Source organism: Saccopteryx leptura, chromosome 5, assembly GCF_036850995.1.
Source record: "Saccopteryx leptura isolate mSacLep1 chromosome 5, mSacLep1_pri_phased_curated, whole genome shotgun sequence".
Taxonomy (NCBI): Eukaryota; Metazoa; Chordata; class Mammalia; order Chiroptera; family Emballonuridae; genus Saccopteryx; species Saccopteryx leptura.
Genome location: NC_089507.1, coordinates 204236610 through 204448769, shown reverse-complemented (window position 1 = coordinate 204448769; position 212160 = coordinate 204236610). Strand labels below are relative to the sequence as shown.

General features: G+C 51.4%; 2 protein-coding genes, 1 non-coding gene and 1 pseudogene across 4 annotated transcripts; 2 read left to right on the top strand and 2 right to left on the bottom strand.

Moving 5' to 3' along the window:
* Positions 1–5231: 5231 nt before the first annotated feature.
* On the bottom strand, positions 5232–5603 carry LOC136406121 (26S proteasome complex subunit SEM1 pseudogene; annotated as a pseudogene).
* A 10053-nt stretch (positions 5604–15656) lies between these two features.
* Positions 15657–26974, top strand: CD40 (CD40 molecule). 2 transcript variants are annotated; one of them, XM_066385947.1, is made up of 9 exons: positions 15657–15775; positions 19630–19708; positions 20047–20172; positions 20857–21003; positions 21368–21461; positions 23998–24059; positions 25652–25741; positions 25851–25879; positions 26399–26974. In XM_066385947.1, exons 1-9 carry the CDS (start codon positions 15725–15727, stop codon positions 26558–26560), a joined length of 840 nt encoding a protein of 279 aa, XP_066242044.1. In that variant the 5' UTR covers positions 15657–15724; the 3' UTR covers positions 26561–26974. The 2 variants fall into 2 exon arrangements, with proteins under 2 accessions (XP_066242044.1, XP_066242043.1); XM_066385946.1 differs by having other exon boundaries at positions 25652–25753.
* A 36533-nt stretch (positions 26975–63507) lies between these two features.
* On the bottom strand, positions 63508–186868 carry CDH22 (cadherin 22). Its single transcript, XM_066387623.1, has 12 exons — positions 186641–186868; positions 131552–132216; positions 121118–121412; positions 108141–108260; positions 101198–101365; positions 97384–97577; positions 94340–94593; positions 84750–84886; positions 73936–74057; positions 73700–73817; positions 67318–67569; positions 63508–64789 (listed from the first exon to the last, which is right to left on the bottom strand). The coding sequence occupies exons 2-12, from the start codon at positions 131810–131812 to the stop codon at positions 64242–64244; spliced, it is 2469 nt and encodes an 822-aa protein (XP_066243720.1). The 5' UTR covers positions 131813–132216; positions 186641–186868; the 3' UTR covers positions 63508–64241.
* On the top strand, positions 102773–102848 carry TRNAG-ACC (transfer RNA glycine (anticodon ACC)). Its single transcript has one exon. It is a non-coding gene; the product is annotated as a tRNA-Gly (tRNA).
* Positions 186869–212160: the final 25292 nt, after the last annotated feature.

Genomic DNA, 212160 nt, shown 5'->3' with positions numbered 1-212160 from the left:
GAGCCTCTTTCTTTTTGTGTGAAAATAGATCATATAAATCCTAAAACACTTTTAGTCTTGCATAAAACTAAACAAAAAATAAAACACCTTTGAAATGTGTAGTGGAGAATAACAATAACATATATGTATATTTCTGCAACCTTCGGATCACAAGGAACAGAGCAGAGGTAGAGAAAATGTTTTATTTGAACTTACATTTAAATAGGCTGTGTGTGTACCCTATTCGCTTCACTGACAGGAGGCAAAAGACTTTGATGATATAGTCACAGTTTCTTGGATTATTTTTCTTGGAATATTCAATGCCAAAAATAAATTTCCCAAAATGTAAATGTTGACTGTGAAGCATGTATAATGTTATGTTGTTAATTTAATCTATAGAATATATTTGTAACAGGGAATGGAATTTTTTGTAAATACACTCGATTTATCACATCTAATGCTATGTGAATCAGGTAGGCCAGGCGTGGCCAACAGTTTTTGCCCCCAGGCCAGATTACAAAGAAAACTTTTTTTACTGGCCAGACAAAATATTAAAATAAAAAAATGTTAAATACAAAAAAGACTCATTTAAAATGTGAGTGAAAAAAATTTGATATACAATATTTTAAGAAAAATATATTTTAAGAAAAATATAATTACATACTGTATAAATATCCAAACTGTATTATAACCAATTGAAACAATATTTAATTAATAAAATGAGCGTGAAGGGGTTATATTGCAAATAAAACAATTATTTCGTTTTACAAACAGCCTGGACACGTTTGCAGTTATCAACTGCAGCTATTGTCTATGCTACAATGCCACTTGATTCAGCACACTTGACCACAAAAATAACGAATTGTTTGACCTTGGGTGCCACTGGCAAACATCGCCTAAAAGAATGTGGGTTTCACATCGCTGCTAAACGTCAAACAGTTCATATTGCGTACAGACGAGTACAACAGTTGTAAATCTTTATAATGGAATTTTAAAAAAAATAATGAAGTATCATGAATCCATTCAACCAATTATTGGAAGTTAACCATAGATTAGTCACACGTGGAATTCTTTTCTGCATATCACTATCTTCTTAAATATCTCGATTTCCAATAATCAAAGACACTTCTGCTTCTGAGTAGCTGAGATTTTAAAGTAGTGGAGAATATTAAAAATTTAATCGCAGGCCGCATAAACTCATTACACAGGCCGTATGTTGGCCATGCCTGAGGTAGGCTCTTTTATTAGGAAATGCCTCCGACTCCATGGGGTATAGTTTTTCTCCTTGTGCAAGTAAAAATGGTGGCTGTGGAATTTGAACACTAGTAGAAGTCAGATTTCTGTGTTCACTTCTTCACTGATTTTCTCACCTAGTGGAATGTTTATACACACCATCTACTTACTGGCTAGGCAGTATCATGAGCAAAATGCACACCCATCTCTGCCATCTTGGAGATTACTTTATAATAGAGAGATAAAATTAGGTCAATAATCATACTTGAGTGTGTAATTGCAAATAGGTAAACACTTGAAGGAAAGAACTAGGATTCACTCTACTCTCTGGTTTTTCCTAATAATAGTGCAATGCCTATGGGCAGATACACTTGGCCTTCAGGTCCTTACCATAATTCATCATGGCACCTGGGAGGAAGGTTAGGGACTTCTCTTCAAATTTTTCTTTTACTTTCCCCCAGGTTGTTTGGTTCACTCACTGTAGGTGAGAATTTTCAGGATTTGTGGATTCACCTGCTTTCCTGGTATATATCCTGTGGGACAGTTTAAGAACCACATGTGAGCCCTGGCCAGTTCCAATAGAGCATCGCACCGATAAGCTAAGATTGTGGGTTCCATTGGGTCAGGGCACAGGCATATACAAGAATCAACCACTAAATGCATAAATAAATGGAACAAGTTGATATTTCTCTCTCTCTAAATTCAAAATAAATTTAAAGAAAATCACACAATTCAGTTCAGAATCTTTTTTTTTCCCCTTGGTCACGCCTTTTTTGGTACTTATGCCATAGTTATAAACTTCCTGTCATTTAGTTCAGTTGACTGATTCTCTTAATTTTTTATATCTTTATATATTATAACTTTAAAGTTATTTTTTCATTAGCTATACAGGGACAGAGATTCTGTGACCCAAAATCACCTTGCTATCATGATCCACCCAGAAGTTTCACATGATCTCATTTACTCTCATAACAATCTCATGAGGTAGATACTATATAATTTAAACTTAAAAATTTTATTAACATTTTAAACATACATTAAAGTACATAAAAATATTATACAGGCCCTGGCCGGTTGGCTCAGTGGTAGAGCGTCGGCCTGGCGTGCAGAAGTCCTGGGTTCGATTCCTGGCCAGGGCACACAGGAGAAGCGCCCATCTGCTTCTCCACCCCTCCGCCTCTCCTTCCTCTCTGCTTCTCTCTTCCCCTCCTACAGCTGAGGCTCCATTGGAGCAAAGATGGCCCGGGCGCTGGGGATGGCTCCTTGGCCTCTCTGCCCCAGGCGCTAGAGTGGCTCTGGTCGCAACAGAGTGATGCCCCGGAGGGGCAGAGCATCGCCCCCTGGTGGGCAGAGCGTCGCCCCTGGTGGGCATGCCGGGTGGATCCCGGTCGGGCGCATGCGGGAGTCTGTCTGACTGTCTCTCCCCGTTTCCAGCTTCAGAAAAATACAAAAAATACACACACAAAAATATTATACATACCTTTATATTCAACACTAAGGCTCTCCTCCCATCTCCATCTCCTCCCTTCCCAGAGATAATCACCCTCCTGAAATACATTCCAGTGTATATTTTGTACTTTTATTATAAAGGTATATATATCTCTCCCCAATTGTATACTATGGTTTAATGTGTTTAGATATATTTTATGTATATTTTCACAATTTCCTTTTATTTTTTAACTGTACTAGCTTTCAAGATTAAACTGTGTTGAAACAAATAACTAGCTTTAGTAGTTCTCAAAGTGTGCTCCTTGGACCAATAAGCCCCATCAATAATATCTGAGAACTTGTTAGAAATGCAAAATTTCAGCCCCATCCAAGACCCACTGAATCAGAAATTCTAGGGGCAGGACCCAGCATTTTTTTTTTTATCAAGTCCTTCTGGTAATTTGATACACCAGAAAGTTTCAGATTACCTCTTAATCTGTGACAGCTGAGGATAAAGGGGTGCTAAATATGTTATAAACCTGGAGTTCATGAACTTGCATGGGAAACATTTACTTCCTTATTTTCATTTACCTCTAACAGAAATTAAGCCTTTCTTTTCATTATGAACATAGGCAGCAAACATTAGTATTAGCGGTACTACTAGTAATACAATGGAACAGTAGTTTTATATTGCCTCCAATAGAACATACAGATATTTCAAATCACAACACAGTCACTGCAGATGTCTTGAATTATCATTTGCACTTATCATTACTTTGAAATTACAGAAATTTTAGACTTGCCACTAGGTCTTATTATTATTTAATCCATTAGTAAAGAAGCACACACAGTGCTATAGCACACATTTATCTTTTTTAATATTTTGATGACTATATTACAATATAATTGCCTTTCTTTGTAGCTTTATCATATTTTATACATTTGCAAGCATTATTCCCAGCAGGGTCCATAGATTTCTCTAGATGTTCAGAGGAGTTTATAGTATTAAAAACAAGAATTCTGTTCTAAAGAAAGTAGTCAACAGCTAGGATGAGAAGCTCTCCTCAGGGCATATTAAGAGGTGACTGTTTTCTTTGAGTCAGTCACAGTCTTATTTAATCTAACACTCTGTTACTATATCCATTTTATAGATGAGAAAAATGAGGCCCAGAGAGATGGGCAAATTACCTGAGGTCACAGAGAAGTATACTAGTGGTGGAATCCATGATTTTTAATGACTTGAGTATCCTGCTTCCCATATAAATCCTTCAAAGTAAGTATCGGTACCCCATTTCTCCATTTAACAGATGAGGAAACTGAGACTCAAAGAGGATGTTATTGTTATTTTTTCACAGTTAAGTAATATAGTCAGGGCTTAATCATGGCTGTCAGGCTTCAAAGCCCATGAGTCCCATTGTGCCCAGTGGAATTAATTAAAGGTACCGTGGAAATGTAGACTTGGGGCAAAGCTGATGGTTGAGCGGATATATGACTCAGGGAGAGCTTTCCATCTGGCTATCAGGATTTGAATGGAAAGCAATTCCTACTATTACTGCCTTGGCTGTGGGGTTACGGAGTGTGCAGGGAGCATCTTCGTGGATGTGCAATACACAGCAGCATCTGGAAAACTCCGTTAGCTACTATTGTCTAGACAGAGAGTTAAAAGTAGGAAGCAAGAGATAAAAAAAGACACAAGTAGGAAATTGTGTATGGGGCTCATGCTGAAACAGAAAGAACCATTATTCTGAAATCATTAATGATGAACCTTGTAGGATCAAAGTAGTCTTGTGACCTGTAAATCTAACGAAATGAAAATGAGGTAATGGTATGTTTTATAACCACTGAGGTTCTGAGAAGCTGGAAATTATCTCAGCATGAATACTAGAAAGGAAGAGGGAACAATGGGAGCCATCTAGAAAAGGATCTTTATTCAGCTTTATTTATAGCAGATATTCGTCTTGTCTTTCAACATGGGGAGCACAGAGGAGTTGTTTCACCTTGCTGGGTGGTGTATAAAAGACAACGGTTGTCACAGTTTCTAATGTTTCCTTCCACTGAACCAAGCTAGTACAAAGGAGGTAAAGGAGAGTGCTATGAAGAGAGGACTGAATAGCTGGGACTAGGAGAGGAGACAGAGGAAAGAGGGAATAGGGGGAGAAGACAAGAACTAAGAGATTCTTCCTGCCATCATTCAACCCTGTTCTCCAGACCTGAGCTGTCTAATATGGCAGCCACTAGCTATATGTGACTATTTACACTTATTATAAGCAAATAAAATATAAAATCCACTTCCTCCATTGCACTAACCAAATTTCAAGTGTGTAATGGGCACATGTAGTTAGTGGCTATCATATTGGATGGTTGTCATCATAGAAAGTTCTATTGGACAGCACTGATAACCATCTAATTCCACCTATAAGTCCAAGAGTATTCAAAGTCTAGGACAAGTGGAACCCTATGACTGTAATATTCTCGGCCCATGGGAAGACAGAAAAGAGTCTTCTGAAATGGTGTCCCAGGTTCCCGTATGACCTTACATGAGCTACTTGTGCTCTCTGGGACCTAGTTTTCTTTATTTTTCTTTTTTTAGATCAAAACATTTATTTTTTGTGTGTTACAAAAGCAAAAATAAAGTCAAGCGGATAATGGAATAAACATTTTTTTTAAGTGCCCCATCCTGGATTCTCTGTCCTAGAATTTAGCAAGCAGTTCAAGTTTAGGTTACTTCAACACTTCTTCGGGATGCTATGAGCTCTCCATTTTATAACCATGTTTCTCTAGTTCAGCTCGTAACTGATTGGAGAAGTCATCCTCTACATTGTCATCATCCCAATTATCCTCCCAGACATGTGCATCTTCATCTTCATCTAAACCAGTCCAGTCTTCTGCAGGGAACTCCTCGAACTCGTCGTCCTCTTCCAAGAACCCCAGGTCTACTGGCTGCTTCTTCTCTGACATCGCAACTCTCCCTAGTTTTCTAATATTAATAAATGATATCACTTTTTAGTGGATTGCATAATTAACTTAATCCCTATAATAATAACCATGTGAGTTATTAGGCCCATGTTACAGAGGAGGAACCAGAGATTAAGAACATATGTGCTCAAGGCTATACAGGAGCAGAACTGAATTTTAGATCCAGACCTCTAACTGCAGAGGCCACCCTCCTACCCACTGAGCTACACTGCCTCCTGTTGTTAGTTCCTCATTTGTAAATTAAGGTGTCTTAGTTGGAGTCTCCAAGAAACAGAAACTGAGACAGGATTTGAGTGCAACTAGTTTATTTCAGAGGTGATCCCAGCAAGCAACTAAAAGGGAGTGGGGAAGTGAAACAAGGAGGGGAAAGAAGTCATTACAGGTTAACGAGCAGGTTACATGGTGGGCAACCAGGATTTAACCTTGACGAGAGAGATGATGTAGAACAGACACCTCCAGGTTAGTCCATTTAAGGGATAAGTGAACTGGTTTTTTGTTGTTGTTGTTTTTAACAATTTCTTGTCAGTCATTGGTAGAATGCTGATCCCATGGGCATTAACTCTGGCACTTCTGCCCCCCTCAGAGTTAAACATGCTCTTGTGTCCATTAAAGCTCCCTCTCCCAATATAAAGTCACTTGGAATAGGGACAGGAATAGTAAATTACAAAAGGTATGAGAGTGGGTCCCAACAAGGGGCTACATAGGAGATTGGACTAAGTTCTCTTTCTACACTAACAAACTAATGGCTAGTGGCACTTAGTATTAGGTCTTTTTTTTTTTTTCAATTTTTTTCAATTTTTTTTACAGAGACAGAGAGAGAGTCAGAGAGAAGGATAGATAGGGACAGACAGACAGAAACAGAGAGAGATGAGAAGCATCAATCATCAGTTTTTCGTTGTGACATCTTAATTGTCCATTGATTGCTTTCTCATATGTGCCTTGATCGTGGGTGGGCGTTCAGCAGACCGAGTAACCCCTTGCTCGAGCCAGTGACCTTGGGTCCAAGCTGGTGAGCTTTTGCTCAAACCAGATGAGCCTGCGCTCAAGCTGGTGACCTGGGGGTCTCGAACCTGGGTCTTCTGCATCCCAGTCCGACGCTCTATCCACTGCACCACCGCCTGGTCAGGCTAGTATTAGGTCTTTTTACATCATAAAATCCGAGACCATAATTATTAACAGTCTGCCAGAAAATGTGGACAGGAGAAACTGGAGATACAATTAGACATCTGAGCTGATTTTCAATATGAATGACAAAATAAAGGTTAATATCATCGTCATACAAAGAGCTCTTCATTAAGACTAGGACCTTGTCTAGTCAATGGTATAATGCCACCACATAGTAAGTGCTCAGTGAGTGCTTGCTGAATGAGTATATGAATAAATTAAATTGATAAGAAAAAGATAATTCAGTACAAAATAGACAAAGTTATCCCATGGAAGAGGAAATCCAAATGGTTAAGCATTTGATAGAATATTCAATTTTTCACTAATAGGGAAAATGTAAATTAAAGCAAAAATAAGTTATGTCTCTTCATCAAATTGTCAAATATTTTTTTAAAGATTTTTTTTACTTTATTTATTTATTTTTAGAGAGGAGAGAGACAGAGAGGGAGAGAGAGGAGAGAGAGACAGAGAGAGAAAAGGGGGGAGGAGCTGGAAGCATCAACTCCCATATGTGCCTTGACCAGGCAAGCCCAGGGTTTTGAACCGGCGACCTCAGCATTTCCAGGTCGACGCTTTATCCACTGCGCCACCACAGGTCAGGCCAAATTGTCAAATATTAACATGAATGATAGCATCTAGTGATGGAGAGAATGCAAACTAAAGGTCCTTTTATATACGAGTATTTCCCAAGTTTCTCTTTTGGAAACTATTTTGAAAATATCCATTACATTTACATGTACATTGCCTTTACAATATATATACATATCCACAAATTCCACTTCTAGAAATCTACTCTACAGAAATAGAAGCGCAAATGCCTAAGGATATGTGTTATTACAGCATGCTTCGTAGTGGTTAAAACTTGGATGCAGGCAGAGTATAGAGCAACAGAAGAATGGTTGAATCAATTGTGACAAATTCATATGGTGAAATATTACACAGTTATTAAAAAATAATGTGTCAGATCTGTGTCTACTGACCTGGAATGATTTCCACAATATATATCATAATTAAGTGAGAAAAGTGATTACAAAGAAATTATAGAGATTCATTTTCTTATGAAATGAACAATGAAATAGGTACATGGATACCTACCTGTCAGGCTGTTATGGGGAGGGAGGTAGAAAGATAAAGAAAAAAAAAGGTATTTACAAAAGTGGCAATAATGCCTATAGTGTAATGTTAGAATGTAAAACAGGAAATATATCTATTTCCATGAGAAGAAAAATCTGAAGGTATATATGGACAAGGACAAAAAAGTGACATGCACAAAAGAAAACATCGATTTAATTTGGGGATGGGACCATGGACAATTTTTTTGGTGTGTAATAAAACTTTTGTTTCATACACCTTGAGCAGGAAAGGTTTATTCACTATGCTTTGACTGTATGAAAAAATGCAGAATTCTATCTCTTGATTGCGATTCACAAACTTCATACATATATATGTATTTTTCCATTAATTCACTGAGAAGTTAACTTCTTATCTTCTCATAAGTCTTTCCTCAGGGTTTGGCATTTTTAAAGCAATCAGACTTTACTTTTGAAGTTATTTCCCCTATATTATTGGGCTGGGAGAATATCTCCTTCCTTTAGTTCTGTAGTCTGGTGTATGGCCAAACTTAGGAGGAGGATGGAGAAAAGTACTACCCTATATAGATAATTGCACCTTGTGGTAAGTGTTCTGAAGGAATATAGCAGTGCAAATGAATTGTTTTGGCTGCTTAGCAACTGATCATGCCCCTTACTTGGGGGTGGGGGAGTACAGACTCACCAAAGAGGCTAAGAGGGTCGATAGTTCTTCCCACCTCCTGGCAGCCAGAATATAGGGTGTAAGCCAAGTGTGGTTACTCTGATGTTCCTTCCCAAGACTTTGAACCTTGAGGGAATGACGCTAAAGTTCCAGGTCAGTGAGAGATTGCATTAGTTATGTATTTCTATGTGAGAAATTAGCCCCAAACTGAGTGACTTGAAATAACAGCATCTGTTACTTCCCAGTTCCTATGGGTCGGGAATCCAGGAGCAGCTCAGTTATGGGGTTTTGATTAGGGGTCTGTCACAGGACTGCAGTCAAAGTGGCAGCGGCAGCACAGGCTGTGGTCATCTGAGGCTTCACTGGAGCTGGAGGATCCACTCCTAATGCCTAGAAGCTCACAGTGTGGGCTTCTCTGAAGACTGAATGTCCATATAACATGGCAACTGGCTTCTCCAGAGGGCCTTATGGGCAGGATGGTGGGGGGAGAGAGAGAGAAGGAGGAAGAAAGAAGAGGGAGGACGGAAGGGGAGAGAGAGAATATGTGACAGAGCACATAAGAATGAAGCCTCAGGCCCTGGCCGGTTGGCTCAGTGGTAGAGTGTCGGCCTGGCGTGCGGAAGTCCCGGGTTCGATTCCCGGCCAGGGCACAAAGGAGAGGCGCCCATCTGCCTCTTCACCCCTCCCCCTCTCCTTCCTCTCTGTCTCTCTCTTCCCCTCCCGCAGCCAAGGCTCCATTGGAGCAAAAGATGGCCCGGGCGCTGGGGATGGCTCCTTGGCCTCTGCCCAGGCGCTAGAGTGGCTCTGGACGTGACAGAGCGACGCCCGGGATGGGCAGAGCATTGCCCCCTGGTGGGCGTGCCGGGTGGATCCCGGTCGGGCGCATGCGGGAGTCTGTCTGACTGCCTCCCCGTTTCCAGCTTCAGGAAAAAAAAAAAAAAAAAAAAAAAAAGGCGTTCTAGTCCTGGTCAAGTAGTGCAGTTGGTTGGAGTATTATCCCCATACACCAAAGTTACAGGTTTGATCTCCAGTCAGGGCACCATTTAAAAAAACAAACAAACAAAAACAAACAAACAAACAAAAAAAAGAATGAAGCCTCAGTAGTTTATAACCTAATCTTGGAAGTGACATATTATCACGCCTCTGGGTTGCCATAGTTCGCACAGACCAACCCTGGTGTGACAGAGGGGGACCACACAAGGCTGCAAAGATCAGGAGGTGGGCTCACTGGGGGCCCTCTTGGAGGTTGGCTAGCACAGAGTTGGTTCGTAAGACTTGTTCAGTAGCAAGGTCTTGTCTATGTCCCACATCCTGTGGTTCCGGCCTGAGCTTGATTCTTCCGCCTTCCTTTCAGTTCTATGAACCTCCTGATCCTTTCGAATGATGTTCTCGTCTATGTATTTAAATTCAGCAGCTCTGTCTTTTCTTGCTTGCGATGACAACTTTGACTAGAACAGGAACTATGAGAGAGGACAGCAGTGGGGTAAGTGGGTTGGTAGTGGAGGAACTCATGTTAGATACGGTGGTCCAGGAGGGCCTCTTTGAGGAGGTGCCACTTGCCGGGAGATCTGAATGGTGAGGGAGTCAGTGGAGAAAGAGTGGGAAAAGAGGCATTGTAGACAGAGGGAGCAGCACAGACAAAGGCTCTGAGGCGGGAACCAAGAGGCCAGATGGTTAGAGTGTATCAAGCAAGTGGGTGAGTGGAAGGAGAGGTCAGTAGAAACCAGGGATCATGAAGGATCTTAAGGCCATGGCAAAGAATTTGGATCACCCTCTTCCCACCAAAGCCATCTCTTATTCTAGACATCAGAGCCCCCCAAAACTGAGGACCAGGTCCAAGGTCTCCTTCTCTAGAATCAGGGTCAACCAACTCATGATTAGGTCATGACCAGGATAAGGATCTATATTTTGTTAGATCTGACACATTTGTTTATTTGTCTTATTTTTTTCTATCTGTTTTGCTGCCTTTTTGGTTTCCTTAATTTCTGGTTGGGTTATTTCCTTAATTTCTTAGTTCCTTCTGATAAATTCCAACCCAACTCTGCTGAGCTGAAGGGAAAGTTTTTGTCCACAGTTGGGTCCAGAAATCCCAGCTAGAGAGCCTGGTTACCTGGTGGAGACTGCGAATGAGCAGGTAGATTTTTATGGATCTCTCTGGTCTCATATAGTTCCACCATCACTCAACAAAGAGTTGTTCAGCATCCAGTATGTTCCTTGGCCCTTTGTGGGCATCAGGCTACAAAGATCCTCCTTTCCAGAGATTAAGGTAGGTATGAGGGATGGCCCAGTCCAAAGGTTATTGAGTGAAGTTCCCCATTACTTAGGAGTTTGCACTATGGCCCATGGTCAAAGCCAACTGGTCCTACGTACCCTGTATTGTAAATGGGAGACTTTCCCGCCAAGGTTTGCTAAAGGGGGCAGAATTGGTCCTCTACCCCTTAGCCAAAATATCACTTTCTTTTTCCTTACCCATTTAATAATCCTGGAGAGGGAAGGGTTCTCTGGTCTTATTGAGGATTATGTTATGTTGGAAGACAATTCTCCTCACTTTAATTGGGTCTCTCACGGAGACTGAGGGGGTGACTGTAAGAGAGGATGCTGTTCGCTATTGGGGGTCTACTTGGTAATGGACTTGCTGATGTCCCCCTGTGCTTACCTGAGCAGGGAAGAAAAGAGGTAGAGAGAAGGGTCACTGTGGGGCAGCTGGCCAGGATGCGTGAGTTCTCTGGGTCAAGTGGACCGTGCAGTAGTTAGCCAGGCTTTCTGATATCCCACCAAGCAGTCTGACTGCTGAGAAAGAAGGTCTCCCCAGTGGCAAGAGCCTTAGTGGTGGGGCAAGGAAGGAGAGCTCAAGTCTGAGCTGGATGCCCCCCGTCAGAGAAATATGCAGTGGGGAAGCCCCCAAGAAACTTACTCACATGCTGCATGGGAAACCACGTGTGGACACTTGCCACTCAGGCATGGCTGGGGGAACAGTGTTGACCAAGAGGGAGAGAGCTATTGCAGAGGGTTATTCTCACTCCATCCTCTCAATATGAATAAGGGGGAGGATGCTGGGGCGTGTCTCCCAATCTGGCCATGTCCCCCTCCCCCTTTATCCAAGCAGGCTGGGACCTGGCTCAAGTCAGTCCCTGGATGAGTAAGGGAGAAGATAAAATGAGATTTAAATTGAGTTTGAGAATAAAGCTTTCAAAGATGGAGCTTTAACGACAGAAAGTGATCCAAAAGTAATGCAATCTGCCCAAGATGTTATTAAGGGATGGAAAAGGGAGATTCAACACAGCAGGGCTGAGGGCCAAGATTAGGTGGCAAAAGCTTCATTATTATGCCCCACCGAGTTGAGTTGCCTCAGTACACTGGTTTCATGAGTAAACAGAATAATTGAAATACAGTGTAGTAGGGCGGGAGTGTGGCATAGGTGAGCAGCCACAGGGTTATGAGAGGGCACAGGGAGGCAGGTGTGCAAACTGCATTGGCTGTTGGAGAGGGCTTTCCGCAGGAGGGGCACCTGAACTGAGCCTTGAAGGATGAGAAGGAGTTGGTCCAATAAAAGCGGGGGGTGGAGAAGAGTTTTCCAGGCAGAGGTGACGGCACAGTCTGGAGCAGCAAGCTGAAGGTAGGAGGTACAGTTAGACATGCATACCAGGAAGTCCATGGCCTTGGGCCCTGTGAACTGAAGGAGCGAGGGCTCTGGGAAGTTGTTTCAAACCTAGGAAAAACACAGTGGGGTTTGCATATTAGAACCATCTGGCACACTTCTCACCCATTCACCAGGCCCCATGACTCCCAACTCCCTCACAAAGGCCATTTTCTCTGTGATTCCAAAGCCCTGGGACCCCACTCTCCTCTTGCCCTTTGTCCTACTCCCATCACTGAACCTTTTCATAGTTCTCCTCTTTGCTGGGACTCTGAAATATTGCTCCCCTCCCCCATAAATCATCTCTTCTCTTTCCTCCTCCAACAGACTCTTCCTAGTCCAAGAAGATTGTCTGCCTCCTCTGGGTCTGTGCCTGCTAGCACGTGTTTCCTCGAGATATGTGTATACCAAAATATCTCCCTTTCATCCTATCTGGTCTTCGCCCCATGGGGCAACCCGAAGGCTACTATTTATTCTTTCACACATTAATTTAAGCTGCTTTAATTGCTGCTCTGATATGTTTTATATAATATAATTAATGTTTTAATTCTGTGTACTTGCTTCCCAAGGCAGTTTTGTGAAAGGCCCAATTTTGAAATCAAGTAAATAAAGAATAAGTAATGGCTGAAGTTATTATAGTAACGCCTTGTTACTCCCCCCCCCCCCCCCCCCCGGCCAAGGGATTAGAACTGTGCTTGTTTTTTCAAAGTGGCTTAAAAAGGGAAAGAATATATATATTTTTTATTTTTTATTTTTTTCTGAAGCTGGAAACTGGGAGGCAGGCAGACAGACCGGGATCCACCTGGTACGCCCACCAGAGGGCAATGCTCTGCCCATCCGGGGTGTCGCTCTGTTGCGACCAGAACCACTCTAGCGCCTGGGGCAGAGGCCATGGAGCCATCCCCAGTGCCCAGGCCAACTTTGCTCCAATGGAGCCTTTGCTGTGGGAGGGGAAGAGAGAGACAGAGAGGAAGGAGAGGAGGAAGGGTGGAGAAGCAGATGGGCGCCTCTCCTGTGTGCTCTGGCCGGGAATCGAACCTGGGACTTCCGCACGCCAGGCCGATGCTCTACCACTGAGCCAACCGGCCAGGGCCAAAAGGAAAAGAATATTTTAATGATCTCTTCATCTTGGGCCAGTTTGGGTGGCTTTCCTGAAGTCCCCTGGATGCTGATTTCAGGTATGGCTCCATTGTTGGCATCTGACCTCCAGCTTGAGGTCTGTGTTGCACCTGTCTGCTCTGCAGCTCCTGCCTCCACTTCCTTCTTTTTTTTTTTTAATTTTTTTTATTTATTCATATTTTTAGAGAGGGAGAGACAGAGAAAGAGAGAGAGAGGAGAGACAGAGAGAGAGAAGGGGGGAGGAGCTGGAAGCATCAACTCCCATATGTGCCTTGACCAGGGTTTCGAAACGGCGACCTCAGCATTTCCAGGTCGACTCTTTATCCACTGCGCCACCACAGGTCAGGCTCCACTTCCTTCTTGATGGAGGCTGTGATTAGAATAAGTTACTCACTCATTCATTCAGCAACTGTGAATTGGTATTTTACTATATGCCCAGGACTGAGATGGGTTCAGTCCTGTCCTCAAGGACCTCACAGTCAAATGTGGCCAGGCAGATGAAGTTATAGCTCAGTACGCTAAAGCTGTGAGAACCCGGGGGAGGGGGAAAGGTGGGCAGAGTATCTACCTGTGTCTCAGGGAGTTAAGAGGAGATTTAAGAGCAGGTAAAATTTAAATTGGTTCCAGGAAGGAGAAGGGGAGGAAGAAAACAGTAAGACACAATAAGAAAAACAGTAAGGAAACACAATTGTGTGTTTGGAACATTGGGAGGTGAGCATGGCTGAAGCCAGTATGCATGGGAGAACAGGGCAGGGAGTGAGTGGGAGGTTGGGGCTTAGTGGAGAAAGGCTTGCTCTGCAAGGAAAAGTTTGGACTATCCTGAGGGTATAGGGGAGCCCATTGAAGTTTTTAAAAAGTGGCGTGTCCCAGTTAGATTAGATCTGATGTTAATAAAGGGAACTGCAGTATAAATGAGAGAGAGAGAGAGAGAGAGAGAGATTATTAGAGTTGCCTGGCACATAGTAGGAGCTCAACTATATATATATATATATATATATATATATATATAATTTTAAAGATTATAAAATATTTATTTATTTTGGAGAGGAGAGAGAGAGAGAGAGAGAGAGAGAGAAGAGAGGGGGAGGAGCAGGAAGCTTCAACTCCCATATGTGTCTTGACCAGGCAAGCCCAGGCCTTGAATCGGCAACCTCAGCATGCCAGGTTGGTGCTTTAGCCACTGCGCCACCACAGGTCAGGCCTCAACAATATTTTTTGAATGAGGGTGGCTTTGGGGACATCCCAGGTGAAAGATGATGGGCCTCTGAATTAGGGTAGTGGCAGAGATGATGGAAAAGGAGGGGGGGGGTGGATTCCAGAGGTAGAATCTGGAGGGCCCTTTGCATCAGAATCCAGGAGGATGGGGTTAGCAGACCCCTCCTCTCCCACCCTCCCAGCTCTGCACACCCTAGCCTTTTGGCCTGGCCCAGAAATCTAGAGTTTGGAAGGTCATCACCCCAACCACTGTCTAGTTCAATTTTCATTGGCGGGGGCGGGCGGGGGGGGGGATTGCATCCAGGGGAACTCCATCCATCAGAAGCAGAGCCTAGACTGGAACCCAGGAACCCAAGTGTTTGCTGCGCACTGCAGAGCAGAGTGCTAACACTGGTTCAAGAATGGCCTGGAGGGTCAGAACTGGGGAAATGTAGGCACAGGGTGTATGAATTTCTGTAGAACAAGAGGGTCCGAGTCTCCTAAGATTCTGAAGGGGTCCTATGATCTCACGAAAGGCTGTCTAGGTGCTTAGAGACAGATGGAAACTGGATGGAATAGAATCTGGTGGGGGACATGCATGGATGGATGGATGGATGGATGGATGAGGGGATGAGGAGTCTGGGACGCTGGGCACACACGAGGGAATTTCCTTTGAAAGAGAGCGGAACTGTAAGTTGGGAAACTCTTTTCCTTGAAACGCCTCCCCAGCCCGCCTCCCCACACCCCAGCTGAGGTCTTCCCGTTTTCTGGGATGGGGGGACTTCCTCCGGCCTCTCTACCTGCGATGGGGACGCTTTCGGTTCTGCTGGGATTTCCGGAGGTGGCAGGGGAGAACCGTGGGAGTCCCTGTGGTGTCTTTTCAGCACCAGTGGGGATCTCTCTTCCCTTCCTTCGCCCCTTGGGAAGCCAGCTGGCTCCTTCCTCTGTGCAGCTGGGCCTTTGTAGTCCCAGAAGCTAAGGAGGAAGAGCTCTCACTGGGACCCTCCACCCTGCTTTCCCAGCGAACCCCTAAACTCCCAGGGGAATTAGACTGCAGGGACTGTCCTATGGGGAAATCCCAGAGCAGCGCTTCGCCGGAACTCCGCCTTCCCTAGCGAGCCTGGCCGCTATTGGCCCCCTGAGGCCACGCCCCCTTTATGGGCGAGGCCACGGGTTCGGGCCGGGGTGTTACTAGAGACCCCAGCCCGACCGCTCCTTCCGCCGCCTGCTTTTTACCTCGCCATGGTTCGTCTGCCTCTGCGCTGTCTCCTTTTGGGCTGTTTGTTGACCATCGTGAGTTAAGTTTTCGCTGCGACCCTACGGGGGAGTTTGGGATTTCAGATAGGGGACTGGGAAGAGAAGCAATACTTCGGGGAAGGGACCTTCCTACCTGATTTTGTTGGGGAAAGAAGGGAGGGTGGATGGAAGCCAGGTAAGGTACCCCGGGGTCCTAGCTGAATGAGGTGGGCTGCCTCTCTCTCCTCCCAGGTTGGGGTTCCAGGTAGCCCACAGAGGGTGCGAAGTCGGGGGGCACTGCAGGAAACGTGTCTAGACAGCGTGGAGGGGGTTAGACTTTGGGGACCCCCAAGCCTTCATCTGCTCAGAAGTCTGGCGTCTGGGTTTGCTTCCGAGGCTGGCCACACAGAAGTGAGAAGGGAGACAGGCCAAGGGAAGCGTCGGGTCTGGCTGGTTTCCTGTCCCTTTTCATGTGTGGACAGATGCCAGCCTCTGAGCGTGGTTATCATCTCCTTGCCAGTTGGGGCTGCCTTCTTACAGGGCATCACAGGGGGTGATCCAAACGAGGAGGAATACTCAAGGCTATGTCTCTGTAGCCTGAATTTAAGATGATGGGACCTCCTGGGGAGATGAACAGTTCATGAGACTTAAGAAAATGTTTCACCGGATACCAGAAGAGCTCAGATATGCCCCATCAAGCGTATCTCCGGGATTTTCAGAAGCCCACACTTGTCTCACTTTTTGTTTAAATGTATTTTTGTAGTTCCTCATTTTGGAGGCTGGGAACCCCCCAAGTACCTTTACCTTCTCATCCCAAACCCTCTCGCCTCTCCCTGATTTCAAGGACTGTAGTTCCTGGCACATGAAACCTGAGCAGGAATGACCCATGGAGTGGATAGCAAGGGAAGAGTCAGTGGGGAAGCTTTGGTCCCAGGACTTTCATTTTCACTCTAAGCACAAGCTCTTAGGGAGAGAGGAGGCAGAAGGAGGGTGGAGCTGGAAATAGGAGCGTTCTTATAGGCAGCAGTGGAGGAAGAGCCAGGGGAAGGAGGGTGAAGGGTTGTTTGGACTTCTCAAGAGCGTACTCACAATTTTGGCTCTAGGTAGAGACTGGGTTGTGACAACAATAATAGCAGCTGCTATTTATTGAGAGCTTCCTGTGTGTCAGATTCCGAGGAAAATTCTTTTCATGTGTTCTCCATCTGATTTCTGTTAACTTCCCATTATACAGAGGAGCGAACTGGGGCTCAGAGAGAGGAAATGTCTTGCCAAAATTCTCATAGGTAGGTGGAACCTGGATGTAAATCTTCATCTGCCTGGTTCCTGAGCCTGCCTCTCAGACGGTGAGAGTCTCCAAGCCTTGGTCCTGAACTCTTTTGTATCAGAAGGACTGAAGCTAAGGAGTGGGAACTGGGGGTTGGCACACGTGCAGAGAAGGAGCTGTATTTCTCCCGTGTTTGAAAATAGCATAAAAGATTTTCATTGCTCTGGGAGTGTGGTGGGAAGGTCCCCAGTGTTGCAGGGAGAAATTCACAGGATGAATGTTGTGATGCAATGGTAGGGGCAGCAGCTTTTTTTACTTCCTTCCCCATTTGGATAAGATGCATTTCTGTAAGTAATGTCTGAGTGAGAGCCACCAATTAAGCTGGCTCCTGGACAGCCGGCCAGTTAGCCAGAGTGCTAGGTATCCAAGCAGATACTCACATATGTATGATAATTAAAACTGCCGTTTAATGAGCACCTACTATGCTCTAGACCAGGGGTCCCCAAACTTTTTACACAGGGGGCCAGTTCACTGTCCCTCAGACCGTTGGAGGGCTGGACTATAAAAAAACTATGAACAAATCCCTAAGCACACTGCACATATCTTATTTTAAAGTAAAAAAATAAAATGGGAACAAATACAATATTTAAAATAAGAACAAGTAAATTTAAATCAACAATCTGACCAGTATTCAATAGGAACTATGGGCCTGCTTTTGGCTAATGAGATGGTCAGTGTCCAGTTCCATATTTGTCACTGCTGGCCATGCGCTTCCAGTGTCACTGGAAGTAGTACTGTATGTGAGCGACGCCGAGCTTTGTGGCTGACCACCAATGAAAGAGGTGCCTCTTCTGGAAGTGCGGTGGGGGCCGGATAAATGGCCTCAGGGTGCTGCATGCAGACCATGGGCCGTAGTTTGGGGACCCCTGCTCTAGACACAGTGCCAGGCCACATACATGTATTCTTTCTCATCCTCACAACCTAATCTGTAGGGCAAATATTATTACTCCCATTTTAGAGGCGTGGAAACTGAGCTTAGGAGAAGCAAAATGACTAGTAAGTGTTACAAAGTTAAGGTTGGAGCCTAAATCTGTTTGTCTCTCAAAGCTGCCTGTGCTCTTTTCACTGGCTGTTCCCAAAGTGTAGGATGATTGTAAGGGGCCCACCCACCCACAACTAAACAACAGAGATTCACTTTACGGTTCTGTTTAAAATCCTTCTGATTTTTTTTTTTTTAAGGAGGAAGTCTCTGGAGATAGAATATAGTTAATACCTCTCAAGCTCTTGCTAATCCTCCTTTTAAAACAAAAATTAAGAGCAGGCCTAGGGTGGGGGACTATTGGCAAGCATAGCAACCAGCTGGGATTTCATAACATTGTTTTGTTTCTGCCAAATTTATTTTTAGGCTTACCTTTTATTTATGACAAGTGAGACTGATTCTCCTCTCATGGCAATGATATAAGGTTTCCATTGAAAAGAAATGTATTTAATTTAATGAGAAGTAATTAATAGCATGGTTGGTACCGAGAGGTAGTACAAATGTGGGTGAAGACCAAGCTGATGGAGAGAGGGAAAGAGTATTGAGACCTGAATTCTCACTCAGAGTCTATCACTGTGAAACCCTGGGCAAGTGACAGCCTCCCCGGTCCTTAGTCTCACCATTTATAAAGTGAAAGAGTTAGACTTCATCTTCCCAGCTTCACAAAGTTCTTGGCATTTTGTGAGAAAGGGATCGGAGGGAGAAAATATGATGAGGCTTGGAGAGGGGCAGGGGTGGGCAGCAGAAGAATAGAAGGAAGAGGCCAGGTGCTAAATATAGCCCCAACCAGGACTAGGACCAGCTGCAGTCAGCCATTGTTAGGCCTCCAGGGGAGGCACTGAGGTCCTCACGTGCTTTTGTGAAGAGGAAAGACACAGGAGTCCAGCCAAAAGGAAGATCTGTTTAGTTTAGAGGCTATTCTGAGATTCCAGCACAATTGCTTTGTTAAATACCGGAATGATTCTCTGAGTGTTTTTACAATCAGCTGGCAGTTTAGTTAAAAACAGATACACTGCCCTGGCCGGTTGGCTCAGCGGTAGAGCGTCGGCCTGGCGTGCGGGGGACCCGGGTTCGATTCCAGGCCAGGGCACACAGGAGAAGCGCCCATTTGCTTCTCCACCCCCACCCCCTCCTTCCTCTCTGTCTCTCTCTTCCCCTCCTGCAGCCAAGGCTCCATTGGAGCAAAGATGGCCCGGGCGCTGGGGATGGCTCCTTGGCCTCTGCCCCAGGCGCTAGAGTGGCTCTGGTCACGGCAGAGCAACGCCCCGGAGGGGCAGAGCAACGCCCCGGAGGGGCAGAGCATTGCCCCCTGGTGGGCAGAGCGTCGCCCCTGGTGGGCGTGCCGGGTGGATCCCGGTCGGGCGCATGCGGGAGTCTGTCTGACTGTCTCTCCCCGTTTCCAGCTTCAGAAAAATACAAAAACAAACAAACAAACAAACAAAACAACAAAAAAAAAACCCCCAGATACACTAAATAACAGATAGGCTCCATTTTTCTGCTTTGGACTTCCATGTTCTAACCTCTGTCCTGTCTGGTTTTCACCTTCCTGCCAAGGAGACTACGGCAGAGATCTCAAGATCCCTTCAAATTGCCCAATTTTGTTTTTAGGTCCACCCAGAAACACCCAATGTGTGCAGAGAAAACCAATACCTAACAAAAGGCCAGTGCTGTAATATGTGCCCGCCAGGTGAGATGCCAACCTTCTAGCCCCAGAGTGGGACCCCTCTTGGTTTGCTGGCAGATGCAGGGCCCCAAAGTGTCATCTGTGAACTCGAGTCTTAAATGCCCCCTGGGATTTCCCATCCCTGCACTGCTGTCAGAATGTTCTGGGTCTTTCTCTGCCTACCCAGGACTAGGGTTCCTATATCTTCCATGTCTTCCCCCACCACCCCAACTGTGAAGGCTGGAAGGGTCTGATGCTGTCACCTTTGAACCCTCTGCCCTAAAGCCCAGCCTGATCAGTTTTTGGTAGGTGTCTAACTCATTGAATTGGTTGGAGCAGCCTCATTTCTTGATACCTTCCAGGAGAGAAACTGGTGAATGAATGCACGGAGTTTACTGAAACGGACTGCTCCCCTTGCAGTGAAGGCGAATTCCTGGAGACCTGGAACAGAGAGACACACTGTCATCAGCACAGATACTGCGACCCCAGTGCGTGGCTGCTGGGGGAGGGGTGCTCGGGAGCTGCGCTCACAGTCCAGCTCATTCTCCATAATGCAACCTTCTTTTTTTTTTTCTCTCTCTTTTTTCTGAAGCTGGAAACGGGGAGAGACAGTCAGACAGACTCCCGCATGTGCCCAACCGGGATCCACCCGGCACGCCCACCAGGGGCTACGCTCTGCCCACCAGGGGGCGTCGCTCTGTCGCGACCAGAGCCACTCTAGCGCCTGGGGCAGAGGCCAAGGAGCCATCCCCAGCGCCCGGGCCATCTTTGCTCCAATGGAGCCTTGGCTGCGGGAGGGGAAGAGAGAGAGAGGGAGGAAGGAGGGGGTGGTGGAGAAGCAAATGGGCGCTTCTCCTGTGTGCCCTGGCCGGGAATCGAACCCAGGTCCCCCGCACGCCAGGCCGACGCTCTACCGCTGAGCCAACCGGCCAGGGCCTTCTTCTTTTCTTTTTTTTTTTTTTTTTAATAGCCCTGGTCTGTTTTGATTGGTTGGAGTCTAGGTTGTACTGTTTTTTGTTTGTTCGTTTTATTGTACTGGTTGTTAAATAATTAATTGCTATTCCTACTTGGAAGAGGGTCTAAGAAAAAAAAAAAGAGCAGGAGGTATGAGGAGAGGGGCCCCAAGAGTAGCCAGCAAAGGGTTCCCATCCGTCCTGCCCATCTCTGCACAGACCTACGACTCCAGGTCAAGAGGGAGGGCACTTCGAAAACAGACAGGACTTGCATATGTGATGAAGGCCAGCACTGTGCCAGCAACCCGTGTGAAAGCTGCAGTCCACACAGCTCTTGTCCCCCTGGCTTCGGGGTCCAGCAGAGGGGTAAGTGGCCTGTCTGAGAATCAGCTCTAGAAGCAGGAGAGAGGGGCCAAGGGACAGAGGTGAGGGGCTGGACAATAGGCACGCGGCCCCGGGGGTGGAGGGAATGGAGACTGCAGCCCGCATCAGTATGTCCTCTACAGGGAGCAGAAAATGAACCTTTTTCATTCTGCCTCCTGCCATGGCATCTAACTTGGAGGTGGGGGCAGTGGGAGAAGCCTTCCTAGGGGCTGCAGCAGTTGGGGGAGGCCATATGCTGGGGGAAGTATGCTTAAAGCTGGAAGATCTTCCTGTCCTGCTTCTCAGTTCTTTTGAGAGCCAGACAGGTGGTCCACTGTGATGCTGAACGCCTCCTTCTCCCTCCCAGCTACAGAGGTTTCGGATACCATCTGCGAACCCTGCCCGGTCGGCTTCTTCTCCAACGTGTCATCTGCTCTTGAAAAGTGTCATCCTTGGACAAGGTAGAAGAACTCATCCCTTGTTCTTCCTGTCCCAGGAGGGACGTGGGATCTGCTTCCATTCTATCCGGCCACCTGCCCTTCAGCCCCGCCCCCCGGCCCCACACACACTCACACGCTGGTCAAACATCTAGAGTGACCTCATGGGCAAGCAACCAAGTGGGCACGTTCCCACATTTTCTGTTCTGCTTTCTCTTGGTAATAACAGATAGTGTTGATCTATCTCTCCGTCACAGTGAAACTCTGTTCTTAGGTACCTTGTGACACCTCTCCTGCTTTCCTCATACCTTTCCCTGCTCCCCCTTCCTCCTCCTTAGCTGATTTTTTAGGCCTTTGTTCTGCTGTATTCTTCAATCACCTCAACAGCCTCCCCGGACCATCTCGTCCATATTTGTGGCTTTAGCTACCATTTGTCTCAGGTGATTCCCAATCAACATCTCATCCAGATTTGTCTCCTGGGTCCCAGACTGTCATGTCTAACTGCCAAGGGGTACACCTCCATACAGGTGACCCACAGGCACCAAACGGGCTCACCTTCATTCTCCCCTCACCCTCTATGAAAGCCATCACCATGCCTCTGGGCGCTTGTTCTACGGTTCTCCACCCCCCCCCCCGCCCCCCACAACCCCAAATCAGTCACCAGCTCCTGTCCATCTTGCCTTCTAGACGTTTTGGGACTCCTTCTGACTATCTCAGTGCTGCCTTTAACTTGGACCTCGTCACCGTGGTCTGGATGACGCCTGACCCTCCTCACTGACCTCCCCTCCTCTATTCTCTCCTCTTCATCTGGTTCTCCATTTGCTCGCCAACGTGAGTCTTCTGCAGTTCACTTTGGACCACGGCACTTCGTGTTTAAAATGTTTCACAGCTCTCTGGGCCTTTAGAACAAAACTAGAACTCTTGCCTGACCTCTGACCTTCCAGCTCCAGTTCCTGACCTCTGTCTCCATCCTGGTACCTGCCCTCCTGCATCATTCTTCTGCCTGGAATACCCTCTAACACACACCCCACTGACTTGTTACATTTAATTTACAAAATGGGTAAAACAGGTACATGAGACAGAAGGCACAGAAGGGCCTGTAGTAATGTCTCCCTTCCCCCTTGTCCCTCAGCCACCCATTTCTCCCTGGAGGCAGCCACTGTCCCATGGATGTCTTTCCATAGAGAAATCTACAAACACGTACGCGCACACGTGCAAACACGTGTATTGTCCACACAAACTAGCATCTCATATACACTTGGTTATTTGTTTACTGTCCACCTTTCTCCAATAGATTGCAAACTTCTTAAATGTAGAGACCTGGCTTTTTTTTCCTTCCACTGATCCATCCCTTATGCCCAGGACAGTGCCTAGAACATAGTAGGTACTCAATTTTTACTGGTAAAAATGACTGGTGGCACATAGGGGCAGTAGAATTAGAGCACTAGGTTTCAACTTCATTGCAGCTTCGAAAGGGTGAGCCTTATGCAAGTGTGTGACCCTCATCTGTCTGAGCCTCAGCGTCCTCATTTGGAAAATGGGAATGACCTTTGTTTCATGAGGCTTGAGGAAAAGACATGTAGAAGTGTTTTATGAGCTCGTCAGCCTTTATAATGTCCTTTTCTGACCATTCTCCACCATTCCTCCTGGCACTGGGTCTTTTTCTCATATCTAGACTCCTGCAATGGCCTCCTGGCTGGCTGCTTTTCTGTAATTTCTCCTGTGAGCTCTCTGAGTCCTCTCACTATTTAAGCCATGTGATTGGATGCTGCTGTGACTCATCAGCTGAATCCGGTCCAAACCTTCCTGGCTGATTACCAGTGATCTGGTTCTAAAGACGCAATCTTCACTGGTTCTCCAACACCATCTGGCACGTCAGCCACCTAACCTCTGTATCATGTTGTCCTGCTTAGAGGGAATGTACCATTGCTCTAAATTTTACATCCTTTAGGGCCTGCTCAGATGTAACTTCCCCAGGGAAGTCTTTCTGGACGACCCTTAAACCAGACATTCTCAACTGAGCAATTTTGTCCTTCAGGGGACATTCGACAATATCTGGAGATGAGACTGGGAAGGGGAGCTACCACTTAAATCTAGTAGGTAAAAACCAGAGATGCTGCTAAACATCCTACGGTGCACAGGACAGCCCCCACTACAGAGAGTTATGTGACCTCCCCGTGTCAGTGGGGCCGAGGTTGAGAAACCCCGTGTTAAATGGAAGGGATCATCTCTCCATTTCAGCCACTGGGGATTTCATCTCTTCTTTGAGCAGTTCCCACTTCACTTTAGCCTACTTCACAGTGCTTGGCATTCATTAGAGACTCTTCTATTATCACCCCTTCAAGATGCGTAATAATCTTTTCTCTGCACTCATGAGTTCCATAGAAGCAGCGTTTGCATCATAACCAGCACCGGAGGGTGCAGATAATATGTGCTCAGTGAACCTAGACTTGTTGGTTGTTGATGGTCTCCCTCTGGGGTTGGAAATCTCATGGTTGGGGACACTTAATGTCTGTTTCTCTCTTTCTCACTCTGTGTGTGTGTGTGTGTGTGCACACAGCTGTGAGATCCAAGGCCTGGCGGAGCAGCGGGCAGGGACTAACAAGACTGATGTTCTCTGTGGTGAGTCCTGGAGCATGGGCTTTGGCGGCAGGCCAGGAAGGCAGGGAACTAAAGGGGGAGACTGAGGCACACAGAAACAATGGGTAGGAGGTGAAGTATAAAAAGAAGGCAGTTTGGAGTTGTGGCATCTCAGATTTGCCACTTACCTGTGCAGCTTGGGCAAGTCGTTTGCCCCCTCGAGCCTCAGTTTCTTCATCTGTAAAACGGGCTGAGAACAGCAGCTCCCTCAGGAGGCCGGGATGAGTGCCTGGCGTGGGTTCTTGCACTTTGGACGTGCTCCCTCAAAGCTCTGCTGCCACCCTGCACTTCAAGTAGCAGCACGGTGCGGCAGTTTCCTTGCAGGGCCTCAGTTTTGATTTCAGAATGAGGAGGTGGGCCTACCACACAGGTCACAGGCTCAAATAACCACAGGGGCTAGGGAGGTCATGTTAATGAGCGAAAAGGTCAGAGGTAAGAAAAATGCACTCTGTTTGCTTTTTCTTACTGTTCCTTTTCCTACTGGCAGGGTTGGGACTGCAGTGAAGTGAGTGAGGCCCTTGCCTTAGGCATGGGATTTAAAAGGGCGCCAGAAAAATGCAGTCATCAGGATAAATAACACTTTTTATTTATGCAGTATTTTAAAAAGAATCAAAATTAACCCAAAATATAAATTCCAAATGAACAAAATGTAATTTTTTTTTATTGATTTGAGAGGGAGAGAAATGGCGGGGGGGAGGGCAGAAATATCAAATTGTAGTAAGTAGTTGTGTTTGGTATGTGCCTTGACCTTGATGGGGCAAGCCTGGGGTTTCGAACCAGCCACCTCAACGCTTCAGGTCGATGCTTTATCCACTGCACCACCACAGGCCAGGCTCAAATTTTCACTAAGGACACGATCCAACCCTGCACTTGCACGACCCTGCCTGACTTGCCTCAGCCTAATCCTGGCTCTGGTTCCAATACAACTTTATTGAAAAAGCAGGCAGCCAGCCTGCAGGTCATAGTTTGATGATTTGATTTTTCAAAACATGACATTAAAATACTACTTATCTTGATTGCTGTGTTCTTTGGTGCCCCTTAAATTTTGTCCGGAGGGGTATGCCTTCCCCTAGTCTTTGCCCTGCCCCTTGGTCTTTCTTTCATTTTCCCAGTTTGGAATGGAGACTTAGATACAAGAAATTCTTTAATTTCCCCTCCATTCTTCTATAACAAAGGCAACAGTGCAGACATAAACGATGCTGGACCTCGGCCATTGGGCAGAGAGTAGGGAGGGGTGGGGAGTGCGGTGAGTGGTAGAGACAGCTACCACCACCCAGTCCTGGCTGGTGAGTGCCAGCTGGGACTGCTGGCCCGCTGGGTCTGGGTCTTCCAAATTTCTAAGAGACCAGAGACCTAGATTTTAAATATGCAATCTCCCCAAATTAAAATGTTTTAAAAAAATTGAAAAATACGCTGGTCATACTAAAGACATCTGCTGGCCACATTTTACCAAGGCTTCCTGTTTGAGAGCTCTGTTGTGGTTGAGCTCAGGTAGGAAGGATTTTAGAGTCTGCCAAGGCGCAGCAGCTGCAGGCGTGGGGTGGGAGCCATCGCTGAAGCCTCGCTTTCTCCAGGTGGGGTCCGGAATCGGATGAGAGCCCTGGTGGTGATCCCCATCGTTACGGCGGTCCTGTTTATTGTTATGTTGGTGTTTGCCTGTACCAGTGAGTCCACAGGTGGGGAGGTGATGCAGGAGGCAGGGAGGGGGAGGAGGTAAAGTAGAACTGGCTACCTGTTTCCTGATCTGGCCTCACGAATATTTTTTCTCCCAAGGAAAAATGGCCAAGAAGGCAGGCGATAAGGTAGGTCACCCCTGGGAACCGGCTCTGAGTTTTGGCAAACTGGAAAGAAGATTGACTCATTGTTACCTATATGGCAGTAAAACTGATTTAGGGTCTGCCCCCCGGGCCAGTGGGGTGGTAGGAGGGCTGGCTACCCCACTTCTGTCCCCATCCTTATGCCCCAGTGTCTCCCCACCCCCTCAGTGCCAACCTTTGTCATTCTCAAAGCTCATCTCCCCACAGAGCTGCCCCAGCACCATTGTCAAAATCAATGGTGTCATTTGCTGTCCTTTTCTGCCATTCAATATATGGGGAACCACTTTGGGGCCTTGGTTCAGGGCCCATGGGCCAGACTGGAGGGATAGCCGTCTGAACCCACTGGAAGCTTCTCGGCACCGGCAGTGTGGCCAGCAGGGGGCAGGAGGCACCCATGGAATCCGCTGGATATGGGAAAAGGGAGGGGGCTTGGGGAGGATCCCCTTCGAGGGAAGGGTTCTTTAGAGGTGTTTCTAAGGGTAACTTCACCCCTTGGTCCCCCAGGTCTTCTACGTTCAGAAAAAAGGGCAAGATCCTGTGGAGACTGAGGAGGACCCTCCTGGCCCCCGCTCTATGGCTCCGGTGCAGGAAACCTTAGTTGGGTGCCAGCCGGTCACGCAGGAGGATGGCAAAGAGAGCCGCATCTCGGTGCAGGAGAGACAGTGAGCTGTGTGTGCTCAGGAGCGTGGCAGCGTGGACAAAGTGCGCATGGCCGGGGAGCCCGGAGCTGCAGCTGCGACACGAGAGGGGGGCACTGGTGCCGGGCACAGCCCCCTGTGCCTGCACCCTGCGGCTCAGAAACAGTTCACCTCGGGAAACTCCCACTCAGCCTGGAGCCCATTCGATCTCCCAAGCTTGCTTTTAAAGATGGAGGCAAAACTTTGGAGGGAGGCATATGGTAATACCATCAAAGCCTCCAACCCAGCAGTTCAGTGGCCAGAGATGCATCATGGTGGGTTGTATGAGCCCAAGGGGGCATCTACATGAACATCACTGCCGTGTTGTTTGTGACAGTGAACAACTGGAAGCCACTTAATGTCCATCAACAGGGGACTGGCTAAATAAAATTATAATATATTTATGCAACAGGATCTCAACAACACTGTGATGGAAAAAAAAAAAAGCAGGTTGCAGAATGATGGGAATGGAAAAAAAAAATTTTTTTAAAGCACATTCCCCCAAACAAAATGATCTATTACCTGTGGGTATGTGTATAAACACAATATACGTGTATATGTAGGTATAACAAAGGTTCTAGAAGGAGACAGAAAATGCACAGCTCGAAGACTTGTAATGTCAGGGTTGAGGAAGAAGGTTCTGAAGGGGGGTTGGTAAGAGAAGATTTGACTTTCCCATAAGGCATTTTTTTTTCTCCTAAAAGGAGAGTGAATTCACATTCTGCCTATGTAATTAAAAAGTCATCAAACATATAAAAAGAAAAATGGGGGTGGACATGCTGGGTGACAGGAGCTGCCTAATTTGCTGTCAGGCTCACAGAATTAGGGCACTTTCAGAGGATAAATAAGAATGCCCCCAGGCTGCTGTACCCCTCCACGTGTGCTGACATTGGCACCATGTTTGCAAAGGGTTCTCTCCATTTCATTCATGTTCACAGAAACAGCCTTGGGGGCAGGCAGGACCCACATCCCTCCCTCTTAAACACAGGTGGAAACAGACCCAGAGAGGTGAAGTGACTTGCCTATGGTTGCACAGCAGTTTGTAGTGGTACCGCTCAGAGCTTCCCACTCCTGGTCTTGCGCTGCTTCTCCCAGACCTGCCTGATCTCTGGAACCCAAATCTGTAGCTCCTTCCTGGGGAGACCTTGGGCCTCCCACCGCCTTCTGACCTCCCAACTGCTACGGGAGCTGCCGCTTCTCGGTCAGATGCTATTCCCCTCCAAGCAGTGTCTTAGGATATAAATAACCATCCTGTTCTCTTTTCTTGCTGTGCCAACTGAGGGGGAGCCTAGCCAGGAGCAGTAGCAGATGGAGTAGGAGCAGAGGGGAGAGGAGAGGAGGGGAGGGGAGGGGTGGGGAGGGTTGTAGGGCAAGAAGGAGAAGGAAGAGTCATACAAAGGTCTGGCACGAAGATGAAAATTCGTGGTGTGGATGAGGCCAGGCTGGTTTAACCCAGGGATCTCACTCCCCCACCCCCCAAAAAAAGGTGCTTTCCTCATTTGGATTTCCCCAATGTATCCTGTTGCCTGGAGGGAGGGGGTAAAGAGGGCTTGTCCCTGATGGAGGCTGTGAGGGCAGTTGGGAGGAGAGAGGCACCTGGCTTGGCAGGCTTCCCAGAAGAGCTTCAAGAACCATTTGGATGCACCAGGTGGAGACGTTCGGTTGAGGAAGTGGAATCAAGTGGTGGTGGGGTCGAGTGGGGGGAGGGAAGTTTGGGGACCTCATCCTTATCCTCTACTTGGCATCCAAATGCTAGAGGTCCTCACTTCTGCGCATGGCAGCATGGTGGAAGGGGACAAAAGACCCACCACCTCCGCCACCTCTCATCTGTGGGTCACTTGTCATCTTTTAGCCTCTCACTGTCCTTATCTGGCAAATGGAGACAGTGCCTGTAGCAGCTGCTGCTGGTGCCTCCTTGGTCTTCTCCTGGGTCAGAGGTTCTCAGTCTTGCATGGCATGTACCAGAATCATCGAAAAAAAAAAAAATTGCTGGGCCCTGCTGCCAGCATTTCTGATTGGGTCTGGGATAGAGCTAAAAAATTTTGCATTTATAACCAGTTTCTCAGGTGACATTGCTGCTGCTGGTCCAGGGACCACACTTTGAGAAGTATCGTCCTTGACATGCAGATTCCTAAATAAGCAGTTGGTTTCCTATTGCAAGCGCTTGGATCGTTTGCCTCGGGGCTTTCCCTGGTCTTGATAACCTGCTTGGTGCAGGTGTGGGGGCAGGTAGGGCATCCCTGGGGGAGTTAATCACCCGAAGTGCTCTCCACCAGCTGGGACTGAAGGCTGGAGGGTAAATGACTCCTTGCCCTTGGGAGGGACAGATCTGAAGCGGGGTCTATGATATCTGGTGGGTTCCCTAGACCGGTCAAGCCCTCTGCATCGGCCAATTCAGTCCCTTCCCTGTCTCACTTCCCCACTCCCACGGAGCTTTCGGAGTTCAACTCCTGAATCAGCTACTTTCCTTGTCACAGAGTCTGCTCCTGGGAGAAGTCCCCCCTAAGAGCCAGCAGAGCTCATGCATTAGAAAGTACACTTTTGTACTGTATAGTCCCTCTTATTTGCGGTTTCGCTTTCCGTGGTTTCAGTTACCTGTGGTCACCTGTGGTCCGAAAATTTTAAATGGAAAATTCCAGAAATAAACAATTTTAAGCTTTCAATTGCATGCTGTTCTGCATTTCATGATGAAATCTTGTACTGTCCACTTTATCTTGCCTGGGGCACGAGTCATCTCTCTGTCCAACATATTGACACTGAATACGCTCCCCACCAGTTATATACTTAGTAGCTGTCTCCATTATCAGATCGGTTATCAGATAGATAGATAAAGAGAGAGAAAGAGACCACATTCACATAACTTTTGTTACAGTAGATTGCTATAATTATTCTATTTTATTATTGTTAACCTCTTTGCCTAATTTATAAATTAAACTTTGCCATCTGTATGACTATATATAAGAAAATAAACCATAGTATATATAGGGTTTGGTACTACCTGTAGTTTTAGGCATCCAATGGGGGTCTTGGAATGGATCTCCCAGGGCAAGGGGGTCTGCTGTGTGTCTTAGGGTCGCCGACAAAGGGACGGGACTGCTCTTTACAGCAGATGTAGCAAGTTCCGTGTTCTAAGTGGAGCTCAGCTAGGAACTTGTGACCTCTCTGGTTCTAAGCTCTCCCCTCCCCTGGATGTGTGATGAAGGGCCGGAGCCCTAGTAATTCCAAGGGTCTTGCCAATTCTACAAATCAGTGAAGAGGATCAACCTACTCTAGGGTCCTCTCCTGCCTGTGAATGGAGGGGTAGGTGTGATGCACATATCACCCAGAGGGTGGCGCCAAGGTAACGTCCGAAGACCCTGGTGGCTGGCGTTCGCCGACTCGCGCAGGGCATCCTGCCCTTACTTTGGAGAGGAGACCTTTCCTTCCTCTGCTCATCAGCCTGAGCCTTCCGCAACCTCTATTTTGCAACTTCATCCGTTCTCCCTCTCCACTGCTTTCTTCATTTAATAGCATCGAAAGCATTGCTACTGTGGCCTCATCCTGAGCTATGCTTGTGCACAGTGACACTCTGAGAGTGCACACAGATCGAACGCTTGCTTTGTGCTGGGCACAGCGCTCGGAACTTTCTTTGCACTTAGTCCATAGACAACCCCACACAAGGCATAGTCTCTTATAGCACCCACTTCCCAGGTGGGGCTCAGAGGCTAAATGGCTTGCTAAGACCTAAGGAATAAGAGCTGGGATTTGGTCCTAACGGGTTGACCTAACTGCCTGTGGTTTTTACCGAGTAGAGAAACAGGTACAGGGTAGGAGGCCTTTAAAAGACAGAGGGACTACCCAGGATAGAGGGATAGCACAGAGCAGGGGCAACTAACCCTTAGGGCAGGGTTGCAGTCTCATCCCACAGGGGCTGGAGAGTGCGGCAGGCCAGTCAGGACACGTTGGGATGGCAGAGACTGTGAATGGCAAAATGGAGGGGCTCTGCCCATCTCTGGGGGGCAGCATCTATAAGTGCCTTCTGGTGGTCGCTCTATATTGCTGGGAATCCACGTTTCCATGTGAAATCACCCAATATTTAAATACCACCAATTCCCCAAATTAAAAAACTCGGCGAGAGCCCAAGAATGCATGACACAGATGCTTGGAATTAAAAGAGACTGGGAATGTCACCATGTCCAACACTTTTGTTTTGTATATGGGGAAACTGAGGCCCTGGGAGTGTCCAGAGCCCTGAGAGGTAACGTGGCCTAGGCAGATTCTCTCCTTCCTCTGCACCCCGGCCAGGAGGCTCCACCAGTGCAAGCCTGGCTGACTGGGTCTGAGGCATGGAAAGTCTAGGACTGGGGGTATTTCTGAAGCTGGAAACGAGGAGAGAAAGTCAGACAGACTCCCGCATACCCCCGACCGGGATCCACCTGGCACGCCCACCAGGGGGCGACGCTCTGCCCACCAGGGGGCGATGCTCTGCCCCTCTGGGGTGTCGCTCTGCCACGACCAGAGCCACTCTAGCGCCTGGGGCAGAGGCCAAGGAGCTATCCCCAGCGCCCGGGCCATCCTTGCTCCAATGGAGCCTTGGCTGCGGGAGGGGAAGAGAGAGACAGAGAGGAGGGGGGGGTGTGGAGAAGCAAATGGGCGCTTCTCCTGTGTGCCCTGGCCGTGAATCGAACCCAGGTCCCCCGCACGCCAGGCCGACACTCTACCGCTGAGCCAACCGACCAGGGCCTAGGACTGGGGGTATTACCTTGGGACTGGGGCCGACCTGGGTGGAGATGTCCTCTTCATTCTCTGACACCCCTCCCAGGCCGGCACGCCCCACGCATGCGCACACATCCCCTCCCCTTAAGCCTCGGGGCCCTGCCGCCAATTCCTTGGGCAGCAGAAGTTATTAAAGGCTCTCTTCGCAGAAGGGTTTCTCTCCCCCAGAGTGATTCTGGCGCAGAAAATTACAAATCCACCTGCGGGGGTGGGAGATACAGTTTTAATTTGTAAAAAAAGCAAAAAACGCACGCACACACACCAACAGCCATGAGTGGCCCTGGAGTCTGGCGGAAGGAGGAAGTTCATGAGGGGGGCTTCCCTGGGACATGCAGCACATGTTACTGAGCAGTCTGGCTCTGGGAGGGGCTGAGCAAGGTCAGTGAGCAGCTTTTGCCCAGACAGATGGGGCCACGTGATGGGGGTTGGGGGAACATCACTCCTCTACTCTGATCCCCCTTCCTGTCCCTGGGGCTCTGGGCCTCTCTCGCTGCCTACTGGCACATCCCGCTGGGCCTCGGCGCCCAGCTTCTTGCCTGCCTCTTCCTCCTTCCAGGACTCTCCCCAACCCTCTGCAGTCTCCGCCCCCTCCACCCACCCCCACCCTGCTTTCTGCCTTGCTCCCTGACCAACTATTTCTTTCCCTTTTCCCAGCAACTCATCTCACCCTTGTCCTCCTTCGACCAAGTGTTACTTTTGGCTAATTATGAAAGTCAGACCTGGATTTGCACACCCCATCCAAGCAATTAACTGGAAAACAAGACCACCTATAAGCTGCTCACCGCCCCCGCCAACCACAAGTTACGGGTCCTCCGAGACTTGGTTTCTGTGCCAAAACCTATTTTTAAACTTGGGCTATTATTCCATACAGTGTTTTGTAAGCAGCCTTTTTGGCTTAGCAGTATACAGCAGCCGTCTCTCCATGCCAATAAATATAGATCGACAACATGCTTTTTAATTGCTGCATAGGATTCCATTGTATGGCTGGAGCCTGATGCCTGTCAGGGCTCCGTATTGATGGGACTTCTAGGCGGTTTCTCTTCTCCCTTTTCTTCCGGAGTCCCTTCCCGCTCCCCTCCCCTCTGATTCTCCTCTTTCTCTCCACCCGTCCTCTCCCATCTTCCATTTTCTCTCCGCCCCCTTCTCCCTCCCCTCCTCTCCTGCCTTCACCCCTCAGTTTTGCCTGTCCTGTCCAATCCATCCCCGCCAAACCTTTGGCCTCCTGTGGAGGAGTTGGGGGGGGGCTGTCTGTGTTTAACACTCGCACCCCCCCCCCCCCACCGTGCCCGAAGTGCCGATTCATTAGTGTACCTGTCCCCTCAAGTGAGTCAGGCAGGAGCCACAGTGGCAGCGAGAGGCCTAATTGAATGTAACTAATTATTCACTCCCTTAAATGGGCCTGGGAGGGACAGAATTACTCACTCTGAACTGGGGAGACAGGGAACTGGCCGGCTGGCAAACAAATCCTGGGGCCTGTGGAGCCAGCTCTCCCTGGAATACTAATTAGGCAAGAGTGACGACCGGATAAAATCAGGAGCAGAGTTGCCAGCCGGTCCCCCTCTGATCTGGGAAACTGGGGTTGAAGGAGAAATGAATCCTTGTGTGAATCTAATTGGAGGCCTGATCCCATCCTGGACCCCAGGGAAGTGTTCATGTGGGGAGTGGGGGGGCCAGGGAAATGAAATGCAGGGCCTGAGGCAAGAGGAAAGCAGGGGGCTAATGCTTAATAAGAAGAGAAGTAGGAGGGCACAGCAGCCCTGGAGAGGGTGCGCCACGGGGGGGCGGGCGGTGGCGAGAAAGCCCAGTCCTGCCCAGAGGCCGGGGGCCCAGCTGGCTCCCAGAAGGGTCCCCTCTGCTCCAGAGCACCACCATGGCCAGACCCTGTGCTAAAGACCAATGCCCACAGTCCTCACTGCAGCCCCCGTGAGTTGCCGTACTTTTCAGCTGAAATGAGGAAAACAAGGCTCGGAGAGGGGAAGTGGTTCATCCAAGATCAGAGAGCCAGGCTGAGGCTTACAGCTACAAAGCTAGAGTTCCTATCCCGGCCTAGAGTGACCCAGGTCCCACCCCTGACCAATAGTAAGCATGATTCTGCTTACTGGTTATGTGCCAGGGGCCTCTCACACATTAGCTCATTTGATCCTGACAACAACCCTTTGAGGGAATATTAGTTATTCTTGCAGCTGAACAAGGTGGGGCTCAGAAAGCTTGAGTAAGTGGCCCGAGGAAACACAGGACAGCCATCCAATTTCTGGCTCTCCTGGATTCCAAGTGCCATGCTCCTCTCTCCGACGCTGCTTTGCTTCTGCTATTGCATTTGTGAGCTCTTCTCTAGCAGGTGTTAGTGTGGGCGTGCTACTATTCTGTGTGTGTATGTGTGCATGCCTGTTAGATGTATGTGTGTGCACGTGCGCTCTCTCATAGAAGGAGCTAGCTGTGGACAAGCCGTCCTGTCCTGCCTTGCACAGTGCCTCCTGAGGGCCAGTGAGGGGAGGGAAGGAGACACCCGCCCCTGCTGCTTCTTGTCCCTTCTTCCCCCAGACAGCTTCCCGGCCCACCCTTCCTGGTGGGGGAAGGCAGGTCACGTGACAAATAGCCTTCTTTGTGACAAAGGTAGAGAGGGAAACCTAGTAATTAAAGAGCCGAGAAACTCCCTTTCCCATGCTTTCCCCTCTCCTGATGTCCCCTCTCCTCTCCCCGACGGAGGTGGCAGGGAGAGATGAATGGTGGTCACACTCACCCCTTCCAAGTGCAGGGACTTCACGGGAGCTTCACAGAGGGGCAGCAAATTTATGAGCCCAACACAGAATCTCCAATCACCTTGCTGGCCAATCCATCTTTGTGGAGCTAGGGATGAAATGAAATTATTGTGAAATAAATCTGTAGAAATGATCAAGGCACTTGGTGGGGCAGGGCTCAGGGGTGTGAGTGGCAGAGAGAGTGGGGACTCGGGTGGGAGGGTCATAGCCACTGCCCCGTGGTTGAGGCCTAGAGAGGGGACTCCTCTGACATGCCCCCCTTTGAGGTCTCCGGTGAGGGGACTGTGTTTTATCGATGCCTCCAACTCTCCATTGAAGCCTCCTGCCCAATAAGACTCTTATCTAAAGAGCTGGATGCAGGACCCTCCAGCCTGTTCCTGGGTCCTGAGGCACCCAGGCTTCTGGACTCCCAGAGTCAGGGGAGCTCGGTGTGGTGGGTCAGGGTCAGGACCACGTCCTGGGTGATACTCCACATCTTTAGTTACCACCAGTAATCATGGCCTGGAACCAATCAGAAGGGTCCTCAGAGGGGCAGGGTTCCTGGAGGCCCACTGCTGGGCCAGGTGTCGAGTCTTTGATTTCTGGAAAGGAGGAGAAAAGCAGGGAAGGGACCGGTGTGTTGGGGTATCAATATGCTTGGAAGTAATGTATTTCCCCATGTATAAGATGCTCCCACATATGAAGCGCACCTTAATTTTGGGGCCTAAAATTTGAAAAAAAAGTATTACATAAAGTTATTGAACTCAAGTTTTACTCATCATAAAATTCATACAACTCTTCAAGCGGGAAATGCAAGTAAAAAAATTTACAACCACTGTATAAGATGCACCCACTTTTTAGACCCCAAAAGTTTCAAAAAAAGGTGCATCTTATCCATGGGGGAATACTCAGGACTTTAACATCCTTGCTGTGTCGCTGCTGAACCACAACCTCCGAGCAGGACAGGGGTTTGGGGCAGCGGGTCCCCAAAGCCCCGGTGTCCCTCTCCATCCCTTTTGGCCAGAGTGTTTGGTCCCCTCCCCAAAGATCCTGCCTGACTAATAATGACCTTTAGGCTGGTGAATCAGGGGATGGCTCAGTGCTGAAGGCCCCACAGGAACTCACAGATCCCAGAGTGCCCCAGCCTTCCTGCCTCCCCCCCACCCCAACTCATCCAGCTCTCAGGGGACCCCCATCCATCCTGAGCACTGACCTGGATGTCGACGCAGCCAGCCGGCTGGATGCAATCATTCAGCCTCCTGAGCAAGGCCAGCCCTAACCACAGGCAAACAGAGTTGGGGTCCTACTGGGGTCGCTGGGCAGGACGAGCCCTCTTCAGCTCGCTCTGGTCTTGCCTTGGGGTTACCCCCTTGGCCTCCTCTCTCCAGGAAGGGGCACAGTGACTTTGGGGGATGAAAAGGTCCAGATCACCAGACCATCAGGCTAGGTGGGGGGCGGGTATGTGAGTGCAGCTCCAGGCTTGCCACAGGGGGTTGGGGTGGGAAGCCAGACGCAGACTCATTCTGGAAATGAGATTTGCCTTGTTATCTGTGTTCTCTCAGGCCAAGATCTTGGGCATTAACTAACCAATCTAAGGAGCTAAGAAGTGGGGAGGTCTGAAAGCGGGGGGGGGGGGTTGGGGGGGCGCTGACACAGGCTGGAGCGAAGAGAGCACCTGCTGGAATATGTTTGTGTGCGTGCATGTATGTGCATGTGTGTTTGTGTGCGTGCATGTGCGTGCATGTGTGTGCATGTGTGTTTGTGTGCGTGCATGTGTGTGCATGTGTGTGTGTCTCCCTGGGTGCTTTGTATGTGTGTCTTTTTGCCTCTTTGGAAATATGTGTGTATTTTCCTGGTTAGAGTGGATGTCCTTTGAAAGAATGCATGTGTAAGTGCTTTGCATCCTGCTCCTGTGTGTTGATATTCCTCTTCAGTGTGTCTGTGTGTGTGTGCCTGTTTGGCACACCTCAGTCACATCCCAGTCCCCTCAGGAATCTGCAGGCCTAGACGCAGTCTGAGGGACAGACCCAGATGGGTAGGGCACACAGGGGGTGGTCAGGGGCAAGCTGGGCAGGTGGCACCGGCCTGGCAGGGAACAAAGGGGCAATCAGCTGAGAGGCCACAAGAGCACTGGCTGATTGAGGAAGGGAAATGAGCGAGGAGCCTCCTGGGGCCCTGCAGGGAGTTGGGGAGTGGAGGGGGGCCCCTGGCATCCTGATTAGGAAGCAGATAGGCTGGGCTCACCTGAGCTGCAGGGGGCCGGCAGGGGAGGCACAGAGGGTGAAGCCTAGGGGTGGGCTGGGGACAAACTGCAGCAGGGCCTGGGGCTGAGGACCTGGAGTGATGACCTTGAGGGGAGGAGCTAGGGGTCCGATGGGGAGGGGACAGCCTGTACCAGGTAGACTGTCCCCATCCCCCTAGCAGTTCCTGTTTTCCCAGAGCTCACAGTGGGCTTGGAGACACACTAAGCACCTGCCACGCCATCTTCCCAACATGGAGGCAGTTCTGTCACAGCCAGGCTCTCACCTGAGGAAACACCTGCCCAGAGTGGTGAGGGGACGTGCTCAAGGCTACACGGCTGCTAATCCAGGCCGGCTTATGCTAGAGCCCTTCTTTTAACCCACGTGCCACCACGCTACGCCCCAGCCCTCTGCTGCTTTGCTAGTGGGGAGAAGTTACAGGGAGATAGATTATGAGGACCGAAAAAGAGGGATTTATGAATCAACCCGACCAGCAAAGCAGACTAACCTGGGAGGTGGTGAAATGCCCATCACTAGAGGTATGCAAAGGAGTAGCTCACCAACAAAGGGCTTTCTTGCAGGATAGGAGGTTGGGTTCCATTTTCTCTGTCACTGTAATATGGACTTGAGTCAGAGACCCTGAGTTGAAATCTTAGCTCTATCATTTACTCACTGTGTGACCTTGGGCAACTTGCTAGCCCTCTCTGTACTTCAGTTTTCTCCTCTGTAAAATGGAAAGGTGTGAGGATTGAATGGGTGAGACACGTAAAGTGCTTAGAATAGTGCCTGGCACACAGTGAGCGCTCAATAAATTCTAACATGGTATATGTTAGATGGGGCAGAGCGGGGTTGTAAAATGGTGCAGCCACTTTGGAAATACTTTGACAGCTCCTCAAGAAGTTAACCATGGTGTTACCAGATGACCTAGCAATTCCACTTCTAGGCGTGTACCCAAGAGAAAAACATACGTCCACACAAAAACTTGTACATGCATGTTGATGGCAGCATTATTCAAGATAGCCCACAAGTGGAAACTACAGTCATATGTCCATCAACTGATGAAGAGATGAACAAAATGTGGTCTAGCTATACAATGGAATATTATTCAGCAATAAACAGGAATGAAATACCGATACGTGGTACAACATGAGTGAATGTTAAAACCAGTATGCTAACTGAAACCAACCAATCACAAAAGGACACATATTGTGTGATTCCATTCATATGAAATGTATGGAATTGGGAAATCCATAGAAACAGAAAATAGATTAGTGGTTGCCAGGAGCTGTGGTGGAGTGTGGGGGGGGGCATGAAAAGTGATTGGTATAATGGGTACAGGATTTCTTTGGGGATAATGAAAATGTTCTAAAATTAGATAGTGGTGCTGGTTGCACAACTCTGTGTGAATATGCTAAAAACCACTGAATTGTACATTTTAAAAGGGTGGATTTTACGCTACATGAATTATATCTCAATAAAGCTACTATTAAAAGATAAAGAGAAAAAGTGATCATTTAAAGAAAAAAGCTAAAGTAGTACGGAGACACATAAATCTCTGGCAAAATCATGGAAGAGGAACGTGAGTGATATAAGTTGGCTTATAGGCTTATAAGGATCAAGTCTAGATGCCTTCGTTTAACATTCAAGGCTTAACTCCAGCTCCGTGCCTGCCCTTCCCCTTAGCTCGGCCACAGTGGGCTGCTCCCTGTCTCTGAAACGCTTAGGGGTCTCTCCAGCTCCCTTGTCGTTGCCAATCTTGACCCCTGAGTGGATTGCCCTTTCTCCTTTTCTCCACCCATTTAACTCAGTGGGATTACTAGGTGATAAGCCCCATGCCAGGCACAATGCCTGGTGCTGGTGACATGGTGCAAAGGAGCATAACAGATGTGGTCAGGGCCCTGCGCTGGCTCCCAGACAGGCTGAGCGAGATGGATGAGCACCTGGCAACCCAGGGAGGAGATTCTGGATTGCAGGGTGTGCTGGGGCTGCAGGAATGCAGCAGAAAAAGGTAACAGCTTACAAGATGCAGCGGGAACATAAGGGGGACACTTCAGCTGAAAAGATCACCAGGCAAAGAATAGGGGGAAGAGTGTGGCAGGCCCAGGGACCAGTCTGGGTGACAGCCTCAAGACAGTGCATGGCAGGTTGGAAGAAACACCAGAAGGTAGATGTGGCTGGAATGTAGCCGGAGAGGCAGGGGGTGGTGAGAAATGATCAGGAGAGAAAGCTAGGTTGGATGATCTGGGCCTTTGGAGGCCATGCCAAAGGACTCGGGATTTTTCCAGAGCTCAATTAGACCCCATACTACACAATGTTATGATTATTTTTCTTCAAATCGCTCATCATCCCTGTCGTTATACATCCATCTGTTTACTGTCTCTCCCCTACTAGAAAGGACACGGACTTTGTGCTGTTCACTGCCATTTCCCCCCAAAACCAGAGCAGTGCCTGGATCACGAGACGCTCAATAAATACTTATCGAATGTGTGGATTTACGTGTCTGTCTCCTCTGCTTAACTGAGTCATTTAAAGTCAGGATACATTAATCAATGTGTCGTCAGGGCCTGGCTCAGAGCTTGGCATACACATGCTGCTTAATAAATATTTAAAGAATAAGTGAATGAATGAATGAATAAATGAATACCTCCCCCTGACAGGCTACAAATTCCTGAAGGGCAGGGACTGCCCGATTTATATCTCCAGTACCCATTACATTGCTCAACAGAGAAAAGACAGTCAATAAAGGTTTTTTGAACTCAACAAGAGTCTTCTGTGGATAGGGGCTTCGGGCAGGCCTGCAGAGCGAGCTAAGACAAGCCCATCTTCCACAATATTGGCTCCCAGACAGGCAGGAAGGGGAAATGCCCTGCTGGCAAAGGGTCTCAGGACCTGGAGTACCGATAGCCTGGTGTGCACAGCCAGCAAGACAGCAGCACCACGGAAGGCTTTCTAGGTGTCAAGAGACTCTGCTCCTGCTTATCAATCCCTGAGCCCCGCCCCTTCTGACGACTGGCAGGCAGCTCCACCAATGCGGTGTGGGCCCAGCTGGGGGTGGTGGTGGGATAGGACAGATGGTGGGAAACAAGGAAACCCCCATGTTCTCCTCCATCTGTTACATTTAATTGACTTCCCGCAGAAAGAAAAAAATAAACCAGTTGCATGGATGAAATTGCTAATTAAAAGGCCCTCTGATTAGATAGACAAATATTTACCAATTATGCCTGACCCTGTCTGTCCCTCTTATGTCTGCAAACTCCTCCATCAGCACGGTGGCCGTGTGACACCCAGCTGGTGGCTCTTCCACCAATCGTTCTCCTGGGACTCAGACTGCTACGGGTGCAAAGGGTAGGAGACAGACGAATACTAGCAAGTAGTCGTTCAACAAACATTCACAATGCTTAGTGCATGTTCAAACCCCAGGGAGCCAGAGCACAAATTTCATGGACAGTTCTTCGTATGTGTACTGAATAACAGTACTTCCCCGGGAGACTGGGTCTCCACCTGCCAACCTGGGACCCCTGGTGCCAGAGGAAGACTTTTTTTTCCATGCCAAGCCATATTCATGGGATTGTGCCCACACTGAATGGGCTAGTGACAGCTCTACAGAGATGAGTAATTCAGTTCCTCATCCAAAGGTTTTTGGCACAGTGCTGGAGCAAATGTGCCTATGAGGAGGAAACAGTCCTTTAGCCAACATTTATTGAACACCTACTGTTTGCCAAGCTCTGGGCTTTGGGAGAGAGAGAGATGTGTAATATACATCCTTCCCCCCCAAAATGTAGACCACTTGGAAGAGATGGATATACATATCCGGGTCTTCCCTTCCTCTTTTCCTCTCCTTCCTTCACTCCAAATAGTCTTTAGGAATATCCAGGAGGTAAGAGTAAGAACTCTGGACTCACAGTGCCTGCGTTTGAATCCTGACTCTACCATGTCCTGGCTGTGTGACCTGGGGCAAGTGATGTCACCTCTCTATAGATTGAAGATAATAATGGTAACCAACTCTCAGGGTTATTACAATGATTACATGACTCAATGCATGTAATTCATGCCTGACTCGTAGTAAGTGCTCAATAAAAGTTAGTTATTATTAGTAGTAGTAGTACCTATTATATGCCAGGCTGTGTCCTTTGGGAATGAGTTGTACCAGTCCAGTTTCCTCTCCCTGTAGTACTCACTGTATGAGAAAGACACAGAAAAAGCCATTAACACACAATAGGCTCACACATGCTCAGGCTGTGCTGAAAAAAGTTGCAGTGGCAGGTGTGGTTCCAGAATGAATAGGTCTTAGCTTAGATGTCAGACAAGTCTGGGTTGTCTTCAGCCCAGGCTGGGGAAATGAAATAATTGCCTGGTAAGGTAGTGAGCTCTCTCTCCATCCCTCGAGGTATGCCAAAGTGTGAGGTTACCATAGGTGGGATCCCAGTAGTGAGAGGAAGGCAGGTCAATTCCACCAGGCAGGCGTTGGTGTGGGGTGTGACAGCCTCCTCCTGTTACGGTGGGACCAGTTTCCCAGGATCCGCTGGGCAGACCTGTGGAAACCTGGCACAGGTAGATGTCCTAGAAGTCCATTCCTCTAGCGAAGGGACATCCAGGCTTCCTGCCATGTCTGTCCATCCCTTGGGGCAAGGCCCTGAATGGCAGGACCGCAGGCAGAGACAGAAGAGTGGCAGCCTCCAGTCTCTTTAGGAGGCCCAAGTTGGGATGGCTCAGTCTTGAAAGGGTAACCTGGGCACCCACTCTGCTTATATGACCAGTATCCACTTACTCTCCCTCTCAGTTTCCCCATCTGTGAAACGGAAAGAGAATGGACCAGATAATATCAGTGCCCTTGTTTCCTTTTTCCTATTCCCAAATTACAGACAACACGTGTTGTGTGCTCTCCACATGCCAAGCACTGGGCATGTAGCATCTCATTTAAACCTCACAACAACCCAGGAGGCAGGTACTGCTATTGTGATGTCCACTTTACAGATGAGGAAACTGAGGCCCTCAGAAGTAAAGTAAATTGTCCAAGTTCACCTAGCATAGAAATGACAGAGCCAGATGTCAAATCCAGGCCTGAGTAACACTGAAATCTGGGATGCCAGTAACTCCGCCCTCCTGGGGGTCAGTCCTGCCAGGCCCTCCAGGATGGCCCATCGCCTGTGCTGCATCCCTAAGAACCGCCCCCCCTTTCTGTCCCCCTCATGGGCTCATACCATGAAAGCCCCACACAGAGCCTTCTCCTCTGGAGGGATATATATTATCTAAATTTGATAAGACAACTTAATTTCACTTCGTGTCTGTTACCGGCGATAAAACCAGTAGACTTTTATGACCCAGCATCCTCGGCAAGATTGTCAGGAACTTATTATACAAGGTCTAACTGGATTTCTCTCTGCAGATGGCTGGAAGCCATGGGCTGGAACGCAATTTGGCAACACATTTGGGGGAGTAAATGTAAAATGCTTGTTCCTGAGACTTAGATAAGGCAGCAGGCTTCCCCCGGAATCCGATCTGCCTTTCCTGGGCCCTGGAGGGTGATGCAGAGAGGATTTGCTCTGTTGGGGGAAGAGGTGATAATGGTTTCTCTCTCCCTCATCCCTTGATCCTCCTCACCCCAGGGAAGACTGTGAAGATGCCTGAGACTTGGGGTTCAGAACAGCAGTTTCTGGAGTCAGCAATTCAAGGAAGAGGCAGAGGTAAGGGAGGGGCGCTGATGGGTGGTGAAGGGTGAGACCAAAGATAAGAAGATTGTGTGCACAGAAAGAGGGGTGAAGAATGAACAAAAGAATGGGGAGGTGGGTGGATCTTCACTTGCTGCCCAGGGATTTCCCCCAAGACTCAGTCCTCACTGCTGAGATGTCTGGCTCCATCTTCAAAACAGCTCCAGGGCTAGTGCAGGCCCTCACACACAGGCCTTCGCAGCAGACTCCACCCCTGGATACACTGCTCGCGTCCTTGGGCTCACAGATATCCGAAGACCTTTGGGTTTGCTGTTAGCACACTCCAAATTTAGAGCTTACCTTGAGTTCTGAGTCTCCCAGGTTTGGGCTCACAGAGACTTGAGGTTCAGCTCAATAGTGATAATTCCAAATGTGAAGCTGCAGACTCCCAAACCTAGGGCTTCCCAACCGGCATCAGCCCCAAGCTCAGAGCTCACTCTCTGGTACCGACAGCCCCCAACCTGGGCTTCCATACTAATTTGGTACAACCCCACATTCAGGTATCTCCCCAAACCAGACTCCAACCCCTAGCTTGAGGACTCCCAATGTCTGAGGGTCACCCTCTGATTCAGGCATCCCACCAAACAAGCTCATATTGAGCCTTGGAGGTCACTGGCTCTCTCAGTGCATGTACAGGAGTAGGGACGTTGCTTCGCTGGCGATGACCTGGGAAGTTTCAGATCAGCGCTTTCTACCAGGCGAGGGAGGCAGCCAGGTTATTTTCATCTCTCACTGGTTCCTCTCACATCTCATTCATCTCCCTTTCAGTGGGCTTGGGACTCCATCAAGGGAAGTCTTGTCTCATCTTTCAGATTCCCTGCCTCTTCTTCCTTCTGGGATCCTCATTCTACCTGGGTCCTTCATCTCCCAGGTTTTGGTGGGAGAAGCGTAACATTTACCGAGCACCCTGTAAGTGCCAGGTATGACTGTGATCTCATCAAATCCTCACCACAATCTTCAAGCTAGATTTTTATTATACCTATTCTGCAGATAGGAAAATGAAGGCACAGGGAGCTAAAGACACTTGTTCAAAGGCACGGAGCCCAGAAGGGTGGGAGCTTTGTCCCTGCCATGGTCTTGCCCCAGGACTTGGAGTAGAGCTTGCACGTGTCCTCAGGCATTGTGGTTGGGCAGGGGGCTTCTGCCTGCGTGGGAGACTGGGGGGTTGTTGTCACGGAGCCTTAGCTTGTGTTGTTTCCACATTGGCAGAACGGTATTTCCAGTAGACAGCAGAATGGGGGGTGGACACAGGAGTAGAGGATAGTGCAGTGAGATCAAGGGCAGTGGTTGCCGGGGCCAGTCACTTGGGGGATGGTGGCAGGAGCTGGCCTTTGCCAGGAGACAGTGATGGATGGGCTAGGTCCCAGCGGCAGGATGTCAAAGGGCAAACTGAGACCCAGTTCCTGTGTGTGGGTCAGAAATCATTGCCACCTGGGAAAAACCAGGATGATGGACCTTACTGCACCTTGAGTGAAGGCCAGGAAATTCACAGGGCCTCTGGAATAAGAATAGCCTCAGGCAGGCCCTTCAGGATGCAGCAGGCAGGCTAGAGCCCACCTGTGTCCCCATCCTCAACTCCGCAGGTTTCTATGGAACCAGGGTCAGGGGCTGAACTAGAACCCGGCTGCAGCAGAGAGCCTGTGATTGTTGGAAGCAGGCTCTACCACTTCCCAGCTATTTGACCTCAGGCAAATCATTTCACCTCCTTGAGCCTCAGTGACATGTGAGCAGGTGCAATGATGCTGACCTTCGGGCCGTGAGGGTTGGAAGGTACACAGGAAGTGCTCGTTCAGGAAATGGAGCTTTATATTAAGGGGTTACTGTGCACACACGCTAACAAGCAGGCCCTGAAAATTGCCTCCAGGGCGGTTAGAGTTGGAACGCAGATCCTCAGCTGAGAGTAATTTTATTTATTTTTTAAAAAAAGAGAAACAAGTAATATAATCCTCCAAGGATTTTCCCTCTTGGCTCTGAAAAAAAAAAAAAACTAATATCTTCATTTCCATTTCCCCTTTTAAGCTAATTTGTGGAAAATTAAAAAGGGGAACTCACGAAGGCTGGCATTTTAATTGGATCTTGTCTGGCATCCTCCCTAGGATTCCCTGATTAGCATCCTCCATTAAATCTTGTGTGCTCCGAGGCCAGGTCCCCGCCCTGGGCAGAGCCTGGGACAGGCAGGGCTGCCTAGGACCCAGGTGACTTCCCAGGCACAGAAGGGGGCTTTGCTCTGGTGCCTCAGCTACCCTGGAAGCTTTGGGGTCAGAGTGGTCCAGGTTGGGATTTCAGCTCTGCTCCCTGGATGGGTGATCTGTGCATGGCACCCGGCTGGCTGCACCCAGGTCCTCACCTGCTAATGGGGTGACATCGCTGGGCACATACAGACAACCAGTACTCGGTGTTTCCTTCTTCAGACCACCTCCCACCAAGGTGACAGGATGTTCTGAGTGGGAAGAAGGGCACCCCACCCTGCCTGTATGCCCCGAGGCCAGAGCCTTCTCCTGCATCCATCAACCGCCCAGACTCTGGTTAAAATGACAGTTTACTGCTTTTCCACTTTCAGGGATTTGGGTGATAATAATGACAATAATGTTTCTTGAGTGCTTACTTCCTGTCAGAAGTGTTACCTGCAAAATCTTATTTTGTCTTCTTGACAACCCCGAGGAGGAAGGGATTGTTATTATTATTCCCATTTTATGGATGGAGAAACTGAGGCTTGGCAGGGTTAAGTTGCTTCATAGCTACTTTAAGTGGCAGAGCCAGAATTAGAATTCAGGAGGTCTGGACCTCAAGTCCCCTTAACTTGGCCTCAGTTTTCCAGTTTTGGATTAAGCTCTGTTGATTCCAGCCCTGGGTTCTCTCTGGGGCTCAGATCGCGGCCTCCTGGCAGCTAGCCTCCTCTTGTGGATGAAAGGGGCCCCCCTGGGAACTGCACTCCCCCATCCTGCAGGCCCCGTCCTGAGATGGTGCTCCCTTCTTTCTCTGTGGGGGGCTGCAATCAGTGCTAATCAGCCCAGGCTAATTACTCAGCCCCGGGGAGGTGTGCCAGGAGCGTTCCAGCCTGGCTTGCTCAGTGGGGCACTGGCACAACACTGCCTTGCTGGGGTCCTGGTTTCCCTGGCTACAGATAGGCATGGGTGAAGGCAGTAGGTCTTTAACTCTAAAATGCAAGGGGAAAGCTCTGGACAGTTACCAGGTTACCAAGTCGGTTAGAGTGTCCTAAAACATCAAGGTGGTGGAATCCATCCCTAATCAGGGCACATATAGGAAGTGACTAATGAATGCACAACTAAGTGGAACAACAGATGGATGCAAACCTCTCCCCTCTTTTCCTCTCTCTGTCTCTCTAAAATCAATCAGTTAAAAAAATAATGAAATGCAAGGGCCTCGCAGCCACCTCAAAGAAAACTAGGGTGGTTGCTTACCAGAGGTGTGGGCTCAGCCCAGCTGTCTGGTTTAAAACTTGGCCCTGCCCTGAGCTGCTGGGATCAACTCTCACTTCCCCCATCCATTAAATGGGGGTAAGGTTCAGTACTGACATCTCCTTACAATGATGGTTTTGGGGGATTCAATATGGTACTTGGACTAGCTCCTGACGTACTGTTAGTGCTTAGTAAATGGCCGCAGCGGTCAGGGAGCGTTTTGTTTGCCTTACCTCTTTTAATTCTCAGGACGACTTGGTGAGGGAGGCATAGTTACAGATGAGGAAACTGAGGATCGAAGAGGAGGAACCCCTTGCTTTGTGGAACTGGCATTCATTCATGCTGGACATTGAGCACTTACCATGCTCCGAGCCCACTGCTGAGACAGACAGCTCCCACCCTTTTGGGGCTTCTGTTTCAGCAATAGAAATTCCCACCCCTCTGGCTCTCCCTGAGAGGGACCCCTCCTCATCCCCCTGTAGAAGCGGGAGAAAAAAGGGGGGGCTCCCAACTAATGGATATCCTTGGGGTGTGGGTGCCTAATGATCCCCCTTCTCTTCATAAACATCTCATGTAAATTTCTTTCATAATTACACTGAAAGCTATTTAACTATCTAATTTAATTTCTTTGAGAAAATAAATAGCTAACATGGCCCTAGGTACTGACATAAATACTTCAGGCAGAACCGTTGGGATTGCTATTCGCGCAGGCCTTACTGGCTGCAATATACACCCAGTAAGTGCACATTTATTGAGCCTGTGCCCCCCCCCCCCAAAGAGGCGAGGATTCTGCTGACTCAGCTAGAGAACAGGCAAGCGATTAAGGCCACAGTGGTAACATGGGGAGGAGGGGGGAGCTCAGGGAAAATATACTGGGTAGTTAATTATTCTTCTTTGTACATCCATAACTTTTTTAAAAAACTATGCTAATATTGCCTAACCTGTTGCCTTCTCCTGGGTCTGCTTTAGGGCTGTTCACCTATGGCTGGGCCCATGGGGAGGAGACCTGTTGGCAAGATGGGCCGGGGCGGGGCCAGCCTCTTCTCTCTCATTCCCTCATTTACTAGGGCTCCCCTGGTCCACAGGGCCTAGCATCATGACTCCAGTGGATTGTGCCTTCTCACTGCTCAACCTACTATCTCTCTTCCCCGTTGCCAAGGTTCAGCATCAGGCATCAGCCTCTCTTATCCTGGCTTCGGTCTGCTTCTTCAGCCTCATTTCCTGTCTTTCTCTCCCTCTTGGCTACCATACTTCAGCTGTACTGGCCTCCAACCAAACCCGCTCCACCTCAGGACCTTTGCACTAGCTGCTTCTCAACTTGGAATGTTGTGTTCCCTTGGCCGGCTCTTTCTTGTCATTCAGGTTTAAGGTCAATGTAGCTAATGTGGTCACATTTGCTTTTATGCTACTCTGCTTAATTATATTCTTTCATAGCACCAATCACTCTGAAAATTTTCTTCAACATTTTATTACTTTTTCAAGTTTTTTTTTCTCCCACGAGAATGTGACTTCCAAGAGAGAGCAGCCTTGGGTTATTTATTGCTGTATCTCCGGTGCCTAGAACAGCACTCATAGTTGGCTCTTGCTAAATATACATGACCTGAATGAATAAGAAAAGAAGAACCTCCTGACTCCTCCCCTAGTGACTTGCTTCTAATCACTACAATATAGCAGAAGGGATGGGATGTCACTTCTGAGAGTAGGTCATAAAAAGATGGAAGTTTCCGTCATGGGCACCCTCTCTTGCTGCTGTCTGTGACAGAAACTGGCTGCCATGGTGTGACCTGCCCTAGGGAGAGGTCCACGTGGAAGGAATCAAGACTTCCAGCCAAGAGCAGCGAGGACCTGAGGCACCCAGCTAAACTGTGCCTGGATTCCTGATCTATGGAGATGTAAAATAATAAATGTTTGTTGTTTCAAGCTGCTAAATTGGGAGCTAATTTGTTACACAGCAGTAGAAAACAAAAATACTGATGGGATGATCATGGGTAAGTGATGTGACCTTTCTGTGCCTCAGATTCTTTATCTGTAAAATGGGGATGCTAATTACACCTATCTTGTAAGGTTCTTGTGGGGATGAACAAGTTAGTACTTAGAACACTGCCTACCACGGAGTAGGTGCTGGGTAACTGTTGCTATTTTCATAGTCTCAGCACTTTGGGGGTGCTTAACAAGCGAGGAACACAGTAAACATGGTAAGAATAATAGTTACTGTTTATTGCTCTCCAGGTATGAAGTTTCAGCTTCTCAAGATGGCACTGAAGGCCTTTATGATCCCTCTGACGCCTGCCAGCTTCGTTCTGATAGAACATCCCTGGGAAGTAGGGGCTAGTTTTACAAATGTAGAGATCTGCGTACGGAGAGGAGAAGTAACTGGCCAAAGAGCACACAGCCAGAACTAGATTAAACTAGGATTTGAATCCAGGAGTGTCTGGCTGCTGGTTTACCTTATTTGTATGTCCTCAGTGCCCCCCACAGACCAGGTACGAAGTAGGACGTGGGCCTGCAGTCACTGAATGGCTTCCTGCCTGCCTGGATGAATATTGCCTCTCCCCCGACCTCCCATTTGTCAGGTGAAAAGGCAACACAAAAGATCACCCCTGCCAAGAGACTTTGGAGAGTCATGCTCAACCCAGAGGGCTGACTCACAAGTGGGGGGACCGGGGCAGCAGCCCAGCACCCCTGCTCAGTGGCTTGCTTTAGTAGAGGAGGAGGAGGAGGCAGCGGGAGCCAGCAGGGAGAGCTGCCCATTAGCCCTAATTAGCAGCCCGTCTGGAAAAGAGCTTGGGCTGAAATTAAGATGCTGTCAGTGGGTCCCAGCTGGGTCGTAGCAAAGCGGCAGCTGCAACATTTCCAGAGCCTGAGCTTGAAACACACATCTGGGAGGGCCTCTCTTCCTGATTCCACCTGGAACCAGCGGTCCCGGGAGGCAAGCAGAGCCTCTCCCAGTGAGGCCATGATCACCGAGACCCCTCATGTATCAGAGTCAGGGTGGAGGGGGGGGGGGACCCTTGAGCCAATGACCTGGGTTCAAGCCTGGAGGGTGGATAGGAAAGGAGGTCCAGAACGATCTTGATTAGGGTTCAGTTTGGGGGAGTCACCAGGAGGACAGGGGACAATGCCTGGGTTCTAAGTTACCACCTCCACCCTCTCTTCCCATCCCTGGGGTGAAGAGAGGTCCCAGTACCTCCTACTTTGGGGGAAAAGACAAGTATTCAAAGTAGTAGAGGTGGGCTGGGTTTGGGGGGGAAGAGCAGAAAAACCAAGAGTCAGGAGGGATCCAACCTGCCTCCTAACCCCCACTTCCTCTTGTAAGGCACTAAGAATAAACTGGGATTCAAAGTCAAACTGAAAAGAAAATCACAAAAACGCTAAAGCTGCCTTCCAAGAAATCAATGGTAGTGATTTGTGCAGCAGATGTGCTGCGGGGGAAGCCCTGGCCGACAGCGGGCTAGGCTGAGTGGCAGGAGGTGGGCCAGGTGGTGCCCGGACCGAGGGTCCCCTGCCCTGAGTGCTCAATGTTCTTTGTAATAATCACAGGCACCATGCTGAGGGCTTATTTCATAATAAATACTTGCTGAGTGCTTTGTAGAGATTGACTCTTTAATCCTTGCAATGACCCTTACAGGGATGGGCATAGATCAGTCCTTGTTTTATATACTGCAGTTGAAGAAATCGGTGCAGAGGACGAAGACCCTCGTCCAGGATGCAGAGTGAGATTTCAAGTCCAGATCTGTTCACCTCTTGAAACTTGTGTGCGTCTGGGTTATACCAGGCTGAAATGGGACGATGGGGCTCAAAGGCCCTTCCAGCTCAGAAGGAGTCCGCGAGCTTTACCCCAAAGACTGGCTTAGATCTCTTCCTATGAGCATGGTTTGAACGGGGAGAGGAGACAGCACATGGGTTATGGCTGCCAGGGAGGCACTGGGGGTGCTGGCACTTCCTGGAGGGGAGGCTGGGGCCTCAGAGAGGACCAACGCCTGACCCACCTCAGCCGGAACTAGTGGGAATTTCTCTACCTTGGGGCTTCTTCATTCTTCTTGATCTAGACCAGGGGCTGGGAAACTAACACCTCTGGGCCGACCCTGCCTGTTTCGGTCAATAAACTTCCACTGGCACACAGCCTACCCACTCATTTACAAAGCCAAAAATATTCATTATCCATTTACAGAAAATGTTTGCTGATCCTTATCCTAGATAACAGAATTATCCCCTTTTAGAACTCAGAATTTTATAACATCAGCGCTGAAAGCATCCATAGAGGATACCCTGTCTGACAAGAGGCGCAGAGAGGGGAAGGGACTTGCCCCAAGACACACAGCAAATGGGGAAAGAATCAAGGTGAGCATCATCAGCTCTTGCACTGGACGAATGCAGTGGCCAGGTGGGTCAACTCGAGGAAATCCTGAGAATTCGCGTGGAGCCTGGTGCGTGGCCCCGAGGACCCATGAATGGCATTAAATAACACTGAACTGCCTCTTGGTTAGGAAGGTGACTCCTATTTAGCTCTCTTCCATTCTTCCGACTGTGTCAAAGAGAAAGGATGGGTTCGGTGCCGGTGAGTCTTTAACATCTCTCTCATACTTAGTAATCTTCCTTTGTAATGAAGGGGTGCGAGACTCAGGCTGAAGCCTTCAGTAGGCGGCGTTATCTGAGCACGTGCTAATACCAATGTTTTACTTGAGTGCGTTTCTTAACCGTCTATGTCCTGTGTTACTGTTTTTCCACTTAATGTGCTGTTGCAAGTTTTGCTTTCAAAATAAAACTAAGTATAAAGAGGGGGCTATTGGAAGGAAAATATTCCAGTAAATTATAGCCCAGGTGGTACTTGGATATGGCAGAAATCGTGACTATGGTATTTGCATGTCTGAAACTGGGAAAAGACTGATTGATTCAATAATATTTCTAGCATTGAAGTTCGGAGGATCTGTGATTTAAGGGCAGAATCATCTCAAAACGAGGGTAGGGCTGCCACGCATGGTGGTGCCCGCTGGCCACTGTACAAGGTCGTCTGGCTCTCCCCCTGATGAACACATCACTTGTTCTAATTCATGGGAAGGTGTGCTATAGGCTGACAGGCTCTTCAGTCAGGCACTTTGGACTTGAGATATAAATCCTATGGGCTGGAACATCTCGGAGACAGCGGTGACTGGAAGGGGGCAGAGGTTAGATGCCGCTGAGGTGGAGGTTACTTCCTGTTACCAGGTGGTCACCCCCGCCGGCAGTGAGGCTGTTTCCACCCCAAGCTGCTGTGTGGCAACATTGACCTGTTGGTTTTGGTTGATGTGGGTCTGGAGGCTGCCAACTGCCATCCATAGGAGCCAGGTCCTGGAGTCAGATTGGTCTGGGTTCGGGTGCCGACTTTGCCACGTTCATGCAATGTGACTGTAAGTAATGTCCCTCACCTCTGTGCCTCAGTTTCCTCAGCCATAAAATGGGGCTTTTTGTGATCAGACAGGGTTGTCCTGAGGGTGAAGATTAGGTGAATCAGGGGAGTGAGTACCACACAGTGAGCACGGAATAAATGGCAGGTAGACTGAGCACTCCCCATCCTGGGGTGGCCCTCTGGGAGCTACTGGGTCAGCTCTGCCAGTGGTCATGGCTGGGTCGACCCGAAGCTGGTGTCTACAGAGGCGGGTCTGACTCCTGCAGCCCGTGTGCTCCTGCCTCGGACTACCTGCCCACCCCCCTGCCAGGCTGAGCTGATGGCGACTGCCTTCCCAAATGGCAGGCAGCTACTGACATTTTTATGGGCAGATCACAGGAAATGAGCTTTCCTTTCAGGTCCTGGGGACATTCTAGGAAATTGTATTTGGGTTGGTGAGTGGGAGGGGGAAAGTAGGGCCAGGAGGAGAGAGGCTCTCCCTGCCTCTGCCCACTTCCATCCCTGGCCCAATCCCCACTTCAGAGAAGAGAATCTTTGGACTCCAAGTTATTTAGGGAGATTAATCAGCTCATCAGCGAACCAGACAGTCTTCCTACCTCTTCTGTCTCTTTTTGGGCTATCTGGGACCATGTAATTTCCACCCTGCCTTCAAAATATCTATTTCCCTGTATTTCTACCATTACTGCTCAGTCTGGTTAAGCAGGGTCCTCTTTGGGAAATGGGTGGGCACATCTCTGGCTGCCATTAGTTTACCCAGATGGTGAAGCCATCAGGCCCACGTGGGGGCCCAGAAGCACAAGGGGTGGGGCAGCAGGCAGACTTCTCTTCTTCCTCGGGATTAGATTGTGCTGAGCTCTGGTCTTGAAGGCTGACTGCCTGGAATTACAGATGGTGCTAACTATGCTCCCAACCAGGGTCATCCTTCCTTCCTTCCATATATTCATCATGCATGTATGTATCATCCATCCATCCATCCATAATCTATCCATCTTTCTATCTACTCACTCATCCATCCAACAGATAGTGCTGGAGCACTCTTCTTGACCAGCCACTGGGTAAGATCCTGAGGGTAGGGTGGCAGGCTGATATGTCCTTTCCAAGAACAATCACTCACTTATTCATCTATTTAAAAGATGTTTACCGAGCTCCTATTATGTGCCCGGCACCATGGCTAGTGGATATACAGTGACGTCCAAAAAAGAACACAGTCCCTATGCTCAAGGGGCATCAAAAAGGATACTGTCCAGGGCTTTGGGGAGGCCACTGATGGTACTCCTGAGAATATAGGTGATGAACCTGCAGGGCACTGGTGGTGAACATTGAAGGTGCCCCCAAACACATCATTGATGTCAGGGCTGCTATCCACAGGGTATTGGTGCTGAGCATTGATGTGCTCCCAAGAACGTTGTTTTTTTCATTTTCATTTTTAGATTTATTGTGTTGACATGGTTTCCAGATACCAGGAACATTGTTAATGGCCATTGCTGGTGCTCCCAGGGCGTCAAGGGTGGGCACTCGTGCTGAGTGGTAGAGGTGTTCTGGATGACATCAGTGATGGGCAGTGGGAAGGACCATTCTTTGCTTCTGCTGAGATTTCAGTTCACCCTCCCCATTCAGTCTCCCTTTCCCCAATCAATTAAAGCTTCTGCAGGCAGACAGACCTCGGGATAACCCTGCAGCCCGGAACGGGATGTGAGCGTGCTGTCCCATCGACTCCCCGCTAGCAGGGCTGGATTCCCAGCTGGAGGCCAATTGATCCCCTTGCCCAGGATTCTCTCTGTGGCTAGAATGTCATTTTCCACACACCAAAAAGCTCTTTTTTGCAATTATTGAGAATCACTTATGAAGAGAAAGAAAGAGAGAGAGAGAGAGAGAGAGAAAGAGAGAGAGAGAGAGAGAGAAATATATTGATTGCCACCCCTAAGAAGCTCAGGAATCATTTAGAGTAGATTAACTTACCGGTAACTTTCTTTTGCCTCTTGGGAAGTTGGACTCCAAGTTATTTAAGGAGATTAATCAGCTCATCAGCGAACCAGTCTTCCTACCTCTTCTGTCTCTTTTTGGGCTATCTGGGACAATGTCATTTCCACCCTGCCTTCAAAATATCTGTTTCCCTGTATTTCCACCATTACTGCCCAGTCCGGTTAAGCAGGGTCCTCTTTGGGAAATGGGTGGGCACATCTCTGGCTGCCATTAGTTTACCCAGATGGCTTTGTTGTCCAGATCCCAGTCTGGGCATAACCTCAGAGAGGGCCAGGCCACCCCGAGCAAATCTCTTCAATTCAAACCCTGGTTTTCTGCAGCTGTCACATAGGAAGGATCCAACCACTCCATTCACTGAAAGGCAGTGGCTTCCAGAAGCTTTTTGCGAGGTTTGCACATTGATTCTGCAGATGTCATTCTACCCTTCCACTCTGAGTTCCAGGTGCAGCTCAGGCCCCCCTCCTCCCTTCCAGGAAGCAGTCCCAGACTGTGGCATCATTCTGGGAACATTCGTTCTGCTTAGAGAAGCAGAGAGAAGGGGAGGCAAGAAGAGGAAAAAAGGAAGTCAGAGAGAGGAAGGGGAGGAGAAGAGAACGAAGAGAAGGGAGAAGGCAGTGAGAGTCCTGGGAGGATTCAGCACCTGCCTGACTCTAAGACACATCTTACAAGTTCATCATGTGCAGGTGGAAAAAGGGCAGGTCTGGAGCCAGACTGACTTGGTTTAAATCTCAGCTTTAGCCTTTCCTGGCTGTGTGACCTTGGGCAAGTCCCTTCACCTCTCTGAGCTTCAGGTCCTTCATCATTCAAATGGAGGTGATAACTGTTCCTACCTCACAAGGTTGTTATGATTGCTAATGAGGTCACATATGCTTAAAACAGGGCCTGGCACTTAGTAGGTGGTCTGATAGCAGGTAGTTATTGCAGGGTCCCAGACTTGATGAAGGGGCTCCTGGTGGATCTTCTGTGAAGACTTGGTGTGTTGTCTGCAACCGCAACCGTGTCTCTGCCTTGGAGATTTCCTTTCCTCCTCCCGGTCTTCTGTCCCCAGGTAGATGCAGTGTGGCAGGCAGTGCCCCCCACCCCACCCCTACCCTGTCTCTGGGAGGAAAGGCGGAGGGCTCAGCTCCGGGTTGGGGGGTGCTGGCTGGGAAACAGCTCCTTCTCAGAACATTGCAAGCCCTCGCTGCCCTCTCTCTGCCATTTCTCTCCTCTTCCAGGAAAAAGTTTGAAGTTGAATGGGTCCCGAGGTGGAATATTTTCCAAATGTCAGTGCAATCTGTGGTACATTACAGCTAAATGCGATCACCTTAGTGCCAGGCTCTGAATGTCAGAGCACCAGCCTTGATAGAGCTACAAACAGCAGGTTGACAGGTGGGGCCCAGGCACCCCCTTTCCTGGGAAATCATCCTGGCTGGGGAGGGAGCTGGGCCATCTCTGGGTTCAGCGGGTGGGGACCATGGGCCTCTGTGGGGACTCACAGTGCACCAGTGAGGGGTCCTGTGTGTTTTGTGTGTGTGCAGTTGGTATGCATCTGCTCTTGTGTTTCTGTGCCTGTATACCTCTTCATTGTCACTGTGTGCTGGGGGGTGTGTGCTCAGACACCCCGGGAGGGTGTTTACTGAGCACAGGTTGAGATCTGTGTGTGTCTGTGTACATGTGTCCTCCATCTCCCTGTGTCACTGTATGCCTGTGTGTTCACACACATTAGTAGAGCCCCTGGAATGATGTACACACATTTGCATTAACCGACCATGAGATTGTGTGTATTTGTGTAGACATAGACACTGTCTTCTCACCCTGCCTTTTATATTTGTGTGTACACTGTCTTTCTATGCCTCTATCAGTAGTTGTGTGTGCGTGTGCAATTGTGTGGGTTTCTGTGCGTATGGGATTGTGTGTGTATGTGCAATCTCGGGACTTCAGCATGTGTGTGTGTGTGTCTAGGTTTGTAAATCCCATCTCAACTACGAAGGTGGAAAAGGAAACAGGAATGGGAATGGGGGCTTTGCCTCGCTGCGCTCCTGGTGGGGGGATTTTGATGGCTGACTGTTCTGTGGAGCCTGTGATTGGCTGGGAGGGTGGGGATTAAATTGCCTCCAATTACCAGGGAGTGAATGGCAGTGAGCTGTGAGGCCAGAGGGATGCTGTGTGCCTGCCAGGACTTGTCAACCACAACGGGATTAAAACGTCCTGTGTCTGCAGATGGTCCCTGTGTGTCTGTCTGGGCATGTGTGCACGTGAATGCCTACATCCGTGTATTTTGTGTCTTTGCGTGTGATATGGGCCTGCGACAATGCACATGAGCAGATCTCTAGCTTGTGCGATTGTGGGATTATGGCTGTGTCTGTGTGTGTCCATTGACGTGGCTGTCGTTGTGCCTGGGTGGGTGTGCTGGCACACATCCACGTGTCTGGGGAATGTGTGTGAGTTGTGGTCTGTATCAGTGCGTGTCTCTATGGCCCTGAATGTGTGGATATATGTGTATAAGTGCGTGTGTCTTTGTGTGTGTGCCTTCATGTATATGGGTAGGTTGCTGAGGTTTTTTCTGGAGAGAGAGAGAGAGAAAGTCTATAGTTAACTGTGAGTCTGAATGGATCGATGGGTGTAAAGATAAAGGAAGGGGGGAAACTGTGCCCATCCTCACGCCATCCCAGCAGGTGAACAGGGTCCCAAGGTCTCCTCAGACTGTATAAGCTTCCACCAAAGGGCAGGAGGACTCCTACAGCCTCTGTAAGGGAGCCTGGCTAGGGATCTGTGGTGACAGCTGGTGCCCAGACTGAAATAGGGGACTTTATGGGCCAAATTGTGGCCTCCTAACTTTCAGGTTGCAGCCCTAACATGCAATTACTCCAGAATGTGACCTTGGAAATAAGGTCATTGCATATGTAATTAGTTAAGATGAGGGCATACTGGAGTTGGGTGGGCCCTTAATCCAATCTGACTGGTGTCCTTCTAGAAGGGGGAAATCTGGACAGAGAGACAGACACATAGAGGGAAGGCGATGTGAAGAGACTCAGGGAGATGAAGACCATGGACAAGCCAAGCAGCAGAGAGGCTTGGGCTGTCCCTTCCCTCACAGCGCTCAGCAGGAAACAACTCTGCCGACACCTGGACCTCAGACTTCTAGCCTCCAGGGCTGTGAGCTAATAAATTTCCGCTGTTTAAACCACCCAGCTTCTGGGGGCTTTGTTGCAGCAGCCCGGCAGCCGGAGCGGGAACGTGGAGTGTGAGAGCACTTCGAGCTCCCTCCTGCTCCCGGAAGACCCATTTCATGGAGCCTGAGCTGTAATGGGCAGGCTGCCACGTGTCCGCCCTGCACGGTGGCCTGGGCTCGGCTCCCTCCAGCTGAAAGCACTTCTGCCCTCAAGGCCTCTGTCCATCAGCCCCTCCTCTGGGCTAGACAAATTCCACCCCTGCCCCTCTTCCAGCCCCTCTCCTGTCTCTGAACTGGAGCCTCCTCTGAGCTCTCCCCACGAGCCAGGGCTTTGTCACCATTCCAAGAGTAAGCACGTTTTCTCCCCTCCCCATGTCCCCCTCTCCCCACCTGACTCTGTGTTCTGCATATAGCAGGTGCCCGCTAAAGGGCTCCGTGAGGAACCCCAGGCTTTCAGCCGGTTTCTGGGCTTGGAGTAGAGGAGAGAACTCACCCTGCCCCTCCGTCACCCACGCCAACCTCCACATCTATGGCCTGACAGTTGTCGATTATTTTGTTCTTATTCTGTGCTTAGGTCTGCACAAAAAGCTAGGCTGGGTCACTTTGTCCTGTAAGCAACCCCATGAGTAGGTACTGTTTTTTAACCTCATTTTCCAAGGGTGGACCTGAATCCCAGGGGGAAGAACTATGTGGTCTAATATCACACCTTCAAATCCTTGACTGTTAGAACAGGAAGGAACTTTAGGGATTAGTTATGTCACCCCTCTCACCTGCCCCCATTTTACAGCTGGAGAAATGGATGGAGGTCCAAATGGCTCTTTTCCCTCCACCCGCTCCTGATGCTTCCTGAGTTCACCCTCGACCCTCTGATCTCATCACTCCACCTTCCCCTCCGGTCCCCCTTGCTCTTATGGCTTTAGCTATCCTGTCAGTGAAGGTGACCAGCAATTTTTTTGAGCTCCAATTCTGAATTTCCACATCTCGTGCACATGGCTTGCAGGCCCCTTTGATTCAGCATGCCCCTAATCAAACTGACTTCCCGTGATCCCAGATTTTTTTTTTTTTTTTTTTTTTTTTCATTTTTCTGAAGCTGGAAACGGGGAGAGACAGTCAGACAGACTCCCGCATGCGCCCGACCGGGATCCACCCGGCACGCCCACCATGGGGCGACGCTCTGCCCACCAGGGGGCGATAATCTGCCCATCCTGGGCGTCGCCATGTTGCGACCAGAGCCACTCTAGCGCCTGAGGCAGAGGCCACAGAGCCATCCCCAGCGCCCGGGCCATCTTTGCTCCAATGGAGCCTCGGCTGCGGGAGGGGAAGAGAGAGACAGAGAGGAAAGCGCGGTGGAGGGGTGGAGAAGCAAATGGGCGCTTCTCCTGTGTGCCCTGGCCGGGAATCGAACCCGGGTCCTCCGCACGCTAGGCCGACGCTCTACCGCTGAGCCAACCGGCCAGGGCCGTGATCCCAGATTTGACGTGTCTTCTGGGTTCCCTGGCTTATTACCAGCTTCCCTGTCCTTGTCACTTGGGCCTGAAAGCCTTCGACATTCTCTCCCCGCTGTCCTCATATCCAGTCAATTGCTGACTCCTGCTGGGTCTTCCTCCTAAATATTTCTCCAGTCCACTGTTGCTGACCCATTTTAAGCCTGAACATCACTCTCCGAGATTCCTGGGTCAGTCTCTCATTGCAGCTTCGAATTAGGCTTGGCTACTTGGGACAGAAAACCAAAATAACAGTGATTTCAACAGTTGGAAGTTTATTTCTCTCTCACGTAAACCAACTGTAGATGTGGGCAGTCCAGGGCTGATATGGTGGCTCCAAAGACTTTAAAGAAACCAAGTCCCGGCCCTGGCCGGTTGGCACAGTGGTAGAGCGTCTGCCTGGTGTGCGGGGGACCCGGGTTCGATTCCCGGCCAGGGCACATAGGAGAAGCGCCCATTTGCTTCTCCACCCCCACCCCCTCCTTCCTCTCTGTCTCTCTCTTCCCCTCCCGCAGCCAAGGCTCCATTGGAGCAAAGATGGCCTGGGCGCTGGGGATGGCTCCTTGGCCTCTGCCCCAGGCGCTAGAGTGGCTCTGGTCGCCACAGAGCAACGCCCCGGAGGGGCAGAGCATCGCCCCCTGGTGGGCAGAGCATCGCCCCTGGTGGGTGTGCCAGGTGGATCCCGGTCGGGCGCATGCGGGAGTCTGTCTGACTGTCTCTCCCCGTTTCCAGCTTCAGAAAAATACAAAAAAAATAAAAAATAAAAAAAAATAAAGAAACCAAGTCCCTTTCTAGTTCACTGTTTGAATATCTGTATGGTACAGCCTTTGTCCTTGTGGTCCAAGGTGGCTGCCTGAGCTCCAGCCATTTCAGCTGTGTTCAACCAGCAGAAAGGAGAAAGGAGCAGGAAAAGAGGCAAAAGGTGTGGGCCAACAGTTTTTTGAGGAGGTGTCCTTGAAGCTGCCACACGACAATTCTGCTTAGAGATTGCATTGGCTGGGACTCAGTTCAGCTGGTGCATCATTTTGATAGAGGTTGGGGAATGTGGTCCTTGTAATAGATGGCCATGTGCCCCTACTAAAAATTGGGAGTCCTCCGATTAAAAAAGAAGGTAAGAATATGAACTCTTTATCTCTTCACTAGTCTCTCTCCTGTCACTCTCTGATCCATCCTGGACACAGAAGCCAGGGTGATCTTTCTAAATGCAAATCCATACATAGAGTTGCCAGATGTGACAAATAAAAATACAGGATTCCCAGTTAAATGTGAATTTCAGATAAGTAATGACTGTGTGTTTCAGTCTAAGTATGTCTGGGCAATATTTAGGAGATACTAATGCTAAAACAATTACTCGTTATTTATCTGAAGTTCAAATTTAACTGGGCACCCAGTATTTTAGCTGTCAGCCCTATCCAGACACCTTTCATAGTTCCTCATTCTCTTGGGAAAAGGTCCAAGCTCTTTGGAAGGGCTCACTGCACCCTTGACAACCTGTCTTTCAACTGTCCAGGCTCAGGGTTTGCTGGACAAGCCCTGCACTGACTGCTACTCTGTCCCCGAGCCTTGAAGCTTCTTGAGTTGTTTCAGCGGTCCAGCATGCCCTTCGCCATCTGAAAAGCCCCCCACATCAAGGAGGGACCGTGGCTTCTATATTACTATGACATGGTACGTAGGGGTGAGAGATTATTTGAATAATAAAATGATAAGTCCAAGTCTGCACAGCAAACAAGGGGCAAGGTTGGAGTAGCCTCTTGGACTCCTGAGTTCCTGCCCAGTGCGTTCTGCGCCGGGGGTAGCTCACGTGGGCCCGGTGCTGGGATCTCTCTCCATGGCTTTCATTCTCCATGCTCTCCACAGTCCACATCTGAGCATGGTGCCCCCAGTATACGGTGGGTTAAACCGGCCCTGGAGTGGAGAGCTGGAGCCCATGGAGTCCTTCCTGACAATAAAGCTAATGAATCTTCCTTGCTGTTTTCTCTTGCACAATAACATTTAATCATCATTTGCACAGCAGATGAGAAGTATGCAGCAGATGCAATTCTGCGTGAGTGGTGATTTCTACGTGTGGGCAACATTCCTGCTGTCCCCAACACACCTGACAATCTGGGTCTGGGACAGGCTGCACCCTGGGGGAGCATGTGTACGCCCATGTGCCAGAGCTTTGTCCACACACACACACGTAGGAGATGGGCTTCAGGGCACGTGTCTGTTTGCGTGTGTGCTTCTGTGGGGAGTTAGGCACATGTGACACGGCTTTGAGTGAACCATGGTGGGCATGCCTGAAGGTGCACGTGGACAGAGGTGGTTCAGTGCCTGGGTACACGTGGTGTGGAAGTACACACACACACACACACACACACACACACACAGGCAGATGCACGGGGGCGTATGTCATTGCGTGTGTATGAGCTTAGTATAGATCTGAGTGCTCGTTGATGTCTGTTTAGATCCTTGTAAGTCACCATGTATATTCTGTACAGACAGACCTCACATGTACTCACATGTGCAAACACATCTGTGGGCAGCACACTCTTGAAACGAGAGTGTCAAGGCTACACTGTTCCTGAGGCTACACATGCTTTCCTGTGCATGCATGGGTGTGCATATATACTACAAATGTGTGCATGGAGCTGTGAGTTCATGTGCACAGACACATCTGGGGGGTTACACACGCATGTACTGTGTGCCTGCATGGGACTGTGTGAAACCCACTTGTTCATAAGTTCATACTTCGATTGGAAGTGTGTTGACTCATGGAAACGTATCTGTGGACACACAGGTACATGCATGTAAGAGAACACATCTATGGAAGGCACATATATGCTCTGTGTACAAATGTGAATGTACACGTGAGAGCCCTGTGTCTAGTACAGGCCTGGTGTGCTGGCATGTGGGCACATTTGCAGCCCTGCAGGGTTATGCTCCGTGTGCAGAGCTGCAAGCCTGCATGTATCTGCACTGTGCACGAGGCGGGAGCGGGTTTGAGCGGATGCACGTGCATGCTTCATGAGTATGTGGGCATGTGGTGCACTCCTGTGCTCGCACTGAAACGCGAACCCTCTTGCCTCACAGCGAGGGCTGACCAGGTTAGATTTTCCAAAGGCTCAGTGGCCAGTGACAGAGCTGACCCGAGAGCGCATGCTGGCAGAAGGTGAGTGGCGCTGCTGATTCAGTGACCCGGGGGTGGGCAGCAGTGATGGCTGGCTGACGGATGTGGGTGCCTGGTGGCCCCTTATGACCACAGCTGGCTCTCCCAGCTGTCTGAAGCAGGAGGTGGGGGGTCAGTTCTTGACCTGCATGCTTAACACTGGCTTCCCACTTCCCTGGTGCGTACCCACAGCCACGTGCAGACGCATACACAGGTGTGCACAGCAGACATGCAGACCCAGGCTGGGACTGTGGCTTGGGCCCCACCTCCACCTTGCTCTTCAGCTCTGCCCTCTGTCTGGAGTGCCTCCCCTTCTCACCAACTACTTCTCTCTCCTCCCCACACTCGCTGAGAAAACTGTATTCAGAAGCCGAGTCATTGTGCTCCTGCGCAGACTAGTCTGGGGCGAGGATTTGGAGTTCCGCAGGGAGAGGATTTGGGGTTTGTGGTGGAACTTGATGGGAACCAACCAGCTAGATGGCCAAAGGCTGTGTCCTCCACAAGACCCTTCTCTGTGACTCCAAGCCATCAGAAAAGAGCGTAAGGCTCCCAACATGCTTGGCATCAGTGGACACCTTGTGGAACCCAGAGAGGGGGCTAGACTCACTGGATTTCACCGCTGGGTCAGGGGGTGCCCAGTGGAGACAGCAGGTGCAGGAGCTGGAAGCAGAGGGGACAGAGGAAGCCTTACCTTCCCCTCTATGCTCCACCCTGAAATCTGTAGAAACCATGGAAGGCCTTAAAGGACTCTCACAGGCTCTGGGAGGTAGCAGCAAGTGGAGGAACAAGCTCCCCCAGGGCACAGTGACATCAGACACGCCCAGGCCACATGTTCAGTGCTTACTGTGTGCCAGACACTGTGTGTGTTGCTGATGGGGTAGGTTCCAGGGGCCAGTGTGCCCTGGTTAAATCTGGGCATCTCCACTTAGATGTTTGATCTTGGGTAAGTTACTTAACCTCTTTGTGCCTCAGTTTTCTCACCTTTATAATGAGGGCCACCTCATTGAGTTGTTGATGGATTAAACAAGTAATTCATGTAAAGTGCTTGGAGCAGTGCCTTGTCATGGGAAATGCCCGGTGTGTCCGTGGTTATTATTTCATTCCATCCTTACTATGGCCCTATGGAGGTGTGCTGAAAGTGTGTACTTCATGGATAAGAAAATGAAGACACGGAGAGGGTCCAAAGTCACTTATCTAAAGCCACACAGCTGGTAAATGGCAGAGCCAGAGGCTCAGAAGGTGAATCTGGATGAATAATGTTCTTTATTTCTGGCAAGATCTGTAACTCAGCATGGCCTTGGGACAGTCATTCCCCATGTGTGGGATTTGGACAAGATGTTCAAGTGTCCTGTGACTCCATGTTGATACGTCTTGCTGGACACCTAACCTGCCTGTAACCTCCTCCTTGGCTGGGTCTGACTCTGTCCAAGAACCGGCACATGTGGGAGGAACCGACCTGGAATCAGGGTTGCTGTGTTGTCCCAGCTCTGTCCTGTGGGCGACAGCCACTTTACTACTCCAGGTCGCTATTTCCCCCTCTACAAGGGAGATGTCATAAGCAACCTCTGAATTGTTGTTGGGATTCTGTATGTAAGAGTTGGGCCCACATGGGTGGGAGAGGGGTTGCATATCACCCCATTGGTCCCTAAGTACCACACCCATTTGTATCATGAGCTTTAGGAAACTGGGTTAAAGGTCCTATATATGGGATGAGGGTCCCAATATCCCCCGACTTGGGCTTACCACACAAACCTCATATCCTTACCATCAGTCATCCTCTGTGGACTTCAGCAAACCATCAAATTTTTCTCGGCTTGGCCTTCAAGTTCTTGCCCCAACCTCCCCTCATCTGGCCTTCCCTGCCTCACATCTCACCATTCCTCCAGCCACAGTGATCCAGTTCCTGGGACCGTACACCATTTCCAAAGCCACCATGTGCTTCGTGACTCTTGCCCACCCCCAGCCTATGTAGACACTCTTCTCTCTGCTTGGCATGCTTTGCTTGCTTGGCCATCTTATAGTCATTCATAAAGATCGAGTGGGAGTCACCTCCCCTGGAAGCACTCCAGGAATTACATAATTTTTCTTCAGTGTTTCCAGGACCTTGTTCTGTCAATTCTGCTACAACTCTTACCAAAAACATTATTATCAGTTATTTCTGCCCCCTGTCTCCTTGTCCCGCAAAGTTGAGCCTTAAGTTACTGGAAGGCAGGAACGACTTATGATCTAATGAATACTTATTGATCACTCTCAATGTGTCAAGAAGGCACTGAGATTAGAGCTTAACATTCATTATCTCTTTTAAGCCTCTTAACAATCTCTTAGGGAGGGACTGTCATCAGGCCCATTTTATAGATGAGGAAACTGAGGCTTCAGCAGTTGAGGACCTTGAAGGATGCCCAGCTAGCAGGAGCTGGAATTCCCAGATCAATGGGGAATGAATGAATCACTTGGGAGTAGGGTGGGAAGGCAAATAACCTATCTCTTATAATCAAATGGTTTTAGAACTGGAGGCTTAGAGATGACTAAACCGTTGGGGTTCTTAACTTGGGGTCCATGATGGGGGAACTGATGGGTTCCAGGACCAGACAGGTAAGGCCCCCACTGCACTCAGTGGCTTCTGATCCCTCCATCTTCCGTCAACCCTCCTACCGCATCCAAGTCCTGGAGCTGCCCAGCTTGTCCTCTCTTGGCACCCCTGCCATGTGTCCTATCCCAGTGATGCCTGAGACTCCGGAGGCTCCGCAGGCTCTGGGACCACCCCTATTCCCCAGCCAGGGCGGGAGCAGCACAGGCAGTTGAGACCATTTCCTTCCCCCTTGGAAATGTTGGGAAAAGGGGGAGGGCAACTGGGTCAAGGGAGAGAGTTCAGAACTGGAAGGCAGTCACACTGGACTTCTAAGAATGATACAAAGATGGTAATAGTATCAAAGGCTAACATTTATTGAACACCTACTATGCGCCAGGCACTGTCCTCACCCCTTGACCCGTGAACGCTTTCACCCTCACAACTCTTCCAGGTAGGTTGTTATTAGCCTCATTTGACAGCTGAGGAAACTGAAGTCCAGAGAAGTGAAGTAACTTGCCTAAGGTCAGGCAGCTGGTGCATGCCAGAGGCTCCACCATTCATTGACTGGGTGTTCTTGGACAGGGCACAGTCCCTTTTCTGGGTGGCTTTCTCCATCCTCATGGTTTCTGAGACGACTAAGATCATAGTATCCCAGCACACAGTAGGCGCTTAGTAAATGAACAGCCCTTCTTTCCTCTTAACTCTGATGGGGGAAAACTTGGGGGGCAGCTCAGCAGCGTCCTCCCCCCAGGGTTTTCTCCCAAGCGAGGAGTGAGTAACTCACTGCTCCACACAGCAGCGACACCCAATCTCCCTTCCTAACTCCAGATCCACGTAGTGCCTGGTCTCGCTGCGGTTTTAGTAACGTTGGTCAGAATTCCCCGCGCCTCCGGGCCCGAGCTGCACCGCCCCCATCCTCCCGTGGGGTGGCGTCGGGGAGTCCGCCCCCGAGTCCCCCTTCCTTCCCGCGGCCCTGGGAGTGTGGGAGTGCTGGGGACGAGGGTGAGCAGGGGAAATGCTGTGTCCTCGGGGCCGGTCGGGTCCCGGGCTGGGCGAGCGGCCGGGCCCCGGCAGCAGGGCGGGCGGCTAGGAGGCCTGGGCCTCATCGTCCGCGCGGTGGCCGGCGTAGAGCGCGGCCAAGGGCCGGAAGCGCGGGCCCCAGCCGCTGAGATAGGCGAAGTCCTGCTCGGAGCCCGACGAGCCGCTGTGCAGCGAGCTGAGCGAGGCGGCCGACGAGTCCGCACCCTCGAAGGCGTAGGTCTGGAAGGCGTCGTAGGGCGGCACCGACAGGTCCCCGTCCGCCATCGCCACCTTGCGGCTGATGAAGTCCCTGAACACCGAGAAGTCCGGCTCGGGGCTCGGCAGCCCCTGCGGGAGCGAGTGGCGCTCGGAGGGCAGGCGGGTTGGCGGGGGGCTGCCCCCTCCCGGGCCCCCGCCGCCGCCCCCGTCGCCGCCCTTGAGCTCGCCGAAGTCGTAGAGGCTCCGCAGCGCCGACATGTCGTAGGCCTCGGTGTCCTGCTCGCCGCCACCCTCGTCGTTGTATTTGATGACATTGTCCCGCATGTCCTCGTCCTCCTCGGAGCTCAGGTGGCTCTTGTGGTGGCGTCTGAGGGTGAGGATCAGCAGCACCAGCACTGCGTGGGGAGAGAGAATGAGGCGAGTGAGGGCCACCAAGGCACCCCCCCCCCCCAACCCCCGGTGGAGCCGCCCAGCCTAAGCTGGCTGTCTGGAGAGGTAGTGAGCTATCCAACTTGGACGGTGTGCAAATTGGGTCAGATCACCACCGTCAGTGGGGGCACAGAAGGTAGTGTTAAGAGATTTCATGGGTGTTGAGGACCGACCCAACCTTTGAGGTCTTCATCCTTAACTGTATGAAGAAATGCATCGGTAAGGTCTCTAGGTGCTGGGGGTTTTGAAGGGAGCAGCTGAGGGCTGGAGGAGTGAACGATGTCACCCTCTCTCTCCTCTGTCCACTCCAGAAATTCTGAGCATCCTCTTAGTCCTAGTAATCTCAGGTCAAGAGGTCTCCTGCAGGAGCCCCTCCCAGAGAGCTCCAAGCCCCCCAACCCCAAATACGAATTCTCCACTGCCCTGGAGGACCTTGGTACCTGGCGTGTAGTAAGTAGACGAAGCGTGCTTGTTGGATGAATGACTGAATGAAGAGTTGGATGGAAACCTGAGTTGAATGGATGAATCATCCCTTCTTGGCTTTCTTCACTTGACTTTCACTACTCCCCATTCTCTGCCCCCTCCCACCTCTCTGATCACTCAGTCATCTAAGTAGGCTTTTCCTCTGCTCTCTGACTTCACATCAGATGTCCCCAGGATGCAGTCCCTGGGCCTTTACCCACAGTTCCTCCCTGGGTACCCTCCCTCAGTCTCATGGCTTTATGCTCAATTTAGAGGCTGATTACTCCCATATCGCAGCCTCCATCTTGGACTTCTCCCCCTGAAATTTGTATTGTACGTCCAATTTCCTGTTGAACAAGTCCTCTGGGCCGGTGAAGAGACTCTCAAATTTAACATGCCTAAGTTTGAGCTAACTCTTTCCACCTTCCCCGCCCTCGGTCTCCTCCTTCTTGGTGATGGCGACCCCAACTTTCAGTTACTCGGGGGTTTCAGTCTCGTGTTCACCAGTGAGTCCCAGTGCCTAGAACAGTCTGGTATGGCGGGGGTGGGGGACTCACTGGACAGATAAAGAAAAAACTGATGAATGAAGGGGAGAGTTAAATAGATAGGTGGGTGGACGGATGGACAGACAGGCTGGGTACTATGCCAGGCCCTGGATTCCTCTTGTTGTTTCAAACAGCACCGGCAGGGCCAGCTGCTAGGGCCATGGGGCAGGGTGCTGGCACACGGCCTAACAAGGTGGCTCATGACAGGGAAGGGGGTGGGGACCAAGGATAGGTCCAGAGGGAGGGCAGATGTCAGGAGAGAAGTGGAGAAGATGGATGGGTGGCTTTGGAGCCGGAGGCCAGAGCTGCAGAGGGGGATGCCCGTGAGAGCAGATGGTGGGGCGCGCAGGCGGCAGGCGACAGATGTGCCAGGCCCGATCAGCGATTCCGCCTGTCACCTTTAGAGCACTGATGTGCACTTTCTTCGTTTGTGGGCAATTAGGCAGAAATTTGTTTGCACTGCCTCGGAAAATGAAACCGCTGTAAAGTGCACCCTCTGGAAAAAGGGTTTCTGAGCCAGGGGCTGGGGAGGGGAGAGAAGCGGGGGGCAGGGCCTCCCAGCTAGAAGGAGCTTGCCCAGGACCTCTGCAGGGACCCGGGGAAGTGTAGCTTGGCCACAGGCAGTCCTCAGGGGGGTGAGAAGTGGCAATACCAGGGTTAGGCAATGAGGGGTGGGGGACAGCTGACATCTCCCAGGGAACTGAGCAAAGCCGGTATCTGCAATGTGCACCTCCCTTGTGTTCCTCTAGCTCTTGCTGTTCCCTTAAGTCTAGTCGTTAGGACTGAGATGAGACTCTTTTGATAACAGGGTGAGAGGGGGCATTTTGGCCACTTGAATCCAGTTTAGCTCCTGGAACTTGACCTCTTCACTGGGGACACTTTGGGGGTTTAATTGGCTGCTGGTGGAACTGATACACAGTAAAATTTGACCCCATATTCTTAAAATTTTGTCCCAGGTGCTCCGAAGTTTGGCCCCCATTTAGAGTCACAGCAGGAGGGGTAAAGGAGCAGGGAACTTGGTGCGAAGGTGCGATCTCAGCTCAGAGGACTAACTGTGCATCCATATGCAAGCCACTTAACCTCTCTGAGCCTCAGTTTCCTCATCAGAAAAATGGGGATGATATTCCTGGCTGAGTGGTTGTGAGGTACACAGGAGCCCTTTACTAAAGTCCTAACTAGAGAATAAAATAGGACAATAGACATGAAAGAATTTTTAAAAATATGCTTAGTTTTTAAAAATTAGGGAGTTTGGGCTGTGTAGAGGGTGGGGTGACAAGGACTTAGTCTCATGCGGGGAGTAGGTGGTGGGGCCGCTCTGTACTTAGAAGACTTCTCATGGGAGCTGCATTTGAGAGCTTGGAGATGGTTCAGGCCAGCCCTTATTGTATGGCCAGGGAAACAGGCCCCAGGGGGACTGCTAAGGAAGGAAGTCCAGGCCCCAGGATGGGGGCCAACCGGGCCGGGTGGGTGGCTGTCGGTGGACTCACCAACCAGAATGAGGACACAGACCAAGAGGGCGATGAGGGCGCCGGGGCTGAGGGAGGCGGCCATGACAAAGGCCGTGGTGTTGCAGGACTGGATGGCGCCGGAGCTGTCGCAGCCGCAGATGCGGATGGTGAGCGTGCCCGTGCTGCTCAGCGTGGGCGGCCCGCTGTCCACCACCAGGATGGGTAGGAAGAACACGTCCTGCTCCTGCCGGTTGAAACCCAGGTGCTGTGTGTGCACTGCGGCTGTGTTGTCTGCTCCAGAAAGAGGGAGGGCTGTGTGACTTGGGGTCCAGGGCCGGCTTCCCCTGTCCCAGCCACCTCTCCATTCCACCTCGGGGTTTGCCTCCCTGTGCCCGAAGCTGCAGCCTCCCAGCTGACCTATGGGTCTATTCCCTGATCTCCCCAAGTTTTGTTACCAGCTGTCCCCAAATTCTGTCCCCAGCTGCCTGAAGATCTTGTTCCCAGCCATATAGCCCACAATTCTGTCCTTAGCTGTCCCAAGATTCTATTCCCAGCTGTCTCAAGATGCTATTTTCTTATTCAAGCTATTCCAAGATTTTGTCCCCAATTGTGCCAAGGTCCTGTCCCAGCTATTCCAAGATTCTGTCCCCAGCTGGGCCAAAGTCCTGTCCCTAGCCATGTCATTATTTTTTAAATTTTTGCCATTGTTTCCACAGCCTGCTTTTGTTCCAGATTCCACCCCAGCTGCCCGGTGCATCCTGACCCTTGGGACCTGTGGCCCCTGGGCTGTGAATCACTGACACCTGGCAAATCCTGGGCCATCCGACAAGGCTGGGGACACTGGCTAGCACTTGCCTTTAGCTGAAGAAGCTTTCTGTCTCCTGAAAGAGAGGCTGAGCCTGGAAGCCTGGGTCATGGCCCCCAAGGCCTGATGCGGGGACTCTACCTGCCAGCGCGTCCTCACTCACCTCCCTCGTGTGGCCAGAAAGGACGGTGAACTAACACAGGCACTCACTGCCCTGCTTTGGCCTGCTGTTACAAGTGTCAGGCAGGACTTGGGGGGGATGTCTGGTCTTGGAACAGAGACTCATGTGGTGGGCGGTGCCCACTTCACCTGGTCTTCCTGTCTCCTCTACACCTCTCATGTAGGGGTGTGGTCATTCCTGAGCCTCGACCATTTTGATGGCTGCTAACATGGTGGTACAGACTGGCCACTGTCCCCACCCTTCACAGCCAACTACACAAGCGGGGGCCCTGCCATCCTGAGCCCTTCTCCCCGCCCCCCAAGTCTCGCAGCTGGTCTCGCTGACCTCTGACTTTGGCAGCCGGGCCCCCTTTCCCAGCTTTGTTGTCCCACTTAATGTGGCCTCTTCTTGGCAGCCCCCAATTCAGATTTCCCATCCTGGCCGTCTCCATGACGGACACGGTGTAAGAAAAGGGGCCCTCAGAGGGCTGTGTGTGACCTTCAGCACATCGAGGAAGTGGACTATAGACCCAGCTGAAACAAGACTGGTCATGGGTTGAAGCTCATGTGATTGGCACATGAAGGTTCATGATATTTTTCTATCCACTTTTACACTCATTTGAAAATTTCCATGAAAATGTTAAAAATAATGCCAAGTTGACAATTTACTAGCTTGGGAAACTCAGCTTCTCTGGACATCAGTTTCCTAATCTGTAACTGAGGAAAATAGCATCACGTAGGTGTGAGGATTAAATGGTAAAATTCATGCATAACCCTGAGAATAGTTCCCGGCACACAGAAATTCACAATAAATGCTGGTGACTGTTTTTTCATGCCCCACCCTGATGTGCCCAGGGTCGCACCATGTGCCCGCTCTCTGTCTGGGCTGCTCTGTCCTTTACTCGCCATGTCCCTGCTATCTGGAACACCCTCTCCCCCTCTTTGCCTGGGCAAATTCCTCATCCGTCATGCTCCAGCTAAATGTCACTTCCTTTCTGTGGCCTCCTTTCTCCGCTTCCCTGGAAAGGAAGGATTTATGGCTCCCCTCTCCCTGCTCCGACTACGCAGGTGCCATGCACACTTCTGTTAGAGCACTTGTCACATTGCATTATGTTAGCATGTGCCTGTCTCTCCCCTGGCAAGGAGCCAGACTTGAAGACCAACGTTTGAATGAACCACAACTTTGGGGGTAACTTTTGTGGTCCTTGGTTAGTTCCTTGAGCTCTGGCTTGAACTCTAGCCCTCCTGTCCAAGGTTGTGTCAACCCAGCTGTGAAAACATCTGCCTTCTGCTGGGGAAGAAAGGAGGCTCCAGAGCAAGATGGGGAGAAGAGGGAAGGGTGTGGGACCCTTTGCATGTACTGTGTGTCCATGCATCAAGGACTGTGTGAATACTTTAAAAACATAGTAATGTTTAATCCTGACAACCAAAGAGTTGTGACATTATCCTCATTTTACATACGTGGATGTTGGTGACTTATCTGAATTTATCTAGTGAATTGTTGGCATAGCTGCCTTTTCCATCCACCCCAAATCACCCATTCACTCGTCCGTCCATCCATCCATTCTTCCACCATCCATCCATCCATCCATTCATCCATCTTTCCATCATCCGTCCATCCATCCATCCATCTGCACACCCACTCATCCACCCCACTCATCCATCAATCATCCATCTTCCATCCATCTATCCATTGAATTTTTATTGAGTAACTACTATGTGCTAGCACCATGCTAGTCACTGGGTGGGTGGGAGAACAATGGAGAGCTAAACCAGTAGTACTGGGCCTGAGTTTATATTCCAATGTAACAGACAAATATTAGTCAAATAGACCCACAGTGTAGTCTACAATCACAAACCATGGTGAGGGATAATGAGGGAAAGGATAGGAAGAGTACCTAACAGAGGACCTGACCCAGTCTGGAAGGGCAGGGAGACCTTCTTGGAAAAGGTGATGTTATTCCTGATCCCTGAATGAGTTTAAGGAGAGGAAATAGCCCATGCAAAGGCCCTGAAGTTTGAAGAAACAAAATACACTCAAGGAACCAAAAGGAGCTCTTTGTGTCCTTTTGGGATGAGGGTGATGGTTAAAGTGAGTCAAGATGAGCCTGGAGGGGGAGGCAGCGTCCCATTCTGGAAAATATTAGAAGCCACGGTAAGGAATTTGGATAATTTTCTTAAAAGCAATCTGGGAGGCTATGGATTGGTGTTTTTTTTTTAAACTTTTTTTTTTTTTTTTTAGATTTCATTTATTCATTTCTATAGAGAGGAGAGAGAGAGAGAGAGAGAGAGAAGTTGGGGAGGAGCAGGAAGCATCAACTCCCATATGTGCCTTGACCAGGTAAGCTCGGGGTTTCGAACTGGCAACCTCCATGTTCCAGGTCAATGCTTAATTCACTGTGCCACCACAGGTCAGGTAGATTGGTGGTTTTAAGCAAAGAAGTGCCTTAGTGACATATTTGTTGATTCAACAGCAGATACTAATTGAGCACCATCTACAAGTCAGGGCTCTTCTAGACCCTGAGGATACAGTAATAAACAAGACAGATGTGGTCCCCGCCCTTGCTGAGCCCGTATTCTACAAGGAGCTTCTGATGTGAAACAGAAGAGGGAATGGAGAGGACCAGTTAGGAAGCTATTGTGTGTTTTAGGTGTGAGGTAATAGTGGTCGTGGAGGCACAGAGCATTAGATTTGAAAAATGAGTGGCTGGCTTTGGCTCAGCCTCAGCTTGCCAAGCAGGAACAGAGGAGAGGAGAGGAATGTGTGATTCCCAGGGTTGCCGTCTTTGGCCAGGGCAGCTGTGTGCTTCGAGAACTTTGGTTGCTGCCACTCCTTCACCCCATAAGACAGGAACCCCTGGGCATCATCCTTGAACCTCTGTGCTGCCTTCCTGGGCAGTGGCTGGTATCAGCTGGGGAAGCCACTGGCCGGCACAGACCCTCACCCCAACCTTCTAGGTGGGATCGGTGCCCAGCACTGCATCCATCCATCTGGTCTAACATATATCAGTGTCAATGCCTGGCTGCAAAAGCAATATTTATAAATCACGTTTCCAAACTGGCTACAAATTTGTACAAAGAAACAGATGGGTTGGGGTAGCCGTTTGTCACCCCGGATATTTATACGGTGAGGAGGAGGGGGCTTGGCATACTGCGGGAAGGGGCTGGGGGACAGGAGGAGGAGACCTCAGCACGCCACTGACACCCTTGCTCCCTGGGCTTATAGCAGGTGGTCCCGCCAGGCGGAAGCTCTGACAGCCTCTGGTTGAAGAGTCATATTTGGGGCGGAACCTCAGGCCCCTTGGTTTGAAAAGACGAATTTGGAAAGGTCAAGCCAGCACTATTTTTGTCTCCTGAGGCCAGCTCAGGATGCCACCGGAATAATGAGAAGGTTGTTAAAATATTGAAATACTTTGAGCCCCCAAGTCCTTCCCTGATGCCTTAGTCTTTCCCCAGGCACTTGCCAACTTTGACACAATCAAGCCACAAAGGGATGGAAGCCTGGCCTAGCAGGGCTCCAGGGCCCTGCTCCAGGTTATCTAAGATCAGTATCCTTTCTGAAGTGAACTAGATGTTAAATATTTTAATATGAGTCCTGGAAACACAGGTCTGGCTTCAGAGGCCACTGAGGTCTCTCTGTTTGGAGGAACGGGTGATCCCAGACCTATTCTGGGGTCAGAAGGAACCAGCATGGTCTGGCCCCCGGCACCTCTCTGGGGACATCTCCTCTGGTCCTGTCACTCACTCCACTGATGTAGGTCTCCTGTTCTTTGAGCATTTCAGACCTGTTCCCACCTCAGGGATTTTGCATTTGCTGTTTTGTTCACCTGGGTCATTCTTTGTCCAGGTACCTGCATGGCTCAGTCCCTCATTTCCTTTAGATCCCTACTCACTATTTCCTTTGGTGGCCTTCCCAGACTACCTTTTTTTTTTTTTACAGAGACAGAGAGTCAGAGAGAGGGATAGATAGGGACAGACAGACAGGAACGGAGAGATGAGAAGCATCAATCATTAGTTTTTCATTGCGACACCTTAGTTGTTCATTGATTGCTTTCTCATATGTGCCTTGACCGTGGGGCTACAGCAGACTGAGTAACCCCTTGCTCGAGCCAGCGACCTTGGGTCCAAGCTAGTGAGCTTTTGCTCAAACCAGATGAACCCGCGCTCAAGCTGGCGACCTCGGGGTCTCGAACCTGGGTCCTCTACATCCCAGTCTGACGCTCTATCCACTGCGCCACTGCCTGGTCAGGCCCCAGACTATCTTATTTAAATTAGTTTCTACTCTTACCCTGCTCTGCCCCTCCCCTCCAGTTTTGTTTAATACATTTTATTAAACACCTACTATGTGCCAGGCACTGTTGTAGGCACCTAGGGTCCAGCACAGAATAAAACAAAGTCCAGAATCTTGTGGCTTTTACATTATTTCTCCTGCCCCTAAAGCCACAAACCATCCCCAACATATTATTTATTTGATTCATTTCCCCCTCACTAGAATGTGAACTCTAGAGGGCAGGGGTTCTATCTTGTTTGCCACTGCAAAATTTCAGGGCCTAGAACGGTGCCTGACATAATTGCTCAATAAATAATCACTGAATGAAGGAATAACGTGTTCTAGGTACTAACAATATACACCCCGGTGACCCTCATCTTACTGGGGTCACCTAGCCACCTGAGGTGGCAGGCATTTTTAGCCCCATTTAACGGATGATGAAAACTGAGGCTGACAAATGTGCCGACCTTGCCAGAGTTGCATAGAGAGCTACCCTTGAGCCAGGACAAGGACCCAAGTCCCTCACTCCCAGTCTATTGACCACTCCTTTTCCCCCAGTCTCTGCCTCAAAGGTTTGAACTTCAAGTTCTTGGGAACTTGCTGGGGCACGTCTCACAATGGGGTTGGCTCAGGCTGGCTGGGGCAGCTTCCTTTCAAGGTGGTGAGCTAAGTAAGGTGGGAAGTCCACTGGATTGGAGACAGGCATGGGTTTGAATCCCAGCCTCACCACTGACTCCCTGCAGGGCCCTGGGCGGGTCCTTTATTCTCTTAGAGTCTCAGTTTCATCACCTGCAAAATGGAGGGGTAAGGAAACCACCACCCAGGCTGTGAGGATGCAAAGAACACTTTAAACTGAAGGGTGGGGGTGTGAGCATATGGCTTATTTCACCCGTTTCCTTCTGCCCTGGCCTCTGGCTCATAGATTGCCTCTCCATAGCTTTCTATTTACCATTCTCCACTCTTGAGATGGCCTCCCTCCACTGGGCCGGCCAACCCCTTGCTTGTTTCAGCATTTGGTCAGCAGGCTGGGTCATAACACCAGCTTGGCCGGACTTTCTGTATGATCTTGGACTCAACACTGGCCCTCTGGGTGTCTCAGTCTCTCCATCAATAATATGGGAAGAAGGCAGTTCAGCTGGGTTCCTCCCTCACCCACTCTAGGGTTTGGGGGTTTAGAGGTAACTCACCTTGAATGTCGAGTAGAGAGAAATGAGGGTTGCTAGGAGCTTCCGGTACAAGGCGGAAATAGAAGCGGTGGCCACCCTGGGGCTCGTCTCTGTCCACCACGCTGATGGTCTGGATGAGCTAAAGGGTGCGGAGGGGGCAGGGGGCTGATGTGAGGCTGAGCCTACTCTGGGCCTGGGCAGAGGGGCCCCTGGCCAGCCCTGGCAGTGGTCTGCAGCCCCTAGCCCCTGGGTTGTACCTGGCCTGGCTTGGCGTCCTCACATACAGCAGCCTCGTAGGGCGTGGCCAGCTCTGGGGGATTGTCGTTCACATCCAGGATTCGGATCCTTAGGGATGCCCGGGAGAGCTGGGCATGATTGTCTATAAGCAGAGCACAAGAGGGGTGTCAGGGGCCTCAAATGTGAGACCTAGACAACCCCTCATCTGCTTCTGGACAAGACCAGGTGACAGGGTCACAACTGAGATTTGTGGGTTGATCAAGCTGCTAGTAGGACCAGGACTGAGGACATCTGGCATAAGTGGGTCATCATCACTGTCATTGTCACCACCACCATTTCTAACACTGTCGCCACTGTTAAATCATCGCTGTAGCCATCACCATTACTGTTATCACCATCACCGCCATCAGCACGGGCACCATTGGCATCCTCACCATGACCTTCACCACCATAATCATCAATGCCACCCACTGCCATCAACAACACTGTCACTATCTCCTCCATCACTGCCATCAACATCACTGTACTATTCCCACTACCAGCATTATTGTTATTGTTGCCACCTCTACCAACATTACTATCAGTACCACCACCACCATCTTCACTATCACCATCATCAGTGCCATCACCAGATCTCTGTTACCATCGCTATTAGATCATTACCACCACCACCTGCATCATTTCTACCATCACCACAAACACTAAGGCCATCGCTATCACCCTTCACCCCCCACCACCATCACCCATATCACTATCACATCGCCACCCCACCCCCACCCAACAATACTGTCACCACTATTGCCATCTCCATCCCATCACTGTAGATTGCACGGAATGGTACAGTTTGGATCCCCATATTGCAAAAGAGAAATGAAAATGTGGAAAAGTTTAAAGACTTGGTCAGCTGGCAATTGAACTCCCAAATTTCTGCTCTTTCAAGACCCAATCCTGAGAGGGCAAGACAAGTCCACTGGGGGTGGGTCTTGACCTGGGTCCTCAGCAAAACCATGAAGCCCTCAGTCCTCCAACACGGCTGTTTTGAGGTCAAAGCCTCTGTCTTATTACTCCCTGGGTCCTCAGGATAGTGGGACAGACATAGAAGTAGGCTCTGATATGTTTGTCGAACAAATGAATGAAGCCTGGAAGGGCTCAGATGAAAAGAGGTTTGAGTTCCAGGCAGGGCTCTGTCCTTGACCCCGTGTTTGACCTTGGGTAAGACCCTTCCCTCTGATATCGGTTTCCATACCTGGAAAATGAATAGAGCACAGTGATTAAGATCTAGAACTCTGGATCCAAGTGGTTCTGATCCCACCTCTGTAATCACCTCTGTGTGATCCATGCCAAGTCACCTGTCTTCTCTGTGCCTCAATTTCCTCACCAGCAAAAGGAGGTTAGTGGTAATGAATGGTTGGTTAAGAGGACAGACTGAATTAATATCTGCAAAGCCCCTAGAACTGTGTATACAACACACAGCAAGTGCTACATAAGAATCTGTTGAATAAACAAACACCCTCAAAGGGGCTGTTCAGCAGCGACATCAAGTGACTATGTCGGGACATCTTGTCCCAGCATTGGCCCTTTCTAGCTACATCCCCAGACCTGAGTGCTCACTGGTACGCAGCCCTCAGCTAGCTTAGCCACAAGTTCATCACTTATATACTCTTCAAGGACATCCTCCGGGACAAGAAACTACCCCTTTCCAAGCAGTGATTCGATGGCTGCGTCTCTGGCCTGGCTGGTGCAGAACTATTCTGGGGGCAACCTGGAAGCTTCCAGGCAGCCAGAAGCCCTTTGAGTTTTGGGGGGAGTGGGACTGGTCGGCTGCCTCTCCCTCTCAACTTAAGGCCCGTTGGATACAAACTGCAGCTGCTTGTGTGTTGATAGAAAAACAGAGATTGGGAGGCAGGTGCAGCCACCTCCTGGGGCGTCAGGGAAAGGAGGGGGGGTGGGTCTTTAATTAACTCAGACCCTGACCCCTTTCTGGAGCTCCCCTTAGCCTGGGGCACCTTATCTTCTCAGCTCACTCAGATCTGCCGCTTCAACGATTAGAGGGGGGCTTTTCCAGGGGCGAGAGATAGGAGTCGTGACTGGGAATGCTGGGTGAGCCGTTATTTTTAAGAGCGTGGTTTTGGAGAACTTGGACAGATGGTGGGTGCTTTCTGGAGTTGGGGCGGGTGAGGCCCGCTGCCAGGAAAATGCACCTCTCTCCCCGCTGAGGCACAGGGAGGGGAGGGGGCTCCCTCCCCTGCAGTGGGGACAGTGCAGGGACTACAGGGAGAGACAGAGTCCTATGGGCACACAGACAGGTGACCTCAGGACAAGTTCCTCCCTCAGAGGGTAGCCGCCCGCTGGAGGAGTGGGTCCACAGGTAGAGAGGTACCCATTATGGCACTATTCCTCTGGGTTCTGCTAGGCATCTCCTACTTCTTCTTTAAAAAAACAAATCCAGCTTTATTTAAATATGATTGTCATATAACATGGTCTAAGTTTAAGGTGTACCATGTGTGATGATCTGATACATGTATATATTGTGACATGTTTACAAAATAAGGTTAGTTAACACATCTTTCGTCCCACATAATTACCATTCTGTTGTTGTTCTGCCTTCTCTTTTAAAATGTCACTGGTCATCTCGTGGGAAAGCCCTGAACCCTTTGGTGGGAGTGAGGGTCTCAGATCTAAGAGGCGGGGCAGCTGAGTAAGCACTGAGGAGGTGGGTCTCTGCATTGCCCAAGTGACCACCTGCAAAGCCTATCCAGGGACCCCCGAATTGGGGGCTGGCCGAAACCCCCAGAGCCTGTGGGCCAGCCCAAAGTCAGAAAGAACCCAGTGCCCTTGACATTAAAGCAGTCTCCAGCTGGGCTGCTTATCAGAGTCACCTGGAAAGCCTTTCTAACACACAGATGCCCAAGGCTTGATCACTGATATTTTTTAACAGCTCCAGGAATCTAATGGGTAGATTATAACAAACTTTCTTATCTATGACTTCGTATCATCCTCAAAACCACCTGTTGAGGAGGTCCATTGTTAAATCCATTCTGTAGATGAGAAAACTGAGGCCCAGAGAGGGGCAGAACTTTGCTTACAGCCACGGGCAAATCAGTAGCAGCGCTGGGCTGGGTTCCAGGTCTCCTGATTCCAAGTCCAGTGCTTGGTGTAGATACAATGTCAGTGGGCGCCCTAGCTGTCTGAATATTTGTGCATCCAGCGGCAAATACCACTCAGACCCAGGCCCGTAGTGACCTCACCCAATACCCAGCTAGCTGCAGGTGCCCTCTCCAGGGGCCAGATCCCTCATGGGTCCCCCTCCCCCCCACCCCTTCTTGGCATCTTAGTTCAGCTGACTGACATGCAAATTAGTTTAATTATTTCTTCTTCTAAAATAAATTATATTTTGCAGTAGCTGCAATATGTTGTGTCAGGCAAAATTACATTCAATATTTTTAAACTAATTGATGCAGCCTTGAGGAAGGCTGATTGACAGCCCAGAGCCGAGCAGGCCTGCAGCCTTAGCGATTCCTAAATTAAAATTAAACGTGCTTCGGCCTGGTGCTTCTTCCCCCGTGCCGGCTCACCATTCATCTGGGAGGTGGCAGGTGATGCCCTGGGGGGCGGGGCGCTGAGCGGTTCTGTGGGTACTTCAGGGAGAGATCAGACTTGGGGCAGAGAGTGGCTGGGCAGTGTGGGTGGCGGCTCTCTTACACTTTGGGCCCTGGAGTCCCTTTATGTATAACAGATGGAGGACTGGACTGAGCAATTTGGAGCTGAGACTTCTGTTATTTTTGCTCACAGTTATGGATTGAGCACCTTCTTTGTACTAAGGACACAACAGTGAGCAAGACCAACCCGGTCTCTCAGTCTAGTGGCAGGGACAGACATTACTCCAGACTATGAAAAAAATTAAAGAGATTCAAAGTTCAGGAGCTGTGAGACCATGGACCAGGGGGTTGGTCCCATGCCGGTGGGGTGCAGGGATGTTTTCTCTGGAGCAAGGGACCTGTAGGCTGAGATCCAACTAGGAAGTAAAGGAAGTTGTGTGAAACCTGTTGTTAAACCAATCAGGTGAAGGGGAAGGAAGGGAAAGTGCAGCCTCCTCCCACCACAGCATGTGCAAAGGCTCTGTGGTGGGAGGAGGCTGCAGAAAATGGCTCTGGATCCCTTCCAAGGAAACCCCCAACCCTTGGCAGTTACTCACCTAGTATCTGAACCAAACTGAGCTTGGGGGACTGGGGGCCACTGGGGAGGGAAGAAGAGATGGGACCTGACCTGGTGACTCTTCCCGGAAGAACCCCAGCAAACACATAGCAAGCATCTGCCGTGGTCCAAGGCCTGTGCTGCCTCATTTCATCCTGTCAACGACAGTGGCAGGTACAGACTAGTATCACTGCCGTTTTACTGATGAAGAAATCCTCTCAGAGAGGAAAACCACTCGCCCAAGGTCTCATAAGGAACTGTCAATGGAGCCGGCTTCACACCTGGGTCTGGTTCCAAAGGGGGAGTTTACCAGCTTCAGCTGTCAGAGCCCTATTTGCCTTCCAGGTCCCAAACAAGTGTCTCTGCCTCCTCCTGGAAGCTTTCCTTGACTGCCTCAGTCCTGGGCAATCAGAGCACAAGTCCAAGTCCTACATACCCACCAGGCCCCATGGGCTCTTCCTGTTACCACCTTCCTGGCCCTCTCTTGAACTCTGCTCCAAGTTTGTTCCTTTTCCTCCTTCAGTTCCTTGCCCAGATGTCTTCAGGGAGAGACCTGCCCTGATGAACTTAGCTGAATTTGCCTGTGCCATCCCACCAGACACTCCCTTCCCTGCTTTCTCTCCATAGCGCACATCCAACATCCCCTTGACTTGCACATCATCTACCTCCTCCACTAGAAAGTCAACAGAATTGTTGTCTGTGTTGTTTACTGCTGTATCCCTAGCACCCAGGTGCATGGCACATAGTAGGCATTTAATAAAGATTACTGAATGAATGGATTTCACAGTCCCTGACTATGCCGGGATGCTGGGGGAGGTGACAGGGAGACACCGAGACCTTCTTGGATGAACTAATTCTGGGGGGGGGGGGTTGTACCCCTCCAGGATCTCTCCATCTAGGTAGCAGTCTCGCTGTGGGACCCTGTTTCTGCCTCTCTCTCTGGACCAAGGTTTTCTCATCAGTAAAACAAATAAAATTGGACTTGGAAGTTCTCTTTGGCTTTCAGAGAAAGAGAGAAGCCCAGAGAGAAAGAGAGATGTGAGGCTGCAAGGGTGGGAGTGAGGAGGAGAGGAGTGGGGAGAGGAAGGGGGAGGAAGAAGGAGGGAGAAAGAGGGAGGAGGGTAGCTGGAAGGTACCTCCCTCCCGCTCCCTTGCTGCGGTGGGGGCAGGAGAAGAACCCTGACCCTCTTCTCCATCGTCTCCCCAGCCCCCCTCCTCCCAAAGGAATTAAATTGCATCGAAACACCAGCCTCTGATTAGAGCTGGCCAGCTGGGCAGGAAGATTTATCATCCCAATTACCAGCCGGCCAAGACAAACAGGCAGGATGGTGAGGGGGGCTGGGTGAGCAGGTGGGGGTGCTCCTGGGGAGGGGGTGTCAGGTTGTCATGAATGGACTCCTCGCCCTGTGTCCACTCACCTCCAGTGGAAGTGGGAGGTCTGCGTGCCCTTGTCTGTCTCCCGAGGACTTTGATGATCTGTTTGGCTTCCCTCAAGGAGACTGGAGGCTTTGGCCTTGTTGGGGGGGGGGGGGGCAGTTTAGTTTTCCAAAGTGTAGGGGAGGACTTCTGGGTGAGGTGGGGCCCTGAAACAGGGGTGTGGGGAAAGGTTTGCCTCCCCTGGGCTGAACTGTCTGGATGTTCTGGGCTGTCCTGTGGAGACTATGGATATCACAAACTCTGTGTTCATGTTGGCAACTGTTAGGCAGTTGAGGTGGCAGAGGATCCCAGAAGTTACTCAGTCCAAAAGGAGTCCAGGCCTGACTTATACACCTCTGGTGACGGGGAGTTCACTGCCTACCAAAGTGGCCCCTTCCTTACAGGGCTGTGCCAAACCCCTTCCCCACACTCGCCTCCCTAGCACTTCTTCCAGCTGTTGTGGCCCTGCCCCAGATGCGGAGAGCACACATCTACGCCTGGGTCTTCCTGCCGGCCTCCCAGCTGCTCTGCAGGCCAGACCCCTGCTGTCTGCTCTCCCCTATGAACCGAGTGTATAGGGGGACCATGCATCTGACTGTGCCTGTCACTCTTCTGCTCAAAGACCTACACTGGCTCCCTGTTGTCTCCAGGAGGTGCCCAGCTCCTCGCTGGCCATGCAGGGAGGCTCTGCGTTTTCCCCTCGCCTGCCTGCTCCAGCCACCTTCCTGCCCCAGCCCCTGGGCACACACAGTCTGTTGGCTCTCAGAATGGGCAGGGGACTGACAGGCCTCCGGGCCTTCACACACAGGGGCCTTTCTGTGGGAAGCACCTCAACCCCTTATTGCTCAGAGTGGCTTCCTCCGCCGAGACCCAACGGAGACAGCCCTCCTCTGGGAAAGCTGTCTTGCCTTCTTCCCTCAGGCTGGGCCAGTCTCTGCCTGCTCCTCCCAGGTGCCCGCTGCCCCTTACTTCCATGCACTGTTGATGCCCATCCCCTGCCCGCCTGTGAACTCTCACGCTCAGTGGCCCCGTTTACCACCAGCCCGGGCCAGGTGGGTGACAGGGGCCCTCAGAAAACACTCGTTGAGAAGAGACATGGGTGGGAGCTGGCCCTGGAGGAAAAACAGTACCTCTGCCTCTCAAACCCACTTAACCTGTCCTAACATCCCTGGTCCTTCCTCCAGCCCCTTGAGATCCCCCTCTGTTGTTCTTCTAAGGAGCACTGAACTGGGAGTCCGAAAGCTACCTCATCGGTGGATTTGGGCAAGTGGCTTTCCTTCCTTGGGCTCAGTCTCCCCAGCTGTGAAACAGGGTAGGGTGGGGAGGCTGGAGTCCATCATCTCCAACATCCTCCCTCCCGTCAGATTTTCTCTGGCTACGAATAGCACCTACTGTGTGTCAGGAACCGTGCTAGGCACCTCACATGCATAATTTCTAAAGTGCACAACATGAGATGTTTTATATATATAAAGTGCTCAGCATGACAGAAAGCATCAGCATGAAGTCGGGCATATTGCAAGCTTCAAATGAATAACAGAAACTGCTCTCATTACTAGTTACTATCCTTACCGTCCTCCAATGTGGTGCCATCTTATAGATGAGAAAACAAAGGCAACGAGTGGGGAGTGACCTGTCCAAGCTCGCACAGCTGGAACCAAGCAGCTAGAACCATTCCCTTCCATCATGCCGCCCTCTGTCCTAGCTGGCGGGCAAGCCCATTTAGCCACTCAGCAAACAGCAGTACATATTTACACACACCTACTATGTGCCTGGCCCCATGTGAATGCAGCAGATACAGATGAGACCCTGCCCTTGTGGATGGCACAGTTACCTGGGGAAGAGAGATGAACTAAATACTTCTACAAATACATATAGAAATCATAAAACATGCTCTGTGGTATGAAGAAAAATTCAGGGTGCTGGATGATGTGACTTGGCCTGGGGTGACTCAAATGGGGAAGTTTCCGGCTAGTCTGGTGACCACTCGGCTGTCCTGGGCATGGATACCACCCCTCTGGACAAGCTGAGGGTCTACCGTCCTGGGGGTGCGAACCAGATGCAGCCCCTCTTACCCCAACCCCAGCGCTGTCCCCTGCCCCCTCCCCCAGTCCCTCTGAAGACTGTCCCTTTACAACTGCCCTTTCCACCGAAGGATTCAGACACAAATTGTACTTTAAATTCAATATCGGTCATTAATATTTCATGATTACAAAACGTTAAAGATAATGTCAGTGAAGGAGCGTCTGCATGGGCAGAGCGGAGAGGGGGGACAGCATACTAAGTGGTTTGGGAGACTTGAGGTAATCCAGTGTGACAGGCGGCGGCTCCCGGCCGAGGGCGGCACTCTCCGGCGGGCTCGCAAAACTCCGCGCTGTGTATAAATATTTCCCCTCTGATTCTTGTCACCTTAGGTTTGTTATACCCAGAGCAGGCGGGGCCGCGGTGACCCCTCAAGCATCCCCTGCTTCTGTGGAAGCCAAATGAATGGATGCTTCAGCCCAAGGGTGCAGACCCACTGGCATTGCCCTTGGGGACTGGGCTCCTGCTGGGAGGTGGGAGGTCTGCGGTAGAGCCATGGTCCCTCGTGGACTTGCTCTACCTTGGGGTCATCCCTGTTCCCCCCTGACCTCTGTTTCCTCATCTGAAAAGTGGGGATAATAATTTTGTCCTTATCTCTAGGCGATGGTGGGAAGCCGGAGTGGGTGAATTATTTGTGACACACTTGGCTTTATGCCTGGCACCAAGGAATTAGGACTTGAGGGGCATCTTTCTGGGTGAGAGCTGGGCTCTGGAGTCAGACAGGCTGGGGCTGGAAATTTGGACAAATGACTTCACCTCTCTGAGTCCCCGTTTCCTCATCCACACGCTGGGGACAGTAGCAGAATTGACACCTCTCGGGTGGGAAGATTCAATGAACATATCACTGTAATGTGCCCAGCAGAGTTGGTGCTTAAGTCAAGTGCAGAGTCAAGATCAATAGATAGCACTTATTAAGTACTAGGCTAAGTTCTTCCCATGCATTTTCCTACTTAAACCTCCCACCAGCCCTGTGAAGTGGGAACCATTCGATCTTCCGTTGATTAGTATTCTGGAGAGAGTTGGTTAAGGCTTGTGGAAGGCAGCTCAGAGGTGGGGAGTGTCTCTAGTCCAGTGACCAGTCTTCCTCTTCCTCAGGGTCAGTTGTTGGGAACTGGTGGGTGGGGCAGGGGTGGGGCTCAGAGAGCAGTGAGTACCAGGAAGAGGGTGCCCACACAGCAATTCTATGGGTGGGAACCAGGCAGATTTGGTCTAAATCCCAGCTCTGCCAGTGCACATTCTTGGGCAAGTCTCCTACCTCTCTGAGCCTTGATTTTCCCAACAGTAAAATGGGTACTCATCTCTTACTGATTATGGTTTCATAAAACTATGTGCTAGAAAGCAAGTAAAACCCAGACTGTGTATTAGGTAAACATTGTAAAATGTTTCTGGGGGAAAGTCCCTCACATGCTTTCTCCTGGGACCGGGCAGCACTGGAGACTGCATGCTACTCTAGCTGCTTTCTGAAAGAGACCCACTGGGTAGAAGCACAGTGCTTAACCGGAGAGGGGATGCGCTTGTGGTGGGACGTCAGGCTGCGTGCAGGCAGGTTGCCGGGGGAGATAGATGCCTCTGTGGGTAAGGAGAGGAGGCATCTCTGCCGGCAGCAGGCCACGCCCCCTGGCTGCCCAGGGAGCAGGCTCAGGGAGGCGGGGCGGGGCCTCTTTCCCCCAGTCCAGCCGCCACTTCCTCTCCAGCCACCTTTGTTAGCTCTCTTTCATGTGGTGGCGGAGTGGATTCAAAGACTTGGGAGCAGCAGGCACTGAGGTTTGAGCCAGCTTTGTATTTTCTTTTAAACTGAAGTTGAAAGTGGCAAAGGGAACTTCAGCCTAGGGACTTCCATAGCCGCAGCCCCCGGATAGGCTGGTGGGGCCTGCAAAGTGGGAGGGCTGCGGTCAGGTCAGCGGGAGGAGGACCAGGGAGGCTTGCGGGAGGGCTCCGGGCAACCGGAGGGCCTGGGGCGCAGGTGACGCAGAGGGGAGTTTGAAATCTGCCGCCTGAGGCTCAGAGACGGAAAGTTCCTGTTGCCATGCTTGCTTGCTAGACGCTCTGCTGGCTTCTGAGACCTTAGGCTGCCAGGGCATGGGTGCTCAGAGAGCAGGGCCAGGCAGCTGGCCACGGAGGGGCCCGGACACGCACTCGCCTCTCCTGGTGCTCTGTGAATCCCTGCACTCTTAGCTCCTCACCTCCACGTCCCTACTTATCTGGACCCCATGTCTCAGGCCTATCCCCTTTTTTCTCCCAGTTCACACTCCTCCCGGCTGCACCAAAGTGTGCCCGTGATGCTGACACACATACTCATGCACGCACGTGTGCAATGCTCTTCCCTCTTCCAGAAACTCGGGCCAAGCACACTGGAGTCCTCCTTGACCCCTCTCCATCTCTTACATCCACCTCACGCCACCAGCAGGTCCTGTTGGCTCTCTCGCCATCCTGCTTCTCAAAGCTGGCCACTCCTCCCCTCCTCCAATGGTTACTGCCCTGGGCCAGGCCACCATCTTAGCCTCCTGGCACCATTGCATTTGGTTTCCAGCTGAGACCCTGCTTTCCTTTCTCAATGTGGCAGCCAGAGGGACCTGTCAGGCATCATCCCTCCCCTGCGCCATGGCCGCTAGCGGCTCCTGCCTCATTTGGAGTAAAGACCAAGGATGCTACAATGACTGATCACTCTGCCCCTTGCTACACACTGGCCTCCTGCTGCTCCTCTAACAGGCCAGGAGACCTGCCACCTCAGAGCCTTTGCACAGGCTGTTCCCTCTGCCTGGAACACTCTTCCCTCAGATGTGGGCACGACTCCCTCAGTTTATTGAGGTCTCTGTTGAAATGTCTCCTTCTTCCTCCCCACTCCCTCCCCCACCTTTCTCTTCACTGGTTGACTGGCTAGCTTCTGCCCCATGAAGACAGGAGCTTTTCTGTCTTGTTCAGGGCTGTATCCACACAGCCTCTAAAACAGGGCTTGGTATACAGTGGGTGCTCAATAAATGCTGAGGGGAGAAAACCAGCCTCAAGAATGGCCCTGTTCTTTTGGGTTGGGATCCTTTCCAGATCTCTGTTCCTGCCCATCAACTCCCCCCCCCCCCCACCCCGCCATCTTTGCCCTGTTTCTTCCACTTTGCCCTGCCTCAGCCCGCCCCTCCCTCCGGCTTACCTGCCTCCATGGCCAGCACCGTGATGTTGTGCCAGCCCGCTGTCTCGCGGTCCAGTACTTTGCCCGTCACGATGGCACCCGTGTCCGCATCGATATCAAAGATCTGGTCCAAATCTGAGTCTCGGTCAATGGCGTACCTGATGGAGGCAGAGCAGGGCCGATTGAAGGTGCCCTAGCACCAGATGGAGCCCGTGCCCATGTCCCCTACCCCACCCGACCTGACCCAAAGAGGGACCACCTGCCTGGGAGACACGAGGAGAAGAGAAACCCTTTCCAACAGAGGGGGAGTGGAAAGGGAGCTGAGCCTGTCTCTGGGCTGCACTGGGCACCTGCTGTGTGGCCCCCTGGCAGCCCTCAGCCTTCCTGAGCTGACTTCCTCAGCTGGGTTATGCGGCTAATAATTTGCACCCACAGTTGTTTCGAGGGCTGGAAGTAGGCAGAGTCACTGACAAGCCTTAGCACTTTCTAGATATCCAATTCTTGTCTTTCCATAAGTGGTGACCCTGGCATTAGGCTTGAGAAGGGGGTGGGATTGTTACTGAGCAGAGGCCACAGACAGTCCAAAGGCAGGTGGTGAGAATTGTTCAGGAAATGGAAAATGGTGCAAAAATAGATAGAAGTGGGAAGTGAGGGAGAAGTAGGCACCAGAACACGCAAGGGGTGGGCTCTGGTGTCAAGAGCCTCTCTCTGGCTGCCTGCGCATGGAGGCCCAGGCCAGGGACGTGCGCTGAGTGATGCTGTATCCAGGGTGTCTGGGGGAATGGCGGCCGCCCCTCCCACCCCAGCCCCGCCTGCCCAGCATGCAGAAACTAATCTGCAGCTTTTCAGCTGCCTTGTGAAAAAGCCCTTTGTTCCGCCTTCTTCCCGGGCCTTTGTGCGCGGCTCCAGGCCTGAAAGGCCCGTGTCCAACACATGTCTCCGGCGGCGGCCCAGCGAGGCCCAGCCAGCGCTGGCTCCGGCTTCCTGCTCTGATAACGCAGGCGGGGGTGCCGCCAGGCTGCGTGGCCCACAAAGACCTTGAATGCCAAGCAAGGGCTTTTTGTGCAGCCTGACAAAGCAGCTTAGTGGGCAGGGCTCAGCCCAATGTACTAGTCCCTCCCTTAGACAGGAGGAAAGAGGCCCTTTCCCCACCTCCCAGAGTGGGAAACGGAGGCTCAGGGAGGTGAGGACACCAGAAACACCCCTGTTGGAGTCCCAAAGCCCTGACATGACCCTTCAGTGGGGCCTTGGCTGCACTACCAAAATTTTATGAGCCTCAGTTTCCTCATCTGTTGAATGGAGCTAATGACACCATGGGACTGCACAGGTCTGAGAGTAGCCCATGTTACTTATTCTACATGACCCTGGACAAGTCACTAGACCTCCTTGGCCTCTGTGTGCTTGTCTGGAAAAGGGAGTGATTCATATTCACCTCCGACTGGTGTGGGTCAGAGGAGGTGACTCATGGATCTGGGCATAGGGGACAGCCCTTATTCTTTTCACATTTACTGTGGTGGTAGAGGTGAGGGCTTGTGGCAAACTGCTAAAGCAGTGGTTCTCAACCTTTCTAATGCCGTGACCCCGCAATACAGTTCCTCATGTTGCGGTGACCCCAAACCAAAAAATAATTTTGGTGGCTACTTCATAACTGTAATTTTGCTACAGTTATGATTCGGAATGTAAATACCTGATATGCATTATGTATTTTCCGATGGCTTTAGGTGACCCCGCTGGGGTCGCGACCCACAGGTTGAGAGCCGCTGTGCTAAAGGCTAAGCTAATGGCCATCGTGGGCATTTTAGCCAGTCTCCAGAGCCCCCCATTTAATGCATTTTCCTGTCCCTAAGCTGCTATATCCGTATCTTCCTTGCCCCTGACTAGTCTGTGTGGGAAGGTTCAGACCAAGGTGATAGCTCCTGCCACTAACTAGTACAGCACTTCACAGTTTGTAGCCTGCTTTTCCTCTAGTCATCCCTCCACTCCGACCATTAACTGAGAGCCTTCTCTGCACTGCTCTGTGCTCGGCCCTGGGGACAGCGGGGGAAGGAGGCAGATGAGGTCCCTGCCTGGCATCCCGTGAGGCTGATACGATCTCCCCGTTTTGCCAATGAGGACGCTGAGGCTCAGAGAGAAACCTGCCGCCTAGCACTGCCAAGCACGGTTGTGCAGGTTGTGTCCTGTGCAAAGGTACCGGGCTGAAGGGGGCAGCTGGGGTGAAGTCCAGCCAGTGTCCGGCTTGCCAAGTCGTGTGTCCTTGCCCAGGGAATATCTTTTCAAAGGGTGTGTGTGTGTGTGGGGGGGTGTTTCTTATTTATGTAGAAGTGCCATAAGGGCTAGACGACCCTGTCCAAGGTTGCCAAGGGACGGTCACAGAATTGAAATTTGTATCCACATTTGGGACTCTGTACCTGGAGCTCTTGCTAGCCTGTTGACCCATCCAAAGTTGCAGTGCGTGGAGCCTCAGGTCTCCTTTGCTCCCCAGCCTGGCCCGTCAGATGTCTGCACCCAGAGAAGGTAGACCCAGACTCTGAGTGTCGGCTCAGCTGGAAGGAATAGGGCCGACCTCCGTTTCTCCGATTTTCAGGCAGGAGAGCAGAGTCCGGGAGGGGGCCAGGGGAATGACGTGGCCTAGGGCTCCTGAAGGCGGGGCACGGCTGGGCGGGAGGCAGGCTTGTGGGAGGATGCTGACTGCCTCCTTGCTTCTCCCCTCTCTGCTCAGACTCTCTCCTCTCTTCTCCCTCCTCCTAGACTTCTCCCTCCCCTAGCTTTTCTCTTTTGTTCCCTGCCAGAGGGGGAGGGGGTGGCTGGAATCTAAGAGGAGGCAGCTGTTCCCAAGGCCAGAAGGGGAGGGGCTGCCATTAACCAGCTAAAGACTTGAGGCTGCAGGTCAGAGTGGCTGGCTGAGCCCAGGTGGTTTTGTTCCAGCTCAGGGAGCCAGCAAGTGAGTGGGCGGGGTGGGGGATGGGCACGGCGTGTGGGTGGCACGGAGTGTGGCCTGTCAAACGTGGAGGTGGTGGGGAGGCTTGCGTGCCTCACGTGTAGATGCATGAGTTGTGTGTCTGGTCAGCACTGTGGGTGGAAAGCGTGTGCCTGTGTGTGACTTGACTGTGTGAGTGGTGTGTGTGCCTGTGTGTGTGTGTGTGACACTGTGCGGCAGTTGGGAGGGAAAAGGCTTAAGAGGCAGCTGCTCAGCCTGAGTCTGGAACCAGGTGCAGGTTGACCCTGGTAAGTCACTGCCATCTTTGAGCCTGATTTTCAGCAAAATGGAGATGATAATCCTACCTGGCCAGTCGTTGGGAAGATTAAGTGCCCAGTTGGGGGATGAGGTACTTAGCTGAGTTCCAGGAAGACGACTTCAGAGTGGGAACTATTGTTATTCTAATTATTACTCAGAAATGTCTTGCCAGAGGTACACAGAAGTCCCTCCGACCAGTGTTTGGTCTGCATGCCCAGGGGTGGGAGGCACGATACACGGACACTGGAGTATTGCCAATGGCCTGAGGAGGAAAGGAGGCACCTGTGGCACTTGAATATGCTGCTCAAATCTCACAGTCCTGCTTCTCATTCAGTCAGCCAGGACCTGGAGAGCAGGCCGGGTAACCAGAGCACACGTGGTGGGAGAGTGCAATGAGAGAATGTGGTGCATGTCAGCCTGTGTGTGTGTGTGTGTGTGTGTGTGTGCGCGCGCACACGTGCATGTGCCAGGGAGGCCTGGGAGTGGTGGTCAGGAGTGCAGATCTGGCGCCCATCTGCCCAGATTTGAAACCTAGCCACTTGACATTGGGCAAGCCGTTCAATCTCTCTTTTTTTCAGTTTCCTCTTCTTAAAAATGGAGATGATAATGGTGGTGGTGATGATGATGATGATACCAACTTCACAAGGGGGGGTGTGAGATTAGATGAGTGACTATCAATAAAACACAACAGCACTGGGCACCTGCCACATGACATACAAACTAGCTCTTATTGTTATTTGCCAAGGAAGACTGTGCTAAGCCTGTGTAAGGGCGTCATGTGCTTCTGTAACTCAAATCCTCCTGGGTCCTGTCATCACCTCCATTTTACAGATGAGGAACCTGAGGCTCAGAGAAGCCGGGTGCCTAGCCCTGAGACAACAGGGCTGGTTAGTGGCAGAGCCAAGTTCCCAGGCCATATCTGTCCAGAGCCCCAGGTCTAAGAGCGCCCTCTCAAGGACCAGCCAGGTACACCGGCCAGCTCCCACATGCTACAAACAGCTCAAAATGCTGCTGTTGCCCAGGTTAGGGCGGCGGAAGTGGGGCGGGTACTGCTTCCTGGCTTGGGCGCACACGAAGGCATGGATACTACATGCATGTGTGTATAGGTAGTGAACACACGCATAATAATGGTGAAAGTCCGCAGGCTCCTGCGTATGCAGCCTTCCCGGCGTGCCCGTGTGTGGGCCCCTGTACATATACACACAGTAGGCTGGACAGTGCAGCCCCTACCTGAGCTGCTAGTGGGGGGACTCTTTAGCTGTGAAAGGGCTGCCCCTTCAAATCAAGTGATTTCCCTCTGTTCACTCCACCCTGTCTGCGATTCTTTCCCTCATATGCCCACCCCCTTAAGGCACACACTCAAAGCCCATACATGATGCCTAGAAATTTGTATGTGGTTAGTACCAGTTTCAGAATGAAGGGGAGAAACGGTGTCCAGACCACTGAGAAGAATGGTAATGTCTGAACACATAATCCTCCCTCTGGCCCTGGGAGCACTGAGTGTAGAACCTGGTACATAGTAGACATTTAATACCCATATTTAAAAAATAAAGGAACGAGGCAGGTACTATTATGATGCCCACTTTAGAGACGCAAAAACTGAGGTTTGGAGCAGGTGCAGATTCTCCCACAAGGCTACGACTGTGCTGGGATCCAAACCCAGGTCTTCTCTGATTCTAAACCCCACATATGTCCTGCTGCACCCACTTTGGAGCGCTGGGAGCACCCTAAGGGCTCTTTCCCTCAGGTCCAGTGTGAGCTTTCTTGTTTTTGATGTGCAAAGGAGACCCACATGGCTGGGCCGAGAAATGGACAGTGTATCTGCAAGGCTGCCTGTTCCAGAGACGGGCCCATCTGAGCAGTCTCCTTCCTCCCTCAAAAGCCTCCCAAGGCTTTCACTGCCTAAGGTGAGAGTCCCACTCCACCTGACATTCACTGCCTAAGGTGAGAGTCCCGCTCCACCTGACGTTCACTGCCTAAGGTGAGAGTCCCGCTCCACCTGACGTTCACTGCCTAAGGTGAGAGTCCCGCTCCACCTGACGTTCACTGCCTAAGGTGAGAGTCCCGCTCCACCTGACGTTCACTGCCTAAGGTGAGAGTCCCGCTCCACCTGACGTTCACTGCCTAAGGTGAGAGTCCCGCTCCACCTGACGTTCACTGCCTAAGGTGAGAGTCCCGCTCCACCTGACGTTCACTGCCTAAGGTGAGAGTCCCGCTCCACCTGACGTTCACTGCCTAAGGTGAGAGTCCCGCTCCACCTGACGTTCACTGCCTAAGGTGAGAGTCCCGCTCCACCTGACGTTCACTGCCTAAGGTGAGAGTCCCGCTCCACCTGACGTTCACTGCCTAAGGTGAGAGTCCCGCTCCACCTGACGTTCACTGCCTAAGGTGAGAGTCCCACTCCACCTGACATTCAATGTCCTTCACAGTCTGCCCCTCTGTCCTCATCTCCCAACCCTTCTCACATGAGCTCATCCAACTGATCTTCTTGCTCCTGAACTTAACCTCCTGGCTCCATGATTCTTCAGTTCCTGCCACCTGGCCCTCACCATCCCTCCATCCCGGAGTGCCCTCTTCCTATTCCAACCTCATCCTTTTTGGCCCCAAGAGCCGCCTGGGGGAAGCCTGTGTCCACTTTTCTCCTTGGTGCGAGAGTACTTGCTCCTCCTTGGAGCACCTTGGCCCTCAAGCCCCTGCCTCAGCCCAAGCCCACTCTGCTCCGCCACCAGATTCATTCAAATGCAGTCCAGTCTTCCCGTTGCCCGTGTCGGACAACCCTCTGTGCCTCGTGCACGGCACAAGTTTGGGCACTGCACTAACCACAAGGAGAATAACAAGCAGGGGCGACATGGCAGGAGGCTGGACTCAGGAAGCAGAAAATCATGGGTTAAAGCTCATTCCTTTCCTTTTCAAGATGAGTGACATGGGGCGAGTCACTTTTCCACCCTGACCTTCAAATTCTTCATCCGTAAGATGAATGAAACAGCCTCCGAGGCACAGATGCATCACTACGTGGCATCTTCCATTGTCCTCACTACAGGGTCTCAGAGAAATCACTCTGGACATCTGCATTTCTGCACTTCCCAGCACCCTCTGTGCTAGGCAAAACCTCACGGGATACTGTTTTATGTCTTCATTTCCAGGAACACACCAAGCTTGATCCTGCCTCAGGACCTTTGCACTTGCGCTCCCCCGCATCTTTGCCTGGTTGGCTCTCTCCTTATCATTATGATCTCAGCTCAATTTGTCAACTCCTTGGCTGCTCAATCCAAAGTAGCCCCCTGTGGCCCGGATCCTCCCGACTACCTTGTTTATTTTCTTCATAGCTCATATAAGCAATGATCCCACTTAACTACTTGTTGACTGTCTCTTCCCACAAGAAGGCAAAGTCCATGTGGGCAGAGACAAGGTCTTGTCACCACTGTTCCTGCATTTCCTGGGATGCCGGACATGACTCAATTCATAAGCGTTGGCTCAGTCCATGACCCTTAGAACTAGGGAGCTAGGATATAAGCAAGGCCCTGAGAAGCACACGTGGCCTGTGAGGACCCCTCTCTGTCTCCCCCCGCCTCTCACTGGCTCCCCCTTTCCACATTCGTCTCTACAGACTGGGCCCCCTTCTCCAGCTCTGCCCTTGGCTGAGTCATCTCTGCGCGTCCCCAGGCCTGGCTCAGGGCCTGGCACGGAGGAGGAGGAGTTGGGTAAATGTTTGTGGTGTTAAATTGGACCTGTCTCAAGCTCCTCACCGCCTCCACATCTGAGGAGCCCCAGGGAAGGGGCCAGCAAAGAGAGATGAAAGAAGGTTTCAAAGTTGGCCCTTTCAGTGCAGATAAAAGCAGGAGGGAAGGGGAGGGAGGGAGGGGGAGATGACTGAGGGGCATGGAGAGCAATACTGGAGAGGAGGGGAGCAGGTGGGTGGGAGCATTACCCGGGGAGGCAAGGAGTCGGCTCCTATTCCTGGTTCTCAACTCCCTGTGAGAGCCCAGGGAAGCCTCCTCCCCTCTCCGGGCCTCAGTTTCCTGGCAGACATGGGTGCTAATGCCCTCTCCCCTTGGAGGTCCGGGGCCCAGCCAGAGGCTGAGGCGGAGGTTGAAAGACTGTACCAACAGCGGGGTGGAAGGACGGAGGAGGAGTTCAAAGGCAGGATGGTCTTGGCAGTGAGAAGAGAGCAGCCATCCCAGGGACAGAGTCTGAGCTCAGCCCGCCCTGGACGCCCGCCAGACTTCGCATCCGCGCCTCGTGTCCTCAGTGCACTGTAGCTACCACAGCCCGCTCTCTTCCAGGCACTCTACCCCTCCTCCACCTCCCTGTGTCTGCACACTCGCCCTCTGCCTGGAACGCTCCTCCCCTGACCAGACCCAGGTGCTCAGCTCTGTTCACTTCCTGCCTCCTCTAGGACATCCCATCAGACCCCTGAGGAGATCTCCGAGTCCGGGAGCCCCTGGGCAGTTAGGGTGGCATCTCTGTGTCCTCCCCTAGGGCTGCCACGCACGGTTGCACAAGTTGAGTGCTGCACAACTCCCAGAGAGCCATTCACACAGACGATGACGGGGATGTCACCCATCTGTAGTTGCGTGATGCACAGATCCCCAAACTAACTATCCATCCCACTTTCTGCAATGCTTAGCACAGAGCTGGGCATATAGTGGGCTCAGAGAGTGTTCACTGACTATGTCCAGAGGCTGTAGGAAGGAAGCTGGGGGCTCCAGACACTCCCATCAATCTAATAGCCATTCCCTCCATCCTTGACTTCTTCCTCTGGATCAGTTTCTCCTACAACAGTTTTTCCTTTCTAGTCTATCTGACCTCCTTCCAACTGAAGCCACAGTCAGGGGCTCCTCAACCCCTACAGTCCCCAAACCCTCCAGGGACTCCACTAGCTGCAGCCTCCCCTCCCCTCGGTCCCCTCCGCCTCTCTCTCTACTGGTATCTGTTTCTACATTGCCAGGTAGGTCCCTCTGTCCCTTAGGTACAATGCGTTCTTTCTACTGACTCCCCCCTCTCTCAGATCTCTTCCTCTCAGTATCTCCGTGAGCATCTCTCTCTGTCTCTTCTCATTCTTTTTTTTACATTGAATTCACTCGCTACACATTCTCTGAGTGTCCACCGAGTGCTGGGCATCAGGCGAGACCCTGAGGATACAGTGGTCAGCACGCAGATGTAAATTCTTACCCGCGTAGAGTTTATCTTTTTGTGGAAGAGACAAAGTAGTCAGAAAATAGGTGATGTGTTAGATCGTGGAAAGGCTAATGAGGGCAAAGGAAAATGAGGAAAGAGGATACGAAGGGTTGGGGCTGGGGGTTGGAATTTTAAAAAAGGTGATCAATGAGGCCTTCATGAGAAGGCCTCACTCTTGCACAAAGACCTAGAGGAGAGATGAGGACCAGCCTGGCCGTATAAAGGGGAGAGCCTTCTAGGCAGAGGATCAGCAGTTGCACAGACGCTGAGATAGTGAGCTTGGTGCATCTGTGCAGCTGTGCGGAGGCCAGCCGGCTGAGCAGAGTGAGCGAGGGGAAAGGAGGGGCAGGGGCTGAGGGCTGAGAGGGTTACAGTGAGGCCATGTCATGCAGGGTTGGGGGGTCACTATGAGGGCTTGCTCTTTTCTGAGCCAGAGAGGTGCCTTTGGAGGGCTTTGGGCAGAGGAGGGCCATGCTCTGATTTATGATGGGGCAGTTTCAGTCTGGGTCCTGTACTGATTCTAGATTACACTAGATACACTAGATTACAGAGGGGGTGAGGGCAGAAGCAGGGAGACCAGCAGGCAACTGTGATAGTCCAGGTAGGAGAAAGTGTGTCCTGGCCCAGGGGTAGCATGGGATGGTGGTGGTGATAAGGGGTCAGATTCTGGGTCTGTTTTAAGGTGGAGAGGACAGAATTTGCTGATGGCTTGGAGGGAGGTGTGAAAAGACTGGAGTCAGGATGTTGCCAACTTTTCTGATGGAACAACTGGAAGAATGGCACGGGTCCACCCCCTTCTTGAAGTGACCAGGAGTTTGAGGTGTCTAGAGGCAATCGGAGGAGCTGTTGACAGGGGGAGGTGGGGCAAGGCAGTGGAACTGAGGAGTCACGAGCCTATGATGGACAAGCTGAGGGCATAAGGTAGCATGTGTGGGCGGAGAGAGGACCCAGCCTGAGCCGGTCTGTCACGCTTGGTTCTCTCTCTTTGTCCTGAGTCCCTTGTCTCTCTGTGACAGCTCTTACATCGGTTTCCTTTGTCTCAGAATTCCAGCTGTGTCCACTTCTCCTGCCCTTCCCCCACACCAACTTCTCCTTCCTTCCCTCCCTACCTGCCCACCCCCCATCTGCCCGCCTTCTGTGTGCGGAAAGGTTGGCGGGATAGCAGGCAGCAGGCGTCGGCCCCGGGCGGGGGTCTCACCGGACGGGCCGGTTGGCGGCGTCGGGGTCCCGCGCAGTCACCACGCCGACCAGGGAGCCCACCTGCGCGTCCTCCTGCACCTCCAGGAGGCCGGAGGGCGGCCGGAACTCGGGGGGCTCATCCACGTCAGTCACTGCCACGCGCACGATCGCCTGGTCGCGGAACGTGCCCAAGTCAGCGAAGCGGGGGTCCACGAACTTGTTGAGGGCCTCCAGGACCACGGTGTGTACGGGTTGGGACTCGAAGTCCAGGCGCTGCGGGAGGAAGCAGAGGGCAGGTGAGGGGGCTGGGGTCGCCCGGACACTGACAGCTCCCAAGGCAGGGAGGTGGGCCCAGAGAGGGCGGGGCTGGCTCCAGGTCACGGACTCAGCCCAAGCCTCTCGGTTACAGGGGGAGAAAGTGAGGCCCCGCCCACCATCTGGCCGAGGGACACCCACCGACAGACACCCTTTCACTACCCTGTCCAGTCCCGTCCAGTATGTTAGAGCATTTAGTTAATTTACAAAGCACTTATTATTTGTTTAAATATATTAACGTATCTAATTTTTACAACACCCCTAAGATACTTGCATTATTATCTCATTTTACAAACAAAGAAATCGGGGTCCAGAAGTCTGTAACTTGCCCACGGTCATATATATAGCAGGTAGTCACCGGCAAAGGCAGGATTCAAACCCAGGCAGTGCGGCTCCCAAGAACAGGCCCTTACCCCACAATCGGAAAGGGCCCTGGCTCTGCTGCTGACCATCTGTGTGTTTGCGGGCAATCTATTGAGCCTCTCTGGGCCTCAGCTGGGAGGATTTAATGCGGGATCCCCCGGTGCATAGGCGGCAGCCGCTAATGCGCTAATGCGAGTTGAGCCTGATAAACCCGGCTGCCTTAGAGCTTTCCGGGGGATCTGGTTAAACCCATGCTGAGCCTTGCTTCTCATCAGGGAGTGCTAATGGGTGACCCTCTGATGAGTGAGTTTCATGACTGTGTTGTCTCTGGCCTTCTAAAGTCAATGCCTTACAGCAGGGGTTTTCAACCGGTGTGTCGCGGCACACTGGGGTGCTGCAAGAATTTTTAAAATGTGTAATACCTGACTATTTAGTCAGGGGCACTAACCTCTTTCCTCTTAAACTGTCAAATTAAAAAAAAAAAATGACAGCAGCCAACACAACAATAGCCATCTGGTGTGAATGAATCAAAATTATACCTATTTTTTTTTTGTCAGATCGGCAAAAAATATATTTTTTGGTGTGCCGCAGAGTTTTAGTAATTAGTTTATGTGCGCCGTGAGATGAAAAAGGTTGAAAATCGCTGCCTTACAGCAAAGAGAAATTGCAATGGTGGGAGCTACCTGAGTACAAGGGTGCGCTTCCTGGAGATCCTCCCTGTGTGTAGGAACCCACCCTTCCTCTCAGAACCTCCCACCCCCACCTTTCCTGCAGCAAAATTTCCCCCTCCTTCTTCTGGCCCTTTTGCCTGGGAAATCAGGATGCAGGGAGGCAGCAGTGGCCCGGCCTGAGAGTGAGGAATGGGTTCTGGGGTCCGGTCATCAATCAGGCAGAGCTCTGCTCCCTGAGCCAGCGCTGACTCCACAGAGACACCTCAGTCGCCAGAGCTGGGACCCGTGGGAGGGCCCCTGTGTGGGGGGGACCGAAGAGGGCAGCACTGAGGGTGAGAGAAAGCAAGGGCTGTGCTGAAGCCCCAAAGCTGGGGATGGATTGTACACTCTCCGATGCTGGGCCCCTCTGGGCCTCCCATGCCCCATCTGTGAAATGGGTCCAATTTACAGGGAGGATACTCATGGCACATGGCATGGTGAGATCAGAAGACTGAAAACCACATAATGCTTAAAAGGGTGGATTCTGGAAGGCAGACTGCCCAGGCCCATATTCCTACTCTGCTCCGCAGGACGCATGACCTTGGATGCAAATTACTGAACTTCTCAGGGCCTGTGAAACAGGCACTAATAGCACCTCAGAGAGTTGTTGTTGCAGGGATGGCCGGAGTTAATACATGGAGAGCAGCTGAAGGGCGCCTCGTATGTTGTGCACACTTTATTATAAGCGCCAGCTATGTTATTATTGTTCTTTGGGAAGTAGTTGAAGAAACTGCAGTTTACTCTATCCTCACCCCTCAAGGCCAGCTAGAGAGTGGGTCCTAATGTACTTACTGAGTGAATGAAGGGTCATCAGGGGCAGATGTTTCTGAGGGTTCCAGAAGGCAGAGCCTAGGTTAATAGGAACAGATTTAGGGAGGCAGGTTCTGGTTACACGGGAGGAGGAAGAGCCGGACAATGACAGGGAGGAGCATCCTGTCCCTGAAGGTGTACAAAGGTCTACAACCATCTGAGGGCCAGCGCAGCAGATCGAGACCTCCGTGGCAGAGCAGGACTGGAGTGGACAGTCTCAAAGGCTTGTACAGCCCTGACTTGCCAAGCCCACGACCAAGTCCTAGAAAACAAGTTTCACTTCTTTATTTGACCTCCTATCTTCTTCCTCTGAGAAATCACTGAGTTTGCACTTTTGGCTTCTGGTTTCTGGGCAAGCCAGTGGGTAAGGAAGGCTGTCAGACTCAGCAGAGAGAACTTGAGTCACCAGACCTGGGTTCAAATTCTGGTTCTACCCCTTATAGATATGACCTTGGACAAGCTCCTTTACTGCTGAGACTGTTTCTTCACTTGTAAAAATGGGCATAGTGATGTCTCCTTCAGACAGCAAGGTGAGGGTTAAAGGAAATGATGCAGGTCAAGGTCCTGGCATGTACTTGAATTAGCACATCATAGTGATTAAAAGCACTGATTCATATCTGGATTGAATCCTGGCTCTGACAACTAACTAGCTGTGCAACCTTGGACAAGCCACTTAACCCCGCTGTGCCTCCTTTTCTTATTTGTAAAATGGGAATAAAACCATCAGTGTTTTTTTAGGTCAGTCCTGGGTCTCTGGAAAGACCTAATCCCTGGAGTGAGCGGGATGGGAATATTTGGCTGTCAGAGGCCTCCCTGACTCCACCCCCTATGGCCTGCCTCCTGAAACCCTCTGGGGCAGCAGCACCTTCTGTACTACAATGATGGCCTCCTGAGTGTCGCTGTCGGTGGTGACCTTGAACACATGGCCTCCGGTGCCACTCTCCTCCTTGAGATGGTAAGTCATATCCGTGTTCTCGCCCACGTCTGAGTCCTCGGCCTTCACGCGTCCGACGGCTGTGCCGATGGGGGCTGTCTCCTGAATGCTAAACTGGTACATCTCTGTAGGGGATAAGGCTGTAAGCAGGGATGGGGCAGCCCATACCCCAGCTTTCACCGGCTCTAAGGGAGTGGAGAGGGGGCCCAGATGAGCTCCAGGGAGGGCAGTGTCTGCCAGGGGATCCCAGAGTGGCCAGAAAGGTGCTCGGACAGGCATATCCTCTACAGAAATGCAGGAGACAGTGCAAAGAGGAGGGTCTTAAATCTGACCCTGGGTTTACTTGCTGATTAATTTGGGACTCTGCTTGCAGTTCTTTGGGCCTACGCTTCCCTGTCTGCTCAGTGATTCCTTCATTTCTGCTTATTATATATTAAGCAGCTATGATGTTCTGGATGCAGTTTGGGTACTGGGGTTATAGCAACAAGCAAAACAGACCAAAACTCTGGTTCTCACACTGCTTTCCTCTTATGGAAGGAGAAGGACACTATACAATCACATCAGTAAGACAGGCAGTATGTCAAATGGTTTTGGGTACTTTGGAGAAAAATGGAGCGGGGGAGTGGATGGGAGTGCTGATGAGGGAGTGTGTAATTTTAAATAATGTAATCAAGAAAGGCCTTGCTGAGAAGATGACATTTTTGCAAAAGACTGAGCCAAGCAGGTCTTTGGGAAAGAGCATTCCAGACAGAGGAAACAGCAGGTGCAAAGGCCCCGAGGTGGTGGCGATGTCTGGCATGTTGGAAGAATGGCAAGATGACCATTGTGGCTACAGGGGCGAAGCAGATGGAGAACCAGAAGGGATGAGGCCCGATGGAAGGCACACAGCACCCCGCCCTGCTCCCAGAGCTGAGGCGGAGGTGAGGGTGATCTGCTAAATCAGGGGTCCCCAAACTTTTTACACAGGGGGCCAGTTCACTGTCCCTCAGACCGTTGGAGGGCAGGACTATAAAAAAAACTATGAACAAATCCCTATGCACACTGCACATATCTTATTTTAAAGTAAAAAAACAAAACGGGAACAAATACAATATTTAAAATAAAGAACAAGTAAATTTAAATCAACAAACTGACCAGTATTTCAATGGAACTATGCTCCTCTCACTGACCACCAATGAAAGAGGTGCCCCTTCCAGAAGTGCGGCGGGGGCTGGATAAATGGCCTCAGGGGGCTGCTTGTGGCCCCTGGGCCATAGTTTGGGGACCCCTGTGCTAAATGATGGGTCAGTGCGTACGCCGCCGGGGCTGTGGAGGCGGGGAGTATCGGTGGGGTCCCCACACAGGTCTGGATGCCCCCTGTGTGGACTGGATACCTCTGATTCATTCTCACACGGTAGCTAGTGGGGGGGGGCACTCTCTCTAAAACACAAGCTGATCCTGCCACATCCCTGCTTTAACCCCTTGCCTAGCTCCCTCCTGCCCTTGGGATGGAGCTGTCTAAGCCCCTGGGCCAGCCCTACAAGAAGCTTGCTGCCCGGCTCCTGCTGACAGCTGCGGCCTCATCCCCCGACTTGCCCACCCAACCCTAGCTTCAGCCAGGCTGCAGTTCTTGTCGTTCCTTAAATATGACTAGCTCCGTCTCCCCTGGCACCCCCCACGGTACTCTCTTCCTGCCTTTGCCTCCTTTCCCCCTCTCCCTTTGGTCTCACAGAATGTTACTTCCTTCAGGGAACCTTCCCAGACCTTCAGGCTCTGTTCCTGCGAGCCCCAAGCCCTCCAGGTGAGCCCACTGTCAGGATTACTGCATGTCCCTATTACTTATTACTCTCTGTTCTCTCTCTCTCTCTTTCTCTGTCTCTCTCTAGGAAGGCAGGGACCACATCTCATTCATCAGGCATGCTCAATGGCGGGCAGGACACCAGATTGTCACACAAAAGAAATGTGTGGGTGACTACTGAATGAATAAAAAGCATGAGTTTGCTGGTACGCACTCACCAGATTAACACAAATGAAAGAATCTGACAATACCAAGTGCTAGCAAGGGTGTGGTGCAACGGACACGTGCATTTCTTCATGGGGAAAGACAGTCTGGCTTTATTCAGTAAAGTTGAAGATGACTATCTATAGCTCATGGGCCAGCTATTCTGCTCCTCTGTATATGAGCTGAGAAATGTGTGCAAAATGACACTAGGAGATGTGCAACAACGTTCCAAGCCATATCCTCCATAACAGCCTCGAAACTGGAAACGTCCAAAATGTCCATCCACAGTGGAATAGCGAAACCATGGACTACTATACGGCAATGAAAAGGCATGAATGACGGCTACGAGCAACAACCTGTGATTTCACAAACGTAAGTCTGAGAGGCGAAGAAGCAAGGCAAATACTTGTGTGGTATGGATTCCATTTACCTAAGGTTAAAAATAGATGAAATGAAATGCTAATATGAGGTGATGCACGCAGGTGCACTGACCCTAAGGAAAAGCAAGGAGCTGAGGATCGCAGCAAGAGCAGATTCTGGTTAGTCCTGGAGGAAGAGTTGGGGGCCAGTTATGATCAGGAGAGAGCATGTGGGGGCTTGTGGGGTCCTGATTGGTGGTTACAGGAGTGTTTGCTTTACACTAATATTTTACACCCTTCTGTTTGGGTGCTATATTTCATAATAAATAAGTGCTAAAACTAAAGGATGAATAAATGAATGACTAAATAAGAATTTTCCTGGGGCCCTGGCGCCTCGTCTCTTCTCTGTTCCACCCCTTCCAGCTCAGAGCTGGCACAGAGCCTGGTACAACTGGGCAGACGACTGGGTGGCCCCCATCCCTCTACTTGGTGCTTGCCCGTAGTGGGTGGGGCTGGGTTGGGGGAGTGGGTGGCAGCCTGGCTCCTGTGCCAGGCTCCCTGGTGACATGGGGCTGGCTGTGGGGGCTCTGCCCACCCCACTCCGTGTCTGGGCTGAGGCGCTAGGCTGCGATGACTCTGCGCTCTTAGCTAAGGGATTGGATTCCCTTATCTCGCGGGGGGTCAGTCCCCTGTGGCGGGCCCTAATGTGAGAGCAGCAGACCTTGAGTAATGACTTGCCCGATAGGAATCAGCCCAGCTCCCCATGGCATTTAGTCTCTGCCAGCCTCGGCGGCTGCCCTGGCACAGCTCTCAGCCTGAGCCTGGGGCCGAGGGGCTGGCTGGGCTGATGGGGAAGGTAGGGGGCTGGGTTAGATACCCCTCAACCCCTGTTGTGCCAGGAGAGGCAAAGACCACATAACTCAGAAGCACAGAGAAGGAGGGAGAGACCTGTCACTCCAGACCTCAGCATCTTCAGGCACAATATGGTGTGCCTTGGCCAGGGGATGGCTGCAGCCTCTTTTCACATCCCTGTGTCCACCCCCACCCCTCTGCACACTTGGGTCAGTGGCAGGTCATGTGTAATAGTCAGGATAGGCATGTGTGCAAGCGCTGTGAGGGGCGGGGTGGGTGGACAGATGGGAACTTACCATTGGCCGGAAGCACGGTGAGGGAGGGGTGGGAAGGTAATCATATTACTTGAATGTATGGAAAATCAGACGGCTTTGGGGCCCAGTGTAAAAAGCATGATTGGAAGGGGTCTGGGGGTAAGGGGCTGGCTTGAGTAGACAGACAAGACACACAGATGGGAGTCTCTCCTTTGGTAGGAAGCCAAAAGGGAACTCAGGGACAGTGGGTGGCTTGGATGGGCTAACTTGTCTCCTTCTTCTGGGAAGGTCTTACTCACTCTGCGGGAAACGGGGAGGGTTGTCATTGACATCAGTGACCACAATGGTGACGGTAGTAGAGCCCGAGAGGCCGCCTAGCTGGCCCGCCATGTCTGTGGCCTGGATCACCACCTCGTAGCGCTCCTGCCTCTCGCGGTCAAGGTCGGGCACAGCCGTCCGGATCACGCCTGTGGGCGAGGGAGGGTGAGGCCCAGGATGTCCACATCAGCTGCCAGCTGACATGGAGCCCTCCACAGGCAGAGGCTGGCTCAGTCAAGTTCAGGAGGGGTTGCCGAAGACACAGTCACGGCCACAGCACAGGGATGGGGCTCAGCCGCTACCACACATGCTCACAGACTCACACAGATAACTCACACACTCAGTGCTCCACACACTCACACACAATACCCCCTCCCCACATACACACAAGCACACATATCCATGCTCACACACTCACACACAACACAAAAGCAACAGAATGGACTATTCGGTTTACTAGAAAGAGGTGTGGGGACTAGAACCTGCCAGCCAGTGTGGCAAACCATCTCACTTTTGGGGCCTCCGTTTCCCCATGTGAGGGTGAACCCTGCTATTTCCTGAGGGGGTCTGGCCCGTGCCTGATCGCCTGTCAGTGGCACTTGGCCCAGAGCCAGGCACGGAGCAGCAGCCTGGTGAGTGTTTAACAAAGTGAATGGGGCTCACCCCACATTCAAGTGCACTCACTGTGGAGTCCTGCTCCCCTGCACGCACGCACTAGGTGTGTCTCATACATACATGGTCATGTACACTCATGCACACTAACACACACTCATTCTCACTCGCACCCCTCCACGATGACATCATCCCCAGGTCCATGGAGCCCCAGCCCCTGGCCCCCAGCCCCTGGCCCCCAGCCTCTGGCCCCCAGCCTGGCCGTAGATTCCCTGTCCAGGCACCAACTAATGGCTGCACAGACAATCCTTCAAGCCGTTAATGGCTGTGGGGGTGGAGGGGCGGCAGGAATGGGGTGACTGCAAAATGAATTCTGCTCCGGAGAAGGCTGAGTTTCTTGTCTCTCTGCCAGTGGAAGCCGAGGGTGGAGCGGGGAGTCGATGAGGCATTCAGAGCCCCCCCCCCCATGACTCAGTGCAACCTGCCCAGCACCAGGTGGTGACAGGTGGTGCCCAGGGCCTGAGCACCAGGTGGAGTCATGCACCAGCAGCCCCACGATGCGCCCCATAAAACCCAATCTCCGAGTCCTGATGTCCCCAAGCAGCTTCCAGACTCCAATAAAGGGCACAGAACCGGAGAAGAGAAGAGGCTACAGCGTGTGCATGTGTGCCCGCATGTGTAGGTGGGGGAGCCGGTGGGGGAGCCAGTGGGGGAGCCGGTGGGGGGCTTCTCAGGGGTGGCCCTGCTTCTGTGGGACCACATAGAGAAGTGGCATGTGTATTCTAACTAACAAGGGTCACACAGCCCCTCCGATCAGTGGCCTTCGAGACTTCTCAATAGGCCCCCTCCTGACCCTTTCTCTGCCAGAAGAGGTCTCCCCAAGGAGAGCAGGGTCTTGGAAGCAGAGAAGATTGGGATTAGGCCTTAAGAGAGACTGAAGCTTTGCCCTGGCCGGTTGGCTCAGCGGTAGAGCGTCGGCCTACCGTGCGGAGGACCCGGGTTCGATTCCCGGCCAGGGCACACAGGAGAAGCGCCCATTTGCTTCTCCACCCCTCCGCCACGCCTTCCTCTCTGTCTCTCTCTTCCCCTCCCGCAGCCAAGGCTCCACTGGAGCAAAGATGGCCCGGGCGCTGGGGATGGCTCTGTGACCTCTGCCTCAGGCGCTAGAGTGGCTCTGGTCGCAACATGGTGACGCCCAGGATGGGCAGAGCATCACCCCCTGGTGGGCAGAGCGTCGCCCCATGGTGAGCGTGCCGGGTGGATCCTGGTCGGGCGCATGCAGGAGTCTGTCTGACTGTCTCTCCCTGTTTCCAGCTTCAGAAAAATGCAAAAAAAAAAAAAAAAAAGAAAAGAGAGAGACTGAAGCTTTTAAAGAAAATGTATAGAAGATCATTTCTGCTACATTCTATTGGCTGAAGCAGCCGCAAGACCCGCCCAGATTTAAGGGTTGGGAGGAAGGGTGAAGTCACTTTACTCTGAGGCCAGTTTAGCATGGGAGGAGTCGACACGGTATTTTTCTATCTACTCCGCCTCTGCCTCCTGATGCTGGTGCACTTCTGCGGGTGGCCGGGGGTAAAATTCCCAAATCAGCCCAGAAAGATTATTCTTGAAACCTTCTGGCTCTTCTTAATTCATTCACTCATTTATGAAACCTTTCCTGAGGGCCTACGATGTGCAGGGCCTACAGAGTCACCTATGAGGCAGTGCAAACAGGGGGGACTTCCGAGTCAGACGTTTGTGATTCAGAACTTCTTTCTACTCACACAAGGCTGCTGTGTAACCTTGGGTGAGTTCTTGAGCCTTTCTGGGTCTCAGTTTCCTGTTCTGTAAAATGGGGATACCCAGCTGATAGGGCCGTTGGGAGGACACAATGAGATGAAGCTCCCAGCAGCAGGCCTCACATTTTGGAGACGCCTCCCCAACCCCCTTCCTCGAGGCTTGGGCTGGGTAAACCCCATAAATAAGTTCCACACTGGCCTCCTTCCTCAGCTTGTCCATAGAGTCTGGCACAGTCAAGAAACATCTTGACCGCCTGACTTATTCCCACAGACTCTGTCCTGCCTCGAGCAGCCTGGGTGTAATCGTCTCTTTGTTTCTGGCTTCTCTGTTGGAACAAGAGGGTCGTGAGGGTGGAAATCAGATCTAGTTCAGCATTCTGATCCAGGATATGGTGCTTAGAAGGTGTTCAACAAAGGTTAGCATCCTTTCCCAGGAAAATGGACATCTCTGTCCCATTGAGAATTTTCAGCGGATATCTTGAATAGAAGGAGTGAGTCTTCCTATTCTTGCCCGGGTGGTGGTAGGTGGGGCTGGTAACTAGAACCTGGCCACAGGTCCCTGCAGCCTCCTCCTCATCTATCACCCCCAGTTCCAGCTGTTGTCCTCGCTACCCCTGCTGTCCCCTCCAAATGCTGCAGAAGGGGCCCTGGAGCCCGAGTGATGCCTCATTAGCCCGCAAATGCCATCCCCGTCGTCCCTATGGGGGGCTTGCTGGCAGGTCTGGCCTTTAAAACACACACGTTAATTCCTCCTCTGACGCTGGGCCTCGTGGCGCCCTGCCCCCTCCCGTCCCTCACACCTTCCTCTCAGGCCCCTTTCAGGCTCTGCTTCCTGCTATCTGCACAGCGAGAACAGACTGTACCTCACAGCAGCTGCTAAATATAGACCCGCATCAGCGGCATATTCCTGGCTGGGGAAATGGAGCTGGGGCAGGGAGAGGCACCCGCTCCTGCAGTGGAGCTAAAGGCAAGCGGGGGGGTGGGGGGGTGGGAACCAGGGCCCTTCCTGGGAGATGTCAACAAAGACCCTTTCAGGCTGAGAAAGTTGAGGGACCCTAGAACAAGGACCCCATTGACACCTTCGCCTGCCTTGCCTGGCGCCCAGCCTCTGACTTCTTGGGCACGAACTCTTCCTGCCCTCCCAGGCTCCACGGCTCCTCCCTTACCGCCTTCCTCCAGACCCTCTGCCGTGGGGGATGCTCTTCCCCGGAACCTGGCTATCCTCCTCACCCCCTTCGTCTAATTCTTCCTCTGCCCACCCCGACCACCTCCTAGACTCAGTCCTGGTCCTTCTCTTATTTCTATGTTTTGTCTCTGCCTCTCCTCCCCCCAAAAGCTGATCAACTCTAAGGACTCCACCTCCTCAGGCTTCATTATCATTGTTGTCATTGTCATCATCATCATCACCATCTTCTTTATTCCCTTGGTTTCCATTTATGCGTCATGCACTGGGCTGAGCACTTCATGCATTCACTGTTTCTCTGGTCTGCAAGCTCTCTCCTAGATACTGATTCACTCCCACCCTCAACTTTGTTCAGGTCTCTGCCCCAACGTCACCTCCCCAGAAAGGCCTGTCCTGATTTCTTCATCTAAGTCTCTCCCTTTACCCTGCTTTATGTTTCTTCCTAGCAAGCACTGTTACTTGACATTATGTTGTATGTTTATATTTCGGTATTCCCAACTTGAATAACAGCTCCGTGAGGGCAGGCTCTTGGAATTGCCCACTGCTGCATTCCTAGAGCTTAGAACAGAGCCAGGCACATAGGCACTCAATAAAGAGTTGTTGAATAAATGAATGAATGAACTTTCCCATTGAATCCTCACAATGATTGAGTGAAATGGGTGCTATTACCCCTCTTGTGCACATGGGGAAACCAAAGTTTATGGAGCCCCAACCATTCTCAGAGTTTCAAGCCCATATTTCAGATAGCCTGCTAGATGTTTCAGATGTTTCTTTTCTCATCTTCTCTCATCTTAAAGTCAATATGCTTAAAACTGATTTAAGTAGCTCTGCACCAGATCATAGGGCAAATTTGCTAATTCCTTAGCCCCTCGTAGTTTTCTTACCCATATTCCTCTTGTTTCTGTGTATGGTATTCCCTCTCATCCTAGCCCCCAAAGCTAGGAACCCTTGAATTTCTCCCTTAATCTAATCCCTTATTAGTTATGTGGACCCCCAAGGTTTGCCCTTCTCAGCATGTACTCTGAGCCCTCAGACTCCATTCTCAGCATCTCTACTAACCCTCACAACCCATGCTGCATCATCTCTGGCCCCCTACCTAGATGAAATAGGTTAAAGAGCCTGGGTGGGTGCTGAGAGGGGCACAGGGTTTGGGTTTTGTCCTTCAGGGCCCTCTACTGGGCATTCCAGGCTCCTGGGTCTCCCCAAATTCAGTCCCTGCCTCTGAGCCATGCACTATAGCAGCAGCCCAAGGGATCTTGTTAAAATGAAAACCCGAGCATGTCACTTCTCTGCTTCAAAGTCATCAATGAATCCACAGTGTTGGTGAGGGGGAGGGGAGCCAAGCTCCCTTACATGTGGTTCTCAGGAGTGCAACCTGCCACATGTTGGCATTATCTATCCCAATTCCAAACAAATGCACGTGCTCTTTGACCCAGCTTTCCCACTTCCTGAAACTATCCTGCAGATATACTCACACATGCACAAAATGATAGATGTACAAGGTTATTCACTGTAGCATTTTTCGTTGTAGCAAAAGATTGGAAAGAGCGTAAGTGTCCATCAATGGGGGACGGGTGAAACAAATTTTTGTGTATCCACAACAGCAGTTAAATAAAAGAATGAGAAAGCTCTTTATGTACTGATATGGAATAATCTTCAAGATGTATTGGTAAGCAAAAAAGGCAAGCAGTGTGTCTAGTGTGTTATAGCTACCATTTGTGCAAAAAACCACAAAACAAAACAAATCCATGTACTTATTTTCTTGTACATGCATAGAATAGCTCTGAAAAGATACACAAGAAAATGACATTGGTTGCCTTGGAGACACAGAAGGGGTGGCTGGGGGACTAGAAGGGGTAAAGAATTTATTTCCACTAAATACCCATTTGGACTCTGCATTTTGAACCTTGAAATGTATTTTCTATTTAAAAATAACTTAAGTTTTCAAATGAATGAGTCCAAGATCTTGTAGGATATATATACTCAGTGGCTACCTTTGGGGCTACAATTACTGGGTATGGGGGTAGGAAGCCTTTTCTTTCTTTCTTTCCTTCTTTCTAACATTTCTTTACTGTTTGGATGGTCTCTAAAATGTATTAATTTTGCAAGGAGAAAAAATAACGAAGATATTATGTGTAAGAAGATACAATTATAACTGTGCTCAAAGACTGCACTCCTCAACCCCTTTCCAAACCAAACCAAACAAACACACAAATAAAAACCCAAAGTGCAAATCCATCAAATAGCCCTCCCTCCCTATCACCTGGAGAATAAAATCCTTCTCCCACCTCGATTACAGCGGGCATACCAGGCCCCTGCCAGCCTCTCCACATCACCTCTCAACGTGCCTGCTTCCCCAATCCTCGGTTGCTTACAATTCCTCTCATGCCTCAGGCTGTTCTCTTCCTCCAAGTGTTGCCTGCACCAAGCCCTCTGCCTGGAATGCTCTTCTCTGAGTCTCCCCGTCTGGCCAAGAACTTCTTATCCTTTGGAGATGCTACTACTGCCTCCAGGAACCTTGCATCTTAAATCTTAATTGCCCAAGCATATGCCTGTCCCCCTGCCCCCACCTGACTGTGAGCCCCACGAAGCATTTGTCCCCTCCTATCCTAGGGACAATGAGAGCCCCAACCCTGGAATTGGCAGCTACTCCCAGCTGAGTGACCCCCAGTGAGCCACTTCCCTTCTCTGAGCCTCAGTCTCCTCTTTCTGTCCCCCCTGAAATGCCCCTCAGAGGCAAAACCGGGTTCTCACCTCACAGTGAAGTGGGGCGCGGCAGGTGGGGTGTTGCGCGTCGTTTGGTGGTGTTGGGGGAGGGGGCACGTAAGCAAAGAACCCTTTCTTCCCTGCCAGTCTGAGTCTTTCTGTCGGATTCTTAACAACTCACATTTGCACAGAGCTCTCAGAACTGCTGAGAAGGTGCCTGTCACCAGCAGACCTCCCCCAAACGACACTTATGACACGCCTGTCTCCGTTTAGCTTTAAGGACACGGAGCTTCTTCGCTCAGACCTCTGAAGTCCTTCCAGGGCGCCCACAGTGGCTGCCCCCTGCTTTTGTTTTTTCTGCTAGTCTTGCAGGTGCCCTCCACCCCATTCTTTTCTGTTTCTCAGTCCTTCCCTCCTCCTGTCTGGCCGCACCTCCTTCTCCCCCATCCTTGGGACTCCTGGAGCGGGCAAAACGCTTTCGCGTCACTCGGTCCTACTCTTAGTGCACTGAGGTCGGAAGCAGACCTCTGGCTGTGGTCCTGACGACGGCTCACCCCTTCTGACCCTGCCCCGTGTGTCACTCTTCTGATTCCGCCCAGGTCCCGCCCTGTGGCCCCGCCCCTGTGACTCGGCCCCGCCCCTCACCGGTCTTGGGGTCCACAGTGAAATGGTGCTCTCCATCCAGTACGCTGTAGACCAGCCGAGCGCTGCTGCCGTACGTCGGGTCATCCGCATCCGAGGCCATCACCTGCATCACCGATGTGCCTGGGCCCGGGGGACCAAGCAACACAGTGGTCACCTGGGGCCGCTGAGCTCCTCCTCCCCCACCCGTCCCTTCCCTCAAGGAAGCTGGGAGAAGAGACCCAGGTTGGAGGACATTTGAAGCCAGTCCCTTCACAGTCCCAATCCCCACACTGAGTCCCAACCTGCTTCGTGATCAGGGGCCTTCCGAGGGACTGGCACCAGCATGAACACGTTCAGATCTGAATCTGAACTCAAATCTCCCTTTTGTGCTTCCCAGCTGTAGGACTGTGGCCATGGAAGGCAGCCTCTCTGAATCTGTTTCCTCTTCAGCAAAACGGGGATAATTCTAGTTGGTTCATGAGGGCATGCGTTCTAAACTCCCAGTGCAGAACAGGCTCAGAGCAGGCTCTCAGTGGGTGGTGGTCATGATCACTTTCACAAGTTAAGGTCAGGACAGTCCGAGTTAGAACTAGGCTGGAAACCAGGCACCTGATTCCCAAAGCAGGGCTCTTTCTCCCCATCCCAGCTCCTCCTCCGAATTTCTCAAGAAAATTCTGCCCCTTCTTACACACACCCCTCACCCCCCACTTCCCTCATTTCCCCCGTCTTGCCACAGGATAGGGGAGTGGGGGCTGAGGGGGCAGCCCAGAAGGACAACAAAGTGTGTTGGGGCTTAGAGGCCAGTGTCTCTTGGTTCCTGGGGAAGGAGAATGGCAGTGCCCAGCTTTCCCTTGGGAAATAGTTGGCTGTGGGCCCTGGTGCCCTCCTAGTCTATTCCCACCCCCTGTCCAGACAGTCCCTGCCCCCAGACACACACACACACACACACACACACACTTCTCCTCATGCTCTGCACGTAGGCTGCTGGGGAGAGTATAAATTGGATAAAAGTCCATCAAACAGCGGCAATTAAGTTATTGATTTTTGACGCTGCCTCATTAAACCGGGAGCTTCTCTCAGCCTGTCCCAGAGATGGCTCTAATTTGACATCATGTTCAATTTGACAAAAGCAGGGCTTGCGACGTGAGGCCTGGACAGGATGGGGGTGAGGGTTAGGATGGGGGAGGGTTGAATGGGGGTTGGGGAAAGAAAGCCAGCTGATCTACATGAACCTTTCCAGAAAGGAGCAGGTGAGCTGAAAGACCCAAGAGGGAGTTTGGGGGGCTCAGGATATAACCCAAGGGGGGACAAGACTAAGACCCCCCCTTCAAGGAAACACCCTCTTCTGAGTGCCCTGCTGGTAAGGGGATGGGGCCCAGGAAGGCTGAGGTTCTGGGTGGGGTCCTGCTGGTGCTGGGTTAGCTTCTCTGGGCCAGCAGGACAACATGCTACAAGGAGAGGCCAGCTCACTGCCTGGCTAATGAGTGAGGCTTTGGAAATGCTACTGCAGCAATTCTGCTAAGCCCAGGCTGCCGCCTGCCTCTCCCGCCTCCAGCCCGGGGCCCTCGATCATTCCAGACAGACACATGTATTTATTTTTCAGTCTTTTGCATTTCTCATTTCCCTCTCGAGTCCTCCCTCCCATCACAAAGCCTCCTAAACCTACCCTGCAATGCGCCTCTCTTTGGTGGCTCCAGCTCCATGCTAACCATGTCAGTTTCCAGGAGAAGCTGGGGAAGAGGTTTGGGCAAGCCCCCTCCCTCTTGATGCTTGGTGCCCCGGGGTCTCCTGCTTAGGGCCAAGGGCAAGATAAGGTAGCTCCACCCCATTATACAGAGAGAGGAGAAAGAAATAAATGATTGAGTGCCAATTACATGCCTGGCTTCACCAGCCTCTTAAATTCATCATCTCTAATTCTCATAGCATCTCTGAGAGGCAGAATGGGGAATGGGCCTCTCCTAACTACAGGTGAGAAACCAAGTAAAAGAGCAGAAAAAAACTTGACTGAAAGTGCAGACTGAGGAAGTAGTGAGATTTGAACTCAGGACTCTCTGAGGCTAGTGTCCTTTTGGGTGCCAGAGTTAGCACAGGAACAGTGACTCTGGAGATGGTGGTCTGATGTACTGAATCACAATCAGGATGACACTGTCACTTATTACCGGTTTGACCTTGGACATAGCACAAAGCCCTTTGTCTCTCAGTTTTCTCATTTATAAAATTAGGGCGATAGTACTACCAAACTCTTGGAATTGGTTTGAGAATTCAAATAGCGTCCCATTTTCAGCACCAAGGACAGTGCCTGGCTCGTGCTAAGGACTCTATAAACGCATGCCAGGATACAATGGCACAATCATGCCGCCCTCACAGACACACTAAAATGGAAAAAGATACAGAAAGCATCAGGCTCATGGTGGGTGCTCAATAAACAGTGGCTGTTGTAACTGTTATGAGAGAGGGTCACCCTGTCACTCCCCCTGCATGTTTCCTTCCACCCTCTGGGCAAGGCATAATGCCAGGCTGAGTGACTCCCCAGGGATATGGTCGAGTCTTCTCTCTCTGTGTGTCTTTCTCTGGCTGCATCCCAGGAACTCCCGTGGGAATGATGGGATTATTTCCCCAATCTTGGATTCTTTATTGCAGCCATTACAGTTAATGCCAACATGTGGGTATGGTGAAGGGTCAGCAATTCACAACTAGTTTCCCAGGACTCATACCTCTCCCACCTTCTTCAAAAGCCAGCAGCTCTCCAGAATTGACAGACAGAAGGGTGTCAGGCTTGTGGTTGCTGGAGGACCACCTTGGGGCCATCTCTCTTAGGTTCAACAGTTTACATTTTACAACGCATCCTCACGTCTGTTCTCTCCTTTAGTCCTCATGCCATCTCTGTGATGTAACGCAGTGTTGTGCTGGTGCATGTCTAACTATCAGCTCCAGGCAGTGGAGGGACAGAGAGGAATGCCCTGCTTTGTAGTGTTTGCTGATTACCATGGTGTAAATATTCCCACCATGGCCAATTTTAAGCTACCAATGTGATATCAAGAGGCTCACAAAACTCCTGAAAATCAGTATTTGGCTCTTATGAGCTAATACAAGATGTTCCAGTAAAACCCTGCATTGTTCCCATTTCAGAGATGAGGAAATTGCTTTGCATAGTGAAAAGTGAAATGTGAGCTGGCGATGAGTAAAAATGAAACCCATCATTATATATCATTATTCAATGACAATGATAGGTTATGTTTATTGACTGACTACTACTTTTGTTGGATATTGATAAGCCCTTTAGCTCTACTAGCTTATGGAATTTATATAATAAAGCTTTGAAGTAAGAACTCCACTTTACATATGAGGAAATCAAGGCTGAGTAAAGTAATGAAACACTTTGTGCCTTAATTTCTTCATTTGTAAAACAAGGGTGATAGTACTACCAAACTCTAAGGATTGTTGTGAGAAAAATAGATTTCCAGAGTCAGAACCAAGGACAGTGTCTGGCTAAATTCACCTGGCAAGGAAACAGGAAGGGTTGGATTCAAACCTTCAAACCCGGGTCGCTCTGAAGTCAAAACCCAGAAGCATCCTACCTTATGAGGTAGGATATGGGGGGGGGGTTAATAGGAGTAGAAGTAGACAGAAAGCAAGAGACCGAAGAGTCAGAGAAAGGAGAAAGAGAGAAGAGGAGGGGACTAGCAGGGGGTTGCACTGAACCTTCTTCTCCCCTATCCCAAGAGCTAGTTAGTTCAAGCCCAGACTTCCAGAGGCAGGGATGACTTGTTCGCTGTCCATGGTGCTGCCGCCCAGCCCTTCTGCTACCCGAAATTAAGAGCTGAAATCCAGGCTGGCATAGGAACGACTGACCGAGTGATTCTTGGACAAACAGGATCTCAGAGTCCAGGGCTTCATGTGGAGTGTTAGATATGGTCCTGGGAGAGCACAGAAACCAGTGGTTCTCAGCCTGGCTGCACATTAGAACCTCTTAGGAGCCATAAAATAAGACTGATGCTGAGCCCCATCCCAGGCCAATTCAATAGGACTCTCTTGGGGTGGAGCACAGACAAAGGTATTTAAAAAAAACTCCCACAGCGATTCTAAAGTGCACCCCAGGCTAAGAACTGATGCCGTAGGCACAACCCCTGATTGAACTGGTGAGAAAACAGTCACAGAGAGGCTGAATGACTTCCCCAAGGTTACATCATTACTATGTGGAAGGGACAGGTTCAAACCCAGGTCTGTGTAGCCAGCATGTCACCCTCCAGGATTCACTGTGCCTGGGCTGAGACTGACACACAGAAGAAAGCAGCAAGGATGATGCAGCGTTTCTCCCAGGTAGAATCAGCAGAAGTTGGACATCCTGAGAGATGACCCTCTCTCCTCCACAGAGACTGTGTGGGTTTTGGCATCAGAGAGCCCTGGGATTAGAAGGGGCCCATTCTGCCTCTCAGAGATGCTATGAGGGTTAGAGATGCTGGATTTAATTAAATGCCTGGTGAAGCTTGGCATGTAGTTGGCGCTCAACCGGAGTTATCCCTTTCTCCTCTCTCTCTGTGGTCAGAAGATCTCTGCGGTCATGTTCTTGGCCATGAGTAGGAGGTCCCTGGGCACCAGTATGAAGAGGGAGAGAGAGGGCTTACCTACTCCTCATCTCTGGTTTACTGGGGCGGTTCTGACATGGCTCATTATGGAGCCAAACTAGAACCCATGTCTTGGGTCCCAGGCCAGAATTCTTTCCTTTCTTGTCCCTTAACCTTTGCTATCAGTGAAGTCCAACCCAGACCTAAACTTGGACTCGAGGAACCCCAGGAGAAGCCCCAACTGGCTCTGGGAGGGGGCAGTGCTATTGGGAGTGGAGCTCAGAGATCGAAGATGTAATTTCTCATTCCAGACCTGTCCTCAGTTAGGGGAGAACTGTCTGGCCTGGCTGGACCTCAGTTTTCCTTCTGTTAAACAGAGATAACGTTTATCCTACCTGCCTCACTGGGTGAGGGAGACGCTGTAATGAGATGGAAAAGATGAAACACTTTGGAGAAGAACAGAGACTTCAACCGAGGTGACCAAGTGTCATTATTATGAAGATGTTTGTAATTATGATCATCCTGTCTCTTCCTTCCCTCCCTGCGCTGCCCTGCTGGGCTGGGAAACCCTCAGCTCACATTTAGCTTCTCAAACATTTATAAAAAATGAGTCCCACCCCCTGCTGCTACCAGAACTGCGCGGACTGCTTTCCATTAAAAATTAAAAACCACTTGTCGAGGCCCTGGGAATGCTCAGATTACACAGAAAACAAGCCCCTTCTCAAACCCCCCACCACCACCAATGCTCCCCCAACTCCCTCTTTGATCATCACTTATAATGTGCTTGCTGGGCTGGCTGGACCCCACTTCCGCTGCCCAGCCAGGGCAGCCTAATGTAGATGAATGATGCACCAGAGGCGCAGGGAAGTGACTGCACAGAAGGGGGTGGCCACAGGATGGAGGGGGAGGAGGCAGGTCCAGCGGCAAGAGACCGAGAAGGTGGCACAGAGAGACGGGGCAGGAAAGTGGGTCAGAGACAGAGACAAAGGACAGAGATTCAGAGAGATGGACAGAGGGAAAGAGGGAAGACAGAGCTACCCAGACACACAGGGGCAAATAAGGACAGAGATGGCGAGACGAGGGTTGGAGAGGCAGAGGCACATAGAGACAGAATAAAAGTGGGACAGAGACGGTGTGGCAGAGATAAAGTTGGAAAGTAGAGTTGTGTAGAAACAGAGACAGACGGGCATACATATGAATCAGGAGGAGGGTAGGGGAGCGTGGGAGGGCGACAAGGAGAAAGGCGATTTTGGCTTGATGGGGTCAGGGTACTCCTATGTCACATATATTTCTCCAGAGTCTCCAGGGAGCTCTGGAACACTGTCACCTCACTCTTTCTCTGCTCCTGGCTCCTGGCCAGAAACTCACTCATGCAGACAAACACTGCGTGTGCTCCTAAGAGACAGGTATCCCCTGCCGTCCCAAATAGAGATCCGTAGACTCTTCTATTTCCTCCCCCTTTAAATGGCACACTCTGATCACTCGCCTGGTCATCTTGTCTGTTTGGGCCAGTGATATTCTAAGTGTCTGCAGTAGTATCCCTCTGCCAGTTGTAGACAGCAAACTTTTATTTTTCTTTTTGCTTATAATTCAGTTCCATTCAGCCACCCAACATCTACAGAGCACCCTCTATGCATTCACCCTTGAGAGCAAGATGGTGGCTTTGCCACCTTTGTATCCCCTGCCACACTGGGCACAGGGCCTGGCATAGAGGATGTGCTTGTGTTTGTTATGTGATTTGTTGATGGAAAAGGCAAAGAAAGACATGGGCATGCTCCTTCCTGTCTAGATCCCCTGGACCATGGGGGACTCCTGAGGACCAGGGCCTCTGCTCCTCTCTGCCTCTCTGCCCACCAGAAACTTCCTGTCCTGCCCCCCATTCCCATCCTGGGTGGTGAGAGCCAGTGCCGTTGCTAGGCAAGGAGATATTGCACGTATAGATCTTCCTGGACTTTAATTAAAAACATCTTTAGAAGTTATCTCTGCAGAGGCCAGAGATTGATTCCTGGCTTGGGCCTCAGGGCTGCTGAGCTACACTCTCTCTGGCTGTAGATGGGAGGCTCCCGGCCTGCTGCTGTCCTCCCCAAACGGGGCCCTTGGGAACACTCTGCCTTCCTCCTTTCCTCTCTGTCCCCATCACCTCCAGCACTGGATTCAGCAATCTGATAGTGTGCTATCCCTATTTTATTTTCTCTTCCCGTCTTGAGCCTCAGTTTCCTCAACTGTAAAATGGGAGTGTCAACACTTAACCCAAAATAGTTCCTGGGAGGCTGAAATGAGACTGGGAATGTGAAAGCACTTTGCAAGCTGTAAAGACCTGTGCAAGCTAAGGACATAGTTGTGACTATTTGCTAGGCGTGCTGAGACAAGTAGCTCGGGTTCTGGGCTCCGGTTCTGGGTTTGGTTCTGGTTCTGGCTCTAGCTCTCACTCTGGAATCTCAGGCTAGTTACTTTATCTCTTTCTGAATTTATGTCCTCATTGGTAGAATGAGGACGGCAATACCTGACTTGCTTATCCTCCAGGATCGTGGGAATAGAGGAGAACAGCTCTGTGACAGCAGTGTTAGCTGATAGCTATTATTTAGTAACTATCTCAGTGCAAACACTACTAAAAAGCAGTCTTTTTCAATCTATTAAAGATGCTGCTCACACAGTACAAATAGGATAAATGGGAAAATGGCACTGGCAGAGCTCCCACCTATTTGCAGTCTGTTGAGCCCCAATTGCATGGTCCAGCAACACCAATTCGCATGCTCACGCCTTTGCTCGCAGCAGACATCACTAATCAATTGCAGCTTTCTTTTTGCCTGAGCCTAAATGAAACCTCAGGCTCCTTCTTAACACAGCCCTAAAGTCATTACCAGTTGATCAGAGTTGACACCACTATATCTTGCTTATCTTCGCATCTCCACATAGTAGGCATGGATTGGTGTTTAGCTAATGGACAGCAACTGCTTGTTGTTGTTGTTGTTTTTATCCCCTTGGGATGAAAAATAAAGTAGGTGCTAATAAATTTTTGCTAAGTTGGGTAACGCATCTTTGCAACCCCTACCGGGCCAAAGTACACAGAAGGCCTTGTATATAATGGGTGCTAATAAACATTTGTGGATTTAATTCAATTACTTATCTTTATGTCCCCTGCAGTGCCAAGAATAAAGTAGCGGCTAATAGATGGGTGTTTGATTGGACTTCCCATTTCTGTATCCTCAACAGTGCCAAGCATATTGTCTTACACACAGTTAGCATTAATACATTGGTGGAGCTGAAATGGGCACAGAAGCCCTATGAAATCCTCTTGCTGTCCCTGGTCAGGTTTGACACCCTAGGGAAGGAGAACTTGTGCCCCTATATTAAGAGATTTTCTAGTCTAAATCTTCTCTGTCGAAACTTACTCCCTGGTTGATTTCATCCAGCCTCAGGCCTTAAATTTCTTCTGTCTGCTGATGACTTCCAAAGTTGTATCTCTAGCTCCGATCTTGCTCCTGACCTTCAGACTCAGAGATCCAACTGTCCCCTTGACAACTCCACTCGGATTTCTAGCAGACATCTCAATCTTAACCTGTCCAATAATGAATTCTTAATTTTGTGCTGCAAACCCGCTCTTCCGGGAGCATTCCCAATCTCAGCAAAGCAGCTGTATCCATCCAGTTGCTCAGGTCAAAAACTTCAGCATCACCCTTGTCTTATCCCTCTCACATCCGATCCCTCACAAACCCTGTTGGCTCTACCTTCAACACACATCCATCATCCCATATCTTCTCACCACCTGTACTTGCCCAAGTCACCCCCACCTCTTGCCCACATGACTATAGTTGCCCTCTCACTAATCTTCCTACTTCCAACCTTGCCCCCTACAGTCTATTTTCAACATGGTGGCCAACAGTCATCCTAATCAAAATATAAGTTGGGTAATGTCATTCCCTTTCTTACTCAAGAGTACAACCGAAAACCTTTCAATGGCTACCCAGCCCAGAGTGATCCTGCCTCCGGTATCTCTTCCGATCTCATTGGACACTCCCCAGCACTTACTCCTCTCTTCGTGCACACTGACCTTCTTGCTATTCCTCAAACACAACAGATAAACTCTGCCTCCGGACCTCTGCACTTGCTGTTCCCTCTGCCTGGAACAGTCTTCCTCCAGCATGGTGGTTCTCCAAGTGCGGTTCCTAAACCAGCAGCATTAGCATCACCTTGGAATTTGTTTAATATGCGAAATTTTCTAGTATCCCAGACCTACCGAATCAGAAAGCCTGGGGGGAGGAGGCAGCCTCCTGTTTGTGTTTAACGAACCCTTTGGGTCATGTGTTTGCACAAGAAAGTATGAAAACCACTGCTTTTCACACAGCTCCTCGGCTCACTCCCTTGGTTCCTTCAGATCTTTGTTCAAATGCCATCTTATAAAAAGAAAAAGCCTTCCTCTATCTAAAATAGCCCTCCCCCAATACTGGCTGAGGCAAAAGTAGGTTTACAGTTGTGAGTACGCACAACACAGTTTATCCTTGTATCCTTGTTTGTTACAAACAGCTGTAAGCCTCCTTTTGCCCCACCCTGTATAATCCCCTATCCCCTCTTCTTCACGGCACTTACACAACTGGGCATATAATATATTTTGGCTATTTCTTTCCTGTCTCTCTCCCTGCTGTATACATAGGCTTCCTAAGAATCCCCAATGCCTGAAACAGTGCCTGGCACATAGGAGGCACTCAGTACACATCTGCTGCATGTACAAAACCCCCTCAATGCTCAGAAGGGAACTCGGGGCCCAGAGACGGGCAGGGACTTGGCCAAGGTCATGAGAGAAGCCAGGCCTCCTGACTGTCAGCTGCAGGGCCTGTTTCGCTGCATTAGGCTCAGCGTGGCTGGCATGCCCCTCCTCGGAAGCGTGGCTCATTGGAGGCCCCCTGGCACACTTCCCTTCCCTTTTAAGCTGTGAATGGTTTAATTTGGGAGCTCTGCTGCCTTTCATGTCCCAAGCTGCGTCCATGCTCCCTCTGATCTCCAAAGCAGCCCGGATCCGGTGCCACTTGTCGGCCCCGCCCCCCTCAGCCCAGATCAGGAGGCTCAGTAATTGTGACTGATTTTCAAAGTGCCTGGAGTCTCCGCGAGCGCCCCGGTGTCGAATTCGCTTCCCCTTCAAAAAGTTGCTCAAATGAAATAAATTAATTTAATTTCGGCTTCCTCCCTCCCCAGCCTGGGTTTCCCGGCTTGTCTAAGTTGAATCTGCCTGCCTGACTTTTTCCTGAGCGGAATGTCAGAGTGAGTGGGCTGTGGGAGAGGGAGGTGAGGCCGGGCTGGGGCTCCTTAGGCCAGCGCTCGTAAAGCTGGGGGCTGGCTCTGCCTCCTACTCACTGGGCGACCTTGAATGAGCCTTTGCCCTTCTTTTGGTGTCAGTTTCCCTACCTGTAACACAGGGACCCTTGCCACTCCAACAGTCTGGGAGCCAAGCTCAGCGACTTGCTCGGTTACTGACTTACTATGCGATGGCAGGCACCTTTTCTCCTCTCTGAGCCTCAGTGTTCCCGTCTGTTTAATGGGGATGCTACCATCAGTCCGGCCACCCTCAGAGTTGAAGTGAGAATCAAGTAATGATGGATGAGCCACCCCGGAGGGTGTGGGGCTGGGCCTCCCTCTGGAGCCCCCCTCACCCCCACCCCCATCCATTCTCCACACAACAGCAGGGGGAGCTGTCCAACATGCAAATCTGCCCGTCAGGCTTCTCTGCTCAAGCCCTCCCCGGCTCCGTGCTTCCCCCCCCCCCCCCCCCCCCCCGGCCCTTCGGCTATGACTCCTGCTTCCTCTCCAGCCTCCTTTCTGGCCTTTTCCATGTGGAAACATGCCAGCCAGTTCTGGGTGAAGAGCGACGGAGCCGCATCTTCTTAGGCCAGAGTTTGAGTTCAGGAGTAGGGGCTGCTGGACCTGGAAAGCCAGGGGCGTGAGCTACCTCTGACTTGCTTTGTGACCTTGGACACATCACTGCCCCTCTGAGCCTCAGTTTCCCTCATTTGCAAAGTGGATTTCTAAGTACTCATTGGGCTCTAAAAGTCCACAGGGCGGGTCTTTGCTACTGACAACTTCCAAATTTCTCTCTCCAGCCCAGACCTCTCCACCGAACCTACATTCTGAATGGCCTTCCTCAAGGTCTCCACTTGGCCGGCTAATCAGTACTTCCAACGTCGGCTGTCTGAAACCGTGATGATTTCCCTCCATCTCCCAACACTGCCCCTCCCATCGCAGCAAATGGAAATCCATTTATTTAATTGCCCGGGTCAAAATCTCGGTAGTCATCCTTGAATTTTCTTCTTCTCACATCCACATCCAGTCCATTAGCGAATGCTTTCAGCTCTACTTTTGGCATTTGCCTGTAAGTCGACCTCTTTCCAGTACCTGCACTGGTACCACCTTGCTCCACGCCACCATCATTTCTGGCCTTGGTAATTACAATATTCTCAATGGGCAATCTGCCTCTGCCCTTGCTCCCCGCCCCCCAACACCCACCTAATCATCACAGAAGAGCCAGGGGATCCTGTTAAAGCTGAGGGAGATCATGTCACCCTTCTGACCAAGCCCATCTGCCGAGTTCCCAGCTTGCTCAGCATAAATGGCAGAGCCCTGACTATGGTCTACACGGCTGCAACATCTGTAGCCTCTCTACTTCTCCTCGGGGACTTTGCACGTACTCTTCCTTCTGCCTAGAATGCTCTTCCCCCAGGGCCCACTCACTCACATCCTTCGGGTCTCTGTTACAATGCCATGTCCTCTGAGAAGGCTTCCTGGATCAAAGATCTATCTGTTTACTTACTCATTTGCTTACTGAGAGCGGGGAGGCTTGTCTACCTTTTCATTGCTGTGTCCCCAGTGCCTAGTAGGCCCTTGTACATATTTCTTAAATGAATGAATGAATGAATGAATGAATACACTCAAATAGACACAGAGCCTGTCACTTGAATGCACAGGCCTTAAAGTGCCATCTGATTGGCCATGGATGTGTCCACCGGGCACACATGCGGGCCTGTGTGTGTGTGCACTCCAGCCGGCACCCACACTCACACCCTCACTTTTCCCTGTTCCCCCACCATCCCTTTGTGTCCACTATCTTCTCTGGTCCACTTCCTGTCTTCAGTCCCTGGCCACCTGCTCATTACCCATCACTCTGGGGAAGCAGGGCTGCCTGCACTTTCCCTCCAGAACCCAAATGCCCCTGGCATCCGACGCGCAGCCGCAGAGCCGGAAGGCCCGGAGAGAGGCAGCACTGAGCCCTCGGCCACGGGGCATTAGTGATGGAACGTGGTCCAGGCCCGAGGGCCACTGCTCCCTGTCCACTCTGGCTTGCACATGCTTAGGTGAACATGGTGGGGAAGGAGACGGCAGCTACTGGCTTTACCAAGAGCCCCAGGCCAAGTGGGGCTCTGATGGTCAGCCAACTGTATGGGGGCCCCCTGGACGGAGAGGGCAGAGGCATCCAACCCGGGGCAAATGGGAGTTTCTGAGTGTGGCCATGTCTGAGGTCGCCTTGCAGATGAGACTTCCGATGTGTGTGCTCCCCTTTTCCGCACCTGCCCAGTGCCCCTGGGTGTTTGCAGCCATCTCTGTGAACCTGTGTCCCCTGGAGGCGGCACCTTGGTGTGCTGGGCAGTGAGTGAAGCTGTCTCAATGTTGTCGCACCTGGCTGTGCCTGGGCCTAAATACTGCCACACTCTGCTGGAGCCCAGCGCCAGGATGGTGCTATTCAGTGTGGCTGTTTCTTCTGTTTGCGTCGGTGACAGTGTTTGTGTAAGAGGCAGCCCCGTGGGCTGTGTCGGGTGTAAGGCTGTGTCTGGTTGTGTGGTCGGACTTCGTCTCGGCTGTGTCTCGCTCCAGTTGTCTTTGGTTGTAAGTGTACCTGTCTCCAGTTGTGCTGAGTCTGTGTGGGGATTGTGGCCAAGGGCTGTGCTGTGTCTGGGTGGAGTTGAACTCTGGTGGAAAGCTGTGGACAGTTGTGCCCGTGTGTGTGTGACTGTCCGGGTCTTGCCTGTGTGCTGAGTCATGCCCGAGTGGGGCTATGCCCAGGTGAATCGCTGAGCTGATACAAAGGCTGGGCCTGTGTTTGTGACTGCATGTGGGCGTAAGACCATGTCTGAGTGTGTCTCTGTATTCACATGGACACCCACGTTCACGGGGGGACTGTGTCCATGTAGGTGCTTGAGGCCATGTGTATGCCTCTGTCCAGGTGTGCAGCTGAGACTGTGTCCAGGACTACACTATGCCTGAGCCTGTGTGGGCACCTGGACACACGCCTGTGCCCTCTGCCCTGGGGTAGCAGTTCCTGTCCCTCCTGCCCCTGCCCAGAGTACCAGCCTCTCCCCCTACAGCAGGCTCCCACCCCCCTCACCTAACACCTCTCCTCCCCTCTCCCCCTGGCCCACTCTGGCCCCCCCCCCGGACCCCGCAGCCCACCTGTGGGTGAGAGCTCGGCCACGCTGCCGATGTAGGGGCCGTGCAGGAAGCGGGGCTCGCTGTCATTGATGTCCTGCACCTTGATGATGAACTCTGACTCAGGCTCCAGCAGGCGGTTGGTGGCGCGGTCCCGGGCCTGGGCCCGCAACGTGTAGAAGGTTTTCTGCTCACGGTCCAACCGCTCCATGGCGTGGATGTCACCTGTCAGCTCGTCGATCAGGAAGATGGTGCCTGCGCCCTCGCCTGAGATGGTGTACTTGATGGCCCCGTCACCCTCGTCTGAGTCCGAGTGAATCTGGAGAGGCAGGGAGGAAGGAAGATAGGGTGGAGGTCGGGGAGGAAGCCCCTCTCAGCTTTCCCCCCTCGAGTTCCACTGGGGACCTGTTCCTAAGCATGTCTCTTCTTTGACAGACCCATTCTTCAGGAAAAACACTGAGGCCTGGGAGGTCATGCCTCCCTCCGGTCTGGGCCTCACTGTCTGGCCCGAGAGTTCCACCATGGCTCTCCCCGCTCCAGCCCTGCCCCTGTCATCTACCTTTCCCTTCACAGCCACAACGCTCAGCCTCAGAGGCAGATCTGAATGCATCCGTCCCCTGCTGGCAACTCTTCCATGGCTCCCCATTGCCTCTTCAAAGAAGTCCAGAGCCACCTCCATACCAGTCAGCTCCTGCTGTGAGCACCCTGATCTTACTTCTCTGTCTACTGAAACTCTAGTCATCCCGCGGGCTCAGCTCAAATGCCGCCTCTTCCCCAAAGCTTTCCTGTGCCCCTCCAAGGTCTCTGCAGTATATCAAGCCATCATTATCATGGTCAGCTTGTAGAAGGGCTGTAGCCAGTGCTTGTCCAAGCTTCCGTGCATGCAAATCACCTGAGGAGCTTGTTAAAATGCAGATTCTGACTCAGTAGGTCTGGGAACGGGGCCTCAGTTTGCATTTCTAATAAGGTTCCGAGCTGCTGTCCAATCTCTCTAGGCTGTGAGCCCTCAGACGTCAGGGCTGGTGTCTTACTCATCTCAGAATCTGGAGAGCCGGCCTCGGGGCTTGGCACATGATGGGGACAGGGCATGAAGGGAGAGAGGAGAAAAGGGAGTGCAGATGGAAGGGGGGGCACTAACTAGGTGCCAGGCATCGTGCTAAGCAATCTACACATTTGTCTAGTTCAGGGTTCTTTATTTTTAAAAAAAGTACTAAAGTAGGTTTTGCTCTGATTTTACAGATTTTTTTTTCCAGTTTCCTGCTGAGGATTAGGGAAGTGGGATGATTTGCTCCATGGAAGAACTGGCCTAGTCCACAGCCTGGCCTTCTCACTCTATGCTCAAACCTCCCAGGAGAAGCCTAGGGGAAGGAAGAAGCACTACAGCCCCGGCCGGACCCCTCGGTTGGTTAAAGCGTCCTCACATTGCGCAAAAGTTGTGGGTTCGTTCCCTGATCCGGGCACATACAGGAACACATTGATGTTTCACCCACCCCCTTTTTCTCTCTAAAATCAATTAAAATTTTTTTAAAAAGAGGCACTACAGCCCGGCCTGGGCTGCAGCATCACCTCCCTGTGTGTCCACTGCAACTCTCTGGGCCTCAGTCGCCTCCTCTGTAACCTGTAGATCATAATAAGCACCTCTCTTCTACAGGTGTCGGGGGTTAATTGAGTTGAGATCACACAAGGCCCTTGGCACCTGTCGGGCACCACGTGACACAGTATTTAAAAGTATTTAACAGCATGGCAAGGGCAGTGCCTGCAGCAGGGCCCTGCTGGGCCAGGCAGGAACCTTGTGGTTGCCAGATCACAAAGAGGTCCGAGGGGCTGAGGGAGTTGGTGCGAAGCAGAGGAGAGAGACTATTTCCTGCAGATAGGAAGCTTTTCACTCTCTCGGCAATGGCACAACCACACTGGCATGAATGAGCTGAAAATCAGCCCTGCCCGAGACATAATAAGTGTCCAATAAATGGTAGCGATCGTGTTATTATATTATTACTAAACGTTGGCTATATATAACTGGGATTTAATCCAGGCACTCTTAGGCTCCAGATCCCGGGCTGTTTTTACTGCATAGAGATCTCTTGGGCAAACAACCAGCCAACAGACTGTTGTACCCAACAGAAACACCTAAGTCCTTATCCTCCAATGCTCAAATCTCCGAGGCAGCTCTGTGAAGAGGAAAATGCATCCGATGAAGCTGGTGACCTTGGGATGGTCCCTGCTCCTCTCTAAGCTTCCACAGAAATGGGGTGTGAATGAGAAAATCCCAAGTCCCCTTTCCAGGATCAGGATGCCGCATGCCCAGGCCACTCAGCAGGATAACAGGTGCCAATAAAGTTGTCACAAAGGGGGACAAAAGCCCACCCCTGCCACCCAGGAGGAGCCAGGGAATAAATTCTACTGGTGGAAGTTTGTGTCTGAAAGGTGGATTATAGAAGTGCCATTTGGAAGATTGAATGGCCCATAAACATTTTCATATTTCATTAGCCGATTAATGGGCATCTCTCTCTTTTTGGCGAGTCTGCTGATTCTCAGCAGAAATTGCGGGGAGTAAATGGAGGCATCTGGTGGAACCTTCCTGGGTCCCTATCCTGTTATAGATTGCCCCAATTAATGCCTGTCCTGGGCTCCACCAAGAAGCCTTCTTCCTGTCCAGTTACTGTTAATAGATTTCTCATAAGTGGCTGGATTGTAAAAACCTCATCACTCAGTTTAATGCCCCCAATAAAATTATCTCACAACGGCAGCCCTGAATCATTAGCAGTGCCGGGGATGAGGAGACCTGTCTCTGCTGTTTGCTGTTTATGTTTTTCCTCCACAGCTGCCCAGGAAACACAGCAGGAGAGGGTGGACCTGTTCCCTTCACTTACTTTCCAATCAGACCTGGCATCTGCTTAATCTGTCAGCAAACACGTCTGAGCAGTGTGCGCAATACGGGCAGACCTCGGAGACATGGCGGGTTCTGTTCCAGACCCCGCAATATAGTGAGTGTCACTATAAAGTGAGGCATCATCATCTTTTTTGCCGGTGAAGGGTCTTGCCTTCGATTTGTAAAAAAACACAACATCTGTGGAGTGCAGTAAAGCAAAATGCAACAGAATGAGATGTGCCTGTATTTACCATAGGAGAGGGGATGCCTAACAGCTATAATCTTATTAGTCTTCAACACTGCCACGTGGAACACATTTATTCTTCCATTTCTCAGATGGGAAAACTGAGGCACAGAGAGGGGAAGTCATTTGCTTGGTCACACAGCTGAGGGTAGAAAACCAGCCCCTGATTCCATGCCTCACAAAAGCTGTGACCACAGGCTTGCTCATTTTACCTCTCTGAGCCTGTCTTCCCACCTGAGAAATCAGATCACGGCCTACCTGGTGTAGGTGTGGGGAGGATGAAATGAGAACACGCAATGACCTAACCACTCTAGAAAGGATTGCCTCCTTCTCCTTCTTTCTCCTGGGTCTCCCTCATGTTCCTGCTGCCCTTGACGTTTTAACCGAGACCCGGGACAGGGATCCCTGATGAGTGAGGAGTGGAGAGGAGGGAGTGGGACCTAGAAGTGATGTCATCAATGTTTTCCATGAAGAATGACACAGAGTTCACGCTGGGGCCCGGTGGCTACCCTCTGGGGACTGAAGAGACAGACGGGGCTAGTCGGCCTGGGCAGGAGCTAGGAGCTGAGGATCAGGGCTGGGCTGGGGCTGCCTGTCTTGTTTGCCTCAGCCCCGGCTCTGGAGTTGAGTGGGAGTGTGTATGGCCCCATCTTAGGAGGACATTTCTCAAGACTTTCAGCTACGAGTGGAGGCTGGAGGATGGTGCTCTCATTTATTGATCACCTACTTACTACATGTCCGACACGTGTTGCAGGCCTCCTGGCACAGAAATCTGGTTTACCTTTATGGTGTACATAAATGTATCCCCATTTTCCAAGTGAAGAGGCTCAGATGGACCCTGATCTGTTTGACTTCTATGCACAGGTTGGTTCTTTTGCAGCTTCTGAGAACCTGGTTAGTCCACTTGCAATGTTTCTGGCTAAAGAAGCAAGGCAAAGGAGGAGGGGGTGGGCTGCAGGGCAGTCCCTGGGCTGAACGTCTTGGGGAGAGGCCCAGACGCCAGTCTCTTGCCCTGCATTCGGCAGGCTACAGTCATCAGTGGCCTCTTCAATCTGAGCCTCTATTTCATCATTTGGAAAGGGACTTTGAATCACAAATCTGCAAAAGTGACAGGGTTTGGCTTCAGGAATAGTTGAGTGGCAGCCTCAGCTTTGTCACTAACCTGTTGCATAGCTCTGGGTAAGAGGCAATCCTTCTCGGAGCCTCGGTTTTCCTCTCTGTAGATCGGGCTGATGTTACAGTATTTTCTCATTGATTTCAAAGATACATAAGAGCATATGTGGAAGCTCCCGGCACATAGTAGGTGCTCAATGTAAAATCACTTCCTCTCCTTTTCCCACTCTTGTCTCAGAAAGATTTGAAGGTCACTCAAGTCCTGACCCATTGGAGATACAAGGGCCAGCATCCAATATCTGCTTGAAGTCTTTTAGACTCAGCTTGTCTCCTCCTTCAGGCAGCCCTCTCAGACACCCTCCTATGTGTTTGAAGAACCCTCACCCTGCTCTGCCCCTTGCCCCATGCACACGCCCCTGTAACACCTCAATGCTACATGTCTGTCTTCCCAGCTGTCATGGGCCTCAAGGGCACGGACTGACTTTGGTTAGTCTGTCTGACCTCCCCATGCCTGGCATACACTGGTGCCCTGACAATGCCTGCAGAGAAAATCAGGGGGAATAGAAGAGTTGAATGTGTGTGTGTGTTTGCACATGAGAGTGTGAGATTTCGAGCTCCCTGAGGGCCAAGCATATGGCTTTGTTTCCATCTCCCCAGCTTCGAGCACAGAGCACAGCACCAAACACATTGAATAAATGAATAATGAAATATGCAGCTGTCATTCGAATTCCCCAACGTCTTCTGGGATTTCCGGAAGATCCAGTCATTCTGTTAAATCCCAGGTAGGCACGAACTAGACGAGGGAGGGGAGACACTGGGCATACTTCCAGACCCTTCACCATGACCTCATTCATATCTCACAGGGATCCTGTGAGTCAGATTATTCCCTCCCTGCTGTACAGATTGGCACACTGAAGTTCAGAGAGGGTCCACATCCTACCTAAGGTCACACAGCTAACAAGAGACAGCCCCAAGGTCTGTCTGACTCCATGTCCTGAGTTCTTTCCATTACCTGGGAGGAGACTGCCCCTCCCTGAGCCCCGGCCCTAGATAAAAAACAACAGGAAAAACAGATGAGAGAGAGCTTCTCACCCCCGGGAGGGGGGGGGGGGCTGAAAAACGGGATTCATGAGGCCATTAATTACTTCCTCCTAATTAAATCAAAATTAAATGCGAGCAGAGGTACGTTTTCCTTATTAAAGACAATTAAATGGACAGTGCAGCTACGCAAATAAAACGAGCCCAGGATTTAAACGGAAAGCAAATCAAATAAAAAACCTCTCTCAGAATCAGGGGTCTGCTCCCGCCTGTGCTCCTCGTAAACCAGGAGTTCATCAATTTTCTTTAAATATTAGCAACTTAATTAAATCTGCTCTCCTCCCCACGTTAATCCTGCCGTATATCTAAAATAGATCTCACCGCCCACAGGAGTTGGTCATGAGTGCTGACCCCATAATGCTAGCTTTTTTTTTTTTTTTTAAAGAATTAAAAATCCTACAAAATCCACATCCGGCTGACAGAAACCTCCAGGGAAATTACAATTTGGAAAAGGGATTTAGAACGTACCCAGATTGTATGAAAATGTTGGGAGGTCGCTTTAAGGGTGGGTCTTGTGAGAAGGTGAGGGGAAGAGGCGGGGCAGGCTGTGGAGGGGGCAGGACATCGCAGGGAGCTGCTGGTGTGGGGCCTTGGTGACAACCTCATGGCCCAGCGGTTCCTGCGGGTGCCGGTGCCGAGAGGAGCTTGGCGAAGAGTGATGGAGGAGGTGGTTGTAAAATAGGTTACCGTTGGGGCCGGGGTTCACTGGAGAGGGTGCTGTTGCTAAGCTACCTTTGGAATTCGACAAGGACAGATGCTCCCAGTGGCTCCCTGGGGCAGGGGACCAGGAAGCAGTGAATTAAATGAAACTGTGAAGTCCTTTCTCCCTGGAGAGCGAGAGAGCATAGTACCAGTGTATGGGTGTGTGTGTGTGTGTGTGTGTGTGTGTGTGTGTGCGCGCATGCAACCACTGAACAAACATGAGATTCAACAAGAAAGGGGACTGGTAGTTTTTTAAAAAGTCCAAGCTCATAGGCCTAGAGTGAGGGGTGGGCTAGAGACCACCTCCCTCCACTCTGTGGTGAGAAACGCAGACATCGGGTTGCCAAGAAGCTTTCGGGGTTTAGAGCAAGGTTTGTAGTGTCTGAGTAGATGGGATTCTCAAGGAGGTGGAACTATCAGGAGAGACCTATGATAATATAAGCTAATACTGAGCCCATGCCAGGCGCTCTTCCGGGTTCCTGACATATGCTCACTCACTGAATCATCCTCACAACCCTTTGAGGGGGTACCAGGAACAGCCTCACTCGGCAGATAAGGAAACTGAGGCACAGAGCTGTTCAATAACAAGCGCAAAGTCAGAGACAACGGCAGCGGAGCCAGGATCCGAGTCCCAGCAGTGTGGCTCCAGTTGCCCCCACCCCCCAACTACCATGCGCTTTGAGCAAATGTTTGCAAAGAGATGGAAACTTCTCTTTCTTCCCGGCACAGAGTGCTTTTCTGGAGGTGGCCTGTAAAGTAATTGAGGAGAGGGCTGCATACAGATGATGAGGGGGAGGGAGACATAGTCATGACAGCAGCAGGGATGTTGTGAGAGGCTGCTGTGGGAAGAAAGATCCCGGACTGTGTCACAGCAGACGTTCACACAGAATAGTTAGTTCAGTTGCATCGGGCGGGGAGCTGGTGTCAGGAGAACCGGCCAATGGGTTGATTCTGTCACCATGTTGCCTGGCCTTGGTATGGTATGTGTGCCTCTGGCCTCAGTTTCCCCATTTTACAATGAAGGAACTGACTAGGGCCTTCCCACCGCTGACTGACTGGTTCTAGGAGATGAGGTTGGGTTAGGCTCGTGCTGCAGAGATGATAGTGGCTGGATGGATGCAGGCAACAGCGGTGAGTCAGCGGTTTCTCTGAGCTGAGATGTGGTTGGAGGAGAGGGAGACCTTCTCAGAGCCCTAGCCACCGGGCAGGCCACAGGGCTGGGTGCCTGAGACCATCAGAGCTGATGTTTAGGCAGATGTTTCTGAGTCCTTCTCTGTCGCTCTGGGGTTTTCCAAAGTCCTTCTCCCAGGTCCCAGAGAGGTCTGGAGAATCAGCCTGAGACTGGCTTCCAACACACACAGGTTCAAATCCTGCCCAAGCCACTTGGCCCTTCTATGACTTTGCCCTCTCTGAACCAATGATTTCTACCTTGTAGTTTAAGAGTTAAGTGCTCCATATAGAAATGATGAGAAAACAACAATAAACAAGCAAAACTAGGCTGCAGCCAGGACACTTTACGTCAGGGGTCCCCAAACTACGGGCCGCATGCGGCCCCCTGAGGCCATTTATCCAGCCCCACCGCACTTCCGGAAGGGGCACCTCTTTCATTGGTGGTCAGTGAGAGGAGCACATTGACCATCTCATTAGCCAAAAGCAGGCCTATAGTTCCCATTAAAATACTAGTCAGTTTGTTGATTTAAATTTACTTGTTCTTTATTTTAAATATTGTATTTGTTCCCGTTTTGTTTTTTTACTTTAAAATAAGATATGTGCAGTGTGCATAGGGATTTGTTCATAGTTTTTTTGTTTTGTTTTGTTTTGTTTTTGTATTTTTCCGAAGTTGGAAACGGGGAGAAACAGTCAGACAGACTCCCGCATGCGCCCGACCGGGATCCACCCGGCATGCCCACCAGGGGCAACGCTCTGCCCACCAGGGGGCGATGCTCTGCCCCTCCGGGGCATCACTCTGTCTTGACCAGAGCCACTCCAGCGCCTGGGGCAGAGGCCAAGGAGCCATCCCCAGCACCCGGGCCATCTTTGCTCCAATGGAGCCTTGCTGCGGGAGGGGAAGAGAGAGACAGAGAGGAAGGAGAGGGGGAGGGGTGGAGAAGCAGATGGGCGCTTCTCCTGTGTGTCCTGGCCGGGAATCGAACCCGGGACCCCTGCATGCCAGGCCGACGCTCTACCACTGAGCAAACCGGCCAGGGCCATAGTTTTTTTTATAGTCCAGCCCTCCAACTGTCTGAGGGACAGTGAACTGGCCCCCTGTGTAAAAAATTTGGGGACCCCTGCTTTACATGCTCAGTTTTCTTCTTTAATCCTGTCAACAGCCCTAGCCAGCGAGTTCTCTTAGCCCACTTTCACAGATGAAGACATTGAGGTCCAGAGAGGTAAAGTGACTTGTTTAAGGTAATACGGTTCATGGGTTAGCAGAAACAGGCCTTGAAGTCAGGTGTGTCTGACTCCAAAGTCTGCATTCTTGGTTATCTCACCATTAGTATTGTCTAGCTGGCACTGACTGGTTCCCCTTCCCAATGCCCTCACCCCATTCTACCAGTCCCACCATCTCACAGCCCTGCCTAGGAGTCAGTAGTCTTAGGTTCTGCCACTAGTGTGCTTGAACAAGGACACGAACCTCTCTGAGCTCCAGCCGTCAAATCCTCACTTTGCCAGTTGCAGGGACCAACATGTATGGGGGGGGGGGGGGGGGAGGAGCCAAGGACCAGGGATAACTGTATCTAGATGAGAGTGAATCTGGGTTTCCTGCCAGGCAAATGGAAAGGTTTACATCAAAGCTCTCCTCCCGTCCTTGTCTAGGTTCCTTTTCCTGATCCCTGAGTCCCAAGCCCCGAACTGAGCAGCTTGGGCAGTCTCCCAATTCTCAGACCCAAATTTCAGCACACAGGAAATGCTCCCATCTCTGCTGATTAAACTTCCTGGAAAGCTGATTGGCCTTAGCAGAAGCCAGAGCACTCTCTCCCTGGGTATTAACCTGCTTTTCACGTCCTACACACACCGTCCACCTCAACACCCCAACAACTGACAAGTCTCCAAATAAGCCGGGCTCCTTCAGGACTCCAGGTCTTTGCCTAGGTTATCCCCTCTTTCCCATCAGGCTGATGAACTCCCACTCATACATTAAAATCCAGCTCAGGCCGGACCTGTGGTGGCGCAGTGGACAGAGCGCTGACCTGCAATGCTGAGGTTGCCGGTTCAAAACCCTGGGTTTGCCCAGTCAACGTATACACGACAAGCAACCAATGAACAGCTAGAGTGAAGCAACTACTTCTTGTCTCCCTCACCCCCCATAAAATCAATAAATAAAATCTTAAATAAAAAACAAACCCAAAAAACCAGCTCAGATGTTTTCTCCTCCATGAAGCCAGCCAACAGATACCATTTATTGAATGCCTACTCAATACCAGGTGCTGACCTGTGAAGTTTTTTTATGCACCAAGTGTCTCTGCCACTCTGGGGAGCCCCCAAATGGCAGAGGCCGCCTCTCCAGTGTCACATCCGTGGGAGGCTCAGGGACCGAATGGATGAACAAAAGACCTGAGCTCCTTACACATCAGGGACACAGATCTTCAGCCACATTCACCATCAGAGTCTGAGAAAGCAGCTTTCACTCATTCATTCATTTAACGAACAATTTGTGAGCAATGTCTGCATTAGGCACTGGGGATTTACTGGTGAGCAAAACAAACACAGTCTAAGAGGAAAGACACATTAAATGCATAATCAAACAAACACATGCATAATTAAATGTTATGAAGGAAAGATATGGCACATCAGAGGGCACATAACAGGGAGGGATGGCCATATATTGGCATCTTCTCCTAGCCTGGTGTGGTAAGGACGGCTTCTCGGAGGAGGTGGCAATTGAGCAGAGACTTGAGTGTGAGTATAAAGCAGCAGCAGCATGGAACAGTTCGGGGGAGGAAACAACCTCGGCAAAGTGGCCAGTGGCAGGAACATGGGGTGCAGGGAAAAGTCAGAGGGCACCGGGGCTTCGTGGCTCAAACTCAAGAGTGGGGAGCCACACCTTTGTAGGCGAGGGGATGGAATTTGGATTTGTCCCCAAGTGCATGGGAAGCTACTAAGGAATTTAAAGCAGGGTGGGTGGGGAGAGTATGTGTGGGGTATGTTCAGATTTGCAAATTTGTTTCTACATTCTAGATACATCTAGCTGTGAGATGGACTGGGCTTACCCCCTAGCACTCTGCTTTAAAAGGCAAAGGGAGAGGGAAAGAGAAAGGCGTGGGGCCGGGAAGGAAAGCTGCATGCCTGATCCTGGTGCCTGACCCAGGCCAGGCCAATTGAGACCAGGCACTGGCACCTAAGGGGGAGGAGAATTGAGGTCCCTTGCGTCTACCAGTGAGTGTCACCACAGTCCTGGGCACGGGACAGCGGGTGCGGGGTCCCACTTTACCTTGCCTACGTACAGGGGCTCGGTGCCCGTGTACTCCTCCACCACGAAGAACTGGTTCCAAACCCAGCCGCGCTTCACGCGGCCCGCGCTCAGCGCGCCGTCCTGAGGGATCGCAGACGCCGCAGGCGCTGGCGTGCCTGCCGCCCACAGGCGCCCCAGCAGCGGTGGCAGCGGCGGCAGCAGCAGCAGCAGCAGTAACAGCAGCAGCGTGGGCGACAGCGCGGCTCCCGCCAGCCCCCGATCGTCGGGCCGGGGCCTCATGCTTGGCCTGCGCGGGAGGGGCCGAGGAGCATGGACGACAGGAGGCACCAGGGAGTTGACGCTCGGGTGGCACCACGAAGCTGCGCCACGTCACATGGTGGCCTCAGCTCAGCCGCCGGGGTGCCGCCCCCGACGGGGCACCCGGACAGGCCCGAGCCCCTGAATGCCACCCAGCCACGGGGGCGCGGGGCTGGAGGGGAAGGGGGCGCGGCCGCACGCCGGGCATGGACGGCCTCCGGGGTCCGCGTCCGCGCCCCCCTCGAGCCTCCGCGGCCGTATCACCAGGCAGTGCCGCCGCAGCTCCCGAGCGCGGTGCGCACCATGGTCCTTGCGCGGAGGGGTACTGGTGGGGTCCCGCAAATTCTTGGATTCTTAGAGGACTAAGGGCTGTCCAGACCAGGAGCCTACAAGAGAAACAAGAGAACATCGGAGGAGGCTCCGGGTGAGGGCAAGGCAGGTGGAGTCTATATTTTGCCCGCCTACCGTGTGCCTGGCACTGTGCAGGGTGGGACAAACATGACAGGACAGTGACACACGATGGTAACTGGCTGAAGGACCACAGTGAAGTAGTCGTGCCTCCTCCCCCACACCCCCGCCCCCAGCCTTCCTTCCAGCTCCTATCACGCACCTCTACTCTCCCGTCTGCTCCCAGTCCCCACGCCTCTCCCCAGCCCCTCACAGGCTCCTCCCACGGGTACTCCACCAGCCCCACGCCCACCGGAGCAAGGACCTTGTGAGCCGCTTCCCCTTCCCTGGCTGACAGTCGCTCCAGCCCATCACGCCCCTAGCCGTCCCTCACCCGAGAGGCGGAGCAGGCTCTTCTGGAGGAGGACTTCAAGAGCTCCCGGATCCAGGCCCCTGGGCGCAGAATCCAGCGCCCAGCCTGCCACCGCTGCTCGCGCCAACCCCCCACCCCCACCCCCGGCAGCACAGAGAGGCCCTGCGGCCCAAAGCAGGAGCCCAGGGAAGGCCCTTGGATCTCAGGCTAGTCCCTCTGCACCCCCTTTCAGGGGTGGAGCACTGGAGTCCCAGAGACCCTTGCTTGGAGTGCCCCATGTGACTTTGGGCAGGGTCACAACCCCTCTGAACTTGCCTTTGGTGTCTCCACATTCCCCCAGAAAACCTTTTCGCAGAGTCTGAAACAGCACTCCGTCGGCCTCCTGGGCCCGCATGCAGCGCCCAGATCCATCCATCTCCCTCCTCCCCTCCCTCCATCAGATCCTGCTTTCGGCAAGAAAGGATCTGAGGGACTAACTCCTACTCAAGCAATAATGATGAATAATGGTTTAATGTGGGTGTTTACAGGGGACAGCAAAGCCACTTGAAGGGAGGAATTTCAGGCACTGAGAAGAGTGAGTGGAGGTGAGGGGCTCAATCCCCACTCCCGCTCTCCCCACGCCAGTTCAGCTCAGTTCAACAACTCCGTTCCTTTGAGTCCCAGCTCTGTGCCGGGTTTGGGCAGGGTGCTGGGACAGAGACACGGAAGTGCAGTTTGAGATGGGAGACAAGACCCCCCAGTAAGAACCTAAATGTCAGATGGAGAGTGATCAGGGCTATCAAAGGGGGTGCAACCTGAGACCTACAGGGCTCAGGGAAGGGAGTGAGCACAGGTTGTCTAGAAGGGGCAGGTGGGTGGGAGGGAGTCAGGGCTGCTTCTTGGAGGAGGAGGCATCTAAGTAGGTGCAAAGAAAGGGGTCAGCATTCCAGAAGAGGAGTGTGCAGACAGACTGGGGGTGGTCTGGCTAGTTGGAAGTTAGGTTAGGAAGATGAGGTGTGTGGCTGGGCAGAGGAGGGGAAGGGACTGACCTGGCCCAAGCCAGGTAGGTCCTCCTGTGGACAAAGGACATGGCTGGAATTTTGGGGGCAGAATAAATGTAGATCACTTCCTTTGACCAGATGCCACAGTGGCCAATTCTCTTGTCTTTTTTTTTTTTTTTTAGAGAGAAAGGAGAGATGAGAGAAGCATCAACTTGTAGTTGTGGCACCTTAGTTGTTTACTGATTGATTCTTATACATGCCTTGACTGGGGAGCTCCAGCCAAGCCGGTGACCCCTTGTTCATGCCAGTGACCTTTGGGCTCAAGCCAGCAACCATCGGATCATGTCGATGATCCCATGCTCAAGCCGGCGACCCTGTGCTCAAGCTGCTGAACTTGGGGTTTCAAACCTGGGACCTCAGCATCCCAGGTCAACGCTCTATCCACTGCGCCACTGTGGTCAGGCCAATTCTCGGGTCTTTTTTTTTTTTTTAATTTTTTTTAAAAATTTTTCCGAAGCTGGAAACGGGGAGGCAGTCAGACAGACTCCAGCATGCGCCCGACCGGGATCCACCCGGCATGCCCACCAGGGGGCGATGCTCTGCCCCTCTGGGGCGTCACTCTGTTGCATCCAGAGCCATTCTAGCACCTGAGGCAGAGGCCACAGAGCCGTCCTCAGTGCCCGGGCCATCTTTGCTCCAATGGAGCCTTGGCTGCGGGAGGGGAAGAGAGAGACGGAGAGGAAGGAGAGGGGGAGGGGTGGAGAAGCATATGGGCGCTTCTCTTGTGTGCCCTGGCCGGGAATTGAACCCGGGACTCCTGCACACCAGGCTGACGCTCTACCGCTGAGCCAACCGGCCAGGGCAAATTCTCGGGTCTTTAACTCACTTACTCATGTGAGTCACAACTGAAAGTTGTTGTCTTACATCCATTTTGGGGATGCTTGACTACTCAGTGCTCTTCCCAGCAGTGGCTCCAGAATTTCTTTATGGGAGGGGTTTTGGGGTAGGGAGCTATCTGTTGGAAGATGAGGAGGTTAAACCTACATTTCAGGATTTCAGGGCAATGACAATGATAAAACTCCGACAGGCCATAGGGAAGAATGAGGGGCGGAGTCCTGAACATCCTGCTCCCCCTTCCCTCCAGGCCCCTGAACTAACAAGGTCAGGACCACCCATGACCCTTCTGTGAGCACTTCCAGCCCTCCTGTCCCCCCCTTCCTCACCCACTCTGGGACCTGGGCATGACGGCAGACCCTCCCCCACCTTGGTGGGCCCCTCACAATCCCAGAGCTGTGCTACTGCCTCGGGGGCTTTGATTTTCCACATTATGGCCTGGGCTGGTCGTAATGAGGCTGGAGTTATGGGTGAGGAGGAGGCATGGCTCCGGAGCCTTCATTTCCTGGAGCTTATGACTTCCCTGCGTGCGGCGGGAACTGTTCCCCTGACTCTGCCAGGCAGTTCCAGGGCTCATCACAGCCCTGCAGGGATGCAGAGGGGAGAAGCTGGTGGGAGGGAGGGCTGTGGGGGGCACGGGAGGTGGAAACAAGAGGAGACCCCTCCCCAACGTTTGCAGGTTTGTTCCCTCTCTTCCTTCTTTTTTCTTTATGACACATTTTACAAGCAGGGGGTGGGGGGATGGTACCACACTAAGATTCAATCATTCATTCATTCATCACATATCAGCATCATCTACAAGTGGAGAGACAAATGCATTTCATTCATTCATTCATTCATTCAAAGTACTTAAAAAATAATTTCTCTGTGTAAGACAGCAAGATGCAATCAGCTTTACATCAGGAGAAGGATGCATTTCTTCTGGTTATCCATTTACTCTTCCTACAAATATTTACCAGTTTCTCCCTGATGCCAGCCCCTGTGCTCGGCACTAGGGACAAAGCAATAAATAAAATAAAGTCCTGGTCCTCCGGGAGCTGACCTCCTGGTAATAAAGAAATGAAATCTACAATATACAATAATTTCAGGGAGTAATAAGTGTTAAGAAGGAATAGAAAGCAAGAAAAAAAGGGAGGAGAATGATGAAAGGGCCAGGGAGGGTGTGATGTTATAGATAAGGGATCAGGGAGGGCCTCTGAGAGGAGGTGACATTTGGCAGATCTGGAAGGATGAGGAGAGGGAACAGCACGGGCATCCATCCAGAGGCTGGACAAGCCTGAGGAATCGCAAGGAGGCCACTCTGGCTGGTATAGAGTGAGGGCATGGCTGAAGACAAGGGAGGAGAGAGGGGTCTGGGTCGGATCAGGCAGGACCAGGGGGAGGGGAAGCAGTTTCCATTTGTTCGGAGTGTTCGAAGAAGCCTTTAGAGGAATTTTGTACCATAAAACCACAGGAGACTGAAAAGGCCCATGGTCATAAGGGGATTTCATGATGTGAGTCCTTAACTTCCTAGGGTCAAGCAGAGAGGGTTGCAGCGTAGGGACTGCATCACAGAGAAGGAGGTGAAGTTAAAGTGTAGGAAGAATTTGGACATGTGGAATTTGGGGTGTGGGGGAGGAGAGGCGTTCTCTACAGGAGGGCTGCCTGGGGCAGAGGCTTGAGGTCAAATCCCACCTTCCAAAGGGGCAAAATCCGAGAGTGTTGTCTAAGGTTGCATGGCATAGTTGGAGAGACTTCAAACCCAGGACTTGGTTTTCCCGTGGAGTAGGGAGCCCTTGGGGGATGGGGAAAGACAGCCCTCTGAGTGAATGCCGCCCAGTGCCGGGGCACACACTCGGCAGGATGAGGGAGGCCGCATCTCAGCCTCCACCTGTCCCCTTGGCCAGGTGCCCTTGTCCAGGCACATGCTGCACTGTGGTCTGAGGGATGGGGCCCTGACAGTCCCCGTCTCTCCTTCCCACTCAGGCTTCCCTCCCTCAGCCCACTGGGTCCTGCCTCGGGCATGTTGGCCATTTGTCAACTCTCCACTACCCCACACAGCTCTGCTGCAGATACCTCAACCCCCTCTCCCCTCTCTTCCTCCCTTCCCTGCTCCAGCTGCTTTTCCCGAGTGGGTCTCAATGATAAGACCATGTCCTGGCATTCTGAGTTGTTCAGGGTAGGCAGCTGTGGAGCCCTGGGGCTGCTGGGCATCGCCTTGAGGTCCAGGCATGTTGGTGGCCTTCTATGGGCCGCAGGTATCAAACCACCACACAGCTATTTAATCCCAAATGGGATGAAAAACTGAGCCCTAGCCAAAGCCAGTAAATGTTGGTTTTGCCCTGCCCACTCTGCAGCCTCATATCCTATAATCTCTCGGGTCCACGTACGTGCATGTGGTCCCTATGTGTGTGCTGGCGTGTGCCTGCAATCATGGATGTCAGTGTGTGTGTGTGTGTGTGTGTGTGTGTGTGTGTGTGTGTGTATGTGTGTGTCTGGTGCACTCATTCCACAGATATTTGTGAGCTTCCACTGTGCTGTTCCAGGCACAGTGAAAAGAAACAGGTAGAATCCTTGACCTTGCAAGTCTAGAAGGGGGGAACACAGCCAATAAAGAAAAAAATAAATAACATGTCAGTAGATGCTAAGAGTTATGGGAAAAAACAAAGCAGGGTAGGGGGACAATTTGCTCTCTCTCTTTCAATCAACTATTGTAAGTTATGATTTACACAAGGTGGTCAAGGAAGGCATCACGGTTAAGATGATATTTGAACAGAGACCTGGAGTGAGGAAAGGAGTGAGTTGTGCACAGAGCTGGGAGAAAACCGCTCCAGGCTGAGAGAACAGCAAGTGCAAAGGCCCTGAGGTCAGCGCATGTTTGGTGTGCAGGACAAACAGCAAGGAGTGCAGTGTTGCTGAAGTGGAGTGGCTGAAGGGGGGCAACAGATGAGGTCAAAGAGATGGAGGTGGGTGTCAGAGCCTGCAGGGTTTCCTTTGGGTTATTTTCTGTGAGTGACATGGGACCTCCTAACAGCTGAGGAGTGACATGATCTGATTTCTATTTTAAAAGATCACTCTGGCTGGTTATTGTGTTCAAAATAGAGGGAATCTAGGTCTGGGTGGGGGCTATGGGATTATTTCAATAATTCAGGTGAAAAGTAATAGTGGCTTGTGCCAAGTGGGACCAGCGGAGGTTGAATTGGAGGATATGTTGGTGGGTCAGAAATGACCATGCCTGCTGCCCAAGCAATGGGAATGACAGGGTTTCCTTTAACACACCTGAAGACAACCGTGGGCAGAGCAGAAGAAGAAGAAGATCAGGGACTTATTTGGTTGAGTTACAATCAAGTTTTGGACATGTTACATTCAAATTTTTATTAGACATTCACTGGAGATGTTGAGAAGGCAGTGGTGCCTACAGTCAGGAGCTCAAGCCTGAGGTCCTGTCTGCAGATAAATGTGGGAAATGGCAGCTACATGAAGCTGAGACTGGATGCGCTGACCAAGGAGTGAGCGTAGATGGAGAAGAGGTCTGGCCCCTCAACTAACAGAGATCAGGGAGCTCCAGCTGCATTAGATGAGTCAGCAAGACCCCACCTCTGAACCCCCTCCTCCACCTCCTCATCGCTCCTGCCTTGAGGCTTGGCCAGACTCACCCATACATGCCAAGGCTATGACAGAGCTGCTGCCATTCACCAAGGACCACTAGGCCCTGAGCCCCCAAACACATCAGGTGAGGCTCTGCATGCTCCTGTGACTGACTCAGCTGAGCCTCCGTGCTGCTGCCTGAAGATGTGAGTTTCTCTAGTAGATCTGGGAAGAGGGGATCAGCCTCCTGTCCCCACTCTGGGTGTGCTCACCTGCCTTCCAGCCCCCACACAGCCCTGGGGGAGAATTCCCTACAGCCTCAGTCTTCAAGAAGTCCCTGATAACCTGTTGTGCTCTGGGTCCGATTAAGGCTCTACTGCTCTGGTGAGTACACAGACTGGGTAGGGACAACATGGGAAGTGTCTAACAACCTGGTACAGCATGGACACCAACGATCATGACAGCAAAAGCAGGGTCTGAGAGGCCCTCCGCTGAGCCAGGCACTCCCCCTTTGAATGCTGGAACATAGGAAGGACCAGGGATCCCCGTGGCATGGGCTAGGGTGACCACGGTTGGGTGGACTTCAGGGAGTTGGGGCAGCAGCTACTTAGCAGCTAGTGAGGACGCATTTCCATATCATGGCAACTGGTGTTGCTCACAGCCGGGGATAGAGACATTCATTCATGCATTCATTCATCCCACAAACCCTGACACAGCATCCACTCTGGGCCAGACAAGATGTTAGGTTCTCTGGAGGTGACAGAGACGTTAAGACATAATCTCTGCCTCCAGGAGCTCACCATCTACAGAGTAGCAACATTCATTTAGGATTTATGGCACACCTGATGTGTGCCATTTACTCATTTATCTATTCAATTAACATTTATTGAACTCCTACTGTGTGCCAAGCCCGGCGCTGGACCCTTGGCAGGTTTGGTGTTTTAATAAGCCAACGTGCTTGCCTGGTTCTTAACAGGCTTGTGGCCAAGTCACCAGAAGCTAATGAGAGAAATTTCCGCAGTCATTCATTATTCCAGTGAACCAACCTCTAGTGAAGACCTATTGTGTGCCAGATCCTGTGAATTATATGCACATACCCACAGATGAATAGGAAAAACCAATATATAAAAACAAATGAACTAAAATAAAGCATGAAAACATGGAAAGTATAGGAAAACCATGCACAGACATAAAGGCTCAGAGGAGCTCACGTCTAGCTGGGTAACCACAGTGGGCTGCCTGGAAGAGAGGCACTAGAGCTGATTCTTTTTTTTTTTTTTTTTTTTTTTTTGTATTTTTCTGAAGCTGGAAACGGGGAGAGACAGTCAGATAGACTCCCGCATGCGCCCTACCGGGATCCACCCGGCACGCCCACCAGGGGCGATGCTCTGCCCACCAGGGGGCGATGCTCTGCCCCTTCTGGGGCGTCGCTCTGCTGCGACCAGAGCCACTCTAGTGCCTGGGGCAGAGGCCAAGGAGCCATCCCCAGCTCCCGGGCCATCTTTTGCTCCAATGGAGCCTTGGCTGCGGGAGGGGAAGAGAGAGACAGAGAGGAAGGAGGGGGGGGGGTGGAGAAGCAAATGGGCGCTTCTCCTATGTGCCCTGGCCAGGAATCGAACCCGGGTCCCCCGCACGCCAGGCCGACGCTCTAACGCTGAGCCAACTGGCCAGGGCCTGGAGCTGATTCTTAAAAGGTGAGGAGGATTTGGACACGGGGAGATGAGGTAGGAAATTACATTAAGGAAGCAGAGCATGAGCAGAGGAAACTTCAGGGCACAAGCGGGGAACACTGGATAGTGCAGCCTGACTGTTCTATGGTACATAGAAGAGAGTGATGAGAAATACAAAAAAAAAAGAAAGAAAAAAAAATGGCTAACAGCCAATTTATTTCCCCATTCTTCTTGTTTGTTTCAGTTCATCCTCCCTCTTGGTCATGAGCTCAGCACCTCCCTCATAAACAGTGATTAACCATTCCCCTCTCCCCAGCAGTGATTGGTTTAGAGAGTATCATGTGACACAGTTCTGGCCAGTGAAATATAAAGCTGCTGGAAAAGTTTTTAACTTTTAAAATTATTACTATTATTGGTTTTAGAGAGAAAGGGGGGAGAGAGAGAAACTGATTTAAATGGAGACTGAACCCTCAACCTTGGCATATTGGGATGAGCTACCTGGCCAGGGTTAGCTTTTTGCTTTTTAAAAAGAGATGCCTTGCAAAGAAACTTTGGTTTTCGCATATGCAAGGAGGTGACAGCTGGAGCTACAGCAGCCATTTTGAGACAATGAGGGGAGCCATTCCAATAGGCCAAAGGAACCTACTAAGAAAAGATGGAACAATCTGTGTCCTTGATGATGTCATTGAACATCTGAAACGACCATTCTTAGCCTTGAAGATTCAGTCCCAGCCTCCCACTTCCTCTAGACTCTTCTTTCCTTTCTTCTAAACAGCCTCAGACCTGGCTGGGTCTTTCTCTGGGGTCCGGTGCCATCTGTGGTGGCAAGCTTCTGGAGGACAGAGACCATGCCTATTCCTTCTTGTCTGTCCCCCCTCCTTCCCACACAGTCCTGGCAGAGCGGAGCACAGAGCTGGGGCCTGCCAGGGACTCAGGACAGCCCCAGCCGCAGACAGATTTGGGGAGCTCTTTTCCTCTCAATGAGGAGCTGACAGCCTGTGCTGATTTGCTGTGGCCCCGTCCATGCCCTGGGCATCACTGCCACCACCCTCACTGTGTCCTTGCAGACTCTAGGCTGGACGGCCAGCATGTCCTTCCTTGATTTCTCAGTGCCCTGGTACCGTTGCTGCCAAGGCTGTATGACTGCCAGCTTAGTGGCTCCAGGCCCTCCTTTGTCATCTGGCTGTCTCCCTGGGGACAAAGGAAGGACTTCTTATCCTATCCATCCCACATTTGTTTCCCAGCCTCTCTCCGCCAAGACCGAGAAGAAGGGCTGGGCCCAGGAACCCCCAGGCTGGACAAAGCAGGAGAGACTTGACAGGGTAGCCTGGGGCTTCCCATCCTTGCCTCCTGCAAAGTTCCTGATAATCTTCCTAGCCCGGATTGCTCCAGAAGAACTTAACATTCAGGGGACCTAAGACCATGGGATGGGGTCCAAAGTCAGACCAAGGTTTAAGACCAAAGTTCCATTGTTTGACTGTATGTGTGATCTCAGTAATTGGTTCCATTTCTCTGAGCCTCAGTTTTCTCAGCTGAAAAATGGAAAAAATAGTGCTTCACCTCTAGGGCCAATGTGAGAACTAAAGGAGAGTGATGCATCTTACTGGACACTATGTGCTAAATATTTTGACCAGGTAAAAGGGGTTCACAGATATTTGTTTATTTAGTCATGCATTTATTTATTTAACAACTGCTATGAGGCTCATGAATGCACCTCACCACAGAGGGAGGGAAGACTTATACAGGGCTTACTCTGCAGTTATCCTGGTGCTAAGCTGGTGTAAGAGGAGGCAATTCATTCATTCATTCATTCATTCATTCATTCATCCATCCATTCACTCCCTCTACCCTGCACACTGGCTTGGCACGTACGTGTCATCTCTCCATGCTCACCTGGCTCTCAGGTCTGCCAGTGGGAACTGTGCCTGGCAGTCTGGCTCCTGTCTGCCCCGTCTGAGTCCCAAGGGCACTGTGCCTGCTGGATCCTGAGCCCGGAGTTCTCCGCGCTTGGCTGCTGCCTTCTCCCTGGGGGAAAATTATTTCTTCCAGCTCAGTGCTCTCCCTCCAGGCTGGAATGGACCCCAGGAGAGTTGCGGTATGGAGGGATACTAGGCAGAGGCACCTGTCTCTACTCACCTCTCATTGCCCCGCCCCCAGGGGGAAGGCACAAGAGAGCAGGCCGGTTACTTCCTGGGCGTGCGTCAACATGCACGATCATGTGTGTGCCTGAGCACACGTGTGCATTTGGATCACTAGTGATGTGTTTAGGGGCAGCATGCATGTACACTGTATCTCAGCGCCAGGAACAATTCCCTGCACAGTGTCTGCTTGAGGGCCTGCTCCATATGGGCTTAGGGGGTCCCCACCTGAGTGTGTTTGTGCAGGGTCAGGAGATGCATGCCAAAGCTTCTGGGCTTGGTGGCTGGACCACTGCCCCGGGAGGTAAAGGTGGGAGGTCAGGGGAGAGGGGGTGAGCAGACTTGGGGCCATAGACACTCCACATATACATGGCAACCTTATCCACAAAGGCTGGTCTGAGGATCCCAGTCTTGTCCCCATCTACACTGAGCATCTGAGCATGCTGCTAGGGTTGCCTTCAGGAAGCCCAGCTCAATCTGGAATGTTCTCCTGTTTAAAATCTTCCCTGGCTCCCTTTCACCTTCAAGCGTGGCCCTGGAATTCAGTAGTTATCACTCAGAACAACACGACTCCACACACAATCCTTTGAGGTGGGTACTATTTTTTGCTCTCATTTTTCAGGTGGGGAAACTAAGGCACAGAGTTTATGTAACTAGCCCAAGGTTACATAACTAGTAGGCTATGGAGCTGGGATTTGAACCCTGGGCTGTGGGTCCCAAAGCCGGTACTTTCAGCCACCACCCACATGGCTGCTCAAGGCCTGGCAAGATGGGGACCCGTCCACTGTATGTTATAGTCACCACATCCTTCCATGTGCCTATCTCTCTGGGCAGATGGGACCATCAACTGCTCACGACTTCCATGCAGCTTTGCTCCTGCTGTTCCTTCTGCTCCTGCTGTTCCCTCTGCTCCTGCTGTTCCCTCTGCCAGGAATGCCCTTCTCCTCTGTTGCCCCACGTCCAGCCCTGGCCCTCCTCTCAGGGCCCAGGCCAACTACCCCCTCCCCCATGTAGTCTCTGCCTCCTGCCCCTGACCCCAGTGAGCTCACTCATCTGAGCCATGGCTCAGAACCAGGCTCTCCCTTGGCTTGGTCTCAGCACCCTGCCTGCTGGCTGTGAGCACCTCCATGCTGCTCTTTGCCCTTCAGCTCCTAGCTCCATGCCATGCTCAGAGTGGGCACTGCTGAATGTGTGAATTATGAATGAAAGAAGGGGTGGATGGAGGGATGAATAAATGGAGGATGGGTGATGGAATTACCGGGATACTGCCATACCACCTTCCCCTGAAATGCCTTTCGGTGGTATTGTTTTCTCTTGCTTGTTCCATTTATTGATTCATCAAATATTTATTGAGCACCTACTATATGCTGGCACTTTGCTGGAGGCTGAGGATGTAGCAGTGGACACATCAAAGTCCCTGCCCCGAAGGCCTTTTATTCTGTGTGTGTGTGTGTGTGTGTGTGTGTGTGTGTAAGGGGAAACACATTTATTAGTCCAATAATATCACAAGTAAATGTGCAATTACCGACTGGGTTGAGTTCCACAAAGAGAAAGTACAGGGGCCCCTGACTCAGAGGGAGACACTACCTCACTAGGATGGGTGGGTGTGGTCAGCAAGGAAAGGGTTTTTGAATTGAAACCAAAAGGATAAGAGACATACTCGGCACAGGTAGGAGAACGTGCAAAGCCACCCTCAAGGGACTGGAAGTCCGGGGCCGGAGCACAGAGTGCGAGGAGGCACGGCTGCTGACAAAGGGGCTCAAGGAGTTTAGACTCTGGCTCAAGAGCAGTGGGAAGGCATTGAAAGGTTTTTAGCAAAGCAGATATGATCAGATTTACATTTTTAAGGTCACTGTGCTTGCCACTTAAAGAACAAGCAGCGATGACGTGCAGGACTGGAAGCAGGGGACCACAGAGGAGGTGGTGGCAGTGTCTGGGCGAGAGATGGTGGTGGTGGCTCAGACCACTGAAGCCATTGTGGGATGGAGAAAAGGTGACAGGTTTGATATATTTAGGAAGCAAAATGGACAGGACTTGGGGACGGGGGGATGACATAAGGGATGAAGGGGAGAGACACCAAGAGTGACTCCCCGGGCTGGGTTTTGGTTTGAGCTGCTGCGTATTGATCACCTGCTAAGAGCCAGGGTTCCCTTATTTCTTCCTCACAATTTATAACCCCACTGGGTAAGTCGCCATCACCCCCTCCACGATTTGATTTCACTCCAATAAGAAGGCTGGGGCAATGGACACGGTGGGGTCTGTCCCAAGCTTTGTTCCTTTGGGGAACAGCCTTGGCAGATCAAAGGAACAGAGGAAGTGGAAAGGGAGGCAGGTGCCATATGCTGAGGTGATTCTGAGTCAGTGAGAATAATGACAGGTAACATTTATAGAGCTTTTACTGTGTGCCAGGCACGGTGCCATCCAATTAGCTAATAATGAGGGAACACTTAGTCCCATGTAGGGCACTTTCTATCAAAGATCTGATTGAATTCTCACAGCAGCCCTTTTACAAATTTATAGTATGGAAGTGGCTCAGAGAGGTTGTGGGACTTGCCCAAGGTCACACAGCTAGTTAGTGGTGGATCTATAATTCAAACAGGCTGTGGCAGGAGGAGGAGAATGAGGGTAAGCAAAGGGGTGTTTAGTGTGGCTGCTGAGAAGGAAGGAAAGGCCTGCATTTGGCTGAGAGCATGACCCGTGTCCCTCCCTGCAACACCTCTTGACACGGCTTACTCCAGGCCTGAGTCTGTACTCAAGGCCTGACCTTTTGTGCAAGTTATAAACATGCATGTGTATGCATACTCACACACACATGCATGTGCCTGCATCCCTTGGCAGCCACTGCTCACTGGCCTGGCAGTGGCCTGCCTGGAGCCCTCCACCCCAGGTGCCGCCAGCCTGCACCTGTCTCCCTGCCCTGCCCCCGCCCTGCCCGCCTGCTGGTGCCGCAGGCAGAGCCCGCTGTACATCATGTTGACAGTAGAAATTACATCCCGAGCTGCTGTTTTACACCGCGCCCTGTCAGAACTCACCGCAGCCCAGTGATCAGGACAAATTGAATACCATCCTGGCCGTGTCAATATTTATTCCATTTTACAAACGTGGCCGGATTGGGGGGCAGGGCCCACTGTGTTGCCAGCCAAGCAGAGCCCCAGGAGGCCCTTCCCCCTCTCACCCCCTCCTCCCTTCACCCTCCTCCTCCTTCTCAACATTTTTGGAGTCAATTAAAATTGTGAAATCCAACATTCACACTGAAAAGTGCATAAATCATAAATGTGGAATTTAATAAGTAATTATAAAACGAACCTCATGGAGTCATCCTTTGATCAAAACACTGAAAATCACCCCCTCTTCAGAATTGCTCCACTATGTCCCTTCTTGACCATAAGCCAGGGCTTCCCTCCATCTTGGCTTTGATGATAAGCAGTGCCTTGCCTTTCTTTATACTTTACCACGTAATTATGCATTCCTAAAATCTTAATTTAGTTTTGCTTGTTTTAGAGCTTGGTATAGCTGAAATCATATGGCATATACTCTGTTGCATCTTGTTTGTATTATGCTTTTGAGGTTTGGCTTTGTTCTCACATGCATTCTTTTTCACTGCTGTATAGTATTCCATTGCATGAATATACCACAATGTATATATCCATTGTATCCATTCTCCTTTTCCCTCTTCTTTCCCCTTTCCCCCTGATTTTCCTTCCAGCAGTCTTTTCCTTTCCTTCCATCTTCTTCCCCCTGGTTATGCCTCCTTAGCTACCTGTCTCCCATTGTCCTGCCTGCTACATCTGCTCACATCACACATCACACACACACTCAGTTCCAGCTCCTCCACCCTACCAGGGTCTTGGATGCCCCCTCTGTGTCTCCTCCTCCTCCACACAGCTCCCAGAATACATAGCTCCAGCCAGAGGAAGGATGCCACAAACTCTAGTCTATTAAAGTTTATCTGTGCAGAGGATCCTTGGGGACAGAGACTAGGGGTCATCAGCAGAATCCTTTGCCCCTGTGTATCCAGCTGTTACCCTAGTAATCATGGGGAGAAGGCCTCACCTCTCACCCTTACCCAGATGGTTAAAAACTATCCTCTCGGCTAAGTTGGCCCGAGTGGCCCTGTAGCTGTCCATAGGATGCTCTGCTCAAAGTCTCATGGGTGGGGGTGGGGGCCCTCCAAAGAGACATTAGAGAGCCCACTTAGATACCCCAGGAGCACATGTGACACATTTCATTTGTCTCCCTTAGTCCCTTTCCTGTCCTGGAGCTGCATTGACGATGTCCGTATTCAGGGTAATTAATTTTTATTGTAACCTGAGCACATGACATTAAGGAATCTGTCCCTTTGTGGTACAGGAGAAAGCTCTCTAGGCTGGAAGGCAAGGAGACTAGGTTGAAGCTTGGCTTTAATCCAGCCATGCTGCGTGACCTTGGGCTAGACCCTTCCCTCTCTGGGCTTCTGTACAATGAGAGGTCAAACTGTGGTTCCTGGGGCTTGTCAGAGACCAGGGTCTTGCTGGCAGCATAACAAGAGGGACTTGTTCAAAATGCATGTCCCCAGATCCCCAGAGCATCTGATTCAATAGCAGTAACACTAATAGGCAACATTTATAGAGTGCTTCTATGTATCAGGACTTGTAGATTTGATGAGCTCAAAATCAGAGGCTGTGCTTATTAACCCCAGTACTAAGCACTTTACCTGAGTTACCTTGTCTCATCCGTGTCACAGTGTGTTCTATTATCTATTCTTATTTTACAGAGGAAGAAACTGGGGCACAGAGAGATAAAGTAACCTGTCCAGGATTACAGCCAGGAAGTAGGAGTCCAGGACTTGAGCTAGGAAAGTCTGGCTCCGGAACCTGTCCCAAGTCTGGAAGAAATCCCTAGCAGATACTCCTGCTGGCTGGGGAGCCCCAAGACCAGGTGGTCAGGAAGTTGTGTAATGGGGATCAAGCATTGGGTGCTATGTTTTCATAGAGAGTCACCAAGATTGACATAAAGCGTCCCTTCCGCACACAGTGAGAGGTCTTACTGTCATTATTTTAGGCAACCCTCATACTGTCTTCCTGAGACGGCCTTTAATCTCTCCAGTTACTGATGAAAAACAGAGCCACCCAGAGGAGGTGGCTCATTGAAGACCACGTGTCTGGGATCCAACCCCACAGCTGTGAGCTTTCACCCTCGCCCCCTGCTTCCACTGCCCTTCTCTGCCCTACAGCTGCTGGCAGATGCTGAGTCAGACCCTCCCAGCTCTCCGGGCTTCAGTCTTCCCATCTGTAAAGTGGAGGAGTCGGACTCGTAGGCCAGAGTCAGGCATCCCATCTTCTGCTCCTAACACCATGGGCTCTTGGATAAATTTCTTCCCTCTGCAGGCCTCAGTCTCCCCATCTAGAAAGAAAGCGTTGTGACCCGATCCCAACAGGACACACAACGCTGCTTAAAAACAAGCCTCTTGGTGAGGAAGACCATGCGTAGGTCTGGCTCCCCCGGGGATGGGCTCCGGGACAGAGATTTGCCCGCGGGAGTTTGTTGGGAAGGCTTCTGGGGAACACCATGGAAGGGGGGAGGGAGGCAGGGCCGTGCAGAGGGAGAAGTTGTGCTGCGACGTCCCAGCAGAGGCCTCCACTGGTCCCACGGGGCACTTGGCGGCTGTGATGCTCCGAGTTGAGACAAGGGGCCCAGCTTTTGAATCCTGCAGCAACCGACCCAACCAGGTTGCCTACCCATCCAGGGGCTGTGACCTTGAGTGAGACAGCTTCCTTTGGCCGGGGGCAGCCCCCGAAAAGGGGCTCAGCCGAGGGCTGTCAGCAGCCACTGTCACAGCCATCTCAGGCCGTATGTTCCGCTACATAAAAGCGGCTGAAAGATCAGGTCCTGACCCTGGCTCTGGAGATGACAGTAGACAAGACAAGGCCTGAGCCCTGGGCTTAGTCAGCCAGGCCCTGGCCCTGCTCTGAGCCCTGTGCCCCCCGTCTACCACCTGCTGTGATCACAGCGGGATCAGCGCCCAGGATTTCGCTTAAAGCCTGGCTGCCACAGCCTGCCTCGAAGCTCATCTCTCGTGGTTCCCCGAGGTCCAAGCGATTATGCCACTGAAAATTCCTCGTTCATGTTGTCAACCGCGCAGTAAATTACAGGCCCAGGAAGGCGTAGGCCTCCTCCTTAAACAAGATTCAATTCCACTTAGCGGCCCCACTGCCCACCCCACACATGGGTTCCCTCCCGCCCGCCACACCAGGCTCAGGATTTATGGCCTCTCCTTGCAGGCAGCTGGTAACCATGGCAAGCTCCTTAGGGAGGTCTCTGGCTGGAGCCTCGTCAGCCTCACACTCCAGGGCGGCCGTTTCCTCCGAGGATGGGAGAGAGGAGAGGCCACGACAGTGGAAGGGCTTTCCAGAGGCCAAGGCGGAGGGGTACTAGCAACCCCAGAGTAACAAGCACGTAGAAGCTGTCACATCTATCCCTCACACTCCCATGATGCGGACACTGTCATCAGCCCCATTTTATAGATGGGCAAACTGGGCTAAGGTCAACTGTCCATGTCACATAGAGGAAGCCTCTGACTTCTGAGCTGGAGGACTTAAGTCCCACTTATGCCACTGCCTCTTCCTCCAGCTGCTGCTTTTGGAGGGTCTTAGAGTCTCTCTCGGAGGCTTGCAGGTCCCCTAAGGCCTTGGCACACCCATCTGATGTCTGATTTCTTAGACCCCAGCCTCTGCTCGCACTCCTCCAGCGACAGGGAGACCACTGCCTCTGCAGAGGGCCTCTTATCTAATGACTGGACACAGTCTGTAAATAATTCATCAAGCCCTGCCATCCCTTACAAGCACTGTTTTGGCATTTAAGGTCCTCCATGATCCTGCTGCTAACTCTTTTCTGTAAACTGACCTTTCATGGCTCACCTACACTGCAGGCTGCGGGGGAGTCTCCTCGCTCCTCAGTGCCCAGCTCTGCCCTGTTCTCTTCCTGTCTCATTTCCCGCCCCCTTACAATTATCCACCCCCATTCATTCCTCTGTCAGAATATCAGAGCTGGAAATCTACTTCCTTCCTCATTTCCTGATGGAGAGAGCCTCAGAGAGGGGATGAATTTTCCTAGTGCACAGGGGAGCTGATAATGGACCCAAATCTTCTGCCAATGAAAATAATAAATGAGAAAAATATAGCTAACATCTACTGAGCGCTGGATACCACCATTCTGAGCACCTCACATGTATAACCCACTTAATTTGCGAGCATCCCTAATGAGATAGGTCTTGTTTCTATTAACATTTTATGCAGGAGATAAGGCACAGAGAGGTCAGGTGACTTGCCCAACGTCACACCAGCAGTCTGACGTCAAAGCCACGCTCCTAACTTGGCACTTCTCCTGTTCCTTGCTGCCTCACTCTGTTCCACGTGGCTTGTGCAGACGTGTAGACAGAAGACACCCAAGACCAGTTAACACACCCGGGAGAAGTCAGATGGCTGCTCTGTCAGGACCAGGGAGACTGCCTGTCACTGTGTTCTTGTGTCTGGGGCCCGAGGTCAGCACTCGCCCTGCCCCAAGCCTGCCCAGCGAGAGCTGTCACTTCCTACTTCCTCTGCAGCTTCCCATCCACAGCCCCAGGGACCTCCAGTTTTGTCTCTTCTTCCTACTGGAAGCAGGGGCAGGATCCAGTGCATTTCTATACCCCGGAGCCTAACCTGGGGACCAGCACATATCATAGTAGATGCTCAATAATAAGGTGACCAACTTTTTTACAATGAAAAGGAGGACAAAAATAAATTGAAGAAAACAATATCGTAAATAAAAGAAACATTTTATTCATTACAACAATAATACACTATAATATGATAAATGCATAATAAAAAATTTTGTAATATTTTATATTGTAATTATGCTTAATGCTTAATAATTTTTAATAATAACTGTAAGAAACAAGTACTCATTTAGATACAAATACGTCACATCACATGCAATGGATCAACTCGGCATTGATTGAATACGGACATTTACAGATTAGTCTTCCAGTATCAGAAAGGAGGACATGTAGGGAGGACACTTTACAAAAGAAGGACTGTCTTCCCTAAAGGAGGACGATTGGTCACCTTACTCAATAAAGACTGATTTTATCTAAGGGAGTCAGATAGGGCTTCCTCCAGCAGGTGACATTGAACTGCTCCTTGAAGAATACGCAGGAGCTCTCTACACAGAGCAAAGGGGAATGAATGGGAATGCCAGGCAGAGGGAACTGGCCAAGCAAAGTTTTGGAGAAAGGGCTATTCAGAGTGCAGGCGGGATGGGGAGAGGCGTGGTGAAGGAGGTGGGGAAGAGCGTAGAAAGTAAGGCGTGCTCAGGTTGAGAACCTCGGTTAGGGGCTAGGTTTTCACTTGGAGGTGGGAACACCCATTAGGACCCAGCTTTGCCTGGAACAGATGAGAGAATGGAGGGAGAGAATATTTCTCACGGGTCTTACATCCCTAGGTCAGCACGGCTGGGGCTGCAGGCTGCAAACCCATTTGCCCAAGCCGTGCCCTGAGACCACGAGCAGGGCCCCATCTGGGGTGACAGATAGGCAATACTGTGGCGGCCCTTTAGTCTCTCTCCTGACCAGCAATGGAGCTGGTGGATAAGGCATCTTCTCCCCTAATCTTCCATCTCAGGCTGGAACAAGAAGGCAAGCACCTGTTCAAACCCTAATCCCCGCCTTCCTGAATTTAAAGCTATAGCTTCTAGTCTTGGATCTCCAACCCCATCTCTTTATCCAGGGGACACTGCAAATCTTGAGTAAAGTCGAGTTCACATACAGGGCTGGACCGTAGTGGCTGCAGAGGAGGTGGGGTGGCCCGAACTCTGCGTCTATCTCTATGGGGAAGGTGGGAGTTGGCATGGTGGGGAGTGGACTTGGGGGTGGGACCTGGACAGGACTCCCGACCCTCCTGCTACCAGCTGTGTGACCTTGGGCAAGTCGCTTGACCTCTCTGAGCCTCAGTGTTCTCGTCCATGAAACACGGAAAATAAGTCTTCCCAGGTTTGTTGTGAGGCTCGGGTAAATGATGAATATAAAAGTAATCCTCTGAAAATAGTCCAGTGCTGTAACCAGGTGAGGCTTGATTATTATTATCCACAAGCCAGAGTGGATCACAGTCATGAACATGAAGATAATAATAGCAGCTGCTGTTTGTAGAGCTTCCACCACCTGTGATTATTGCCCTGGACTGAGCCCATTATAAGCATCCGTTTATCAAACCCCAACCCCGAAGCATGAACTATTATTATCCCCATTTTATAGATGAGGAAACACAGCTGTGTCCATACTCTATTCTTGCCCTTTGCAACAGAGAAAATGTCTCTCCTCTTGTTTGAGGACAGTCCCCTGATCTGGGCTCAGAAGCCCACTCACACCTTCCTGGCATCTTTGGAAACTTACACTATAAATTGTTCCTTCTCCTGCATTAATTTCATCTCTCTCTAACGGGCTCCCGGTCATCAGCATGCACGTATGCTCAAGTAGATTCCATCTCAAAAAACAAAACAGAACAGAAAAGAAGTGTAGACCTCCTGACACTCCCAGTCCCTTCCCTTAGTAACAGAATGTCTCTGAAGACGAGCTATACTCACTAGTCCCTTTACATGCCCCCATTCTCTTCTCATCCCAGGGCCATCTGGCTTTCATCCCCAACTCTGTATCAAGAGGGCGTACAGAGTTCGCCCATGACCACCATCTTGCTACACCCAATGGATGTTCTCCACTCTTCCCTTGACTCGACTTCTCATCAGCATTTGAAACACAAAACTAGACAACTGGGCTTTTTCCTTCATCTCTCATAACGCCTTCAATGGTTCTTTGGCAGATTCATCCTCCTCCATCCCACCCACAAACGTCTCAGTCTTTGCCTGGGCAATCTCAGCCACATCAGTGGCTCCAATTCCCATCAATACTATAACTCCCAAGCTTAGTCTCAGCCTCCCTTCTGAAATCCAGGTGTTGCCCTCAGGCCACCTCCACTTTGATGCCTCTGGGGGACATCAAACCCAACATGTGCAAAGCCAAACTTAGGCTCTTCCTTCTTAAAACTTGCCTTTCTCCAGAGTGCCCCATCTCAGTGAATGGCACCCATATCTGTCAGATGATCCCACCACCAGAAGGCTGGAAGTCAGGCTTGACAGCTCTCAATCCTGTACCCTCATTGAACAATCTATTACTAAGTCTGGTTCACTTTAATTAAACAATGCTACATTGACCACTCTGCATCATGTCAATTCAAACTAGGGATTCAGGGTGACTCTTAGATTTTTCGGCTTGACACTAGATGATGTGACACTTACCATGATGGAGTGTATTAGGGGAGAAAGAGTTGGAGAAGAAACAAGAGTAACTTTTCAGGTATGTTATGTTTAAGACATTCACAAGACCTGAAAGTCGAGACACGTGGCAGGAAGTTGGATGGTACAGTCTGGAATTCCAAGGAGAGGTTCATCAGCATGTAGGTGGGTGATATTTAATGCTGAGGAAATGAATGAGATCACTTGGGGAGAGACAGAGGGCAGGCCTGGAAGTGATCCTTGGGGTACTCCAACATCAGGGATAAAATAGAGAAGGAGAAGGAAGCAGAAAGACGGAATGGAAACTGCCATTGAGGTTGGAGGCCATATGGTGTCATGGAAACCAAGAGTAGAACTAGAGGTCAGCATGTTGTAAGTGGTTGAGAGGCAAAGTAAACCAAGGACAGAGAAGTGACTTCCCTGGGCAATGCAGAGGTTCTTAGAGGTCTTGATAAGAGTTTGATGTCTGTCTTCCCTGCTGGACTGTAAGCAAGGGATGCCATTTGTTTGTTTACAATGTTTCTAGCACTTAGCTCATTAGCATTGTTTCCTGGCATGTCTGGTTATCTTTGACTGTGTGTTGGCCATTGTTCCTGGATTTTTCTTTTTTTTTAGAAAGAATTTTTAGGAAGAATTTCAAGTCCAGGGTGAAGATATTTAATTATAACAAGGATCTGCATTTGGCTGTGTGGCCACCATTCTGAGACTACTTTAAGCAAAATTCAAGATTGAAGGTGGGAAAAAAAATTCAAGGTTTGAGGTTGCCTGACATACCCAAGTAGTATAAATGAGGCTGCCAATCCATGATTCAAGGCTGGGTTAACTATGGTTCACCCTGATCCCAAGGGTGAAGCCCATGGGAGTCCCAACTTATTTCATTGAGGGTCTCCTATTTGGTTGCACACCTTTGCAGGCCATGGACTTTGATTTCAGTTCCCTTTATGCCATGAGATTATCAAAAAACAAATTCAGAATTTCTAAGATCAGCAAACGCCCTCAGGACCAAAACAGATTCTATGTTCTCTAACTTCTCTGGGTTTCTGTTTTCCCTTCAGTTTTGACCTAATAATTCCTGGTAATTCCTCACAAAGAGCTTACTTGTCAGCTCCTTGATGCTTTAATAAGATGCTTTTTCTATTTTATCCAGCAGTCTTAACTCTTTTCAGCTGAAAGGTCGGTCCAAAAAGACCTAGCCTCCTATTTCTAAACACAGAAATTGCTAATCCCTAGGGCTTAGCAAATGCATGGTACATTATAATGACTCAATGAGTATTTGTTGACGGAATGAAGTGAGCCCAGGTCTCCAACACCCCTGCTCTTTCTAATGCATTGGACATCATATTCCCAGGCCAAGATGCTAACAGTGAACTGTGGTCAGAGCTCAGTAAACTGTGCGGAGAGGCTGGAAAAGATCCTCCTGTGCAGAGGACAGAAAGATCCCTGTGAGATGGGGAGGGACAAGGGCAGGGAGTAGTGCAGAGGACCAGAGTGAGCACAAAGATGGACTTGCATCTTAGCAGAAGAGCCACTGGGTTGGAAAAGGAGGACTCACAGGAAGTCACATTGAAAGTAAAAGCCTGGCATGAAGGCTGGAATGTATTTGGGATCCAACAGCGAAGAGTGGGCAGAGAAGCAAGGACCAGCCGGGGAAACGTTTTTGAAGGCCAAGGGAGGCCCCTGGGCCCTCTGTGAATGCAGAAGCAGAACCCAGGCACGGGCAGTTCCCTGCAGCCACCAAAGAGGAGGGAGGAGAAACTGCTTTAGCTGAAACGCACACATGGTAATTGCTAAGAAGAGTATTTCCCCTGGTTTAAAAGGCTTTCTCCTCTGCATTTTCCTGGGCCCCAATTTCAAAGGAATTTTAATTGCAAAGAAAATTTTGTCATCTCCCTGGGGGGGAGAGGGCTCAGTAACTTTGAACAGTCATGCTTGATACTGATTCTTCTCCAAATGGGGGATTTTCATGCTTCAGCGGCATGGAAGCTGTCTGGGGTTGGATGGTGCAGAGGGCAGGGTGACAGTCACACAGGCCTCCTGAGCCTTTCTGGAGCTGGGAAAGCTGGGTTTGCAGGTGGGGGTTCCTTGGGCTGGGTTCTCCATGATGGTCTTTGGTGCCAACGTGGTGACCATCCTAACTCCTTTCTCCTTGAACCCAGCAGGTTTATTTATGTTAATTAAACAACTGGTCTCCCCGCTTCCATTCTTGCTCTGCTGTCGGCTCTTCTCCGCATGGCAGCCCATTTGGCAAACAGTTTGGTACTTTCTTTAAAAGTTAAACATAAATTTACCATATGATCCAGCGATTCTACTCCTAGGTATCTACCCAAGGGAAATGAAAACATATGTCCACACGACGGAATACTATTAAGCAATAAAAAGGAATGCACTGCTAATATATGCTATAATAGGAACCCATCTCAAAAACCATTATGCTCGATGAAAGAAGACAGATGAAAAAAAAAAACAACCCACATATTATATGACTTTGTTTATGCAAAATGTCCAGAAAAGGCAAACCTATATATAGAGAAAATGTAAGTGGTTGGCCGGGGCTGGTGGTGGGAATGGAGACAGACCGCAGATGGGCTCAAAGGATCATTCTGGGGTAAAATAAACATTAAAACCAGATAGTGATGGCAGTTGCACCATTCTGTAATTTACTAAAAATCATTGAACGGTATGCTTGCAACAAGTGAATTTTATAGTATGTAAATTACACCTCAGTAAATCTGTCAACAAAAATAATGGCACCTATTTCTCTGAGAATAAAAGCCAAGGTTTCTACAGGCCCCCCCCCCACTCCACCCCCTGGCCTCTTTGACCTCCTCCCCTCCTCCCCTTCCTATGTTCATCCTCATTCACTCCGCTCCAGCCCACTGGCCTTCTGGGTTTTCCCAGAACACAGCAGACGGGCTCCTACCTGATCGTCTTTGCACTGCTGTTCCCTCTGCCCCAGGTATCTGTGGAGCTCCCTCTCTGACCATTTTAATATCTTTAGTCAAATACAGTGTGTCCGTAAAGTCATGGTGCACTTTTGACTGGTCACAGGAAAGCAACAAAAGATGATAGAGATGTGAAATCTGCACCAAATAAAAGGAAAACCCTCCCAGTTTCTGTAGGATGATGTGGCAGCATGTGCGCATGCGCAGACGATGACGTAACACCGTGTATACAGCAGAGCAGCCCACGGCCATGCCAGTCGAGAGGTGGACGGTACAGAGGAAAGTTCAGTGTGTTCTGTGGCTCGCTAAATTCGAATCCATGACCAAAGTGCAACGTGGATATCGGCGCGTTTATAACGAAGCGCCACCACATAGGAATCACATTACTCGGTAGGATAAGCAGTTGAAGGAAACCAGCAGTTTGGTGGAGAAACCCCATTCTGGTAGGTCATCAGTCAGTGACGAGTCTGTAGAGGCTATACGGGATAGCTACATAAGGAGCCCTAAAAAATCTGTGCATGAGCCCACATCGAACTGCACTGAATAGGTATGAAACTGGGAGAGTTTTCCTTTTATTTGGTGCAGATTTCACATTTCTATCGTCTTTTGTTGCTTTCCTGTGACCGGTCAAAGTGCACCATGACTTTACGGACACACTGTAGTATCTCTTCAGTGGAAAGTAACACGGCCACTCCAACTAAAATTGTAGCCCCTCTCCAAGGCTCTGCCAACACCCTTTCCTCATCTCCTGATTTTTCTGAGCATGTATCACTTTCTAGCACATGGCTGTCTCACATTATGTATGATGCTCATTGCTGGTCTCTCGTCACTAGCATGTATGCTTCACTGGGATAGGAAGTCATGTTGGTTTGATTCACTGATGTACTTGGCGCAGAAAGGTGCTCGACAAATATTTGTTGAGTGGATGAGTTAATAAGTGATTCAACAAATGTTTTCTGAATGCTCTCCTCCATGCCAGGAGCTGAGCATACAGCAATCAACTGGGTGAACTGGCTTCTCACCCCCTGGATGGCTTGCATTTTAGTGGTAGAGGAACCATAGGCAAGAATGTATTTTAAACCAGTAAGAGAGAGAAACTCCCCAGTCCCTCACCAAGAAATCATGAATGTGATAAACTTTATAAAGGCTGTTACGGGATGAGGGAGCATCTTTCTTGGAGAGCGACGGGATGGATAAGTAGGAATTGGCCAGAAGGGGAGAAGGGAAAGAGAATTTCAGGCCCAGGGAACAGCATATGCGAAGGCTCAGAGGTCAGAGAGAAAGTGTCTTCTGTTTGGAGACACATAAGACGTTGGCTTCAGTTGACACATGAACCATTAGGAGTCCAAAGAGAGATGGGTGGGTGAGGCTGCTGGTGGCAGACTGCATAGAACCTCGGGCCCATCAAAAATGTGTACTGGTCAGTTCAGTGGGGCACCAACCAACGAGAGGACACTGGTCATAAACAGCTGAGACATTCTTGCTGGATCTGTGCTGTGTCCTAAGTCACAGGAATGACCCTGGAGTTAATGTGCTGGGATCACTGAACAGGGGAGTGACGGCGTAGATTTATGATCACTCCAGATATCAAGAGGAGAACAGATTGGAAGGGCCGGCGGTGACTGGGGGAGACTGGACAGGAGGCTTCAAGAAGGTCGGGCTGAGAGAATGGACAGGCATGGGTGCTTGATTGAGTGAAGGTGCCTGGGAAAGGGGAGAGTTGTGGATAATAATAATAATAACCACAGCCAGCATTTGCTGAGCTGATCCTGTGCGCCAGGAAAGGCCTGCCCACCTGACAGGTACTGTCACTTAATCCAACAAGAACACACCCAGAATCTGGATCCCAGGAAGGTTCCATGACCTAAGAGGTGCGTCTCAGACTCAGACACAGACTGCCAGGGACCTTAGGCTGTCTGTGGGGTGACTCTCAGGTTGCTGGCTTGGGTGAATGGTAGAACCTTTTGGGGAGATGGGGGTAGGCAGGGCTGGGGGAAGTAAGAGGGGGAGCCAGCTTGCAAGGGAAGATGCTAGACCCACAGAAAGTAGGAAGCTCTGGGGGCCACCCAAGTGGAGATGCCAGTTGGACAGTTGAATATGTAGGTCTGGAATCCAGAGAGAAAATTAAAGCTGGCAACAGGTGATTCGGGCATTGTGCCCACAAAAACACTACCGTGCTTCAAGACAAGAATGGGGAACACAGAAAGGGTGTTCGTGCAATCCCTTCAGGGTAAATAAAAAGAACACAACACAGTTTTTTAGAAGGAATTATGAGAAATTGGGAACAGGGTTTATCTCTGGAGAGCAGTTGGCAGGGTGGGGGTCCTAGGAGCCTGTACACAGAGCGCGTGTGGGGCACATGCCACATCTGTTTCTTAAAAAGACTCAGTGGGGGAATAACTGCTTGGTGAGATCGGAAGTCATTTGTGTTCTTTTCTCTCTCAATACGTCTTGTATTTTTTTTTTAACTTAATAATGTGTTTTTAAAACAAATTAAGGGGCCGGTGGAGGAGAAGATGGCAACGGTGATGGAGAAGAAACGATCAGAGAGGCGGGAGAGGGTGGGGGTCACAGAGGTCAGAGAAGAGGGACTTGGGAAGACGGTGTGGCCCGGGGGTTTCCATGTAAGAAACCAAGGGTGATGACCTGACAGTGCGGGGATCAGAGTGAGGAACAGAAGCATTGTGGTGTGGTGCAGCACCGTGGGGGCGGGGACTGTGAGAGCTGTAAGGGGGAGGGGGGCCGGCACCAGACTGGAGTGGGCTGAGGAGTGAGTGGGAGTCAAACAGAGACAACTTGGTAAGTTGGGCTTATCAAGAAGGGAAGGGGGAGGGGCGTAGCTGGAGAGGAATGTGGGGGTGAGGGAGGGGCTTCCTGAAGGAGAGATCCTCGGGAAGGGGCCTGCACAGCGGGAGAGGTTGAAGGGCAGGAGGAAGGCTGAGGGCAGAAGCACAGAGTAGGGGTCCGGAGCCCAGGCAGAGGGGACCAGAGTGGCTCCTGTGCCCTCACAGGTGGCGAGGACAGGGGGGTGGGTGAAGCTGGGTGCAGAAGCCAGGCCTCAGCTCCCCGGGAGACAACCCTCCTGCTCTTTCCTGTTTGCTTGTGGCCCTCGACAGTACCTGGCTTTGTGGCTGGCTCCTCTGGGCCACTAACCCTGGACCAGGCTTCCAGGTTCCTCTTCCCAACTGTTTAGGACACTGGACAGAGGCAAGGCAGCCTCCTGACCCTGCTTGTCCTCTGGCCGACCCTGTGTTCAGTGCTGAAGCTCCCCCACCCCAACCCTCCTCCTGGGCCTCAGTTTCTCTTCGTAGGTCATCAAGCTCAGGATCCTAAGATTCCACAGTTTAGTGTCCCTGCCAGTCCCTGCCTCTGCTGCCTCAGCCCTGATATCACATGCATGAAGGAAAACTTGCGAGGTGTGAGACGGTGTTCCCAGCTGAGAAGATGAGTCTCCTGGCCCAGAGATGACCTGAACACCTTTCCTATTCCCAGGAGACACATGCCACTTTGAATGTTATGGGTTCTGGGCTCTGGGTCCAGAATGGTTCAGTTAGTTTTTTCCAGATATTCTTGCCCTAACCCCCCATGAGTAGAAGAAGAGATCAATATTGAGGTTGTGGGTGTGTAAGACTAAGAAAAGCCAGGTCCTGTCCGGACTCCATCCAACCCTGCTGTGTGGCTCTAAGAGAATCCTGCCTGTCTCTGGGCCTTATCCTTCTCATCTGAAAATGACATGATCTTTGCTCCCAGGTGGTTTTAGTGTAAGAGTTAAATGAGATCATGCACATGACACTCCTAGAACACAGCCCAAAGCTCAGCATGTGATAACTATTATCATTTCAATAACCCCCACCCTGATCTATTTATTTATTACATGACTTCCCATGACCCGGAAATCTCTGCTAGAGAAACATCGACCCGTGTTCCAGGACAGGCATGCATAGATAGTCACCACGGCACTGCTGGTAATAAGGGGGAAGGGGAAACATTTCACATGCCCACTGGGAAGGGAATGGACACATAAAAATGGAGTCTGTTCATACAAAGGAATACAGCCTCTTAAATGGAGTGAACCAGAGCTATATATATCAACATGATAGCTTTCAAAAACATTGTTGGAGAGAAAAAAGCAAGTTGCAGAGTGATGATACATCTAGTATGCATCCATTTACATTAAAAAAAAAACAATGCTGCTTATTTTTGGTGGGCACATATAATGCATGCTCAAGTATAAAAATGGTAGGCAATCACGCTCACCCAAGCTCATCTCCAAGTGACTTCTGAGGAATGGGGGAGGGGGGAGGGAAGGACCAGATGGGAGATGGTGTAAAGGGGCCTTAAGCTTCATTGAAAAGTGTCCTGATTCATGTATTTCTTATGAAATTAAAATTAATTTCTTAAAAGAAATCAACTTAAAAAAATTTCTGCCTTGCCTATTTCGCTGGCTTCGAGGACTGAATTATACGTGCAGAGTGAATGTGTAATTCGTTTTCTAGTTGACACAGCATTTTTTTTTTTTACCCATGTGACCTGACTCCATCCTCTCAATGAGACTTTGAGGGATGGATGAGCATTTCTGTTCCGTTGAGGAGAAAGCCGGGCTGCAGAGATGTGAAGTGGTTTTCCCGGGTTATACGTGTGGCACGTGGGCACAGACCTGGGGTTCAAACCCGGGCCCGTCTGGTTCCATAGCCCAGGCCTCTCTTTCTACTGCTTCAGACAGAAGCAATTCACCTGTCTCCAAGCCACCGTGGTCATTAGGGTGAAGGTGGTAGGGGCTCCCGTTCAGGAGGACCTTCGATCTCCAGGCAGACGTCCGACAGCGCCAACTGGGTCGGCTCTGAAGACCTCGCCCACATGGTCTGGGGACTGCCCTCTCTCTTGAGACCCTCAACCACTCATTTCTGGGAGGTAGTATGTTGCTAAGGATAGACTTTGGATACCAGCTGGTAAGCTTGAGCAAGCCACTTCCTTGCTTTGCAGAATAATACCTAGTTTGCAGGTTGCTGCGGGCAAAGTACACAAAATAGGCACTTCGTGAATTGCCTTGCTCTTCCCTCATCCCGCAGCTTTCCGACTCTAAGCAGGGGCCAGATTCAGCCAGGAACCTTGTGCCAGGCACAGCGCCCAACATAAAGCAGGTGCCCAGGAAAGTTTGTGGCTTGGCTGAAATGATCAATGGGGTTCAATGATCAATCACGACAGGAAAAGTCACCTCGATTTCATTGGGGTGGCAGACCTCCTCCACAAGCCAGGATTCTCCTGATCCCAACAGCTTTCTGGGGTTAGTTCACTGGGGGCCATCTTGAACTTGACCCTGAGGGCAGTGGGGCACCATTGAAGGTTGAATCAAGAGAATGACGTGGTTAGCTAGGTCTCAGAAAGAACACGCTGTGTGAAGCGTGGCTTTGAAAGGGAGGCCAGAGACCTGTGATGAGGCTGTGGTGAACAGTGCAGGAGACAGATGGAGCCCGGAGGTCCCTTCTCGTCTAGTGAGATTCCTGGAAACTGGAGGGAATCGGGGAAGAGCAGGGGTGGCTGGACTGGATTTTGAAAGATGCTAGGATTTTATAGATTGACAAACAACACACGAGGCATATAAGAATGTGTTCTGTAAACAAACCAGAAGAAGAAAAGAAATCACATACACCGAGCATGATGCTCTCATTGTCACCATCACAGCCTTTCTTGGGCTTACAACATCCCTGCCCCTCTGTATGCAGGGAGAGCATTGACACAGGCCTCCAGTTCATTCCCAGCTCACCTGAATCACTTGGCAGAAACAAGTTTCCACATCAACTCGCAGACCAACCCGTGTAAGCCTCTGACAAACACAGAACACTATTGCGAAAGCAGGTAGCCAGCACGAGAGACGGGCCGGCTCTTTCCTTTTCTTGTCTGTCATAGACACATCTGTTGACCTACGCCAGGCATTCCAGATAATAACCTGTATGCCCCAAACTTCAGATTTCAAGGGAGAAAGCAGGAAAGGCAAGGGGGAATATGGACGGCGTGAGAGAGGGATTTTTATCATAAAAATCACAGCTGCCATGTTTTGAATACTTGCTGCCTGCTGGGCATGTGCGCTCATTATTGTATCAATCTCTGATGTGGGCGCTGCTTTTATAGATGCCTGTTACAGAGGAGGGAATGCAGACCCATGGAATTAAAGTAGCCTATCCGAATACACACAGCTGGTAAGTGGCCGAGCTGGGGTTTAGGGCTTGTCCAGCATGGAGGTCCACGGTGACAACCGATTCTCATCACCAGACTTGATGAATGTCAACACCTCCCTTTTTGTCCCCGAAGACACTAATGATTTTAATGATGCTTCTTCATTTATTGATTCACCAAATAATTATTGAGTTGGCAATGAGAAAGAAGGATGGCACGTGCAGGGGTGAGGAGGCAGAGACGTGTGTACCCAGGAGACGCTGGACTTGACGAGTTAGAGTAGATTAGCCTGGGTGGGTGGGGAGCAGTTCTGGGGAGTGAGGGGTTCTAGAAGCAGTGGGCGGATATGGGGGTGGGGCAGGAGTGCACCAGGGAGAGCCCAGAAGGAGTCTTCCTTCCTTATTTATTACCTCTGGGCTCTCAAATGCCAGACTCCCAGGCAGAAGTGACAAAATAAAAAGGGAAAGGAAAAAATGCCAGCTACAGCCAGAATAAAATCAGGGCAAATAGAATAAAACCTGACAGCCAAGTATAAATAAATATTCGTAAAAGAGTTAAAGGACAGATTAAAATAAAAACACCAAATGCAATTCTTACCCCTTGACAAATGCAGTGCGAATTGGGTTCTTTTAATCAAATGTTTGGCAGGTGTATGAATTATTTATAATTCAATACTGGGTGGTTAAATGGAAAATGGAAGATGTTCCCTTCGTCTTCTCGGAGCTTATCCGCCTCCCCCAATGAGTTCTCGCCCCTAGAGGGGGTGGGTGCTGGCCCCTCCCCCAGGTTTACAGGCCTGGACTCTCGAGTCAGTAATCCTTGCCTCGCTCTGGGCATCACCATTTGTCAACTTGCTCCCCTGTTACAAGCCTTCATGCCTCCCAAGGCCTTGTTCAGGAAGAGCCCCTCCACGCTGGGGACAGGAGTGGGGACAGCTGGACAGGTGCAGGGGAGCTGGGCGTCCAGAGATCTGGATTCTTGTCCCTGGCTTCCACAGACACTGAGCATGCTCTGTGCGAGTCTTTGCCCATCCCTGGGTCCTCCTCCCTTGGATGAGCTTCAACATTGCCATCCTTTTCTTGCTACCTCACTTCAGGTCATGTTCAGAGCGTGTCCCCTCCCCCCTGTCTATGGCAGGAAGCATGTTAACTGTCCCCAATTTACAGAGGAGAAAACTGAGGCTCAGAGAGATGCCAGGACGTGCCTCAAGCCACATCACTGGAATAAGCGAGAGTTGGGGTTGGAGCCCAGGTCCTCAGACTCCACGCTCACTGTCAGTGCCATTTTGGGGACACTACTGTGTACACTGCGCTAACAATAATGGCTACCTTCCCGGCCACTGTGCGGGTTAAGAGTGGGTAAGGTCAGTGTTCAGCCTCAATGAGAACAGGACATCACTGTCGCACAGTAACATGAACTTACTAGAACTCACCCTCATTTTACTGACCAGGACGTGGGGGCCCAAAGACACAAAGTGACTTCCCCAAAGTCATTCTGTAAGTCAGCATAGGATGGTCCCTGGGGCTTGTCAGGGGGTGTTGCTGGCTCATGCCAACACCGCCCTGGGAAGCCACCTACACCTGTGAATTGGATCTCTCCCCATAGGACATTCTGCTCTGGTTCCCCCCACTCCCCACTCCCCATTTGTCATTTGTCCCTCTCTTACACACACACGCACGCACGCATACATGCACACACACGCACAAATGCACACACGGGCACACATGCGCGCGCACACACGTACACACACACACACACACACACACACACACACACACACACACACGTCCTGTGAGCAGGGAATCCACCCAGCCCAGTGCCAACGGACATCCCCAAGCCGCAGATGAATGAGTCCTCTCAGCTAACAAACGGCTGTCGGAAAGGTGGGAGAATGAACGTAATTAGTCCCCGTAATGCCGATTTCAGACTAATCTTTCACACTTAAGGAAATTGTTCCAATGATTTTCTTATTTTCAGGGGAGCTCATTAAGTAAGAATTAGAAAAATAGATATGGTAGGAGATAAGAAAATAGATTTTGTAATGACATGCTGCCTAAACACTCGGAGAGGGGGCCTGGCTGAGCCAGGATGGAGAGACAGATCCAGGTCCTCCTGGGATGGGTGCCAGTTGGGTGTTTCAGGGCCTGGTGGGCAGGGCGAAGACCCCTGGGGGCAAGGGTCCAGGGCCCACAGCCTCAGCGCAGGGCCTCTGCAGAGTGATCGCAATGCATGCTGGGTGCAGTGATGTGTTTGGGTCCCCTGCACTTCTACCAGCCTCTGGCTCCTCGGAGCCTGGCCAGAGGGCGGCCGCCCATCAGACAACATTCCTCCACATCTGGAAAGAGAGAAGTCTTTTCTGAGATCCAGGGTTCACTGCAGGGAATTCAGATCTCAGCACCCTCTGAATACTCTGGGGAAGTTAAGGAACATTTATCGATTGCCTGCACTATGCAAGTTGCTGTGCTGGGTACTTTACTGCCTTTTCAAGCCCCACGGGGTAGGTGTGAGTGTTGCCATTTTTACAGACGGAGGCTCAGAGGCAGGGCTCCCCCAGGCTCAGCCAGCCCCTCTGGTTGTTTCAGGTGTCGTCCCTTCCGACCGGTCAAGGCCTGGCCGCCGCTGTTGCCGCTGTTAACTGTTTTGAATGCCGCCCTCGGTCACGGACTTGGCCAAGGCCATGGCTGTAAGTTCCAACCTGCAGTTGGAGCCAACGGCACCCCACACCAGAGCACCCACCATCTCTGCCCCTCCAGGCTGCCTCTGTGTCGTGAGTCCCCATGGGAAGGAGGCTGAAAGGGAATGACTTGGAGCCAGAAGGAACTGTGTCCTCTGCGGATAAGGGGACGTGGGGACGCGGGAGGGAGGGCCTGCTGGAGAAGGCAGGCTGTCCTGGCCTCTGTCCTTCTGGACCAGGCACTGTTTTTCCCTCACTCCTGCCTCCTCTCCTTTGCTTTGGTGACACCTGCCCCAGACCTGCAAATTGCTTTCTCTTTTCTCTCCAAATTCTCCAGAGTGCCCCTGCAGGCCAGCCCCGATCACTCCTGGCCCTCACTCCGAACAGCCCCAGAGCTCTCCCTCCCCTCTGAACCCAGTAGGGACCCAGTGGTCCCTGATTTTAGCTGCAGTGCATTCTGGGAAGCTTAACCTTGCACGTCCAGTGACCTTCTGTGCACGTACTCGGTCAGCGTCCTCAGCAGGAGCTGCCAAGTAATTGGCTCGGGCAAGGAGAAGATCTGCTCTCTCCAACAGGCCAAGTGGGAAAATGTGACTGTGAAAATGTCAATATGACATTTCTCCTTGGGTCACGGGCCAGGTTATGCATTCAAGTTTCTCTGCCCCCATACTTTCAACCACAATGGGAACGTCTGCTGTGCAGAATTTGTGCGTCAAGCAGAGCGATTTTGCCCCCCCCTCCCCCCCCAGCACATTTGGCAAGACCTTTTTTGCTTGTCACCACTGGGGGCATACTATTGGCATCTAGTGGGTGGAGGCCGGGGACGCTACTACATATCATATTGTGCACAGGACAGCCCCCAACAGAGAATTATTCAACCCAAGATGTCAACAGTGCCAGGTTGAGAATCCCTCCCTAGAGTTATTTGATCCAGTGTCCCCACGTAACTGAGCCCTGCTGACTGTGTCTACCCTTGGGATTAAACGGTGGAAAGGGCATTAGGCCTCCAAGTCAAAGATTCTGGGTTCTGACCTGTGGTGGCGCAGTGGATAAAGCGTCGACCTGGAATGCTGAGGTCGCCGGTTCAAAACCCTGGGCTTGCCTGGTCAAGGCACATATGGGAGTTGATGCTTCCTGCTCCTCCCCCTGTTCTCTCTCTATCTCTCCCTCTCTCTCTCTAATAAAAAAAAATGAATAAATAAAAAAAAATCTAAAAAAGTAAATAAATATAAAAAAAATTAAAAAAAAGATTCTGGGTTCTGACACTTTATTTTTAATTCAACAAATGTGTATTATGCTCCTATTATGTGCTAGGTGTTGTGCAAGGTGTTGGGTATTCAGTGGGGGACAAAATAGATACAATCTGCCCATGTGGAACTCACAGTGTAGTGGATTTTGAGCTGGGTCACCTTAGATTTGTCATTCTCTCTCCAAGACTCAGTTTTCTCATCTTTAAAATGGGCCCCTATGCTTCTCACTGTGCTGTTGTGAGGCTTTTCAAAAATGTAAACGTTCAATGCAACCACAGATCCTCAATAACGTTTGAGTGGGTTAGATGCTTCTTCTTCTTGGAGAGGGCTGGGCAGGTGGTGGGGACGATTTTCCAATGAGAAGAGAAGGAGAGAAAACTAAGATATTACTGAGTATTTACCGTATGCTGCTCGCTCATAGATCTTTCCATCGACCCTACCATGTAGGGTGTTCTTTGATTCAAAGTGCAGATGAGGAAACTGAGGCTCAGAAGGGCAAAAAGCATGCTTAAGCTGGTCAAGTAGAGCTGCTGGAGTTTGGCCCCAGTGCCCTTGTCTCTTTCTGCTTTCCCCTCTGTGCCATCTCTAAGGCATTCCAAAGGAGTTGAGGTCTGAGCCTGACCAGGCCTGGCCCTCAAGACTTACTCCCCAGCATCCCTTGGGGTCCTGGTCTCACCCCATTAGCGCTACTTTAAAAAGTGCAGACGACCCAGGCACATTATTGCCCACATAAATCAGGCGGCTCTGAGTACGGAACACCTTTAAACAAACAGCTGATGGGAGTGAAGTTCCAGGATCATTATTAATAGCTTTTCATTTCGGTGGCCGCTGTGCTGTGACATGCCTTCCCAGCAGAAGCCCCGCGAAGCCAGCCCCCGATCGGCTGATCCCCGGAGTCCACCAGTCAGAATGAATGACTGTACCTTTGTGTTAATTGTGGAGCCCAAGCCACAGGCAGAATGCTAATAGGGCCAAGTGGGAGGGGGTAGGTGCCAGTCTCGCCTAGCTGCTGGGCAGGGAAGGACCCCACCTCTGGCCCTCCTCCACAGCAGCCGGCAGCAGCGGGATCTTTCTAATAGACTTAGCCGAGCTCCACCCTCCTCTGCTCAAGAAAGCCCCATGGTTCCTGTGGCCCAGGGCCAAGTCCAGACTCATCTGGCCGCCACTCAGGGCCCGTCATGTCTCATCCTATCGCTCCAGACTCCTTGCTTGCATCCCCAAACCACCAACCCTGTACGGCTCAAACTCCTATTCATTCATTCATTCATTCATTCAGCTATCCATCACACATTCATTCATTCATTCATTCATCCAGCCAGCCATCCACACATTTATTCATCCATCCATCCATTCATTCTTTACTGAGCCCTCTGAAGGATGCAGGGGATGAAGCTGTGAACAAGACAGATATGGCCCCTAGTTCAATGGGCTTTAACATCAAGTAGAAAACAGATTGTGTGAGCTCTGAGTCAGGCTGCCCAAGTCCACATTCTGGTTAGGCTCTTTACCTGTGTGACCTTGTGTGCAAGGTTTAACCTCTTCTGGGCCTCAGTTTCCTTCTCTAGAGAATGGGAATAATAATAGTATCTATCTCATAGGGTCGTGTGAGGAATTTGATGGCTAAAGAGATAAAAAAAAAAACACATAATATCCTTACTATCACTTACTACTGAGAGGGAACTAATCAATAATTATTATTACCGTTAACTCATGACTTCATTAAAACATATGATAATGACCACAAAAGAAAGGTCCAGGGAGCAATGGGAATATTAAACAAGTCCCTGGCCCAGTCTGGGGCTCTTGGAAAGGTTCCCTGAGGAAGTCTGATTTTCTTAACTGAAGTGGGGGGGGGGGAGTAGAGGGAACAGCATTGGGTAAAGGCCCTGAGGCTGGAGGGTTGCAGAGCCAAGAAACCCAAAAAGTAGCAGGAGGCAGGTGGTCAGAAGTGATGGGGGGGGGGGGCTGAGATGAGACTGGAAGAGCAGGCCCAGGACCGCACCACGAAGGGCCCTGTGATCCTTGTTAAATATTGATTTTCATCCTGAGAGCAATGGGAAGCTATCACAAGCTTCTAAAGCAGAGAGGTGGCATAAACCATATTTCATTTTTAAACTCAGCCTGGCTGCTGTGTGTGTAAGGCAGATGGATCCCCCTCGCTGTGCTAGGGCCCTCGCAGGGAGGCTGAGGAAGAGACAGGAGATGGGAGAAGAGGCTGGTGTCGAGGTGAGTGATGACTGTGGCCTGGCCCAGGGTAGGGGCATTGGGAGTGGAGAGGAGAGGGCTGTCCCTAGAGGTATGTAGGAGGTAGAATCCTCAGAGCAAAGTGCTAGTGCTATGGAGAGGTGAGGGAGTGGGACCCGTTGGGGAGGACACCAAGGTGGCCCAATTGGTGGTGTGTGGAACAAGGGGGCATAGCAGGTGTGGAGGGTCAGGACCATGAGCTAAGTTCGCATGCCCTGGTGATCAGAGGCCTCTGAGTCTTTGCAAATGCTGTTCCTTCTCCCTGGAATGCCTTTCCCGATCTTGTATGATGGAAGGGGGAGGATTTTTTATCAATCACTCAAAGCCAGGTTCCAGTGTCACCTCCAGTATATGAAGCCTGCCTTGGCTATCCCAGACTTGGTGTCTCCTTTCTCTGTATCAATTTTTCTGTATTAACTCATGACTTAAAGAAAGGTATGATAGAGACTGCAAAAAAAAAAAAAAAAAAAAAAGACACAGGGGACAAGGGGAGCAGGCCACGCCCCTCCCAGCACCCCAGACCTCACTGACCTCACGACTCCTTCGTAGTCTCCTTTGCGGTTTCCACCTCATCTCCTTCTGTACACTGGAGGGTCCCAGGGCTTAGTCCTCAGGTCACTCCTCTTTGCTGTCCACACTCACTCCCTAGGGGACCACATGCAATCCCACCCATTTGCTGATGACACCCAGTATGTGGGTCCAACTCACCTCTCTCCCTGCAGCCCCAGCTCCTACACCCACTGGCCTGTTCAGCGTCTGCACTTGGGTGTCTGAAACGCGCTTCAAACTCACCATGTCCAGAACTGAACTCCTGACTTCTACATCCGTCCTAACACACACAAATAATAATGAAATAAATGTACAACTGCTCCTCTTCCAATTTTGCCCATTTTGGTAACTGGCAGCTCCATTATCCCAGCTGCTTCCACCAAAAGCCTTTGGCGTCCTTCTTGACTTCCCTCTTATCTCACGCCTCACATCAGGTCCGTCAGCAAATCCCGCTCCCCTCCCCCGGCTCCCACTTAAAATAGACCCAGAAGCTGACCACTCTCACCACCTTCGTTGTTGACAGCCTGGTCTGAGCAGCGTCATCTCTCACCTGGGTTATTGCGGCACCTCCTCCCTGGCCTCCCTGCTCCTGCCTTTGCCCCCTACAGAATGTTCTCAGTTACGGTGGTTAGAACAGAAATACGATCCTAACCCGCTTCCTCTCAAAATTCCTTCAGCTTCTTGTCTTACTCAGAGCAAAATGGCTCATAAGACCCAACAGGATCAGGGCCTCTCATTACTTCTGGGACTTCTTCCCTTCCCTTCCACTCCCCCTCATTCCAGCCACACTGGCTTCTGGCTGTTCTCTACATACAATAGGTATGTTCCTACCTCAGGGCCCTTGCATTTGCTGGTCTTCTTGTCCCTGACGTCTGCCTGGCTCCTTCTTGCCCTTCCTTTGGAGGCCTGAGCCCAGTGAGGCTTTCCTTACCAACCTGAGATTGAACAGCTCCTCCAGTCCGCCAGGTCCTCCCCACCCCTCCCCCTCTCCCCCACAGAACTCATCACTGTCTGATGTCTCCTACTTTTACTTACTTATTATTGCTTCTTTGCCCTTCAGTGGAAGCTCTACGCACAGGGGCTTGTCTTTTGTGTTCAGTGCTGTATCATCAGCACTTGGAACAGTGCTCAGCACATAATAGGTGCTCAGTAGCTATTTCTCAAATGACTCTGAAATCATTGTTTGTAAGTAGCTGTCTACTCGTCTATTTCTCTGTCTCCCCCAGTAGACTGTAGGCAGACACTAGGGCCAATTCTCAACTGCTTTTCTGTGTCCAACACAGAGCCCGCACAGAGTGGGTGCTCATTAGATGTTTGAATAAACAAATGAATAAATGATAAAAAAGTCCAGATGGGTTGCCTAGGGTGGTGTGAGGGAGGGGTGATGAGGTAGACAGAGTAGCCTCCTAGAAGCGCTTCCTGCCTCTCCTGGGGGAGCTGGGGCTACCCTGGAGGGGAGGAGGCAGGAAACCTGAGCCAAGGAATGGCCAGGGACCAGAAGCGACAGGGATGGAGATGAGGAGCTGGTGCTGGAAGGATCTAGAAGTGTAGGTTTCCTTTGGGGCTAACCTTTGGATTGAGAATTCTGTTTGAGGTTGAGGAATCTGAAGTGTTGAAACAAGTCAAGGCATTAGGGTTAGGATTTGAATTAAGGCTTGGGGGTTTAGGGAAGAGATTAAAGCTTTGGATTTAAGGTTAAGATTTTGGGTTTTGCTGTTTTTTTTTAATTAGGGCTGAGAGTTGGGAGTTGGGCCTGATGCTCATGGCCACCTGGTTTTGAGAATGGGCCAGAGGACTGGAACGTGGATAAGATAGTGGGATAAGGTGGTGGGTAGCATTGGGGGGCCAACTTGAGGGCACTCACTAGGTTTTACAAGTTTCCCAGCCAGAAACTATGAGATAGAAACTCACATTGGATAGCCAAGTTCTAGAACAGCGGTTCCCGACCAGGAGCAGTCCTCCCCCCAGGGGACATTTGGCAATGTCTGGACACATTTTTGGTTGGTACACTTGGAGGAGGAGAGCTCTCTTGGTAGAAGATTCTAGTAAACATCCTTCAATGCACAGAAAAGCCCTCCCTAGTGAAGAATGATCCGGGTCCAAATATCAATAGTGCAGGGGGTGAGCAGCCCAGTGCTAGAGGATTTATCTATTCTCTGAGGGGTTAGCCAAGGGCTAATCCAGGTGGGCCAGGGCTCAGGATATGAGTGGTCAGGGCTAAGAGCTGTTGTGATGGGGCTTGAGTTACAGAGTGAGGTGCAGGTGCCCACACGTCCCCTCCCGGTGGATTCAGCCCCTCAGTGTTATCGCCAGCTCTGGCAGACTCAACGGGAGAGGAGGAGGGGGGTGGAGATGGAGTACAGGGAGGTTGGGGGCAGGGATAGGCAGAGGGCTGTAGAGAAATGGCGTCTGAAGGGGCCAGTATCTGAGGCACCCTCTGCAGCTTGTGTGAGTGCCTTGTTCAAGACAGAACCACATAATAATAATTAATAATAATACTGGCAGTCATAGTAGTAGCTAACATTTGCATAACACTTCCTCGGTGCCATTCTGAGTGCTTCACATCTGTTCACTCACTTTACCTCTTCCCACCAGGCCTATACGGTAGGTACTATTTGTAATAACAGATGAGAAATTGAGGCACAGAGAGGTTAAGTGCATTGTCTGAGATCCAATAGCTCTGAGTGGCAGAGCAGGCTCTGGAGTTTGTGCTGAAAGGCGCAGAGCTTGCATTTGCAGCAGAGGGGCTCCCGGTAGGGTTCCCCAGATTTCCTGTGCCGCTATCTCGTTCTCCATCTGCATATGCAATATCTCATCATCCCCTCTCTCAATTGGTCTCCCGAGATAGGTGCGATTATTACTGCCCTGTTCCAGTGATGAGGTGAGCAAGGCTCAAAGAGGTTAAGTACCTCTCCACAGAGCCAGGTTTGCCTGACATCAAGGCCACTCTGCTTCTCCACGCTACAGCTGGGGGGGCACCTCTGCGCAGCCTCATTTGATCTCCGCAAACAAGGCTCAGACCGCCAGGCCTCTCCTCCTCTGCACTATTGCCAATCTGGACTGGATAAGTCTGTGTGGCGGGCTGTCCTGTGCACTGTAGGGTGTTCCGTGGCGTCCCTGGCCTCTACTTGCTAAAATGCCAGTAGCACACCGGTCCCTGCAGCGTGACAAACCAAATTGTGCCCAGACGCTGCCCAATGTCTGCTGGGGGTGGAGGGGACCCAAATCATCCCCTCTACCTCCACCATTAAGAACAACTGCTCTAGAGAGTAGACAAAGAAGAGTCACCACGATCCAGATGCCTGACCATGGGAACTGAGGCCTGGAGAGGGGTGTGTCTTGCCCAAGGTCACACGCAGAGAATCCAGAGAATGGGGGGTGGTTAGAACCACAGGCAGGACGCAGGACCACGCCAGCCAAGGGGAAGGTCTTGCTGCCGAGCTTTCCTGCTGGAGCCAAGCTCCTCCTGTGCAAGTGGTGAGTGCCAACAATGTGACAGGAAGCTGGCCCAGGCTGCCCGCCCCACCTCACGTACAGGTCCCAGGGGGCGGCCTGTCCTTGCCCGAGCCCTCTGCTCTCCGGCTCACCCTGTTCCCAGCTTCTGGTGCTGTGCTGGTGGTTTAGGCTTTGATATCAGATGGACTAGACTTCAAATCCCACTCTGCAACATCCTTACTATGGGACCCTGGGCACAGCACTGACCATCTCTGACCCTCTGACTTCCCCATCTGAAAAATGGGCAGTTTGGACTAGAAATCTCTCTGATTAAAAAAAAAAAATCTTTTGATTTCAAAAAAGAATCTTTCTGATTTTCTGGCAAGCTAAGGTGTCTTATGTTTTAGACCTGATTGTGCATTGGCTCAGGGTGGCACTTTAGGCAAGGTATTGCCCCTCTGCAGAACCCAGAATTCATTAAAGGCAGCCAACACTTGAGCCATAGAGAACTTCTCACTGTCTAACCATGAAAACTTCCCTGTCTTTGCTTACACTGTCCCCTCTGAAGCGCTCTTCTCCCCCATTGTCCATCTGAAGAACTCCTACTCATCCTTCAAGACTGAGCACAGGTCCTTTGTTTCAGGAGGTCTTTCTTATTCCTGCAGGCAAAGTCCATCAGTCCTTTTCTGCGCTCCCTTCGTACCTCCCACCCTCTAACCCTCTGGAAAACTGCTGGACACTGATGTGTGTGTGTGTGTGGGGGTCTCCTCTAGCCCTCAAAGATAGACACTGAGGCCCTGGCCAGTTGGCTCAGCGGTAGAGCGTCGGCCTGGTGTGCGGGGGTCCCAGGTTCGATTCCTGGCCAGGGCACACAGGAGAGGCACCCATTTGCTTCTCCACCCCTCCCTCTCTCCTTCCTCTCTGTCTCTCTCTTCCCCTCCCGCAGCGAGGCTCCATTGGAGCAAAGATGGCCCGGGCGCTCGGGCGCTCAGGATGGCTCCGTGGCCTCTGCCTCAGGCGCTGGAATGGCTCTGGACGCGACAGAGCGACGCCCCAGAGGGGCAAAGCATCGCCCCCTGGTGGGCATGCCGGGTGGATCCCGGTCGGGCGCATGCGGGAGTCTGTCTGACTGCCTCCCCGTTTCCAGCTTCGGAAAAATGAAAAAAAAAAAAAGATAGACACTGAGTCTCCCTAATCCTCCTCATATCCTCATGGGCCACACAAAGCCAGGCACCAAGTAGGTGCTCAATAAAGGTGGAATAAAAAAGAATGAACGAATGGAGGGAATAGGTGATTGCCAAGACCCTTAGAGCCTTATTGGCTCCAACATTCTAGAATCCAAGGAAGGATGCCAACCTCTTGCTGTCACTCCCTCTCACATTCAAAGAACTACTCCCACCCCCTGTCCCAGTAAATGCCCGCCACAGCCACCCACACACTCTGCAGGCCCAGCGAGTACCTTGGACAGTGACCAGGCACTTGGGAAAGGCTGCTTTTTATCCTCCTGGAGCTGTCTGTGCAGACCTGCATTTCCACGTGTGCACAAGACGTCCCCGTAGGAGAGGCCTTGCTTCTTTCAGTTTTCAATCCACCCCAGGATGAGGACTGGGCAGGGGTCTGCACTCTTCACATTCATGCTGCTGAGTATGCAGCCTCCCGCCCAAGCTAGGGGTGGATAGGGGCAGTACTTTGGAATGCCTTCCCTCTCTTAACTCCTCCAGGAATCCCTCCTCCTCTTCCTCTAAGCCACAGGTCCCCAAACTGCCCTCAGCCCTCTGTTCCAGGAAGTCCTCTGAAGAAACAAGTCCTCAGTTCCTGGTCGTATAAAAGGGGGCACGAAGTTAGAAAAAAAAAAAAAAAGTGGTCTCTGCTCTGAGATCCATCCATTCAACAGGTGTTTTCAGAACAGTTATTTATAAAACAATAACAACAACTTGCATTAGACTTAATTTTCTCAGGGCCTCAGTTTCTTCACCTGTAAAGTGGGGGTTGGTGGGTAAGGATTCCTACAAGATCAAGTCCTTAGAAGGGGGCAGCTCTGTGGTTTTCTATCAACTCTTCAAGGCAACATGTCCACTCCAACGTCCATGGAAAAACCAAACGGCATGCTCTAGCTAGTTCAGCTGCTTCCTTCCTGTGTGACCCTGGTCAAGTCCCTTCCTTTTCTGCACTTCTGGTTGCAAAAGGAGGGGGTTTGTGGTTCAGCTCTGGGGGCCTGAGCTTCTAGAATGCTGTAATTCAGTCACCTCCTCTTTTCCCCTCCAACCCCAGGGAGGGGCTGGAGCTGAGCTCAGAGAGGCGGTGGGGAGGGGCTGAGTCTGCTGGGGTGGGTATTCAGGGAGGAGGATCTGTCCTAGCCTGATGTGAAAGACGAGTTAACAGCTCAATTGTTGTTTCAATTACACGGATTATTTGAAAACAATGTTATGAGTTTCATCACTGACAACTCCAGGAAATGGCTGCCATGGCAACCATGGAAAAGAATGGGCCTGACCAGCCAATCAGAAGTTCCAGCCATGCCCCCAGTTTGTAAAAACTCTCTCTCCTCCATGGGGCCCCCCTCCCATCCTCTGCTTGGGGATGAACCTTGGAAGGGGAAGGAAAAAGAGAGAGGCAGGTGGAAAGATCACTTGGCTAAAAGGAAGAAGACAAATGAGGAAACTGAGGCCCAAGGGAAAGGAGATTCCAGGAATTGGCTGTTTCTCCCAAATTCCTGAATGGCAAGGACCACGTCTGATCCACTGTACCTTCTGGGCATCTTGCACACGCCTGCACAGAGCAGACACCCAGGAACAGGGCTAGCCCCAGATTCCGCTGTAGGTTGAGGAAGGGGTTCCAGGACATACCCTCCACTGCCTGCTCTGCCAGACTGTGGGAGGAATATTCTGAGACCCCCTGACAGAGTATCTTGATCTCCTTCCATCAAGGGGGCACAGCAATCAGCTTCACCGTTCATTGACAGGGAGAGAATAGTCAACGCCAGGAGCCCCCACTGGGGCAGGTGAGACTTGAGGGGTGCCTCTGAGAACCCTGGATCCTCTTCCCCACCGCTATCTGCAGAGGCTGCCTCGGTGCGCAGTGTGCCTGGGCCCCTCCCTCTCCCAATGAGGCATCCTGCTGGCCTCCAGAGAAAGCATTTTCTCTTTGACAACATCCCATGCTCTCCTTATTCACAATGAGTCCAATTTGACGGGCAGCTGGCTGGACTCGAGCTCTGCAGAAACCAAATCTGAGAGCCCATTTTCTATCTTGCTTGAACTCCCCTGCTGTCCTCTCCTATGTCCCTGAATCCCTCATCAGTTTTATTTGACAAACTCTTTCAGGAGGCTTACTAGTTGCCAGGCCATGTTCTAAAGCACTTCCCAAATATTAGTTATTAGTTCCTGTCATCGTCACCACAATCCTGTGAAGCAGGTACTGTGACGATCATCCCCATTTTACAGATGGGGAAACTGAGGTGGTTAGGCAATTTGTGTAGGTGAGGCTGCTAGGGAAGGGCAGCACAGGGACTCTAACCCAGGCAGTCTGGCTCAAGAATCCAAGCTCTTAGCTACTATCCTAACGCCTCTGACAGAAGATGGTTTGGCTTGAGTCTTTCCTGATTGGCCAGCAGATGCATAAAAATCCAACTTTATTGCTGCATCTCCTTAAATCAGGAATCGCTCAAGGACTTGCCCTGAAGCTCAGGTGCCCTCTTTTTGGATCCTCTTAGTAAGGGAATGGTGGGCATTCAGGTAAGAGCAGGCAGGTGGGGACGTTGCTGGTGCTATTCATAGACAGTGCTGGCCCTCCGTAGCCCAACATTCTGGTCTGTCTTTAAAGCAGGCAAGCACCTTCATTAATTTCATACCTACTCTGCCCACGACCTTATTCACACCCAGTAGCAACCCAGCAAGGGAGGCTCAGCAAGTCAAAGGGACCTGCCCAAAGCCACCAAGACAATGTGTATCAGATGGGGATCGCTGCCCAGATCTGCCTGCCTCTGTTGGTCATTAGTATAAGTGGTTCCTGTCTTCAAGGGACCGTCAAAGAGACAGGACAGGTAACTGGCTCCTGAAGGAGGCAAGCACGTAAGGGGGCTCTCAGACTGAGTGGATGGAAGCGCTCAGGCCAGGTGAGCAAAGGTCCACAGGTAGGACCGGGCCTGGGAGCAACGGGCTTAGTAGCTGGAGCAGGTGTGTGTCAGGGCTCAGCGGGTGACCATTTTGGATGATGGGGCCTCAAATGCCAAGCAGATGGTTTGGAGTGGATGGGTGAGGCCACAGGGAGCCATTGCTGGCTCAGAAGCGTCTTTCCCTCCCTCCCGAGACAGCCTCCCTCTCACGCAGCGGAGCAATTTCCCAAAGCATTTTCTCTAATTTGTGATTGTTTTCCTAACCCAGAAGCTGCGAGTCTCCAGCTCCTCCTGGCCCACAAGCGGAGGAGCCAGGAGCTGAGCTGCTGAAATCTGCTGGTCTCCGCCCCCAGTCCGGCTAACTTGGGGAGCTCTGAGTCCGCCCACTCCCAGAGCCCCCGGGGTGGAGAGCTGGCTGTGGGGAGGGTCTGGCGATGACTGAGTTGATGTAGAGACCAAGGAGGGCTTTAGAGCTGGAGCCGCTTCCTGCTGGCTGACAGCGCCCGCGGGACAGCAAGGTCTGGTCCCTGGATTGGGGTGGCATGAGGGCTCTGCGAAGGGGCCAGGGGCACTCAGGGGCCGCTAAGGGAGGGTTGGGCTGTGTAAGAGGAGCAGGGCTCGGAGAGAAATGCTGGCTTATGACGGGATGGGGGCTGAGAGAGGAGAATGGAGGGACCCTCCTTCTAGGGGTTGTTTAGAGAATTAAATACAGCTATTTCTTCCCAACCCATCCCCTGGGCACCCTACTTTGGCTTGGCTCATTCTAGCTATAGGTCTGTCTCCTTGGCCCACACAGTCCTGTTTCCCTAAAGGCCCCCTCACCTTGGTCCTCTGCTTCTCCACTCACCCACCCCCACATTTCTTCAAGGCCAAGCCCGGAGTCCTCCACTAACTACTCCATCAATGCCCCAACCTGCGTCCCTCCCCTCTAAGTCATCCCTGTAGATAGATTCTGTATCCTGCTACAGCCCAAACACACTACCAGGTAGGTACTTCAGGCACCAGAGATGATCGATAATGTAGTTCTTCCTCCAAGCTAACCTCAATCCCTCCAGCTGCAAGTGCAGCCAACGTCCTCTGTTCTGTCCTGGGAATAGAACGTGGTGGGTCTGCAGGCCACCTTCCCATCCAGGCCTCTGTCATAGCTTTAGAGGTGTAAAGTCTCCTCTCAAATGTTCCTCTTCTAGGTGAAATAATTACGGTCCCTTCCGTTGTCTTTTCAAATGACTATAGGATCAGGCATCTCCAAATGCTTGCAGCAAGGTTTCACCGGAACCTGGTGCATTGTAGGCTCACAGGAAGTGTATCTCGGATAGATATTCAGCTGGTGGGTGTGTGCGTGAGTGAGGGTAGACAGGTGGGCAGCTAGAAGATGAAGAGAAAGGCAGTAGTACGTGGTGATGGAGGACAGGTGAATGGATGGAGGGGTGGTGGTGGGGCAAAGGAGGGGTGGACTGTGGGCAGATGCATGTTTAAATGGAGGTGGGTGATGAGGAGGAGGATGGTTTGGGTGATGGGTGAGTGGATGGTGGGACGGATAGATGGATGAAGGATGGATTAGTGTATGTATGTACGTGTGGCTTAGATAGAAAGCTGGAGGGATGAATAATCTCAACTAACATCTCAACTTCCCCCCATACTGCCAAGTGTAGATTCCCCTCACTTGGTCAATGGCACCCGAGTTGTCCCAGATATCCAGGCGTGAGACCTGGTCACCCTGCACGTCTCCCTCTTGTTCCTCACCCACAACCAGCAAGCTCTGTGTCCTCTGATCCTACTTCCTTGGTGCCTTTTTCCTTTGGCCCCTGTTCCCCACGACCTCATTCGAGCTCCCACCCCACGGATCTCCTGGACGAGTTCAGCTGCCCCTGTTCCCACGACCTCATTCGAGCTCCAACCCCACGGATCTCCTGGACGAGTTCAGCTGCCCCTGTTCCCCACGACCTCATTCGAGCTCCAACCCCACGGATCTCCTGGACGAGTTCAGCTGCCCCTGTTCCCCACGACCTCATTCGAGCTCCAACTCCACGGATCTCCTGGACGAGTTCAGCTGCCCCCTGTTCCCCACGACCTCATTCGAGTTCCAACCCCACGGATCTCCTGGACGAGTTCAGCTGCCACTGACCCCACGACCTCATTCGAGCTCCAACCCCACGGATCTCCTGGACGAGTTCAGCTGCCCCTGTTCCCCACGACCTCATTCGAGTTCCAACCCCACGGATCTCCTGGACGAGTTCAGCTGCCCCTGTTCCCCACGACCTCATTCGAGCTCCAACCCCACGGATCTCCTGGACGAGTTCAGCTGCCCCTGTTCCCCACGACCTCATTCAAGCTCCCACCCCACGGATCTCCTGGACGAGTTCAGCTGCCCCTGTTCCCCACGACCTCATTCGAGCTCCCACCCCACGGATCTCCTGGACGAGTTCAGCTGCCCCCTCTTCCCCACGACCTCATTCGAGCTCCAACCCCACGGATCTCCTGGACGAGTTCAGCTGCCCCTGTTCCCCACGACCTCATTCGAGCTCCAACCCCACGGATCTCCTGGAGGAATTCAGCTGCCCCTGTTCCCCACGACCTCATTCGAGCTCCCACCCCACGGATCTCCTGGACGAGTTCAGCTGCCCCTGTTCCCCACGACCTCATTCGAGCTCCAACCCCACGGATCTCCTGGACGAGTTCAGCTGCCCCTGCCCTGGCCTCCTTTCTCTTTCCTTCAGGTCAGTCTTAAAGCAATGCCATCAGCATGATCTCCCTAAAGCTCAACTCCAGTCAGCAAGGCTCACTCGCTCGCCACTGACTGCGTCCCTCAGCCTGGACCCAGCTGACCTCCCCTCTCTGGGCCCCTCTCACTCCTCCCCTTTATGTACTCTGTGCTGTGGTCAAAGCAGGCCACTGGCTGTCACCCCAAACATTCACCAGGCTTCCCCCCTTTTGCTCACACTGTCTCCACCACCTGGAATGTCCTCTCTGTCACCTCCAGCCCTGGCAATGCCATCCTTGCCAGGAACACACAGCTCAAATGCTACACCCCAGTGAAACCTTCCCCTAATCCCATCAACCAGATATATCCACCTGACCCACTTCATCAAGACACATTTATTGAGCACCTACTATGTGCCCAACTGGCCAGAGGGCCCTGATGGTGGGAGAGGGAGGATACGAGATGACAAAGATACAGTCTTTGCCTTTAGAGGGACAGCTCGTTATGGAGCTGAGAGTGAGCATGCACATGCATGCACACACAAAGAGAATTCAAAGGAAAAATCAAGGCCAAAATAGTGCAATATCAGTAATTAATACTCACAGAGTGTTACTATGGGCCAAGTACTGCTCTAAGTGCTTTAATTCTATTAACTCATTTCATCATTTAAACAAACCTATGAGATAGGGACCTATGAGGAAACAGGCACAGGCTTCGGCAGCTTAAGGTCACTCCGCAGGTAAGGGGCAGAGCCAGGGTGACACCGGCAGTGTCGCTCCCGGTCTGCGTTCCCCACAGCACACTGTGGTGTGGTAGGAATAGAACGGCGGGAGGGAGGTGAGCAGAGAAATTCACGACAAGGCTCCTCCAAGTTGCCCAGTCCCCTCCCTGGCTGTGCAGTAATCTCCCAAGCCAGTCCCCTCCCCCTTAAGCCCAGGTAAGAGGCTCACTTGGAAAAAACGGAAGTGAAAATAGACTAAACTAGAGGCAAAGGACTTAGTCTGCTGCTGAGACGCTGTAGGATCCTAGGCAAGTTCCCTTCCTCCCCTGGGCCTCAGTTCCCCATCTATCTATCTGTCTGCCTGTCTATCTATCTATCTATCTATCTATCTGTCTATCTATCTAAATATATCTATTGATGGTTGGGCTCATCAACCCCCAAAGGCCCTTTCAACTCTGAAATGCATAATCGTCAACACAGCTGCTCGAATGATAGAAGACAGAAGCTCAGAGCCTCCTGGCCTCAGGGCCTGGCTGCACCTCCCAAAGAACTCCTTGTTTGTGAAGCAGAAATTTCAGTCCCTGGTTCCTGTGGGCCCCACTATGTCTGTCTGGTCACCTGAATCCGCCGGGCTCGTCAGTGCCCATCATCTTGTCTGCCTGCTGACCTGGATCCATCTGCCTCGGTTACCCATCCATCAGTCTGCCTGGACCCATCCACCTCGTGTCCCCTGTCTGCCTGGTGTCTGTCACTCTGCCCATCACACACAGAGTCCTCATCCCTGGTCCCCTACTTTGCAAGAACCACAGTGACAACAGAGAGACAAGGTGGGGCCTCCTCCTTTTCCGATTACAGAGAAGTCCAGCTTTAGCCTCAGAACCTGCTTTCCAGGAGCCAAAACAATTCTCTGCCATCCAGCATTCTCTCCCTTCCCCAGGGACCCCCCAGTCTCCTCCTCCACGCTGGGCCCAAGGGCTTCTACTTGAGGAATCTGGTCAGGGTCACATGCCTCCTGCCAAAACGTCCAAGTGGTCCCTGGGGAAATCATCGGACAAGAGCGTGGAGATGTGTGTACAAGGATGTTCATTGCAGAATTGTTAGTAATCGCAAAGGACTGCAAACAGCCCAAATGTCCCAACAGTGGGGGCTGGTTAAATAAATTATGGTCCAGCCACACAATGGAGAACCGTACAGCTCTTAAAAAATGATGATGTAGATGTATATTTATTGAAATGGCAAGACATTCACAATATATTACTGAGTGAAAAAAAGCAGGTTACAAAGGCATATATATATATATATATATATATATACATAAAGCAAGATGCCATTTTTATTTTTTAAAAATCTGTGTGTCAAGAAAGATATGCACCGAAATGGTAGCCAAGTGGTGGTGGGATTATGGCTAATTAAAAATGCATTCATACAAAAAAAAATGACATATATATATATATGCATGCATATAAATTTACACACACATGCACATATGTAGTCACTCTGGGTTGAACACTTCCTAGAAACCCAGCACCACGCTAAACCTTTTGTCTCTATAACCTCATAGATACTCTTTTCTATAACCCTACAGATAGGTTCATGAAAACCATTTAGCAGATGAGAAAACAGAGGCTCCCTGGCCTAATAATAATAGGTGGCAAAGCCAGGATTTCAACTTGCTTTTCTCCGACTCCTGAGTCCACGCTCATAATCAGGAGGTTGTCACATTTCTCATTTTGTTTATCTATAACTCGCCTATTGAAAAACAATAACATATTTACTTGGCTGATAAAGAAACGACAGACATTAACAAGATGAGGGGGGAAACGAGGCGGGTGAATTATACACGGCAACATGTCCTCAACCTCAGGTCCGTTTGGCAGCCTTTCCGCGGGCTTCCCTCCCTCCGACGGCCCATCCATCCTGCCATTGGCTCATCCCCTTAGGCTAGTTCAGCCTGCTGGGAAGGGTGGGGAAATGCCAGGAGGGCTGGGCCTCAAGTATTACAGGCTTCAATGCTGTGTGGCCCAAGCACCCCTCCAGAAGCCCACATTTAGTTCAGTGAGCACTTGCTTTGTGCCCTTTGCCGTGCTAATCGCTGGGGAGGCCAAAATGACAAGAACCCAGGGCCTGCCTGCCTTCAGGGTCTTCTTATCAGGGCTGGGTTCCTCAACCTACACACTATCAACAATGTGGGCTACATCATCCTTTGTTGTGGGTGGCCCTACCCATTATAGGTTTAGCAGCATCCCTGGCCTCGACCCCCTAGATGCCAGTAGCCACCTCCTACCCAGCTGTGACAACCAGAAATGTCTCTAGACGTTGCCAAATGTTGGCTAGGGAGCAAAACTGCCCCTGGTTGAGAATCCCAGATCTAGTGGATGATATGAGGCAGGCAGAATAAAAGAGGAGGGAAAAAAAAAACTAAACTAATTACGGAGCTGGGTAGAGATGAGAGAGTCACGTGTGCCTGAATGGGTCACAGAAGGCTTCCTGGGATGCACCTGTCCTTGAAATTCACCGGTCCCTCAAGGTTCTTTTCATTCTACAGACTTTTTCCTGGGTGATCTCATCCATCCTGTGGCCTCAAAGATCAATTTCTCGCCTGGAACTCTTAGGGTGGGCCCAGTCATTGCTGCACAACTGCCCACAGGACATCTCCGCTGCGTGTCCCACCAGCACTTCGTAGGCACTCTGTCCACAGCTGGCCTCCACCTCTCCTAAAGAGAGCCCTACTCCTCACGCAGCAAACACAGCCTTCCCGGTCAGAAACAGAGACTCCCCCGGCCCGGCAGAGCCACAAAACCTCCCGCTCTGCCCACTCTATCCCAACCCCCACGGGTCCCCCTCGTGGCCACCAACAGAGCAGGACTCCATCTTCCCCACCGGTCCACTCTCCACCCAGTGGCAGGGTAAGGACCTAACGACAAATCACACCCTGTTCCTCCCCTGCCAAAACCGGCCAGCGGTTCCTACCACTCTCAGATCAAGTCCAAGATCCTTTGTAGCCTTCAAGACCCACAGGACTGGGCATCCACCCACCTCGCTGGCCCGGTTCCCTGCAACTCTCACACTGCACCCCGGGCTCGTGTGCCCCTCTCCAGCCAGCTGAACTTGTCGTTCCTCCAATGTTCCCCTTCACCTCCGGGACCGGGTAACCCACACCCCTTGGCCTGGAGCCCCCTTCCTTGTTCCCATCTTCCTTACCCGCCTTCATTCTCTATCTAGCTGCTATCCAACCTGCAGGTCTCTCCTTAACATCCCTTCCTCCTGGAAGTCTCCACTGTCTGCCCCTCCACTGGCTCTTATCACGGCAGTTGCTCAATTGTCTCTTTCCCGGACCACCAGGCTCCTCTCAGCTGGGATCCTGTCTGCTCATTTAGCACAAGCTTAGCACATAGTAAACACTTAATATGCACGCGTAAATCTATATTTTAAACTGGATAATGAATGGATGGATGACCCGACAGACAGATGGAAGGGTGGGTGCAAGGAATAGGTAATATTTGGGTTGGGTCGTTAATGAATTGAAAGGTCTGCAGGGCGAGGGGGTTCAGGTAGAAGGCAGGCGTGGCTGAGAGCGGGACTGTCGGATTGGAGGCACAGTGGGAGATAAAGGAGGATGCAGACGGATTACAAGGACCTTGAATGTCACGGTGCAGAGTCTGGACTTAATTCAGTAGGCGATGGGGAGCCATGGACGGGTTTTAATCAAGCAAGTGACACGATCCCACCTGTGTTAGAGAAAGATCACTCTGGCTGCAGCGGGGATTGTGGAGGGGAGGAGATCGGAGGTTGGAGGGCCAGGGAGGAGGCTGCCACAAGGCTTTAGGCAAAGCCAGTGAGGTCTGAGTCAGAGCAGGGATCATGGGATGGGTGGGAGGGGACAAAAGGTAGACACAAGGGTGAAATGAATCGGTGGGACTCTAGAACATGTCCTAACAGCCCAGCTGCATGCAGGAACTGAGCAGTCCCGTGGAGCGGCCTGAGATCAGAGACAGATCCTATGGTTCTGACTCAACTCCACACTGCGGCCTGAGATCAGAGACAGATCCTATGGTTCTGACTCAACTCCACACTGCGGCCGGGATGCAGGCAGCCAAAGGCATGTGCGAAACCGAACAGGAACAGTGCCTTCAGCCCCGTGGGAACCAAGGGGCACAAACAGAAGACTAACAGCAACCGTACTGCTTCATTTCTGGAGTGTCCGCTGTGCCAGACACTGGGCCAAGCACCGCACATACTCATGCACAACTAATCTTCACAACAACCCAGTGAAGTGGGTAGTACTTCTCCCCTCCATTTCACAGAGGAGGTGACTGAGGCTCAGAGAGATGAAGTAACTTGCCCAAAGTCACACAGCCTTGAAGTCACAAACCCAGGCTGGTCCTTGATACCCAGACTCTGGGTCAGCTGTTCATCATCTTACACAAAGGAGGGAGCTGGTGGCAGGTAGAAGGCTGACAAGGAAGCAGGAAGCTCTCAGCCTAAGTCCAGTGGCCCAGCAGGGAGAGGTCTGCTGGTAGGGGCACAGAAGGAAATGAAGGGAGTGAAGGGTGTCCCTCATGGTCCCCGTACCCCCTGCGTTCGGACCCAGACTTGCCTGTGCAGATAGGTGTGTCCACATCATAAGAGAACTGGGCCAAGGAGTGAGCAGTGTGTAGATCCCTTGTCTTTGTGGGAGTTAAAGAAGGACATCCTCCTCTGGGGACATGTAGCCCCACAGGCCTATGGCTGGTAAGTATATATATGAAGCCTTATTTTTTTTTTGCAAATTAGAAAAACATGCCCCTTCCTCCAGGAGGACACATTCTGCCTTGAGGGCACCTGATTTGTTGAGTCTCAGCTCTCTTCCTGTACTGAGTGTTCTCGGGCAATCAACACCTGCCCACTGTGCCTGCCAGCCCAACCTCTAGCCCCTTGTCCCATAGCCCTGCCTCCTGGCAGCCACTCTGCCTCATCCTCAGTGAGAAAAATGTCCCCTCTGGCAGACATATAGAACTCAGACCATTCCATGGACTTAACTTTCTTGTCAGTTCTTGCTTCTGCTATAGGAGAAAAGATGAAGTCCTATTATGCCCATTGCTCTGATGAAACAGTTGAGGTCAGAGCCTTTCCTGACAGTGTGTGTGGGCGTTGGGGGTGGGTGGGGATTAGGCTTTCTCTAGAGTGGTCTGTATCAAAACGCAAGGTTCCAGGAAGCAGAGGCCTCTAGTCAAGAGCTCCATCTTAAGGGCACTCTGAGGAATTCAAGGGGGTGGAGGGTATGTCTATATGGGGACAGGAGGCCTCTGTCTCTGATACTGGCCTGAGGTATGGGTCTCCTCTCAGCCTGACAGGGGTGGTGTATTTCCCTTCCTGTCCTCCTTGGGCTAGCTCTGGGGCAGGATCGGAAAACCCCAGCCCTGAGACCCCGGCCCAAGCCTCCTCCTTAGGGTTTCCCCTTCCTCAGAAGGCACCCAACTCCATCCTCAGCTCCCACCGCCTCCTAGGCTGAACTGTGCCAGCTGCTGCCTGAGTTATATAAACAGGAATCCATTCTCTCTCTCCCTCTCTCTCTCAATACCTGAGACTGCATTTCCGAATGGAGCTTCCTGATGGAAGAAAAAAAGGGGGTGGGGGAGAACAGTGAGAGGAGAGAAGATTTAATTGGCTGACTCCGGTAGCCCATGTGCTAAAGAACCGGCTGCTTCAAACTTTGCTAACTCTGGAGGAGACCAGCCCTCTGGGGTCCCTGACCAGCGCTGGCCCAACCCGGTGGTTGCTAATGTACTCACAATCAGGAGAGGGGGGGTGCTCATCCCCAGGAGCTAGCTGAGAGAGCCACTCAGGAGGGGCAGCTGCTCTTTGGCTGACAGAGACGTGGCTGGCTATGCAAAACACCTGCCCCAGAGGCACTGGAAGGGGTGGTCCCAGCAGGGCACGCAGACCCCCCAGAGAAGCAGTGTTTAAATGTTGACAGTGGGCTCCCCTTCCAGAGGAATATTGAACAGAAGTGGCCCAGACATTAGGAAAGGAAGATAAGTGGGGGTGGAATGGAGCAGGGAAGTAGCTGGAGCAGGGAGTTAGGTAGGGAAGAGGAGATTGCTGCAGAGAGAAACAGGCTGGCAGGATGGAAGATGGGTGGAGGAAGAAATGGTCACAGATGGGCAAAGACCAAAGGATGTCATTATGGGTATAGAGGCCAAATGCAACAAGGGTTGTAGAATAGGGTTAATTAATGGTGACAGAGTGGGCTACCAGACAAGTGTAGGGGGAACTAATGAGAGAAAGAGGGTATAATGGTTAGGGAGGCAATGGTGATGCCAAGATAGGGGGGTAGTGGCACTGACTAGTGTGGGAAGAAGATTGGAATCCAGACCCCTGCTGGAGGGGCCCACAGAGGGTTGGCAGCAGCCTAAGCCCTTAAATGAGCAGCTGCCTGTCCTGTGGGGGACCTTAGCCCCGGAGAGACCCAGGAACCCGGAGAGAGCTGGAATCAGACCCACGGAAAAGAGCTGGCCTGTGTAACCCCTGTTAAGGCCCCAATGGTGGGCGAGAGGACCAGAAGGTTCCCAGAAGGGAGAGGGTTGGAAGCCTTCGGCCGGCTTCAAGAGATGGCTCCCCTACCTGCCACCAGGGGGTGCCCCTGCAGCTCGGGGAGACATCCAGGGACTCCGGGATAGCTCCTGCAACCCGGCCTGGTGGTCTCCCCCCGCGACCCAGCTGGGGCAGGGGCCTGTCTGAGCCAGAGAAGAAGGAAAAGGGAGGTCAAGTCCCGAGGAGCGAGTGAAACGGGTCCGGACCGTGCCCACCACGCGCCGCCCAGCACTCAGCGTGCCCACATAATCTGTGCCTACCCCTTTGGCGCCCCAGCCCTAGAGGGTCGGTATCAAGTGGCACTCCCTTTGGACCTAAGGCCGTTGGGCCTTTTCCTTCTCTGGAGGGGCAGTATTCCCAGAGCCAGATCCTAGGGAAGAGGGCAGCGCTGTCTCTCGCTCACTACCCGTCCGGCTCGACGGCCCGAGGGCAGCGGGGTCGAGCTAGAGGGGCCGGCAGGGTCCTCGTAGGCCCGCTCCTCCCACCCCCCCGAGGTGGCCGCAGCCGTGCGTGTCGCCGCGGCTGGAGTCGGCCTCTGGGTGCCCCTGGACGCCGCACGACCTCGCGCGCACACACACACACACACACACACACACACACACCCGCGCGCACACGCTCACGCCGTGCGGTATTTCCCGGCCCAGGACCCCGCCTCTGGGAGGGGCCCGGGAGCCGAGCCCCGGTAGCACCAGGTGGGGGGCGCCGGGAACGCCAGGGTCCCGGCCCCGTGTCGAAGCTGCGCGTCCCCTTCCCAGCCCCTTTCGGCGCGCGGGCTTGGCCCCCCGCGATGTTCCCCCTCGGCCCGCGGGGGTCCTGGAGGCTCCCCGGCTCGCGGCGCGCGGGGTGGGGGACGGGGGTGGGGGCCGCGGGTTCCGGGCCGAGAAGCGGCTCGGCTCTGCGCCGGGGAAAGTTTGGACGTGGGAAACTCCCTCCCCGCCCGCCCCGCCGAGAGGAGGGGGACGCGGGGGCCGGGCGCGGGCACCGGGCTCCCCCTGCGGCCGGAGGCTCGCCCCCCGCGCCGCCCTCCCGGCCGCTCCTGCGGGCCAGGGGGCTCCCTCCGGCTGGGCAGCGTCCCCTCGGCAGTGATCCAGCTGCCCCTCCCGCGACACCCGGCGTTCTTACCTCGGGGAGCGGCTCGGGGCTCCCCCCAGTCCTGCCGCCTCGGGGCGCTGCGTAGGGCGGGAGCCCGGGCGCCGGTGGGCTGGCGAGTCCGGAGCCCGGCGGCCGCCCGGAGGAGCCGGAGGGAGAAGCGGGCGCGAGAGGGGAAGCCGCGGCGGCGTGTGCGCGCGTGTGTGTGAGCGAGAGAGCGCGAGAGAGAGCGAGGGAGTGAGCGAGCGGGAGCGAGGGAGGGTGCGTGTCTGACTAGGGGGGAAGTGTGCAAGGGACGGATCCCTTCCTTCCTCCCGCAGCCTCTGGTGGAGACTCGGAGAATGCAGCGCCCGCCGGGCAGGAGCGCCGCGCCGCGCTGAGCTGAGCCGCAGGCGGCTTCGGCCCCCCCGGGCTCCCCCGGACCCCGCAGCGGGGGACCCCGGCCCCCACTCCCCGGGTCGTGTTCCTCCCCCGCCGGGAGGGGCCAGCCCCTCCATTCCACCAGCCGCCCAGTCCTAGGAAACCCTCCCGGGGCGGTGCCCCTCCTTCCTCCAACCTCAGACCCGCGCAAAGGGAGCGCCCCCAGGAGGAAGACCATTAACCTCCCCGCTTGGCAGCCTCCCAGGAGACCCCAGTTTTGAGACCCGACCCTTATCCACCACCAGACTTTACTGGGTCTAAGATGCCCCATTCTCCCCCGCCCCCGCCCCCCGCTACTATGGGAGCCTGGGAGGGTGGGAGAAGGCTTCTCCAGTGGCCACTTCTGGCTGGCTGCCCAGAAAGGCCCCTGCACAGACCCACCAGTTTCAGAAGCAATCACTGTGAGTTGAGGGAGACATCGGCCAGGCAGGTCTCCAGAGAACTGTGAAATCAGGTGTCCCCAAAAAGAACCATGTAGGCTTTTATTTGAGGGGGGGGGGTCATGCTGGACATCTCAACAAAGTAAGCAGGCAAAACAGTCCCATCCTAAACTTAATGCCACCTTGGCCCACTAATAAGAACCTCCCAATAAGGTCCTCCCACCCCCACCCCACTGCCCAGAAACACCTTCTAGGCTGATTTTCCATCCTCTTTAAAATCCGGTTAGCCCCGATGCCTGAGGTCTTTTCTCCGCTGGCTCAGTTTCCTTCTCATGGCTGCATGGCTTTCTCTTTAGTCCTATCTCTTTAAGATGAGGCCTAATTGAGAAGACCTCTGACCCTGAGTTCTTCATATGAAGTTTTTGATGGTGGGCTAGGACTAGTGACTTCCATAGACCCGTCCTTTGTCTTGGGTTGAAGGTCCCCTTGGAAACCCCTGAAGGGCTATTGGATAGGTGGCTGAAGTAAAACAGGAGACATGATTGCCATCTACCTCTGTTCTGCTATGCTGTGACTGACCAGACACACGATGATGCATGATCAGCTGCTGAAATTCACAGCAAAGAGAGGGCAGGCCTCCAGACTCCTGGGATTCTTCAGGGTCCCAGCCTCTACCTCACCCCTATCCTGCTCCTTCTCTTTCTTCCTTCCCCAATTTCCCTCTCCATCCCCACGCCGCGGTCCTTCTCTTTCTCTCCTGTGATTACAATCTCCTCTCCTGCTGGCTGCCCCTCTGGCCCTCCCGCTAAACTCCACCACTTACTTATTTTGAGATTTATTCTTCATGTGCCAGCCTCTTCCCTCCCCTAAGTCCTTCTCTGGGTTTATTCCCCTTCATTGATCTCTCCCAGCCCTGCCTCTGTATCGCCCTCCTTCTCCTGGTCTCTCTCCTCCCCTCTCCTCTCTATTCTTAGCCTCTACTCTTTCATGCTTTCAGAGACCAGAGGCCAGCCCTTCCAGATGCCATCTCCTCAATTTCTGATCTCTCCCTCCCCTCCCCTCACTTTTGCCATTTGCTCCATCCAGCTCCCCCTCCTTCCCAGACTCTCCCTCCAGGCCCCGGAGTGTGCTGTTCGTCTCAGGCGTCAGACCTGCTTAATGGTCCACAGGTTGTTCAGGCCTGGGACACTATTGCTCTCACATGTGCACACACACAGTAGGTGTTCAGTAAGTATTTATTGACTGAACTGCTCACACATCTCCTTCTTTTGATCTCTCTTCTCCCCATGACTCTAATTGTTTAGGTCTCCAGCTTTTCCTTTCTCCACCACTCCTCTTCTCGGACTCACTTCCATCATTATCTCTAATCTTTCCTTCCTCCAACAAACCTCTGAGCAGCCACTCTGTGCCAGGCACTATGCGAGGCTCTGAACACACAGTGAGTCCACCACCCGCAATCATAGAGCACTTGCTATATGCCATCATTTTGCTTTTAAGTCCCCACAACAGTCAGATACTGGTACAAGTCCCCTCTTACAAATGAGAAAAGTGAGGCACAAAGTGTTGAAATATCAAGATCACACAGCTGGCACATGGTGAGATCGGGTCGGTGCATGGCCTGACCTTGCACTGTGGTCTGGGAGAAGGTACGTGGGGACTTCTGTTGCAGCGTGACAGGTGCAGCAGGAGGCTGTGTAGCATGACAGACGAAGCACTGGGCAGAACTGGGCTGAGGGCAGCTTTGCCCCCACACAAGCTGTGTGACAGTAGGCAAGCCACTTCCCTCAGGGTTGATGTGCAGATAAAATGATACGATAATAACCATAATTAGCATTTAGCAAGCACATGCCATGTGTCAAGACCTGTGTTCAGTGTTTTACATGGATTATTTCATTTGATTTTCAGAGCAACCAACTTATAAATTTATACATGGGGAAAATGTGGCACAGAAAAACTAGAAACTTGTCCAAGGTCACATAAGAAGTTTGTGGCAGAACTGAGATTCAAACTAAGGCAGGCTGGGGCCTGAGCCTGCACACTGAACTGGTGTACAGTACTGCTCCGGGGCAATCACCATGCCTAGAGCACCGTGGGGCTTAGAGGGCGGAACCTATGGACAACTATAGATAGCATGGTGAGTGCACATAAGGAGACAGTACTCGTCCAGGGTAAGGATTGAGAGGCGTGGCTGGGTGATTATGGAGAAGGAGCTTGTAAGAGTACCTCTTTCCCCTCCATCAGAACGGGGTCCAACTCCTTTTTTTTTTTTTTTTTGACAGAGACAGAGAGAGAGGGACAGATAGGGAGAGACAGACAAGAAAAGAAAAGAGATGAGAAGCATCAATTCTTTGTTATGGCACCTTAGTTGTTCATTGATTGCTTTCTCATATGTGCCTTGACCAGGGGGCTACAGCAGATTAAGTGACCCCTTGCTCAAGCCAGTGACCTTGGGCTCAAGCTGGTGAGCCTTGCTCAAACCAGATGAGCCTGTGCTCAAGCTGGCGACCTCGGGGCCTTGAACCTGGGTCCTCCGCATCCCAGTCTGATGCTCTATCCACTGTGCCACCGCCTGGTCAGGCTTCAGCTCCATCTTGATGCACTGAGCATGTTCTTTCTTTGGAGTAGTCGCCTGGGTCCATGAGTATTTCCCTGCTCTAGCCCGAGGTTTTTCCACCTTGGCTCTATTGACATCTTGGGTCAGACAATTCTTTGGGGGGGGGGGTGCTGTCCTGTATACTGTATAGTGGCATCCCTCATCTTTACCTACTAGATGCTAATAGCACACATACCTCAAGTTGGAACAACCAAAAATGTGTCCAAGCATTACCAAATGTCCTTGGAGAGGACACCTCCGGTGGAGGACCACTGCTCTGGCCTGGACACCTTAGCAGCAGGGTCTGCTCCAGGGCACCCTGAGAGTTTGAACAGGTACCAGTGAAGGGTGCGGACGGACGGCCACTCTCAGCTCTGGGCTCTGCCATCCACCCTGCTCTCCTTGCCTTTCCTACACCTGCTCACCCTCCCTGTCTTCACCTGCAGCCCTGTCTCTGCCGGTCTGCTCCTTGTTCATCCCTTCACACCCACCTGTCTGTTGCCTTCTCACTCGCTGTCCACTTGCCTCAACCCCCGCCCCCGCCTCTGTCTCCTCTCCATCAGCGCTTCTGGGTCTCCCTGACCCTTTCTCTCTGAGTGTCTGTTTCCTTAGTTTCCTCTTTCTCTGTCCCTCTATTCTCCTCTGGCTGTTATTTCTTTGTGTCTTCATCTATTTCCCTTTCCACTTATCTACCTTTCCCCCATTCTCTTCCTCTCTGTGTCTCTATGTGTCTTTCTATTTCTGTCTTTCGCCCTCCCTCAGTTTCCCCTGTACCTATCCTACCGTAGCTCTCTCTGTCCTCATCCTCCCCTCCTTCCCCTCCTGCTCTCTCTCGCCCCCATTCCCTTTTTACCTTCTCCCTTCCTTCCTTCCTTCCTTCCTTCCCTCCTTCCTTCCTTCCTTCCTTCCTTCCTTCCTTCCTTCCTTCCTTCCTTCCTTCCTTCCTTCCTTCCTTCCTTCCCCACCTCCTCCTCCCTCCTCTCCTGTTCTACCTCTATTTTTCCTCCCCACTTCCCTCCTCCCCCTCCTCCTGCTTTGTCTGGGAGCTGGAAGTTAAAAGCTTTTCTGAACTTGCTCTCCAGTCACTGTTCCCGGCGCTTTCATCTCGCCAGCACATTTGTAAAACTGCGCAGACTGAAGGGCCGTGACATGAACAACCAAAGAAATGTCAGTGCAGGGACTGGGCCACCAGCCCGCCGGGGGGCGGTGGCGGGCAGGCAGGGTGCACCCCAGCCCCTCCCAGAAAAGGACGGGGGGGGGGCTGAGACTGGGATGAAGGGCCACCCCCCAGGGGCTCCCAGTGCTCTGCGAACTGAGCCTTGGCTTCCTACACCTTAGCAACCCTAGCGCACTGGCAGGGCGAGGAACCCCTGGGGGAGGAGGAGGCTGTCCAGCTCCGGAGAGATCCCACCCGCTGCCGGAAGAGGGGGCAAAGGGAGGGGGCGGCCTGTGGGGAGCCGCAGGAGCCCAGAGCCCGCTGCTCACTTAAACACATCGCATTCATCCTGGAGCCAGACCGTCTGGTTCAAGTCCCATCACCCATTTACCAGTTGTGTCATCCTGAGCAAGTGACTTCATCTCTCCACGTCTCAGTTTCCTCAAAGGGGAACCGGGGATAATGATAACGGTGCCTACATCAAAGGGCTGGGTGAGGATTGAATGAGCGAATCCATGTAGGACACTTAGAACAAGTGTCTGCTGTAATTATTAAGAATAACAACTCCACAGAGCAGGATTATCAGCTCTGTGTTCCAGATGGGGAGGAGGAGTGACTCGCCAGAGGACTGAGAACAAGTCAGGGAAACAGCAGGGATTACAGCCCGGGTCCCTCTCAGATCTGCCTTCCTCCTCCAGGAGGTGGGCACTGGGCGGAACACTGTGAAGGGTGGGGGCAGAGGAGGGGGGATGGTAAGAGCTGAGTCTGTTTTATTTGCTGCTGTATCCTGTGGATATAGCACATAGTAGATGCTCATTAAAAATTTATTGAATGAATGAGAGAAGGAAGGAAGGGAAGGAGGGAAGAAAGAAGGAAGGAAGGAAGGAAGGAAGGAAGGAAGGAAGGAAGGAAGGAAGGAAGGAAGGAAGGAAGGAAGGATTAAAGGTTCCAAAGCTACAAATTGAAGGCTGCTCTGTTCACAGGGGTGGAGTGGGCTGAGTGGAAGAAGGAGCCCAGTGTTTAGGGAACTTTGAGTCAAGGAGAGCAAGTCCCAGACAGCCATCCAGGACCCAAGCTCTGGCAGCACCATGGGCGGCAGATACGGCCCCAGACGGGGAGCCCAGTGTTCCACCAGGAGCAGTCCAGCGGCTGGGACACCCAGCCCTCCATCTCGGCCTGCATCCCACCTCCCTGACCGGCTCCTGGAACCTTGTTCTGTGACTAGGCCCCAGCCTTCTGCCTCTCACACATACTCGGGCCCTCTTCTCGCTCTCTAGACCCAGGTCCGAAGCCAGGCAGCCCACGGGGAAAGGCGTGCCTTCTTCCCCTTCTTCCTGTCCCTTCCAGACAGCCTCTGGGGCCCTGAGGCCTCGCGCTGCAGGGGGCTGCCTGGAGATGGAATAGGGCCCCCCAGAGCATTTCTGCAAGGCCCTAATGACACGGTGAGAGTGGAACAGGTTCCGAGCACGTGGACCATCCCTCCTGAACCCCCTTCCCCGGAGTAGGAGGTATGAGACAGCCCTGCCACACACAACCGCCCCCCCATACTTCAAACATTCCACTCTTCCTGCATTATTCATCTGTCTCTTCCCAGGGCTGCTGCAGAGCGCCCAGCCCAGGTGCTGAGCAGGAAAAAAGCAGGAGGGCCCATTAAATTTAAACACCACTGAGGATTGGCAGCTATGAGGTTCTATTCCTGGCCCGGAGAAGAGCAGCCGGCAGGAGGGCGTGAGGGATCAGCAGGGCCGGGGAGGGAGAGGCCCACCAGGAGACCGGTGACGTGCTGAGTCCCAGCAGGACAAGGCTGTGACGCTGGAGAACCCGGGCCTTCCCCACGGCAGGCCTTCACCCACAAGGAAGTGGACCTCACTCACCTGGTCAGATGGGACAGGAGGACTCATCCAAAAATAGCTTCTCTGCGGTTGCCTGAAAGCCCACCATTATTGCTCTCGCATGACGGAGCAAGGGCATCGCCTCTCTGGCTCCATTTCTCATTGCTTCTTTCTTGCACTTTACTTACCTCCTGGTTATGCCAAATGCTTTTAGTTTTCTTATCCTACTCTGAGCTTTTATAATGCCATTCCTGCCCCTTGGACATTTCTTTCTTCCTTTCTCCTGCTAGAAAACTCCTATTTATCCTTCAAAACCCAGCCTAAGTATCACCCTGCCAGATAGCATTAAGCTTTCCTGTCTCTGCACTCCACTGGATCTGAAACACATGTTCCTTGTTGCTTCCTTCTTCCTGCCCCACATGGTGGGGGAGGCTGAGTCCTTGACTGTCGGGCCTGATGGAGCCATCAAGAATCATGACCCTTTAAGAAGCAGCAGAGCCTGACCAGGCGGTGGTGCAGTGGATAGTGTGCTGGACTGGGATGCAGAGGACCCAGGTTTGAAACCCCCAGGTCACCGGCTTAAGCACAGGCTCACCAGCTTGAGTGAGGGGTTTCTGGCTTGAGCATGGGATCATAGACATGACCCCATGGTTGCTGGTTTGATCCCAAAGGTCACTGGCTTGAAGCCCAAAGGTCACTGGCTTGAAGCCCAAGGTCGCTGGATTGAGTTCAAAGTCGCTGGCTTGAGCAAGGGGTCACTCTCTCTGCTGTAGCCCCCCCGGGTCAAGGCATATATGAGAAATGAACAACTAAGGAGCCACAACGAAGAATTGATGCTTCTCATTTCTCTGCCTGTCTGTACCTATCTGCCTCTCTCTCTCTTTCTCTCTCTCTCTCTCTCTCTCTCTATCACAAAAAAAGAGAGAAAGAAAAGCAGCAGGGAAGGGTTGGAGAGCTGGGTGAAAAAGGTGAAGGGATTAGGAAGTGCAAACTGGTAGTTACAGAATAGTCATGGGATGTAAAGTACAGCGCAGGGAATATGGTCAATAATATTGTAATAACTATGTGTGGTGACAGATGGGCACTCAAATATCAGGGGGATCATTTTGTAAAGTGTATGATTGTCTAACCACTGTGCTGTACACCCCCCTAAAGCTAATACAAAATCGTATTGAATGTAAACTATAATGGAAAAATAAAATTTCAAAGAAAAAAGAAGCCAAGGCAGAGAGATTACCCTGAGAAGTCTGAGATCTCCTCCCAGTCCTGGCTTGCAACTGTCCGTGTGTTTGGGGGCAAATCCCTGGCTCTCTCTCGACCTTGGTCTTCTAATCTGTAAAATAAAGAAGTGGCAGTAGTTCATTTCACAGTGACCAAGGGCCCTTCCAGTGACCAGAGTCCGGGAATTCTCTGCCCCATACGTACTTTTCCAAACCGTTTCTTGCTCCTCCCCTATACGGAGGCTGTCTGGCCAGCACCCTTCCTGAGACCTGGAGCGCCAGTCTGCCGGGGCTGGCTTACACTGGCTCATCAAAGCCAGTTATTGGATTTTTCAGGAATTTTGCAAGCCTGTGTTTCAAGCCCTTGAAATTGGCCCTGTTGAGAGTATTTACACTACGAAAATTGGCAAACACTACGAATGAAGGCTTCCCTCTGCCCTCCCCCGGAGCCAGTTTACCTCAGTCTGAACGCTCTTCTGAGCATCGTGTCCCTGTCCCCACCTCCAGGCCTCCACTCCTGTGCCAGCCCCTCCTTGAGGGGCCCTGCCCTGTCTCTTGCTATCAGTTCCCTCCTACCCAGGATTCAGGCCCCAACTCACACGTCACCCCCTGAAAGCTAGTGCTTCTGGCTTCACTGTAGAGTCTCCTCACTGTCACCTCGTCCTCACTGAATGCTCATTGTTAGTGACAACACAGTTCAGTTGAGGAAGAACACACACTTTGTCTAAGTGTGAATGGAATCCTCTTCTGCGTCTGCAAGTCTTTCTTCCCGTCAACGGGGTCTCTGCTCAGGCTCTGTCTTCCAGGGGCTTCCCTGACCCCTCAAATAAAATGATACCCCCCTACTCAAATAAAATGATACCCCCCCCACTGAAATAAAATGATATCTCCCCCTGGGCATCACTATCATTTCACCTGATTTCTTTTTAGCTCTTTATGACCTCCTGACATTTACACTTGTTTGTTAACTTGTCCGACGCCCATTTCTTGCTCTAGACTGTGAACCTTGTGAGGGCAGGGATCTTGCCTGCCTTGGTCACTCAACACCCTCATCTCCTAGAACAGGGCCTGGCATGTGGTAGAGACTTAGTCATTTCATTGAATAAATGATTATGTGACCTTGGGCAAGTCACACCTCCTCCCGAGTTTCAGTTTCCCCAGCATCCCACCTGGAAGAACTACTGTGAGGTGTACATTCCTGGCCTGAGCAGCCTTAGAGAAGAAGCCTGGGACTGGGATCCCGGTCCATTCCATCATCGCTAACGCATTGTGTCACCTGGGAAAGTCAACCCCCAACCCCCCACACCTCTCAGGGGTCAGGGGAGCTGATGAGCTGAAGTGAGATCATTTTAATCTTTGGGTCCCATCAGATGCTTCCTTCCATCCCATTCCCACCTTACTCATGCACTCATTTATTCAACAAGTATTTATTGAGCATCTACTATGTTCCAGCCCCTGAGGATACAGCAGTGAACCCAGCGACAGCCCATGGACTTCCATTCCAGCTGGGGAAGACAATCAGATGAATTAGTAAAATAAATAGTACATTAGATGGTGACAGTGCTAAGGGGACATTTAAAGCAGAAAAGGGGCACAGAGTTTCAAAGAGGAAATCCACGTTTGTGGAAGGAGATCAGAAAAATATCTCAATGCAAGGCGAGATTTATGAAGAAAGATTGAGGAGGTGGCTCTTTAGGGAAAAAGCCTTCCAGGCAGCGGGAACAGCAGGTGCAAAAGCCAGGCGCAGGGGCGGGCCAGGTGTGTTGAGGAAGAGCCAGGAGGGAGGCAGTGTGTCTGGAACCAGCCAGGTGAGCTGGAGGCAAATGACGGAGGGACAAAAAGTAATAATGGCCGCTTCTGTCTCCCTCCCTCCCTGCTGGGAAGATGGTCACCAAGAGGAAGCTGGGGGATTTCCCTTCCTCCTGCGTTCCTCCCTGCTTCCTTCCCTGGGCCTCCTCTGAGCAAGCGGGCACCCAGTCTCACAGCGTGTGCCCACTGCGTTCGGATGGGTCATTTATCTCCCGGTCCGGGCACTTCCTCCCCACTCAACCCTGCTCCCCTGAGTGGCAGAGACAGGTGTGAGGAATTAGCTGTGGGGACTAATGCTGTGACAGGAACTGGCACAAAAGAGGAGGACAGAGTGTAATGTTTATTACGTTTGAAGCAAAGCAAACACGCGGCCTATTTATGTATCTATAGAGAATTAATTGGCGAGCGGCGGCAAGAAGCAGATTATAAATTAGAATCATTTTCGCCAACCGAAACCCATTCATCTTGCTTCAGAATGGGCCTGTCACCTCCTCCTGACTAATTCCTTTTAAATTCATTGCTTTTTCTCACTGCCCCCGCCCCCACCGATCTCACCTTGAGACCTGAACCCCACTGGGCTGTTCCTCTCTCAAGGTAAAGCCATGTGCAAGCTCTGTGCTTTCCGAGTGCCCACGCTCTGCCCACCGCAGACTCCGGCAGCCCTGTCCCACCCCGGCCCACCTTGGGTCTGAGTCCTGCGTCCCTGGCCTCACATTGTCCTCCCTTCCTTGTGGCCCAGAGCTACCCTCAGCTTCTCTCCTTCTCTGGCTGGTCCTGAGAATCCAGCAGGAGGGCGCCCTGGCAGAGGCCTAGGCTGGGCAGTTGGGAGGGGCAGCCTGAGGTTGGCATCCTGGGGACCCTGGAGCACTGGCCACTGCTGGCTGCTTTTTAAAAATTGAACTCGCCTGACCTGTGGTAGCACAGTGGATAAAGCATCAACCTGGAAATGCTGAGGTTGCCGGTTCAAAACCCTGGGCTTGCCTGGTCAAGGCACATATGGGAGTTGATGCTTCCAGTTCCTCCCCCCGTCTCTCTCTCTCTCTGTCTGTCTCTCTCTCCTCTCTAAAATGAATAAATAAAAATTTTTTAAAAAATTGAACTCATTGGGGTACAAGCTGTTTTTTTTATTCTGAGCTCAGAGCAGGCAGCCTCCAGGGAATCAGAGGGAAGCCACGCTGTCGGGTCCCGAACGGGCCTGGCTCTATCTCCTCTCACCTGGAGCCCCTGGAGGTGAACAGCTAGCCAGGTGCCAACGGCTGCCAGGCCTGAGGGTGGTGCCATGACTGACCTGGGCTGTGGCCCAATTCGCTCTTCCCTTCCTTCCACCCATGCTGCCCATTTGGGGGAAGGGAAAGTAGCCGGAACGTGAGTCCTCCAAGCTGGGACAAGGGAACTAAACATTAGGAGCCTAATAATGAAAAAGATGAGCTCTGGAGTGAGCCCCAGCTGGGTCTGAATCCGGGTAGCCTCTCCAGGTCAGAGGGGGCAAGTCACCGTGTCTCTCTGAGCCTCCGTTTCCTTGACCGTAAAGTGGACACAATGATAACAGTGCTGGTTATCATGAACTGGTATTCCGCTGCGCTTGTTAAACGGTGCAACACTTTCACAGTGGTCGGTAAATAGCCAATTGACCAGTACTTTTTACTGTGATGACGATAGTCCCCACCTAGGGACATCTCCCATCCCTATGATCCAAAAACTAAAAGGTCGACCCTTCTGGGGGCCTCAAGGACCTGGTCCAGCGTCGTGTTCTGATGGACCCACACATGCTGTACTGGGTGTCAGATGTTCTGCATTTCTTCCCTGCCCGCTTCCTGCAGACATGGCGGAGATTAAATAAGATGCTAGGACTGGAGTGCCTGACATCCACTAGGTACCCCATAGAGGTAGGTGTTCATTACCACCATTATTTATTTGACACAGGACTCTAAGCCTGGAGTCCTGACATTCCAGGTCATCACTCTTCCCTCCACTCTCCACCTTAAAAAGAAAAAAGCCACAAATAACTTCAGCCTCCACCAGGAATCCCTGACTCCATGCCAACTGCTAGCCTCTGAGAATCACTGTGCTGAGCCCTGCAGCCTGCCTGAGCCCCATTCTAGGGGAACCAGAGAATGTTGGCCTTTGGGAATGTTGAGCCTCAGGGGCAAACCTAGAATCCCCTAGAGCAGGGGTCCCCCAACTATGGCCCGCTGGCCGCCCCCATGCAGCCCCCTGAGGTCATTTATCCGGCCCCTGCCGCACTTCCGGAAGGGGCACCTCTTTCATTGGTGGTCAGTGAGAGGAGCATAGTTCCCATTGAAATACTGGTCAGTTTGTTGATTTAAATTTACTTGTTCTTTATTTTAAATATTGTATTTGTTCCCGTTTTGTTTTTTTACTTTAAAATGAGATATGTGCAGTGTGCATAGGGATTTGTTCATAGTTTTTTTTATAGTCCGGCCCTCCAACAGTCTGAGGGACAGTGAACTGGCCCCCTGTGTAAAAAGTTTGGGGACCCCTGCCCTAGAGGGCTGGACCCCAGGTTGATTGACTTTGTGTCCCTCTCCTTCCCAGATGGACTGCAGCTGGGGGCCTCCCAGGGACCCAGCACTGAGACAGAGGCACAGACTGCCACCCAGTCACTAGCAGGGCCCAGTCACAGGTGATATTCAGGTATTCAGAAGGAAGGGCCTAGAGGAAAAAAAAAAGTTTGAGATGTGAAAGAAAAAAAGAAAGATTAGCTCCAAAATACAGAAATAAACTGCAAAGTCAAAATTATTGAGTGTTTAAATAGCTACATAACATAACATGTGCCAAGTAGTGAACTGTAATTCATTTCACCTCGCCCTTACTCATGCATGAAAGATGTATGAGGTGCGTGGGGAGTGGAGACCCCTCGAAGCAGGCTTCTTCAAACTCGTGGGTCCCAACTCTGACCCCACTCACTGTGTGACCTTAGGCAAGTTACCGTCCCTCCCTGGGCCTCAGTCTGTTCATCTTCTTCATTTCTCACAGCGATTGTCAACCTTTTTTTTTTTTTTTTTCAATCTCACGGCACACATAAACTAATTACTGAAATTCTGCAGCACCCAAAAAAATGTACATTTTTTTTTTTGCCGATCTGACAAAAAAAAATAGGTATAATTTTGATTCATTCTCAACAGACAGCTACTGTCGTATTGGCTGTTGTCATTTTTTAAAATTTGACAATCTAAGGGAAGAGAGGTCTGTGCCCCTAACTAGTCAGGTATTGCATATTTTTAAAATTCTTGTGGCATACCAGTCTTCTGCTGTGGGAATCCAGTAAGGGGAGGGGGCTTGCCAGAGACTGGCAGGGGTGAACTTGACCTTCAGCCTCTGGGGTCCTCTTCCAGCTCTTTCCCTTACATAGGGTCATGGGCAAGGATGATATTCAAAACATGTCACAGTCTGAAATGGACATTGGGAACTGGAGGAGAATCCTGGAGGCCCTTGCTGGGTCAGGTGTAACCCAGGGGTTCTGGGAGGAGCTGAGGCCACGGATTTGAGCTAAGCCAGCGAGTGACTCAGATGACAGAGAAGCAGCAGCTTATTCACCAGAGTGGAAGGGTGTCACCGTTTTAACACCCGGAACAACCCCACTGGTGGGTCTCTCTCTAGCCTGTGATGACCCTTGTGAGTGATGTGGGATTTAGAGACCATTGCTTATACACTGACCCATGACCCAAGGATCCTGCTACAGGATATAAATCCTGGGGAAATTCTCGGCATGTCCATGAGAGACAAGTCTGGGGGTGCTCATATCAACACTGTCTGTGGTGAGGGGAGTGGGAGGTGACTGGCGTGTCCTCTCAGTGAAGATGTGGGGACATAAAATGGAGGTCTGGGCAGCTGTTAGTGCCACAGACATGTACACAGTGACAGCCATCCATGGGGCTTTAAAACATGAAATGAAAGGAGGAAGAAACTGATGGAGTATGTAGCATACTATTCATGTGAATTCCAGGTGCTTTCAGGTGGTAGTTACATGAATCTATATATATGTTGAAACTTAGAGCTGAAGACACACATACAAAAAAAGTCAATGTTACTATATGTTAAATAAAATAAGACAAAGACCACCTTCAGAGGGCTCATAGTCTAGAAGAGGAGGCGCGCATTAAAAAATACATTTGTGCAACATCATCCTCATTTGCAAAAACATGTATAAACAAAAAGGATTTCTTGTCACTCTGCTTCTCCAGGAGCTCCCAAGCTAATGCAGAAGACAGACTGAAAAAAAAAAGAAAGAAAGAAAAAAAAAATACCCTAATTCTAATATCATCAAAGCTTTGCAAACATACAAAGCACTCTGGGACCACAGAGGAGGGAACAGTTTATTTTGCCTGGGGGAACCCCAGAAAGCTACCCCTGAAAAAAGACGATATGTAATTTGAGTCTTCAATGCTGTGTAAGAGAAGTTTAAGGCATAATGCAATCTCCCATAAGAGAGCAGGCGATGCTTTACCGGGAATGAAGCTGGAATGGTGGGATTGTAGCGGCCTTTCAGGCTTGGGCATTTCTTGCCTTATCAGCTCCTGGCGGCTGGGCCCCCTACAGCCCAAGCTGGGGTGGCATCTTCAGGCTGAGGCCTGAATGCCTCTTCTGTGCCTGGGAGAAAGGTGACCCTCCTCCAGTCTGCCAGGACCCTGCTGGGTCCCACCTTCTGGGCTCCTCCCTCTCCCTCGTCCAATCCATCATCCGTTCTGTTCTGCCCACTTTCACCTCCAAATCACTGACTGAATTTGCCTCCTCCTCTCCAACCCTAGTAGCACATAGCTTGAGTTCAGTCCCTGACCAGGCCCTCCCTGGCTATCACGTCTCTCCCCCTCCAACCTGCCTTCATCCTGTAGCCAGAGGGAGCTTGCTACAGTCAGGTCTTCTCTGCTACTCTCCTAGCATGGCTCCCCACGGCCCCGGCATGACGGCTGGCTCTCCCAGTCTCCCTAGCCTGATCTCTCATGGTTCCCCACCTCACTCCTTACCCTCAAACATCGCTAGACCACTTGAATTCTGCCCTTTCTTACCTCTGTGCTTTGCTCAGGATGCCTTATCCTTTTAAAATTCATTTCTCCCTCCTACTTCCCCCTGGATAACTCCCATGCACCCTACCAGTCTCTCTCCAAGCCCACCTCCTCCTGGAAGCCTTCGTTGATCACCCACAACCACCCTCGGTCCAGCAGGCACACCCTTCGTGATGCCAGACCCATGCCCAGCTCCCGCCAGACTCCTGGGGTGCAGCTCTTCCATGGCTGCCCCAACTGGGCCCTCTCCTGCCTGGGTGGTCTCTGGCCGTGGTAACAGAGGACTTTTTCTTGGCAGCATTACTAATTAGCAGCGAAAGAGATTAGTGTCATTAACAGACTCAAAACATTTGCATTAGGAGCGCCTTGCTGGCTGCGGGGTAAGCTGGACAGAGGCAGGGGCGGGAGGCTTGGTGAGAGCGAGTTTGAGAGGGAGCTGCCCAGAGAGGCAGCGAGAAAGGGGAGGGAGGGAAGGCGTTCGCAAAGAAAAAACGAAATTTAAAGTGGATGAATTATTTACTGCAGGAAACAATCCCGGACTCACTTACTCTCACTTGGAACATCCCAAACTGTAATCCGTGGCATTTTTCACATCTCCCTAGCGTGCTGAGTGATTTTCTTTATGACTAGATACCAGAGGCCAGAGTAATCTTGTAAGAGATTGGCTTAGTATTGATCATGTGTATCTTCCTGGGCTCTGGGCTCCCACCCATCCAGGATGCTGCCATCGCCAGCTGGGCCCTTCCCCGAGGCCGGCCAGGGCTGGGCTCAGGCCCAGGTGAGATCTGACTAGGTGGTTATCTCCCTGGTGGACATTTGGAGCCACCAGGTTGGGCCCCTTGCCCGCTAATGAACTGGGTCACGGCTGCCCTTTTTGGTCTCATCTTCGGATGGCCCTTCTATTTTGCCAAATGCTTTAGATGCATTGTGTCATTACCTCCTCTCAAGAATCCTCAGGTAGACATTATTAAGCCCATTTTTCAGATAATAATAGCAGCTACTATTCTTTTTTAAAAAATTTGAATAGCAGCTACTGTTTAATGACCTCCCCCTATGTCTTAGGTACTGTGCTAATACCTTTCATTTATTATCTAAGCGTTTCTTCACAACAGCCCTATTTTATTGAAACACTCAGAGAGGCTGCATGGCTTGCTTGCAGTCGCACAGCAAGTGGCAGAATCTGGCCCAAACCCTGAGCTCCTCGTTGCCAGCACCTGGCACACAGGTTCCAGTTGGGAGCGATAGGAGAGGAGTCGTTAGGACAAAGGATGTCAGGCATGTGATGGAACGGAGCAGGTGTTCAGTAGCACTCCGGAGCCCCTCCTGGGCACTTCCTGAAGAGGACCACCCTTAACCCGAAGGGCCGGGCAGCGTGGCTAATGGGACGGGCAGGGGTGGAGAGTGTTGAGTTGCTCACTCAAGCCTGGGGCTGTCTTCACACAGAGAGAAGGGAGTTCGGCAGGACTGTCCTGCAGCAAGGCGCTGTGGCCCCGAGGGGAGGGGCCTCCGTGGAACCAAGGAGGAGGAGAGGGAGACTTGGAGATGAGGTGACAGAGACAGAGAACTAAAACTGCCGAGTCCAAGCTCTGCAGCTGTCCTGGCCTCTTTGCCTACCTTTAGGAGAAAGAGAAGGAATGCAGAAGCCTGGGTTCTCATCCTGACTGGGCTGGGAGACCTTATGTCAGGGGTCCCCAAACTTTTTACACAGGGGGCCAGTTCACTGTCCCTCAGACCGTTGGAGGGCCGGACTATAAAAAAAACTATGAACAAATCCCTATGCACACTGCACATATCTTATTTTAAAGTAAAAACAAAACGGGAACAAATACAATATTTAAAATAAAGAACAAGTAAATTTAAATCAACAAACTGACCAGTATTTCAATGGGAACTAGAGGCCTGCTTCTGGCTAATGAGATGGTCAATGTGCTCCTCTCACTGACCACCAATGAAAGAGGTGCCCCTTCCGGAAGTGCGGTGGGGCCGGATAAATGGCCTCAGGGGGCCGCATGCGGCCCGTGGGCCGTAGTTTGGGGACCCCTGCCTTATGTGAATCCCTGCTCTTCTCTGGGCTTCTGACTTTTCATCTGTAAAGTAGGACCTTTGTCCTGAGTCACTTAAAAGGGCTCCTTAATTGAGTTCCAGTTAATTAGATCAGCAGCTGCCCTTCCAAATAGAGGTGGGGGCAGGAAAGATGGTAGGTGCCAGATCTCCCCCTGCCAGTCTAGCCCACACCATCAGAAACACAGAGAGGCCGGGGCAGGGCCAGGACCCCGACCTCGCCCTCCTCACCGCGTTCCTGCTTGGCCTGCCCCATCTGTGCTGCAGGGGCCATTTGGCTTTAAGGCCACTTTGCTTGGGACTGAGGGACCACAGGCACGGGGCTGGGGAGAGAGGGCAGGAAGTGGGTCCCCCCACAGGACCATGGCTCTGGCATTTGGCCACCTTCTCCTGTGATTGTAACTGTAAATAAGGCATCTGGGAGGATTTCCAGCACTTTAACGGGTTTAACAAGCAGTAATGTGCGACCCACACTACAAATGGCTCTTTTAATAATGAATAAGCATTTATTTAACAAGTAATAACAGTTTTACCACCCTCAAGAGCCTCAGAAGTTCAAAACTCTGGCATTGACTCCTTAGAATGGCATCGCCTGCTCATAGCTTTTGTCCATTTTTAAAAAACGAATGTTTGTCTTTCTCTTATTGGTTGGTAAAAACTCTTTGTATATTAAAGCTATTAATGCTTTACCTGCTTTATGCCAATATTTTTTCATAAGTCTGCACCTTTTTCTCCCTTTAGGTGGTACAAAAACTTAAACACTTTATGTAGTGAAACCTGTTCTTTTTTTTTTTTTTTTTCTTCTCTAAATTATGGTGCTTCTGAGTTTTGAGAATTGTTTGTGAGTCTGATGGATCCCTCTGGCTGCCTTGGGTAGTTGCAGGGTAAGACCAAAGCACAGGCTGGGGTGGGGGTGAGCGGTAAGGTGGGGGGAGATGCTCAGCAGAATTCGAAAACAAGAGCCCCGGCCCTAGAGTTTGACCTTCAGTGAGCCAGATGCTCAGCAGAATTCAGAGATAAGAGCCCCGGCCCTAGAGTTTGACCTTCAGTGAGCTCCTAACTCTTTGGGGCCTCAGTTGCCTCATCTACAAAATGAGGGTGTTGAAATGGACACTCTCTCAGCTGCCTCCCAGTACAAATCTCCCAAGATTCTAAGAGGACAGTGTAGGGAAGATGCTACATGTCATCCCAGCCATACTATCACGCATCCATCTCCCCCACCCGATCTCCAGCCCCTTTGAGAACAGGAACTGCATTTTTTTTTTTTTTTTTTGTATTTTTCTGAAGCTGGAAACGGGGAGAGACAGTCAGACAGACTCCCACATGCGCCTGACCGGGATCCACCCGGCACGCCCACCAGGGGCGATGCTCTGCCCACCAGGGGGCGATGCTCTGCCCCTCCGGGGCGTGGCTCTGCAGCGACCAGAGCCACTCTAGCGCCTGGGGCAGAGGCCAAGGAGCCATCCCCAGCGCCCGGGCCATCTTTGCTCCAATGGAGCCTTGGCTGTGGGAGGGGAAGAGAGAGACAGAGAGGAAGGAGAGGGGGAGGGGTGGAGAAGCAGATGGGCGCTTCTCCTGTGTGCCCTGGCTGGGAATCAAACTCGGGACTTCTGCACACCGGGCCGACGCTCTACCACTGAGCCAACCGGCCAGGGCCAGGAACTGCATTTTTTTATTGTGGTGTCCTTAGCACCTTTGTAGAAGGCTGCCCCGTAGTAAGCCTCCAGGTGAGATTCACCAACTGAGCTGTTGATCACACCTGGAGGTGAACCCTGGCTGCACGCCATGCTTCTACCCAGAGGAGGGACAGTGGAGGGAATAAGACTGTCTATTGCCTGAGTTTGGATAGTGTCTCTTCCGTTTGCTGGCTGTGTGACCTTGAGCAAGTCACTTCCCCTCTCTGAGGATCTGTTTTCTCATCTGTACGACTGGGACAAGACCTCCCAGAGGTGTCTTTCAGCTTGAATGAAAAATTGATCCAGGAGCAGGAAACACATTCCAAAGCTCTTGCCGTATCTTTTGCTGATGAGAGTGCATTTTATCTTGAACTGCTAAAGAGTGCTTTGGGTCTCCTGCAGCAGGAGACCCAAAGAAAAGGATTCAAGAGCAAGTAATTAATTTGGGTGGTGTTCCCAGCACCAGCAGTTGGGTGGGGAAGTGATGGGAGAAGGGAGACAGCCAATGAGAGGTGCATGATTGGGCTCCTTACCACTGTGGACAATTGGAGCTTAACTCGAGTGGGGAATGCAGGGAGCCGGTGTAGAACTCACACCTCAGGGCATCCGCCCCAAAAGGTGGGAGTACTGGGGTACTTACCCCCCAGCTCCAAAGAGTCAGCAGTTGAGTGTTGCTCCCTGGACCTTATTCCGTGGCTTTCCTAGTGTGGCTCTGGAAGCCTGAGCAAGCCTCAGGGAACGAGGGGCAGGTGTACATGGAAATGCTGCAAGCCAGGGTTAGGGGTGGGGTTTCGGGCGGGGTTCCCGCGCCCCTCCTGGAAGGGCAGATGATGGCCGCTCAAGAGGGCTGCCCCACGGGGTGGAGGGAAGGGTCAGGTGGCAGAAGGAGGTTAGCAGAGCCTGCCTGGTTCTTCCTTGCTCTCCACTCTGGTCACCGCATGAAATTGATAGCTGGTCCCAAAGGGCAGACGTGTCACCTCTCTATAAGACAAAAATCTATGTCTCAGGCGGATGGAGACGACAGGGAGATTTATCAAGGCCCTGGCAAAATTAACATTTGGACAGGGGACACAGCAAGAGCAGCCTCCAGAGGGGGTCTCTTTGCATTTTTTCAGGCTGGTTCTTGCCAGTGGCCGGGCTACAGAGGGCTCCCAGGGTCAGCCATCCAGCTGGCCTCCTGGAGGAAAGATGCCCCGATAGACAGATGGAGACACACGGGGCAAAAGGAGACTAGAAGGAGAACCATCACCCTGGCCTGGCAGTGAGGTGGCTGGGAGACCCGGGGCTGAGTCCTGGCATGCCGTTAAGAGCTCAGGTTTCTGGAATCAGACAAACCCAGGTTCGAATCCCAGCTCAACCACACCCTGACCTTGGAGCCTCACACCAAGCACTGCGCAGGAGCCTCAGTCTCTTTGTCTGTAAAACAGGCCTAGTTCTAGGGTCACTAGAAAACAGGTTCCAGTGGGAGGTCAGCCCTCTCGGGACCTGCAGAGGCGTGGGGTTTGCATCTGGGGTTCCTTTGGGGATGAATTTGGGCTCAGCAAGTGAGGCCCTCGCTCTGGCTCCGCATGTGTGGCACAAGGAGCCTCAACAGGCCTAGAAAATGCTAAAATGGCCTGACCTGTGGTGGCGCAGTGGATAAAGCGTCGACCTGGAAATGCTGAGGTCGCCAGTTCGAAACCCTGGGCTTGCCTGGTCAAGGCACATATGGGAGTTGATGCTTCCAGCTCCTCCCCTCCTTCTCTCTCTCTGTCTCTCCCTCTCTTCTCTAAAATGAATAAATTAAAAAAAATTCTTAAAAAAAAAGAAAATGCTAGAATTGAGGCCTGGCCTCAGAGGAGGAGAGAGGCAGGGCTAGTGGAGGAAAGGCAGGTACAGGGAACATGGGCCCCCGCCCCACCTCAGACACGCGCACCAAATGCACCATCTGAAAAGCCAGCCTGCTACTCCGGACCCTGAGGTGGGAGGGAACGGAAGAGAACCTTCATGGGAGTAACATAATTCCAAAACTCAGAGCAGCTATGGACTGAACCTCGGTGTCCCCATTTAAAAAATGGGCACAGAGAGCTCCCCGCACCCCACCCTGGGTCTATTTGGGTTTAACTAGCATTTTAAAATTGGGACTCCAGGCACTTTGAAAACTTCATTGTGGATCCTATCTAGACCTTGGGCGGGTTCCTGAATGCCTCTGTGCCTCCGTGCGCTCATCTGTACAATGGAACGTATTGTAATTCTTACTGCACTGGGCTATTGCTGGACTAGAGGAGAGTGGACACGCATCACCCTTTAACAGTGCTTGGAGCCTAGGGAATGCTGGGTAAGTGATAGGTGATGCTGTTGCTGTTGTTATTGTTATTATCGTTATTATTGTTATTGTCGTGTCAGATGAGGAAATGTGGGGACCAGAGAAGGGCAGAGGCCTGCTCAGGGACACCTGGCAGTCAGGACTGTGACCAGCGGTCTGGACTCCGAGACCACAGCTACCCACACTGAGCACAGCCCCAGCCGGGTCCCCACATCCCCTCCCCCAGTCAGGTGCCCCAGGCCACCCTCCCTTTCCCCCTTACCTTGCCCAGGAGTGAGAGGAGACTCAAATCTAATTAGCCTGGGAGCCAACTGTGGAGCATTGCCCCTTTAATACAGCTGGAGAAGCTGCAGAGATAAATGGGAAATTAGAATTCTGCTGGGGTCTTTGAGACTGGCCTGCTGGCCCGCCCTGAGCTGGGGCTGCGGCAATTCTCCTGGGGACAGGCAGAGCTGTCTGCGCCGTGATGGAGGGGTTGCCACCTGAGAAGGGCTGGTGAGGGTTCTGTGCCACCCCCGGCGTCTCCCCCTACCTACCTTCCCACCAGACCACCTACCCTCCCCACACCTTCGCTCCGCCCAGACAGAATGAACCTCTTCCCTCTTGGTTCCTTCTCCCCTCCTCCTTCCCTTCCAGTACGTGGGGGCAGGCGTGTTTGGTGGGGCTGCGGAGGACATCATACCAGGGGCTGGTCTTCAGTTCCTGGTGCACCCCTTCCCTTCCCTTCCCCTTCCCCTTTCCCTCGCCACCGAACCCAGGACCCTTCCCTCCTTGCCATGTCTGGACTCTGGGAAGGGCAGGGCCTGGGCCAGGACTGACCCTGGGGCTGAGGGCTCAGTCCCTTGTGGATCTCTGCATCGGGGGCTCAGTCACCTGTGCGGTTGGGACCAGGCCCGGTGGGGTCTTTCTAGTCATCCTCAGGAAAGAGGGGCCTGCAACAGGGACTCCTGGAGGTCCCGGAGTGGGTACACAACTGCAGCCTGGCCTATCACAGGAAGTCCCAGGTCACCACCACTGTCACACTGTAGTCCCTTCTAGCCCCCTGCCCAGCTCAGAACTATACGACAGGGAAGGGCTTGACATCCAGCAGAGACCTAAAATACACCCAAGGTCCAGCCCCTGGGAAGCAAGCAGGCCCCCAGCATCAACCCAGCTCTGCCCCTCCCCAAATCCCTCCCTCAGGGGACACATTTGCTGCTGGGAAAGTTAATCCATTACAGTTTAAAGGCTCCGTTCTTCGCTGGCAGTAAATTACCTGCTTTGCATTTTGCAGCAACAACTTAACGGTATTAATTTATTGTGTTCTGTCTTTAACAAACATCATTATCATATTGCCAGCCAGGATTATGCAAATGGGAGGGACAAGGGAGAAAGAGGCCGATTCTTGTCCCTAAAGTCACCTTGATTTATTAATTTTGGGGCCCTGCCATTGGCCAGGTCTGTGAAGCACAGGTGAGCAGGTGGCCAGGAGAACAGGGGAAGTCTGGGTAGTCCTGAGGCCAGTGGGGACTCTTGGGGGAGGTCCCCTAGGGAGGGAAGGACTGGCTGGGCTTAGAGGAATTTCCTCATCACATGACTGTGGACAAGCCCGTTCCTTCCCTGGACTTCTGTTCCCCCTGGCCCTCCCCCTAAAATGGGGATTGTATTAAGAGGAGCTGATAATATGTGAACCTGAAATTCAATAAGATATTCTGACTGATTCAAAAGGGAATGTGTGTGCCTGTGTGTATGTGTTTGAAGAGGATGGTCCGATGGGGGGAAGGTCTAGAACCATGACGTGGTCCTGGGTTAGGGTCCTCCCACTGGGCCCCCCGCTCCTGTGACTGGCTGACACTAGACTAGTGATGGGCAGATCCAAGGAGGGGGTGTAAGAGAGAGAGAGAGGTGTGAGGGAAGGAGTCACTGCCTGGTTAGAGGCCAGGGGACGGCTTAGGGGAGAGTCCCAGACTTTCGGGCTACGGATGAAGATGCTGGTTTGGGAAGGAGGGCCAGGACCAGCTCAGGCTGGGAGGCAGCAGCATGTAGCTTCTAATTCTCATTAGGCCTGGGACTGGGCTGGGCTGCACGGGGTGGGGGGCACAGTCCCCGTCTCCTGCTGACCCCGCAACCCCTCCTGAGTTTTCTGGGCAATGAGCCCCAAGCCTGAGTGGAGAGCTGGAGGCAGGTGGGGCTCAGCCCTCCCTCGGCTCACCTCGCCCCCACTCTGCCCACCCCCTGCCTCGGGCTGGCTGCTGTGAGGGCTGTCTGATTACACAGCTGGCTGCCCCTCCCCCCGGGGGGCCCATTCCCCACCACCTGCAGCCTGGCTCTGCCAGGAACTCACTGGGGCTGCTTCCAAGCACCCGTGGGCTCCAGCCAGGCTTCTGCCCCGGCCGTCAAGGCCCTGCCCCGGGCCCTGCAGAGGTGCCAAGGTGGGGGCTGGAGAAGGGACAGCAGGGCTGAGAAGGCACCAACCTGGCCAGCTGGGCGCAGGGGCAGGTGGGGGACTGAGCAGGGAGGGGCCACCCTCCTCTGTCTCCTATTCCTGCCTTGTTCCTACTTCTGCCTCCTGGTGCCCCGGAGCGTGGGGTCTCCGCCCACCCTGCTTTCCTCTCTACTTGCTTGTCTCCTACGTCTCTGTCTCTTGGTCTCTCCCAGCCGAGCTTTCGGAGAGGGGGCGGGGCTGGGGGGGGGGAACTAGGAGCAAAGGGAAAGGCGTCCCGGAGGGACTCGATTTCCAGAGTTGGTCCTGGCGATTCAGAAAGGCTTTCCTGAGATGGGCTTCTAATCCACGCCCTCCACCTTTGCATTCGGGGCTCCCTCCGCCCCCACCTGCCCACCTTCTCCCACCTGCCCTGCGTCCCCTACACCCGCCCCAAGTTCCCACAGGGCCAGGCCAGGTGGGAAGGGCTGGGGCCGGGGCTGGGGCCTCCCTGCTGAGGGAGGCGGCAGAGCAGCTGGCGGTGGCACAGGGCCGTGGGCGGTGGCGGTGGCAAGTGGGGACTCGCTTTAGCAGGCGAGCTAATCTCATTTGGTTGTGGCAGCCCGCACAACCGGGCTGCATGCTAAGTGGCCCCGAGGCAGCAGCAGGACTCAGGACAGACCAGAGGGAGGGGACTGGACCTGTGTAAACCCTGAGAGCCCAGACTCCGGCCATGACTTGGATGGGGAACCACACTGGGCAGTGGCAGGGTCACAGTTAGGGGGACTGTGCATCGGGTGGGGTCAGAGGTTACTCCAGGGTAGGGTGGGGGATGGGAATTTACCTGGAGGTAGGGGCATCACAGTCATCCATGGTCTGTTTCAATTCCCTGTCCTTCCCCCTCTTCCTGTGGGGTCCCCAGGGTGGGCTGGTGGAGAGTCCCAAGTGCACGCCACGGCAGGACATCTGGAGAGTAGAGCGTCCTGCTCTTTGGAGGTGATTGGAGGGGGGCCTGCTGTGGGCTCGATGGAGCTGATGGGGGGGGACTAGGGAAAGTGCTGGAACAGAGGAAGATTAGGGACACTGGGGGTGGGGATGGAGGGAGGCGTTGAGCCTCAGGGCCCTGCTCAGTCAGCCGCAGCTCTGAGTCTCCAGAGCCTTGTTTGGAGGGAGGCCCAGGGAGGTCTGCAGAGGGCCCTGGCTGCTTACAGATGACCAAGGCTACAACTCTTGGGAAATGGTGTGAAACCATCTTTAGCTCAGAGCGGGAGGACGTAAGTGCCAGGGATGTGGGGCTCGGCCTGGCGCCAGGCTGGGAGTTGGGGCCCCCTGAGGCATCCACACTCTCCCCCCTCCCCTGGCTGCCTCCCCTCAGGGCTGCCAGCTCCCTCTGCACCCTGGAGGGTCCTGGAATCACACAGGTAGCTCAGGCCTGTGGCAAAGATCTGTGGCTCCTACATGGGGGGGGGGGGGAGCCTGCATCACCATGAGAGATGGAGGCCCGTGGAGGAACACAAACCCTGACACTCATAAGCGGGGGGGTGTGGGGGTTGGGGGCTATCCATGGAATGCTCTCTGACTCAGTTTCCCCATGTGCACCCAAGGGGTTGCTGATGAAATGAGATGATGCATGTCCAGTGTTTGGCCCAGTGTCCAGTGTAAAGGAAGACCTGTTACCATTCTTCAGTATCACATCCAGCACAGTGCTGGGCACCCTGAGGCACCCTAAAATATGCAGGGCGCCATAACGCTGCTGCGTCACTGGAATCAGACGGGCCCTTAGGGAACAGCTCTGCCATCATTTGCTATGTGCCTGTGGGCAAATGCCTTTCCCTCTCTGAACCTCAGCTTTTCCATCTGTAAATGGGAACAAGAACGCTTACCTTACAGAAGTGCTTTGAGGAGCTAAATAGGAACATAAACATAGACATGAATAAGACAACAGAGGTAAATAGACACAGTGTCCAGTATGCGAGAGGTGCTCGAAAAACATTTGTCCACTCCTGGAGAAGCCCCTGTCTAACTCTCAGGGGATACCCTGGGTTCAGAGAGGGCTCGAGGGCTTCCCCTGACCCAGAGCTGAAACTAAGGTCTCCCGACACCTGCCAGGGAGACGAGAGATGAGAACTCTCGCTCTCCGTTCTGCCACCTGTACAAGGAAGGGCTGGATTGATCTATAGTTTCCAGCTTGGCTCTGGGCTCTCAGGGGTCATCGTCGAGGTCACTGCCAAGCCCATGGGGCTTTAAGACCTTTTCTGATTCGCCCAGACCACCCCCCTTTTACTCACTGAGAGACGACAGCAAACTTGATCTGAAAGTGTCTTCGCTGTTAGGAACCCTCAGAAGTGTGAGAACCCCTGGCTTGTTTATGTTCAAGGGTCCTGGCCATGTGGGACGGGGATCCCTCACCACACCCCTGCCCACGCAAACCCTCCTCACTCCTGCCTGAGTCTCAGGTAGGCTGGCCTCCCTGGCAGGGGGCGAGTGAACAGGAGTGACCCCACCCATCCCAGCCAGCTGGAGTCCGAGCCTTGGATGCTGGCTCCTTTGGCAGTAAAAGTTCTCCTGGTTGTCTAATTTAATCACAGCTGTGTGCATGGTGACTCTATAAATAATTTTTAGTGCGACATAACCATTATTTCACTAATTGCTTCACGGGCACCCCTGGCCTGTGAG

Coding starts and splice junctions, on each gene's coding strand:
- CD40 (XM_066385946.1), top strand. CDS start 15,725: ATGGTTCGTCTGCCTCTGCGCTGTCTCCTTTTGGGCTGTTTGTTGACC. Junction 19,709..20,046: donor CTGTAATATGTGCCCGCCAG/GTGAGATGCCAA, acceptor GATACCTTCCAG/GAGAGAAACTGGTGAATGAA. Junction 21,462..23,997: donor AAGTGTCATCCTTGGACAAG/GTAGAAGAACTC, acceptor GTGTGCACACAG/CTGTGAGATCCAAGGCCTGG.
- CDH22 (XM_066387623.1), bottom strand. CDS start 131,812: ATGAGGCCCCGGCCCGACGATCGGGGGCTGGCGGGAGCCGCGCTGTCG. Junction 108,261..121,117: donor GGCCGAGCTCTCACCCACAG/GTGGGCTGCGGG, acceptor CCCCGGGCCCAG/GCACATCGGTGATGCAGGTG. Junction 101,366..108,140: donor CACTGTGGACCCCAAGACCG/GTGAGGGGCGGG, acceptor CCTCGCCCACAG/GCGTGATCCGGACGGCTGTG.